Source organism: Schistocerca piceifrons, chromosome 4, assembly GCF_021461385.2.
Source record: "Schistocerca piceifrons isolate TAMUIC-IGC-003096 chromosome 4, iqSchPice1.1, whole genome shotgun sequence".
In the NCBI taxonomy this organism is placed as follows: Eukaryota; Metazoa; Arthropoda; class Insecta; order Orthoptera; family Acrididae; genus Schistocerca; species Schistocerca piceifrons.
In genome coordinates, this window is record NC_060141.1 from 237,415,461 (window position 1) to 237,658,670 (window position 243,210).

Below are 243,210 nucleotides of genomic sequence, written 5' to 3' on the forward strand. Positions count from 1 at the left end.
TGTTTCAGTGTTAATACTCATTACTTTCTGAATATCCAGTTCTGTGACAGAGGGCTAGAAAGCAGTGAACCGATTGCCTTACCTCGATATCCCTTGGGCCTAAATCCATAGACTTTTATTTGTCAGTGTACTTGAAAGCTCTAATGCATCAAAACAGGTATGTCTTAATGCCCATATTGTTGAAAGCTGTGAAACCATGCACAATACTCCTGGGATACATCAGTGGAGATGGCGTTCAATGTGATGATGGGTTGAGCCATACATCAATGCTAAGAGAGTCCATTTTGAACACGTAAGAAAGAGTTTAATGTGATAGACCCTATACTGGTTTGTTCTTTATACTTGCCATGCTATTAACAGACTGCATCAGTGAGAATCCTCTAATAGGAGCCTCATAGAAATGTCAATTCCAAGCATGCTTTGGCACAGCTGTTGGCCAAGAAATATTTCACAGAAATGTCAATTCCAAGCATGCTTTGGTGCAGCCATTGGCCAAGAAATATTTATGAGCTATTGGTAATGACTAGTCAGTCAAAATCATACAGCCATTAAAAATGCATGTCAGTATTGACAGAAATGAACTTAATACCTGATTTGCTCTGCTCTGGTGTGTCTGCCATAATTAATGCACTATAGAGAGTAGTAAAAAATGAGTTCCGACATGGAAATAAAGTGTCTCCAGATGTATGCCCATAATACATATTTTTCTTCTTCATGTCAAAAATGTGTCCTGCAAGGCTGACAGTACTTTTTTGTTACATCTTATATGTCCCCATATGGTTGTTTCTATTAAATCTACATCCATATTCTGCAAACCACTGTGAAATGCTTTGGCAGAGGGTACTTCACATTGTATGAGCTAATAGGTCTTCTTCCTGTTCCATTCATGTATGGAGTGTGGGAAGAACAATTGCTTAAATGTCTCTGTTTGTGCTGTGGTTAATCTAACCTTGTCCTTCCAGTCCCTATGACAGCAGTACATAGGGGATTGTAGGACATTCCTATGTTCATTAATTAAAGCTGGTTCTTGAAACATTCACCAGGCTTTACTGGGATACTTTGTGTCTATCTTTAAGTGTCTGCCATTTCAGTTTCTTCAGCATCTCTGTGACACTGCCCCGTGGGTCAAACAAATCTGTGGCCATTTATGCTGCCCATCACTGTATACATTCAGAATCCCTCATTAGTCTTATTTGGCACAGGTCCCACACACTTCAGCAATATTCTAGGATGTGTCACACAAGTGTTTTGTAAGCAACCTGCTTTGCAACCTGATGCATTTCCTTAGTATTCTACCAATGAACTGAAGTCTGCCATCTGTTTTATCTATAACTGACCATATGTGATTGTTCCTTTTCATATCCCCATAAATTGCTACTCCCAGGTTTTTTATATGAGTGAACAGATTCGAGTTCTCTGTGATATTTTAATCATTGGATTCTAGTGTTTTAATTTTGTTAACTATACCATTTAAGGAGATGGGACCTGGATCAACTGACTAAACCAGAGGTTGTACAGATTTTCAGGGAGAGCATAAGGGAACAATTGACAGGAATGGGGGAAAGAAATACAGTAGAAGAAGAATGGGTAGCTCTGAGGGATGAAGTAGTGAAGGCAGCAGAGGATCAAGTAGGTAAAAAGATGAGGGCTAGTTTGAAATCCTTGGGTAACAGAAGAAATATTGAATTTAATTGATGAAAGGAGAAAATATAAAAATGCAGTAAATGAAGCAGGCAAAAAGGCATTCAAACGTCTCAAAAATGAGATCGACAGGAAGTGCAAAACGGCTAAGCAGGGATGGCTAGAGGACAAATGTAAGGCGGTAAGATAGATACAGCCTACAGGAAAATTAAAGAGACCTTTGCAGGAAAGAGAGCCACTTGCATGAATATCAAGAGCTCAGATGGAAACCCAGTTCTAAGCAAAGAGGCGAAAGGAGAAAGGTGGAAGGAGGATATAGAAGGTCTATACAAGGGCGATGTACTTGAGGACAATATTATGGAAATGGAAGAGGATGTAGATGAAGATGAAATGGGAGATACAATACTGCGTGAAGAGTTTGACAGAGCACTGAAAGACCTGAGTCGAAACAAGGCCCCGGGAGTAGACAACATTCCATTAGAACTACTGACAGGCTTGGGAGAGCCAGTCCTGACAAAACTCTACCATCTGGTGAGCAAGATGTACGAGACAGGCGAAATACCCTCAGACTTCAAGAAGAATATAATAATTCCAATCCCAAAGAAAGCAGGTGTTGACAGATGTGAAAATTACTGAACTATCAGTTTAATAAGTCACAGCTGCAAAATACTAACACGAATTATTTACATACGAATGGAAAAACTGGTAGAAGCCGACCTCAGGGAAGATCAGTTTGGATTCCGTAGAAATGTTGGAACACGTGAGACAATACTGACCTTGCGACTTATCTTAGAAGAAAGATTAAGGAAAGGCAAACCTACGTTTCTAGCATTTGTAGACTTAGAGAAAGCTTTTCACAATGTTGACTGGAATACTCTCTTTCAAATTCTAAAGGTGGCAGGGGTAAAATACAGGGAGCGAAAGGCTATTTACAATTTGTACAGAAACCAGATGGCAGTTATAAGAGTCGAGGGACATCAGAGGGAAGCAGTGGTTGGGAAGGGAGTGAGACAGGGTTGGAGCCTCTCCCTGATGTTATTCAATCTGTATATTGAGCAAGCAGTAAAGGAAACAAAAGAAAAATTTGGAGTAGGTATTAAAATCCAGGGAGAAGAAATAAAAACTTTGAGGTTCGCCGATGACATTGTAATTCTGTCAGAGACAGCAAAGGACTTGGAAGAGCAGTTGAATGGAATGGACAGTGTCTTGAAAGGAGGATATAAGATGAACATCAACAAAAGCAAAATGAGGATAATGGAATGTAGTCGAATTAAGTCGGGTGATGCTGAGGGAAATAGATTAGGAAATGAGATGCTTAAAGTAGTAAAGGAGTTTTGATATTTGGGGAGCAAAATAACTGATGATGGTCGAAGTAGAGAGGATATAAAATGTAGACTGGAAATGACAAGGAAAGCGTTTCTGAAGAAGAGAAATTTGTTAACATCGGGTATAGATTTAAGTGTCAGGAAGTCATTTCTGAAAGTATTTGTATGGAGTGTAGCCATGTATGGAAGTGAAACATGGACGATAAATAGTTTGGACAAGAAGAGAATAGAAGCTTTTGAAATGTGGTGCTACAGAAGAATGCTGAAGATTAGATGGGTAGCTCACGTAACTAATGAGGAGGTATTGAATAGGATTGGGGAGAAGAGAAGTTTGTGGCACAACTTGACTAGAAGAAGGGATCGGTTGGTAGGACATGTTCTGAGGCATCAAGGGATCACCAATTTAGTATTGGAGGGCAGTGTGGAGGGTAAAAATCGTAGAGGGAGACCAAGAGATGAATATACTAAGCAGATTCAGAAGGATGTAGGTTGCAGTAGGTACTGGGAGATGAAGGAGTTTGCACAGGATAGATTAGCATGGAGAGCTGCATCAAACCAGTCTCAGGACTGAAGACCACAACAACAACAACCATTTTATATTTCTGAAAATTTAAAGCAAATTGCCAATCTTTGTACCACTTTGAAATAGTAATGAGACAGAATAGTATACAGTTACTCTCACAGTTATGTAACAAACACATAAAACACTGTATTAATTCACTCATCATGTTTTGTAGGTTCCACAGTTAACAAGAACCTTTAGGAATATCAGACAAGTCACAAATACATTAATAACATGAAGCACCTGTTAAATACAGCATTAATAATTTACCACCTAAAACGTTTGTGCTCACTCAAGTTAATTTATCATAACAAAATTAACAGGAAAGACACAACTCTGAAAAAAAGAATTTTATGCTTCATAAGTTATTTTAAATAGCTGCTGTTCTTCTTCTATTAGACCGTTGCTAAGCTTAATATCACCATGAGCACATTAACATTTATCATGAAACAATACTTCTGTGAACACAGTAAGAGACTTCTACTTACTGTACTACAGCAAAAATACAGGTAAATAAAAGGTGACAGAAACACTAGTTTTCAGAACCAAATGAAGAGGGGTGAAGAGAATGTGTAGGGCAGGATGAGAAGAAAGCCCACAATGAAAAAACCAGGAAACTTCTAAATTAGGATAAAAATATCTTGGCTGTGAACTCATTTGTGTCTTTATTTTTGCCAAATACATCTTCCTCTTTGGTGTAACTGTATCTTAACAGATATAAATAGGAAAGTCTTCACTCTCTGCTGTCCTGTGTCTATCTCTTAATCTTCTGCTAATGTTGTCATGATTATTATTATTATTATTATTATTATTGTTATTATTATTATTATTATTATTAATGCAGCATACCAAACCTCATCCCTCCTCTGTCTTCCTTGCAAATTTTCTTTCGTAGTCTCTTCATTGCAGGCAATTTCTGTCCAATATAAGTCATCAGCAAACACTGCATTTTTTGAAATGCTTTTTAAAGTCACTGCACCTACTGTTTACATACCCTCATTCTGAGGTTAGTTTCATGTCTGTGAAGTAGTCTGTTAATTAGACCCTCAGCTCTCTGTTATGTAGGTAAGACTCCGTCCATGCAAGAAGGTTGCCATTATATCATAGATCACTAATTCAGACACATCTGGAAAAAGTGACATGTCTGTAATCAGAGGTGGTGTCTTACATACAGTTTTGTAGATGTGTGCTACTACATAATATTTAAGTCTGTCAGATAACATGCCTAGTCACCTAATCATTACAAATATTAACTTACAGGTAACCCTATAAAGTCAGGACAATATTTCGATATTCTACTTGAAACATCATCATGGCCAGCAGAATTACTACTTTTTTGTGACCTGATGAATTTTCTAATTTGCTTGGGGACTATACTTTCAAAACTAATTTCTGTTAGCAGCACATGCAGTGTGTACAAGCAAATCTAATGCATCTGTATTTAGTCATCTTTAATGATTGCAATATTTGCTGCCACTATCAGGAAAATATTTTAAAAGTGTCAGCATTCTGCAAGAACTTTTTCTTGGGCTCCTTTTCATAGGATCATTATTTTTTTTAGTTTCTTATTTAAAAATGTTCCAAATAGCTTTTGCCTTATTCTTGGAGTATAATACAGGGTGTCTCAAACCTTTCAGGTCAAATTGAAATAGGTGACAGTGGGTCTACATCTGATTATATTGAGATAGCGAAGCAATGGTCAGAAATGTATATGTATTGTGTTATAGACATACACAGCGTACACTTCATAACAACAATGTAGCTCATAATAATCATTCAAAGTGATGACTGCCAGTCTTAATGCATGTATCACAACAGCTCATGGAGTTCTGCCACACTGTCGCAAACATCCCGGGTGTGTGTTGTATGCTGTAACAGGGAGCAGGTAATAAACAGTGTACAACCCTGACCACCAGATATTCTGTACCCACTTATCTCATAGTGCAAGTATCACGTTATGACCACATGCATCACACCAAGGAATTAGCCTGAGCCACACACACACTACTATCCACAGTATCAGTTGTCCATTGCACAAGACAGCTTTTGATGTGATGTGTCCTTGGTGAAGAGTGTTATTGTGTACAGAGCATGACGCATACTCAAAAATGGAACGTTCCTCATCACAAGAGTTGGCAGACATGCATTTAATGTACAGTGCAGAATGATGTAGTGCCCTTAAAGCAGCATGAATGTACAGAGAATGCTTTCCCAACTGACATCATCCTAACTGAAAGAATTTTACCTCTGTGGATGCCACCTTATGAGAGTCAGGTTTGTTCATGCCACAGAGAACTGTCCAAGGTTCCCACCAAAGACATGTCCGAACACCAGACTTTGGATCACGTGTCTGACAACCCAGCAATAACAAACCATCAACTTACCTGTAAAATGCACACTTTGAAGGGTGGAGTGTGGAGACTACTGGTGAAACCTGTGTGAGCACTGAGACCAACAGATTTTGACCCATGTTCACTTCTCTCAATGTATTATCCCCCACAGTACTGTAGCACCAAACTTCATACAGTCTGTATAGTTCACAGATGAGGCCTAGTTCACTGCTGATGTTTTCAACAGCCACAATAGTAATGTCTGGAATGAGAACAATCCCCATGCCATCCACATCAGTGGCCACCAGCAACGATTCTCTGTCAACATATAGGCAAACATTGTCCAAGATCATCTAATAGGGCCTTACTTGCTGCCTCCCCATTTAAATGGTCCACATTATCTGGCATTCCTGTTAGAGGTGCTGCCACAGTTATTGAAGAGTGTACCCCTCGTTGTCCACAAAAGGATGTGATTTCAACATGATGGTGCACCAGCCCACTTCAGTGTTTAATGTCCATGAGCACCTGAGTGTCCACATAACCCCATCTTATCATTGGATTGAAAGAGGAGGTCCTGTCCCATGGCTAGCATGATTGCCAGATCTCATGCCTCTGGACTTCTCCCTCTGCAGTTTCGTCAAGATGTTGGTGTATTAAATCCACCTAGAAACAGATGAATACCTGCTTGCTAGGGTCCAACCTGCCTGTCTTCTGTTATAACAGGCAACATGGATCTTTGGTAGAGTGTGGCATAACTCCATGTGCTGTTGCCAGGTATACATTGAGACTGGCAGTTGTCACTTTGAACAATATTGCACTGTGGTTATGTGGTGTATGCTACGTAATCCATAACACATTTCCAACCATTGGTTGCCTATCTCAATATAACTGGTGTAGACCCACTAATAGCTGTTTCTATTTGACCAAGCAGGTTTCAGACTCCTTTTGGTTGTTTGAGCATAGTACATGACTTTTGCTTTCTTTAACAGCAGATTTGAGTATTGGACAATACTTATGCTAATGGAGCTTAAGCTCTGAATTAGTTAGAGCTCTCTCTTCCTGACAAAAGATACTTTAATCTCAGGTTATCCATCCACCCTTACTTCTATTAAACTGTACCCTTATTTGTATTACATGAAGATAAGATTCAACATGCTGCAGAAATATGTTTAACAAAGAGCTAAATTTACCATCAACACTCAGTTCTTTACAAACTTCTCCCCAGCATTCTTCCCATAATTTCTCTCTAAACACACTGATTGAGCCATTGCTTATCTATGTCATACAATACTTTTTTGCTATGATCTGTACTTAAGTTATCAGTACATTTTATTGTCAACATTTGATGTTTGGCACTGGTATTATGAATATTTTAGAACTGTTGGCTGAATAATCTTGGCACATTAAATGCTAGGAAGTGGGCCAGACTGCCAAGGGAAATAGATGAAATGAGCAAGAATACAGTTCTGTTGGAAGACTGAATTATAGTACTTACCTGCGATACTCAGACTCTGGCACAAGAAAAACTGTAGGTACCATTTCTTCACATTTGAGGATTGCGGGGGGAGTTGTTAGGGACTAGTCACATGTTCCACAGACACTACCCTATTGCTTTAGAAGTCTGCATTGACTACTTATTTCTGCTCTACGATTCCTCTAGATTATGGAAGTTGTAGATGATAAACAGTTTTAATGCACATTTGAAAACACTTTGTCAATCACACATTTTATTTCCATCAACTTATTGGTCCACAGCTCATGGTATAGTGGCTAGCGTTGCTGCCTCTGGACCATGGGGTCCTGGGTTCGATTCTCGGCCGGGTTGGGGATTTTCTCTGCCCAGGGACTGGGTGTTTGTGTTGTCCTCATTATTTCATCATCATCATCATCATTTGTGACAGTGGCTAGAGTGGATTGTGTAAAAATTGGGACTTTGTACAGGTGCAGTTGAGTGCCCAAGAAACCGACCATCATCGTCATCTACTTATTGGCAAATAATGTTACCGTCATTACTCATTACTACAGATGTCAGTGGCTTCTAAAGGAGTTCACAATGCAGCCACAAAATTCTCTGAGCATTTGCCTGATAGCCCACAATATCTGAAAAGTAGCAAAGCAAATGTAAGTCTAATCTGAAATCATTTCTTCTGGGCAATTCCTTCTATTCTACAACTGTATCTATACTTTGCAAATCACTATGAGCTGCAATGCAAAGAATAGTTTCCATTGTACCACATATTGGGAGCACTCCCCATTCCATTTACACATGGACCGCAGGAGCCTACTGCATAAAGCCTCTGTGTTCATTGTAATTAATCCAATCTTGTCTATGCAAACTCTACACAAGCAGAATATTGGGGTTTGTACTACATTCCTACATTCTTCATTTAATACTGGTTTCTGAAATTTTGTAAATTGGCATCCATGGGGTGGCTGGTGCCTATCTTCAAGTGTCGGCTAGCTCAGTTTTTCTGAACTTCTGTAATTCTCTTCTGTAGATCAAACAAACCTGAATATATTCATGACTTTCCGATATCTCTGTTATTCTCACACTGAAATGGATTGTTGACAACAAAATCAGTGAATAAATATGCCAAGAGATAGTAGTTAGCATTGCCAACTGCTCAAATAGAAGTCTGCAAGAGATGTATTTGTGTGACTACATACATTATTCCAATTACCATTTTGTGGCCTGAGTGCCTCTTTGTATATGTGAGAAGTTACCCCAAATTTATTATGCAGGACAAAAATTAATAAAAAGAAGACAGATATGTTTACTTGCCCCAATTTCACTATTTTCAAAGAGAGTAATTCTGGTTGCAATGAAAGTATCTAAAAATAAATGTTTCTACAAACATATAGTTTTGCAACCCACCCAAGAAATTATAACTCACTAATCTGTTCAGCATTACTTAGAGGTGGTGGTATTGTAGTCTTCAGTCAATCATTGCTTTGATACTGCTCTCTACACTAGTCTATCTAGTGTAAGCATCTTCATCCCCGAAAAGCTACAGCGCCCTGCATCTACTCAAACCTGCTTATGGTATTTAAGTTCTATTATCTGTTTACTATTGTTACCCACCACACTTTGCTCTGCTATCAAATTACCTAACTCTGGATGCTTCAGAACATGTCCTACTAATCTGTCCCTTCTTTTTCTCTACTTATACCATAAAAGCTCATTTCTTCCCATTTAAATATAATATCTCTTCTAAATTTTAGCATTATTCTGTGGCACCACATCAAAAAATTTTGTTATCTTCATGTTTTTACTGTTCATCGTCCATGTTTCATTTCCATAAGCAGATTGCCATAGTTATGCAGAGAGTAAGGGGCTTGCACAGACAGATTAGCTTAGAGACTTGCATCAAACCAGTCTTGACTGAAGACCACAACATGTAAGGCTATGCTCCAGACAAAATTACCCTAAAATACCTAACACTTGAATTTTAACATATTTTTTATTTTCAAAAAAGTTTTTCCCTGCTTTGCCTATCCACTTCTGAAACACACTTTACTTCTGGCACTGTCACTGTTTTTCTGCCCAAATAGGTAAATTTGCCTACTCAATTTGGCATCTCGTTTCCTAAACGTATTCCAACAGCATTTCCTGGCATAATTTCACTGTCCTCCATTATTCATTCTTCATTATCATCAGTTCATTTTACAACCTTCAAGACACTATCAATTCTGTTCAACTGATTTTCCTAGTCTTTTACTCTCTCTGAAATAATTACAGTATTAAAGGCGGATCTCAAAGATTTTACCTTCTTTTTTTTCCTGAACTTCACATCTCTTACCATATTTTTCCTTGGTTTCCTTAACTGATTGCTATGTCCACAAATGTAGCAATATGATGTATAAGCTATAACCTTCTTATTACTCATTTTCATGTTCTGCAGCTCTGCCAATTCGATTTCTGTGCAAATTTTAGAGCCCTTTTTCGTTCCCTTTATTTATCCTTCATAACTTCATAATCCCAAAGAGTGAGCTCCAGTCAAAATTGTCAAAAGTTTGTCCCGAATCTGCAAATCTATGATGTGGGTTTATCTTTCTTCAACCTATCTTCCAAGGTATGTCATAGGCATACACACCTACAAGAGGGGGCACTTGCTCTCCCCCCCTCCCCCCCCTTTCCCTCCCTCCAGAACCTGAAGTACAGAGTCTTTACTCATATATTTAGCGGACAATCATGAGTTTTCTGTGATATTAGTTTTTTTGTGTCCCCTATAAAATGTAGTTCTTATGGCATAACAGGTCTTGAAAGTGACCAAGTCATTGATATAAAAAATGACAATTTTAGAGCCTTGGCCCCATCCTCCCTGGAAAATTTCTGCAGACACCCTTGGTCATAGAGCCTGTGTCACCCAAACTGTTCTCTTTTTTTTAAAAAAAAAAAAAAAAAAAAAAAAAAAAAAAAAAAAAAAAAAAAAAAAACTTCTGCTGCTTGTTTCATTCTTCCATAGTTAATCCATATTAGTATTTTGGAACCATGGCTTATTAAACAGATGTTCAGTAATGCTCATACATGTCAACAGCTCCCTTCTTTGGTACAGGGTTACATTTTGCTTGAATGTCACATAGTATTTTGCCTATCTCATATATCTTGCATACCGCATGGAAGAATTTTGCAATGGTTGATACACCAAAGTGTCAAAAATTTTGAGGGAATGTCCTGTACTCCAAGTATCTTATAACAACTGACATCTTTTACTGCCATGAAATGCTTTTCTCAGTATCGAATCACCCAACTCATCATCAGCTACTTTCTCTTTCTTTCCTTCATACACCCAATCTGCATATTCCTTTCACCTTTCTGCCTTTTCTCCTGTGACTGGTACCAGTTTGTCACCAGAGGATTTTCATACAACTGCCATGTTTCCCTCAAAGGAATCTCAAATTCTTGAATAACCAGCAAAATCTGTCTTTCCTATAGTTACAGTATACATGTCATGCAGTCATGCTTTGTCACTCTGCTCTTCCTGATTATCTTTACTCATCTAAATACTGTTGCTTTTAACCTTTTCAAAAGAATTTACACTGATAAGACAGAAACATTATGAGCACTGCCCGCCATGAGACTACATGCTGCCTGGGGATGTTGCAGGTACTAATGCAGTAAGGGAAGTTTATAAGCGGAGCAGAGATAAATGGGGAATTATTTCACTGATGACGGGGCAGGAAATGGTGAAATCCACTGATGTAAACAACTGACACGGGCAGTTTGTTATGGCTTGCCACCTGAGAACAAGGGTCTTGGAAACAGGAAACTTGGTTGGCCGTACTACATCTACTTCTACACACACAATCTACAAGCCACCATACAGTGCCTGGTGGGGGTACCCTGTACAACTGTCATTTCCTTTCCTGTTCCGCTCACAAACAGAATGGGGGAAAACAACTGTCTGTATGTCTCATATCTTATCTTTATTGTCCTTATAGTAAGTGTATGTTGGCGGTAGCAGAATTGCTCTTCAGTCAGGCTCAAATGCAAGTTCTCAAAATTTTTGGAATAGTGCTCTTCAAAAAGAACGTTGTGTTCCCTCCATGGATTCTCATTTGGGTTCCCAAACTGTCTTCATAACACTTGCATGTTGTTTGAACCAACCAGTAATACATCCAGCAGCCCACCTCAGAAATGCTTCAATGTCTTCCTTCAATCCAACCTGGTACAGATCCCAAAAACTCTAGGAGTGGTCAAGAATAGATCACACCAGTGTCCTTTATACGGTCTCCTTCGCAGGTGAACCACTCTTTCCTAAAATTCTCCCAATAAACCAAAGTTGCCCATTTGCTTTCCCTACCACAGTTCTTACATGATTGTTCCATTTCATATTGCTTTGCAACATTGCACCCGGATATTTAAACGAATTGACTGTGTCAATTAGAACACTAGTAATACTTTTTCTGAACATTACAGGTCTGTTCTTTCTATTCATTGGCATTAACTTACATTCTTCCACATTTACCATTCATCACACCAGCTAGAAATTTTGTCTAAGCCATTTTGTATCTTCCTATAGTCACCCAACTTCATCACCTTCATAGACCACAGCATCATCACCAAAAACCACAGTTTTCTGCCCCCCCCCCCCCCCCTGCTGCCAGATCATTTGCATACATATAGAAATTAACAGAGGTGCTATCAACTTCCCTGGTGCACTCTTGTGATACCCTTGTCTCTGACTGAGCAAGGTAGCACAGTGAACAGCACACTGGACTCGCACTCGAGAGGACAATGGCTCAAACTTGTGCCTGGCCATCCTGACTTAGGTTTTCTATGGTTTCCCTAAATCACTTAAGGCAAATGCTGGGATGGTTCACTTGAAAGGGCACAGCTGACTTCCTTCCATAATAGGATGGGACAGATGACCTCGCTGTTTGGTCCCCTCCCCCAAATCAACCAACCAACCTTGTCTCTGATGAACACTCGCCTCTGAGGACAACATAGTGGTTTCTGTTGAAGAAGTCTTCGAGCCACTTATATATCAATGAACTTATTCCATATGCTTGTACCTTTGTCAACATCTACAGTGGGGCATGGTGTCAAATGTTTTCTGGAAACCTATAAATATGTAATCTGCCTGTTACCCTTCACACATAGTTCACAGTATATCAACTGCAGGAAGGGCAAGCTAAGTCTGGCATGAGCTACACTTTCTAAAACTTCACTAATTTGTGGATGTGAGCTTCTCAGTCTCAAGAAAATTTGTTATATTTGAACTAAGAATACGTCCAAGGATTCCGCAGCAAACCTGTGTTTGCTTGCTACTGTCATGAGCATCTATGGAAAGTGTTTGAAGGATGGGGAAGCCACGAGTAGGTAACGAGATATTGAATGCCTCAAAAAAAATAAACCATGGTAAGAGTTCCTAAAACAGTAATGTATATTTTCTAAATATGTTCCAGATATTTACATAGAATTACAGCTGATAAAAATTGCTAATTATCACTTCTTATTGTCTGTGAAGTTAAAAAAATATTGGTTATATGATTACTTATCAAAACTAGCTTAAAAAACACTGCACAATATATTTCACCATGAGGTTCACAAGTACACATTCATGAACGATGGTATATTTACAATGAAAGAAAGTGCAACACAGTGATCATGAATCCAGTACACACACAGTTAGTGACAGCCACAGCTCTTCACAACCATGTTCTTGTATTTGTTGAGTGTGACTAATTTGTCAAGATAATACAGCACATGCACTGGACCGAGCTTCACAGGGGCACAGCACGGCTTTGGAACATGTGTTGGGTACATCAGGTGAACCAAGGTCTGCACAATTGCATGGTTTGTGGCATTCATGTGTGCATTCAGAGGAAAGTTACATTCACCACTGCAATACCAGGCATGGTAACCATTTGGGGCAATTATCCAATCCTGCAACAAGTTTGATTGGTGTAAGTTCACATCATCATCATATGTTGGCAATTCAGTACTTCAACCTATAAATGTCTTACACACCTTCCAGTCAAGATCCTGAAAGTTCACATAAAGCGTTCGCAGCTGGCAGTTCCTTGATGTCCAGTGAGGAATTGTATCTAAAAAATAAAAGGCTTTAAAATTAAAAATCTATATAGCACTTACAGAATTAAATTCATGAAAATATATTTCATTTCATTGCAATTATTTACTTAGTCACTTATTTGTATGTTTTATGGACAATAACATGAATTTATCATTATAATGTGGAATGTGTCAGTTAGTTTGCAATGAGATACACTTTCACAGAGAAAAATATGGCAATGTGCTGACCATTTACAGGATTGTCTTTTACATTAAGATCCTTCCCTGAGAAAGTAGTCAATGATTTTTGTGGCTGAATACCTCAATCCTTTCATTGCCATATTAAGGTTTAGTGAAGGTTAGCGTAAGTCATTCCTCCATCTGGTATTGTCTGTATGAATGTTTTCACACTGCAGTCAATTATTAACAACAAACTACATAGGACAGTGAATGCACTGTGCAGCTGTTGTTAGCCTTATTACACCATTCTGAGCAACGAACAATTTCTTCCTCAATGAAGTGTTGACCCAGCATGTGTTGCTGTAAGATGTTAGAGAGGGAAAAACAGTGAGAATATGCCTACTTTCTGACAGCATCATCTTCCAATCTGAATTTAAATACTGATTTACCACACAGTTTTAACCTGTCAGGCAGCTTAATGTATGGCACACACTCTGCTTAGCGAATGGCATAATTTGTAATACCTCGACTCACAGGCAGTGATTTAGTTACTGTTTGGCATGTTTTTATAGTAGGTGTGCTAGGCCAGCAAAGTATGAAGGTGAGCTAAACTAAAAGAGTGAAGCACAGGTACCAAAAAAAAATCACAGTTATACCACAGCAGATGGCTTACTTGGCAAAAGCACTACTCATGGACAGTAAAGGTTTGTGCTCTTATACTATTACAGAGTGGAGACAAAATGTTATACTTCATTTGGTGACAGATAATTCTCAACAGTGCGAACATCACTGTTACAATGCAGAAGTATCTGATTAGTAGTGACTAAAATTAGTCAGCTAGAAATTCAGCAATACTGAGACATTGTCTCAGAAATGTAAATAAAATCATGTTATGGGACTTGTCATGGAAGACATGCAAAGCAGCTGAGTGAAGTCTGCATTAACTGTCACTAATCTTCAGTAGCCAAACAGCCTACAGGTTGGCAAAAGAGGAAGAAGGAAAGGTTAGGGCTTACCATCCCATTGACATAATGCAGGACCATCCTTGCATTAGCTTTTAGTGCTTTAGAGAATCCAAGGAACCTACATCCATAGGCCAGATGGGGAAATGAACCTCCATTGTCTACAATAAGAGCCCAGTACCTCTGCACTAAGACTGGCAAACGAGATACAGCTCTGAAAAACCAGGACTGTTTTGTTGATGGTAGAAGAGATGGCACCTGTTTCTTTGGGACTCAGGGTGTCATCATGACTTTCAGAAAAAATGTGTTATAGTTACTGGCTCTTAACATGTAATGTTACTGAGTCAGGTGCTCAGTGATTTGAAACAGAAGTGACCAGGATCAGCATGCAAGAAATTATCTCCTATTAGGGCAATAAAACTACATCTACATACATACTCTGCAAGCCAATGTACAGTACATGGCAGAGAGTACCCTGTACCCCTACTAGTCATTTCCTTTTCTGTTCCACTCACAAACAGAGTGAGGGAAAAATGACTATCTACGTGTCTCCATATGAGCCCTAATTTCTCGAATCTTTTCTTCATCGTCCTTACATGCAATGTATGTTGGCGGCAGTAGAATTGTTTGGCAGTCAGCTCCAAATTCTGGTTCTCCAAATGTTCTCAATAGCGTTCCTCAAAAATAATGTTGCCTTCCTTCCAGGGATTCCTATTTGACTTCCTGAAGCATCTTCGTAACACTTATGTGTTGTCTGATCCTACTGGTAATAAATCCAGCAGCCCATCTGTGAATTGCTTCAGAGTCTTCCTTCAATCTGACCTGGTAAAGATCCCATACTCCTGAGCAGTGTTCAAGAATAGGTCGCACCAGAGTCCTATATGTGTTCTCCTTTACAGGCATACCACTCTTTCCTAAAATTCTCCCAGTAAACCAAAGTTGACCATTCACCTTCCCTATTACAGTCCTGATATGCTTGTTCCATTTTGTATTGCTTCACAGTGTTACGCCCAAATATTTAAACAAATTGACTGTCTCAAGCAGGACACTAGTAATACTGTATCTGAAAATTATAGGTTAATTCTTCCCAATCATCTGCATTAACTTACATTTTTCCACAGTTAGAGCTAACTGCCATCATCACTCCAACTAGAAATTTTGTCTAAACCATCTTGTTTCTTCCTACAGTCATCCAACTTTGGCATATTACTGTACACCACAGCATCATCAGCAAACAACCAAAGATTGCCGCCCACCCTGTCTGACAAATCATTCCTGTATATGAAGAGCAACAGTGGTCCTATCACACCTCCCTGGGCACTCCTCATGATACCCGGGTCTCTGATGAACACTCGTCATCAAGGACATCATACAGGGTTTATTACTTAAGAAGTCTTCGAGCCACTCACACATTTGTGAACTTATTCCATATGCTCGAACCTCCATTAGCAGCCTGCAATGGGACACCATATCAAACACTTTCCAGAAATCTAGAAATATGGATTCAATCTGTTGCCTTTCATCCATAGTTTACAATATATCATGTAAGAAAAGGTCAAGCTGAGTTTTGCATGAGCAATGCTTCCTAAAACCATGTTGATTCAAGCTTCTCAGTCTCAACAAAATTTACTACATCTGAACTGAGAATATGTTCAAGGATTCTGCAGCAAACTGAAGTTAGGGATATTGATCTGCAATTTTGTGGGTCCATTCTTTTACCCTTCTTATATACTGGAGTCAGCTCCACTTTCTCCCTGTCACTTGGGGCTTTGTGCTGGGAAAGAGATTCATGATAAATGCAGACTAGATAAGTACTCTTTGTAAAACTGAACTGGGATCCCATCTGGAAGTGGTGATTTATTTGCTTTCAAATCTTTCAGTTGTTTCTCTAGACCAGAGAAGCTTATTACTATGTCATTCATAAGGCAGTCTGACTGATGGTCAAATGATACTATGTTTGCACAATTCTCCTGTTTGAATGATTTCTTGGACATGAAATTTAAAACTTCAGCTTTCATTTTGCTATCTTCAGCTGCCACACCAAACTGGTCATCAAGGAACTGCATGGAAGCCTTAAACCCACTTAGCGATTTTACGTAAGACCAGAATTTTCTCGGGGTTTCTGCCAGATTTTTCACTAAGGTGCGATAGTGCTAGTTCTCATATGCTTTGCGCATAGATTTTTTCACAGATGCAAGAATCTCTACTAACCTTTGCTTGTTGTCATTTGTGCATTCTCTTTTGAACCAGAGAGCAACAGCCTCTGTCTCCTTAGCATGTTCTGAATTTTGTTATTAAATCATGAAGGATATTTTTCATCCTTATGCACTTACTAGGCACATAGCTCTCCAGACCACAATTTACAATCTGCTTGAACTCTGTCCATAATTCCTTTACATCCATCTTAATGGACTAAGTGATGTCAATTCACTGTCTAAGAGAGATGCTAACAACTGCATTGACATCATGAACGTTAATCACCGTTTCTATAATGAAATTATTGATGAGATCCAGCCTATTTGTAGCATGTGGGACGCCGAGCTAGCTACTCAAGGCCGTCTTCAGAAAACATATTCAAAATTACAGGGTGTACATAAAGCCCAGGACCACTTTCAATTATTTATGGCACAAGAACCAAACATTGTGCAGATATCATACATATGTCATTTAGAAGAGAAACACTGAAAGTTTTTTTGCATCTATATCGTCACAGCATAGTTTGGTAATTTGCCGAGAGTCAGCGCTAGTCCCAAACATGGAGAGTTCAGGTGTAGAGCGAGCTTCCTATGTGTTGCTGGGCACAAGCAACCCGTTGTAATCAATTTGTTGTGCCAGTGGTAAATGGCCTACCTTGTTGGTGCTTCTTACCATACTTGGTTCTAAATATCCATTGAACAGCTCTAGTACAATTGTTTTTGTCCAACTGCAACATAACCTGAACTCTACACGTTTGCAACTAGTGCTGACTTGTTTGCGACTAGCACTGACTACCGGCAGATTACCAAACTATGCTGTCGTGGTATCCATGAAAAAAACTTTCAGGGTTTCTCTTCAAAATGACATATGTATGATATCTGTACAATGTTTGCTTCTTGTGCAACAAATAATTGAAAGTGTTCCCAGACTTTATGCACGCCCTGTATTTCGCATGACTGTCTGTCTGTACCCCTGCAATGAATCCACAGTCATCCCAGTCTACACCCAGTAGAGTAAAGTTGCCTCAAAGTACTATTGCACGATCAGGATATTTATGCACTACTGACCATAGTCTTTCTTTGATTGACTCTAGGACTGTTACAGCAGAATCAGATGGCTGGTAAAAATATCCAACAATTAACTTGATTTCATCTACAGCTGTTATACATGACCAGATAACTTCACTGTCATACTCAACTTTGACCTCAATAGAGGCAATACTTTCGTCAACTGCAATGAACACTTACCCTCTTATGGTCTCTAATCTGCCTTTCCGATATATGCTCCATGACTCACTAAATATTTCAGAAGTTTCCACCTCAGGTTTCAGCAGGTCTTGATCCCAAAAATAATCTGAATGCGAGAACTTTCCTGGAAGCCAGTAAATTCAGATACTTTATTAGGAATACTTCGAGAGTTCGCTGACAAAATTTTGACAGTCAAAGTGTCTTTATTCTTAATGCTGGCTGACTTCCCTCACTGTGTATCAACTGGCAATTGTTCATCAGAACACCTCAGACTACAGTCTAGCCTAAAAAACTCTCATGTGCACTCTGCTACCCGAGTAGCTGCTTCCTTTGTGTAGTGCACCCCTGACCTACCAAGGGGAGTCTTACAAACTCCATGTGATATAAGCAGATCTAGAAATCTGCAACCGAGACTGTCACAGAGTCAACAAACCTTTTGGTTGAGACCCTCCACAAAGCTCCAAACCTAAGGACCGAGATCAGCTCTGAGAACAACTCTGCAAATTGTGAGCTCCACTTGCATATACACACAACACCACCAGTCTTCACCACCTCTGCCGGCCACCTGCATCAATGAGGATGCTCTCAGAAACCAAGTGACATGCATCATTGATACCGATGTGAGCCACAACTTGCACACAATTGTATCCAGCATCAGGCAAGGCCACTTCCACATCTCAGATGAGGCCCTCCGGCAGATATACCGAGTGCACATTGGCTTTCTTTCCAGCCCTGAATGCTATCTGCCTAAGGGACTCCATAGCACACCTAACGCTGGAGTTCCTGATAATTAGTAAACCCCTCCCCCTGTGTGCCTGCTCGGACCCTGCTGAAGGAGTGGCCACCTGTCTCCTCACAGTGTGAATGGGTGAGGCCAGGCAGCCAGTCTCCACATTGGCCCTGCGCCACAAGCAATGTGAACATATTACTGCCTGCCCCTCACCCTGTTATGAGGGCAGATCCACTGCATTGGATGCACTAGGAGGTGCCTAGGAAGCAGAGCTCCAGGACAATAGAAACGCAGAGGCAGCAGCCTGAAGGTGGCTGACCATAGATGAAAGTGCTTTCAGCTGTTTGCGAACTGCAGTTAGCTCCTCCTGCATCCGCACACAGCATGCACACATCCTGCCTATCCTAACAAGACAATCTGAAGAAGTAAATTATAAAAGCAGACACAATCCTAGATATGCAATTTGCTACCCTCCTGACATGTCACCAATGGGTGCTGATGTGTTAATGATCTACATGGCTGCCTGTTCACTGAGCAGCCACTGCAGTATGAAGTGAATGAATTTGTCCATGAAATTTAATAAATATAGTACAAGGAAAAAGATAAAAACTTAACTGGCCACTGTGTAGGCATATACAGTATCAGCTGAGAGCTGGAGCCTGACTGTTAATACATAGGTTGTCACAGGGGCAAATAAACATGAAATGGAATTTTGTTACATAATATCAAAAAAATGTTTAGTTGTGCAAGATACTTTCTTTGCTTGTAGAGTTTATCTGTGCTGTGAATATAAATTGTGCAGACTATTGTTGTTTGGAAACTTGTTACAAAATTATCTCAAGTAGTCACAATGTACCATTTATTTAGAGCACAACTATTTTCAGTAGGTCATCTCCCATTCTCAAAAGTTGCCTGCACAACAAACAGGGATCAGAATAAGGATAAACATCTGTAGTTACATACATTGTTAAAATGTAAAATTTACAAACATCACTTGTTGTGAAGCCATTAAGAAAAAAATATAACACCATTGCTATTTAGAATCTTCAAAGATCATATGAACTTATAAAATGGATATATGCTCTATCACAAGATTCAGTCACATATCAGGTAGTTCACTATGTGCTCTATCAGTGAATTGATTGATTATGAGCCCCTTCTCTTTGACTTAACATAATCAAAGTATACAGACATGGGTCACATGCTAATCACCAACTCATGTCATTAAATAGGGAAAGCAGCCCTAAATGGAAGTGCCCACAGATTCAGATAACTTGCATGTGTACTGTAGTTCATTTTAGGTGGTTGGTTGGATGATTAAATGGACCAAACTACTACATCATCAGTCCCTTGTTCCTCAAACAGAAAGGTGTATATGACTGTAGATCAGAGATAGCCTACCTCACAATACCCAGGGGAAGAAAACCCAAAGTTTACCAAAGGTCAATTAATCTGAGATAAAGGACAAAAAGAAGAAAGGGAGACATAGGAAGAAAGTCAGGCAAGGTGTCCCATCTAGGGAGCAGCCAGAAGCCCCAGAAAGCAGGGTGCAATGAGGGGACATACATCCCCCCCACCACCACCACCACTTAGCAGAGGCACTCCACTCAGAAATTGCCTATGAAAGACTAGGAACATGGACAGGGCAAGAGAAACACACAGAGACAAAAGATGAACAAGTCTAACAGATCCTGCAAGAGGAGGAAAGGAAGAGCAGATAGGATGAGGTTTGGGCTGGACGTCCGGACAGCCACAGCTCAGTCTGGACAGAGGAGGCAACAATGTATTCTCCAACCCTTCAATAGGCCAATCAGGTTAAATAGCTCTCTCTTAAAGAGAGTGGTAAAAGCCCGTTTCATGAATAAAAATTAAAACTAAGTCAGCCACTTAGGCATAGTTGCCTAACAGCAGGGTTACTGAGTCACGGAGATCAAAGACTGCGGTTGTAATCCCCAACCTGGGCTGCTGTTGTGGGAGATGGATTTTTGTGTTTGCAAAGAGAAGATGACAGTTCAGATGCTTTAGCAAGCTGTGAACATAGCTAGGATAATTGACAAGACGTTGTTGGCACCTGATCCGCAATGGAGGGACTCCCTGAATAACTGATCCGCAATGGAGGGACTCCCTGAATACACTGTTCAAAGGCCTAGTTTGAAAGGCTCCTGTTGCAAGTTGAATCCCACAGTGATGTATCAGATCCAATATCCACACTGCTGAGGGAAATGCTGAACTGTATCCCAGACTCACATAATCAATACAGTATTGTATTAGGGCTTTGTAAAACTGCAGAAGAATAGTGCAATCTGCACCCCAGCTGGTGTTACTCAGGCAGCAAAGTGTATTGAGGTGCCGCCAGTGCTTTCACTTACGCTGGTGAAGATGGAGAGTTCACATCAAATGAGAATCGAAGACCACTCCTAAAAAGTGTTAAGTCTCCACCAAACTGAGTAGCTCATGGCTGTGGGTGAATGGTACGACATCGACAGAAGTGCACAATGTAAGTCTTGGCGGCTGAAAACTGAAAGCCATGGGTAAGTGCACATGCCCGCATCTTTTGTATGGCACCTTGCAGTTGGTGTTCAGCAACACCCACAGTAGAGGAGCAATAATAGAGGTAAAAGTCTTAAGTATACAAGGAGGGTGATACTGAGGACCACATAGCTGCTGCTACACCATTGATGCCCACTTGCAAGAGAGGGACAGTCAGTACAGAGCCCTGCAGGACTACATTCTCTTGGTTTTGGGGCTACTGTGGAAAGCACCAACTCTAACCCAGCAAGTATGACACAACAAGAAGTTCTGCATAAAATTTGGGAACGGACCCCAGACAGAAATCCCCACTCATGTAAGGTAGCAAGGATGTGGTTTCGCCATGTTGTGTCACAAGCCTCTTGCAGGGCAGATGGCAGACTCCAGGTAAATCAGATTATCAATAGAGTAATGGCCTTGGCGAAAACCACCCTGGAATGGAGCCAGAAGACCCCGCAACTCAAGGAGCCAACACAACTGCAAGCTCCCCGTACGTTCAAGTGACTTACAGAGAACATTGGTGAGACTTAATGGGCAGTAACTGTCCATCTCTAGATGGTGCTTATCCAGTTTCAGCATTGGAACAATGACGCTTTTTCACCATTGCAACAGGAACTCTCCATTATTCCAGGTACGGTTAAAGATGGCAAAGATATGCCACTGACAGTTCAGAAGTACATGTTTGATCATTTGGTTGTGGGTGTAATCCAGCCATGGGTTGTATCAGGGCAGTGGGCTAGGACACAGACAAATTCCCACTCACTGAATGAATTATTATATGCCTCCAAAGGCAGGTTGATAATTCTCAGATACTGAGGCTCGAGCGTAAAGCAGAGCAAAATGTTCAGTGATAGCATCTGGTTCACACCATTCCAGGTACTACCAGTACAACTGCAGATGTCTGGTATCCATAGAGACATCTGATCTTGGCCCAAACCTGCAAAGCAGAAGAATGTGGTTCGATGGTTGAACTAGCTGTTCCCAGCATTCTCACTTCCATTGTTTTATTAGGTGACAGACCCGGGCATGCAGCTGCTTAAAGGCAATGAGGTGCCATCTCTAATGGCCTCTGCAATTTTTGATGACCATCAAGGTACTGTCTTCTGCAGGGGCAGCCCAAGGAACAGAGAGTTGCTAAATCAGCTGCCAAAAGAATTGCTGTAGATGTATTCTGGACCACCTTATCAATATCTCCATGTGCTGGGGAGCTAAGGGTGACAGCAGAGGAGAAAGAACCTCATTAAGCAATGTTGAGAAACCATCTGGGCAGGCATCCAAAAAAATGATACTGAGGGAGGGACAGGGGTCAGAAGGGGTCACTAGCACACAGGTCATTGTGGACTCTTCTGTGGATGGATGGGGTAAGACAAGTTCCATGCACCACACTAAAGTGCATGGGGGTACCAGTATCCAAGAAGCGAATTTCAATTTGTGCTGTAGATGGTAATATCCTGAAATGCCCTTCCCCGGATAGCTACCACCTCCAAAGGTTTATTAAGAGGCACTAGTGCACTATATAGAGTGTCCAAATATAAGTGCAAACTCTGCCCAACATCCTGTCACAGGTAGCATGGTTCTTATAATATCCCTGGTATCCACGATGACTTGGCTCCGTGTTGCTGGAAACCAAGTCTCCTGAAGACCAATACAAAAGGCAGAGGAATGTTTAAAAGATGTAGCTCAGCCAGGTGGTGAAAAAAACCACTACACTTCCACTGGAGATTAATGTTGTTGATGTATTGTGAGGCCATGAAGTGACCAAGGAGGCAGGTTATGCCCTAGAGTCACCTTATGCCACTGGCTGAGGGGTTATGGCATCAATAGACATACATTCAGGGCTCCATTATGTGGTCCGAACCAGGGCCTCAGGCTGCCAGAATCTCCACCTTGGTCACAGGAGTGGAAGAGGCGCTATCTGGTGGCGTGGGGGCCACTGAAATGTCCTTCTTCTTGGAGGACCTTTTCTTGTCTTTCCTCTCCTTAGAGGGTTTTGATGATTGCAAGGACTTATTTGAATCAGTTTCAGGTAAATATCATGATAGCGAAGCCCTGCAACCAGGAGCTTGTGGTTCCTTCAGCCACTGGCTGGTGTGATTTATTCTAATTTAACATTTCCAATGCTTGTGACATTGACTTTGATAAAATTTCTCTTAATACAGTATTTCCTGAAAAATGCAAGTGCAACTTAAACAATAAGACCCTGCAAGAATTCCTGTTCATTAAATAACATGGTAAGAGTGGTGAGTGTACAGTTTTTGGTGTAAAATTAGCATTTGGTAACAAACATAGGTGTGATTCTGGCTAATCTTTCAAGATCAACAACTGATACATATTTGTTGGTGAAGGTAGTTTCACACAGGGATAAGTAACTTTTGGCACAAGAAGCCACATTTGCATACCACACAGTCATGCACAACCAGAATTTCAAGTCCATAGACTGTACCACTGATGTAATTAAATCACAGTTCAATGAGTTCTCATGCTCACAGATGTAAATAATATGAGTTACCAAGAATGTGATGGTACAATTTGCTATGGAACAAATAATGAAGGAATGTAAAGAAGCATATTTCATTTCAGTAATGATAGATTCTTCCTGCCACATCAAAGTGGTTCCTTTAGTGGTTAGGTTTCACAGTCCAGATAAAGGCATAATAGTTAAAGTGTTGGAGTTGGTGAACATTGGTGTTAAAAGGGTAGAGCATTTGACTTCGTATGTCATAGCTTTTGGAAAAGTTACAGCTTAAGACACATGTAGCAATTTCAACTGACCACACAAACACCTACTATGGAGTCATCTACCAATTTCGGTTTTGAACACTCACCCAGGATGTAGGGTGCAACAGATCAGTTAAAAATGCATTTTAACAATTAGCTGTTTATTTGTCCTATTAGTCATCTACGAGTTTTGGTTATGGACAATCGCCCAGGACGTAGGGTACAACAGATTAGTTAAAAGTATCCCATATTCCTCTGATGCTAAACAATATCAAAATTATCCAGTGGAATTTTACAAACATCTGACATACTTTGTCTTAGAATACTGGCAGCCATATCTCATGTCAAATCAATATGAGAAATGACAGTAGTATTCTAAGACAAATGATGTCAGATGTTTGTACAATATCACTGGATAATTTCGTTGTTGTTCAGCTTCAATGGTATATGGAGTGCTTTTAACATATCTGTTGTACTCTACATCCTGGAAACTAGTAGATGATTAATGGGACAAATAAACAGCTGATGGAAAAATGTATTTTATAAAATACTTATGGCTGTTTTACCTCACCTTACAGAAACACTATAACAAGCTTTTATGTTGTAGGAGCACTACATAGTTCTCTCTTCTGCCAACTGTCTCAAAGAATCATTGATTTTTTCCATGTGTCACAATCCTACTTCCTGTCCCTTGATAAGTGTCCTATAAATTTGAAGATCTTCCTTTCAAAATTTTCTCTCTTTCTTTACAATTCAGTTCCTTTCAAGTCAGCACTCTGTATACTGAAAAGGAAAGATTTTTGACATCTGTTGTAAAACAGCAGTTACACAAGTTGGAAAGTGAGGAGCTAGTGACATTTGGATCAGTTTAACAATATCACGACAGCTTTCCGTGTTACCTGCATTGGATACATTCGTGAAGGGTGTGAACCATTTTTGGAACCTCTTCAGCCAATGGAGTGGATCACTGAAATAAAACCATCACCTGGAGTAGCATTCAAGAACTGTATAGTTTTGTAAAACCTAGAATCATGAGCTTCATGGTATATGAGGGAGAACGGTTTGATGAGTACTGTTGTGTAAGTAAATATTGTGAAGGTAAACTGTAAGACTGGAATGCCAAATACTAAGTGGCAGTGAATAACGGCAGAAAATTTTCACTCATTTTCACAATGAGTGAATGTATCCAAAGCATATTAAATGCTTTGTTGAATTTTCACTAGCTAATCCAGGTTTTAATGCATCTATTGAGAGAGTGTTTTCACTAATTAAAGCTTTGTGGAAAAAGAACTAGGAACAGTAAACCTCCATTGTATGGGCATCTGCAGTTTGATGTTTAACAAAAATAAGCTTCTTGAGTAAACCTCCACCACTAAAAAGTATTACACAAGAACCAGTGAGTCTGTACCATTATCTCCAATGCAAAATGAATGAAATCTGTGTTTATATTTACATTAAAACTGTATATGCAATACTGCTGTTAACCTCTCACCAGCGATGTAGATTATGCGAAGATAAATTACTATTAATCCTATTTTTGATGGTAAGTCTCCCATGTCCTGAATTGTTGTGCACTGTTTTGAAAAGTCCTGAATATTGTCAAAAATAATATAAGTTAAAGAGTTGGCTCTTCCTATTAAATTTAATTTGTGTATATTGTTCTTAATAGCAGCTGCAGACAAACTTACCTCAGTAACGAACATAATGGCTATATGACAACAAATCAGTGAATACATCCAAGTCTATATGCAATATCCTACTGATGGGAGAGCAGCAGTGCGTGTGTGCACTGCAAATTTCACTGTTCATCTAACATGATTCTGTAATCAGTGAACCAAAACCACATAACATCTTCATGAGGTTTAATTTTACTGCCTATTCTCTTTTTCTAGATGCTTAATTTTTTTGTCAGAGGGTGTATTATTCCAGAATGAGATTTTCACTCTGCAGTGGAGTGTGTGCTGATATGAAACTTCCTGGCAGATTAAAACTGTGTGCCCGACTGAGACTCGAACTCGGTACCTTTGCCTTTCGCGGGCGAGTGCTCTACCAACTGAGCTACCAAACCACGACTCACGCCCGGTACTCACAGCTTTACTTCTGCCAGTATCTCATCTCCTACCCGCCAAACTTTACAGAAGCTCTCCTGCGAACCCTGCAGAACTAGCACTCCTGAAAGAAAGGATACTGCGGAGACATGGCTTAGCCACAGCCTGGGGGATGTTTCCAGAATGAGATTTTCACTCTGCAGCGGAGTGTGCGCTGATATAGAGCACTTGCCCGCAAAAGGCAAAGGTACCAAGTTCGAGTCTCGGTCGGGCACACAGTTTTAATCTGCCAGGAAGTTTCGGGTGTATTATTATTAGTCTACTTCTAGAAGCCAGAGGGAGTCAGATAGTAACTTCCGTACCTGTAAATGGATTGCTCTGTACATGGCTGTTCTCCGACTTCCGCTTTCGACCCAGGGCCTGTCGAGCAGAACGTGTGTGCACATCTCGATTGCCTGATGCTTTCAGGAAGGCTACCATGAATGGTAACTTGTCTTCTTCACTGTCAGAGCTTATTATTCCAATGTCTTCCAGATGAATCTCATGACCTGAAAAATGGATAGAAAGCAAATTTAATGAATTAAAATCCAGATCTGTGCGGGGTAAACTTTTCTATAGGACACTGTACAGCTGAATGTTGCTGGTGTTCCACTAAGAGTGTCACAAAATAAGTTACACTTTCAAATGAATTCTGTGTTAAAAACTGTAGCACTTTGTAGTTGACAAGTTAGATGTAATTCATTCAGTTTGAGAATTTTTAATTAATTTGATGTATTTTAATTATTTAAAGTACACGCTAATACACACACACAACTTAAATTCTGGCTGATGTTACAAAAGGCAATTAATAGCTCTTTGGCATAATAAACATTAAATCAAAGCTGCATCTTACATGTTCTCAGACTCTGGCATATTTACTTAGGTTTTTAGGTATATACTGATCATTTTACAATGACAATAAACATGTCAAATTTATCAATACATAATAAGTGTAAGCATCGTCCATACATGTATGCCACTGTAACTATGCAACCCACCCCCACACACCCATGGGAGTTACATGGTTTAGTAGTCCTTCATATCTCATCCATCAAAAAGGTTTTATCTGGAACTGCAGGGAATGGATTAGAAGACATGGATGTCAGAAGAGTGCAGCACACCGATGGACTTCTTAAGGGATGTAGGTGAAGCATCTCAGAATAGAGTGCTATGGCAACAAGACTGGTTAGAAGAATGTTCCTTCTTTAATTTTCAAGAATGTTGTAGAATATTCCAGAATGTTTGAAAATGTTACAGAAGGATTGAAAATGAGACAGTTTTTAAAATGTTATGGAAGGTTTGAGAATGTTCCTGAGCATTTTAGAATTTTCCAGTGTGTTCCAGGACATTCTTAAATGTTATACATTTCAGCTCAAAAGGGTGTATATTCAGTAGAGAAACAACAAGAATGTGTTGCATGAGTGGAAAAATTCACTTAGCACCACTGAGGAGAGAGGGGGGGGGAGGGGGGGAACTCACTTTTATGTACTAGAAGAGGAAAAAAGAGTGACATTTCAAAGTAAAACAGTTGCCCTCTCCAGGAATTGGAATCTTGTCAGCTCTATATAGCAGAACACAGTGCCACATGCAGTCATAGATCTATGAATTCAGCAGCCAAGGTGGTACAACTGCACGATAATGTGACAAACTGGAGAGCCAAGGATCATGTTATTCTAGTTCTGGACTTTTTGTTTCGGATTTTTAATTTTCGTTTCATATCATATTATGGAGCTATAAATATTTTTTTTTTTTTGTAAATATTTTTAGCTTTATTTCATAACTTGTTGGATTTAATCATATGAACAAGAAATTTTGGATCGCTGAACGCTTAACACAAATAAATGTAATTCGTATGTACAAAAGAATACGCTTATCGTTAGATAACAAAGTAAAAATGCTAATTGGATAACTATCAATCATTTGAGGTACAATAAATTTTGTGTACTTCTTGTTAAGTTTAGTTCCTGGGCACAACATATTTTCAAACTCACTGAATCAACTACGTAAACGGCCATTTCAAAATGTCGTCACCTCTTGGAAAAATTTCTGTGGTCGCCCATGGATACAGGACTGTATTTATCCATTCTGAGGCAACTAGAAGCTGTTTTGAATATCAACGGGTTTCCTACAATGCATTAGCCATGGTAATACATTGTGTTTTTGGTTTTTTGTCCAACCCCTGTACTTCAGCAGTGTTTAGTTGATATACGCAAAAGTAGAGGCAGAACGAATGGTATTTACAGAGTGCAGCACTTAAATCTGGACAAATTTCAATTTTAATTTCACATCATATCATATTTCTGCTGGAGGTCATGACTAGCATTCTTGATAGCCATAGCCATCTAGTAAACCGTTAGAAACTCAAAATGGCCAAGATGTTATGGACAAGTGTGGAATACAACTGAAGAGCTGTGATTATCAAATGTCTGCACTGGGCGTTCGCCCACTGATATAGTTCAATTCTTCGGGTACCCGTGATAAACTGTTGATATTGCGGCGAAGTATAATGCTTTGGAGAAGTCTGGGGTTCATGTCCTTGGTGTTGTGTCCAGTGAGGGTGATATCATCTACATCTACATCTACATTTATACTCCGCAAGCCACCCAACGGTGTGTGGCGGCGGGACTTTACGTGCCACGGTCATTACCTCCCTTTTCTGTTCCAGTCGCATATGGTTCGCGGGAAGAACGACTGTCTGAAAGCCTCCATGCGCACTCGAATATCTCTAATTTTACATTTGTGATCTCCTCGGGAGGTATAAGTAGGGGGAAGCAATATATTCAATACCTCATCCAGAAACGCACCCTCTCAAAACCTGGACAGCAAGCTACACCGCGATGCAGAGCGCCTCTTTTGCAGAGTCTGCCACTAGAGTTTGCTAAACATCTCCGTAACGCTATCACGGTTACCAAATAACCCTGTGACGAAACGCGCCGCTCTTCTTTGGATCTTCTCTATCTCCTCCGTCAACCTGATCTGGTACGGATCCCACACTGATGAGCAATACTCAAGTATAGGTCGAACAAGTGTTTTGTAAGCCACCTCCTTTGTTGATGTACTACATTTTCTAAGGACTCTCCCAATGAATCTCAACCTGACACCCAGCTTATCAACAATTACTTTTATATGATCATTCCACTTCAAATCGTTCCACACGCATACTACCAGATATTTTACAGAAGTAACTGCTACCAGTGTTTGTTCCACTATCATATAATCATACAATAAAGGATCCCTCTGTCTATGTATTCGCAAAACATTACATTTGTCTATGTTAAGGGTCAGTTGCCACTCGCTGCACCAAGTGCCTATCCGCTGCAGATCTTCCTGCATTTCACTACAATTTTCTAATGCTGCAACTTCTCTGTATACTACAGCATCATCCGTGAAAAGCCGCATGGAACTTCCGACACTATCCACTAGGTCATTTATATATATTGTGAAAAGCAATGGTCCCATAACACTCCCCTGTGGCACGCCAGAGGTTACTTTAACGCCGGTCACAGTGGTCTAGCGGTTCTAGGCGCGCAGTCCGGAACCGCGCGACTGCTATGGTCGCAGGTTCGAATCCTCCCTCGGACATGGATGTGTGTGATGTCCTTAGGTTAGTTAGGTTTAAGTAGTTATAAGTTCTAGGGGACTGATGACCTCAGATGTTAAGTCCCATAGTGCCCAGAGCCATTTTTTTGTTACTTTAACGTCTGTAGACATCTCCCCATTGATAACAACATGCTGTGTCCTGTTTGCTAAAAACTCTTCAATCCAGCCACACAGCTGGTCTGATATTCTGTAGGCTCTTACTTTGTTTATCAGGCGACAGTGCGGAACTGTATCGAACGCCTTCCGGAAGTCAAGGAAAATAGCATCTACCTGGGAGCCTGTATCTAATTTTTCTGGGTCTCATGAACAAATAGAGCGAGTTGGGTCTCACACGATCGCTGTTTCCAGAATCCATGTTGATTCCTACAGAGTAGATTCTGGGTTTCCAAAAACGACATGATACTTGAGCAAAAAACATGTTCTAAAATTCTACAACAGATCGATGTCAGAGATACAAGTCTATAGTTTTGCGCATCTGCTCGACGACCCTTCTTGAAGACTGGGACTACCTGTGCTCTTTTCCAATCATTTGGAACCTTCTGTTCCTCTAGAGACTTGCGGTACACTGCTGTTAAAAGGGGGGCAAGTTCTTTCACGTACTCTGTGTAGAATCGAATTGGTATCCCATCAGGTCCAGTGGACTTTCCTCTGTTGAGTGATTCCAGTTGCTTTTCTATTCCTTGGACACTTATTTCAATGTCAGCCATTTTTTCGTTTGTGCGAGGATTTAGAGAAGGAACTGCAGTGCGGTCTTCCTCTGTGAAAAAGGTGTTTAGTATTTCAGCTTTACGCGTGTCATCCTCTGTTTCAATGCCATCATCATCCCGGAGTGTCTGGATATGCTGTTTCGAGCCACTTACTGATTTAACGTAAGACCAGAACTTCCTAGGATTTTCTGTTAAGTCGGTACATAAAATTTTACTTTCGAATTCACAGAACGCTTCATGCATAGCCCTCCTTATGCTAACTTTGACATCGTTTAGGTCCTGTTTGTCTGAGAGGTTTTGGCTGCGTTTACACTTGGAGTGAAGCTCTCTTTGCTTTCGCAGTAGTTTCCTAACTTTGTTGTTGAACCACGGTGGGTTTTTCCCGTCCCTCACAGTTTTACTCAGCACGTACCTGTCTAAAACGCATTTTACGATTGCCTTGAACTTTTTCCATAAACACCCAACATTGTCAGTGTCGGAACAGAAATTTTCGCCACCACATTTCTTTGAAAAGGGACAAACTATCACAAAAGAATTTTTTCTGCAAGTTTTTTGAAACTGTGGATGATAACTGTGGCCTCTGAGAGACAATATGTCTTTCAGCAGAATGGTGCATTGGCTCATACGAGCCATGTAGTCCAAAACTGGCTCCCGATAACGTTGACATGTTCTGATCAAAGCAGTGCTGGGCACCAAATAGCCTGGATTTGAACTCCCTCATCTACCATGTTTGGAGCTTAGTCAAAGATGAGGGACTCTAATGTTGTATCTCTACGCACTGCTATCGAAACTGCATTTGCGAATATGGACAGCGCTGTTTTAAAGAGTGTGTGATAGACATGACTGGAGGCAGTCATTGTGGTTTAAGGTAGGGCTACGTCAATTAATGTTACTCTTGAAAGATACTAATATTTATATGTAAACGGATTTTCATTTTCATTTGTATTTTGTTTTAACAAATTTGCTTTAAAAAAACAGTTTCATTTATCTGGATTTAAGTGCCACATCCTGTATGTGACAGAACAAAAAGAAACTGTTCAAAAGAGCATATTCATTTGAGAAATGGTAAGAAATGATGGCAAAGATGATGATATTGGAAGACTGGTGATTTACCATCAGCTTACTTAGAAACTCGATACATACGTGAGTACACACAAAATGCTATGACCTAAGTAAGAAAATATGGCCACCCCAATCTTAATAGGAGCTGTTAGACCAGCTTACGCAAAACGTCTGTTAGATTTCAGTTTTGAAAGCACTTGGCCACAACAGTCAAAATTACATACTTTGTGTATGATAAATTTATTAAAAGTGCGTAACTATGTTTCATTCTGACAGCATATTAATTCTGTAAATATTAGCACTTCCTGTTTACTCTAAGTATTCTCCTATTTCGACAATCTCCTGACAAATGATCAGGGTAGTGAGTATTATATTCAAAAGATTCACGAGAATCATCCCAGTTTTGGGTCTAGTATGAGAGCATATTTGTGAATGGACTGGTCTGCCAATTCCCCAAACTTAAATCCTATTGAGCAAGTGTGAGACGCGGTAGGGGGAGACATAGCAGCACCAACGACGATCATGGAGGAACTGAATGCCCACACTCAAATATATCAGCACTTCCATCTTTGTTTTTATATATATTAATAGAGGGAAACATCCCACATGGGAAAAATATATCTAAAAACAAAGATGATGTGACTTACCAAACGAAAGCGCTGGCACGTCGATAGACACACAAACAAACACAAACATACACACGAAATTCAAGCTTTCGCAACAAACTGTTGCCTCATCAGGAAAGAGGGAAGGAGGGGGAAAGATGAAAGGATATGGGTTTTAAGGGAGAGGGTAAGGAGTCATTCCAATCCCGGGAGCGGAAGGACTTACCTTAGGGGGAAAAAAGGACGGGTATACACTCGCACACACACATATCCATCCACACATATATAGACACAAGCAGACATATGTGTGGATGGATATGTGTGTGTGTGTGTGTGTGTGTGTGTGTGTGTGTGTGTGTGTGTGTGTGCGAGTGTATACCCGTCCTTTTTTCCCCCTAAGGTAAGTCCTTCCGCTCCCGGGACTGGAATGACTCCTTACCCTCTCCCTTAAAACCCATATCCTTTCGTCTTTCCCTCTCCTTCCCTCTTTCCTGATGAGGCAACAGTTTGTTGCGAAAGCTTGAATTTTGTGTGTATGTTTGTGTTTGTTTGTGTGTCTATCGACGTGCCAGCGCTTTCGTTTGGTAAGTCACATCATCTTTGTTTTTATATATATATACATGTGTGTGTGTGTGTGTGTGTGTGTGTGTGTGTGTGTGTGTGTGTGTCCGTCCACCCCGATCAGACAAGTTTCTTCCAGAATATTGAGGGCAAATGGCACTGTTATTCTGGCAGCAAAATAACTGACAATGGCCGAAGTAGAGAGCATAATAAAAAATGCAGATTAGCAACAGCAAGGAACACTTTTACAAAAAAAGATATTTTAACATCTAATATAAATTTAAGTGTTAGGAAGCCTTTTCTGGAAGTGTTTGATGGAGTGCACCCTTACACGGGTGTGATATGTGGACGATAATCAGAAGAGACAAGGAGAGAATAGAAGTTTTTGACACGCGAAGCTATGGTAGAATGCTGAAGATTAGATGAGTGGGTGAAGTACCTAACAAAGTACTGAATCGCACTGGTGAGACAGGAAATTTATGGCACACATTCAGTGAAAGAATGGCTCGAATGATGAAATGTATCCTCCTGCATCAGGGAAGAGTTAATTAGGTAATAAAGGAAAGTCTGAGTATGTGGAGGGGTGTTTCAGGGGTGGGGAGGGCCAGCCACTTCCATCTGCTACATTGTTTTAGCTCCCTCTATCATTTTCTTCCTGTGTTGTCCATGTTTTACTGTTGACACCCTGCTTCATCCCACGCTTCGGTGTGGGTGAGCACATACTTTTCAACGATTGTTACCCGTGTTTTATGTTCCAGTTTATATTCCTGTTCTGGGATTTTTCTTGACACCCGTCTCCCTATGTTACTGACCGAGTGCTGAAGACCTTGCTATCATGCGCCCAAAAAACCCCTCTACTACTACTACTCACTACTAAGCAGGTTCAAGCGCATGAAGATCGCTGAGGTGAATATACTTGCACACGATAGCCTAGTATGGAGTGCTGCATCAAACCAGTCTTGGGACTGAAGACCACAACAACACACATTCTATTCGCTCATATACAAATTTCTGACCTGCATCATTTAATATTCGTTGATTTAATTCATACTGACTCTATCCACTTTATTTCCTTCAGTTGTAAAATGGAATTATTTATTTGTAGCTTCTCGGTACATTCTTTGCGTATTTCAAGGAAAATGGAACACGGCAACTGGATTCACATCCTAGCGAGGCATGCGCAAGGCAAACTGCGTGCTACACACACGAACGAAGAGGGGGGACGACTTGTTTACAGGAGCGAAAGCCTTGCCCGGCAGGCCGCTCGTTTTATTCGTTTCGCATTTTGCAAGGCTGCATGACGACAGCAGGAGGTGAGGCTGTAACACTTTGGCCAGGAGGCGCGTCGCCTCGGAAGCTGCGTGCTTGTGTGAGGTGAGGAATACTTACAAGACAGTGGGCGCTCTTTGTAGACTTAACAAGGTCACTGTCGCCGCAGGGAACAGCGGCGCCGAAGGGGTAGCGCACGAGTTAGTTTAAGAAATGTTTCACTGTATGCTGCGTAATTCAGTGGCACTACTGTCCGAGTCATGGACGATGGTTAGAGCGCCGGTCCAGACACGGGCACCGAATTCGCATTGTTGCCGGTTCTAGCAACAGTTAGGGTAAGGTCATGCACGTGCTTTGCGCTTGAAGAAAGCGTTTGTCTTGCAGATTGTGTCTCGTTTGCTTATGTAGAATTTGACGATTAGGCCGGTATTATTCTATCATATGTCTTTCACAAAGAAGTATGATCAAATATTCGTCAAATTTCTTTGACAAAGACCTTTGACGTGCCGCTAAAACGGGGTGTTACACTGTCATCATATTTTTCGTCAAATATCAAGATGGCGAAAAACAACTTGTTATTATGGGCTACAATTGCTAGTACATCACTTGCATTGTGTGTATTTGGAAGAAAAGCGACGGAAAAACAGGAAACATACTTAGAATAAGCCTTAGGTATTACGTCGAGATAGTAAAAGCATTCGGCAAAATTTGTTACAAGAGCTGCAAGTGGAGGAAGTCAAGTTTTAATATAAAAATTGCTTACGAATGGATGAGAGTATTTGCTAAGTAAAGTGGCTTCTCATTTCACAAAACAGAATACTCTCTAGAGAAATGCTATATGTGCAGAAGACAGGCAAACTGTGACAGTGCGATTTCTTGATACAGGGGACAGCTATTCTTGTTTACAACACAGCACTCGAATGTCACATTGCTCATTAACCATAATTCCAGAAACGTGTGAAGCGACTTATAAAGCACTGAAGGGGGAATATGTGAAGGTAAATAAATGTTCAGTACACTATATGGACAGTAAGAACTGTTTTCATTTTTCAATAATTTAATTAATGGAATAAGTGTTCCAACGATTATGGAATTAATACAAGTACAAAACAGATGAATCGCCTTTTAACTTGTGGCATCCAGAGTTCAAAAATAGACAAAGTAGAATGGAGAGCTAAGAAAGAATTATTGTATTTTCGAGTTGGCCACCTCCTCTTTTCTGGCGCGCTGAAAAGCTGCCTGGATGTTTCACGATGAAGAGGTGGACGGCTGTAGCTGTGATGGTGGACATGAAGTCGCCTGCAGCATGTTCCACCTGCCCATCGACACACAATTAATACCATGCAGAGTGCCCCTTGCTCACCCCAGACATCTAAATCGAGCAGTCCACACACATATTCGTAAGCAATAAAAAATATACGTAAGTTCACAAAAAGTTATGTGACGAACCAGCGTCTGTTTTGTATGAAACAAAGCAAATATGTGATCATTTATCCCACCTAGTATTACGGATGAGAGCAGAACTCAATCAAAATACGAGCAACATATTTACAATGCACTTCGAAGAGTGCGATACACACGAGAAGTCGTAATCAGAAGCACAATGTGGTGTAACCATAACGAGACAAAATGAAACACGGAAAACTAGAAACCAGCCAATAAGAAAGCGAATTATGGTTTTGATAAACTTGCAGCGCTCCCAGTGGCCTGGCAGCGAACGAAGGTCGTGTTAACGGAATACCCTGTATGAGATTCACCCCCTTTTCGTGAACTATACTCCTAGATGTGCAGAACTGAACATGCTGTCTTTTTAAAACTAAGAGTGACACCATGAGAACAACTTTTACCATTTCTTCTGTTTTCATACACATGCTTGGCATTGAGTACAGTACTAGTATCATCTGCAAAAGAACTAATTCTGCTTGTTGTATGTTATGTGAAAGATCGTTTACATACATGAGGAATAATAGTGGACCTAAAACTGAGCCTTGAGGAACCCCTTCCGTCTTTTCTTCGTAATCAGTATTAAGTCCCCAGATTATATTGGTCGAATTACTAAGTACAACTTTCTGCACTCTTTTGGTTAGATTCGACATAATCTACTGGTTGACTACACCATTAATCCCATTATAGTTCAATTTGTCTAGGAGAATACTGTGATGATTAGATTAGATTAGTTTTTCGTTCCATAGATCCGTGTTGAGGAGATCCCCGTGGATGTGGAACGTGTCAATTTTTTTTTTTTAAGCTGAAATAACAATACTAATAGTATGAGTATATACAATACATCATTTTTTAGCTGAAATAACAATACTAATAGTATGAGTATATACAATACATCATTTGTTTCTATTAAAAAAATTCGTCAATGGAGTAGAAGGAGTTGGCCACTAGTAAGTCTTTCAGGCTCCTTTTTTTTCACATGGTCAAATGCCTTAGATAGGGCGCAGAAAATACCATCCGGCATTATTTTATTATTTATTGCTTGTAAAATTTGGTGAGTGAACATGTAAATGGCATTCTCAATAGAGCAGCACTTTTGAAACCCACTGCGATTTGCTGCGGATATTATTGCTACTAAGGTGAGATACTATTCCAAAATACACCTCCTTCCCAGAACTTTCGGGAAATCTCAGCAGTGAAACAGGTCGGTAGTTACTGACTTCTCTCTTATCATTCTCCAAAAGAGGTGTTTAACAATGACATATTTCATTCTGGCAAAATGCCTTGAGACGCATTACATATTTCAGATAAGACCGGGCTTATTAAATGGGGACAAATCTTTAGCACTCTATTGGAAACATCACCAAAATCAGATGAGCTTTTATTTTTGAGAGAATGTGCAATTTTCCTCCTCGACTCTGATCCAGAACTGGGACGCAACTGTCAAGCTCCAACAACAAATGGAACAAAAACTGCAACAAGAATGGAAGAAGCATTGATGCTGTAGGTCAGGTCTTTTCTCAGAGGTGTGCGGTGCAGATAGCACTGTGCCGAGAGCAGGCACTGACCTGGTCGCGAGTCCAGCTGCGGCGACAGGTACAGCCCCTTGTTGGTGTCTGGGAAGACGACCCAGTCGATGAAGGCCGAGGTCACGTTCAGCGACAGCCAGCCCTCCGTCGTGGTGGTCGAGTTGACGCTGTCCAGGTACGACAGGTGCTCCCTAGAACGATCAGAACACAAACACAATTCGTCAAAGTCGGTCCCGTTATCCTCAGCTACATATAGTCTGCCATTCCTACCTGGCCACCTCACTATTTTGAGTAGTATGCCTTTTATTTTAGCACATACACTGCCAGAAAAAATTAGTACACCTGGCAAAAAGACGTCGATTTTGATCTGATGACGTCGTACGCACCTTGAGGACAGCAGATATACTGATAATGGTTTCAATGTCGTTCGCCAACAGATACCGTAGTGGCACAGTTACCAGAGTGCCATCTACACTCATGCTCATAAATTAAGAACAATGCTGATATATGGTGAAACAGCGCTCTGGTGGGCGGTTTGCGGGTTTAAATCACCTCGGGGTAAGACCATGCGGTGCATTTGACCTGTGGTCGTCGCAAGGTGGCGCTGGCAGCAGTCCATATGCGCAGAGGTGTGTTGGCGCATGTCAGAGTACGCTGCAGCGAGTAAGTGTGCAGACGTTTTCAGACGTGCTATTGGTGACTGTGTGTTGGAAAAAGAACACATATTGATGACGTTACGAGGGGTAGAATACTAGGGCGACTGGAGGCTGCTCAAACACAGCAGGTCGTAGCACGGGCCCTCCGTGTGCCACAAAGTGTGATCTCAAGATTATGGCAACGATTCCAGCAGACAGGAAACGTGTCCAGGCGCTACAGTACGGGACGTCCACAGTGTACAACACCACAAGAAGACCGATATCTCACCACCAGTGCTCGCAGACGGCCACGGAGTACTGCAGGTAGCCCTGCTCGGGACCTTACCACAGCCACTGGAACAGTTGTCTCCAGACACACAGTCTACAGACAATTGAACAGACATGATTTATTCGCCCGGAGACTTGCAAGGTGCATTCCACTGACCCCTGGTGTCAAGAACACAGTAGGTGGTCATTGGAACAGTGGTCCCAGTTTATCTTCACGGACAAGTCCAGGTATAGTTTGAACAGTGATTCTCGCCGGGTTTTCATCTGGCGTGAATCAGGAACCAGATACCAACCCGTTAATGTCCTTGAAAGGGACCTGTATGGAGGTCGTGGTTTGATGGTGCGGGGTGGGAGTAAGATTGGTGCACGTACACCTCTGCATGTCTTTGACAGAGGAACTGTAAAAGGTCACGTGTGTTGGGACGTCATTTTGCACCAGTATGTCCACCTTTTCAGGAGTGCACTGGGTCCCACCTTCCTCCTGATGGATGATAACGCACGGCTCCACCGAGTACCTTGAAACAGAAGATATCAGACGAATGGAGTGGCCTGCCTGTTCTTCAGACGTAAACCCCATTGAGTATGTCTGGGATGCTCTCGGTCGACGTATCGCTGCACGCATCCAAACCCCTAGGGCACTTCAGGAGCTCCGACAGGCACTGGTGCAAGAATGGGAAGCTATACCCCAGCGGCTGTTCGGCCACCTGCTCCAGAGTATGCCAACCCGTTGTGCGGCCTGTGTACGTGTGCATGGCGATCATATCCCATATTGATGTCGGGGTACATGCGCAGGAAACAGTGGCGTTTTGTAACTCATGTGTTTCGGGACGGTTTTCTCAACTTATCACCAATACCGTGGACTTACAGATCTGTGTCTTGTGTGTTCCCTATGTGCCTATGCTATTAGCGCCAGATTTGTGTAGAGCCACGTTGTGTGACAACACATTCTGCAATTATCCTTAATTTATGAGCATGAGTGTATATCAGTCCTTTAATAGGAAACGTTCACAGTCAGAAGGCTCAGTGTGGTACAAACGTGTGAAGCAAGCAGGCAACCATGCCACGGAGATGCAGTCGTGCTTCCTACAGTCAAGTGAGCGAGCTTGGAAGGGGTCAAATTGTGACCTTCCAGTGGCGGGATGGTCCTTTCGGAGAATTGCCACACAAGTTGGACGTGTTGCGTCAGTTGTGCAACAACGCTGGTATCAGTATTCACGTGAACAGTCTCACACCAGTAGACGAGTTCTGGACGTCCACGCAGCACAGATGCTCGCCAGGATAGTCGTATTTTAAGGGCAGGAGAGGCAGACGTACAGCTAGTACAGCACGGGTAACACGGCTTGTGAGCTCAGACATGTCAACACAGACTGTTGCGGACTGGTTATTAGCAGTGGGACTACGGGCAAGCACGCCTCTGCCCATCTTCCAGTCACGCCACAGCGTCACCGTGCACGGACCGGCTGTTGCAGAGATCACTCGGAAGAAGGAATGGCGCGCCGTAGTCTTTAGTGATGAAAGCAGATTCTGCCTGCACACAAGCGATGGTCGTTTGCTTGTAGACCTAGACCTGGTGAGTGCTGTCACACAGAATGCATTCTTCGAAGACACACTGGCGTCACCGCTGGGATGCGATAAGCTACAACTCTCGTTCACCTTTGGTGTTTTTTGGAGGGAACGCTAATCAGCGCTCGGAAAGTGCAGAATGTTGTTAGACTCGTTCTTTTGTCGTTCTTGCTCCAGCCAGAGAATGCTCGCCCACACATTGCCTGTGAAACTCAACTGGTATGCATGCGTGGGAATAGGGGAAGTAAATGAGACTCATCAGTGGTTTTGTAGGATTTGTAGTAGAGATAGGAAGATACTAGAACAGGAGGGGAAAATTGCCGCCCTTCAGGCTGAGTTAGACAAGACCAGAGGAGATCTTGACAGGTTAAGGAGGGAGAAGGGTAAAGAGAGGTGGGAAGTGGCAACAGGCAACAGGAGGAACAGGCCTAGAACTTTGTCTGACAGCTTTATGGTGAATGTGGAAAATAGATTTGACCTGTTGCTTCAGTTAGAAGCTGGTGAGTCTCAAGCAGTTGCAGGTGGAGACAGGGCACAACAAACTTTCAGCAGCAAATTGAAAAGTAAGAATGTAGGGAAATCAGTAAAGAGAAAGAAAGTGTTGTTGTTAGGTAGTTCCCATGGAAGAGGTGTTGGCCAACTTTTGCGCGATGAACTAGGATCAGAATACCAGGTCACCAATTTTTTTAAACCTAGTGCTGGTCTGGAGCAGGTGACAGAGGATTTAGGATCACTTTGCAAAGATTTCACTAAGGAAGACACCGTGGTTATAGTGGGTGGGGCAGGTAACAGTATTGACAGAGATCCTGGGTACAGTATAGAGTGTGACCTGGCGAAGATTGCATCAGCATCGAAGCATACTAGTGTTGAGTTTGTATCTGTTCTTGGGCGCCATGACCGACCTCATTTGAACTCATCTGTCAAGAGAGTTAATTTGGAGCTGGAATGGCTGCTCATGTCGGGTGCGGGGTCACACATTGGTGTGGTTCATGTTGATTCTCTCAGTAGGTGGGATTATACTAGGCATGGCCTTCACCTCAACAGGAAGGGGAAGGGTAAATTGGCTGGGGAAATAGCAGGAAAGTTAAAGGGGGGAGGCACTGTCATGAGTGGTAAAATACCAGTGGTTATAGGATTCAGAAAAGACCATTTTTTAGGGTAGGGAGGACAGAAAGAAAGCAAATTTTAAGAGAGGTTAGAACTGAGACAAACCTTCAGTTTGAGAAAGAAATCAAAAAACGTAATTCCAGCTTATTACATCAGCATAAACAGCCATTGGTTAAGAATTTTCAACTGTCAGCAGATATTTTAACTCCACCCAATTTTAACTCAGTCAATGAGAAATGTCAGCTATCTTTATTGCATCAAAATATTCGAGGACTGAGAAACAAAATTAATGTATTAACTATCTGCATAGATGAATTAGAGTCTTCAAACCCAGCTGACATAATCTGCCTCTCTGAACATCATGTGACCACTGGTATAGAACTTTTAAGTGTTACAGGGTTTAGGTTAGCATCTCACTTTTATAGATCAGAAATGGAGAAAGGAGGAGTTGCCACATTCATCAGGAACTGTCATAAATTTAAGAACACAGACATTCATAAATTTTGCCTAGAACAGCATATGGAAGCATGTGCAACAGAATTAGAATTTCACAAAAAATCCTTCATAATTTCAAGTGTATATCGAGCACCTGCAGGTAACTTTAATCTGTTTGTCAACCACCTTGAAGCTGTACTGGCCCATTTAACAACCAAAAACAAAGAAACAGTGGTTGCTGGTAATTTCAATGTAGATTTCCTTAAAGACTCTCCCAATAAGAACTTATTTGAGTTAGTAACACTATCATTCAACTTAATTCCCACTGTAAAGTTCCCCACTAGGATAGCCACTTGCCCACAAACAACCATTGATAATATCTTTATAGAAAAGTCCAATGAACAAAATTATATTACAAAACCAATAGTCAATGGCCTCTCAGACCATGACATGCATTTCCTTCTGTTAAATGTTAATACTGAACAGGATATAAAATCTGTTAAATCTGAGCTCAAGAGGGTAATCAGTAAGCCAAAAATTGATTATTTTGAGACACTCCTCAGAGACATTCACTGGACTGATGTTTACAGTGCTCATGGCATGAATGAAAAATATAACATTTTTGCTAATAAAGTGCTTACCTTATTCGAACACTGCTTTCCCCCAAAACTTACCAAGGTTAGAGCAAAGTCTAAAAAGAAGCCATGGATTACTCGAGGAATAGGGGTATCTTGTAAAACAAAAAGAAAACTGTATCTGTCAATCCGAAACATTTCCAATGTTGATGCTATAGCACATTATAAGAAATACTGCAAAATATTAAAGACTGTAATACGGATGTCAAAGCAAATATATTACAAGGAAAAGATAGTCATATCAGATAACAAAATAAAGACAATATGGGATATAGTGAAGGAGGAGAACAGTAGAACCAGACATGAAGAGGAACAAATAGCATTAAGAGTAAATGATACATTGGTGACAGATGTGTATAGTGTTGCAGAACTTTTTAACAAACATTTTATAACTGTTACTGAAAAGATGGGGTTGTCAGGTTCGGTAGATGCTGCCTTGGATTACCTTAGACCAGATGAATTTGACCCTCACTACCCCAACAGAAATAATGTCCATCATAAAATCTTTAAAATCAAAAACATCTAGTGGGTATGATGAAATATCAACAAAGTTAATTAAAGAATGTGATTCTGAGCTAAGTAACATATTAAGCTATCTGTGTAACCAGCCGTTTATTAGTGGAATATTTCCTGAATGGCTGAAATATGCTGCAGTTAAGCCACTGTTTAAGAAGGGAGATAAAGAAATGGCATCAAATTTCCGTGCAATTTCACTGTTGCCAGCATTCTCAAAAATTTTCGAAAAAGTAATGTACAGTCGTCTTTATAACCATCTTATCTCAAATAACATACTGTCAAAGTCACAGTTTGGATTTCTAAAAGGTTCTGATATTGAGAAGGCTATCTACACTTACAGTGAAAATGTGCTTAATTCATTACACAAAAAATTGCAGGCAACTGGTATATTTTGTGATCTGTCAAAGGCATTTGACTGTGTAAATCACAATATCCTTTTAAGTAAACTAGAATATTATAGCATAACAGGAAATGCTGCAAAATGGTTCAAATCTTATATCTCTGGCAGGAAACAAAGGGTGTTATTAGGAAAGAGACATGTATCAAGCTATCAGGCATCATCCAACTGGGAACTAATTACATGTGGGGTCCCACAAGGTTCCATTTTGGGGCCCTTACTTTTTCTTGTGTATATCAATGACCTTTCATCAGTAACATTACCAGATGCCAAGTTTGTTTTGTTTGCCGATTAGATTAGATTAGATTAGATTAGATTTACTTTCATTCCAATTGATCCGTAGTGAGGAGGTCCTCCTGGATGTGGAACATGTCAGAAAAACAACAATACATGACAAATATTTACAACTAAAACAAATAAGCTAATGTACCATTCCACAGGTCCCAAGTGGAATGATCGTCATTTTTAATGAACACTAAGAGTCATTTTACAAATACTAATGCACTGAATTTAAAATAAAAAACGTTTTTTATTTATTTATAAGGTAATAAACATGTAATACAACTACTGTAATACTTATTTACAATGAACACATTACTGCACTGAAATGGTGCAGAAGTTAGATTATACTTACACACACACACACACACACACACACACACACACACACACACACACACACACACACACAAATTTTCAGTGAACACATTACTGCACTGAAATTGTGCAGAAGTTATGTTGTACTTATATACAAATCAGTTGGTTTTACTAAGAAATTCATCAATGGAGTAGAAGGAGTTGGCCACCAATAAATCCTTTAGGCTTCTCTTAAACTGAATTTCATTGGTTGTTAAGCTTTTTATGGCTGCTGGCAAGTTATTGAAAATGTGTGTTCCTGAATAATGCACACCTTTTTGTACAAGACTAAGTGACTTTAAATTCTTGTGAAGATTATTCTTATTTCTAGTATTGATTCCATGAATTGAGCTGTTGGTTTGAAAAAGTGATATATTTTTAATGACAAATTTCATTAAGGAATAAATATACTGGGAAGCTGTAGTTAGTATCCCTAGTTCCCTAAACAGGCTTCTGCAGGATGTTCTTGAGTTCACACCACATATAATTCTTACTGCACGTTTTTGTGCCCGGAAAACTTTAGCTTGGCTTGATGAATTACCCCAAAAAATAATCCCATATGACATTATGGAATGAAAGTAAGCATAGTATGCCAGCTTTTTCATTTTTATATCCCCTACGTCTGACAAAATTCGCATTGCAAACAGAGATTTGTTAAGACGCTTCAGCAGTTCTGTGGTGTGCTCCTCCCAATTGAATTTATTATCAAGCTGTAATCCCAAGAATTTAACACTGTCCACTTCTTCTATCTTCTTGTCATCATATGTTAGACATATACTCTTGGGACACCCCTTACAAGTTCTGAACTGCATGTAGTGTGTTTTTTCAAAGTTTAGTGACAAAGAATTGGCTAGGAACCAGTGATTAATGTCCACAAATATTTTATTGGCTGATCTTTCTAAGACTACACTTGATTTGCTATTTATTGCAATGTTTGTATCATCGGCAAACAAAACAAACTTGGCATCTGGTAATGTTACTGATGAAAGGTCATTGATACACACAAGAAAAAGTAAGGGCCCCAAAATGGAACCTTGTGGGACCCCACATGTAATTAGTTCCCAGTTGGATGATGCCTGATAGACATGTATCAAGCTCTTTCCTAATAACACCCTTTGTTTCCTGCCAGAGATATAAGATTTGAACCATTTTGCAGCATTTCCTGTTACACTATAATATTCTAGTTTACTTAAAAGGATATTGTGATTTACACAGTCAAATGCCTTTGATAGATCACAAAATATACCAGTTGCCTGCAATTTTTTGTCTAATGAATTAAGCACATTTTCACTGTAAGTGAAGATAGCCTTCTCAATATCAGAACCTTTTAGAAATCCAAACTGTGACTTTGACAGTATGTTATTTGAGATAAGATGGTTATAAAGACGACGGTACATTACTTTTTCGAAAATTTTTGAGAATGCTGGTAACAGTGAAATTGGACGGAAATTTGATGCTATTTCTTTATCTCCCTTCTTAAACAGTGGCTTAACTTCAGCATATTTCAGCCATTCAGGAAATATTCCACTGATAAACGACTGGTTACACAGATAGCTTAATATGTTACTTAGCTCAGAATCACATTCTTTAATTAACTTTGTTGATATTTCATCATACCCACTAGATGTTTTTGATTTTAAAGATTTTATGATGGACATTATTTCTGTTGGGGTAGTGAGGGTCAAATTCATATTATGGAAATTACTTGAAATGTCTGGTCTAAGGTAATCCATAGCAGCATCTACCGAACCTGACAACCCCATCTTTTCAGTAACAGTTATAAAATGTTTGTTAAAAAGTTCTGCCACACTATACACATCTGTCACCAATGTATCATTTACTCTTAATGCTATTTGTTCCTCTTCATGTCTGGTCCTACCAGTCTCCTCCTTCACTATATCCCATATTGTCTTTATTTTGTTATCTGATATGACTATCTTTTCCTTGTAATATATTTGCTTTGACATCCATATTACAGTCTTTAATATTTTGCAGTATTTCTTATAATGTGCTATAGCATCAACATTGGAAATGTTTCGGATTGACAGATACAGTTTTCTTTTTGTTTTACAAGATACCCTTATTCCTCGAGTAATCCATGGCTTCTTTGTAGATTTTCCTCTAACCTTGGTAAGTTTTGGGGGAAAGCAGTGTTCAAATAAGGTAAGCACTTTATTAGCAAAAATGTTATATTTTTCATTCATGCCATGAGCACTGTAAACATCAGTCCAGTGAATGTCTCTGAGGAGTGTCCTAAAATAATCAATTTTTGGCTTACTGATTACCCTCTTGAGCTCAGATTTAACAGATTTTATATCCTGTTCAGTATTAACATTTAACAGAAGGAACTGCATGTCATGGTCTGAGAGGCCATTGGCTATTGGTTATGTAATATAATTTTGTTCATTGGACTTTTCTATAAAGATATTATCAATGGCTGTTTGTGAGCAAGTGGCTATCCTAGTGGGGAACTTTACTGTGGGAATTAAGTTGAATGATAGTGTTACTAACTCAAATAAGTTCTTATTCGGAGAGTCTTTAAGGAAATCTACATTGAAATCACCAGCAACCACTATTTCTTTGTTTTTGGTTATTAAATGGGCCAGTACAGCTTCAAGGTGGTTTACAAACAGATTAAAGTTACCTGCAGGTGCTCGATATACACTTAATATTATGAAAGATTTTTTGTGAAAATCTAATTCTGTTGCACATGCTTCCATATGCTGTTCTAGGCAAAATTTATGAATGTCTATGTTCTTAAATTTATGACAGTTCCTGATGAATGTGGCAACTCCTCCTTTCTCCATTTCTGATCTACAAAAGTGAGATGCTAACTAAACCCTGTAACACTTAAAAGTTCTATACCAGTGGTCACATGATGTTCAGAGAGGCAGATTATGTCAGCTGGGTTTGAAGACTCTAATTCATCTATGCATATAGTTAATTCATTAATTTTATTTCTCAGTCCTCGAATATTTTGATGCAATAAAGATAGCTGACATTTCACATTGTCTGAGTTAAAATTGGGTGGAGTTAAAATATCTGCTGACAGTTGAAAATTCTTAACCAATGGCTGTTTATGCTGATGTAATAAGCTGGAATTATGTTTTTTGATTTCTTTTTCAAACTGAAGGTTTGTCTCAGTTCTAACCTCTCTTAAAATTTGCTTTCTTTCTGTCCTCCCTACCCTAAAAAAGGGTCTTTTCTGAATCCTATAACCACTGGTATTTTACCACTCATGACAGTGCCTCCCCCCTTTAACTTTCCTGCTATTTCCCCAGCCGATGATACAAACATTGCAATGAATAGCAAATCAAGTGTAGTCTTAGAAAGATCAGCCAATAAAATATTTGTGGACATTAATCACTGGTTCCTAGCCAATTCTTTGTCACTAAACTTTGAAAAAACACACTACATGCAGTTCAGAACTTGTAAGGGGTGTCCCAAGAGTATATGTCTAACATACGATGACAAGAAGATAGAAGAAGTGGACAGTGTTAAATTCTTGGGATTACAGCTTGATAATAAATTCAACTGGGAGGAGCACACCACAGAACTGCTGAAGCGTCTTAACAAATCTCTGTTTTTTTGCAGTGCGAATTTTGTCAGACATAGGGGATATAAAAATGAAAAAGCTGGCGTACAATGCTTACTTTCATTCCATAATGTCATATGGGATTATTTTTTGGGGTAATTCATCAAGCCAAGCTAAAGTTTTCCGGGCACAAAAACGTGCAGTGAGAGTTATATGTGGTGTGAACTCAAGAACATCCTGCAGAAGCCTGTTTAGGGAACTAGGGATACTAACTACTGCTTCCCAATATATTTATTCCTTAATGAAATTTATCATTAAAAATATATCACTTTTTCAAACCAACAGCTCAATTCATGGAATCAGTACTAGAAATAAGAATAATCTTCACAAGGCTTTAAAGTCACTTAGTCTTGTACAAAAAGGTGTGCATTATTCAGGAACACACATTTTCAATAACTTGCCAGCAGCCATAAAAAGCTTAACAACCAATGAAATTCAGTTTAAGAGAAGCCTAAAGGATTTATTGGTGGCCAACTCCTTCTACTCCACTGATGAATTTCTTAGTAAAACCAACTGATTTGTATATAAGTACAACATAACTTCTGCACAATTTCAGTGCAGTAATGTGTTCATTGAAAATTTGTGTGTGTGTGTGTGTGTGTGTGTGTGTGTGTGTGTGTGTGTGTGTGTGTGTGTGTGAGTGTGTGTGTTAGCATAATCTAACTTCTGCACCATTTCAGTGCAGTAATGTGTTCATTGTAAATAAGTATTACAGTAGTTGTATTACCTTATAAATAAATAAAAAACTTTTCATTTTAAATTCAGTGCATTAGTATTTGTAAAATGACTCTTAGTGTTCATTAAAAAATGACGATCATTCCACTTGGGACCTGTGGAATGGTACATTAGCTTATTTGTTTTAGTTGTAAATATTTGTCATGTATTGTTGTTTATCTGACATGTTCCACATCCTGGAGGACCTCCTCACTACGGATCAATTGGAATGAAAGTAAATCTAATCTAATCTAATGACGTGCAGCTACTTCCCTGGTCTTGTCTGTAATCGAGCACGTGTGGTATATGATGGAAGGAGAAGTGGCTCGCGCGAGTCGTCAACCAACAACTCCCTTACAGAACTACATGAACAGGTCGAGCAGGCAGTGCGTAACGTACCCAGGACAGCATTCGCCTTCTGTACGACCGACTGGATGTCCGAGTCTGCCCCTGCATTGCCGCTCATGGAGGCTACACCATTTATTAATATGGGAGTTTCAGCGTGGGTCAATACCTAATACCTCAGAAGCGCTTCTGCTATTGATTTGTAAAAGTAATCATTTCATGCACTCCATAGGCACGTTGCATTAAGAAATCCTGAGTGAATTGGAAACTTGTAAAAGGAGTGCCCGCAGTTTACATGTAAGAAACAAATGAAATTCGCGAAACGACTATTCTCTTAATAAATTTATGCTATGGAAAATGATTTCTTAAGTAAGAAAATAAGACAATTTTTAAATAATACCCTCCGAGATTTAAAAAAAAATAACCAGGCATTACGCAAAAGTTAACCGAACGGGACGAAAAGCGATAGATGTTACGTACACATAGTGACAAACAAATGATTGTGAATGACGTATTCAAGAAGGAGAGTTTCACAAATTGAGCAAGTCAGTTATGCGTTGGTCCACCTCTGGCCCTTATGCAAGCATTTACTCGGCTTGGCATTGATTGCTATAGTCACTGGATGACATTCGAGGGATATCGTGCCAAAGTATGTCCATTTGGCGAGTTAGATCGTCAGAATCCCAAGGTGGTTGGAGTGCCCTGCTCCAAACGTCGTCATTTGGAGAGAGATCCGACCACTTTGCTGGCGAAGGTAGGCTTTGGCTAGTACAAAGACAAGCGGTAGGAACACTCGCCGTATGCGGACGGGCATTATCTTGCTCAAATGTAATTCCAGTATGGCTTGCCATGGTGGGCAACAAAACGAGTAGAATATCGTGGACGTAAGGGTACCGCGGATAACAACCAAAGGGGTTCTGCTATGAAATGAAATGGTACCGCAGACCATCACTCATGGCAGGCCACAGTCAGGTTTGTATCCCATCGCCATCCAAGGCGTCTCCAGACATGTCTTTGCTGGCACCGGTACTCAGTTCGAAGCTGATCTCGTCATCGAAAACAATTCTACTCCAGGCAATAATACTTCAGGTCGAATGTGTTTGACACCACTGTAAAAGCGTTCAGTCCCTTTTCTGTTAGCCGCCTGTTAACGGTCCTTTTGATCACTGAAGCACCAGTTGCACGTCGGATGAATCCGGGGCTCTGAGAGCCTCTCTAACGATTGCTACGTCCGCGCGTTGTATCTGCTCTCTAGGCCGATCGCTTCCTTCTTGACGCTGTGTTCGGCCATGGTTCACCCCTTTCTGGCAACATTGTTGAATAGTGCATCGCTCCTATTCAAATGTCGAGGGATTCGCAGATTACTTAAACAGCTCTCTTTGAGCCCAGCTACACCCCTCCCTCAAATGCTGACATCTGCGTATATCGTCCAAGGGCCTGTCTGTGAGTCGCAACGTAACTGCTCTTGAAAACAGGAATAATACTGGAACTCAATACTTCGTAGTATATCCCTTTGACATTATAACAGCTTCCAAAAGTTCTTGCATGTTACTGTTTTTTACTGTGCAATCAGACCTAATTAGTTCCCATTCTTTCTTCAGCTCCTTTTTCATATCTTATTTCGAGTTGGCTGTAGTACTCCTGGGTTCGTGTGATAAAAACTGTATGGATTAAGTTCTGATAACTGAGATGGTGTCTAAATAATTTACTTACCATTATAAAGAGACCATTCTTTAGCAAACTATGAAGAGGAACATTTTGGGAGTAAATCTAATTCACAATTTCTTCACGATTCTCTGTAAATACTTTTGGATGCTGAGATATTGCTTGCTGTCGGTCATAAATAAATTCCGTCGCATCTGATGACAAATGCACCTCCTTACCAAAAAACTTTCCCCAGTCAAGTTTTACAATAGGTTGCAAATCTTTAGCCTGTAGCGCATTTGGATTTCGCTGTATCACAGTTCTTCTGTCTGTCCCAAAGGTTTTGAATTTGCTCTCATCTGCTATTGTAAAGCATCGCTCCCCCACTCTGGTCCTTCACTAATGGGATCCCTTTCTTGAGCCTTAAGAGAACACCACCATGCATTTTCTTGATATGAAAATATCAAAACCAAATCGAAATTTGGCTTCAGTCTTTACAGAAAACCTACTGGTACAGGCACAACTATACAGAGCCCACGAATTCCCAGTTCATCATACAAAACTCTAAAAATAAATAGAAACCATAAAATGAACCGCAATAAACAATGCACGCGATCCTTTACTCTTTAATAAAATGTCACAACAGATAAAAAAACTGAAAAACAACATCAAACTACACTCAAAACTGACAGCACCCCAGCAGTTAAATAGGTAAAATTTCCATATCTTGGTATAATATCTCACAAATTAGCTGGCTATTCAAAAACACAGATGTAAAAATCAGCTTCGGCACCAGCAACAACTTCAATAAAATCGCCAGATACAGATCTTGATGCATCTGGCATTTACAAAACTACCTGCAGCCAATGCAACAAATATTACATAGGCCAAACAGGCAGAAATTTCAGAACTCGATTTAAAGAACGTATAGACTGCTACCGACTGCTAGATAAAAGTAACAATCTGCAATAGAAACACACGTTAAAGACTAAGATCACCCTTCAAAAATCGAACACAACTTTGAAATTTTGCACAAAAAAGAAAAAAGTAAAAGAATGGATATCGTAGACGAATTGAAAATTTTCTTTCTCAATACAAAAAAGGGAGATAATATTCTTAATGAGTTAACCGAATTCAAAAACTCAAAATTCTTCAGCAGCCTTCACCTAGTTCTAACGCAACAGATTTAAGATGTGCCAATGTGAAACAAACGACCTCAAGACTCTCATTATCGCGAATATCGCTACAAATTCGATAGTCGGTACACATCCACATACTGCAAGACCTCCATATTGTATTAAGTTTATATTGTTTACGTGTATAGAGAGAAATATGTGCAATGAATTAGGTCAAGAAACAGTGCCCAAACAAAGAGTGCACTTGTGTGATGTTACACAAAAGCTCTGCCAGTGTACCAATAATGCAAACGACGCTTTGGGATGCCAGAATCGTGAGTGAACAACTGCCGTATAAAAAATGTATCATACGATTATCGCACCATAACTAATGCAAAACTATCTGCATCCCGCAAAGGCTGTGGCATCAGTCACAATAAATAATGAGACACAGATCCACACTAGAAGAAGGCATCACTGTACATCAATTTCTGATCAACAACTGTCCCCCACTCCACTCCACCCCCACCCTCGAAAAAAAAAAATCGGCTACCACTCCAGCAGCGTAAAGCGAACAAAACGTTTATGTCAAAACAGGGCAATTTATTATTAAGTAACAATTTTCTGTATGCATAAACGCCTGAAAACGGGCAGAACAGGCTCCAAACGAGTTGCAATATGTTGAATTAAACACAGAACAAATAAAAGTAACTGGTAGCAGAAAATACAAATTAATAATTATTTCACAGTCACGGCTCCGAAACGCAGCCAGTATGACCACAATTAATAAAATTGTTTATTATTTCAAAGTAATGGCCACTGCCCTCATGGAAAAACGTTTGCGGTTATCTACGGAGCTATGATTGTTCAAAAATGGTTCAAATGGCGCTACAGTCTGGAACCGCGTGACCGCTACGATCACAGGTTCGAATCCTGCCTCGGGCATGGATGTGTGTGATGTCCTAAGGTTAGTTAGGTTTAAGTAGTTCAAAGTTCTAGTGGACTGATGACCTCAGAGCCATTTGAGCCATTCAACCCAATCAAGTCTCTGTGGGACCATCTCTATCGGGCTGTTAGCGGTATGGGTCCTCAAACGAGAAACCTATTGCAGCTGGCCGCGCCACTGCAGTCGGCGTGGCTCCACATCCCTGTAGGTTGTCACATTAATGTGACTGGACAGTGTAAGATAATTCACATCACTGTCTCATGTACGGTGTGAGAATAACTTTTGTTTACACGCTATTTTAGCGCTACAATTTCGTTGTTGTTGTTCTTGTCTTCAGTCCTGAGACTGGTTTGATGCACCTCTCCATGCTACTCTATCCTGTGCGAGCTTCTTCATCTCCCAGTAACTACTGCAACCTACATCCTTCCGAATCTGCTTAGTGTATTCATCTCTTGGTCTCCCTCTACGATTTTTACCCTCCACGCTGCCCTCCAATGTTAAATTTATCATCCCTTGATGCCTCAGAACATGTCCTAGCAACCGGTCTCTTCTTCTTGTCAAGTTGTGCCACAAACTCCTCTTCTCCCCAATTCTATTCAATACCTCCTCATTAGTTATGTGAGCTACCCATCTAATCTTCGGCATTCTTCTGTAGCACCACATTTCAAAAGCTTCTATTCTCTTCTTGTCCAAACTATTTATCGTCCATGTTTCATCTTCCATACATGGCTACACTCCATACAAATACTTTCAGAAACGACTTCCTGACACTTAAATCTATACCCGATGTTAACAAATTTCTCTTCTTCAGAAATTCTTTCCTTGCCATTGCCAGTCTACATTTTATATCCTCTCTACTCCGACCATCATCAGTTATTTTGCTCCCCAAATAGCAAAACTCCTTTACTACTTTAAGTGTCTCATTTCCTAATCTAATTCCCTCAGCATCACCCGATTTAATTCGACTACATTCCATGATCCTCGTTTTGCTTTTGCTGATGTTCAACTTATATCCTTTATATCTTGAAAGACACTATCCATTTCGTTCAACTGCTCTTCCAAGTCCTTTGCTGTCTCTGACAGAGTTACACTGTCATCGGCGAACCTCAACGTTTTTATTTCTTCTCCATGGACTTTAATACCTACTCCGAATTTTTCTTTTGTTTCCTTTACTGCTTGCTCAATATACAGATTGAATAACATCGGGGAGAGGCTACAACCGTGTCTCACTCCCTTCCCAACCACTGCTTCCCTTTCATGTCCCTCGACTCTTATAACTGCCATCTGCTTTCTGTACAAATTGTAAATAGCCTTTCGCTCCCTGTATTTTACCCCTGCTACCTTCAGAATTTGAAAAAGAGTATTCCAGTCAACATTGTGAAAAGCTTTCTCTAAGTCTACAAATGCTAGAAAAGTAGGTTTGCCTTTCCTTAACCTAGCTTCTAAGATAAGTCGTAGGGTCAGTATTGCCTCACGTGTTCCAATATTACTACGGAATCCAAACTGATCTTCCCCGAGGTCGGCTGCTACTAGTTTTTCCATTCGTCTGTAAAGAATTCGCGTTAGTATTTTGCAGCCGTGACATATTAAACTGATAGTTCGGCAGTTTTCGCATCTGTCAACACCTGCTTTCTTTGGGATTGGAATTACTATATTCTTCTTGAAGTCTGAGGGTATTTCGCCTGTCTCATATGTCTTGCTCACCAGATGATAGAGTTGTCAGGACTGGCTCTCCCAAGGCTGTCAGTAGTTCTAATGGAATGTTGTCTACTCCCGGGGCCCTGTTTCGACTCAGGTCTTTCAGTGCTCTGCCAAACTCTTCACACAGTATCCTCCTTCCACCTTTCTGCTTTCCCTTCTTTGCTTAGAACTTGGTTTCCATCTGAGCTCTTGATATTCATACAAGTGGTTCTCTTTTCTCCAAAGGTGTCTTTAATTTTCCTGTAGGCAGTATCTATCTTACCGCTGGTGAGCTAAGCCTCTATATCCTTACATTTGTCCTCTGGCCATCCCTGCTTAGCCATTTTGCACTTCCTGTGATCTCATTTTTGAGACGTTTGTATTCTTTTTTGCCTGCTTCATTTACTGCATTTTTGTATTTTCTCCTTTCATCAATTAAATTCATTATCTCTTCTGTTACCCAAGGATTTCTAGCAGCCCTCGTCTTTTTACCTACTTTATCGTCTGCTACCTTCACTACTTCATCCCTCAAAGCTACCCATTCTTCTTCTACTGTATTTCTTTCCCCCATTCCTGCCAATTGTTCCCTTATGCTCTCCTTGAAACTCTGTACAACCTCTGGTTCTTTCAGTTTATCCAGGTCCCATCTCCTCAAATTCCCAGCTTTTTGCAGTTTCTTCAGTTTTAATCTACAGTTCATAACCAATAGATTGTGGTCAGAGTCCACATCTGCCCTTGGAAATGTCTTACAATTTAAAACCTGGTTCCTAAATCTCTGTCTTACCATTATATAATCTATCTGAAACCTGTCAGTATCCAATTTCGTATGTGTGCAAAAGGACCAGGCCCAAGTCAATAAGCTCTCCAGTTGCCCGTCCAATTCCGTAAGTGTCAGGGATGAAATGGCGAAAAAAAAAATATTTTTACAACTTGTGCCAGAGAACCTAACAAGATTCACCAATCTCACGGAGCTGGTACCCGGTGCGGACCGCATCCCTCCCGCCCCTTTAGCTGCGCCACTGAGCAAGACAGAGCCTCAAAGATGATAAAGACATCCTTCGTGGGCGAGTTTAAGCTCGAAGTATGCAGTGTATATTGGTGTGTCATGCTTCCTCGTCCCATTATAACTCTGTACTGGGCTGTAAAAAGAAAAAAAAATCCACACACAAAAGGAAAAGAAAAGAAAGAAAATTAAGAGAAGAACATGCTTTTTCTTCTGACGACATCCCCTTCGAGAGATCCCAATAGCACCTTCGCGCTCGGAATCTCTTAGCCAAGAGGAAACTATCACCATCCAAAAATACGGTAGAATGCAAAACATGCGGATGTAATAAATCACAGTTTTCGCAAAGAACTCCACCGTTACACGGAGCCTCTACAATTTGTCGAGTAACGTGAGGCAGAGGAAGATGTGCGCGTGTGATTCTCGGCGTAGCGTGCGCTTGTCGCATTCCGTGGAACAAGTGCCTAGCATGACGTCAGCCTTCAATTGGGCGTCGCTTCCTACAGCTCAGAAGCGCCGCTGCCTGGCAGACACGACTGAAAAGTCTAGGAGAGGTCAAAGTCTCAGCAACAAGCGACACAACAGATTTCATTTGGCGGCCGGCCCCTTTCGTTTCTGTTGACCAATATTTACAGCTGTTCTCACATGACAAAAGGTTATTTAGCGGCAGAGGCGTCGCTAAGAGCAACACCGCCATCGGTAGACAAAATTCAAGAGAGGGGCGAAAGGAGAATAGTGTGTATTCGACGATGACATCATTAGAGACCGCGAAATGGTGGATGCAGAAGGCAATCGAACGGGTCCTTTTCAAAGGAACCATCCCGGAATTTTCTTCACAGAAAATGCAAATTTGAATGGTCGGACGGGGATCTGAATACAATTCCAGCGCGTCTAGCCGGCACCACTGTTCTCGGTGATTAAATCCACGTTCACGCCATCTTGTCACATTTTCTCGACTTCTACATCGAGTACCTAATGACGCAAGTCCATGACAGTGGGACACGTGTACTAGAGAACCGGCAAAGTATCTTTACCCCTTTCCAGGTCTCTGTTTAGCACGCTTCCTATACACTCACTGTTGCAGTTTTCGCAGAGAGCCGGCCGGAGTGGCCATGCGGTTCTAGGGGCTACAGTCTGGAGCCGAGCGACCGCTACGGTCGCAGGTTCGAATCCAGCCTCGGGCATGGATGTGTGTGATGTCCTTAGGTTAGTTAGGTTTGACTAGTTCTAAGTTCTAGGCGACTGATGACCTCAGAAGTTAAGTCGCATAGTGCTCAGAGCTATTTGAACCATTTTTTCGCAGACAGCACCAACACCTACACTCCGCAAACCATCGTATGGCTCTTAGCGAGGGGGGTACACAGTGGACTTGTATCATCTCCTCAACCCCCCCCCCCCTTCCTCCTTTTCCTATACCAATCGCGGATGTAGCGAGAGAAGAAACACTGTCCCTATCCCGAAGTCCAGTGGAAAATTTTCCCAATTTCGGCGTCTCGTCTATTACGCGAGATCTAAGGCGTAAGAATCGAATGGGTAGAGATCTCCCACCTGAGTTGGAGTAACATGGGTTACGACATTCGCGGTATGGGCACAGGCGGTATCATGAAGCAGGAACACTCCTTGGTGCACCATTCCACGAGCTGCCCCATACACATTCTTCATTACCCGACGTATGTCTACCAATATTTATCCTTGAACAGCCAAGAAAAGAGTAACAACACGTTCGTCCTGTTTGGACGCATTTGGTAATAACGTTGCCATAGTACACGTTTCTGCGTTTACCGCACACACGTCGGAAAGACACGAATGCCACACTAATCGCTTGCCTATAGATTCGGTGCTTATACACCTGCATCAGGGAGAGAATAAGAGAACAATTGACAGGAATGGGAGAAAGAAATACAGTAGAAGAAGAATGGGTAGCTTTGAGGAATGAAATAGTGAAGGCAGCAGAAGGTCTAGTAGGTGAATAGACGAGAGCTAGTAGAAATCCTTGGGTAACAGAAGAGATACTGAATTTAACTGATGAAAGGATTCAGGCAAAAACGAATACAAACGTCTCAAAAATGAGATCGACAGTAAATGCAAAATGGCTAAGCAGGGATGGCTAGAGGACAAATGTAAGGATTTAGAGGCTTATCTCACGAGGGGTAAGATAGATACTGCCTACAGGAAAATTAAAGAGACATTTGGAGAAAAGAGAACCACTTGTATGAATATCAAGAGCTCAGATGGAAACCCAGTTCTAAGCAAAGAAGGGAAAGCAGAAAGGTGGAAGGAGTACATAGAGGGGTGATGTGCTTGAGGACAATATTATGGAAATGGAAGAGGAGGCAGATGAAGATGAAATGGGAGTTATGATACTGCGTGAAGAGTTTGACAGAGCACTGAAAGACCTGAGTCGAGACAAGGCCCCAGGAGTAGACAACATTCCATTAGAGTTACTGACAGCCTTGGGAGAGCCAGTCCTGACAAAACTCTACCATCTGGTGAGCAAGATGTATGAGACAGGCGAAATACCCTCAGACTTCAAGAAGAATATAATAAATCCAATCCCAAAGAAAGCAGGTTTTGACAGATGTGAAAATCACCGAACTATCAGTTTAATAAGTCATAGCTGCAAAATACTAACGCGAATTCCTTACAGACGAATGGAAAAACTGGTAGAAGCCGACCTCGGGCAAGATTAGTTTGGATTCCTTAGAAATGCGGGAACACGTGAGGCAATACTGACCCAACGACTTATCTTACAAGATAGATGAAGGAAAGGCAAACCTACGTTTCTAGCATTTGTAGACTTAGAGAAAGCTTTTCACAATGTTGATTGGAATACTCTCTTTTAAATTCTGAAGGTGGCAGGGGTAAAATACAGGGAGCGAAAGGCTATTTACAATTTGTACAGAAACCAGATGGCAGTTATAAGAGTCGAGGGACATGAAAGGGAAGCAGCGGTTGGAAGGGAGTGAGACAGGGCTGCAGCCTCTCCCCGATGCTATTCAATCTGTATATTGAGCCAAGCAGTAAAGGAAACAAAAGAAAAGTTCGGAGTAGGTATTAAAATCCATGGAGAAGAAATAAAAACTTTGAGGTTCGCCCATGACATTGTAATTCTGTCAGAGACAGCAAAGGACTTGGAAGAGCAGTTGAACGGAATGGACAGTGTCATGAAAGGAGGGTATAAGATGAACATCGACAAAAGTAAAACGAGGATCATGGAATGTAGTCGAATTAAGTCGGGTGATGCTGACGGAATTAAATTAGGAAATGAGACACTTAAAGTAGTAAAGGAGTTTTGCTATTTGGGGAGCAAAATAACTGATGATGGTCGAAGTAGAGAGGATATAAAATGTAGACTGGCAATGGCAAGGAAAGCGTTTCTGAAGAAGAGAAATTTGTTATCATCGAGTATTGATTTAAGTGTCAGGAAGTCGTTCCTGAAAGTATTTGTATGGAGTGTAGCCATGTATGGAAGTGAAACATGGACGATAAATAGTTTGGACAAGAAGAGAATAGAAGCTTTTGAAATGTGGTGCTACAGAAGAATGCTGAAGATTAGATGGGTGGATCACATAAATAATGAGGAGGTATTGAATAGAATTGGGGAGAAGAGGAGTTTGTGGCACAACTTGACTAGAAGAAGGGATCGGTTGGTAGAACATAATCTGAGGCATCAAGGGACCACCAATTTAGTACTGGAGGGCAGAGTGGAGGGTAAAAATCGTAGAGGGAGACCAAGAGATGAATACACTAAGCAGATTCAGAAGGATGTAGGCTGCAGTAGGTACTGGGAGATGAAGAAGCTTGCACAGGATAGAGTAGCATGGAGAGGTGCATCAAACCAGTCTCAGGACTGAAGACCACAACAACACCAACAGCAACATACCTGCATCGGTGTCGTGTCGTGTGCTACGTTGCATATACCGTGCAGCAATGCCCTCAAATGGAAACTTTTTGATCGCTCCTTATATGTACGGAAACTATATGTACGTCCTAAGCTGGGGTATTCACAGGAATTGTGTCAGGACGCAAATTTTGGCACCACGTCGCGATTTCGCCCGCTTTGTAGCTATGGAACTCAAAATTATAATAAACCATATAGATCAGATAAATTATATGTTTCAGAGACATATTAAGTCTCAACTTTATCTGTGAGGTAAGAAAGGAAACATCAAGATGGGCTGATGCTGAACTGGAGTTTCTATTTGCGAGGGAGACATGCTGGCGTATTCCGTGCAGTTGTGTTAGCTGCAGTGCCAGCCAGGGTGGCGTAGTAGTTACCGCATCTGACTAGTGAACAGGAGACCACGTTCGAGTCCCGGCCTCGCAAATCCTACAGAATGTGAAGGAAAAAAACTTTTGCTATCGTTTTTTGTTTTTAATGTTGATAAACATCTTTCGTTTTTTGGGTACTTTTGTGTTAACAGCATGAACTGGCTTTCTGAACTACCAGTTCTTGAAAAGGCATAATACAACTGACTACGCGAGAAACACTGTGATCGTAAACCAGTTCCAAATTATTTGAATGTTTGCCCTTGAGGCTTGTTTGTTGTTAAAAATGGTTGGCTCTGAGCACTATGGGACTTAACATCTATGGTCTTCAGTCCCCTAGAACTTAGAACTACTTAAACCTAACTAACCTAAGGACATCACACAACAGCCAGCCATCACGAGGCAGAGAAAATCCCTGACCCCGCCGGGAATCGAACCCGGGAACCCGGGCGTGGGAAGCGAGAACGCTACCGCATGACCACGAGATGCGGGCGTTTGTTGTTATTACAACGAAACTTGCTGTCGAATGGAATTGAAGTTGCTTGAAATGAACACGTAAATGTATTGGGATCGTTGGCTTACTGGCCATGATAGAGACTTTCCACCCAGGATAGTAGCTTCACTTAAATTATCTCGCTTACTTTTAATCTGTGAACGAGTAGTATCACAATGTTTTGGACGTTTCAGGCTGCGTAGTAGTATTATAATTATAAGCCCAGAAACAATAAATATAATTTTCCTAATATTCAAGTTTTCTGTTGAAACAGACTGCGAGGAAGAAAACAAAAGAGCACATTATTGTGTCTACAAATTTTTGTATAAAGTTATATATACAATGATTAAAACTAAAATTATGGGCCGGCCGGTGTGGCCGAGCGGTTCTAGGCGCTTCAGTCTGGAACCGCGCGACCGCTACGGCCGCAGGTTTGAATCCTGCCTCGGGCATGGATGTGTGTGATGTCCTTAGGTTAGTTAGGTTTAAAGTTCTAGGGGACTGATGACCTCAGATGTTAAGTCCCATAGTGCTCAGAGCCATTTCAACCAACTAAAATTATGACGTATTTAGCTTTGCATATATTAAAATTAATAAAATACCCATTTTATTAATTCTAATGTGTATACAGCTAAATACGATCTGATTTCTAATGTCATAATTTTACAATTAAAATTTTAAAAAATGGCAATTTTATTAATTTAATATGTACACGGCTAAATATGATCTAGTTTTTAATGTCACAATTTTAATTTTAACGTTTTAATGTAGTTTAGCACGATAATGTTCATTCACGATCGCGCACCCTCCTTGTGCAATAAATAATTGAAAGTGTTCCCGAACTTTATGTACACCCTGTATTTTATAACAAGTCCTGTAGCATAGTTCTTGCGATAATTTTTGAATCATGTATGTGTTACTAACAATGAAACAGTTCCTTGTTTATTTCCTGCAGCAGCCACAAAAATGCAAAGTGTTCTATAGGATGACGAAAACAAACATTTTTCTGACATATCTGATAAGAGAAAAATTAATGCATTCAGGCACTTCACAGTAATTACTTGTTTCATTTAGGCAGAATTACGGGAAATGGCAGTGACCGTTGTCCCGCATATTGTGCTTTGCATCAGGCGTACCTTATCAGATTCGTAAAACTTGCTGACGCAAACTGACAATGCACAAATGACTGAGCTTTATCAACACTGCTCCACTGATAAACCTAAAATGACGAAGAGCTTTCGGAAATCATACTGACCGAGAAGTTTCTGAAGAGCGCTTAACATTGTCGAAAAATTTCTTTTATCGAGAGGCCGAATCGCACTATTAGTTCCAGGTGCAATCCGAATTATATTAACAATCTTTTCGTTGTCCTCCTAAAGACAAAAAAGAGGTATCATTATGTGCAGCGCAAGAGTCCAACAAAACCAATTAATTAATTTCTACAACTGATAAGTAGTAGTTTCGGATGTAATATTGAAAATTATTCTCTCCAACGTTCCAGATTTCACCAAGTCAGTTAAAGGATTTCTGCAAGTAAACATTTCTTTTTTTTCATTGGCTTTGTTGTATAGCATTCATAGTCTGCACAAGCGACTCCCTATTTTTCGCTCGAATCGATAAAGTGTGATTTGCAGGCAGTTGTTGCACAGAACCTGACTGATTTGCTTTTTAAACACGATTTGAGGTGGTAACAAGAAGCTTCGTCTTCACGTCAGCTGCGAATTTCTCTATAGTTTTACCTATTAACATCTCCTGTACATGGTTACTTGAAGTCAACACAAAAATCTACCGACATTCTTTTCCATAAAATGCAACGAATTGCAAAATGATGTAGACAAGATATTATATGGTATAAAAAAGCGATAATTGATTCTATAGAAAAGATTGAATTCATCGATATGAGTACTAAACGGAATGCGCTAAATTTCAGTTACACGATAAATCACACAAATCTAAAGGTCATTATCTCAACTAAACACCTAGGGATTACAATTAGAATAAGCGAAATTGAAACGATCACAAAGATAATGTTGTGGAGAAAGCAAACCAGGGACTGGTACAACAATGAGAAAATGTAACAGGTCTGCTAAAGAGAATGCTTACACTAGGCTTGTCCTCTTTCTTCTGCAGTACTGACTGCTCTGTGGTGTGAAATCCGCATCAGTTACACTGGCGGACGACATCGAAAAGTTCACCGACGGACAGCTCATTCTGTATTATCGCGAAATAAGGGAGAAAGTGCCACGGATATGATACATACAAACAAAGGCGTTTTTCGCAGTGACCAGACCTCTCCATGAAATTTCAACCATCAGCTTTCTCAGGTCTGTGTGCGAATTTTTTTCTTTTTTTTGCGCCCGCCTACATGGGGAGAAATATTCGTCATAATAAAATAAGAGAACTCACGAGCTCGCACAGAAAGATTTAAGTGTTCTTTTCCCCGCGTGCTGTTCGAGAGTGCAACGGTAGGGAAGTAGCTTGAAGGCGGTTAGATGAACCCTCTGCTAGACACTTAAATGTTAATTGCAGAGTAATAGTGTAGATGCGGATGCATGTTTTCTTCGGGCTAGGAAGGTATGTATTTTTGTTCTGGAATTTAATTAGCAGAACAATCATTGTTCGAACACAGTTCACAGACTCGTCAGAGTTATTTCGTTTCTCCTAATTTTTCACAATTCCTAGCGAAATGTAGACATGTTTCAAACGAATGTCACATATATGTAGGTCTTCACGAGAAGTACGTGATTTCGACTGCAGACCACGTTCTTTATATTTCATCTTTACAAGGTTGAAAAATTAGTTGGATTCCACGTTACTATGAAACTCTGCAGAAATACAGATGTTATAATGAGGCATATATGAAGAAAACACAAAGAAAATTAATTCATTTTCATCCCCATTGTTAACACCTAGTGACACCGGAAAGGCAACTGGTAATTATTATGGATATTAAGTGACCTGCAGATCAGACCAAACAGTAACTGTGAATAGTTGTGTCAAAGTAACTATCAACGGAAACTGAAGTTCGCTTTATAAATTACGATTACGTCGTGCCGCGTTTCCTGTTTACCAAGGTGTCGTCAACCAATGATATGTGCATGATACATTTTTACAGCCAACTGGCGAGCTACGAATTTGGCAATTTTCAACATTTGTTTTTAAAATACACGTGCTTGGAGTGCACTTTAGCAGCTAAAATTTTGACATAATTTTTCTTTCGATGAATTTTTCCTCTATAAAAAAATTCATGGCAGGTTTCGACATACCCGATTGGATTTCCCTTGTAAGAATGAGTCTGTCTTACTGTAAGTCAGATGCCAATCCTCTTCAGTCATGTGCGCAGCATGGATGATTTTTGGGACAATAACCGATTTTCATCAACCTTCATGAAATTCATCCTGACAGAAGCGCCGGGCACGGTGGCCGAGTGGTTCTAGGCGCTTCAGTCCGGAACCGCGCGACTGCTACGGTCGCAGGTTCGAATCCTGCCTCGGGCATGGATGTGTGTGATGTCCTTAGGTTAGTTAGGTTTAAGTAGTTCTAAGTTCTAGGGGACTGATGACCTTAGATGTGAAGTCCCTTAGTGCTCAGAGCCACTTGAACCATTTTTCTGACAGAAAATTCTGCGAACCAATTGCAAACAGTCTTTTCCGAAGGTGATTGGTTACCGAAATTGTAGGAAGCGATTCGAGGCATTGTTGCAGTGTTAAGCATTTACCAATGCCATAAAGAATATCCAACGATAGCCAATACGAGAAATGTCCACTTTTTCAGAGCACTGTTCCTTTAAACGCTTGTTGTACAATGATGCGACAAAAGTCACGGGATACCTCCTAATATCGTGTTAGGCCTCCTATTGCCTAGCTTAGTATAGCAAGTCGACATGGCATGCACTCAAGTCGTTGGTCCCCTGAGGAAATATTGAGCCAAAGCCTCTGTAGCCGTCCTAATTGCGAAAGTGTTGTCAGTGCAGGATTTTGTGTACGAACTAACCTCTCGATTATGTATCATAAATGTTAGATGGGATTCACGTCGGGTGATCTGAGTCGACAGATCATTCGCTCGAATTGTTCAAAATGTTCTTCAAACCAATCGCGAACAATTGCGGCATGTGACATTGAGAAAATTCCATCGTTGTTTGGGAACATGAAGTCCATGTATGGCTGCAGACGGTCTCCAAGTTGGTTAAGTTGGACCAGAGGACCCAGACCATTCCACGTAAACATAGCCCACGCCTTTAGGGAGTGACCACCATCTTGGACAGTGGCCGGCCGCGGTGGTCTAGCGGTTCTAGGCGCTCAGTCCGGAACCGCGCGACTGCTACGGTCGCAGGTTCGAATCCTGCCTCGGGCATGGATGTGTGCGATGTCCTTAGGTTAGTTAGGTTTTAGTAGTTCTAAGTTCTAGGGGACTGATGACCACAGATGTTAAGTCCCATAGTGTTCAGAGCCATTTGAACCATTTGAATCTTGGACAGTGCCTTGTTGACAACTTGGGTCCATGGCTTCACCGGATCTGCGCATTAATAGAACCCTCCCATCAGCTCTTACCAAATGAAATCAGGAGTCATGTGACAAACCACGGTTTTCCATTCGTCCAACCGATAGGGTCACGAGCCACAGAACGGCGCTGAAGGCGATGTCGTGTTATTAGCAATGGCGCTCGCGTCCGTTGTCCGCTTTATTCTTTTTTCTGGTTCGCTTTAGGGCGCAAAAACAACTGAGATCATACGCGCCCACGTCGTAACCTTAGATAATCAAGAAGTGAAAGAACTTAAAAACGACGATGCGTAAAGCCCAATCGACGGAAAGAAAGCGAGTTAAGAATAAAGACTTCTCAGAGGAGAAAGGTCCAAAAAATACACTGTAGAGACAGCAGAGGTCCCGAACCAAAGATTAAATTCCTTTGGCATATTGCTAGGACGGATAAAAAGTAAAAACGAAGTCGACAGCCTGCGCGTCGTTCGCTAAAACAGCCGTTAACACAGACGGCAAACATACATTAGAACATAAGTTGTTAAAAAAAGAGCATTCGGTCAGGAAATGGCGAACCGTCAAAAGATGAAGACAATGAGCACAAAGTGGCGGGAGATCACCACTTAACAAATGGCGACGACTAAAACGATAATGCCCAATACTCAACCTAGCTAAAATGATCTCGCGGCTAGTGGGTCGGGATGAGATCGGCCAAGCCAGGGAAGAGTTTTAATTCCCTAAGGTTTACTCCCGTGAACAGAAGACCAATGGTGACGATAAAGTAACACCACCTGCCGAAAGGTGATAACACTGAGATCATCCGAAGGGATGGAAGAGCTAACAGACAGAGTTAGGAGGGCTGCAGCCTTGGTCGCAGCGCCAGCAGCCTCATTTGCCGTCAGACCGACGTGGCTAGGAACCCACATGAACACCACAGTAGCTCCCTCAACAGCGAGCAAGTGGAAGCTTTCTAGCACAAGTTGCGCCACGGGATTGACTGTGTACAGCACACAGAGGCTCTGAAGGACAATGAGAGAATCGGAGCAGATGACACAATTAAAAAGCCTGGGTCACCGGATGTACTGTGCGGCTGAAAGAGGGCGACGAGCCCTGCTGTAAATGTTGAGCTGTGTTCTGGAAGCCGATACCGAAACGGTCGTCTGTTTCCATAGCCATTAACGTCAAATTGGGCCGCACTATCCTAACGTATACGTTCGCCGAACGACACACACACACACACACACACACACACACACACACACACACACACACACACACACATTGGGCTAATCCCTTGATTTTCAAGTTCAGAATTCCAAATTCTCACAGTCTTCCCCCCCAGAACACAGTCAAATAGCACTGGTGACAATCCATCGCCCTGTCGCACACCTGTCTTTATTTCAAATGGTTGGGACAGTTCTCCCATGCACTTCACTTTGGAAGTCGTGCCTGTTGAAGTTTCTCTGATACTGTTTGCTAGTTTGTTTTTGACCACAAATTCTCTGACGATCCCATCTAGGATCTCTCTATCCAGCGAGTCAAATGCTTTTTTGAAGTCAATGAAAGAAACCACTATATTTTTGCCATTCAGCATTCTGTGCCGGATTATTGATTTCAAATTAAAAGTTTGTTCGGACAGGAGCAGCCTATCCGGAACCCACTCTAGTACTCTCCAAGTTGTCTATTGTTATTATTTATTATTATTATTATTATTATTATTACTGGAAATTATTACTTTATACTACACTACTGGCCATTAAAATTGCTACACCACGAAGATGACTTGCTACAGACACGAAATTTAACCGACAGGAAGAAGATGCTGTGATATGCAAATGATTGGCTTTTCAAAGCATTCACACAAGGTTGGCGCCGGTGGCGACATCTACAACGTGCTGACATGAGGAAAGTTTCCAACCGATTTCTTATAAACAAACAGCAGTTGACCGGCGTTGCCTGGTGAAATGTTGTTGTGATGCCTCGTGTAAGGAGGAGAAATGCGTACCATCACGTTTCCGACTTCGATGAAGCTCAGATTGTAGCCTATCGCGATTGCGGTTTATCGTATCGCAACATTGCTGCTCGCGTTGGTCGAGATCCAATGACTGTTAGCAGAATTTGGAATCGGTGGGTTCAGGAGGGTAATACGGAACGCCGTGCTGGATCCCAAGGGCCTCGTATCACTAGAAGTCGAGATGACAGGCATCTTATCCGCATGGCTGTAACGGATCGTGCAGCCACGTTTCGATCCCTGAATCAACAGATGTGGACGTTTGCAAGACAACAACCATCTGCACGAACAGTTCGACGACGTTTACAGCAGCATGGACTATCATCTCGGAGACCACGGCTGCGGTTACACTTGACGCTGCATCACAGACAGCAGCGCCTGCGATGGTGTAATCAACGACGAACCTGGGTGCACGAATGGTAAACGCCATTTTTTCGGATGAATCCGGGTTCTCTTTACAGCATCATGATGGTCGCATCCGTGTTTGGCGACATCGCGGTGAATACACATTGGAAGCGTGGATTCGTCATCGGCATACTGGCGTATCACCCGGCGTGATGGTATGGGGTTCCATTGGTTACACGTCTCGGTCACCTCTTGTTCGCATTGACGGCACTTCGAACAGTGGACGTTACATTTCAGATGTGTTACGACCCGTGGCTCTACCCTTCATTCAATCCCTGCGAAACCCTCATTTCGGCAGGATAATGCACGACCGCATGTTGCAGGTCCTGTACGGCCCTTTCTGGATACAGAAAATGTTCGACTGCTGCCCTGGCCAGCACATTCTCCAGATCTCTCACCAACTGAAAACGTCTGGTCAATGGTGGCCGAGCAACTGGCTCGTCACAATACGCCAGTCACTACCCTTTATGAACTGTGGTATAGTGTTGAAGCTGCATGGGCAGCTGTACCTGTACACGCCATCCAAGCTCTGTTTGATTCAATGCCCAGTCGAGTCAAGGCCGTTATTACGGCCAGAGGTGGTTGTTCTTGGTACTGATTTCTCAGGATCTATGCACCCAAATTGCGTGAAAATGTAATCACATGTCAGTTCTAGTATAATATATTTGTCCAATGAATACCCATTTATCATGAGCATTTCTTCTTGGTATAGCAATTTTAGTGGCCAGTAGTGTAATAATGCACATTATTCATTGAGTTTGTTATGTAATAACTACTTAAAATAATTCTTTATTCCTCCATTATTTTATCATCATTATTAGTGTTACCATTAGTATTATTGCTAATTATTATATTTATTAATAATGCAAAGCAGTGTAGTTATTATTATTATTGTTATGTAATGTTTTTGTATGTGCTGTTCCTGGTCAGATGTAAGAAAGTCCCTTAGGTCCTAATGTGGCAAAAGTGAATAAGCAATAAATAAATAAAAATGTCTGAGTTGCCATTGCTTTAACAGTAACAAATGACAATGTTTAAAGTAACAGTAACGCCACACCTGAGCAGCAGGTCGTGAACACAGTGACATGGCAGTACGCGGCAGAGCGGCGCTTGGCCGGGCTACTCACATCTTGTCGTCGCCGACCAGCTGGTAGGCGGTGAGGCTGAAGGAGGCGGCGGGCGCGGCGCGCGCCTGCTGGAACACCCGCAGCTCCGCCCCCAGGATGCGCTCCTGCAGCGGCACCTCCGACACGTCGAACGACAGCAGCCGGCCGCGCTCGTGCCGCACCCCGTGCTGCCCTGCGCACACACCCGACACTCCGTCACACCGTGCGGCGCTGCTGCGGCGCTTTCTAGCACCAGCGGCTTCAGCTAATGGGCGCGCATCCAAAAGCGACAAATAAGCACTGTACGCGTTCCACAGGGAACGATATTGCGCCCGATCTTGTATATTATATACAGGGTGGTCCATTGATAGTGACCGGGCCAAATATCTCAAGAAATAAGCGTCAAACGAAAAAACTACAAAGAACGAAACTCGTCTAGCTTGAAGGGGGAAACCATACGGCGCTATGGTCGGCCCGCTAGATGGCGCTGCCATAGGTCCAACGGATATCAACTGCGTTTTTTTAAAATAGGAACCCCCATTTTTTATTACATATTCGTGTAGTACGTAAAGAAATATGAATGTTTTAGTTGGACCACGTTTTTCGCTTTGTGATCGATGGCGCTGTAATAGACACAAACGGATAAGTACGTGGTGTCACGTAACATTCCGTCAGTGCGGACGGTATTTTCTTCGTGGTAAATTAGCCGTGTTAAAATAGACCGTTTACCAATTGCGGAAAAGGTCGATATCGTGTTGATGTATGGCTATTGTGATCAAAATCCCCAACGGCCGTCTGCTATGTATGCTGCTCGGTATCCTGGACGACATCATTCAAGTGTCCGGACCGTTCGCCGGACAGTTACGTTATTTAAGGAAACAGGAAGTTTTCAGCCACATGTGAAACTTCAACCACGACCTGCTAACAAATGATGATGCCCAAGTAGGTGTTTTAGCTGCTATCGCGGCTTATCCGCACATCAGCAGCAGACAAATTGCGCGAGAATCGGGAATCTCAAAAACGTCGGTGTTGAGAATGCTACATCAACATCGATTGTACCCGTACAATATTTCTATGCACCAAGAATTGCATGACACACAGTTTCAGTCAACCTCTTGTGTGTTTATTTCATAAACAAAACAAATGAACATCATACATGTAGTACAACACAACACGGTTAGGCCTACCTACGAACAGGGTACCTCGGTTTGACTGAGGGATTTGAGCTTCCACAAACGAGTGTAACAGTTTACACTGTAAACCATCTGCCGTAGCTACGAGGGGCGTTTGAAAAGTCCGTGCAAAGTCAGAGAAATGGCACCAGCGGCGCGTATCGAGGTCATGTTTAGTTAGTAGCATATTTGGAAAGAACGCATACCAAATTTCAGCCATATTGGTCTATTTCTTTGTGTTTGGCATTCGTGTGAATCAAGAAAGTCGAGTGATTGCCAAAAATGGACGAAGAAGAATTTCGTGTGCTGATTAAATATTACTTACTGAAAGGCAAATCCCCTTAGGGGACTAAACAAGTGACTGACCATGTGGGCACAAGTGATGCTGAACGTTCTGGACGCCCTGCGTATGTTACAACTCCAGAAACCATTGATAAAATCCATGATATGGTCATGGATGAGAGAAGAGTTAAGGTGCGTCAGACTGCTAGTGCTGTGGGCTACATAATACTTTGCATAAACTTTTGGACATGAGAAAGCTATCCGCAAGATGGGTTCCGCGATTGCTCACGCTTGACCAACAACGGAATCGTGTGAAGTGTTGCAAGGATGGTTTGCAGCTGTTCAGGAAGAATCTGCAGGACTTTAAACCTCGTTTCGTCAATGTGGATGAAACATGGATACATTACTATACTCCTGAGACCAAACAACAATCTAAACAAAGGTTTAAAAAGGGAGAATCTGCACCAAAAAAGGCGACGACCAGTTCTTCAGCCGGAAAGGTTACGGCGACTGTCTTTTGGGATTTGCAAGGGATAATCCTCATCGAATATCTGGAAAAGAGTAAGACTACTACAGGTGCATATTATTCATCGTTACTGGACCGTTTGAAAACCAAGCTGCAAGAGAAACGCCGGCGACTGGACCGCAAAAAAGTCCTTTTCCATCACGACAATGGACCAGCGCACACCTCAGCAGTTGTGGTCGCAAAATTAATGGAAACAGGATTCCAACTCGTTTCACATCCCGCCTATTCTCCAGACTTGGCTCCCTCAGACTACTATATGTTCCTCAATTTGAAGAAATGGCTGGCGGGACAAAGATTTTATTCAAACGAGGAGGTGATTGCAACAACTAATAGCTATTTTGCAGACTTGGACAGTTTCTATAATTCGAAAGGGATCAACAAATTAGAACAGCGTTACACGACGTGTATAAGTCTAAAAGGAGACTATGTCGAACAATAAAAAACGTTTACCTCAAACACGTAAGTATTTTTTATTTTTGCACTGACTTTTCAAACGCCCCTCGTAACTTGTGACTGAGCTGTCAGTTTAATTGAAGAGAAGAATATTTTATCATTATTAGCTGGACAAAGATATTTAAATGCTGATGTATTTATTGAAGTAGCAGAATGGAACTGCTTTTGCAATAAACCTATGGTCTGCCTAACTGGCAAATTGTAAACTGCTATAATCACTAGCTCTTATTGGCAAAGGTTTTTGCACTCTATCAACAGCTGTTGAAGAAATATTAATTGCTATTTCTGTGCAAGAAACAAAAAATGGTTCAAATGGCTCTAAGCACTATGGGACTTAACATCTGAGGTCATCAGTCCCCTAGACTTAGTACTACTTAAACCTAATTAACCGAAGGACATCACACACATCCATGCTCGAGGCAGGATTCGAACCTGCGACCGTAGCAGCAGCGTGGTTCCGGACTGAAGCGCCTAGAACCGCTCGACCACAGCGGCCGTCATCTGTGCAAGGAACAGAAATATGTCTTACTCATACAAAAGTTTTCTAGCCACTGTCTAACAATCTGCGTGGTGTCTGTTAGGTCGAAGTCGTGTCTCTCTACCACTTTCGCGCAACGACGCTCTGAGCGTGTTTTTTAGGGAATTGACTAGTTTGAACCTGGGACCTGTTGCTGGTAAGGAGACGCCAGACCACACATGACATGTAGGGTTCAGAAGAGTTCAGTGAGACTAGCGATGATATAATCAAATACTTAATGATTTCAGCGTCAACTCCACTGCACTCCCTGTAAAGAATCTGAATACTAACTAAATTTAGTGGAAGGGGCACAAGGCTTTCCTATTTTTAGTTAGCTGGTAAAATAACGTCGAAAATTTTTATTCTACTCACAAAACATTGTTTATAAATTGCACTATTGATAAAAGGAAATATTTTAATACAGGATGATAAAAACCAACAGCGTTCAACAAAAATGTGAACGAATATTCCCCGAATGGGTTTCCAAGTTCTACAATGGATCGAAGGTTGACCTAAGCCATATCACATCTATAATCTAGGTTTAAGTTTCATAAAAGAGAAAACTATCAAAATGATCTACAGTGACCCTCAATTATCTTTAATTACTTATTTAACTTGTCGTAAATTACAGTGGCTGCTGTGGCTTCTCAATAATTATATAACAGAAAAATCATCGCATTTCAAATTTTAACTTCTTGTAAGAAATGTGAACACCATGAGCTTTAATTGACGATCGACACTAGTATTTCACAAAAAGGGGATGTAACAGATGAGACTTCTGCAGTTCTGAGTGAAGGCTTATGCGCTCTCAGGCGTTCATTACCTTGTCGTTGGTTAGGCAGTGTCAGGGGGCGGCGGGCGGCGCAGCTCCACACACCGCGGCGTCTCGGAAGCAACTCTCTCTAATCTCTCCTTACTACAATTTACCGAAGTTGGTTTAAGAAAAGCTATCTGGCTGTGTTTTCAACTGACCAATCAGGGTCTCAATGTTAACCTTAAGCTCCACCAACAAAAATTCTGTCTATCCAATGAGAAACGTTATACTTTTCATGGTGGGGCAATGTTTTTAATGTCTGCTACGTAACAGAGATGCATATAGTCTCACGCTAAAACTTGCAGCTGGTGTGGCCCTTTTAGTGTTATCGTAAGACCTATACTGTTCTTCTGGAGGGCTCTATCTTTTAACATGGGCTGAGGGGTGCTTTTGGCGGTCGGCGGGCGATGTGGGTGTCCCTTATCGTAGGGCCTTCTAGCTGTCCCTTATCGTAGGGCCTTCTAGCTTACACGACTCTGCTCTCGCTTCTGTTCTCGTTTCTCCCCTCGGAATTGCGTCTGTTTCACGGTGGGAAGGTATGACATGCATTTAGGCGCTCTTGTGTTAGTCAGTGCTATTCCATTTGCTCACTCATTGATCGTATTACTTTGGTTAATTTAATGTCAGGATTTATTCGGAGCTATGTGACATACTGCCGGATGTCAGGGTTTTCATGAAAGGCGTTGGATTTGCCTGACACCTTACAACTGCGGGTCTCCAAAACATTCGAGTGAATTAAAGTTCCATCAGTAGTTCTTTCGCAGATTTTTCCATAAAGCATGTGATCGAGGTGAGTGCAATAAAATAGTTTCGGAAGTATCAAATGGGGTGGACAGGTTTTTGAAACATATCTAACGCAATAATATACTCCTTACCAGTTGACAGATATTCGGTAAGGAAAAAATGTTCACTCTTTATTAAGGACATTTCGAAGGTACCATAAAGTCACTTCATCTTTGTGATGAAATCAGAAGTTTTGATTTAAAGACGCCCTTCTTGTAAAACTACTGGCAGTCTTGACTACCAGCAGTTGAATGGGCTGTTAAAATCGATTCAGCCGTAACATGTAAATACAACAGAGAAAATACGTTAGCGGAAGTTGTGTACATGTAAAAGTAGTGTCTTGAGTACGGCGCTGAGGTCAGCTATACAGTGACGTGACAAGTCATGGGACACCTCCTAATATTGTGTCCGGCCTCCTTTTACCAGGAGTGCAGCAGCTCGACGTGACATGGACTCAACAAGTCGTTGGAAGCTCCCTGCAGAAATATTGATCCACGCTGCCTCTATAGCTGTCCACTACTGCGAAACTGTTGTCGGTGTTGGATTTTATGCTCGAACTGACCACTCGATTACTTCCCATAAATATTCGATGGGATTCATGTCGGGTGGTCTGGATGGCTAAATCATTCGCTCGAACTGTCCAGAGTGTTCTTCAAACTAATCACGAACAATCATGGCCTGGCGATATGAAGTCCACGAAAGGGCGCAAACGGACTCCAAGTAGCCGAACATAAACATTCCCAGTCAATGATCGGTTCAGCTGGATCAGACAACACAGTCCATTCCATATAAACACAGCCCATACCATTATGAAGCCACCACCACCTTGCACAATGCCTCATTTATAACTTGGGTCCATCGCTTCGGGGGGTCTGCGACACATGCGAACCCTACCATCTGGTCTTACCAACTGAAATCGGAGCTCGTCCGACCAGGCCACGGTTTTCTTGTCGTCTAAGGTCCAACCCAATATGGTCACGAGCCCAGGAGAGGCGCTGCAGGCGGTGTCGAGCTGTTCGCAAAGGCACTCGCGTCGCTCGTCTGCTGCCATAGCCTATTAACGCAGGATTTCTCCGCTCTGTCCTAAAAGGCTAGGCGCAAATTGAGAAGCGTATAGCACGTGTGACGTGACACTAGACTACAGCGCGACACGCACGTGACGCACGGGTCGCGCGGGTTCACGTTTGGCGATAAGCTAGCCATGTGTGCCTTGTGAGATGGAGTTCGAAAAACATTTGTCATGAAAGTAGATCTGCCTTTGTCAGCAGCACATTTCAACAAATTAAATATATCTAATCATAACACTCTTTTGGGATATTCCTACTTTCGTAATAAGTATCGAAGATTTTCTTCATTTGTGTAGCCTGTTGTTGTATAATTAGTTTATTAATGCTGATAATGTCCATGCAACAATTGAAATGCTTTTTCTCATCACGGCGAACCAATTAAAACATTGTTATTTGTGACTGTTTTTCGACTGTTTGTAGCTTGCGGTGGAAATATGTTGCTCACATGCATGTAGTACAGTGTGTCGTATTACATTATCACATCCATATCAGAGTAATCACAGTGAAACTTCTATATTTCAGATCTTGGACGCTTTTTACCAGATGCACAAAGGGATCACACCTGTGGAGATTATCCCTTTCTAAATTTTTGTAACAGATCGTACAGATACGCTAGCTTACTAGGCAGCGAGAAGATAACCTTGCTTTACTTTCCTGCCTTGATTCTTAATCACATAATTTTATAATATTCCTTGCTTCCTTATTCACTACCCTCTGTCCCTTCTTGCGATCTGAAAACATCGCGGAGCCATACGGTGCAATTCCAGTGGCCAATGGCTCATCAGTTACTGAAGTATACATTTTTCTTGACAGAAGAAATACAAAACAAAACTATGCACATATAAGTAACAGAAAAGTATAACGTGCTAACGATGAAAGCTGGAGCGTTTAAATGGCGAAAAACGAAATACTACCCAAAGGCAATAAAATTCAGTACACAGTAAGGCAAAATTTATCGTATGGGCAACATTACCACTGCTCATATGCGCCGTTCCGATGTGAGCCTTATGGCCGTGCCACTTTTCCGCTCCCCGCCTCAAATTTCCCACGGTGCTAGCGAGGCAAGCGCGACGCGCGGCGCGAGAAACTGTGCCTCAACCACAACGCCGCGCGACCTGGCGCAGGCGCGTGTCGCGTCCCAGTCGCGTCGCGTCGCTATTTTGCGCGGCCCTATTTGAACCTGTGATGTTACAAAAACACGCGCTGCGCTGCGTCGCGCCACACGTGCTATACGCGTCTCAATTTGCGCCTAGCCTAACGTTTACGTTCGTCGTGCGTCCCACATAGACTTCATTGGTTATGTCACAGCGTGTTGCTTGTCTGTTAGCACTGACAACTCTACGCAAACGCCTCTGTTGTCGGTCGTTAAGTGAAGGCCGTCGGCCGCTGCACTGTACACGGTGTAATACCTGAAATATCGTATCCTCGGCACACTCGTGACACCGTTGATCTCAGAACACTGAATTCCCTAACGATCCCGAAATGGAACGTCACAGGCGTTTAGCTCCAACTACCACTTCTTGTTCAAAGCATGTTAATTCCCGTAGTGCGGCCACAATCACGCCGAACACATTTCCACACGAATCACCTGAGTACGAATGACAACTCGCCAGTGCACTGGCCTTTCATACTTTCTACACACTATACTACCGTCACCTGTAAATGTGCATATCGCTATCCCATGACTGTTGTCACCTCCGTGTAATTCCTGCCGTCAGGCTGCTAATTCTGGTGACAGTTCAGTTCCGCGTCGCCAGCGCGGCATACTGGAATCCGCTCTGTAACTAGCTGGTACTGTGCCGGAAGAACTGGCAAAACTATACAGCGTAAAGAATCTCTTCCGTGCCACGCGAATTATCCTTGGTTATGTGAGCAAAGCGCTCAATATGGAAAAGCATGGCCACAAATTGCACAAGTCTGCGACATAAAAATTGTTTCGAACTTATTAAGTGATTTTTATAGTGTTTTTATTTCGGGAAAAAGCAGTGAAAAAATTCCATCACGTACAGTTATTTCACAAACTGCTTGTCTAGTTTTAGCTTTTTTCGATATTTCAGCACCCTAGTGAGTTTGAATTTTGGTTTTTAGGATCTCCATAAACTGTTATTTAGCCGTTTTTATACTAGAAATACATAAAATAAAGAGTAATTAGGAGAAACCAGAAGTATTTTCATGTCAGTGCCTGTCTGTCGCGCTGCCCATTCCCCCGCCATCACCAAGCAGTAAACTTCCGCTGTTGTCCTTCAGATCACAGTACCTCTTCATTCTGTGCTGTTCACTTCTTACATGTTTTAAAGTAGTGACTGTTTTCTTGTGTTGTGAAGTTGTTTTATGGACACTGGCTACCAGAGGATGTATGAACTCGTCAGATTGCTTCTACTACAATTGTGGTAACTATACCGTTAAAAACCAACAAAGAAACATTTCCGATTTTGTTGAAAAGGTATATTTCGCCTATTTTGGTATAAAGTTAGGCGATCAAGATAAGCCTTGGGCCCCACACAAAGTTTGTTGAGTGTGTGTTGAAGAACTGAGGCAATGGTTTCAACGTAAAAAGCAGTCCTTACGTTTTGGAATACCAATGGTTTGGAGGGAGCCCAAAAATCATAGTTATGACTGCTGGGCCCCACACAAAGTTTGTTGAGTGTGTGTTGAAGAACTGAGGCAATGGTTTCAACGTAAAAAGCAGTCCTTACGTTTTGGAATACCAATGGTTTGGAGGGAGCCCAAAAATCATAGTTATGACTGCTATTTTTGTTCTTGCAACGTACGAGATTTCAATTTCAAAAACAAAAAGGATACTTCTTCCCCTAACATTCAATCAGCCATTCGCCCTGTTCCTCATGGACTTGAAGTACCAATACCCTCTCCTCCAGATTCTTTGCATGATGTAGATGATCACGAGCCACTGGCTCAGCAAGGTGATAGTTAAGAAGACAGAGGTTGCTACGATCCTGGCACAACCGATCCCATTCCATTCTCACAATCTGAATTGAACGATTTAGTTAGAGACCTAGGCCTTTCTAAAGAATCGGCAGAGGTTTTAGGATCTAGATGGAAAGATAAACATATGTTGGCTCCGGATACATCCTTTTCTTGGTATCGATCGAGGGAAAAGGAGTTTGTATCTTTCTTCTCTCAAGAAGATGACCTGTTGTTTTGCAGTGATGTTCCTGGACATATGGCATGTTTCAAAATAGAATATGCTCATGATGAGTGGAGACTTTTTATTGATTCTTCAAAAAGAAGCCTTAAAGTAGTACTTCTACACAGAACGTGAAAGCATTATTATAAGGTCTTATGAGCTTGAAGAGAAATGGAAGTGTACCGGAAATGCCCGCATCTCGTGGTCGTGCGGTAGCGTTCTCGCTTCCCACGCCCGGGTTCCCGGGTTCGATTCCCGGCGGGGTCAGGGATTTTCTCTGCCTCGTGATGGCTGGGTGTTGTGTGCTGTCCTTAGGTTAGTTAGGTTTAAGTAGTTCTAAGTTCTAGGAGACTGATGACCATAGATGTTAAGTCCCATAGTGCTCAGAGCCATTTGAACCATTTTGTACCGGAAATGTAGTTTAGAACATGATTTATAAATAAAATAATAACGTTGTAAAAATGTGATAAATTACTTAAATGTTATTATTATACCCAAAAATTCTCCCTTTTTGTGAGAAAACCTGACGTGATAGAAAAAAGTAGATTGCATTTTTGAAATAAGTGCTGAAAAGTACATGAAAGTCAGTTATCAAATTTCAAAGAACTTTCATTTTTTTTTTTTTTTTTTTTTTTTTTTTGCAGACCTGTGTTATTTTTGCAGATGAGCGCAATGCAGACAAACCGTAGATCAACCTGACGTTGATGTACGTGACGCAGTAAAAGTGCAGGCACGAAAGGCCAAGGCAAATTACACAGACTCGACATGATGACGTGCTTCATATTGTACGTCTACTTGTGACAATAACAAATATGTGCCACTAGTGCACCAGTATAAACCGATAAGAAATATTTTAGACGAAGTTTCTTTTAGGTGGTAATGTTACTGAGTGAGACCTTCGAACAGAGACGTGCACACAGCCTTGTAGTAACTACGGGCGGGGAATACACCCTAGGAAAATAAAGGAAGTGTTCATTCTTTTCAATGAAGGCAGTGTTTCTGATGAGACAGCAACGACGTCATAAGGTTTAAGTTGACATCTGCAGTTACATCCTGGCTATCAAAGAATGAATGGATGACGATACATTTCATTGTTCTATATATTATGATTTGAACCCGTTCCATTGACGGATGAGGACGGCAAGAATGACTGCTTGTACGCTTCCACGCGAGATGTTATATGCATAATTTCATCGACACCGTCTCTATGGGCTGTATCTGTAGGCTACGAAACCTCCCCTCACCATTAAAGACAGTGAAAAATGACGCTAGTTAGTTATCTCTTCTCCAAGAAACGATGCTAATTAAAATATGCACAACGGAGTTAATAAACGCTAATTTTCAGCACAGCGATGGATCAATGGGTGGAGGTAGTCACACTGTATCCTTAATTATGCACAGGGGTGACTAGCTGTCAAATGAAAATCGTATGTAACGATAATGACAATAAACACAAAAGTGATCAAAGTAAAGTAACTCATGGTTGGCAAAGTTCAGGAAGGGAAGCACGTGATAGTAAGTGTAGCTCTCTTAACATATTAAATTTGAACTAACACAAAACCGCGATTCGAGTACGGTGATTACATTCATGCTCGGAGTATATGAGGAATTATGCAACTGTGCCAACCCCAATGGCCAGGTAGAACCTAACCGTGAAATTCTTGCGGCTTATTAACTTCATCATAACCTATACCGAAGGCGCTGCCCTTAAATCTTACCATTGTTGGCGTTATGTATATGCTGCCTGCGGGAGGTTTTCCACTGCTGTTATTTCGAGAAATAAACGCAGACATCGAACAAAGACTTAAAAATTCTAAGATTCCCACAAACTTTTGCACTATACGTTCCAAGATAGATCAAATCAAAATATCAAATAAAATAGCTAAATAAAATACATAAATAAAAGAAAACAGTACATCCCCTTTCGATCCTTTTATCGACAATTGAGGTACTGAATACCACAAAAAATTCGCCAGTAATGTCCTACTCATTCTTTTTTTTTCAATCTCTGCTCAAAAATCACGTAGTAATCGAGAGATTTATTTAAAAATCGAAAATTTTACCACCACTGCTATGGAAAACTGACATTTCAGCTTTACATCCGGTTATCAGTAAAAAATAAAAATACTTGTTACAACCGAGACGGAACAAATACCGTAAAAAACTGATTACTCAACTAAAATACCGGTATCGGTTTTAACCGGCCAGTTTTTCCCATCGCTACTCCTGCATGGTCGTCAGACGAGGTCGGAACCAGGAGTCCGCTGGGCGAAGTCTCCGACTCGAGCATCCTAACTGAAACGTGTTCCAGCTGCATGTGGAACCCGAAGTATCCTCTCTGCGAGCAGAGCCTGAAGTCACTCCACTCAGGGCAGAATCCGAAGAGAAATTAAAAGCGCAGAGAACATCAATTTTGTCGACGTTTCCCGCCTCTCAAATAGCAATTACCATTTTTGTTCCGCCAATGAATAGATTAAGCAGAAGCCGCGTGCACTCCCACCACCATATGAAGATACAGCCCTACCAATCCCTCCTCCAGAAACTTGGGTCTAAAAATTTTATGTCACGATACTCTTGACAATCCTGGGCGCATTTTGCGCTGTTTTCTAGGGTCGGAACATAAACAGACAAAAAAAAAGGGAAAATGTTGGGCTAAATGCCGAACGGGCGGCCAAAGCGTGTGACCGTGTTTCCCAGGGACTGTCTGCGTCTTTTAGAAACCTTTCAAGGTCCGTATCTACCCTAGAAGGCCTTCTTTTTCTTCAGAACGGCTAAAAAAACTGGCCGTGTTATTTACCGCATCCTCTTTTTACGATGGAAACGTTTCGCTGATTGTCCTTAGCAGTAAAACGTTACACAATGCGACTGGCTGACATAGTCTCTCCAGGAAATAGATACAGCACAGTGATCGGCACCTCCAACACCCGTCCTCCCCTACCTGACAATGAGTCAGGCACTGGGGGGGGGGGGGGGGGGGGCGCTGACGCTCTACCTGGGTGCTTCAACCATCGGTGTTTGGGATTATTCTTCTGTTGACATTCCCTTGTTGCTTTGTAGCTGGCACAACACGCAGAAATCGTCTTAGCCTGTACCCAGTACAGGCAGCGGAATATCTACAAGTGTCGAGATGGAAGAAAAGAAACAAATCACCTACACAAAAAAAATGGTTCAAATGGCTCTGAGCACTATGGGACTCAACTGCTGAGGTCATTAGTCCCCTAGAACTTAGAACTAGTTAAACCTAACTAATCTAAGGACATCACACACAGCCATGCCCGAGGCAGGATTCGAACCCGCGACCGTAGCGGTCTTGCGGTTCCAGACTGCAGCGCCTTTAACCGCACGGCCACTTCGGCCGGCTTCACCTACACAATTACTGTTGTTAAATTGTAATTGAAAATGGACGTTTCCGCAGTCTCCTCGATTAAATTTTAAATATAATTGATCTGCACATCAGACTGACCCAATCTGCATATGAAATGTCGCTAGTTCGCTTAATAAGTATTGCGGAATAAAAAATGACGAGGCCTAATGGTTCGACGCTTTTCATCTCTATGGGATGGTTCTTAGAATACCTCCCACATAAGTTTGTTCAACATATCTGTTTTACAATACCTCGAATAAGGCTGCGACCATTTGCGCCGCCTTCCCTTGTACAAGGTCGATGTCTGCTGTCAGTGTGCAATATTTAGAAATTCCATTACTTATGAAAAATGTAATCTTCGTAGTAGACAGGTTTTATTTCCCAGATCCCAATAAATACATATATTGACAACTAATTTAAATTGTTAAATTGTGTTCTTCACATCATCTAAATACATAAACTATTGTGTCACTCCATGTAGTGCGCTGTCAGCTAGTCATAAACATACTTGGGAGCAAGTTGTTGAAGAAGACGCGCCAGTGTGCCGTCAGCTGTCAATATAGACACAGCAACAATACCCTGTGAAAGAAATGTATTCTACCAGAAACATTTGTGTTTACCGCAAGTATGATTTCATATGATTTTAGACTAGTCCTTCATCTTCAAGAGTTGCTCCCAAACATGTTCATGAGTAGACAATAGTGCACTACATGAAGAGGCATAATGGTTGAAGTATGTAGATGAAAAGGTTGTCGCCGGCCAGTGTGGCCGAGCGGTTCTAGGCGCTTCAGCCTGGAACCGCGCTGCTGCTACGGTCGCAGGTTCGAATCCTGCCTCGGGCACTGATGTGTGTGATGTCCTTAGGTTAGTTAAGTTTAACTAGTTCTAAGTTCTAGGGGACTGATGACCTGAGATGTCAAGTCCCACAGTGCTCAGAGCCATTTGAACCATTTAAAAAAATTGTCGAAACTAGTTGTCCATACATGTATGTATAGCTATCTGGGCCAATACAACTTATCTAGTAACAAGACTGCATTTTTCAAATTCAGAAAACGCTCTCCTGCTGACAATGTCAGGCAACCATCGACCATTTTTGTTTCAAACTGAGATAAAAATTATTGCCTAACTGCCACTGATAGTTTCCCGTATATCGCAATGGCTCTACTGTCCATATACAGCCTTCTTTTGTAACAGGGTCACAGTTTTTGATTGTACGAACTTCCTCTCGGTTAAGTCGGAAGTAGTTGTAAAATGGAGGTCAGACGTTTTGCACGTGAACGCAAACTATCCGTGAGAACTGTGTGTGTGTGTGTGTGTTTTTTTTTTCTGGCACTTGCCTTGCCAAACGCTCTTCTTAGAATCTGAAAGGCCTTATGTGGGAGGGCCTGCGCCGTGTTTGCGTCTGTGAGCCAATACACTATATAAACTCTTTATAGCACCGTCAGTCAGAAAAGAAGCACATGGTACTGCAGTTCGTCTCATGAGCCGTAGTGATACGAGAGCAGCGGATGGGAAACAACGCGATGTAGCAAGTCAAGCCGCTGAAAGCGCAGCTCGCGGACCGTAAATATTTAGAGCGCGCTGCTTGGTGGGGCAGCAACACGGTCCCTGAGATGGCCACGGCTGCAGGTCAAAGCTACCGTAAGTACTCAAACGCCTCACGTCGTTCGTAAACAGCTGCAACACAGAGTGCAGAATGGAAAATCTGGTAGTATTGTAACATCACAGCAGAGGAGGAGAAATCAAATCCATAATAATTGTAATAACCAAGGTCTGTACGTACTGAACCTCCTTGCTAAACCCGCAGGACAGCACAGATAGAATAAATTGTGGAAAGCGGCCAAAATAAGGGGCTATCAGTTACACTCGAACATTCTTTGCGACTTAATTACCGGCTGAAAGCCACTTTAATTTAAAAAGGGCTGAAGGCCATTAACTTAAAACACAAGCGTAATCATAAAATTTAAAAGGCAAGTCTTACCTTAAAACAGTTCTTTAGTTAGGCTGAAGTAAACAAGTTAAATTCAAATCGGCTGAAGGCCGAAGACTTCAAATTTCAAAAAAAATTTAAATGCCAAAGGGGTTACGTGAAACAATACTTTAAAGTAGACTGAAGCCTTAAGAGTAAAACCAACTCTAATTTAAAACATAAAACCGGCTAGAAGTCATACAAGTGCCAACAACAAGACCAATTTTTAAAAAAATAAGGCAGTACATACAAGGGCGCCCAGATGTTCGAGGGTCGGCCAGCACTTGAAATACTAACATTCACTTAGGTGAGACAGGCAGTCGGCCCAACCATCCTCAATCCGACGGCAACCCAACCGACAGACCGTCAACAGACCAATGCTCAAGGCGAGTTCCGCTCCGCATTTGCACCAAGCTTCCCCTCCGCACTTGCACCAAACTTCCAACGATGCTGACAATCAAGCGACCGACTAACTCAGAAGCAGTACTCCGACAACACTTAAATAAACTTGTCAGTGAAAATCACACAACTACACACAGCCCCACGAACGTCTGCACGAGGACTAGACGATGCTCACGGCAGTGACTGTGCAATAACGAGGACAAACCACGAATCTGCGCACACAGCCAACCCGTCAGCAATCGCCGGCCAAATACACGTCGTCTAACAAGAAGACCGACCGACGGTCAACCAAAGTCGTCCACAATGAAAACATGTGTGTCGGCAATCGTAGGGCAAGTGACGGCTATCTGCCTCTTCCTGACGCTGCATGCCCCACTGGTGCTACGTCGCGACTGCGCCAACGGACCAACTGCTACACATCAGCCCGGAAACAGCACTAAAATAACTGGGCAGTCGACATCACAAGCTACACACAGTACCACAAACACTTGGACGAAGAACGCGACCAATGGTAAAAACAGTGACTCTGCAGTGACGAGGATGAACCACGAGTTGAGACACACACATCGCCAACCCATAAACGATCGGCGAGCAATTACGTCGCCTGGGAAGACGACCAACCGACGATCAACCAAGACCGTCCTTATTGAAACCATGTGCGCCGGCAACGGTCGGGTGCGTCATGGCCTTTCGAACCTCGCTGCCACTCGAACCCGACCGACTGCTGCCACGGTCCCAACTGTCCGACTGCCAGGTCCGAACGCCACTGCTGGCGCGTTGCAGCTCACTGCCTGATACGAATTGCCTCCCAACACACGACAACCGGGAAGTCATAGCAGTCCAGCAAAGATAATACGGCGGGGCATATATCGATAAACGCTGCTGCTGCTGCTGCCGCTCACGGGGAGGCTAGGCAGCAACTCATTGTTGGGTTGCGTGTGGGAAGAGACCAAACTGCGAGGTCATCGGTCTCATCGGATCAGGGAAGGACGGGGAAGGAAGTCGGCCGTGCCCTTTCAGAGGAACCATCCCGGCATTTGCCTGGAGCGATTTAGGGAAATCACGGAATACCTAAATCAGGATGGCCGGACGCGGGATTGAACCGTCGTCCTCCCGAATGCGAGTCCAGTATGCTAACCACTGCGCCACCTCGCTCGGTGGCAGCAAATCAGTAACACCAGTAATTGAATTCACCAAAAGAGGTGACAGTACATTAAAACAGAATGTAAAGAGTGAGCCGGGCGAAGTGGCCGTGCGGTTAAAGGCGCTGCAGTCTGGAACCGCATGACCGCTACGGTCGCAGGTTCGAATCCTGCCTCGGGCATGGATGTTTGTGATGTCCTTAGGTTAATTAGGTTTAACTAGTTCTAAGTTCTAGGGGACTAATGACCTCAGCAGTTGAGTCCCATAGTGCTCAGAGCCATTTGAACCATTTTTGTAAAGAGTGAGTGGCTCACAAATGTACACTCCTGGAAATGGAAAAAAGAACACATTGACACCGGTGTGTCAGACCCACCATACTTGCTCCGGACACTGCGAGAGGGCTGTACAAGCAATGATCACACGCACGGCACAGCGGACACACCAGGAACCGCGGTGTTGGCCGTCGAATGGCGCTAGCTGCGCAGCATTTGTGCACCGCCGTCGTCAGTGTCAGCCAGTTTGCCGTGGCATACGGAGCTCCATCGCAGTGTTTAACACTGGTAGCATGCCGCGACAGCGTGGACGTGAACCGTATGTGCAGTTGACGGACTTTGAGCGAGGGCGTATAGTGGGCATGCGGGAGGCCAGGTGGACGTACCGCCGAATTGCTCAACACGTGGGGCGTGAGGTCTCCACAGTACATCGATGTTGTCGCCAGTGGTCGGCGGAAGGTGCACGTGCCCGTCGACCTGGGACCGGACCGCAGCGACGCACGGATGCACGCCAAGACCGTAGGATCCTACGCAGTGCCGTAGGGGACCGCACCGCCACTTCCCAGCAAATTAGGGACGCTGTTGCTCCTGGGGTATCGGCGAGGACCATTCGCAACCGTCTCCATGAAGCTGGGCTACGGTCCCGCACACCGTTAGGCCGTCTTCCGCTCACGCCCCAACATCGTGCAGCCCGCCTCCAGTGGTGTCGCGACAGGCGTGAATGGAGGGACGAATGGAGACGTGTCGTCTTCAGCGATGAGAGTCGCTTCTGCCTTGGTGCCAATGATGGTCGCATGCGTGTTTGGCGCCGTGCAGGTGAGCGCCACAATCAGGACTGCGTACGACCGAGGCACACAGGGCCAACACCCGGCATCATGGTGTGGGGAGCGATCTCCTACACTGGCCGTACACCACTGGTGATCGTCGAGGGGACACTGAATAGTGCACGGTACATCCAAACCGTCATCGAACCCATCGTTCTACCATTCCTAGACCGGCAAGGGAACTTGCTGTTCCAACAGGACAATGCACGTCCGCATGTATCCCGTGCCACCCAACGTGCTCTGGAAGGTGTAAGTCAACTACCCTGGCCAGCAAGATCTGCGGATCTGTCCCCCATTGAACATGTTTGGGACTGGATGAAGCGTCGTCTCACGCGGTCTGCACGTCCAGCACGAACGCTGGTCCAACTGAGGCGCCAGGTGGAAATGGCATGGCAAGCCGTTCCACAGGACTACATCCAGCATCTCTACGATCGTCTCCATGGAAGAATAGCAGCCTGCATTGCTGCGAAAGGTGGATATACACTGTACTAGTGCCGACATTGTGCATGCTCTGTTGCCTGTGTCTATGTGCCTGTGGTTCTGTCAGTGTCATCATGTGATGTATCTGACCCCAGGAATGTGTCAATAAAGTTTCCCCTTCCTGGGACAATGAATTCACGGTGTTCTTATTTCAATTTCCAGGAGTGTATGTATACTGACGCAAAAAAATCGCAACACCAAGAACAAGGTGCGCGACGTAAACAAAAGTGTGTAAGCGTGTTTCCCCATCTGAAATATGTCTATTCAAATTTCACGCGCTAGTAGTGTCACTATGAGGATGCAAATCAGGTTTGCTTTATATACACGCTGTAACGGTCGTGAACATTATTTGCTTGCGTAGAGAGTTGATTTAAGTCAAAAATACATTTAAGGCGACAAAGACAGCATTATCCGCACCTCTCTGATTTTGAACGAGGTCGTGTAATAGGGCTGCGAGAAGCTGTATGTTCCTTCTGCGATATTGTAGATAGACTTGCCAGGAATGTAGCCACTGTACATGACTGCAGGCAGCGTTGGTCATGAGAATGTACGGACGCGGGAAAACCTGTCTCCGGCCGGCCACGCGGCACTTCAGAGAGGGAAGACAGTTGTGTTCAGCGTATGGCTCTGGCGCATTGTACTACATTTGCAGCGGCAATTTGAGCAGCAGTTCGCACCGCAATGACACAACAACGTGTTACATATCGCTTACTTCAAGGACAGCTCCGAACCAGACGCCCAGACCACCCTCATTTGCGACTTCAGTGGTGTCAAGCGAGAGCTCATTCGAGGGCAGGGTGGAGGTGTGTTGTGTTTTCTGATGACAGTTCGTTCTGCCTCGGTGCCAGTGATAGCGTGTGTCGGTTAGGAGGAGACCAGCTGAGAGCCTGCAACCAGTCTGTCTGCGTGCTAGAAACACTGGACCTACACCTGGAGTTTTGATCTGGCGTGCGACTTCATATGACAGCAGGAGCACTCTCGTGGTTATCCCATGCAGCCTGACTGCGAATTTGTACGTCAGTCTGGTGATTCGACATGTGCTGCCATTCACGTACATCATTTCAGGCCGAGTTTTCCAACAGGTTAACGCTCGCCCACAATCGCTGTTGTAACCCAAACTCTACAGAGTGCCGACATGTTACCTTGGCCTGCTCGATCACCAGATCTGTCCCCAATCGAGCACATTTCGGACAACGTCTGACGACAACTCCAGTATCATCCAGAGACAGCTTTAAACCGTCTCTGTATTGACTGATGCCGGCCTCTGTGGCCGAGCGCTTCTAGGCGCTTCAGTCCAGACCCGTGCTGCTTCTACGGTCGCGGGTTCGAATCCTGCCTCGGGCATGGATGTGTGCGATGTCCTTAGGTTAGTTAGGTCTACGTAGTTCTAAGTCTAGGGGCCTGATGACCTCAGATGTTAAGTCCCATAGTGCTTAGAGCCATTTGAACCATCTTGTATTGACTGATCAACTGCATCAGGCATGGAATTCCATTCCACAAACTGATATCCGCCACCTGTAAAATACGACGCATGCACGTTTCAGGTTTCCATTCAACATCCTTCTGTGTTAGTCTCTTAGACATTTTACCTTGACGAATATTATTACCCTACATTTTTTTTGTGTTGGGATTTTTTTTCCGTTAGTCCATTATGTATATACGGGTATGTGTGTGTGTATGTTCCATATTTCCTCCTAAACCACTAGATCGATTTCAACCAAACCTGGCACACATATCACTTTATGTCCGCAACTAATCACGGAGGTGGTAAGAAGCTGCCACCTATCAAAAGGGTGGAGTGGGGGAGGGGGTGAAGAAGCGGTGTAGCTACGATGTGCGAAAACTCATATTTCATTCATCCAATACTTAAGAGCGTGAGCACTTAGGGACTTGCAACAAGCGTGACACATAATTTCAGACCTTTAAGAAACTTCTTCTGGTTGATGATCACAGTAAAATGATGAAAGGAAAAAGTTCTTCACTTACGACATTTTCGCTGTTTATGCATTAAGATTGCCGGATGAAGCAAGACATTCTAATTTATAACTTCAAAAATGGTTCAAATAGCTCTGAGCACTATGGGACTTAATTGCTGAGGTCCTCAGTCCCCTATAACTTAGAACTACTTAAACCTAACTAGCCTAAGGACATCACACACATCCATGCCCGAGGCAGGATTCGAAACTGCGACCGTAGCGGTCGCGCGGTTCCAGACTGTAGCGCCTAGAACCGCTCGGCCACACCGGCCGGCTTTATAACTTCCTTACTATTAACTGTATTCGTGATACGTTTTGCAAACAGTATTCGCATATATCACTGAATGTATCAGAAAAATTACGTCACTTAATTCAGGAGATCGTCATAAACACTGTGATTTGTGAAAAACTACCGTATCATGCAAGACGCTTATTACTTCGTTGCTACGAACTTTATCCGCAACAATTTTCGCAGACTATCCACATATCCTGTTGAATGTACCTAGAAAAATATGTAATCAACTTAGATGCGTGAAAAACTGCGGCATCATCAATGAGGTTTTAATTTATTACTTCTTCGCTCTTACCTCTATTCACACACATTTCGCAGACACTAGCCACAAATAACACTGGACGTGCCTGCAAAATTATGTCATTGTACAGCATACAGTTCAGGAGATACGCCGTCATAAACAAAGAGCTGCTTGAAAATGAAACTGTAGGGCGAAATTCGGTAGGCATACAGGTGAAATGTGTGTACAAATACGTGTGAAACGTGTTAAATATATGTGAAATACATTTGATTTGTGCGTATGCGGGCAAAGCCACAGGTTAAAAGCTCATCCTTAAACACTGGAAAGATTTCAATCAAAATTGGTACACGAATTAGTTACAGTCTGGAGAGAAATACTGTATGGGTAAAACTCACCAATCTTCTATTGGAGTGAGCGCTATAATGTGGAGAGGTAAGGAGGGAGGAGTAGATGGTCAGGCAGCGATGGGGAAGAGAAGGAGATGGACAGAGATAGAGGGGGAAATGGACGGAGAGAGGGGAGAGGAGAAGACGGACAGAGAAAGGAAAGAGGAGGAGTTGAAGAGAGACAGGGAGAGGAAGCGATAGGCAGAGAGACAGGGAAAGAGGAGAGGAACAGGCAGAGGGAGAGGAGGAAATGGACAGAGAAAGGGAAGAGGAGGAGATGGGCAGAGAGAGGGGAGAGTAAGAGATGGACACAGCATCTGCTGTATAACTGTTACGCTTATCAACACATTTATACAAGTTCAGCAGCTGTCAACAATAATAATAATAATAATAATAATTTGTCTGAAAAAAGGAAGATTTGTTTTTGTGGAATTTTGTTGTTTCACACATAATTAAGTACATTTTATGGCAAGAACGAAATAATGTTTAAGCTTTCGCCACTCTCCGTTTCGCATTTTAATGTAAGTGGGAGTTTTCGTGCTTTTTTTATTTTTTCGGGCTAATGTACAAGATCCCTAATTCATGTTTTAGTTAACGAATTAACTTCTGGGGTGAAAAATTTGGCATTCTTACGTTGCACTCACGTAACGCCTTACGCTTATTATACACTTCTTTGTTAAATAATCGCTTGAAGTCACACTTATTAGATTTCGTCACTTTCTCAGACAACGAATCTGGTCTGGAATGCCCTAGTTTCTTTGCGGCTAACTTTTCCTGGTTATTTCCTTTTCTGTTAGCGCTTAATACAGATTCAACAGAGTTCTTGCTGACACTCCATAGGAAAGCCGATTCCCGCACAGTAGGCAACCAACTACTGAAAAAAAACATACTGGCGTTTGCGGAAATGATCAAATTCGAGTAGTACTATCTTCCAACAAGGTCACTATACTAGAATACAAATGAGGCGCTGAGAGCCATAAGGACCAAAAGCACCCCATCTTCGAACCCCCCCTTATTTAAGTGATTATCAGTGAAACCAGCGAGACAGCTTTTCGTGAAAATATATGTACAATGTGGGCCTACAGTACAGATAAAACATAAGACCAACAGCTGTCGGAAGCACGTATAAACGCTGCAGTCTTACAGTCGAGGATGATGCGCTTTATGGTTCTCACAAGGGAACCTCCCCATCGCACCCCCGTCAGATTTAGTTATAAGTTGGCACAGTGGATAGGCCTTGAAAAACTGAACACAGATCAATCGAGAAAACAGGAAGAAGTTGTGTGGAACTATGAAAAAAATAAGGAAAATATACAAACTGAGTAGTCCATGCGAACATAGGTGACATCAAGGACAATCTGAGATTAGGAGCGCCGTGGTCCCGTGGTTAGCGTGAACAGCTGCTGAACGAGAGGTCCTAGGTTCAAGTCTTCCTTCGCGCCTAAAATTTTATTTTTTATTTTCAGACAATTATCAGAGTTCAGGCACTCACACATAATCAACTTCGCTCTCCGAAAATTCCAGGACATGTTCAGATTTGCTTGGACATATGCAGGATTTGACGGTCTACACACGGAAAAATTTGAAAACATTAAAAACATATGTTTTGACAGAGCACAGGGAAAAGTGTGCGACTGTGAAACTGTTGGATTCATTTGTTGCAGTTTATGTGACAAACTCTTATATTTTCATCACTTTTTTGGGAGTAAGTCTCACAACCACAAGAAAACCTAAATCGGGCAATGTAGAAGAATCTTTTTACCCATTCGCCAAGTGTACAAGTTAGGTGGGTCGACAACATATTCCTGTCATGTGACGCACATGCCCTCACCAGTGTCGTATAGAATATATCAGACGTGTTTTCCTGTGGAGGAATCGGTTCACCTATGACCTTGCGATCAAATGTTTTCGGTTCCCATTGGAGGGGCACGTCCTTTCGTCTACTAATCGCACGGTTTTGCGGTGCGGTCGCAAAACACAGACACTAAACTTATTACAGTGACTAGAGACGTCAATGAACGAATGGACAGATCATAACTTTGCCAAAATAAAGAAAAACTCTTCACTTGAGGGGAGACTTGAACCAAGGACCTTTCGCTCCGCGGGTGCTCTCGCTAACCACGTGACCACGGCGCTGCTCATCTCAGATCGTCCTTGATGTTGCCTAATTTCGCATGGACTACTCAGTTTGTATATTTTCCTTATTTTTTTCATAGTTCCACACAACTTCTTCCCGTTTTCTCGATTGATCTGTTTTCAGTTTTTCAAGGCCTATCCACTGTGCCAACTTATAACTAAATCTGAGGGGGGTGCGATGGGGTGGTTCCCTTGTCAGTGGTTCAAATGGATTACTCTATGATAAAATCCAAAACTTTATGTACCGTATCTCATTCAGAATCCCACAAAATAGATTTTTCTGTCAGTATAACTGTAACATATACCGATGTCCGATCTAATTTCAGTACGTCGATGGAATGTGTTACCACCTAGCGGTATTTATGGCGACCGTAGATAAGTCTGCTGCAGTGTACCTGGTGGCAATGCGTAAACTAGCAGTTGGGTGGCAAGGGCTAGCAGTGCACGCCACGCCACGAACCGTTCACATTGTTAATCAAATCCGTATGTATTTGGCCCGAAGGCAATGACATCACGCCAGTTGCGCATGCGCAGAAGCTCCTTAAACCGTGCAGAAGTGAACGGGTGCTCACGACCCTGATGGTCAGTTCCACCGAGTCTTCAGAAAATGTGTGTGAAATCTAACGGGACTTAACTGCTAAGGTCATCAGTCCCTAAGCTTACACACTACTTAACCTAAAGTATCCTAAGGACAGACACACACACCCATGCCTGAGGGAGGACTCCCACCGAGTCTAGTGGAGCAATATGTAGCACAGCGCAGTTGATTTAGTGCCGTGTATTTCAAATTACCGAATCTACATTAAACAACATTCAAAGAAAAATAGCCAACAAATCCTCAAGGTCTCAAAAGTTAGGATGTCCACGTGCTGTTGTGCTCTTACACAGCAGCCGCCACTGACTGGTTTTAATTCGGTGGAACGTTTCGAGCACTAAATGTGCTCCTCAGGGCGCACAGATGCAGAGCTGGGTGCTGGTGAGCGGCCACGAGATGAAAGCTGTTTGTGGTAGCCAGCCAGCGCGCAGGCCACCTGCGCGCCTGTGCACGTGCGCGAAGGATCAGGTAGAGTGGGGCAGGCGGGCTAACAGCGGCGCGACCCGTCTGGCAGGTTACTGGGCTCACACACGCACACACACACACACACAAATACACTGCCCCTCTAACTACGCTCTCCCGTTGCTCGTCTCTTCACATGGCAGGACGCTCATACACTACTGGCCATTAAAATTATTACACCACGAAGATGACGCGCTACAGACGCGAAATTTAACCGACATGAAGAGGATGCTGTGATATGCAAATGATTAACTTTTCAGAGCACTCACACAAGGTTGGCGCCGGTGGCGACACCTCCAACGTGCTAACATGAGGAAAGTTTCCAACCGATTTCTCGTACACAAACAGCAGTTGACCGGCGTTGCCTGGTGAAACGTTGTTGTGATGTCTCGTGTAAGGAGGAGAAATGCGTACCATCACGTTTCCGACTTTGATAAAGGTTGGATTGGAGCCTATCGCGATTGCGGCTTATCGTATCGCGAAATTGCTGCCCGCGTTGGTCGAGGTCCAATGACTGTTAGCAGGATATGGAATCTGTGGGTTCAGGAGGGTCATATGGAACGCCGTGCAGGATCCCAACGGCCTCGTATCACCAGCAGTCGAGATGACAGTCATCTTATCCCCATGGCAGTAACGAACGGATCGTGCAGCCACGTCTCGATCCCTGAGTCAACAGATGGGGACGTTTTGCAAGACAACAAACATCTGGACGAACAGTTCGACGACGTTTGCAGCATCACGGACTATCAGCTCGGAGACCACGGCTGCGGTTACCCTTGACGCTGCGTCATAGACAGGAGCGCCTGCGATGGTGTACTCAACGACGAACCTGGGTGCACGAATGGCAAAACGTCATTTTTTCGGATGAATCCAGGTTCTGTTTACAGCATCATGATAGTCGCATCCGTGTTTGGCGACATCGCGGTGAACGCACATTCGAAGCGTGTATTCGTCATCGCCATACTGGCCAATCACCCGGCGTGATGGTATGGGGTGCCATAGGTTACATGTTACGGTCAACTCTTGTTCGCATTGACGGCACTTTGAACAGTGGACGTTACATTTCAGATGTGTTACGACTCATGGCTCTACCCTTCATTCGATCCGTGCGAAACCCTACATTTCAGCACGATAATGCATGATCGCATGTTGCAGGTCCTGTACGGACCTTTCTGGATACAGAAAATGTTCCACTGCTGCCCTGGACAGCACATTCTCCAGATCTCTCACCAACTGAAAACGCCTGGTCGATGGTGGCCGAGCAACTGGCTCGTCACAATACGCCAGTCACTACTCTTGATGAACTGTGGTATCATGTTGAAGCTGCATGAGCAGCTGTACCTGTACACGCCATCCAAGCTCTGTTTGACTCAATGCCCAGGCGTATCAACGCCGTTATTGTCCAATGAATATCCGTTTATGATCTGCATTTCTTCTTGGTGTAGTAATTTTAATGGCTAGTAGTGTAGCTTCTCATGCTTAGTACCAGAGTGCGTACGAGCGGATCCGTCATTTGTCGACAGATGTCTGCAATCAAGTTGTTAATTTCAACTGTGAACTTTCTTTTACGTGTAGCTCGGAACACCACTGAGACTCGTATTATACTGTAAAAGACTTTTGTCCGAACTCGAAAAAACTGTCACTCACAGCTTTTATCGAAGACCTCATAACTGTACTCCAGTACGATGTGTAAACTTTTAACAACGACTTTCTATAAAATGTTGTTTGCCTGGATTGTTTTAATGTCATGCAAGCTGGAACACGCGGGGCTATACTGACCCTACCGCTTATCTTAGAAGATAGGTTAAGGAAAGGCAAACCTACGTCAAGCATTTGTAGACTTAGAAAACACTTTTTACAATGTTGACAGGAATACTGTCTTTCAAATTCTGAAGATGGCAGGGGTAAAATACAGGGAGCGAAAGACTGTTTACACTTTGTACAGAAACGAGATGGCAGTTATAAGAGTCGAGGGGCATGAAAGGGAAGCATTGATTAAGAAGGGAGTGAGACAGAGTTGTAGCCTATCCCCGATGTTATTCAATCTGTGTACTGAGCAAGCAGAAAGGAAACAAAAGGAAAATTTGGAGTAGGAATCAAAATCCCTGGAGAAGAAATGAAAACTTTGAGGTTTGGCGACGACACTGTAATTCTGTCAGAGACAACAAAGGACCTGGAAGAGCAGTTGAGCGGAATGGACAGTGTCTTTATAGGAGGATACAAGATGCACATTAACAAAAGCAAAACAAGGCTAATGGAATGTTGCCGAATGAAATCAGGTGATACTAGGGGAATTAGATTAGGAAATGGGACACTTAAACTAGTAAATGAGTTTTACTATTTGGCAAGCAAAATAATGGATGACGGTCGAAGAATCATAAAAGAAAGTTGTATACATGAAAGAAGCCTGGAGATACTAAAAGATATCAGATTGATTATATAATGGTAAAACTGAGATTTAGGAACCAAGTTTTAAATTGTAAGATATTTCCAGGGGCAGATGTTGACTCTGACCACAATCTATTGGTTATGAACTGTAGATTAAAACTGAATAAACTGCAAAAAGGTGGGAATTTAAGGAGATGGGACCTGGATAAACTGACTAAACCAGAGGTTGTACAGAGTTTCAGGAAGAGCATAAGGGAACAATTGACAAGAATGGGGGAAAGAAATACAGTAGAAGAAGAATGGGTAGCTTTGAGGGATGAAGTAGTGAAGGCAGCAGAGGGTGAAGTAGGCAAAAAGACGAGGGCTAGTAGAAATCCTTGGGTGACAGAAGAAATATTGAATTTAATTGATGAAAGGAGAAAATACAAAAATGCAGTAAATGAAGCAGGCAAAAAGGAATACAAACGTCTCAAAAATGAGATCGACAGGAAATGCAAAATGGCTATGCAGGCATGGCTAAAGGACAAATGTAAGAATGTAGAGGCTTATCTCACTAGGGCTAAGACAGATACAGCCTACAGGAAAATTAATGAGACCTTTGGAGAAAACAGAACGACTTGTATGAATATCAAGAGCTCGGATGGGAACCCAGTTCTAAGCAAAGAAGAGACAGCAGAAAGGTGGAAGGAGTATATAGAGGGTCTATACAAGGGCAATGTACTTGAGGGCAATGTTATAGAAATGGAAGAGGATGTAGATGAAGATGAAATTGGAGATATGATACTGCGTGAAGAGTTTGATAGAGCACTGATAGACCTAAGTCGAAACAAGGCCCCGGGAGTAGACAACATTCCATCAGAACTACTGACAGTCTCGGGAGAGCCAGTCCTGACAAAACTCTACCATCTGGTGAGCAAAATGTATGACACAGGCGAAATACCCTCACACTTCAAGAAGAATATAATAATTCCAATCCCAAAGAAAGCAGGCGTTGACAGATGTGATAATCACCGAACTATCAGTTTAATAAGTCACAGCCGCAAAATACTAATGCGAATTCTTTACAGACGAATGGAAAAACTGGTAGAAGCCGACCTTGGGAAAGATCAGTTTGGATTCCGTAGAAATGTGGGAACACGTGAGGCAATACTGACCCTACGACTTATTTTAGAAGCTAGATTAAGAAAAGGCAAATCTACGTTTCTAGCATTTGTAGATTTAGAGAAAGCTTTTGACAATGTTGACTGGAATACTCTCTTTCAAATTCTGAAGGTGACAGGGGTAAAATTCAGAGAGCGAAAGGCTATTTACAATTTGGACAGAAACCAGATGGCAGTTATAAGAGTCGGGGGACATGGAAGGGAACCAGTGGTTGGGAAGGGAGTAAGACAGGGTTGTAGCCTCTCCCCGATGTTGTTCAATCTGTATATTGAGCAAGCAGTAAAGGAAACAAAATAAAAATTTGGAGTAGGTATTAAAATCCAGGGAGAAGAAATAAAAACGTTGAGGTTCGCCGATGACATTGTAATTCTGTCAGAGACAGCAAAGGACTTGGAAGAGCAGTTGAACGGAATGGACAGTGTCTTGAAAGGAGGATATAAGATGAACATCAACAAAAGCAAAACAAGGATAAAGGAATGTAGTCGAATTAAATCGGGTGATGCTGAGGGAAATAGATTAGGAAATGAGACACTTAAAGTAGTAAAGGAGTTTTGCTATTTGGGGAGCAAAATAACTGATGATGGTCGAAGTAGAGAGGATATAAAATGTAGACTGGCAATGGCAAGGAAAGCGTTTCTGAAGAAGAGAAATTTGTTAACATCGAGTATAGATTTAAGTGTCAGGAAGTCATTTCTGAAAGTATTTGTATGGAGTGTAGCAATATATGGAAGTGAAACATGGACGATAAATAGTTTGGACAAGAAGAGAATAGAAGCTTTCGAAATGTGGTGCTACAGAAGAATGCTGAAGATTAGATGGGTAGATCACATAACTAATGAGGAGGTACTGAATAGGATTGGGGAGAAGAGGAGTTTGTGGCACAACTTGACTAGAAGAAGGGATCGATTGGTAGAACATTTTCTGAGGCATCAAGGGATCACCAATTTAGTATTGGAGGGCAGAGTGGAGGGTAAAAATCGCAGAGGGAGACCAAGAGATGAATACACTAAGCAGATTCAGAGGAATGTAGGCTGCAGTACGTACTGGGGACGAAGAAGCTTGCACAGGATAGAGTAGCGTGGAGAGCTGCATCAAACCAGTCTCAGGACTGAAGACCACAACAACAACAACGATCGAAGTTTTGAGGATATAAAACGTAGACTGGCAATGGCAAGAAAAGCGTTTCTGATGAAGAGAAATTTGTTAACAACCAATACAGATTTAAGCGTCAGGTAGTCATTTCTGAGCCGCGCGGGATTAGCTGAGCGGTCTGGGGCGCTGCAGTCGTGGACTTTGCGGCTGGTCCCGGCGGAGGTTCGAGTCCTCCCTCGGGCATGGGTGTGTCTGTTTGTCCTTAGGATAATTTAGGTTAAGTAGTGTGTAAGTTTAGGGACTGATGACCTTAGCAGTTAAGTCCCGTACGATTTCACACACATTTGAACAGTCCTTTCTGAGAGCATTTGTATGGAGCATAGCCATGTATGGAAATGAAACATGAACGATAAACAGTGTAGACAAGAAGAGAATAGAAGCTTTCGAAATTTGGTGCTACAGAAGAATGCTGAAGATTAGATGGGTAGATAACGTAAATGATGAGGAGGTTCTGAATAGAATTGGAGAGAAGAGGAATTTGTGGCACAACTTGACTAGAAGACGGGGTCGGTTGGTAAGACACGTTCTGCGGCATCAAGGGATCATCAATTTAGTATTGGAGGGAAGCGTCGAGGGTAAAAATCGTAGAAGGAAGCCAAGAGAGGAATACACTAAGTAGATTCAGGACATAGGTTGCACTTGTTATTCGGAAATGAAATGGCTTGAACAGCATAGAGCAGGATGGAGAGCTCCATCAAATCAGTCTCTGGACTGAACACCACAACAACAACACGCTGGTTTCTACATTGTAAATATTTAAAAGGCCAATAAAAAAATAAAAAGTTCCAGTCTAATACCGGCTCAACTCAAAGCTAAAATATTTCCTTTTTTAATTCTTTTCTTCAGTGTACCTTGCCTGGTCTTCCGAACATTTAGCGATCGGTTGGGAATGTGTCTTCCGGCACGAAAGAACTTTATCGTGATTCCTCCGCAGTCGGAATTCTGCCAGTCCAGTACCACCCATCGACCTATCGATCTAAGCTCCGTTTATCATTGATTTTTCCTATCACAGGGAACTAGAGAAAGTGATATTTGTCGCCAAGCGATTCGAGTGGTTGTCCGAGGGCATCTATTTCCATCCCTGAGTACTTTTCATTATTCATTCTTATTTATTAAATCGGACAACAATAACTGGCTTTATCAGTAAAATTATCGGTTTCAGCTGTAAGGCAGTTATCTTCAGATCTGAAAATAACGTTAGCTTATTATACAGTTATACACTACCAGGTGCATGCATTATTACACTATTTATCGGTAAAGTTCAACTGTAATCGGCAGTCATCATCAAAGCTGAAGGTAAGCTATAGATTACAGTTGGAACCAGTAACTGTACGACTAAGACCTGAGATTGTCATTCAGTTAAATAATAAAGAGGCAATTCTTATAGAATTCTGCATAGCGACAGTTAAGTTCTATGCAACTTCAGTAGATAGCCAAATAGCAATTCACAATGCACCCACTTTTTAAATGCTTTCCAGTGTTTTCAGAGTCCACAATGTAAAGAAGACACTGATCAATATAATGTCTATCCGCCCACTACGTATGCCCATATTTAATCTGTTATTAATTACTAGTGGTTTCTTCGTCTGTAGCTTACTACAAATGAAGATCATTTTTCATCAGATGCGTTTTACTTTTACTTATAAAACATCTTCTGCGGTCATTCTGGACACATGGATGCATAATATGCCTCGGCATTTTGGCACTTCCTTATACAACTGGAGTTTACATTGTTATTGCCTCTTGTTTACATATTCTGCAAACTATTGCTGTTTTCTTCCTTGGTAGCGGAGGTTGAAGTCGAAAGAAACTTGGTTACATATTCATCCTTGGCAATATTTCGCCTTATTTTAACCTACGTTTTCTTACTTTATATTGGTGTCATTACCACTTCACCTCGTTTGTTTCAAATTTCACAAGAGAAATTGTACTGTAATTTACGTGTTCCGCACTCAGCAGTGTGTGCGTTTATTCATTTGTTCTCTGCGATGGATGTGAGTGTTGCCCCCAGCAGACTGGCCTGAGAATGATTATAACAGCTGCTGCAAAAGATGGCCACGAAAACAAACATATCTTTTACAGTATGGGTGTACTATCGTTACTAAAATGATTGTGCTCGTTACTTCCATCTCACTCCCTTGTAATTTTACTTTCTAATTGTTCTGAGTACAGGGTGTTCCAAGCACAACGCACTGAGTCCGTCGCTACGTTGGAAACAATACGTGGGAGGCAAGTTGCCATCCCCGCAACTAATTCTGGAACGTTCCTCGGACTGTGATCAGTAGACTGCCGGTTTTGTCCGAATCAAACGAGTTATAGAGCAGTGGCGTGAGGGACGATCCCCGGTAGCTGACAGTACTGTTAGCGAAAACCTTAGTCTTCTGCAAAGCTGCGACAACACAAGTTGTTTGTTGTTGTCGTGGTCTTCAGTCCTGAGACTGGTTAGATGCAGCTCTCCATGCCAATCTATCCTGCGCAAGCTCCTTCATCTCTCAGTACCTACTGCAACCTACATCCTTCTGAATCTGCTTAGTGTATTCATCTCTTCGTCTCCCTCTATTATTTTTACCCTCCACGCTGCCCTCCAATGCTAAATTTGTGATCCCTTGATGCCTCAGGACATGTCCTACCAACAGATCCCTTCTTCTAGTCAAGTTGTGCCACAAACTCTCTTCTCCCCAATCCTATTCAATACCTCCTCATTAGTTACGTGATCTACCGACCTAATCTTCAACATTCTTCTGTAGCACCACATTTCCAAAGCTTCTATCCTCTTCTTGTCCAAACGGGTTATCGTCCATGTTTCACTTCCACACATGGCTACACTCCATACAAATACTTTCAGAAACGACTTCCTGACACTTAAATCTATACTCGATGTTAACAAATTTCTCTTCCTCAGAAACGCTTTCCTTGCCATTGCCAGTCTACATTTTATATCCTCTCTACTTCGACCGTCATCAGTTATTTTGCCCCCCAAATAGCAAACCTCCTTTACTACTTTAAGCGTTTCATTTCCTAATCTAATTCCCTCAGCATCAACCGACTTCATTCGACTACATTCATTTATCCTTGTGTTGCTTTGGTTGATGTTCATCTTATATCCTCCTTTCAAGACACTGTCCATTCCATTCAACTGCTCTTCCAAGTCCTTTGCTGTCTCTGACAGAATTACAATGTCATCGGCGAACCTCAAAGTTTTTATTTCTTCTCCCTGGATTTTAATACCTACTCTAAATTTTTTTTCCTTTACTGCTTGCTCAATATACAGATTGAATAACATTGGGGAGAGGATACAATCCTGTCTCACTCCCTTCCCAACCACTGCTTCCCTTTCATGCCCCTCGACTCTTATAACTGCCATCTGGTTTCTGTACAAATTGTAAATAGCCTTTCGCTCCCTGTATTTTACCCCTGCCACCTTTAGAATTTGAAAGAGAGTATTCTAGTCAACATTGTCAAAAGCTTTCTCTAAGTCTACAAATGCTAGAAACGTAGGTTTGCCATTCCTTAATCTTTCTTCTAAGATAAGTCGTAAGGTCAGTATTGCCTCACGTGTTCCAACATTTCTACGGAATCCAAACTGATCTTCTCCGAGGTCGGCTTCCACCAGTTTTTCCATTCGTCTGTAAATAATTCGTGTTAGTATTTAGCAGCTGTGAATTATTAAATTGATAGTTCTGTAATTTTCACATCTGTCAACGCCTGCTTTCTTTGGGATTGGAATTATTATATTCTTCTTGAAGTGTGAGGGTATTTCGCCTGTGTCATACATTTTGCTCACCAGATGGTAGAGTTTTGTCAGGACTGGCTCTCCCAAGGCCGTCAGTAGTTCTAAGGGAATGTTGTCTACTCCCGGGGCCTTGTTTCGACTCAGGTCTTTCAGTGCTCTGTCAAACTCTTCACGCAGTATCGTATCTCCCATTTCATCTTCATCTACATCCTCTTCCATTTCCATAATATTGTCCTCAAGTACATCGACCTTGTATAGACCCTCTATATACTCCTTCCACCTTTCTGCTTTCCCCTCTTTGCTTAGAACTGGGTTTCCATCTGAGCTCTTGATAGTCATACAAGTTGCACTCTTTTCTCCAAAGGTCTCTTTAATTTTCCTGTAGGCTGTATCTATCTTACCCCTAGTGAGAAAAGCCTCCACATCTTTACATTTGTCCTCTAACCATGCCTGCTTAGCCATTTTGCACTTCCTGTCGATCTCATTTCTGAGACGTTTGTATTCCTTTTTGCCTGCTTCATTTACTGCATTCTTATATTTTCTCCTTTCATCAATTAAATTCAATATTTCTTCTGTTACCCAACGATTTCTACTAGCCCTCGTCTTTTTACCTACTTGACCCTCTGCTGCCTTCACTACTTCATCCCTCGGAGCTACCCATTCGTCTTCTACTGTATTTCTTTCCCCCATCCCCATTCCTGTCAATTGTTCCCTTATGCTCTCCCTGAAACTCTGTACAACCTCTGGTTTAGTCAGTTTGTCCAGGTCCCATCTCCTTAAATTCCCACCTTTTTGTAGTATGTATACAAAATTGCACTACGTAAGCGGTTAATGTAGACGCGCGGAGCAGACGCGCCAGACCCACCGCAACTGTTAGGGATCTACCCTCACTGACTCTACTATACTTTGATTAAAATAATTTCGTGATGTCTATTGCGGGGAGCGGAGTTGCCATTAGTAAGTCTATGGAGTTGCCGGCTGACACGCAACATGGCACGTGCTCGTGCGATCGGCTGTTGCACACGCACCAATAAAAAGGAAGAAGTACCCATTGCGGCTCGCTTTGTCTGCCCCCCCCCCCCCCCCTCCCACCAGCGTCGACAAATATTTGATCTTGGTTTTAAGGGAGATGACCAAAATCTGATCATGATTTTAAGACAGGTTTAGGGGAGATTTATTCGCAGTAAATTTCAAGCTTCAAAATACATCGCCTTTTCATGGAATCGATAACAACCTAGATATAAAAATAAAAAGACTGACATAATTCGTTTTTATATATCCAGTTTCACTGCGAGAGCACAAGGTGAAAATTTTATTCACTTTAAAAGCTAATGAAACAAATGAAGGCTTAACAATGTAGCGGGTAGGATTGCGGAAAGAAGGCTACAGAGATCGGAACACTTTGCGATGACCATTCTCTGTTTTCGATTGCGGCCAAATTGAAGTGTTTTATCTCTCTTTCGAAGCGTTATGAAAGATTGTGTTGTGTGAGTCAACTGAGAAATAAATAATTTAGCGTGTGTTTAAACGCGAATGTCTCTATAAACCGCTTTTGCGAGTCCTTGTTACTTCCGTATGTTATTTATGCTATAGCTGCTGATCGGTAGGAGGCAAGCGCAGCAGTGGGTTGTCAGTACTGACCGTAAAACAAGTAAACGTTTCCCCTTTCACGATCCCCCTAGACGCGTAGCCGGTCGCCGGTGGCCAAGCGGTTGTAGGCGCTCAATCCAGAACCGCGCGACTGCTACGGTCGCAGGTTTGAATCCTGCCTCGGACATGGATGTGTGTGATGTCCTCAGGTTAGTTAGGTTTAAGTAGTTCTAACAAGGGAACCACCCCATCGCACCCCCCTCAGATTTAGTTATAAGTTGGCACAGTGGATAGGCCTTGAAAAACTGAACACAGATCAATCGAGAAAAAAGGAAGAAGTTGTGTGGAACTATGAAAAAAATAAGGAAAATATACAAAATGAGTAGTCCATGCGAAGATAGGCGACATCAAGGACGATCTGAGATGAGCAGCGCCGTGGTCCCGTGGTTAGCGTGAGCTGCCCCGGGGCGAGAGGTCATTGGTTCAAGTCTCCCCTCAAGTGAAGAGTTTTTCTTTATTTTGGCAAAGTTATGATCTGTCCATTCGTTCATTGACGACTCTAGTCACTGTAATAAGTTTAGTGTCTGTGTTTTGCGACTGCACCGCTAAACCGTGCGATTAGTAGACGAAAGGACGTGCCTCTCCAATGGGAACCGAAAACATTTGATCGCAAGGTCATAGGTGAACCGATTCCTCCACAGGAAAACACGTCTGATATATTCTATACGACACTGGTGAGGGCATGTGCGTCACATGACAGGAATATGTTGTCGACCCACCTAACTTGTACACTTGGCGAATGGGTAAAACGATTCTTCTACATTGCCCGATTTAGATTTTCTTGTGGTTGTGAGACTTACTCCCAAGAAAGTGATGAAAACATAAGAGTTTGTGACATAAACTGCAACAAATGAATCCAACAGTTTCACAGTCGCAAACTTTTCCCTGTGCTCTGTCAAAACATATGTTTTTAACGGTTTAAAATTTTTCCGTGTGTAGACCGTCAAATCCTGCATATGTCCAAGCAAATCTGAACATGTCCTGGAATTTTCGGAGAGCGAAGTTGATTATGTGTGAGTGCCTGAACTTTGATAATTGTCTGAAAATAAAAAATAAAATTTTATGCGCGAAGGAAGACTTCAACCTAGGACCTGTCGTTCAGCAGCTGTTCACGCTAACCACGGGACCACGGCGCTCCTAATCTCAGAGTGTCCTTGATGTCACCTATCTTCGCACGGACTACTCAGTTTGTATATTTTCCTTATTTTTTTCATAGTTCCACACAACTTCTTCCTGTTTTCTCGATTGATCTGTGTTCAGTTTTTCAAGGCCTATCCACTGTGCCAACTTATAACTAAATCTGACGGGGGTGCGATGGGGAGGTTCCCGTGTAAGTCTAGGGGACTGATGATCTTAGATGTTAAGTCCCATAGTGCTCAGAGCCCTTTGAACCATTTGAACCTTAGACGCGTAGGCCATGTCATTCTTTCCCCGCTCATCGCATTCCTTTGAGCCAAAACGTCTTCTTTCCCCAGAAGCACGAACAGAAAACAAATTATGTGCCGACAATGGTGTCGACTATCATATGAAAACTTTTCGAGTTGCGTCGGTCAGGAAATTTGAACTGCCGACAGTACTTCGTGGTATTAATATTTATAACAAAGAACGCTGACGAAATATGTGGGAGAGACCGATGGTCAACAAGAGAAACGGGAAGATTAAAAGGTAATTGCTGTAATACGTGAAATGCCGGAAAATTTCACCCGGCAAAGCTTTGCTGCTTGTGCCTACAGTACAAGCAAGACTGCGAACACCTGGAGCCCAGAAAACAACTGATGCTCGGCCCCTAATCAATCACAAAGTTATATTTATCGAAGTATCTACGAGCAGCCGTGGAAAGACGTCGGGCAAATCGTAGCGCCTTCGCCACTTCACACACGGTGTCGTAGTAGTGTCTGCTTACAAAGTACACACTGAGAGCAACCTTACAAAGGAACGGTAGCGCATAGACCGACCATTTGAGATTGGGCAGTTCCTCTCATCAAAGTCACCAGGCAAGAGTCGTCCCTTCGACAGTGTTCGCTCTTTCTTGCATTTTTCCGCTCGAAATAGCTGTACGTTATTTTCGTTAGGTGCCAGTTCCGCGAAAAAGAAAAAAAAAGGTTGCTGTCTTATTCACGCGCTTATCAGAATTTAGACCGGTGTTACACTATCAAATTTTGTTTGACAAGGAAATGTGACCAAACATACATCATATTTTCTTTGATAAAGATTTTTGACTTGGCGCTAATAGGGGTATTACACAATGTATTTACATTTGGTAGAGGAGCAGAAGAAAAATAAAATGAAAACGTAGTTGGTTGAAGTCGTGGGTTTCACGGTGAGACGCTAAATGCTGCAAGTTAAGGACGTAAAGTCGTACTTTGGAATGCACGAGAGAACATTTCAGTACACTTTCGAGAAAGTGGCTCCTCATATTACGAAGCAGAACACTAACCTCAGAAATGCTATATTCGCAACAGGCAGGCTTAGCGTAACATTGCGATTTATTGCAATAGGAGCCAGCTACTCTTGTTTACAGGTTAACGCTGAAATACTGCAGTCCACACTGGCGAAAATAGTATCAGAATCGTGTGAAGCAATTTATGAAGCACTGGAGGGGGAATATCTGAAGGCAAATAAATGTTTAGTATATATTATAGCCATTAAGAAATATTTTTATTACTATAAAACTTTTAGAATTTCTCCTTTATATCCTCAGGGGTACAATTTCATTGTAGATGCGACACAACATGTGATCACGAAGCCATGTTGATAAACATTAGATACCAGATAGTTGCCGCGATGCTACTAGCGCTCCAAGCGGTTACTTTTCTCCACACAGTGAACAGACGACGAACGCTTTTTTTTGAGCAAATCATCAAACCCAAGGCGAGGCCCAAGATTATATCAAAGAAAATTTGACCGACGTCTAACTGTGAAAAAGTTTCCTATTACACTATCAAATTTTATTTGAGAAAGAAGCTTTGTCAAAGAAGATTTGGTAGTGTAATACCGACCTTATCCTTCGTCAAAATGAATGCTTCCAGTAATTCGTGGTGAACTAATTGAGTACGACACATTCGCCAGGACGTCATGCAGAGACTCTTGATGTAAATAATGACGATTTTTCAGAATTCAATCAGCTGCTCTACGATGTCACGTTCCCCCTTAAATGCAGCCATGCTTAATCAGAAAAAAACGAACATTTCAGAATCAACTTCTCATCACGCACAGGCTACTATAGTCAGTTTCAGTACTGACATTCAGCAACAGTATCGGAATTTATCGATCGATGCACTAACATGTGTGTGTGTGTGTGTGTGTGTGAATTCCTAAGGGACCAAACTGCTGGGCTCATCGATCTGTAAACTTATACACTACTTAAACTAACTTATGCTAAGAACAACACACACACTCATGCCCGAAGGAGGACTCGGAACTCTGGCGGGAGGGCCCGCGCAATCCGTGACATGGCGCCTTAAACCGCGCGGCCACTCCACACGGCTCGATGCACTGCCACCACTTTGTAAGTTCTGTAAGTAGGCTGTTTAGGTTTTTATGTTGGTGACGCCACGTAGCGCTCTGTATGAAAATCGCTGACTGCGCTGTGTGCAGTCTGTGGCTGGCTGGACTCATTGTTGGAATATTTGCTAGTGTAGTGTTGGGCTGTTGGATGTGAACAGCGCGTAGCGTTCGGCTGTTGGAAGTGAGCCGCCAGCAGTTGTCGTTGTGGGGAGAGAGATGCCAGAATTTTGAGATATTAATATGAGTGGATGATCTGGACGTGTGTCGTCAGAAAAAGGAAATTTGTCAAAATAGATGTCAAGAATTTATATACGTATTATGACTTTTGAACACTATTAAGGTAAATACATCGTTTGTTCTCTATCAAAATCTTTCATTTGCTAACTATATGCCTATGAGTAGTTAGTGCCTTCAGTAGTTAGAATCTTTATTTAGCTGACAGTATTGGCGCTCGCTGTATTGCAGTAGTTCGAGTCAAGAAGATTTTTGTGAGGTAAGTGATTCATGAAGGGTATAGGTTAATGTTAGTCACGGCTATTCTTTTGTAGGGATTATTAACAGTCAGATTTCGTTGCGCTAAATTATTGTGTGTCAGTTTTGAAATGATCAGAATAAGTAAAGAGAAAACTATCTGAGCACGGTCAGTTTTACTCAGCTGTTTCTGCATCAAATAACGTAGAAATTTACTAGCGCAGTCTTTCTTTACATTCAAAGGGGAAGTTCCAGTTCTCAGTATGATTTGTGCAGAGCTCTGTGAGCTGATACTACTTTAACAAAGCACTAAAAAGCAAGCACTCCGTCTTCAGGTCACAAGTGGTCCACCGGGACCATCCGACCGCCGTGTCATCCCCAGTTGAGGATGCGGATAGGAGGGGCATGTGGTCGGCACACTGCCCTCCCGGTCGTTATGATGGTTTTCTTTGACCGGAGCCGCTACTATGCGGTCGAGTAGCTCCGTTTTCTTTGACCGGAGCCGCTACTATTCGGTCGAGTAGCTCCTCATTTGGCTTCACGAGGCTGAGTGCACCCCGAAAAATGGCAAAAGCGCATGGCGGCCTGGATGGTCACCCATCCAAGTGCCGGCCACGCCCGATAGAGCTTAACTTCGGTGATCTCACGGGAACCGCTGTATCCACTGCGGCAAGGCCGTTGCCACTTTTACAAGGTCCAGTCAAATTAATGTGGCCATGTGGAAAAAGCTTGAGGAAGAGTGTCAGTGAGGTTCTGGAAGGTACAGTTAGGGATGTAGATCCATGACTCCAATGTCGTGGCCAGCTGCGCTAGGTTTCAGAGTTGAGGATCCTGACGACTAACCGTCCGATCGAGATGGTCCCACAGGTTCTCGATTGGGTTTGAAACCGGAGAGTTTGGTGGCTAGAGTAGTAATGTATACTCTTACTGGTGCTTTGGAACCACGCACGTACACTGCGAGCTGTGTGAAACGTTGCATTGTCCTGCTGGTTATGCCATCGTTTGCTTGCTTGCTGTTTAGGTTGGGTTGAGTTGTTTGGGGGAAGAGACCAAACAGCGAGGTCATCGGTGACATCGGATTAGGGAAGGACGGGGAAGGAAGTCGGCCGTGCCCTTTCAAAGGAGCCATCCCGGCATTTGCCTGGAGCGATTCAGGGAAATCACGGAAAACCTAAATGAGGATGGCCGGACGCGTGTTCAAACCGTCGTCCTTCCGAATGCGAGTCCAATGTGTCAACCACTACGCCATCTCGCTCGGTCAACACCAGTTGTTCAGCTATGTGGATGAAGATGTAGAGCAAAAGTAGACAGAACTCAAAATTGTTGTTCAATCTGCCTTAAGTCGTTGGCACATAAGACAAGGCACCTAACGTTGATGTGAACGCAGATGGGATATCCATCGTCTCGAGACACAGCGCTGTCAGCAAACGGGACGATATGGTTGAAATGATTTTGCACTCTCCATACGCAATTGTCGGCTTTATTTTGCTCGCAAACGGTACCGTTTGTTGATGAAAATGGAGGAGCGTAAAAGTGCTACATTAGCTGTATTAAAATGCACATTTCCTCTGTTGTCCATATGTTATTGATTTTGTTCTGTCCGTGGTACACATAAATAAAAACTTCAATATCTGTGAACATGTAATACAACAAAAGAAAAGATACATGTCCAGACAATAAGGCCAACACTTCATAAAAGTTCACAAAATCGAACAAAGTCACTCCTGATAACCTACTTTTGTTTACGTAAAATCAAGTATTACAGAAACTATTTTTATTAATTTCGTAAGAAAGACCCATAACTTTTTGGAAAACAAAGATCAAGTATTACACATATTGTATCTATTAATTTACTAAGAAAGCCCCATAAATTTTTGGGAAGTACGTCAGTGACGAAACAAAAAAGCTGACAGCAGGATCCGAAACTTCTGCCGACCTAACCACTGTTCAACAATGTCGAGCATCTACCAGCTACGATTATTTCATCTTACATCCGTAGCTCTGTCATAAAAGACTTCACTGTCATGTTGCCTTAAAACGACTTACTCACATAACACTCCCGAATGCGAGTCCAGTGTATGCCATCGTGACGAGGGGAAAACAAACTGTATGTAGGGGTGAACACGATCCGCACGGATAGCTGCATACTCATGTTGATCCATTGTGCGTTTCAGAACGACGAGATCACCCAGGAAACGCCACAAAACGTCCCCCGGGTCATAACGCTCCCTCCTCCAGCCTGATCCCTTTGCTTTCGGATGTTTCACGCCGTACACTCCGCCGGCCATATGTCTGCTGGAGCATAAAACGTGATTCATCTGAAAAGGCCACCTGCCGCCACTCACTGGGTGTCCAGTTGCGTTATTGGCATGCAAATTCCAGTCTTCGTCGCCCATGAACAACAGTCAGCATGGTGCATCTACCAGGCGCCTTCTGCGGAGACCCATAACCAGCAATGTCCGCCGAACGGTCATTCAGGGCTGTTGCTAGCCCCTTGGTTCATCAAGGTGCTTAACTGCTCTACAGTTGCTCGTCTATTCGCCCGTCTGCAGCCGTCGTTCACCCGAGTCATCTATGGTCTGTGGTGCATCACGATTGTCTCGGGGCCGGTTTGGAGAGCGCCATATTGCCATTCACTGTATACTTTAACTACAGAGGCAGTACAACAGTGTATAAACTTAGCTGTTTCGAAAATGCTTTCACCGTTGACCCGAAAATCGATGATCATGTTCGATTGGGCGCCAGATCAATCGCTCCATTTCCGCATTATGACAACGACTGCACTGCGCATCATCCCGACACGCTTTATACAGGGTGTTACAAAAAGGTACGACCAAACTTTCAGGAAACATTCCTCACACACAAAGAAAGAAAATATGTTGTGTGGACATGTGCCCGGAAACGCTTACTTTCCATGTTAGAGCTCATTTTATTACTTCTCTTCAAATCACATTAATCATGGAATGGAAACACACAGCAACAGAACGTACCAGCGTGACTTCAAACACTTTGTTGCAGGAAATGTTCAAAATGTCCTCCGTTAGCGAGGATACATGCATCCACCATCCGTTGGGTGGAATTGCTGATGCGCTGATGCAGCCCTGGAGAATGGCGTATTGTATCACAGCCGTCCACAATACGAGCACGAAGAGTCTCTACATTTGGTACCGGGGTTGCTAGACAAGAGCTTTCAAATGCCCCCATAAATGAAAGTCAAGAAGGTTGAGGTCAGGAGAGTGTGGAGGCCACGGAATTGGTCCGCCTCTACCAATCCATCGGTCACCGAATCTGTTGTTGAGAAGCGTACGAACACTTCGACTGAAATGTGCAGGAGCTCCATTGTGCATGAACCACATGTTGTGTCGTACTTGTAACGGCACATGTTCTAGCAGCACAGGTAGAGTATCCCGTATGAAATCATGATAACGTGCTCCATTGAGCGTAGGTGGAAGAACATGGGGCCCAATCAAGACATCACCAACAATGCCTGCCCAAACGTTCACAGAAAATCTGTGTTGATGACGTGATTGACAATTGCGTGCGGATTCTCGTCAGCCCACACATGTTGATTGCGAAAATTTACAATTTGATCACGTTGGAATGAAGACTCAACCGTAAAGAGAACATCTGCACTGAAATGAGGATTGACGCATTGTTGGATGAACCATTCGCAGAAGTGTACCCGTGGAGGCCAATCAGCTGCTGATAGTGCCTGCACACGCTGTACATGGTACGGAAACAACTGGTTCTCCCGTAGCACTCTCCATACAGTGACGTGGTCACCGTTACCTTGTACAGCAGCAACTTCTCTGGCGCTGACATTAGGGTTATCGTCAACTGCACGAAGAATTGCCTCGTCCATTGCAGGTGTCCTCGTCGTTCTAGGTCTTCCCCAGTCGCGAGTCATAGGCTGGAATGTTCCGCGCTCCCTAAGACGCCGATCAATTGCTTCGAACGTCTTCCTGTCGGGACACCTTCGTTCTGGAAAACTGTCTCGATACAAACGTACCGCGCCACGGCTATTGCCCCGTGCTAATCCATACATCAAATGGGCATCTCCCAACTCCGCATTTGTAAACATTGCACTGACTGCAAAACCACGTTCGTGATGAACACTAACCTGTTGATGCTACGTACTCATGTGCTTGATGCTCGTACTGCAGAGCAATGAGTCGCGTGTCAACCCAAGCACCGAAGTCAACATTACCTTCCTTCAATTGGGCGAACTGGCGGTGAATCGAGGAAGTACAGTACATACTGACGAAACTAAAATGAGCTCTAACATGGAAATTAAGCGTTTCCGGACACATGTCCACATAACATCTTTTCTTTATTTGTGTGTGATGAATGTTTCCTGAAAGTTTGGCCGTACCTTTTTGTAACACCCTGTATACCCTCCTCTGCTAGTGCTGCCACCTGCCGTCTGTGAATGGTTATTTGCACGTTGATGTCGAACAGAGGCGCTGGTCACATTAATGTGAATGGACCGTGTACGTGTGGACTTTTAATATTTCGGCTTTCTGCTGGTTTCCAGTTCTATACTGCGGATGGTAAGACTGATATCTGAATTTTGGTGTATACATAAAATCTGAATGGTGTTCCTCATAACCGCATTCAGTGAAGGGGATGGCCAATGTAATACAACACTGTATCGACCGTGAGCGTCAGCTGGTGGTTAACCCTGAGGTGGTCCGCTGGGGTGGAACCTGAAACCGGGCCACCGCCAGCTGTTCCAGCAAAGGTCTGAGCCAAGTCTTTGCCCCACATCACTGTCAGCCGGAGCATTTACACTGCACTTCTCTCACCCGTATTCTCGAGGCTCTACCTATCTACTATTGTTCTTCAATTTATTACCGTAAATAACTCAATTTATCTAATGACCTTCACACAGATTCCGAATGTGAAATAAATGATACGTTTGAAGATACGCCAGGTGGGTTACACACGATTATCGGATGCTTTTAAAGACCACCTGCTTCAGAAGCCGTAGTGGTACAACACTTCAAGGAAAACTTGACAGAATATCGTGTACTACAATAATGTAATAGGGGGAGACTGATTTGCAAGCTACAGCAAGGGAGAGTCATGGATTTCAAACTGCTGCTAGATTCATAGATTTGTGAGAGCTTGCTCTGAATTTATTATCTGAAAATTACTAAGAACAGATGCAGTAAATAGTCTGAGTGAAACGTCTTAGACCACCTAGTAACTAACAGATCTGAATTTTACTACGGTTATTATTGCATCACAGACTGTAGGAGTTACAAGGAATGCTCTGAAAAGTAACAATATACCCTGGCTTGCAAAACTTAAGCATGCTGTGTCATTGCCAAGTAACATAGCTCGACGAGACTTGTACCATGCAGCTACAGTGTAGTGCAGAAGGTAACCGAAAGGAATACGCAATAAAACGAAAACGACACTTCAGTTAACAGACAATAATTACAGTGAAGTCACCGCGATTTACGATGGTTTTCTGGACGTTAAAAAAGGAGGACATGGTTCTTAAAGGACTACGACGGGCAGCAGTGCACGTTCTGCAATGTCGTCCTATACTGCCCGCAACGCAGGTAAGGAGTTCTTACGGTAGAAGATCCTACACACATCAAAAAAAGTTTTGCAAAACCTCAGTTCCAAGAGTTCCGCAACCTGTACAGAAAATTGGAATAAACATCAACAAAAACATCATTTCCGCCGTTATTATTGCTCACGAAAACCACGCATTGCATGTTGTTCTACCATATAGAGAGAGCTTGAGAGGTGGTGGTCCAGATTGCTGTACACACCGGTACCTCTAATACCCAGTAGCACGTCCTCTTGCATTAATGCATGCCTGTATTCGTCGTGGCATACTAACCAATAGTTCATCAAGGCACTGTTGGTCCAGAGTGTTCCACTCCTCAACGGCGATTCGGCGTAGATCCCTCACTCCTCAACGGCGATTCGGCGTAGATCCCTCAGAGTGGTTGGTGTGTCGTGTCGTCCATAAACAGCCCTTTTCAATCTATCCCAGGCATGTTCGTTAGGGTTCATGTCTGGAGAACATGCTGGCCGCTCTAGTGGAGCGATGTCGTTATGATGAAGGAAGTCATTCAAAAGAAGTGCACGATGGAGGCGCTATTTGTCGTCCATGAAGACGAATGCCTCGCCAATATGCTGCCGATATGGTAGCACTATTAGTCAGAGGATGGCATTCACGTATGGTATAGCCGTTACGGTGTCTTCCATGACCACGAGCGGCGTACGTCGGCCCCACATAATGCCACCGCAAAACAGCAGGGAACCTCCATCTTGCTGCACTCACTGGACGGTGTGTCTAAGGCGTTCAGCCTCACTTGGTTGCCTCCATAGACGTCTCCGACGATTGTCTGGTGGAAGGCATATGCGACACTCATCGGTGATGCCAATCCTGAGCAGTCCATTCAGCATGTTGTTGGACCCATATGTACCGCGCCGCATGGGTCGTAGTTGCAAAGATTGATCTCACTATGGACGTCGGGAGTGAAGTTGTGCATCATGCAGCCCATTGCACACAGTTTGAGTCGTAACACGACGTCCTGTGGCTGTACGAAAAGCATTATTCAACATGGTGGTGTTGCTGTCAGGACTCCTCCGAGCCATAATCCGCATGTAGCGGTCATTCAGTGCAGTATTAGCCCTTGGGTGGCCTGAGTGAAGCATGTCATCAAAATGGTTCAAATGGCTCTGAGCACTATGGGACTTAACATCTATGGTCATCAGTCCCCTAGAACTTAGAACTACTTAAACCTAACTAACCTAAGGACATCACACAACACCCAGTCATCACGAAAGCATGTCATCGACATTCCTGCCTCTCTCTGCCCCCCCCCCCCCCCCATGTCCAAGCAACATCGCTCTGGTTCACTGGGAGACGCCTGGACACTTCCCTTGTTGAGAGCCCTTCCTGGCACAAAGTAACAATGCGGACGCGATCGAGTCGCGGTATTGACCGTCTAGGCTGAACAGCAGACAACACGAGCCGTGTACCTCCTTCCTGGTGAGATGACTGGAACTGATCGGCTGTTGGACCCCCTCCGTCTAATAGGCGCTGCTCATGCATGGTTGTTCACGTCTTTGGGCGGGTTTAGTAACATCTCTGAACAGTCAAAGGGACTGTGTCTCTGATACAATATCCACAGTCAACGTCTATCTTCCGGAGTTCTGGGAACCTGAGTGACGCAAAACTTTTTTTGATGTGTGTACTTCTCCACTAGGGCCGCTCATAAGGGCTCTCGATGGTCGTTGCTGCGTGGTGCTGCTGTCTCCCAGCCGCATCCCACACGTGCTCGGTGGGGTTTAAGTGAGGGGAACGGACAGGTCAGTACATATGCCGAATATATTCTCGTTCAGAAAGCTCCTCCGACTGCGCTGTTCGGTGAGGTCACACATTGTCATCAATATAAACGAGTTCAGGGCCGAATCTGCCGCTCAAAACACGCACATGCTGAAGAAGTACAGGGTCACAACAATGCTGACCGGTGAGCGCACAGGGTTCAAGGATTTGGAGGTCAGTACGCCCATGCAACATTATGCCTCCCCACAGCGTTACACCTGCACCACCAAAACGGTCGTGTTCAGCAATGTCCCTGTGCGCATTACGTGCTTCCACCTCTTGCCGCATGTGGGTACGTCGAGCATTGTCGAACACGATGGTTTTGGTGGTGCAGGTGTTATGGCGCGAAGTGGCATAGTGTACCTCCAAATGTGTGAATACGGTACCTTCACTGACCAGCGTCATTGTGACACTGTATTCCTTACCCATGTTTGTGTTTTCAGGGGTGCATTCGGCCTTGATACCATTTTTGTGGATGAGAATGCTCGTCCGCATCGAAAGGCGCAGGTAGACGAGCTCTTTCAATGAGAGGATAGTCGGCGAACGGATTGGCCAGTGCGTTCCCCGATTTAAATCCCACCGAACACGTGTGGGATGCGTTGGGGAGAAGTGTTGCACCACGTACACATGCACCAACAACCATCCTGCGGTTATCGATCGCGCTGATGGAAGAATGGAATGCCTTGGGATAAGAACTAACCAACCTTGTGGACGGCGTGGGAGCATGATGCAGAGTATGCACTGCCGTTCAAGCTGACCACGCACCCTATTAAGAAACGTGACCCGCCCTTTGCAATGTCCAGGAGATCACTATAAATTGCGGTGACTGTAATGTAATTATTCACTTTGAATGAAAGTGTCATTTCTGTTCGTCTCATTGCACAATTCTTTCAGTTACCTACTGTACTATAGCAGTCCTTTCTAAGTATGATCCAAGTTCCATCGAGCTTATGTTACTTAGCAGTTGCGAAAGGTACTTTCGTCCTTAAGGGGACCACACCCTGCCTATCTAACCCATGTTAATTTAGGCAAGTATTTGACCCATTTCTGAAAAAACTATTTGATGCAGGATCCTAATTTTTTACTGTATGTTACATGATGCTAATAGAGTCAACTGTAATAAAATCTGCTGTATCTATTTTATAGTTTTTAAGAAATACTTGTTTAAATTTATTAACAAAAAATATTAATTTTTTTCTGCAGAAAATATTTTTTGTGAGCTTCCTAATGGGGGAATATTGATGAACGTCGTACCAGAGGTGGTTTTTTATGATATGCAGAGTCTCTGAAAATTTCATTCATTTATCTATGACAGTTTCTGATATAATGGGGCATATGTACTGAAAATTTTAGTTTGCGGGAAATTGACTTGTAAGAAAAACCTTTTGAAATTTGTTACTTACAGTTAATTAAGACTGTCCTGCTGCATATGATGGCCCTTCTTTGGCCTCTAGCAAGTCTTCCAGCTTCTTTTTCACCTTCCTGGATGTTTCTCTTGCTTTCTTGGCCATATTAGACGCAGACCTGTCAGCATCGGCTATCCTCATTTTATCGAAATGTTGCAGCCCAGTGATTTTCACCAGGATCAATTCCCAGCTTTTTCAGTACTCAACACATTCCGATATTACCACAACTGAATGTAATAACAGCATCATGAACTCCTAGTTTCATTGAACGCATGCCTACAAATACAGTTTTAGGAAGGCGGTTCCAAATTATACTGTTGAAACATTCATTTGGGTCCTGTGTCTGCCCATGCAGACATTTCCTTAGAAGATCAGGATGAGCCAAGTCTCTGAAAATAGGTTTAATTGCTGTAATAACAGCACCAGGAAGAGAATGCTGGTGAGAATAAGATCCTCCAGTTGCCTGAGCTCTATTGTATTTGCACCACGAATTTTCTCCTGATGGACACACTCCATAACATAACATCTTCTACAGAAAACTTTCTAAACTTGTTTCCTCTACATTGTCGTTTCTAGAAAATGCCTTTATGTTTCGTCATCTTCAAGGAACACAACAAAACACACGTAAACAATCACTGCAAACGAAAGTATAACAACTTCTCGCAATCACACTTGAACAAAACTAACCGCGTGTTTGAAAGCGTGTTGTTTACAAACAGCAGAAACAAAAGAATACCGACCGTTGCATCCAAGGATAGCCAACACACTCGGAAGTAACAAAAATCCCTACCGTGCAATGTAGGGGATATAAAGATCTAAAATATATGCAGAAAAGTGGGTGACAGAAAAGTGGGCGTGGCACATAAACACACGTGGTAGGAAAATGCTCTTTAAATGCTCGAAAAAAATTCTTTTCAGCAAAATCCTTGTCAGAGTACTGTAAGAGGTATGCGCTGCCTGCGATATGTGAATCGCTGACCAGAGAGCAGTGTTGACTGCAGTACGAACTGTGTAACTGTAGCAGTTGTTGTTGCTGGTCGCTAGTCTGAAGTAGTCTGCGCTTGTCTGGAGTCTGCTCTGGTCGGGAGTCCGGAGCCTGAGTATTATTGTATAAGGTAAAAAGCAGCCACGCGCATATCTAGTAAAGTATCTGAACTGTCATCCAAATCTTTTAAAAAAACGTCCTAATAATAAATTTTGTAATATAAAGCATTTTTTTAAAAAAAACATTCATTTCAAAAAAATCAGTTGCTTCCTTTCACAAATCACAAATGTATAGGCCAGCATTGCACGGAGCTGTGCCGGAAAAATGTTAAGTAAGAGCAGATATATTCGCCGTTTTGATTGAGGTAAGAATTTTTGTTTTTTTATTCAGAATGATCTTACAGGGCCATGACACAGCACTGCTGTCGTCCAAATTTTACCAGGTTACTGAATTTATTTTTTATTATGAGGTTTAGGAATTTTTCTGTTTCAAGCTTACATTAAATGGGAAACAAATTTTGTGTGGAGGTTAAAAGTGAATGAATTTCTGTAGAGAGGTTACACTAAATTAGAATCACAATCTTTATTCATTAATTTTTCTGTGGGGAGGTTACAGTACTTACATAAAACCTTAATCTATCGAAATATGATGAAAACCGAAAATCGATTTTTTTCGACCTGAACCACAGTGTAGTACACACCAGTGTATTTTTGCTTCACACGTGTGGCAGGAAAGAAATTGCAGTGTAGCTGTGGTTGGTTGGTTGATTTGGGGAAGGGAACCAAACAGTGAGGTCATCGGTCCCATCGGATTAGGGAAGGATGGGGAAGGAAGTCAGCTGTGCCCTTTCAAAGGAACCATCCCGGCATTTGCCTAAAGCGATTTAGGGAAATCACGGAAAACCTAAACGAGGATGACCGGTCGCGTGTATAAACCGTCGTCCTTCCGAATGCGAGTCCAGTGTGCTGATCAGTGTGCCACCTCGCTCGGTCAACACCAGTTGTTCAGCTCTGTGGATGAAGATGTGGAGCAAAAGTAGACATAATTCAAAATCGTTGTACAATCTGCCTTAAGTCGTTGGCACACAAGACAAGGCACCTAACGTTGTCTGCACACAGATGGGATATCCAACGTTTCGAGACACAGCGCCGTCAGCACACGGGACGATATGGCTGAAGTGATTTTGCGCTCTCAGCGCTCTCCACACGCAGTTGTCAGCTTTATTTCGCTAGCAAACAGTACTGTTTTTTGAAGAAAATGGAGGAGCATAAAAGTCCTACGTTAGCTGCATTTCCTCTGTTGTCCATATGCTATTCATGTTGTTCTGTTCGTGGTACACATAAATATAAGCTTCAATATCTGTGAACATGTAATACAGCAAAAAGAAAAGATACATGTCCAGTCAATAAGGACATCATTTCATAAAAGGTCACCAAATCGAACAAAGTCACTCCTGATAACCTACTTATGTTTACGTAAGATCAAGTATTACAGAAACTATTTTTATTAATTTCGTAGAAAAGACCCACAACTTTTTGGAAAACTAAGATCAAGTATTACACATATTATAACTATTAATTTACTAAGAAAGCCCCGTAAGTTTTTGGAAAACACGACAGTGACGAAACAAAAAACTGACAGCAGGATCCGAAACTTCTGCCGACCTAACCACTGTTCCACAATGTCGAGCATCTACCAGCTACGAATTTTTTATCTTACATCCGTAGCTCTGTCATAAAAGATTTATATTTTATATTAGAGTATTTTACGGGCTTTAATCGCCGAAATATTAATAACTTACATTTAATTATAACAAATCCAACAAGAACGACAGGTTTTTCATGAATCTTCACTGTCATGTTGCCTTAAAACGACTTACTCTCATAACATGCGAGTTATAACGCGATAGTAAGTAAATATTAAAATTCTTTAACCACCAACATGACGTTTCCCGTCGTTTTATTACAACAAACCGTACGAAGACATTCAGTACACTGGTGCTTAAGCAACAGCATACATTCATGCGGTGTAAGGTATAATATGGGATTCTACTCAACACGACGAATACAATACGAAGTCTTGATTTGTGCAGGTTTCAAGCTTTCTGCTAGTGACGTAGGGTATGTTCTCACTTTCTATCGGTTCTACTTCACGCAACACGTCGACGAAATATCGCAGAACCTATTTTGTGTTTCACATGACGACACGGCTACTTGTCGTGAAACAGCAGGAAGTGACGTCACAAAAGTCGTAGAGCGCCATGTCAACGTTTGCTAACTCGTCCCATGCGCCGACGGCTTTATATGAGCATGATCAGCGTGTACCGAGCAACGTTGTTAGGGATGGGGATGACACACTGTCGATGAACAGTAGTGTTTCCTACGAAGGAAAAAAAGAGCTTTATCACAGATTTAAGCTACGTCAATGTCAAGTTGATAAAAAAAATGCCGAAAGAAACCGAATGAGCGGAAGAACAGCAATGCGAGAAGCGTTCCATGAATTCGAAAGTAATGTTCTGCGAACCGGCCTCACTTAAAATCCTAAGGTGTTTCCGTTTAATCAGCAAAATACAAGCTTACCGAGTATCGAACCAGATCTGTCACTGGATTCAAGACGTATCTAGAAGATGGGACTCAACACATTATTCCTAACGGGATGAAATATGCTGATGTGTCGAGAGCTTGGTGCAGGCTCTTCCCAGTCTATAGGGAGGCTGCAATGGCAGGAGGCTACAGGGAAACCTGCAGGGGCCAGACGACTGGTGCGGGGAATGGCACTTCACCCTGAACGTAAATAAATGTAACATACTGGACATAAACAGATGGAGATATTCATTACTGTTCCATTACACTACTGGCGATAAATCAGAGACCGTAACAAAATAGAATACCTAGAAGCGATCATCAAGAGCGACGTGAACTGGAATGACCACGGGAAACTGTCAGTAGGAAAAGCCGGGTTGAGATTCTCTTGAAGAATAACAAAGAAATAATATTATTTATCCACGAAATATTATTCCACATATTTTTGAGTATTCCTCGTCAGTCTCGCACTCTTTCTTCTTCTTTTTTTAAAATTTATTTAGTGATCTTTGAGTACACCAATATGGCCAGTTAAAAATTCACAATGCTGCCTATCCTTTGAATGAATGGAAGTATAATGAACCGCAAGACAGCTGTAACTGGTACTTTCTTTACTGTCACGACCAGTTTCACTGCGTCAAAACTGCACCCTCAAGTGGACTATATAAGAACGAAAGCACCCCATGTAACACATATTATGAAAATACTATTAGAAAATTTTAAATTTTGTTTTAAATTTTAAATTTTTCCGACGATTTTTAAGAATTAAAAAAAAATATTTTTATAGACCTTATGTACAGTATTTACTCAGGCAGAAGAAATCAAAATTCAAACGTACTTGCAACAGTGTCACATTAGCGCACCAAGATGACCCCAACGTTCGTACTAAAAAAATCAAACACCTGAAGAAGGGAATAGTGCGGTGGCGCACTACGAGGGAAAAACCAGGTGTAAGTACAATAAACGAAAATGAAAAACATAAATAAGGAAAACACAGTTGGGGCCTCAAGCGAGCTAAATAACCAGTCCCCTCCTCCCCCTCCCAACACAGATGATTCGTCCCACCACCCCTCTTTCACTCATCCTCAGATCGTTATGAATAAATGTCAAGACCGTGAGGCTGATTGAGCAACAAGACGATACGCGATAACGGAGAACACTAAATTAAGCCGCAAAATTTTGACATTGTTACTGGCAAATAAAAGTTTTTTTTGTCAGGCAGACATAAAGTGAAAGGACACCTAACCATGACAGAAATTGAAGAAGATAAGATAACAAAGGATTAAGGTAACTTGAAATAACATAAAACGACACTCTATACATACCCCTTGGTGGTTGTAATGAAGCAGCACGGATACGCTTATCGCTGTGTTGCACAGTCAGCCTCACGGTCTTGTATCCATGTGTTTGGGAGGGCGAGGGGGAGGGGGGGGCTGTTTTGGCTATTTAGCTCGCTGAAGGCCCAATTTCGATCTTTCATTATTTATGTTTATTGCTTTCACACATTATGCTTACATATGGTTTTTTTTCCTCATAGTTCGCAGCCGCACTATTCGCTCAAATTTTATTTTTAAGACTTCCCCTCTTCAGGAGATGGATTTTTTGACTACGAACGTTGGGGACGTCTTGGTGCGCTAATGTGACTGTGTTGCAAGTACATTTTAATTCTGATTTTTTCTGCCTGTTTAAATACTGTTCATAAGAGCTATTTTTTTTAATTCTCGGAAAAACCTACATTTTTAAAAAAATTTTAAAAAATTCTTATACTATTTTGATCCTGTATATATTACATGGGATCCTTTTTTCCTATGCAGTTCATCTGAGGATGCTGTTTTAATGCAGCGCCGGCCGGGTAACCGCGCGGTCTGGGGGCCTTGCCACGGATCGCGCGGCTCCCGTCGTCGGACGTTCGACTCCTCCCTCGGGCATGAATGTGTGTGTTGTCCTTAGTGTAAGTAAGTTTAAGTTAGATTAAGTAGTGTGTAAGCCTAGGAACCGATGGCTTCTGCAGTTTGGTCCCATTGGAACTTACCACAAATTTCCAAATTTTTTGAATGCAAAGTGGTTCAAATGGCTTTGAGCACTATGGGACTTAACTTCTGAGGTCATCAGTCCCCTAGAACTGAAAACTACTTAAACCTAATTAACCTAAGGACATCACACACATCCATGCCAGAGGCAGGATTCGAAGACCGTAGCGGTCGCGCGGTTCCAGACTGTAGCGCCTAGAACCGCTCGGCCACACCGGCCGGCTTTTAAAGCAGCGAAACCGGTTGTAACAATACGGAAATCACCAATTACATCTGTCTTGGGGTTCATTTTACTTCCATTCATTATGAAGTTTAATGGATGTGGCTGCCGGCATTACAAAGTGCTGTGCTATCCTTGGAAGGCATTATTCTTATCTTTTCTGCAATTTCTGAGGAATTTAAAACACAAGTTTCACTTACATGGTTAATAACACGTAATTAAATACAGTGGCATCCTAGGTTAACTGATAGGGTTTTAATAAATTGAAATAAACATCCACAACTGTTACAGTTTAATCCCACGTTTTATCACGAATTCCCTGTCTGTATTCATTCTAATCAAGTGTGTTAACACTCAGATCCGTAAGTAGCAAATCTGATTCTTTTCTGAATCTGGAGTAACCAATGCGGACGCGGTTAACGTTCTGGATCTCACCTTAGTCGCAGTATGGAGACAGAGTGACGTCGATGCTATAGAGGTGATGATCGTTGCAGACTTGGTTGAATGCCAACCTGGCAATAGTCCTTACAAACTGCTTATTGTTCCTTATGCCAGTTGAGTTACATTTCATATCACATTTTTCACTGTACTATTGGACCTAATGCAAATATGAATGCACTTCTCTGCACCAGGCACCTTTGCACTGATCTTCGGTCTCCTAAGTCATGTCCCTTTCCCTTTTGGCCCTGTCTCTGACAACAGCAATCAAATCTTCAACTGGAATGCATCGCTCTTGTATTCCATTATTTGTTCCATTCTTCGCTAACTAGGCAGCTTTCTCATTCCCCACAATTTAGGCATGTCCCTTGATCAATACAAATGATAATTTGAAGCCATACTGACCATTAATCGACCGTGACTATCTCAAACGTATGAAAAGTTTTTCAGATATCGCCACCAGTCCCAAAATTTTTTGACTACTAAATTATTTAGTTAGCGACTTGTTTCGTGGTTGTTGTGGTCTTCAGTCCAAAGACAGGTTTGATGCAGCCCTCCATGCTACTCTATCCTGTGCAAGCCTCTCCATCTCCAAGTAACTACTGCAGCATACATCCTTCTGAATCTGTTTAGTATATTCATCTCTTGGTCTCCCTCTACGATTTTTACCCTCCGCACTGCCCTCAAATACTAAGCTGGTGATCCCTTGATGCCTCAGAACACACCCTACCAACAGATCCCTTTTTCTAGTCAAGTTGTGCCACAAATTCCTCTTGTTCCCAATTCTATTCAGTACTTCCTCATTAGTTACATAGTCTACCCATCTAATCTTGAGCATTCTTTTGTTGCACCACATTTCAAAAGTTTCTATTCTCTTCCTGTCTATACTGTTTATTGCCCATGTTTCGCTTCCATACATGACTACACTCCCTACAAATACTTTCGGAAACGACTTCCTGACACTTAAATCTACGAGGTGCGACAATAAAGTAATGAGAATGATTTTCTTTGCAAGATGTGGCAAACCTGCAGGCGTGGGTAGGCACAATATCTTTGACCTTGGTCTATAAGCTGCTTCTAGTCCAAGTGGCACATCGATGCAACTGCTCAATCGTGAGTTGTGCTGTAATAAGTTAACATGTGTTTGTGTGTTTCGTCACGGAAATGGAACCGCATAATATTGCGCAACGGTATGCCATTTCTTTTTGCGTTAAATTGGGTGAAAACGCGACGACAACTTACGGTAAGCTTCAGAAGGCTTTTGGAGAGGAGGTTATGTCAAGAGCTCAAGTTTTTCGTTGGCATAAAATGTTTAGTAAAGGCAGAACGAATGTCGAAGATGAAGACCGCAGTGGACGACCACCAACCTCATGGACAGATGTCATCTTGACCAGAGTGCATGAACTCGTACGATCTGATCGAGCATTATCCGTGAAAATGATTGCAGAAGAACTGAAGATCAATGAAGAAACGGTTCGTCTAATAATAACTGAAGATCTTGGTATGAGAAAGATTTGTGCAAAAATGGTCCCCAAACATCTCACACCACAACAGCGAGAAACACGGAAAATGTGGCAGCCGATCTGTTAGAGCAAACGGAAATCAATCAAGAATTGTTGAGCCGTGTTATCACTGGTGATGAAAGTTGGTTTTTTCAGTGCGATCCAGAGACAAAACGCCAAAGTTCGCAGTGCAGCTCTCCATGCTACTCTATCCTGTACAAGCCTCTCCATCTCCAAGTAACTACTACACCCTACATCCTTCTTGTCCATACCACCATTGCTGATAATTGGATTCTGCATCACGATAATGCGCCATCCCATACAGCTCTGTCGGTACAGCAATTTTTAACCTCAAAAGAAATTTCAGTACTACCAGATATCGCTCTGTGCGACTTGTTTCTATTTCCAAGAGTTAAAATGGCGGTCGAGGGACACCATTTTCAAACAACACAAGATGTCCAAAAAGCTGTGACGATGGTTTTGGAGGATATTACAGAAGATGAGTTCCAGAAATGTTACCATCAATGGCAGAAGCGCTGGAAAAAGTGTGTGCAGTCAGAAGGGAACTACTTTGAAGGAAACAACACTAAACTTGACTAAAACGGTAAACAACACTTTTTTCGCATCAGTCTCATTACTTTATTGTCGCACCTCGTATACTCGATATTAACAAATTTATCTTCTTCAGAAACGCTTTTCTTGCCATAGCTAGTCAACATTTTATATCCTCTCTACTTTGACCATCATCAGTTATTTTGCTCCCCATATGCAAACCTCATCTACTGCTTTGAGTGTCTCATTCCCTAATCTAATTCCCTCAGCATCACCTGATTTAATTCGACTACATACCATTATCCTGGTTTTGCTTTTGTTGATGTTCAGGTTATATCCTCCTTTGAAGACAATGTCCATTCCGTTCAATTGTTCTAACAGGTCCTTTGCTGTCTCTGACAGAATTAAAATGTCATTGGCAAATGTCAAAGTTTTTATTTCTTCTCTATGGATTGTAATTCCTACTCCAAAATTTTCTTTTGTTTCCTTTACTGCATGCATCAGGCTACACTGCCATCTTGGGAGAAATATAAATGTTCATCCATGGCCATAAGTCTAGAAACGACGTCCCAAATGAAATGACAGAGTTCAAAAATTCGCTCTTCTTTACGAACTTTAATCCAGTACTCTTAAATAGTATGTACATGACTTTAAGGTTATATACGAGTATAGATCACAGCAGTATCTTTGTAATTCTTAAGACAAAAAGATTTGATGCTGTCATTTGTATTATAAAATTGCCACAGTCGCTCATTTTGTATTACATTACGCCTATTATCATCAGTAATACGATAGCAAGACATGCGGAAGATATGATACGGACAACACCAGGATCGACATATCGATAGTCAAATCGAAATTAGCCTTGCTTTGATCGCCATCGTGTTTCCTACGCCGCTGATATGTTTTGTGGTGTCGTGTTATAAAGTCACCTTTGTAAAGTTTGTGAACAATGGTGAAGAGCTGCTAGAGAGTTATGGAAATCGCGATACCTCAGCACATCACAAGAAGAAAGCCACACCGTAAGAACAAAGTGAGTGAGTGTTTTATAAAAAGTTTCATGTGAGTAACAGATCAATATACGAAATGACATCGCCTCATACTAGTTTATCCTTGTCTCTTTCCGCAGGATGATCACATCAGTCTTGTAAAGAAACTTTAATATCTCTATACACTTATGTTAAATGTTTTTGTGATGCCAAAATAGCCTCATGATGAGATATCACTTCGAAACATGTCGCTAAATAAATAATTTAGTAGTCAACAAATTTTGTGACTGGTATCGGTACCTGAAAACCTTTCTTACGAATGATACTTCTGTACCCTTTCTTTGTAACTCTGATACAGAAGCAGCTATCTAGAATAGTAAATAGCAACTCCTTTTATATTTACCAACTGATGTCAGTGTTTGCAGACTGGAGAGCGAGTCCATGCCTTACAAGGTTGGATTGCCTGAAGAGAGAGAGAAGATCGAATGAACTAAGAACGCCGCATTTCGTCACATGATCGTTTAGTACGCGCGAGAGCTACGGAGATGCTCAACAAACTGCTGTGGTAGTCGCTGCAAGGGGACATTTGTGTGTCGTCACGGAGAGGTCTGTTGAAATTCGAGAGTTTACATAACAAAAGGAGGCACACGACACATCACTTGATCCCACTTATATCTCGCGAAATGGCCACTATGAGTAAATCGGTGAAATTAGAACTCTCATCGACAATTTTTCTTCTCATTCGTTATTGATTGTTCCATAACTGCAGTACAGATCGGATACGTCCAGAAGCTTGGCTTTATCTTTGCACTACACTAGATCTTTATCCATTTACCTTCTTGTTTCATCCATACGAATCTGTAATTAACTACCCTCTAACCTGCGCCTTATACAAAAACCATCCTGCTTTCAAGATCAAATCAAAGCTTTATCCGTTATCATGGGCTGAGTTTCCTCTCGGGTTACTCAGATGTCAACTATTTTTTTTTTTTTTAAAGCCCAGCAGAGAACTGCCTCTGCCCATCTACTACTGTGTGACTGGCTGCCTACGTGTCTCGCTGACCTTCTTTTCATTTCCATCATGGTGATACTTCTTATACATAACTCTGTTCGCTTATTAGTTTGCTTTCTTGTCACTCATGGTAATTCGAAATACGAATCTCACAACTGCACACCGAAAAACCGCGGTTTTTCAATTAATTTTCACATTGGTTGCAAATTTTAAAAAAATGGCTCTGAGCACTATGCGACTTAACTTCTGAGGTCATCAGTCGCCTAGAACTTGGAACTAATTAAACCCAACTAACCTAAGGACATCACACACATCCATGCCCGAGGCAAGATTCGAACCTGCGACCGTAGCTGTCGCTCGGTTCCAGACTGTAGCGCCTAGAACCGCACGGCCACTCCGGCCGGCTGCAAATTTAGGGTTGTTTTAAAAACCGTACTTATTTTTTCCGTGCTATTGATCAATATAACACATAACTAACTAACTTTACTAAATGCACTTCCAGGAACTGTTAAAGCACTGATTATACTTTTTTCCCGTTCACCAAGTTGTCTTCTTCAACTGCCTCTAATACAAAAACTGTACAACGGGTTCTGCGACTTCACTGTTAATTTCTATAATTTTCCTTTTTATGTTTGTCGAAATTGTCATTCTGCATTCGGCAGAAACCTGGCTGGCCCCAGTTAGCGACGAAACTGCATGTTCAGTCTCCTCTACAATGATCTTATTGTCAGCTAACAGGAAAGTTATAAGGTTGGTAGTACTAGTATCGTTTCTTGTTTTCATCAATTTTTTGCATTACCTACGAAGTGTACCGTATACAATTAAAAGTTCGGAAGAAAGCGGACACAGTCGCCGGAGTTCTTGGTTTAACATTCACAGAAACTGTTTCACTCTCGTTATACTATTCACGTACAGGAACTGAAACGCCGCATGTAGGTAAGCTGAGTGGAAGACGTAAACACCGCGTACTCCTTTAGAAACTGTTGGCCACAGAGTGTCGCGGTTTCTCCTCGCGTCCTGACACGCTGAAGCTGGCATTCCAAGGCTGCGCGTCTGCATACTATCTGCATACTAAGGGCACCCGGTCCCCTGCTGACTTCATCCACAGCGCAGCCGTCAACCGATGTTTACTGCGCAGGCGCCCTCGCCTCCTCACCGGTTGACTAGGCCAGCTGTGCTCTCGGCAGGTAATACACGACACACCTATCGTACCCAAGTCTACACCTGTGCCCCAAGCTTACAAGTCTGGAACTGCCCAACTTTTCCGTTAGGCCTATTGCACGACACGCCCAACGTATAAGACTGCATCAGCGCCACGAGGCTTGTAACCACAAAAGGGAACTGTATCTAACAACAAGAAAGAGTAATGACCCAGAAACAGCCAAATATTATAAAAACTACTGTGCTACATTAAGAAAGGTTATTAAAAAGTCCAGAAGCATGTGCATCATGTCTGAGATTAATACCTCTGATAACAAAATCAAAACAATTTGGAATATTACTACAAGGGAGACAGGGCAACCAAGAGTACAGGATGACGGCATCACCATCAAAGCGAATGGAAACTTGACAAACAACAATGCCGGAAGTCGAAAACATTTTGAATAATCATTTTTTTAAATGTTGTAGAAAAAATAGGATCTAAATGTTCATTAGAAGAAACAAGACAGTTAATGGAAGAGGCCTTATCCACACCATTTGATACAATTGAAATTCCACCCACCTCTCCTTCCGAAATTAGGAAGATAATAAACTCCCTCAAGAATAAAAGCTCACATGGAATTGATAGCATTTCCAGCAGGATAATAAAAGCTTGTTCCCAAGAAATAAGTGGGATTCTTAGCCACATATGTAATAGCTGTCTGAAGCAGGGTATTTTCCCAGATAGACTGAAGTATGCCATTGTTAAACCACTGCATAAAAAAGGGGATACGTCTGATGTCAACAACTACCGCCCAATCTCTCTTCTGCCTGCCTTATCCAAAATTCTTGAAAAAGTAATGTATTTTGCAGTAGGTTCTCACCTTTGTAAAACTTAAGTTTTAACAAAATGTCAGTTTGGTATCCAGAAAGGTTTTTCAACGGAAAATGCTATATATACTTTCACTAATGAAACGTTCAAATGCTCTGAGTAGCCGGAAGTCACCTGTTGGGATTTTTTGTGATCTATCAAAGCTTTTTGATTGTGTAAATCATGGAATACTTCTAGATAATCTCAAGTACTGTGGTATGAATGAGACAGTGCTCAAATGGTTTAAATCAAACCTAACTGGAAGAGAGCAGAAAGTTGAAATAAACAGTTCACATAATACGCAAAAAACTGGTGATTTCTCAAACTGGGGAACAATCAAGAATGGGGTGCCGCAAGGTTCGGTCTTGGGTCCTCTGCTGTTCTTAATATATATTAATGTCTTGCCATTCTATATTCATGAAGATGCAAAGCTGGTACTTTTTGTCGATGATACAAGTATAGCTATCACACCCAACAGACAAGAATTAACTGCTGAAATTGTAAACGATGTTTTTCAGAAAACCATTATGTGCTTCTCTGCAAATGGGTTCTCATTAAAGTTCGACAAAACCCAGTATATACAGTTCCACACAGTAAATGGAATGACACCATTAATAAATATAGACTTCGATCAGAAATCGGTAGCTAAGGTAGAATATTCAAAATTTCTAGGTGTATGCATTGTTGAGGGGTTGAACTGGAAAAAACACACTGAGGATCTGCTGAAACGTTTGAGTTCAGCTACCTATGCTATTAGGGTCATTGCAAATTTTGGAGATATACATCTGAGTAAATTAGCTTTCATTCTCTGCTTTCGTATGGCATCATATTCTGCGGTAACTCATCATTGAGTAAAAGAGTCTTCACTGCACAAAAGCGTGTAATGAGAATAATTGCTGGAGCTCATCCAAGATCACCCTGCAGACACTTATTTAAAGAGCTAGAGATCTTCACTGTAGCCTCACAATATGTATATATATTCACTTATGAAATTTGTTATTAACAATCCGAACGAATTCAAAAGTAATAGAAGTGTACATGGCTGCAACACTAGGAGAAAGGATAATTTTCACTACTCAAGGTTAAATCTAACTTTGGTTCAGAAGGGGGTAAATTACGCTGCCACAAAAGTCTTTGGTCACTTAGCTAATAGCATCAAAAGTCTGACAGATAGCCATACAGGATTTAAAAGGAAATTACAAGAATTTCTTAATGGCAACGCCTTCTACTCATTAGATGAATTTTTGGATATAGTAAGTGGGTAATTTCCCCAACACCCACAAAAAAATTAAAAATATTGAGTGTCATGCAATATTTTGTATAATGTAATATCTTGTATAGACACCTTTTATGAAACCTGACACGTTCCACATCATTACGAAGTGTCGTCTTCATGATCTATGGAGCAAGTACTAATCTAATCTAATCTAAACGGTGTTTCCTTTGTTGAATGCGAAAGTTGATACTTTTGTAACGCTGCTGATTACTCATACTGAAACTTCTGAGAGGTCTAGGTTCGTATTTCTTAAGAATTCATTGTTATCTTGTGCAGCTAGTACGAAATTAGTTTATGATTATTCAGAATCATGGACTAAAATGTTCGTTTTATGTCTCGCTGGTACAAGTCAATGATTATCTATGTTTACTTTTGACTGCACTGAAGACATGGAGGACGCAATTATCCACGCAGAATTTGCCGTGACAGTGGTCCGCCTCTGTCGTTAGAGTGCGTACAAATTAGGCCACTGGTTTTCAAATTGTACCCCCCCCCCTCCTCCGCCAAAGGCAGACTTTGTGTGTACAAATATGAGGGGGGGGGGGGGGGAAGGGAGGCCAGGGCAACGGTTACTAACGCAATGCGTTATTAAAATGTAGCTACATAAGCAAGATAACTGTGTTAGTACTTACGACGAACTATCCGCTGGGTAACCTGTATTTCCTCTGCACTCTGCGATTCATTTTCGTCTTAGGTCGTCAGCGGGAACGTAAGCGCAAGAACTGACCGTAACCAATCCGACCGCTGGAATTCGCGGCGCACGAGTACAGTACACGAGCGGAAACTTGGCCCATCCTCGCACGTCGGCCCGGTGACTTAGTTGGAGTGAGTCGTCCAGCCAGTATCGATCGAACAAGCAGTTCAGTCGTGCGTACATTTGATGTGATAGTGAACTATCGACTCGTATTGCGATTTTTTTTCTTTACTTCGTCATGAGTTTGCTGAAGAAATGCAAATACAGTGAAGATTACATTATATTCTGTTTTGTTGCTGTACAACACAATGGTGTCGACCAGCTGCAATGTGTTATTTGTTATGAAGTACTAGACAATGATGCCATGCTATGTTGTCGTCTCGAGCGGCATTTGTGGAATAAACATGGCGCTTTAAAGGGGAAGCCAATTGAGTTTTTTGCTACAAAATGTGGTAGTTTGAAACGAATGAAGTTGCCTCCCTTTTCTGTTCCAGTCGCGTATGGTTCGCGGGAAGCACGACTGTCTGAAAGCCTCCGTGCGCGCTCGAATCTCTCTAATTTTACATTCGTGATCTCCTCGGGAGGTATAAGTAGGAGGAACCAATATATTCGATACCTCATCCAGAAACGCACCCTCTCGAAACCTGGACTGCAAGCTACACCGCGATGCAGAGCGCCTCTCTTGCAGAGTCTGCCACTTGAGTTTGCTAAACATCTCCGTAACGCTATCACGGTTACCAAATAACCCTGTGACGAAACGCGCCGCTCTTCTTTGGATCTTCTCTATCCCCTCCGTCAACCCGATCTGGTACGGATCCCACACTGATGAGCAATACTCAAGTATAGGTCGAACGAGTGTTTTGTAAGCCACCTCCTTTGTTGATGGACTACATTTTCTAAGGACTCTCCCAATGAATCTCAACCTGGTACCCGCCTTACCAACAATTAATTTTATATGATCATTCCACTTCAAATCGTTCCGCACGCATACTCCCAGATATTTTACAGAAGTAACTGCTACCAGTGTTTGTTCCGCTATCATATAATCAAACAATAAAGGATCCTTCTTTCTATGTATTCGCAATACATTACATTTGTCTATGTTAAGGGTCAGTTGCCACTCCCTGCAACAAGTGCCTATCCGCTGCAGATCTTCCTGCATTTCGCTACAATTTTCTAATGCTGCAACTTCTCTGTGTACTACAGCATCATCCGCGAAAAGCCGCATGGAACTTCCCACACTATCTACTAGGTCATTTATATATATTGTGAAAAGCAATGGTCCCATAACACTCCCCTGTGGCACGCCAGAGGTTACTTTAACGTCTGTAGACGTCTCTCCATTGATAACAACATGCTGTGTTCTGTTTGCTAAAAACTCTTCAATCCAGCCACACAGCTGGTCTGATATTCCGTAGGCTCTTACTTTGTTTATCAGGCGACAGTGCGGAACTATATCGAACGCCTTCCGGAAGTCAAGGACAATAGCATCTACCTGGGAGCCTGTATCTAATATTTTCTGGGTCTCATGAACAAATAAAGCGAGTTGGGTCTCACACGATTGTTGTTTCCGGAATTCATGTTGATTCCTACATAGTAGATTCTGGGTTTCCAAAAACGACATGATACTCGAGCAAAAAACATGTTCTAAAATTCTACAACAGATCGACGTCAGAGATATAGGTCTATAGTTTTGCGAATCTGCTCGACGACCCTTCTTGAAGACTGGGACTACCTGTGCTCTTTTCCAATCATTTGGAACCTTCCGTTCCTCTAGAGACTTGCGGTACACGGCTGTCAGAAGGGGAGCAAGTTCTTTCGCGTACTCTGTGTAGAAACGAACTGGTATCCCGTCAGGTCCAGTGGACTTTCCTCTGTTGAGTGATTCCAGTTGCTTTTCTATTCCTTGGACAGTTATTTCGATGTCAGCCATTTTTTCGATTGTGCGAGGATTTAGAGAAGGAACTGCAGTTCGGTCTTCCTCTGTGAAACAGCTTTGGAAAAAGGTGTTTAGTATTTCAGCTTTACGCGTGTCATCCTCTGTTTCAATGCCATCATCATCCCGGAGTGTCTGGATATGCTGTTTCGAGCCACTTACTGATTTAACGTAAGACCAGAACTTCCTAGGATTTTTAAGTCGGTAGATAGAATTTTACTTTCGAATTCACTGAACGCTTTACGCATAGCCCTCCTTACGCTAACTTTGACATCGTTTAGGTTCTGTTTGTCTGAGAGGTTTTGACTGCGTTTAAACTTGGAGTGAAGCTCTCTTTGCTTTCGCAGTAGCTTCCTAACTTTGTTGTTGAACCACGGCGGGTTTTTCCCGTCCCTCACAGTTTTACTCGGCACGTACCTGTCTAAAACGCATTTTACAACTGCCTTAAACTTTTTCCATAAACACTCAACATTGCCAGTGTCGGAACAGAAATTTTCGTTTTGACCTGTTAGGTAGTCTGAAATCTGCCTTCCATTACTCTTACTAAACAGATAAACCTTCCTCCCTTTTTTTATATTCCTATTAACTTCCCTATTCAGGGATGCTGCAACGGCCTTATGATCACTGATTCCCTGTTCTGCACTTACAGAGTCGAACAGTTCGGGTCTGTTTGTTATCAGTAGGTCCAAGATGTTATCTCCACGAGTCGGTTCTCTGTTTAATTGCTCGAGGTAATTTTCGGATAGTGCACTCAGTATAATGTCACTCGATGCTCTGTCCCTACCACCCGTCATAAACATCCGAGTGTCCCAGTCTATACGTGGTAAATTGAAATCTCCACCTAAGACTATAATATGCTGAGAAAATTTATGTGCAATGTATTCCAAATTTTCTCTCAGTTGTTCTGCAACTAATGCTGCTGAGTCGGGAGGTCGGTAAAAGGAGCCAATTATTAACCTAGCTCGGTTGTTGAGCGTAACCTCCACCCATAATATTTCACAGGAACTATCCACTTCTACTACACTACATGATAAACTACTACTAACAGCGACAAACACGCCACCACCGGTTGCATGCAATCTATCCTTTCTAAAAACCGTCTGTGCCTTTGTAAAAATTTCGGCTGAATTTATCTCTGGCTACAGCCAGCTTTCTGTACCTATAACGATTTCAGCTTCGGTGCTTTCTATCAGCGCTTGAAGTTCCGGTACTTTACCAATGCAGCTTCGACAGTTTACAGTTACAATACCGATTGCTGCTTGGTCCCCGCATGTCCTGACTTTGCCCCGCACCCTTTGAGGCTGTTGCCCTTTCTGTACTTGCCCGAGGCCATCTAACCTAAAAAACCGCCCAGTCCACGCCACACAACCCCTGCTACCCGTGTAGCCGCTTGCTGCGATACGTCATCCAGAAACGCACCCTCTCGAAACCTGGACAGCAAGCTACACCGCGATGCAGAGCGCCTCTCTTGCAGAGTCTGCCACATGAGTTTGCTAAACATCTCCGTAACGTAGCGTGATTCAACTGTCGATGAGTTTTATACAATCTGCAACACCTTCAAAAACCCGCTCAATATTTTCACATTCTCTCGTTCACTGTGCACAAATATTAGATACAGGCTCCCAGGTAGATGCCATTTTCCTTGACTTCCGGAAGGCGTTCGATACAGTTCCGCACTGTCGTCTGATAAACAAAGTAAGAGCCTACGGAATATCACTATTCATCGCAAAGGCTAAGAAAAGTCGTATTGTCGGAGAAAAATTCTGTTTGTTGAAAGCAGCGGGTATTGTTCTCGCACCAGTAAGTAAACAAAAACTTTCACAAGTACCGTTTTCTGACAACACTGTGAAACGGATGAATATTTCACCCATAAGAGTCGGCATTATGAGGGCTGCGACAGTTGGTCAATAAAAATAAAAGAGCTTATGCATCAATCACTTGTTTATTTTGTTACTACGTGTTTCTATGGTTCACACCAGGTGGAGAATTGTTTACTTACATGTCAGGTGTTGGTAAAGAATACAGACGTCTTTTCACAGTTGTAGATCAAGGGCAGTGTAGGTTATTTTGCGTCTTTCAAGGGACGGCAGAGTTATTGAAGGTCTGCATACTGATGTCTGATGTATGTCCCCTCCTCTGCACATTATACTTGAAGGGTTTTTTCAATAGTGGTACAAGTCCATTTTTGTTCATATTGAGATACAGAGTCCTTAAGTTAAATGAGCGTTGAAAAATCGGCAGTTGAGGTACCAGAAATATTCAAGCATGTGGCTTCTTGTTAGAGATGAACCTTTCTTTCTGTTTGTTTGGCTCATTAATTTCAGAAGCATTATAGACAGAAACGTGGAGGTAATGGACTTGTACCACTATTGAAATAAGCCCTTCATTTATACTATCGTTTCAAAGAACTTTTTTGGGATGAGAGAAAATTTAGGCTCTAAATTTGAGCATCTCATAGCTCAAGCTAAACTCGGGATGTTGTAATTTGTTTATTATACACAGAATCATGTACCTTTCAGCCGCTGCTCCAATGAAATTCGCACAGATCGCTGCTCAGTTGCTACGGCAAAACAAATTTACTTTTTCTTCTGTCGTTCGCCATTTTCCGCTAGCAGTGCCCGAATATCTGCTTTCAAGGGTGATCTCACGATGTTCCTCAGTTGTGATTGTGTAAATGCCTCCATGAATACACGTTAATCCTAGTATAGCCCCTTTCCCTACTGTGACAAAAGATGGAAGTAAAAGAATTACAATGCCAGGCTCATTGTCCAGTTACATGTCCCGGAATTACTTAAAAATGAAGTCTTACTATGATGTGACAGTAGGGTATTCGACAGTCTTCTGGAAATCATCTTAAACTGTTAATAATGTCATTTTATGCCCACAACATGCTTTTTTTCCTCATGAATTGCAGTGTTTAAAAAATAAAACAGGAACGAAACTCAAATAATTTGAGAACTCACTAAAACCTCCTCTTGTGTCACGCGAAGGCTGTGATGTCGCTGGCTAGCACGCTGCTCCTACTGTCTAAAGCCCTTTCAGAGCTATATTTTGTTTTGGAATTTACGTTTTGGAAAATTAATTACAGATGGTGTATAGCACTACGTTGCACAACTACATCTGTAAAAACACCTGAAAAACTTATGTGTGTGGTATCTGTTCTTTCCGACATGTATGAAACAACAGGCATCATTCATGCTCCAGTACCCATATACAGCGTGATTTAGCTGTCGATGAGTTTTATACAACCTGCAACACCTTCAAAAACCCGCTCAATATTTTCACATTTTCTCGTTCACTATGCACAAATATTAGATACAGGCTCCCAGGTATATGCCATTTTCCTTGACTTCCGGAAGGCGTTCAATACAGTTCCGCACTGTCGTCTGATAAACAAAGTAAGAGCCTACGGAATATCAGACCAGCTGTGTGGCTGGATTGAAGAGTTTTTAGCAAACAGAACACAGCATGTTGTTCTGAATGGAGAGACGTCTACAGACGTTAAAGTAACCTCTGGCGTGCCACAGGGGAGTGTTATGGGGCCACTGCTTTTCACAATATATATAAATGACCTAGTAAATAGTGTGGGAAGTTCCATGCGGCTTTTCGCGGATGATGCTGTAGTATACAAAGAAGTTGCAGCATTAGAAAATTGCAGCCAAATGCAGGAAGATCTGCAGCGGATAGGCAATTGGTGCAGGGAATGGCAACTGACACTTAACATAGACAAATGTAATGTATTGCGAATACATAGAAAGAAGGATCATTTATTGTATTATCATATGATAGCGGAACAAACACTGGTAGCAGTTACTTCTGTAAAATATCTGGGAGTGTGCATACGGAACGATTTGAAGTGGAATGATCATCTAAAATTAACTGTTGGTAAGGCGGGTGCCAGGTTGAGATTCATTGGGAGAGTCCTTAGAAAATGTAGTCCATCAACAAAGGAGGTGGCTTACAAAACACTCGTTCGACCTATACTTGAGTATTGCTCAACAGTGTGGGATCCGTACCAGATCGGGTTGACGGAGGAGATAGAGAAGATCCAAAGAAGAGCGGCGCGTTTCGTCACAGGGTTATTTGGTAACCGTGATAGCGTTACGGAGATGTTAGCAAACTCAAGTGGCAGACTCTGCAGGAGAGGCGCTCTGCATCGCGGTGTGGCTTGCTGTCCAGGTTTCGAGAGGGTGCGTTTCTGCATGAGGTATCGAATATATTGGTTCCTCCTACTTATACCCCCCGAGGAGATCACGAGTGTAAAATTAGAGAGATTCGAGCGCGCACGGAGGCTTTCCGGCAGTCGTTCTTCCCGCGAACCATACGCGACTGGGACAGAAACGGGAGGTGATGACAGTGGGACGTAAAGTGCCCTCCGCCACACACCGTTGGGTGGCTTGGGGAGTATAAATGTAGATGTAGATGTATTAGTCCCACAGAAAAAAGAACAGCATACATTTTCGCTAGGGACCATCGTTTCCGAATTATTAAAAAAAAAAGAACACATTTGATCTTCAAACGCGTTTTTCTTGAATAACACAAAAACAGTGGCCTCCACCGACAACGTATCCCAAAACAAAATTTCTTACAAAATGGACCTGTTCATTTTTTTCTGTAGGACTAGTAGTTTGTGTGTAGCGAGCGAGAGAATATGAAAATTTGAGACGTCGTTTGTGAAGGTGTTGCAGGCTGCATAAAACCTATCGGTAGGGGCAGCTGAATCGTCCTGTATATACATGACGGAAATTGAAATTTCGGTATTAGCCGCAATCGGCCATCGAAATAAATTCAATGGCGACAAGTGAAAATTTATGTTGGACCGTGACTCGAACCCATGTTTCCCGCTTTACGGGACTGGTCGCCCTAACCGGTTCAGCTATCCCAGCACGCTTACCAAATTCGCAACCTGTTGTACACTACAAGTTACACTACTGGCCATTAAAATTGCTACACCAAGAAGAAATGCAGATGATAAACGGGTATTCATTGGACAAATATATTATATAGAACTGACATGTATTTACATTTTCACGCAATTTGGGTGCATAGATCCTGAAAAATCAGTACCCAGAACAACGACCTCTGGCCGTAATAACGGCCTTGATACGCCTGGGTATTGAGTCAAACAGAGCTTGGGTGGCTTCAACACGATACCACAGTTCATCAAGAATAGTGACTGGCGTATTGTGACGAGCCAGTTGCTCGGCCACCATTGACCAGACGTATTCAGTTGGTGAGAGATCTGGAGAATGAGCTGGCCAGGGCAGCAGTCGAACATTTCCTGTATCCAGAAAGGGCCGTACAGGACCTGCAACATGCGGTCGTGCATTATCCTGCTGAAATGTACGGTTTCGGAAGGATCGAATGAAAGGTAGAGCCACGGGTGTAACACATCTGAAATGTAACGTCCACTGTTCAAAGTGCCGTCAATGCGAACGAGAGGTGGCCGAGACGTGTAACCAATGGCACCCCATACCATCACGCCGGGTGATATGCTTGTATGTCGATGACGAATACACGCTTCCAATGTGCGTTCACCGCGATGTCGCCAAACACGGATGCGACCATCATGATGCTGTAAACAGAACCTGGATTCATCCGAAAAAATTCGTTTTGCCATTCGTGCACCCAGGTTCGTCGTTGTGTACACCATCGCAGGCGCGTCTGTGATGCAGCGTCAAGGGTAACCGCAGCCGTGGTCTCCGAGCTGATAGTCCATGCTGCTGCAAACGTCGTCGAACTGTTCGTGCATATGGTTGTTGTGTTGCAGACGTCCCCATCTGTTGACTCAGGGATCGAGACGTGGCTGCCCGATCCGTTACAGCCATGCGGATAAGATGCTTGTCATCTCTACTCCTAGTGATACGAGGCCGTTGGGATCCAGCACGGCGTCCCGTATTACCCTCCTCCCTCCTTAACTCACCGACTCCATATTCTGCTAACAGTCATTGGATTTCGACCAACACGAGCAGCAGTGTCGCTATACGATAGGTCGCAATCGCGATAGGCTACAATCCGACCTTTATCAAGGTCGAAACGTGATGGTATCCACTTCTCCTCTTACACGAGGCATCACAACAACGTTTCACCAGGCAACGCCGGTCAACAGCTGTTTGTGTATGAGAAATCGGTTGGAAACTTTCCTCATGTCAGCACGTTGTAGGTGTCGCCACCGGCGCCAACCTCGTGTGAATGCTCTGAAAAGTTAATCATTTGCATATCACAGCATCTTCATCCTGTCGGTTAAATATCGGGTCTGTAGCACGTCATCTTCGTGGTGTAGCTATTTCAAAGGTCAGTAGTGTAGTTGGTAGAGGTTTGGAAGCCCTGAAAGCCTGCAAGCTGGATGAACGAGATAAGGGTACTTTTAAGAGGACTCTGCCACTATAGAGCTATTGTACTCTGGGCAGCGCCCGGCCACAGTTAGCGGGGCTAGCCTTATCTCTCCCCCACCTCGCTATCGGGGTTACGGAACGCACATTCCTCTGTCGAAATAAATGTGGAATTCTTCCCAAAAATCTTTTAGCCAGGTAAGACATCTCTAGGAAAATGTGGCTTCCCCAAGGGTGTGTCAATGCACACTACGATGCTTCGGAGTAGCATTCGTTTTAAACTGTTACAATACAGCCATCTGATCGGGTCATGCTGCCATATTAGGGAGAGCACGCTTTTTCGCGCTGTGTCTATGTGCAGAGTCTTTCATTCGTCAATTTCAGAGTCATGTCATGGAGTGGGAGAATTCTTCTGCTTCCGGCTGCCTGCGTCGGAGCGATTGGTTGAGGTAGGAGATCGTGTAACGCCGATTGCATTTTTTATTCGTCGGAACTCGGAATTTCCACAAACATGAGGCGACGACTGCCATTCCTGGCAGCAACACAGCCGAGTTTCAGGCGGCTCTTGGAGAACACACTTCTTTTGAGGCTGTTGCAGAGTAAACACTTTGTGTTACTCCCCACGCCTTAGATGAGATAGCTAAAGAGGCAAGCCTTGTTACCGCTGGAAGTCTGTGTGCACGTAAGCACGAGGTACGACAGGAGAAATGAAATCACATCTTCCGGCCGCTGCAGCCGCCAGCCTGCTTACTTACTCACTGACGCATTGGTAAGGAGGAAAGCCGTCGCGGCCGCCGAAGCAGTTTAGAAGCGACTCATTACTCTCTCACTTCAGGAGCCAAATATCCATTGTTAAAGTAACTTATCCAGGTTGCTCTCAGTGCCCATGTGGGCAATTCTGTGGCGTTCGCTCCTATCTTTCCGTGTACTTTCTATATCTAATTAACAACTTCCTCAGTCTCTGACCGTGACGTGAATTATTAACGTTACTGCGCTTTATCCTCCCTACCCAACTGCGCCAAACATAATTTCGAGTTGTACCCCATTGTCCGAGTGTTAACGGTTCACTTTAAGGTCTCAGTGAGTACCTTACATATTCAAAATTATTAAATCTCTTTGTAGCAGTGTCCGCTTGTTTCCGGACATAGCTAGAAGACCCCTCCACCCATTAATAGGTCTATGTGAGTGGTGTGGTACCCGTTTGTGTGAAGCTTAATTGGGCCACCTCTTTTAATATTTACACTGAAGCGCTAAAGAAACTGGTATAGGCATGCGTACTCAAAAATAGAGATATGTAAACAGGCAGAATACGGCGCTGCGGTCGGCAATAAGGCAAGAAGTGTCTGGCGCAGTTGTTAGCCTGCGCGGCTGGTTCCTGCGGAGGTTCGAGTCCTCCCTCGGGCATGAGTGTGTGTGTTTGTTGTTAGGATAATTTAGGTTAAGTAAAGCGTAAGCTTAGGGACTGATGACCTAAGCAGTTACGTCCCATAAGATTTAACACACATTTGAACATTATTTTGCCAGCAAAGTGAGAGGTGGTAGAATAGAGCTCCAACGTTGTGACGTTCTGCGTAGAAAAGACATTTCTTAAAGAATCAGTACGAATTCAGGAGACACCACTGGTTTGAACCAAAATTTGCTTTTTTCACACATGCCTTGCGAGCAGTAGATACACTCCGGAAGGTACAGTCTGGCCGCCCCAGGTAGCGACAGCTCCTGCTGTGTGACGCACAAAAGGAGTAGCAGTGTCCAGGACCACACACATACCTGCCGGACTTCGCGGCAATGGAAATACGTGCAAAAATTCTACGTCTGCTTGTTGAAGAACTTCGTTCTACCGACTGAGTAATGTCTTCTACTTCATGCACAGTATGTTCATTTACACGATTAGATGCGAATTTAATTCTGGGCACTGTACCAGTGTCACGTAGCGTATTGAACACACGAGTAAACACTCGTGAAACTGGTAGTCTGCGGTTAGGAAATCGTATACTGTATTCTCAACAAGCAGCAGCAGCTTTCCATCACAAAGCCCAAACGCAAATACCATGTCGGCATACTCAGCATGTGTAAATACGTGCGGCATGTTCAAACGCTACAGTACAGCTGATTTGGCCGACAAATTGTAATAAAAACTCCAATACAAAAGAAAACACAACTTCGCTGGTCGTTGAGGCCGAGCGGTTCTAGGCGATTCAGTCTGGAACCGCGCTGCTGCTACGGTCGCAGGTTCGAATCCTGCTTCGGGCATGGATGTGTGTGATGTCCTTAGGTTAGTTAGGTGTAAGTAGTTCTAAGTCTAGGGGACTGATGACCTCAGATGTTAAGTCCCATAGTGCTTAGAGCCCTTTGAACCATTTTAAAGCACAACTTCACAATGTAAACATCAACACTCTACACGCGAAACGAAAATGCATTGAACTCAGTTGTATCCCTTTACCTCGTAAAAACTGGACACATATTATAAGGTATTTTCATTGCAATTCGTCTATACTACACCCCCTGAACCACCCTGTATATATACACCTGAAGAGCCAAAGAAATTGGAACACCTGCCTAATATCGTGTAGGACCCCGCGAGCACGCAGAAGTGCCGCAACACGACGTGGCATGGGGACTCGACTAATGCCTGAAGTAATAAGAATTATATATTAATGCTTTCAGCTGCTGATGGACGTTGATATATATCAACGGTGACAGTTGAAAATGTGTGCCCCGACCGGGACTCGAACCCGGGATCTCCTGCTTGCATGGCAGACGTTCTATCCATTTTTTTTTCTTTTTGGTTCGATATAGTTCGTTGCGTTTGGTCTGGGCGGACGTCACAAGACATCTGTTCAAGTTGATCGTTGATTCTTTGACTCAATTTTTTTTATTAAAGAGAGCACGCAGCTCTCTGACCGAACACGCTGAGCTACCGTGCCGGCATCCATTACAAAGCCCATACGCGAATACCATGTATCCATCTGACCCAACGAGGGCACAGAGGATAGTGCGACTGACTGCAGGGGACTAATCTCGTGCACGCCTCCCGCGAGACCCACATTCTCACCTTATATGTCCACACACTACATTCGTAGTGTCCCTACCCAAAACACTCATTACCCGTGGAAGACATTCATATCTTAGAGTTCGGGTAACATGTGTGCATCCTCACAGAAGAGGAAGGTCATGGCCAGTATTGCCATAACCATATACTTATATGGATATGGTGTCTGTTCTTTCAAGTATTATGTCTGAAGTAGTGCTGGAGGGAACTGACACCATGAATCCTGCAGGGCTGTCCATAAGTACAAGGGGTTGGAGACCTCTTCTGAACAGCACGTTGTAAGGCATCCAAGATATGCTCAATTATGTTCATATTTGGGGAATTTGGTGGCCAGCGGAAGTGGCCAAACTCAAAAGATTGTTCCTGAGCCACTCTGTCGCAGTTATAGTAAGGTGTCGCATTGTCCTCCTGGAATTGCCGGAATGCACAATGGACATGAATGGATGCAGGTGATTAGACAGGATGCTTACATACATGTCACCTATCAGAGTCGTATCTACACATATCAGGGGTTCCATATCACTCCAACTGCACACGCCCCACACCATTACAGAGCCTCCTCCAGCTTCAATAATCCCCTGCTGACCTGGAAGTTCCATAGATACATGAGGTTGCCTCCATAACCGCACACGTCTATCCGCTCGATACAATTTGAAACAAGATTCGCCAGAGCAGGCAACATGTTTCCAGACATCAACAGTCCAATGTCGGTGTTGAAGGGCTCAGGCGAGGCGTAAAGCTATATGTCGTGCAGTCATCAAGGGTGCACGAGTGGGCCTTCAGCTCCAGAAGCCCATATCGATGATGATTCGTTGAATGGTTCGCACGCTGACACGTGTTGATAGCCCAGCATTGAAATCTGCAGCACTTTGCGGAAGGGTTGCACTTCTGTCACGTTGAACGACTTTTTCAGTCGTCGTTGGTTCCGTTCCTGCGGAATCTGTTTCTGGCCGCAGCGATGTCGGAGATTTGATGTTTTACCGGATTGCTGATATTCACGGTACACTCGTGAAATGGTCGAACGGGAAAATCTCCACTTCATCGCTACCATCCCTCGTGCGCCCACTGTAATACCACGTTCGAACTCACTTAAATCTTGATAATCTGCCATTGTAGTAACAGTAACCGATCTAATAACTGGGCCAGACACTTGTTTTATTATTTAGGCGTTGACGACGGCAGCATTGTATTCTGGCTGTTTACATACCTCTGTATTTGAATATGCATGCCTATACCAGGTTCTTTGGCGCTTCAGAGTATATATTTGGATCAGTCAGTTCCACGCAACTCTAGTTTTCCATGAGCATGGTCTTTTCTTCGGTGGCCGGTGGGGCAGTGTTGTGGAATGCTTGCTTTCCACTTGCGCGGCCCAGATTCGATTCCTTCCATGGTAATTTTTTAGAAAAAAGATGCATGTTGCATGAACATTTCGATGAAGTGTAAAATACAGAGAAATGAAAACAAATTTAATCAGGTAATTTTTAATTAAAATAGTGTTAACAATTTTTTATAAAAGATATATAATAATTTCGTCGAAAGCTGTTTGCAGGTCGACAAATCCAATGAACATGTCTTGATGTTTTTTTAAATCTTTGTTCCATTATCAATCACAACGTCAGAATTGCCTCACGGGTACCTTTACCTTTTCTAAAGCCAAACTGATCGTCATTTAGCACATCCTCAATTTTCTTTTCCATTCTTCTATATATTATCCTTGTTAGCAACTTGAATGCATGTGCTGTTGTCTCGCACTTGGCAGCTCTTACAGTCATCGGAAATGTGGATGATACTTTTCCAAAGTCAGATGGCTTGTCGCCAGACTCATACATTCTACACACCAACGTGACGAGTCGCTTTATTGCCACTTCCCCCAATAATTTTAGAAATTCTGATGGAACGTTATCTATCCGTTCTACCTTATTTGATCTTCAGTCCTCCAAAGCTCTCTTATATTCTGGTTCTAATACTGGGCCCCCTATCTCTTCTAAATCGACTCCTGTTTCTTCTTCTGTCACATCAGACAAATCTTCCCCCTCACAGAGACTTTCAATGTACTCTTTCCACCTCCCCGCCCTCTCATCTGCATTTAACAGTGGTATTCCCGTTGTAGTCTTTATGCTACCACCCTTGCTTTTAAAATGTCACCAAAGGTTGTTTTGGCTTTCCTATATGCTGAGTCAGTCCTTCTGACATCACTTCTGTTTCGATTTATTCACATTTCTCATGCAGCCACTTTGTCTTAGCTTCCCTGCACTTCCTATTTATTTCGTTCCACATTTCAAGCAAAATTTAATGCAAATTCTTTGATCCATTGTTTTAGAAAGCAAAATTTATCAGAGCACTCGAAAACACGTGATGTAACTTTTCCGACTGTCAATAATAAACAAAATGTTCAAAACAGCTGAAAATGCAAACATGCGTACCAACAAGATAAAAAAATTGCAAATCAGATGTACAAAGTCCGTGAAATTAAATAGTTCCCCTTACTTTTTGATCACGCCTCGTTCGTAATTTGTTGCCAGGCTTCGGATGCTGCTGACTTCATTTTGTGTTGTGCTCAGGGAACATCTGTGTACGTACGGACAAATGGCAGCCCAGAGATATTAGCCGTAAGCGTGGACTGCTGACTGCTGCAGGCAGCGCCTGTGCAATGCTTTTCGCCGTGTCTGTAACCGGGCCGTCATCGCCTCTGCTAACAACCAGGAGCAGCACACCTTTTTCCCCGTCGGCTTCTTTTTTTACTATTTTGAGGGCTCCATTCGGAACCCGCCCCCGCTCCTGCAGCTAGCCTTGTGTTACAGCGACCCCGCCTTGGGGGCCGAACGACCGACCACACACACAGGTGGCCGCGGCGAAGCGGAGGTCGACGACATTCCTGAGCTGACAAAAAAAAGGAAAAGCAGATGAGGTGTGTGTGTGTGTGTGTGTGTGTGTGTGTGTGTGTGTGTGAGCGCTTGCCGACGCGGCCATGCAAATTGCGGGCCTTGGGCAGCGCAGCTGACTCCTAACGAAGACTTTGCCCCCAGATCACATCAGCGTCGTGCGTAATGCACAAGCGGAATTCTCCGTGCCCTTTCTTATACTAAATGCAACTGCCTCCCTCTCGAAGGCTGTCAACTCGTGTCTAATTTTTCCCTATCTTGCTTGCTGTAATCTACGTACCTCCTGCTCCTCTGCTTATCAAATAACGGATACTATAGGTACCTTCCTGTCTATTCTATTTGAAACATGCAACTCAAATCCCGAAACTTAATGTGTGCTACTACTAGGAAGTAACTTCTGCAAACACTTGCCGAGGTGCTTACACCGGGACAAAAACTTTCACAAGCTAACTTCTGCCAGTCGCTTCGGCAATTTCAGGAACTGTCGGTAAGTACAGTACCTAAAGAAGTGCTTCCTCTAGAGTTACGTCTCGACAGTTTACACTGTGGTGGTTAGAAACAGAGAACCCGCCACCGTTGTTGTATTATTATTACTGACCAAAAATCGTTACGAAAAGCACAGTTAATAAAAAAGAAATGAATTAATTCGCATGACCTGTACGGGACACATTCTTTTGGGGCTGATGGACAATCTTACTTTCTACAGTCACCTGTGAAATACGGTTCTAAGCAGTGTTTCCCGAGACGTGTGTCGTCTTTCTTCGAGTGTCAGCCGGTAAACATTTTTCAAATAATTTTATCATATCACAGTCTCAGCTGCACTATACTTTCTGTTAATAGGATTAGTCATTTTTTTTATCTTGTGAGCAGTCGTAGACAAATACAGTACTCCACAGGCCATAGGGAGACACCAGCAACTAGAGACAGCCTACAAGAAGATGACACAAATGTGCCGAAACAAGGATAAATGCCACGGCCTGAAGCCCCTATAATAAAAACTTACAAGCACGTAAGCACCGCCAACGAAAACCTTCACTGTACAGGGAGAAAACCATAAACTTGTTTAGACCGCAATACAATGGCGTTCAGGAAGTCGAGACGAACGATCTTATACCGGCAAAATGGTTCAAATGGCTCTGAGCACTATGGGACTTAACATCTATGGTCATCAGCCCCCTAGAACTTAGAACTACTTAAACCTAACTAACCTAAGAACATCGCGCAACACCCAGTCATCACGAGGCAGAGAAAATCCCTGACCCCGCCGGGAATCGAACCCGGGAACCCGGGCGCGGGAAGCGAGAACGCTACCGCACGACCACGAGCTGCGGACTCTTAATACCGGCCACTTGCGCTTTGTCAAGTAGGGAAACTACCTCTATTTGGCCTACAAAAATCAACTAAGTAACAGTGCTTGCGCCTCAAGAGAGATTTTCACATTCTCTCGCTCTCTACGCACAAACTGTTAGTCCCACAGAAAAATGAATAGGACCTTTCCTGTTGGAAACTTAATGTAGTTAAATTTTGTACTGCGATACGTTTTCGCTACGGTTCAATGTTTACGAGTTATTAAAGAGAAACGTACAAAAGCGACCTTGAAACGCCCCCTCCACCCGACATTCACCCCCAATGGTCATGGTTTTTAGTATGTTGTTCATGGCACTCCATCCTATCACTGAACTGAACTTTGCGGTTACACGAATTATTTTCCTAATCGGCCATTTTTTTTAGTGCTCATGGTCGACCCTCATTTTCCAGTGAACATGTTTTCCCGGATAAAGACTGTATCATCACAGACGGAAAACACAGTATTCGCAGTAGGTCGTTGAGAATCGTCGCGCTATACTTGGAACGAAACATCAACATAGATTAACACAGAACTTGCGGGCGAGCATGCCAATACTTAACTTCATTATATTACACATTTTCCTGAGAGAGGTACTCCGCAGATTTTTTGAAGAGATCCACTTCATCTTTGTACAAATATACACTACCGGCCATTAAAATTGCTACACCACGAAGATGACGTGCTACAGACGCGAAATTTAACCGACAGGAAGAAGATGCTGTGATATGCAAATGATTAGCGTTTCAGAGCATTCACACAAAGTTGGCGCCGGTGGTGACACCTATAACGTGCTGACACGAGGAAAGTTTCCAACCGATTTCTCATACAAAAACAGCAGCTGACCGGCGTTGCCTGGTGAAACGTTGTTGTGATGCCTCGTGTAAGGAGGAGAAATGCGTACCATCACGTTCCCGACTTTGATAAACGTCGGATTGTAGCCTATCGCGATTGCGGTTTATCGTATCGCGACTTTGCTACGCGCGTTGGTCGAGATCCAATGACTGTTAGCAGAATATGGAATCGGTGGGTTCAGGTGGGTAATGCGGAACGCCGTGCTGGATCCCAACGGCCTCGCATCACAAGCAGTCGAGATGACAGGCATCTTATCCCCATGGCTGTAACGGATCATGCAGCCACGTCTCGATCCCCGATTCAACAGACGGAGACGTTTACAAGACAGCAACCATCTGCAAGAACAGTTCGACGACGTTTGCAGCAGCAAGGACTATCCGCTCGGAGACCATGGCTGCGGTTACCCCTGGCGTAGCGTCACAGACAGGAGCGCCTGCGATGGTGTAATCAACAACGAACCTGGGTGCACGAATGGCAAAACGTCATTTTTTTCGGATGACTCCAGGTTCTGTTTACAGCATCATGATGGTCGCATCCGTGTTTGGCGACATCGCGGTGAACGCACATTGGAAGCGTGTATTAGTCATCGCCATACTGGCGTATCACCCGGCGTGATGGTATGGGGTGCCATTGGTTACAGGTCTCTTTCACCTCTTGTTCGCATTGACGGCACTTTGAACAGGGGACGTTACATTTCAGACGTGTTACGACCCGTGGCTCTACCCTTCATTCGATCCCTGCGAAACCCTACATTTCAGCAGGATAATGCAAGACCGCATGTTGCAGGTTCTGTACGGCCTTTCTGGATACAGAAAATGTTCCACTGCTCCTCTGGCCTGCACATTCTCCAGATTTCTCACCAATTGCAAACGTCTGGTCAATGGTGGCCGAGCAACTGGCTCGTCACAATACGCCAGTCACTACTCTTGATGAACTGTGGTATCGTGTTGAAGCTGCATGGGCAGCTGTACCTGTACACGCCATCCAAGCTCTGTTTGACTCAATGCCCAGGCGTATCAAGGCCGTTATTACGGCCAGAGGTGGTTGTTCTGGGTACTGATTTCTCAGGATGTATGCACCCAAATTGCATGAAAATGTAATCACATGTCAGTTCCAAAAAAATGGTTCAAATGGTTCTGAGCACTATGGGACTTAACATCTATGGTCATCAGTCCCCTAGAACTTAGAACTACTTAAACCTAACTAACTTAAGGACAGCACACAACACCCAGTCATCACGAGGCAGAGAATCCCTGACCCCGCCGGGATGTCAGTTCTAGTATAATATATTTGTCCAATGAATATCCGTTTATCTTCTGCATTTCTTCTTGGTGTAGCAATTTTAATTGCCAGTTGAGGAAATTGCACGGCGCTGTTAGTGCTCAAACGCAAAAACGGAACCTGCATGCTTGGTTACCATCTGGATTTATGTTCAAGCATGCAATTTTAATGGCCAATTGTGTAAGAGGCGCTCAAAAAGTTTCCGTTTGAAGACGATGCTGCAGCGTATCTGCAACCCTGCACGACAACGATGCGTTGCAGCGACTGTAGGCAAAAGGCAAGTGTGCCAAAAAATTTGTACACCTGTAAAACCGACGTCGACTTTGATCAGATGACGGCGTGTGCCATCTGGGGGATAGTAGATGTGCTGATAATGGTTTCAACGTCGTAATGGCACAGCTACCCGAGCGCCATGTGTGGTTACCCTTTATTAGGGAATGCTTACAGCCAGGAGGCTCAATGCGGTGCAGACGTGTGAAGCAAGATGGCAACCATTCCACGAAGAAGCACTCGCGCTTGCTACAGCCAACTGAGTGAGTTTGAAAGGGATGAAACTGTGGCCTTCCGAGTGTTGGGAGGTCCTTTCGGAGAAATGCCACGCAAGTTGGAGGTACTGCGTCATTTATGCAATGATGTTGGTGTCAGTGGTAAAGTGACCATTGTCTGGACGTCCACACAGCACAGACGCCCGCCAGGATCGTCGTATTGAACGGGCAGCGGTGGCAGATCGTACAGGTACGGCAGCACTTGTAAGAGTGCTTGTGAGCCCAGACTCTTGCGAATCGGTCACTAGCTGTGGGACCATGGGCACACACATCTCTAGCCCGTCTTCCACTCAAGCCACATCGACACGCACGGCTCGACTGGTGTCGTCAGAGAATCATCTGAGAGCTGGAATGTCGCGCCTGTGGTCTTCAACGATGTAAGCAGATCCTATGTGTATGCAAGTGATACGTACGACGTACGAGGCACACCTAGTGAGCGCTGTGCATTCGTTCAAGACCCCTGTCTTCATGGTCTGGGGTGCGAAAAGCTACAACTCTCCTTGACCTTTGATGTTTCTGGAGGGGACGCTAACCAGCGCTCGATACGTGCAGAATGTCGTTAGACCCGTTCTTTTTTCGTTCTTGCAATAAGTAGGTGTTGTGTTGTTGAAAAAATGGTTCAAATGGCTCTAAGCACTAAGGGACTTAACATCTGAGGTCATTAAGTCACCTAGACTTAGAACTACTTAAACCTAAGTAACCTAAGGACATCACACACATTCATGCCCGAGGTAGGATTCGAACCTGCGACCGTAGTAGTAGCGCGGTTCCGGACTGAAGCGCCTAGAACCACTCGGTCAGAACGGCCGGCTGTTGTGTTCTTCCAACAGAATAATGCTCGCCCACACACTGCCCGTCAAACTCAACGTGCTCTGCAAAACGTGCAGCAACTTCCCCGGCCAGCAAGATCTCCGGACTTGTCTTGAGCCGGCCGAAGTGGCCGTGCGGTTAAAGGCGCTGCAGTCTGGAACCGCAAGACCGCTACGGTCGCAGGTTCGAATCCTGCCTCGGGCATGGATGTTTGTGATGTCCTTAGGTTAGTTAGGTTTAACTAGTTCTAAGTTCTAGGGGACTAATGACCTCAGCAGTTGAGTCCCATAGTGCTCAGAGCCATTTGAACCATTTGAACCATTTGAACTTGTCTTGAGTCGAGCACTGGATATGTTGGGACGAGAAATGACTCATGCAACTCGTCAGCTAACAACTCTCACAGAACTACGTGAAAAGGCCTAGCAGTCGTGGCGTAACATATCCCAGGACAGTATTCACCATACGCACAGTCCACTGGATGCCAGTGTCAGCGTCTGCATTGCCGCCCGTGGAGGCTACACCACGTACTAATATGAATGTTTCAGCACTGGTCGATACCTGATATCTCAGAACCGCCTGTGTTATTGGTCCGTAACCGTAATCATTTCATGTACTCCATATGCACTGTTGCAACAATCAGTCTTGAGAAAAATGGAAACCTCTAAAAGGGTGTACAATTTTTTTCTGATGGTGTATGTCATTAGTACAAGTTACAAACCGCAGCACACTTTGTATGACTCGCTTACGTACAGCTGCCTCAGAAGTTCCTTAAAAGAAATGCTAGGAGGAGGAAGCACTGTTGCGATGATGATGTTTGGCTTATGGGGCGCTCAACTGCCCGGCCATCAGCGCCCGTACATTTGTTTCGGCCATCTATCTTTCCGACGCTAAAATCTTCATATTGGTACTGAACACACAGAACTTCTGCAAGTCTGAGAAAAACTTCCAGCAAGACGAAAGGCAATGTTTCCACTAACTTGCAGAAGCTATTCCTGCAAGTTGGCGAAACCTGCGGAAGTCGACTTGTTGGGGTTGTTCCCACTTGAAAGAACTTGCAGAAGCAGCTTCTCCAAGCGACTTGAGGAGATTTACATGGGACATACACCTGGAGCACTGGTGGGATGTGGTAGGTCACAGCCTGCGGAGCCACGTGGTATGCGAGCGGCCGCGAGCTCTTGAAAGTGATTGCGGGGGGCCAGCGGCTGTTGCAAACAGGAAAATCTGCCGACGCCCGTGCAAGTTACATCGCTGATAAGCTGGAGAAATAACTTGGTTCCCCCAGAGACTGAGAAATTAAAAAACGGATATACAGTCCCATCCATTGATCATCAACTAACCCGGAAGTGGTGTGAGGGGTGAGCGTAACAAATGATATTTGACTGCATTAATAGCAAATATTGTGTAGATGGATAGTTACGGGCCAGAAGGGTATAAAGTGCTGCACTGATTGATGATTTACTTGATTCCGACGATGGAGAGAAAAAGAATACTGTTACTGTCAGTGACCACGACGGATCATCAGGTCAGGAGATGAAAACGACGCCGGCCGCTGTGGCCGAGCGGTTCTAGGCGCTTCAGTCTGGAACCGCGCAACCGCTAGAGTCCTGCCTCGGGCATGGATGTGTGTGATGTCCTTTGGTTAGTTAGGTTTAAGTAGTTCTAAGTTCTAGGGGACTGGTGACCTCAGATGTTAAGTCTCATAGTGCTCTGAGCCCTTTGAACCATTTCATGAAAACGATGAAGATGAGGATAATTACAGTTATTACATGGGAAAAGATGGTTCTACTGAACGGAGAAAAGAATTTCTACGCTCTAATGTTAGAACAATGTCACACAATATTATTACCGATCTTCCAGGCGTAGTTGCTGAGACCCAACAATGTGCTTCACCATTAGAGTGTTTATATCTTTTTACATTTGTATTGAACAAACTGTTCTGTTTACAAATAAGTGCATACATAGAAAGTTACAGAGAGAAGTATTCACAAGAAAACATATTAAAATCTTCAACGAAGCACGAAATGATGGCAATGGGCTCCTGTATTTGGCAGGAACCTACAAGTCAAGTAACTTGAATTTTGAAAGCCATTGGCCATCTGATGAAACTGACATAAAAAAATTTCGGGCTACTATATCACTCGAAAGACTCCAATTACACTTGTGATGTCCTCGTTTTCACGAGGATACTCGAGCAGCCAGGAGGGAAGTGGAAAAAATTGGCTCCAATTAGAGATGTTCTTGATCAATTAGTGATTCACTGTAGTAAGAAATACTTCTGAGTCAGTGGATACGTTAACATTAGACGCGAAATTAGAAGCGCTTCGTTGGAACTGCACCTTCAGATCGTAGGAACCCAGAAAGCTGGCAAAGTAAGGTTTGAAAATCTTTGCTTTAGTTGACCGTCAGCACGTATTACACCGTGAATTGAGAAGTCTATGTACGTCAGCAGTCAGATAGCCCTTCCAGAGTTAGCAATAACACATATGACTTTGTTAAATTAATTATACAACCTCTTTCGGATTCTGGTAGGGATATTACAGCAGTTGCAGCTTTGCCTCCAAATTCTACAGGAAAATAAACTTTCAACAATGGTTGGTACAATGTGGAGAAATAGGAGAGTGATTCCACCATCATTGTTAAACACACGAGGTCGAAGAGATCACTCCACCATTTTCGGATTTCATGGGGACAAAACTTTTTTACAGATTGTGTTGTTCGTGTTGTAGCTGAAGTTCCTGCCTCCTATGATGTATCGACGAACAGCAGGCAATGGCGGGAATGAATGTAGCAGGAATTAATGTACAAATAATTTGATTTTAATCCCAAAACCAAACATATACGTTGGGGGTTCTAGAAGAATTTGTCTCTAGAACTTATTAGGGGCCAAGCGAATCGAAGACAAAACGTGAATCTCCTTAGAGAATGACCAAAATTGTCTGACGGCAGTCGACGAAACAATTACCTCAAGCACTACCGGTTTGAGACTAATAATAAATAAATAAAATTGTGTTTTGTTATTGTCACGGTATATTAATAATGCATAATAATATTAATCTATAGTAAGTACTTACAGTTGGTTAAATCACTAGTTTCAACGTTAAATCACGTAAAAAAAACTACATAGTGTGTACCACACCTCAGATACCAACAGCGTTAGAATTCAAGGCCAAACCACTGCCGAGTTACACAGATAAAAATATTTCTTTAAATAAGGTAATTATAAGAAAGAAGCTCAAAGGTGGCATTTGTTCTCCTCCTGTGCTCATGGTTAGGAAACTAGGATCCGTTGGGTTCTTCATTCTGTAATAGTATCGTAAACCATCTAAAATAAAGTGTGTAGATTTCCTTTTGTCGTGCTTCATTCGCTTGCTTGTATTTTTCCCCGTACATAAGCAACAATGTCTATCTTTCCCACGACGGAATTCCTAGTTTTTTTGTTCAGACGCCGGACATCATCAACACGTTTCTGAGAGTAGACTTGCTAACAACAGCACCAGAAACGAAGGACTGCCACCCACATACACAGACTGGCTCAAGAAATATCGCCATCGATCAGAATATGCCTAAGAGCGTCTTATTTCCGCAAATTTTGCGCTCGTACAATCCGAGAATTTGTAGTGATGGTGAGCACTCTACATTCAACGACTACAGGGTGGTAATCATGCAGCGAACTTTGCGCATCACTGCAGGGAAACTTTAATGCAGTCACACGAACAGGGTAAATCCTAAATCCACCGACGAAATGTTGGTGACTGTTCACGGATGTTTTGTGAGTGTATTATAAACATGGGACCCGGCGTTTTCGCGGACCCGTTACAGAGAAATAGTATAAATACGATTTAAGCAGTTTTCTACCCCAGTTACCTTCGTTTCTGTGAAAACTCCTTCAGAACAATGGAAGAGCCTGTAACATACAATCAACAGGACATACAACACAAAACAGTGAATAATCTAACAACTCTCACACAAATGCAGAAGTAATGCGATGTGGTTGCCATCGCTTAGGGAAAAACAGGCCATAGCGTCGTTATGCCGCTTTTCCACTGCTGTCACTGAACCCATACACGAGGTGCGACTCTCTTCGTTAGCAAACCTTTTCCTACATTACAGTTAATGTACAACTAACGCAGCTGAAAACACAAACCCGAGACAGAAGCAAGCAGTACTGAATGTGAGCTCTGAGGGTGAAGGATAAAAGTGGGCATTCATTTTGTCAACGGTAAGTACTGTCAGCGGTGCAAACAAAACACAAAACGCATACTAATGACATATCAACAAAATAGATATGCAATTAAACGACGCACAGAGTATTCTGACAAAGATCCAGAGAACATGAAACACTGAACAATTTACTGCACACCCGACTAAAATCTAGAGAAAGCATCTAGATAAACAATGGAGAAACTCGCCCCAAAAGCCACAATCTAAGAGAAGACTGGAGAATTCAGCGAACGTCCTTCTACGATCATGAGAAGATCCGTAAAATAGATCTGGCCATCCAACCAAGAAATATATGGAGCTTCCTCAACAGTGTCAGAAATGACAAAGTCATGCCCAAAGCAGTACTACATACGAGGGTGAGTCAAATGAAAACCTTAAATATTTTTTAAAATATTATTTATTGTCCAGAAGTGGTACAAAGCTGTATCACTTTTCTACATAATCTCCCCAACGCTCATTGCAAGTCCTCCAGTGCTTACAAAGTACATAAATTCCTTTAGAAAAAAAAAAAAAAAACATTCTTTTCGCAGTCTGCGCAACCACTCGTGCACTGCGTGGCGTACTTCTTCATCAGAACGGAACTTCTTTCCTCCCATTGCGTCTTTGAGTGGCCCAAACATATGGAAATCACTTGGGACAAGGTCTGGTGAGTATGGTGAATGAGGAAGACACTCGAAATGCAGGTCTGTGATTGTTGTGACTGTTGTACGGGTAGTGTGGGGCCTTGCATTGTCGTGTTGCAAAAGAACACCTACTCACAGCAATACATATCACTTTCATTTGATTGCAGGCCGCAGATGATTTTTTAGGAGATCTGTGTATGATGCACTGGTGACAGTGGTCCCTCTAGGCCTTTTTCGTCCCGAAGGAGAGTCAGCATAAGCTTCCCTGCTCATGGTTCTGTTCGAAACTTCTTTCGTTTTGGTGATGAGGAATGGCGCCATACCTTGCTCGCTCTCTTCCTTTCCGGTTGGTGGAAGTGAAACCAGGTTTCGTCCGCAGTAACGATTCTTACAAGGAAGCCATCACCTTCTCGTTCAAAGCGCCGAAGAAGTTCTTCACAAGCATCAACGCGTCGTTCTCTCATTTCAGGATTCAACTGCCGTGGCAACCATCTTGCAGACACTTTGCTGACCCATGACTAATCTGTAAACATGCTGCAATGTCATTCAGTGTCACTCGGCGGTTTTCCTTCACTATGGCTCCAACTGCTGAAATGTTCTGTGGAGTCACAACTCGTTGTGCCTGACCTGTACGAGGAGCATCTTCCACTGAAGTCACACAATTTGCGAACTTCCTACTCCATTCGCAGACTTGCTGCTGTGACAAACAGGTATCACCGTACTGAACCTTCATTCGTCGATGAATTTCAATAGGTTTCACACCCTCACTACGCAAAAACCGAATAACAGAACGCTGTTCTTCCCTGGTGCAAGTCGCAAGTGGGGCGGCCATCTTTATACTGATACTGCGACGGTATGTGTGCATCTGCACTATGCTGCCATCTACAGACCATTCTGCGCGCTGTTTGTAGTACGCTTACAAACTTACAGGATAACGGCGCGAAATTTCTCTCTGTTATTACAAATTAAAGGTTTTCATTTGACTCACCCTCGTAAATGGCGAACGACCGACGATAACCAATGCAACTGCAGAACATCGCAAGAAGCACTGGACCACATTTTGCACGACTGCCCGAAAAGAAAATTCGTGGATACTTGGAAAGACGTCGCTGGATCAGCACCTGCAGCAATCAAGTGGCTGGACTCTTCGGATGTCCAATACGTATTAACGGGGACGATAAAACACGAAGAATAATCAGTACTCCAGCAACGACTGAGAAGCGCTGTTGCATGACGGTAGTAGTTAGCACGGACAAAGACGGTGCTGGCGCTGTTGGAGTTCTGGTTATTCGTGTTTTACTGTCCCTTTTAATGCTTGTCGATAGAACGAGTATCGCACTATACTAACATGGCACCGCTCCATCGAATAAGCGCGTAAAATCCCGGTTAAAAAATAATTGTTTGGAACGACAAACAAATCGATGCTTTCTATCGACACTGGCCGTCGCTCGAAAGACGTGACAAGGGCTATTTGTATGGGCTTCCACCTACTTTTTTGTTAAACGAAATGGCAAACATCTGCAGAAACACCAAAGAAAATGCTGTGAATAGGCTGTTTAGGTTTTTATGTTGGTAACGCCACATAGCGCTCTGTATGAAAATCACTGTGTGCAGTCTGTGGCTGGTTTGCATTGTTGGAAAAAAATGGTTCAAATGGCTCTGAGCACTATGGGACTTAACAGCTGAGGTCATCAGTCTCCTAGAACTTAGAACTACTTAAACCTAACTAACCTAAGGACATCACACACATCCATGCCCGAGGCAGGATTCGAACCTGCGACCGTAGCGGTCATGCGGTTCCAGATTGACGCGCCTAGAACCGCAAGGCCACACCGGCTGCATTGTTGGAATTTTTGCTATTGTAGTGTTGGGCAGTTGGATGTGAACAGCGTGTAGCGTTGCGCAGTTGGAGGCGAGCCGGCAGCAGTGGTGGATGTGGCGAAAGAGATGGCAGAATTTTGAGAGAGATGGCAGAATTTTGAGAGCAGACGATCTGGACGTGTGACCATCAGAAAGAGTAAATTTGTAATACTGGATATCATGAACTGATATATATATATATATATATATATATATATATATATATATATATATATATATATGATGACTTTTGAACATTATTAAGGTAAATACATTGTTTGTTCTCTATCAAAATCTTTCATTTGCTAACTATGCCTGTCAGTAGTTAGTGCCTTCAGTAGTTAGAATCTTTTATTTAGCTGGCAGTATTGGCGCTCGCTGTATTGCAGTAGTTCGAGTAACGAAGATTTTTGTGAGGTAAGAATTCATGAAAGGTATAGGTTATTATTAGTCAGGGCCATTCTCTTGTAGGCATCATTGAAAGTCAGATTGCGTTGCGCTAAAAATATTGTGTGTCAGTTCAGTGATGATCAGAATAAGTAAAGAGAGAAATGTCCGAGTACGTCCAGTTTAGCTCAGCTGTTTAAAAATCATATGACGTAAGGGGTTTACCAGCACAGTAATTCACAAATTTTTCTAATGGGAGGTTTCAATGCGCCTGAGGACTTTCTGGAGACTCTTGTATCAGTATGACATACGTACTTGTAACTGTAATTCTGTAAACCATTCGCTAAATAAACAATGGGCATTCACATTCTTGTGCGAATACGCTCTAAGGAAAAAAAAAATCAGAAAATTAGGATGATTTATTGAACAGAAAGGGCTTCACAATTTGAGCAAGTTAGTAATGCGTTGGCCCACATGGAGCGCCACGCAGGCACTTACTTGGCTTGGCACTGATTCACAGAGTTGTCGGATACCCTCCTCAGGGATATAGTGCCAAGTTCTGTGCAAATTGCGCGTTAAATGGACAAAATCCCAGACTGGTTGGAGGGCCCTGGCCAAACTGCTTTCTCAACGGGGGAGAGATCGACGACCTTCCTGTCCAAGGCAATGTTTGACAAGCGCGAAGAGAAGCAGTAGAAATTCACGCAGCAAGCAGGCGGGCATTATTTTGTCGAAACGTAAGCCCAGGATGGCTTGCCATCAATGGCCACGAAATGGGTCGTAGAATATCGCCGACGTACCGCTGTGCTGTAAGTATGCCGCGGATGACACCCAAACGGGTGCTGCTATGAAAAGAAATGGAACCCCAGACATTCACTCTTGGTTGTCGGGCGACAATCAGGTCCGTATCCCGCCACTGTCTAGTGGGGGGGTCACAGGACGCGTTTTCACTGCGCATAGGGGAGCAGTTTGAAACGAGACTAATCAGTGAACGGAATTTTACTCCAGTCAATAAAATTCCAGGTGGGATTGACGGAGGACATCGAAAGGGTGCAAAAAGGGGCAGCTCGTTTTGTATTATCACGTAATAGGGGAGAGAGTGTGGCAGATATGATACGCGAGTTGGGATGGAAGTCATTAAAGCAAAGACGGTTTTCGTCGCGGCGAGATCTATTTACGAAATTTCCGTCACCAACTTTCTCTTCCGAACGCGAAAATATTTTGTTGAGCCCAGCCTACATAGGTAGGAATGATCATCAAAATAAAATAAGAGAAATCAGAGCTCGAACAGAAAGGTTTAGGTGTTCGTTTTTCCCGCACGCTGTTCGGGAGTGGAATGATAGAGAGATAGTATGATTGTGGTTCGATGAACCCTCAGCCAAGCACTTAAATGTGAAAACGCAGAGTAATCAAGTAGATGTAGATGAAGACGTGTCTCAAGACGCCCCAGGCGGCGGTGGGATACCAACCTGAATGTCGCGTGCCAAACCGAGCCGTTTGGTAGCCGACCACCGCCTGGGGCGGCAACCAGGAGTGATGGTGTGGGGTGCCATTTCTTTGTAGCAGGACCCCTTTGGTTATCATCTGCGGCACCCTTATAGCACACCAGTAGGTCGTCGTCACTCTACACTTCGTTTTACTGCCTTCGTGGCAAGCCATCCCGTGCTTACATTTCAGCAAGATAATGCCCGCCCGCATACGGCGAGTGTTTCTACTGATTGTTTTCGTGCTTGCCAAACCCTAACTTGGCCAGCTAGGTAGCCAGCTCTCTCTCTACTTGAGTACATCTACATGCACACCTACGTGATTACTCTGCTGTTCACAATAAAGTGCCTGGCAGAGGGTTCAATGAACCACCTTCAAGCTGTCTTTCTACCGTTCACTCTCGAACGGCACGCGGGAAAAGCGAGCACTTAAATTTTTCTGTGCGAGCCCTGGTTTCTGTTTTATCGTGATGATCATTTCTCCCTATGCAGGTGGATGCCAACAGAATATTTTCGCAATCGGAGGAGAAAAGTGGTGATTGAAATTTCATCAGAAGATCCCGTCGCAACGAAAAACGCCTTTGTTTTAAAGATTGCCACTCCAATTCACGTATCATGACTGTGACACTATGTCCCATATTTCGCGATAATACAAAACGAGCTGCACTTCTTTCTACTTTTTCGATGTTATCCGTCAGTCCCACCTGATGCAGATCCCACACCGCACAGCAATACTCCAGAATAGGGCGGACAAACGTGGTGTAAGCAGGCCTTTAGTAGACCTGTTGCACCTTCTAAGTGTTCTGCCAATGAATCGCAGTCTTTGGTTTGCTCTACCCACAATATTATCTATGTGATCGCTCCAATGTAGGTTATCTGTAATTTTAAATTTATAGCCCTCAGATTTGTGTGACTTATCGCGTAATCGAAATTTTGCTGATTTCTTTTAGTGCTCATGTGAATAGCTTCAAACTTTTCCTTATTCAGGGCCAATTGTCACTTTTCGCACCATAAAGGAATCTAAATCATTTTGCAAGTCGTTTTGATCATCTGATGACTTCACAAGACGGTAAATGACAGCATCATCTGCAAAAAATCTAAGACAGCTTCTCAGATTGTCTCCTATGTCGTTAATATAGATCAGGAGCAATAGAGGGCCTATAACATTTCCTTGGGGAACGCAGGATGTTATTCTGTTTCACTCGATGACTTTCCGTCTATTACTATGAACTGTGACCTTTCCGGCAGGAAATCACGAATCCAGTCGCACGACTGAGGCGATACTCCGTAGGCACGCAGTTTGGTTAGAAGACGCTTGTGAGGAACGGTGTCGAAAGCCTTCTGGAAATCTAAAAATATGAAATCAATTTGACATCCCCTGTTGATAGCACTCATTACTTAATGAGCATAAAGAGCTAGTTGTGTTTCACAAGAACGATATTTTCTGAAATCGTGCTGACCATGTGTCAATAAATCGTTTTCTTCGAGGTACTTCATAATGTTCGAATACAGTATATGTTCTAAAGCTCTACTGCAAATCGACGTTAGTGATATAGGCCTGTAATTCAGCGGATTACTCTTACTTCCCTTTTTGGGTATTGGTGTGACTTGAGCAATTTTCTAGTCTTTAGGTACGGATCTTTCTGTGAGCGAGTGGTTGTATACAATTGCTAAATATGGAGCTATTTTATCAGCGAGAGGAATCTGACTGGTATACAATCTGGACCGGAGGCCTTGCCTTTATTGAGTGACTTAAGCTGCTTCGTTACACCGAGGATATCTGCTTCTATGTTTCTCATCTTGGCAGTTGTTCTTGATTGGTATTCTGGAACATTTACTTCGTCTTCTTTGGTGAAGGAATTTCGGAAAACCGTGTTAAATAACTCTGCTTTAGTGGCACTGTCATCAGTGACTTCACCGTTGTTATCGCGCAGTGAATGTATTGATTGCGTCTTGCCACTGGTGTGCTTTATGTATGACCAGAATCTCTTTGGGTTTTCTGCCAGATTTCGGAACAGAATTTCTTTGTGGAAATTATTAAAAGCATCTCGCATTGAAGTACGTTTGGAGCATGCGGGGGGTGGCCTCCCAATCATTTCGGGGGTTTGGCGATCTAACGTGCCAATTGCACAGAAGTCTCTCTATGTCCATCTGTTTAGTGACGGTTGCGGGACTCAACTGTTCGATACAGGATGACAAACTAAACGCCTTCCAGCCGTCTTGTTTCCAACCTTATTTTATTTGGCGACCAGTTTCAGCGTTTTACTACGCCATCTTCAGGTCCCTGACCGACGTGTCGGCAGATGGTTGAAGTGATCGATGTAGCAAAAATATACTGATACCAGTATTGCTGGCCCCTGTTTTGATCACAGCCGAGGTAGAATATTCCTACACGTCGGTCAGGGGCCTGAAGATGGCGTAGTAAAACGCTGAAACTGGTAGCCAAAAAAAATAAGGTTGGAAACACGACGGCTGGAAGGTGGTTAATTTGACATCCTGAACTGGACAGAATGTGGCACGATATCCCTCAGGAGGACATCCAACAATTCCGGCAATCAATGCCAAGCCATACAACACCAGAGGTGGACCAATGCGTTACTGACTAGTTCAATTTTTTTAACCTCCTTGTGTTGAATAAATCGTCCAATTTTTCTGAAATTGTAATCATTTGTTTGGCTGTACGTGTACATAACATCTACCAATTTCCGTTCTATTCGGATAATTCTCTCGCGCTGCATCGTCTGCTCCTTTTTTTTCTTTTTGATTTTTGTCTTAGTGTTTATATGCAGAGCAATACAGATTAAAAAACAAGTGAAGGGTAACAAATTTTATAAAATGCAATTACTCTGCGACTACGGGTGGTTTTACGAAAATACGGTGAAAATATATCTGAACGATCTCCGAACTTCTGGCATGTATACCCTTTGTAGCGAACTCGGAACTGCACGTCATTGGCTAAACTGTGTTTTTCCCTTGCTTCGTGCGCGGATTAGGCAGGAAGTCGCTAATACATGTACAAAAAGGCATCAATTATGTACTGTACAGTGGCTTGCAAAACGCACACGCAGTTGGATATCTTGTAAAATCACCTCACTTTTATTTTATTTGCAGTAAATCAGTTTCATTAGATGTGTTGGGTGGAAAAAATTGTGCGTGCTACGCAGCACTGTTAGGCGAGTCACAGCTTACAGCCGGTGGCGGCAGGTAAACGCGATGCACCGATGGACTAAGTGGACGCTTTCGACTAAGTGGACGCTTTCAGAGGCACCTGCGCCGTTAAAAGGGGAGGCCGACAAGATAGCGGTAAGCGAGGGAACAGCGGCAGGCAGTTTGGCAGGTATAGGGGTCGGGGGACCATCTATTGTATAAGGGCTGGGGTGACGGAGAGAACAAAGCCAAGCGGGCCCACGGGAATAGCAGGGAATTCCTGGCCGCGCTACGGGACCTGTTGACTGTCGACTGTCGAACATCCAGCGTCAGCCACTATAAAGCGTTTGAAGCCATTTTGACTATTTTTCGACCGTGACTGTCTCAAGAAATATGTAAAGGTTTTTATTAAATTACCGCTACCAGTCACAAAGACTAAGACATAGCATACTTTATGTTGGGTTACATCTCTGTGAAGCCAAAAGTACGATAGTTGATGAATTTCGCGTTTAAACTTGCCTGTGACAAAACAGTACATTGCTTTCACCAAGCGACGCGTTAAATGTCTTGCCGACACATTTAGTCTGTCGGTACGATCCAATATGAAAATGTCGCTGAACCTGACGCCGGTAGATCAGAACGTCACTGATTTCAATAACACTTTGCTCGTAAATGAGCATTTTTTTTACGCAAAAACGTCGTAATAGTGACGTCGCAAGTTTCCAGGAAATTGCGTCAGATTGATCAAGTTTATGTCGAAACAATTTCAAACTTCAAACGCGGCAAAAAAGAAAATTACCGTCGCATCTTGGGTTCGTTGTTAATAGGAAGAATGGGAGTTTGTGCTTCAGCTCGCCGACAGTGACGACGGCCGAATGCCAACTAACCATACACGATGTGAATGTATGATTTTCTACTTTACGGATTTGAAACGCATATTCAGCCTGGTGTGCAAGATGTACAAGACAAACGGGAAATCCTCAAACTTCAAGAAGAAGGTAACAATTAGACAGCTGGTGCTGACAGCTGTGAATATAACCGAACTATCAATTTAATAAGTCATGGTTGGAAAATATTGACGTACATTATTTACAGAAAAATCGAAAAAACTGGAAGAAGCTGATCCCGGTGAAGATCAGTTTCGGTTCCAAAGAAGAGTAGTGTGACACCTGATCGTACGACTTTTCTTAGACGATAGTTGAAAGAAAGGCACCTACGTTTATAGCATTACAGATTTAGAGAAAGCTTTCGACTGGGCTACACTCTTTGAAAAATAGTAGGGGTTTAACACAGAAAGCAAAAGGTTATTTACAACTTGTACACAAGCACGACTGTAGTTACAGAGGTCGAAGTGGATGAAAGGGAAGCTGCAATTGAGAATGGAGTAAGACAAATTAGTAAGCTATCCCGACGTTATTCAATTGAACATTGAGCAAACAGCAATAGAAAGTAAAGAAAAATTTGGAGAAGGTATTAAAAGTTCAGGGAGAAGAAATTGCAACTTCGACATTTGACGAAATAGTGTTCATATGGCTGTAAGCACAATGGGACTGAACATCTAGGTCATCACCCCCTAAACTTAGAGCTACTTAAACCTAACTAACCTAAGGGCATCACACACATGCATGGCCGAGGCAGGATTCGAACCTGCGACCGTAGCAGCAGCGCGGTTGTTGACTGAAGCGCCTAGAACCGCTTTTTTTTTATTTTGTTCGATAATGTTTGTTGCGTTTGGTCTGGGCGGACGTCACATGACATCTGTTCAAGTTGATTCCTTTAATCAGTTTTTTTTTTTCTTACTGAGGGCGTGCGGCCCTCTGACCAAACACGCTGAGCTACCGTGCCGACAACCGCTCGGCCACAGCGGCCGGCGACGAAATAGTGTCTTGGAAGAAGGATACAAGAGAAACACCAACGAAAGCAAAGCATGTGGACTGAAATGTAGTCGATTTAAATGAGCTGATGCTGAGGAAGTTTGATTAGGAAACGAAACACTAAAAGTAGTAGATGAGTTTTGTAACTTGGGCTGCAGAATAATTAATGATGGCTGAATTAGAGAGGGTACAAACAGCACGCTTTATCAAGGTAAGCATTTATGAAAAAGAGGAGTCTGATAACATTCAATAGAAATTTGACAGTTAGGAAGTCTTTTCTGAAGGTATTTGTCTGGAGCGTAGCCTTGTAAGGAAGTGAAAAATGGACGATAGCAGTTGAGACAAGAAGAGAAAATAAGCATTTGATGTGTGGTGCTACAGAACAACGGTGAAGATTAGATGAATAGATTGCGTAACTCATGAGGAGTTACTGAATCGAATTGGGGATAAAAGGAATTTGTGGCACAGACTGACTAAAAGAAGAGAGAGGCTGATAGGACCCATTCTGAGATTTCAAGGTATCATCAATTTAGTACTGCAGGGAAGTATGGGATATGAAAATTGTAGAGGAAGAACAAGAGATGAAAACTCTAAGCAGGTTCAGATGGATATAGGTTGTAGGAGTTATTCAGAGATGAAGGGGCTTGCAGAGGCTGCAGTAGCACTGAGAGTTGCATCAAACTAGTCTTCGGACTGAGGACCACAAAAGCAACAACCACATAAAGGAGACTCTATTAATTAGCCGATCAGAGTCGAACGAATTTTGTTTTGAGGAGGGGCGCATGTATTAAAACTCACGGAGAGACACGTGATTAGGTAAAAAAAAAATTAAAGGAGATAAAGAGGCTGTGAATTCGAAAAAGAACAAAATTTCGTACTCCTTCATCTACAATCGGCAAGGTACATTACGGTGCGTGGCAGGGGCAACTTCTGTCGCTATTGTCTTTCCCGCTCTCCTTTACCAGTCCATACTGATGCACGGAAACAGCTGTTGTTAAGCCTCCATCCTTATTGGTGCTCAGGAACAGCTGTTGTTAAGCCTCCGCACAGGTACGGCCGTCCTCAGTGCGAAGGTAGGTTTGAACACGGTAGTGCTTTAGTAGGCATGGTGCTACTGGAGGTGCTACACCGGTGCCTTCCTCTGTAATTCGTACTGAGTTACCTTGCCAGTTACGGAGGAACCAGCAATCTAATGTGGACTACGAACAAAAGTGTCTCTCGCCTTTTTGCACATTAACAGACGTTGTCAGAGGTAAACGTAGTGAAAAGTGACATAAAAATTGTGGGGCTGACCAGGGACAGAACCCGTTACCTTTCGATCAGTAACATGGCACTTTCTGAACTGTAATTTCTGTGATTGTCCCGTCGTGGTAATTTCGCGAAACATATGTGAGAGGAAGGAATACGTTACATGACTCTTCTTATAACTTACACTTGAGGAATTTTCAGAGTAATCCTTTTTATGTTGCTCAACACCGCTCCTGTAGCGTCTACCATTGCAGTTGAATGAGAATCTACGTAATGCTCTCGCACTTACTAAACGAATCCGTGACGAAACGTATCGCTCTTCTTTGTGTTTTCTCTGTCTCTGCTACTAATCCAACCTAGGAGGGTTCCAGATTATCAATACACAGGTATTAGTCGGACGACTGTGTTCTAAGCCACCTCTTTCGCGGGTGAATTACGTTTCTTTATGATCCTCCCAACGAACTTCAGACTGGCTTCTGATTTTCCTGTTTTGTGGATAATTTCTACTATCCTTTTTGTAGACGGGTATGAGCTCTGTCTTTACAGGAACTGGGCACTACATTTTGTTCGAGGCACGCACGATAGATCACAAACAGAAGAGGGGATAACTCAGTCGCAAATTCAGTACACAATCTGACAGGTTTTCCATCGAATCTTGGGGATTTGTTCTCTTGTAACAATTTCATTTGTTTCTCTATACCACTGGCACTAATACTTATTCCACCTCATCTTTTCAAGGTACGAGGACTGAATTGGGGCAATTCTCCCGGGTTTTCCTTTGTAAAGGAACATTCGAAAACGGAGCTAAGCATTTCAGATTTTGCTTTGCTACCCTCAACTTCAGTTCCTGTCTCATTCACTAGGGATGGGGCACCAACTTTGGTGACACTAATAGCCTTTCCATACGACCAGAATTTATTTGGGTTTTGTGAAAGACCATTTGACAATATTTTGCTACGATAGTCACTGAAGGCCTCACGCATTGCTCTCTTGACAGCAAACGCGTTTCATTCAGTATTTCTTTCTATCTATAGTCTTAGGCTTTGTTTTATACCGATTATGTGGTAATCTCTGTTTCTCTAGCAGTTTCTTTATAGTGATTGTGTACCAATGACGATCCCTCCCATTATGAACTGTTCTCCTGCGTATGTATCTATCCATCGCACCGTCAATTATTCTTTTAAACTTGAGTCATTGTTCCCCTACATGTTCCTGCCCTGTGCCGAAAGTTTCAAGCTCTTCATTGGGATATGACACTTCTGATTTTTTTATCTAGTTCACTGAACATACATATCTGCTTCTTTTAGTTGTCCTTTGTACTTTGGTAACCATTGTTGCCTCAAACGCGTCATGGTCATTGATACCAGTTTCGACGTGGACATCCTCAAAGAGGTCTGGTCTATTCATTGCCATTAGATCCAACATATTTCCATGATGAATGGAGTTCCGAACTACATGTTCTAGGTACTTTTCAGGGAAGGCATTTAGTAATGTTTCTCAGGACAACTTATCACACCCACCACTAACACGACTGTAATTTTCCCAATTGATTGTTCGATGATTGAAATCTCCACCGATGATTATAGTGCGACTGGGGAACTTACGTACAAGTGAACTGAGGTTTCCTCTAAAGCTTTCGGTTACATCAGGAGATGAGTCTGGTGCGCGATAGTAGGATCCAGTTATCATTTTATGCCCACCTCTGATACTCAGTTTTGTCTAATTAGCCGTCAACATAACGTAAATTTACACAATAGTTCATTTGAATCATAATTCTGAAGCAGGGCTTGTCTGACCCCATGGGAATAGAATAAAAGCAAAGGCCTCCGCCTAAGGATGCACTTTTTGGTAGGAGGACTTGGGTGGGCGGTTGTTGCGGTCACGGCCTTGGCAGACGCGTTAGCAGACGACCGATCTGCATTTATTTCCAAGACTGCATTTGTTTCCGGAAGGCTTTTGACACTGTACCACACAAGCGGCTTGTAGTGTAAATTGCGTGCTTATGGAATACTGTCTCAGTTATGTGACTGGATTCGTGATTTCCTGTCAAGAGAGGTCACAGTTCCTAGTACCTGACGGAAAGTCGTCGTGTAAAACAGAAGTGATTTCTGGCGTTCCCCAAGGCAGTGTTATAGGCCCTTTGCTGTTCCTTATCTATATAAACAATTTGGGAGACAATCTGAGCAGCCGTCTTAGGTTGTTTGTAGATGACGCTGTCGTTTATCGACTAATAAAATCATCAGAAGATCAAAACAAATTGCAAAACGATTTAGAAAAGATATCTGAATGATGGGAAAATTGGCAGTTGAACCTAAATAACGATAAGTGTGGGGTCATCCACATGAGTGCTAAAAGGAATCCATTAAACTTCAGCTACACCATAAATCAGTCAAATCTAAAGGTAGTAAATTAAAGTAAATACCTAGGAATTACAATTACGAACAACTTAAATTGGAGGGAACACATACAAAAAGTTGTGGAGAAGGCTAACCAAAGACTGCGTTTTACTGGCAGTGCACTTAGAAAATGTAACAGATCTACTAAGGAGACTGCCTACACTACGTTTGTGTGTCATCTTTTAGAATATGCTGCACGGTGTGGGATCCTTGCCAGATAGGATTGACGGAGTACATCGAAAAAGTTCAAAGAAGGGCAGCACGGTTTGTATTAATTATCGCGAAATATGAGAGAGAGTGTCACAGAAATGATACAGGATTTGGGCTGGGCATCATTAAAACAAAGGCGTTTTTCTTTGCGACGGAATCTTCTCACGAAATTCCAATCACCAGCTTTCCCCTCTGAATGCGAAAATATTTTGTTGACACCGACCTACACCACGATAAAATATGGGGAACCAGAGCTCGTACGGGAAGATATATGTGTTCGTTCTTTCCGCGAGCTATACGAGATTGGAATTATAGAGAATTGTGAAGGTGGTTCGATGAACTCTCTATCAGGCACTTAAATGTGATTTTCATAGTATCTATATAGATGTAGAAGACAGCATTGCATCTAGAGTGAAGGAGACAACACTCACTCACTGATGCAGCAAGACATTTTTGTGCCTCGATCCCAAGGCATGGTGTTTGTACAGAACGATAATAAACCAAGTATATTCGAAAATTTGTTTGTCATCTACATAGTTAAAATATCACCTAACCATATATATGATGCTGTTGACCTGCAATTCTGGACTACAGACTGCAAAATAAGTATATCTAAGGCAGTTGTGGATATGGGAATCCACAGAATTAGTGGGGACTCAAATTATAGGTATTTGTAATAAACGATAAGTAGAGCTCAACATGGTACGTTGTTCTTAAAGGACAGAAATCTCCAGACGTAACAGTAACTTCGGGCCTATGCAAGGAAGAATTATAGGGCCACTACTGTTCACACGGTGAGCCAGCTGCCCCTAACGATGTAGTTTTAGACAACTCGCAATATTTTATCTGGCCTACAAAATGGACGCGCGAGATTTTCATATTCTCTCTCTCGTTACGCGCAAACTATTAGTCCTATAGCAAAAAATGAACAAGACCTTTTTCTAAGAAATTTGATGCAACTAAATTTTGTACTGGGTAAGTTTTCTAGAAGCGCTAGTTTTCGAGTTATTCAATAAAAATGTACAAACGTGACCTTCAAACGCACACACAATCCCACACTCAGCACCTATTAGTCAGGACTTCTAATATGGTGTTGATCGAGCTTCCTCCTACCACTGAAGTAAAATTTGCTACTGCACGAATTATTTCACACATTCGACCTTTTCAATCTTCACTGAGTGGCTTAGTACGCCGCCGGCTTGGTCGAACACTTACATATTGTAAAACTGACGTTTATGAAAATTTTACTTCAGAGTTTTATGAACTTTAACAGCATAAAATAAATAATCACATCGTTGTATTCGACAGGCCTTCTGACTACAAAACTACTGTTCTTGTGTAAGGGTTCAAAAATGGCTCTGAGCGCTATGGGACTTAACTTCTGAGGTCATCAGTCCCCTAGAACTTAGAACTACTTAAACCTATCTAACCTAAGGACATCACACACATCCATGCCCAAGGCAGGATTCGAACCTGTGACCGTAGTGGTCGCAGCGCCTAGAACCACTCGGCCACAACGGCCGGCTTGTGTAAGGGTTAATTTTGGATCAAACTGTCCACGCACTTAGTTTTAGCGTAACGTTTACAAAAATCGTTTGTCTTTCATTACGCTCAAGGGCGCGTTAAAATTAATAATGTTAACGAAATGGCTGTCTATGCTGCTGGCGTAATAGCCCAATCAATAGAGATAAAAAATGATCGAGTATCGGGGACAAGCAACGAGTGTGAGGGCGCAGGTTCGTTTGAAGGTAGCTGTTGTAGTTTTACTTGAGTAACTCGGAAACCGTGGCCTACAGCGAAAACGAACCCTAGTACAAAATTTAACTACATTAAATGTCCCACAAAAAGGTCACGAATTTTTTTTCTGTAAACTACTAGTTCGCGCATACCACGCCAGAGAATGTGAAAATCTCGCGCGTGGTTTTTTAAAGGCCTGATATAATGTTGCGGATTGCATAAAACTACAGCGGTAGGGACGGATGAGTCAGCATGTATGCGTATGTATAATGACTTCATGCTTAACGTCGGAAGCTCCATGAAATTGTTAGCGGATGATGCTCTTGTATGTAGGGAAGCCGCAACGCTAGAAACTCGTAGCAAAATGTACTGCACATTAAAACTCAAGAAATTGCAGAAAGCTACGAAATTTCAGTGATAGAACTTGGATAAATTGAAGTAATCAGAGGTTGAGCGAGTTTCATGGGGAGCATTAGGCAACAATTAATGGAAATGGAAAAAAGAAATGACACAGAAGAGGAATGGGTACCTTTGAGAAATGAAATAATGAGGGCACCAACGGATCAAATAGGCAGAAACATAACGCTCGGCAGAAATCCGTGGATAACACACGTGAAACCGTATTGATTTTAATTTCGAAAGGGGAAAATATAAAAATCAAGCTACTGATACAGGCAAACAGAACTATACAACCATGTTTAATAACTACACAAATGAGTCGCAGATCGGTAGCCATATTCTCAACGTCACTGATCGCACTTCGTGTTGTATATTAATGACCTTGCAGACTATGTTAATAGTAAAATCAGGCTTTTTGCAGATGACGAAGTTATCTATAATGAAGTCTACTATCTGAGAGAAGCTGCATAAATATGCAGTGAGACCTTCATAAGATTTCACGTAGTGCAGAGATTGGCAGCTTGCTTCAAATGTTCAGAAACGTAAAATTTTGCACTTCACAAAACGTAGTATCCTATGACTATAATACCAATGAGTCACTGCTGGAACCGGCTAACTCAGGGTGTAATACTTTGTAGGGATAAGGTTCAGTCATGGGTAAAGCAAGTAGTAGACTTCAGTTTATTGGTAGAATACTAGGGAAGAGCAATGAGTCTACAAAAGAGATCGCTTACAAATCACTCGTACGATCGGTTGTAGAATATTGCTCGAGAGTGTGTGACCCATACCAGACAGGACTAACAGGGGATATTTAACGTATACAGATAGGGGCAGTACGAAGGGACACAGGTTTGTTTAATCCGTGGGAGAGCGTCACAGAGATACTGAAGGAACTGGATTGGCAGACTCCTGAAGACAGACATAAACTATCCTGAGGAAGTCTATTAACAAAGTTTCAAGAACGGGGCTTTCAATGAGCTCTAGGAATATACTGCAACCCCCTACGTGTCGCTCACATAGGGATCGTGAGGACATGATTAGAATAATTACTGCATGCATAGAGGCATTCAAACAATCATTCCTCCCGCGCTCCATACGTGAATGGAACAGGAAGAAACCCTAATAATTGGTACAATGTGGCATATCCTCTGCCATGCACCTCATGGTGGTCTGCAGAGCATAGACATAGATGTAGATGTACATGTAGATATTCGGGATAAATTACAGATCACACCGATCGATTGCTGATCGCTCGCAGTTGCCATACGATCTGATGAACTGCATGCAAAGTGTGATACTATGGCTGCGACTAGATGTTAAGCGTAGTTGTATAGTTTTGTTTAGTTTCTCTTTGCCCACCTTGAGTAAGAACTACGGGTACAACTACATGCGTAATGGAAGTTTTTAACTTCGAAACAGAATGTCGTAGCGTACTTCTAAGCGACAACATTTCTGTAGATGCAACTCTGGTCGGTCGGCCGATAAATTGATGCGTGTGTAAGCCCTCAAGAAGAATCTTGGCATAGTGACTGACGGAAGTAACAGTTTCGATAGAGGCCGGAAGGCGAGCGAAATTCATCTCTTTCCGATAGCTACTGACGCAATATAGTTTGTTTACGAGTAGGCAGACCCTCTGAATGCTGTATCATTTGCTAAGTGAAGCTGATTAATCTGACCTGCGAAAATGTATCTGTGACTATCTCCAGTTACACAAAGGCTACTGTCACAGTCTTTTTCGTCCAAGTATCATCAGACAGTAACGACTACCTACCGAAAAGACGTCTGTCGCTACTTTATTTATGTGATGACAGTGCGGTTGGTTCGCACTGCTGCCACCTAAATCGCTCGCTCATGTTTATCAACGGAGTTCCTGCTGCTGCTTCGTATGCTGTTTATTCCACGCTTCTGATCTTTGCAGATTTCTGATGGCTGACGATTGGAGAGGGAAGCGACGGTAGAGGAAGCAATCAAAAAAGTTTGAGGAGATAAGTAATTTACGTACATAAAAAAGAATTCCAGAATAAGCTTTCTCTGAGCGATTAACAACATTTTGGAGCTTTAGTCGTAGTGCTAGTTTTCTGTTGATATATTCAGATCTCTTTTGAACCTTCGTGTAAACAAACATGTGCTGGCCTTTGTCATAGGGTGCATTACTCAAGAATGTGATTTCATAGGATTGCTGGAAGTGGGTCCTTGCTTATGTATTAGGTCCTTTCTTGTTGATCTAGCGCGAATTACAATCTGGCACACGCTAATGCACTGAAATTCTTACGTGTCTTTGCTAATTGCTGTACTAACTGTGTAAACGGCGTAGTTCTTGTATCAAATCTCACTGAACAGGCAGTTCGAAGTGTCTGCCAATGGAGCCCTTAGGGATGCGTTATTCGCAAGTGCTTATCAGAGCGAACCGCGATGAGGTGAGTAGCCCTACTGCCAGTTACATGTGCCATCAATTAGTGGGTTTGTTTTACCATTGCCGATTCGTGCATCACTTTTATATATAAAAAAATAGGTTTTTAGTTGCAGTTACATCCGCTTACACATACGTCACCTACCGCAAATATCTTTCCCTATCCATCTCCTCCTTTGCCCCTCCAACTGCCCTCCATCTCTTTCCCCCCTCTATCCATCCAACTCCTCCTGACACCTCTCTGACCTACTCCAATTCACTCACTCCCATCCATCCAGACTCCATCCTCTCTCCGTCTACCTTGTCCTCCCCCTCACCCCTTCCCCCCTATATGACAAACTACTCCTGCCCCCTCTCTGTTTTTCTCCTCTTCACTCACTCACTCTCTCTCTCTCTCTCTCTCTCTCTCTCTCTCTCTCTCTCTCTCTCTCTCTCTGTCCATCCCCACTCCATCGTGTCTCTGTCCATCTCCACCTCCCCTTCACTCTTTCAATTTCCTCCTTCTTCTCTTTATCTCTCCTCTCCCTCTGTCCATACCTTCCGCTCTGCACTCTTTCTGCCCGTCTCTACCTCCCTGCGCTCTCTCTGTCCAACTCTTCCTCTCCTGCTTGTCTCTTTCCATCTCCTCCCATCCTCCTTTCTGCCCATCTCATACCATCTCCCCATCTGCCCAACTCCTCTTGCCTCCTCTGAACGCTTCTCCTACTCACCCTCTCTCTATCCATCTTCTCCGAACTACTCTCTTTCCACTCCTCCTCCCCCTCTTCTCCATCTGCCCTCCTCTCTGTCTTCAACTCTCCTCCCTCTCTTGTCCATCTCCTCCTCCATCTCATCTTACTTTGGCCACATCCACCTCCCCATCTCCCTGTCCACATCCTATGTCACCCCCTCTTCATCGTCACACCTACTCCAAAGCGACATGGTTGTTATCCCTACAGTACTTCTTTCCAGACAACAGACCATACCACATTAGGTTGAAGGTGATCCAGTGGTTTACTACGAGATGCAGAAGTACATACACATACATCCATTTTAATATGTATATGTTTATAAAATTTACTAAAAATGCGTAGAAAAAAGTGCAGAAAGTTTACGGGTGGGCTGCAGGGGATGGGGGTGTAGGTTTGGCTGGCTCCGGGTCTAAGGTACAGTACTCTCTCTATGCTACAGTGTGATTTAAATTAGTTAGCATCTGACTCTGAGGTCCAAAACTGTGATGTTGTTTCAACAAAGTTCTGTCTTCAGACAGCCATCACAGCATCCTGGCTCCACAGGGAGATAAATTCGTTTTAATGTTTTTATCTACCACAAAAATCACGCAAAGAATCTGAAATTCACACACAGTACAGAGCTCCATAGTGTGTCTTAAGTGTGTCAAAATGGTTTTCTTGATTTTAATTAGGGTTTCGCGTTTCTTTTGCGATGAAATAGGCGAAATTTTTTTGGCCATGAATGTTTCATATTTCAGAAGTGACAGTCACAATGGTATGTGCACAGGAGGAGGCAGTGGGAACAGACAGTGCCATGTTCCCACTGGTGTGTTGTTAGCAGCAGCAGTCTAGCCCGCTTTTTTAACTGCCAAATGTCAATTACTTTCGATCGGACTACAGTAGGACAGCGAGATAGGAGGGAACTCACTCTGGCTGATGAAGCTCATGATGGCGTCGCTGGTGTCGATGGCGCTGAGCTCCTGCCCGCTGAGTCGGAACTCTGAGCGGGAGCTCCTGGTTGCGCGCGGCTCGAGCAGCGACTGGTAGACGTCGAGCATGAAGCGGGGCGCGGCGCTGTGCAGCAGCTGCGGCGCCGCTGCGCGCGGCCGGCGCGGCAGCCCCAGCAGGCTGAGGATCTCGCGCTCCACCTGCCGCTTCTCGGCCCGCGACATGGCGCGCTGGATCACCGTCTGGTCCAGGCCGTTGTCCGCGTACAGGCCCGACAGCGAGCCGCCGCCCCCGGGCCAGCACGCCGCCGCCAGCGCGGCCAGCAGCAGCAGCGCGCAGCGAGACCGCATCACAACAGCACAACACGGCACTTCACTAGCACAGCACGGCGCACCACGGCTACTCTTGCCTCTGTGGCGGGCGCTGACGCACTGACCGGTCAGGCTCGCGTCTCGCCTGCAGACTGCGGGGAGGCTGTTGCCGCGCCAGACGGGCCGCCGCAGGGTTGCCAACCTGCCGGCGCGGTCCGCTCGAGCCACTGCTGTTCCGTACACCCTATGGCAAGGGTAGCATTCATTTCACGCTAGGTGAGGAGAGCCCTACGTCAACGTGACATAGGCACGCGTCATCATGAGTTTCACGAGTTGTCCTATCGACTGTTGTGTGCATTCTGTATACATCGACTGTTGTGTGCGTCTTGAATCTGCACTGTTCTTTGTTCTTAGTTGATTTACAAGATGAAGGCAAAATTAAATGGAACTAGATGGTTTAATATTTCCAGCAACTTTCGGAATTACTTCCATCTTCAGTTTCTCAGTTTAACGTTTCTGCCCACATGAATTATGTACAATGCATTGGCTTTTATAAAAATACGAAACACTTTAATTTCTCCCTATTTTACGTTTTTATCCACATGATTTATGCACGATCAGGGTGTCTACGACCCGAGACAACCGGGAAATCCGGGAAGAACCCGGGAATTTTTTCATCCGGGAGAAAACCGGGAAAAACCCGGGAATTTTTCATTGTTTTAGCTTTCAGTTAAATTTTTGTAATTTTGACTGCAGAATTGATTCTCTAGCAAAGAATGTTATTGTATCCTGTTACTGGAGAATGATACTGCAGCAAGAAAATATAAACGAGAGGGAAAATAATAAAGCTTTAGTGGCAAAGGAAATGTGCAATTTACAACAACAAAACACCGTGCACGCACAAGCGTCTGCAAATAGCAAAAATATGTCAAAGGCCGTAGGGCGCAGACTGTAATTCTTCGTAACAATAAACTGCTTGCTATGAGCATGACGTCACAACTGTTCACGTTAGGTTCGTTTGACCAATTGGCAGCGAGCTGTTGCGCATGCGCATTTGACTCGCGTATAAGCAGTACGTTCTCCCGCTACTTGAAGTTTGGCTGTTAGCTGTATCGGTAGTAGCAGCAAGCAGCCAGATGCAAACGAGGAAAATTTTTCTCCCGCGCCCTAGCTGCCAGATTCACGCTTGCACAGAGTTGTAGTGGGGAGGGGGTTAACTTCCACGTGACCCATGTTTACGTTAAGTGATTTCGCTGCTTCTGTTCGTGTACAGCACCCACGTCAAATGAAAACAAAACGGATTTCTGTGGCCGGAAGCTATCAAATGAATTAAAATACGTTCACATAATTACGGAGGGCAAAAATATATTATTAATTTCACTTTTCTGATTTTATTTTATTTCCAAGTTTGTAGCAGTCAAGCATTAATCGCCTTGCAGAACAGTGAAGTTAATTTTGCAAGTTTACTAAAGAAATTTGGCTTTATCAATCTTTCCGCTGAGGCAGTCATTTTATTTGAAACGAAGTGTTTCATTCTACAGTATTTCCTAGTTCCAACTGTTCGCTGAATTTCAAGTGCACGTTATCATCTTCTGCCATATATGGCATTATGCCATAATAAAGAACCAAAAATGAGATCGCAGAGTACTGGTACTCCAAGAAAATTTACATCCCAAAAACCACACTGAAAAGCTTAATATCAGATGGGACCTACTTCATTGTGAATCTGGAAAAAGCCAATTTGCACTCAAGCCGAATTATGCATTTTAGTATAGTTTACGAAATTCCGATGCTCTTTGGAGTACCCTCTGATGCCCTGTTTCTTTTATGGTGTAATGTAAGCTCTGTTAGTGCTTTATACACACGAACATGCGGGCTTCCTACACCAATACAGTTGCACACGCACAATAATGCCTGTTTTTCTGGCGCTCTCTGGCAACGGGTAAATCGAACCTATTTCTAACAGTCTCCGGATAGTATTGCGAACGGTGGTTAGAAAAGCGTTACTTTCAAAGTAAATTTCTTTTCGCGCAAGATGAATTATGTTACGTGTGAGAAAGTGGGATGGATTTATCACCGAGCGTTCGAAACTGAACAGTTTGAGGACCAGCCACTACAAGAATTTCGAGCCGAGACATTTATGTCAGAATTTTAAATTTACTGGCACATTTGTGTGATGTATCTTAAAGTATAACACACGCAAACATATATATATATATATATATATATATATATATATATATATATATATATATATTACATGTGAAAACTTAGCTTCTGTTGTAGTGTGTTAACCAAAATTATATGTGAAAGCTTAGCTTTTCTTGTAGATATAAGGTACTGTGTACATTAATGTAAACCGTTAACTTTTCCTCTTGCGTGTTCGCGCTATGTAACCAGTGATCTTGCTATTGGCTGACTATAACACGTGTCCTATGCTGGCGAGATCTCGTGGCTTGAGATATGACTCGCTTACAAAAGGACATCGCAACCTCGGTTTCAACGCTCCGGAAACTAACGCGCTGTGTTTGGTGCAATTCGAATTTATACTTTCGTAATACGAAAATATGCAGCGTATATGTTGCTGCAAATCAAAGGTCTTTCCAAAACATCTCTCCTTTTTTTTTTTATTAAAAGTTTCTTCAAAACTTCTCTGACCCGTCTTTTTTTTCGTGAAGTTCTGCGCGATTGTATAAGTTTTACAGTTCCGAGGGAAAATCTACCGAAAACCTACTGTCACTTAGCACAGAAAAAGTGTATTTTCGCCCGGGAAAAAGCATATTTTTTAAACGGGATATCCGGGAGAAATCTGGGAATTTTTTTTCCTTGTCCCCGTATACACCCTGACGATTAATCGGACTAAAAAATGCCTAGACACTTTCGTTATAGTTACGATTCCTTCTTTCAGATATTCGTAATGTTCATGAAACACAATAACATCCCACATTCTTTGGATTGCAACTTAATAATTGATTATTTCATGTTTCTGTCCACAGGATTTAGACACGATTCATCGGATTTTTTTTTTTTTAAATGGGGTAGCATTCATTTCAGGCTAGAAAAATAACAAGACACTTTCGTTATGGTTATGATTCCTTCATTCAGATATTCGTTATGTTCATGAAACACACAGTAACATCCCACATTCTTTGGATTGCAGCTTAATAATTAATTATTTCACGTTTCTATCCACACGATTTAGGCACGATTCATCGGATTTAAAAGAAATTGACTAAAAGCTATTTTTACTTTCGTTATGGTTCCTTCGTTCAGACATTCATTATGTTTCTGAAACACATAATATCATCCCAAATTGTTGGGATTACAGCTTAATAATTAATTCAACTGGGATGAGCGTAACAGATAACTCCTGTCACTTCGTTTGTACACATGTATTTACATTTAGCTTTGACGTTATCGGTACAACCGCAAAGATCGATATACGCACTCATGTAGTCGATTTAGGTTATTTACGTCACGATGACGTAGTGTAACGTCGCTATGACGTAGGGTTCTCCTCACCTAGCGTGAGATGAATGCTACCCCTATGGCAACAACCGATACACCCAATACCACAGTCGCAACACTGCGTCTCTTTTTCGTTATCCACTGTCACTGCAGGGCGCCAAGCGGCCAGTAAGTTACACTGTTGAGTTCGTCGAGATCTTGTGAAAGTGAAAGCGAATTGTTATTGTTTATATTGGTCTGAAGAATGGTTTTTGCGAACGGGAGCGTCTTTGGCGCAATAAATTGGTGCAACAACAAGAAAAAGGCACCACATTTTCCTTTTTTTAGGTTTCCTAACTAACGTAGGAGACTGGACTCCTACATTACACGATTGTTTATTTAAGATCGTCTTGTAACATAAGGTTTTTTACTAGAGAATCTCGTGTTCTTCAAGAACAAAAAAATTTCTAGTAAACAGCAAAAGACTTTTTTTTTTTTTTTTTTTTTTTTTTTTTTTTTTTTTTTTTTTTTTTTTTGCAGAAAGGCGTCGTATACCTCTTCAAAAACGTGAAGTTTTCTTCGTTACACTTCCAGTTAACTTAGTGAATGTGCGACATAGGTAGCGTGTATGGAATGCAATAACTACATTATTTAACGTAGCAGATAAGCTACCACAACTGTAGCTGAAGAAAAAAAACACACGGACGTGATAATAAAAGAACAAAAGCAATAAAACCGTTTCCCAACACAGAAGAAACCATTTCCACAATCGTTGCTGCATTTGAGTAAAACCGGCAAGAATCTTCAGAACAGCCGGCCGTTGTGGCCGAGCTGTTCTAGGCACTTGTCTGGAACCGCGCGACCGCTACGGTCGCAGGTTCGAATCCTACCTCGGGCATGGATGTGTGTGATGTCCTTGAGTTAGTTAGGTTTAAGTAGTTCTAAGTTCTAGGGGACTGATGACCTCAGATGTTAAGTCCCATGGTGCTCAGAGCCATTTTTTTTCTTCAGGACATTCGCTTTTGAAACAAAAGTAATTACAGTTACTAAAATATTTATCTTTTACAAAGTAGAGTGAAGTGTAAGAGTCTGCGACAATTTAGGCCCCCTATAAAGTTATGTGTCAAGGAAAATGCCTGTCGTAATAAAAACAGGTAACAAAAGAAATACATTCGTCTCATGTCTGAAATATGTGTTTATATTCTCTTGTTTTCAGTTGAGAGCGCTGCAGTAATACACATGTTGGAAAGTATTTCTTCAGCATTAAGTTGTAGCTAAGGTCATTGAATCTAGTAGATTCAGTGGTTTTTATACGTGTTTCATGGTCAATCGCCTTTTGACAATTTAATAAAGCTAGGAACGAAAAATTTAATAATTATTTCGCTAATTGAGTAGAAAAATGAATAAAAACAACTTCAATTTTACGGCTGCTTCCACGCCGCTTGGGGCGTTAGAGTCGCAGCAACTGTCAGATGGTAATTTTCACAGCAATACGTTCAGACCATAGAGTATGTATATCCAAGGTGTGATCATAGTCTACTGTGCATGTTCTCAGCATCAAACAGTGCTAGTCGCGTGATTTGGACGTCACTGCAATTTGCGGTAACAGCGAAACTTAAATATTACATGTATTCGCCTTGTTTTGTATTCATTTCTGCATGTTTGAGATATAGTGACAGTTGTGCTGCAGCACTGTCGATGGCTATGGCTCTGAGCACTATGCGACTTAACTCCTGAGGTCATCAGTCGCCTATAACTTAGAACTAATTAAACCTAACTAACCTAAGGACATCACACACATTCATGCCCGAAGCAGGATTCGAACCTGCGAGCGTAGCGGTCGCTCGGCTCCAGACTGTAGCGCCTAGAACCGCACGGTCACTCCGGCCGGCCACTGTCGATGCTACGGATGTAAAGAGAAATATCTAAAAGGAGGATCAGTAACTTCTGATACGTATGTACAACGAATGTATAATTGTAAATGTCACATTGATATGAGGCAATTTATATGCTGAAAAGTATCGAGCCACGGTATTATAAAGTCTTGTATTATAGAGATAATTTATGCTATTTTATGGCCATGTGTTTACGAGACAAGGGCTAGATAAATTTGAGAGTGTGAGTAAACTGCCAGTCAGTATATACATATTGGTGCTATCTTCATACACGGATAAATTTATACACGAGAGTTTAATTCATTTTCTCCATTCCATGGAGGTTCTCGAACCCATGTGTGTATCGAACTATTTTTGCATCAGACAATCTTCGGCAAGTGAAAGAAAGAGAGAGAGAAAAAGAGAGAGAGAGAGAGAGAGAGAGAGTAGCGATAAGGATTTTACGTATGATAAATCCCATCCCTCAAAAATTTCTTCCCTCATACGTCCTCTGTGTTACCTCAGATACGTATCACTAATCTCATTTGTATTAAGGCTGCAGTACACAGAAGGCACCTAGGTGCTTCCGCCGTCCTAGGAGGAATGCATAATTTCATAATTATGTTCACCAACCTGCAGTGTTGTACACCTGCTGTCGCCTGCGCAGTAAACAGCACTTATGTCGTGAGTCTGTTATCTTGTGCTTGTTATAAACTGTTAGCGAGGAACTGCTATCGTAAAAATGATTCAATTTTGAATTGGTTTGTTTAAGCGGGATGCCACCGGCTTTTTTTTTTTTTTTTGCTAGCAGGAACTGCAGAATCATCAACAACTTCACGAATCACAAACAATTTCCACTCTTCACACTTTCACAGAAAATAAGCAAAATAATGAACTGCCTGTTTACATAATTACTATCAAACTAGTTCTCAATTAAAAGTCTAAAAAACCAGAGACTACTATTTAAGATCTTAATAATCGATGCCTACAATGGCAGAAAACGTGGTTGTCCTCCGAGACTGGCGATTGAGCTTTTATATTTACAAATTAGAAATTGCTAACCTGGTCTTAACTGAGACCGACAGCTGCAGACAACATGTCTCTCCCCCGAGACTGAAGAACCAGCTCTGATCTTACAGCCGAACCAACTCGCCTGCCATCCAAGTCAGACGCGATCCGAAGACATCCGAAGTGCTGCGCTTGCCTTTATTTTTTATTAATTATTTATTTATTATTTATTATTCTTATTTATTATTCTGCTGGTAATTACGACTTTTGAAATAATGGAACCACAGCCTCCTACAGAGGCTGTATGAAATGTAATTAAAGTCACTGTTTAATTTTTCTAATATTAATAACAGAAGTTTATAATTTTGGCCCGCGACTTCCGAACGCAACAGCCAATCGCGGAGAAGGAGCACAATTTAGGCGGTCTTGCTCACGATACACGTCCCGAATAAACAACCGGTATCTCACACCACATTCCATCTTCCCACTGCTGCCTTCTCAACTGCTCTAACAAGAGCTTCTTGGAACTGAACATGTCTGTAAGCCAGAAATATTACATATCTCCTATACAGTGTCACTGCAATTAATTGATTAGAACAGATTCGACAATATGAAACAGTGCAATACAAAACCTAAAAAATTTTGTTAGCAGTCTCTTCTTTTATTACTCCAAAATCCGAGCATTGATTTTGTACTTTTCATTTGTTTGAACGTCATGTATAGTTTTACGTTTCTGATGAGATGGCGAAAAAATGATATTGATATTTTACTTGGCTATAAAAAGTAGAAGTGTAAATAAAGAAAAGCTGCAAATAATAATGGACGAGCAGTGGTGCAAATCGCTTACCGCATATACTGTAACAATTTCATAGCTCTAAATGCGTTCTTTGTTCGTGACACTTTGGCACCGTCTACAGCGCCATTGTAACGTAATTAATTAGAACAGATACTCGACAATATAAATAAGTGCAACAAAATGGTTCAAATGGCTCTGAGCACTATGGGGCTTAACATCTGAGGTCATCAGTCCCCTAGAACTTAGAACTACTTAAACCTAACTAACCTAAGGACATCACACACATACATGCCCGAGGCAGGATTCGAACCTGCGACCGTAGCAGTCGCGCAGTTCCGGACTGAAGCGCCTAGAACCGCTCGGCCACCAGCGGCCGGCTAATAAGTGCTACAGAAAACATGAAAACATTATTGGCTGTCACTTTTTATCCTGTTACCGAAAAAAGGTAAATAAAATGGAATTTGAGCTATGATTGGAGTATTGTTGTGCGGTGTGGGACCCGCATCAGGTGGGACTGACGGATGACATCGAAAAAGTTCAAAGGACAGCTCGTTTTGTATTATCGCGAAATAGGGGAGATAGTGCCACAGACATGGTACGTGAATAGGAGTGGCAATCATTAAAACAAAGGCGTTTTTTGTTGCGACGGGATCTTCTCATGAAATGTCTTTCTCCCCCGATTGCGAAAACATTCTGATGGCACCTACCTACATAGGGAGAAATGATCATTGTGATAAAATAAGAGAAATCAGGGCTCGCACAGAAATGTTAAAGTGTTCGTTTTTCCCGCGCGCCGTTCGAGAGTGGAACGGTACAGAGACAGCTTGAAGGTTGTTCATTGAACCCTCTGCCAGACACTTTATTGTGAATAGCAGAGAAATCACGTAGATGTAGATGATACTGTGGCGAAAAGGCACAATATCATTGCTCTTCAGGTCTTTAAGCCAACTTCAGTTCCCGGTGTCCAGTTGTTAAGATCTCTGTAAAACGAGTATGGTAGGCTGACCAGATTTCCAAATCAAAATACGGGACACGTATGGGTACCAAAGATTGCGATACCAAACCTGGAATTTGACCCGTGACTTTATCAACATGGCGGTAAACCCTTAGGATATGGCCCACCTTGACGTCATTCATTAATGCAGGTGGACATAAACACAGGAATTAATACACACACACAGGAGAAAATGGGGCTTTTGAGTATAAAATGATCACCACATAAAAAAATATTTAATTGGAGAAAGAACACCAAACCAACGGGAGAAGCGCAGGAATTAAGGGGTTTTGGGCGGGGGGCAAACTAAATATAAGGCAATCCCAATAACGAAGACATACCAAATCAGTTGCTAATGCAAAAATTAATCATACATATTCGCACTAAAAAACTCAAAATAACTTGCATTACTAATTACCATATCCGACATCTCCTCTCTTCAACTTCCCAGTTTCAATATTTTTTGTCTTGGTGAAATACTGAATGAAAAATGGATTTTTATGTTTACTTGCGTCGAAGCTAATGCTATAAAACGAGCAACTTTGAACTTAATTACGAATGAGTTCAACTGAAAGAGGTGCAAGAACTTGCCTAATCAAACATGTTGTTTTCATTCTATCTGAGGCGTACTGAGTGGCAATTTATGAGTTACTAACTTATTAAGGCAGTCTGCAGAAGCAAAGGAGTGATGTATTTTGAATACATGATAAGCAAAACACAATTCTGCTGCAGTAATTTTATCTCTTTCCAAACTATGGTGCGTTACAAAATAATTTCTGAGAGTTTTATTTGTGCTTGAGGATGATACGTTGGATTTATGTTTCTCTTTTCCAACATAATCCTTCATATGTGCAATATCTCCATGACCAATACTTAAATATGTAATGCAGAGTTTGTAGAAGGCTTCATATCCTGTTCTGCTTTTCTTAATAAAGGGATATTTCTCACTATATTTGAAAAATTTGCACTTTCTCTGTGACATTTTGGAGAGGGCTAAAAGACTATAAAAACAGTATTTTGAAACTTCCTGATTAATCTAATAAAGAACTGTACTTCACATATAGCACGACAACTTTTTAAAAAGTTCGCTTTAGAAGGGAGTGGAGGGGGAGGGGCAGTGCAGGGGTGATCAGGTTGACAGTATCTCCTGCATTGCTGGCGATGTGAACTCTGCCCGAGCATCCGCTACGCTATAAATGTCACACGCAAATAACAAGGTTTCGCGATTGCGCACTGTAAGGACGCTCACATTCAGATATGGTATTATTGGTAATAATAAATTCTAAATAAAGTAAATTCAAGTGGCAATGACTCAGCCTTCTGAAATGCCTTCACAAAAGAAGACTTAGTAAATATTCCAGAATTCGAATCAAGAACAGCTGCCAACATGAGTAACGTAGAAGTAAATATCCTCGGAGTAGTGAAGAACTTATATCACTTACTAAAATTAGTCTTCTGGTCCCGACTGTATACCAATTAAGTTCCTTTCAGAGTATGCTGATGCATTAGCTCCATACTTAACAATCATATACAACCATTAGCTCTACGAAAGATCCGTACCCAAAGACTGGAAAGTTGCACAGGTCACACCAATATTCAAGAAAGTTAGCAGGAGTAATCCACTTAATTACAGGCCCATATCGTTAACGTCGATATGCGGCAGGATTTTGGAACATATATTTTGTTCGAACGTTATGAATTACCTAGAAGAAAACGGTCTATTGATCTATTGACGCCGGACGAAGTGGCCGTGCGGTTAAAGGCGCTGCAGTCTGGAACCGCAAGACCGCTACGGTCGCACGTTCGAATCCTGCCTCGGGCATGGATGTTTGTGATGTCCTTAGGTTATTTAGGTTTAACTAGTTCTAAGTTCTAGGGGACTAATGACCTCAGCAGTTGAGTCCCATAGTGCTCAGAGCCATTTGAACCATTTTTTTTAATCTATTGACACACAGTCAACATGGGTTTAGGAAGCATCGTCCTTGTGAAACACAACTATCTCTTTATTCGCATGAAGTGCTGAGTGCTATTGAAAATGATTTCAGATCGATTCCGTATTTTTTTTATTTCCGGAAGGCTTTCGACACTGTACCACACAAGAGGCTTGTAGTGAAATTGCATGCTTCTGGAATATCATCTCAGTTATGTGACTGGATTTGTGATTTCTTGTCAGAGAAGTCACAATTTGTAGTAACTGACGGAAAGCCATCGAGTAAAACGGAAGTGATTTCTGGCGTTCCCCAAGGTAGTTTATAAGCCTTTTGCTGTTCCTCATCTGTATAAACAATTTGGGAGACAACCTGAGATGACTCTATCGTTTATCGACTAATAAAGTCATCATAAGATCAAAACAAATTGCAAAACGGCTTAGAAAAGATATCTGAATGATGGGAAAATTGGCAGTTGAACCTAAATAACGATAAGTGTGGGGTCATCCACATGAGTGCTAAAAGGAATCCATTAAACTTCAGCTACACCATAAATCAGTCAAATCTAAAGGCCGTAAATTAAAGTAAATACCTGGGAATTACAATTACGAACAACTTAAATTGAAAGGAGCACACAGAAAATGTTGTGGGGAAGCCTAACCAAAGACTGCGTGTCATTGGCAGGACACTTAGAAAATGTAACAGACCTACTAAGGAGACTACCTACACTACGCTTGTCCGTCCTCTTTTAGAATACTGTTGCGCGGTGTGGGATTCTTACCAGATAGGACTGACTGAGTACATCGAAAAAGTTCAAAGAAAGGCAGCACGTTTTGTATTATCGCGAAATATGGGAGAGAGTGTCACAGAAATGATACAGGATTAGGCATGCACATCATTAAAAGAAAGGCGTTTTTCGTTGCGACGGAATCTTCTCACGAAATTCGAATCACCAACTTTCTCCTCCGAATGCGAAAATATTTTTTTGACACCGACTTACATACGGAGGAACTATCACAAAGATAAAATATGGGAAATCAGAGCTCGTACGGAAAGATATAGATGTTCATTCTTTCCACGCGCTATACGAGATTGGAATAATAGAGAATTGTGAAGGTGGTTCGATGAACCTTCTGCCAGGCACTTAAATGTGATTTGCAGAGTATCCATGTAGATGTAGATGTAGATGTAGATGTGATCACACAAGTTATCGTCCACTACCGAACTTGCAGGCGAGTAAACAGGAACACCGAGGAGTGATTCGATTTTTGGCGGCGGAGGGAGTTGGAGGCCCTGAAACGTATCGACGGATGAAGGCTGTGGACGGCGAGTACAGTCTGAGTCGTTCAAGTGTTGTGGAATGGCTCAAACGATTCCTTGATGGACGCGAGTCGCTGGAAGACGATGCTCGTCCTGGACGGGTTAATCGTGTCACCACACCGGAAATGGTTGCGGAAGTGAATGCTTTAGTCTTGGACAACCGCAGAATCACCGTAGACTAGAACCATCGGTTACTGGGTATTAGCGTGGGCAACGCCCATACCATAACGCATCAAATTTCTTAAAATCTGTGCGCAGTGGGTTCCCCGCCAACTGACCGCCGAACAGCAAATAATCGAATGGCGCTGTCTTTGAGTGATCTGCAACGTTATCATAAGGAGGAATACGGCTTTCTGTTGCTTATTGTCACAGGTGACGAAACATGGTGTCACCATTTTGAACCGGAAAGTAAGCGTCAGAGCAAGCAGTGGAGACATGCAATCTGACAGCAGCCTACTAGCTTTTTCAAGGATGGAATCGACCGGCTAGAGTCGCAATGAGATAAATGCACCAACAGTTTTGGCGACTGTTTTTGAGTATGTGCACTGCGTATAACTACATTTTTGAGTTAATGAAATCGTTACCGTTACTTTACACTAGCGACCGGGTTTCATTTGAATGCCACTTATAATAAAAGTCGGAACCGCTGTGCCTTCAGTTGCTGACAGTGTTGTGAGAACATGGTTGTGAGGCAGTGTTGTTAGGGAATCATAGCGAGTGGATGATACAACCAACTACAAAAATATCATATTACCACTGAAAACATCATATATTTTTATTTTTAAATCTGCCCACCTACTATCATCTCGACGTACGTTGATAGTAGTAGTTGACCTATGTTGCATAGTTACCAAAAACATTAAAATTATTTAACAAAATAAAATAAAAATAAACAATATCACTGCCTGAACTGTTTGCACTTGTCTGGATTAATCTGTTCACTGGCACTGAGTTCAATATAATCGTCTAATATAGTTGGAAGCTTATCAACTTCTTTTACGTCCCTCGATGGGTAAAGATGGGCTGTGGTCATTCTTTCGTAGACTTGATCGGCTGAAATGTAGTGTAGCAGCCGCCGGACCATTTGAAGCACTGTGATGCCAGGAGAGTTCCATACATTGTAGATGTAGACAGCTAGTTTCTCAATACGCTTTTCAATCTGAATATCTTGCTGAAAACGAAATTTCAATAAAAATTAATATTAAAAAATAATACATAAAATTTTTAAATTGGGATGTCTCACCTCTCACTCTTCCTCGCCATTATATAATCTCACTTGTTGCCGATAAGGATGGTAAAAGTAACAACGGAACAGCTTACGATCATCTGACAATACTGATCTTATCTCACCTGAATACTCGCTCGTATTCTGCTGTGGAACACGGAAGTGATAGTGGTGCTAGGGCGAAGACAGCTAAAGCGTAGTACAAATGTATACTGACATCGGATGAGATATGTCCAACCTGTAAAATATATACATTGTCCTTTAATAAGGACTGTATTTATACGCATTTAAAGGATGACGTAACACTTTTCTCTTCGTGTACTGGTTCAAACTAAAATTATTTTAAAAGTTCATACGCAGCATAATATTAAGAAAACTTAAATCAGTTTCAGATTCCGAATTAACATCTGCTGGAAGCACATCCAGGGGCAAACGGCGCCATTTGTCATACACTTTCTGCATTTCAGTGTGTTTAACCCGTGGTACAAGATATGCCAGGGTTGTTAAAATAGGTGTAACTTCTCTCTCTCTGTACAAGACAAGGCTCTTTTTGGAGATAATACAGGTAACTGTTCATTAAATTTAAACCGCATCAGAATTCCTTTACATCCACGAGTGAAGAAGCTGGGGCACTTCTCCCTACATGCCCTTATAACATAACGCATGACCAAAACATCCTTCGACTTCATTGTTTCCAGAACTTCTACACATAAATACACTGAATCACCAAAGAAACTAGTACACGCATGCGTATTTAAATACAGATATATGTAAATAGACAATATGGCGCTGCGGTCGGCAACGCCAATGTAAGACAACAGGTGTCTGGCCCAGTTGTTAGATCGGTTACGGCTGCTACAATCGCAGGTTATCAAGATTTAAGCAAGTTTCAACGTGGTGTTATAATCGGCGCACCAGCGATGGGACACAGCGCCTCCGAGGTAGCTATGAAGTGCGGATTTTCACTTACGACCATTTCACGAGTGTACTACGAATACCTGGAATCCGGTAAAACATCAAATCTCCGACATCGCTGTGGTCGGAAAAACATCCTGCAAGAACAGGACCACGACGACTGAAGAGAATCGTTGAGCGTGACAGAAATGCAGCCCTTCCGCAAATTGCTGCAGATTTCAGTGCTGGGCCATCAACAACTGTCAGTGTGCAAACCACTCAACTAAACATCATCGATATGGGCTTTCGGAGCCGATGACCCACTCGTGTACCTTTGATGACTGCACGACACAAAGCTTTACGCCTCGCCAGGGCCCATCAACACATTGGACTGTTGATGACTGGAAACATGTTGCCTCGTCCGACGAGTCTCGTATCAGATTGTATCGAGCGGATGGATGTCTAGGGTATGGGAACAACCTCGTGAACCCATGGAGCCTGCATGTCAGCAGGGGACTGTTCAAGCTGGTGGAGCTCTGTAATGGTATGGGGCGTGTGAAGTTTGATGTGGGACCCATGATGCGTCTAGATACGACTCTGACAGGTGACACGTATGTAAGCATCTTGTCTGCTCACCTGCATCCATTTATGTCCATTGTGTATTCTGACGGACTTGGGCAATTCCAGCAGGACAATGCGACACCCCACACGTCCAGAATTGCTTCAGAGTGGCCCCAGGAACAGTCTTCTGAGTTTTAACACTTCCGTTGGCCCCCAAACTCCACAGACATGAACATTATTGCGCATGAAACTTGCTGGCAGATTAAAACTGTGTGCCGGACCGAGACTCGAACTCGGGACCTTTGCCTTTCGCGGGCAAGTGCTCTACCAACTGAGCTACCCAAGTACGACTCACGCCCCGTCCTCACAGCTTTACTTCTGCCAGTATCTCGTCTCCTACCTTCCAAACTTTACAGAAGCTCTCCTGCGAACCCTGCAGAACTAGCACTCCTGAAAGAAAGGATATTGCGGAGACATGGCTTAGCCACAGCCTGGGGGATGTTTCCAGAATGAGATTTTCACTCTGCAGCGGAGTGTGCGTTGATATGAAACTTCCTGGCAGATTAAAACTGTGTGCCCGACCGAGACTCGAACTCGGGACCTTTGCCTTTCGCAGGCAAGTGCTCTACCAACTGAGCTAGTTTTGCAGGGTTCTCAGGAGAGCTTCTGTAAAGTTTGGAAGGTGGGAGACGAGATACTGGCAGAAGTAAAGCTGTGAGGACGGGGCGTGAGTCGTGCTTGGGTAGCTCAGTTGGTAGAGCACTTGCCCGCGAAAGGCAAAGGTCCCGATTTCGAGTCTCGGTCCGGAACACAGTTTTAATCTGCCAGGAAGTTTCAGATCAGCGCAGACTCCGCTGCAGAGTGAAAATCTCATTCTGGATTATTGCGCATATCTGAGATACCTTGCAACGTGCTGTTCAGAAGAGATCACCACCCCCTCGCACTCTTACGGATTTATGAACTGCCCTACAGGATTCATGGTGTCAATTCCCCCCAGCACTACTTCAGAGATTAGTCGAGTCCATGCCACGTCGTGTTGCGGTACTTCTTCGTGCCCGCGGGGGCCCTGCACGGTATTAGGCAGGTATACCAGTTTCTTTCGCTTTTTGGAGTACATGTTGTTAATACACGAAAAACTGGTTTAATCTGCAGGCTCTCAGCTTCCGCACTAATAGTATCCAGAGACTTTTCGTGAACACAACCATGTTTCATGTAGGTTAACAAAAGTCTTTAAAAAATTTTCCACTTGTTTCTTTCAATTTACAGTTACAACTTTTGAAGATTGGAAGTAAGCATTCATTGTATTAAATTTGGGGAAAATCCACTTTAGAAATTCGGAAATACAGTTTAATAAATGGATCACGGAGCGTGTTTAGGATTTCTTTGGATTTGCTAATCTTTTCTATTGCCCATCGATCAATTAAAAATAAAATTAATGCCTCCCACTACTCGAAGAATATTCGTACGATAACAGAAAGAAGTAAAAGCCAATGAATCTGCGCTGGGTGAAGTATTTTGTGTACTTCAGGTTGCATATATTTTTGAAACTGAGCTAGATGACATTGCCGTCTGCAGCTTAGTCTTAAGTAATTATATACATCTCTTACAAATTCCTCACAAAGACTAGGAAGTGCCTTACGGTCATCATACCATCATTAGCACGCAAGTGAACTGAAAGACAAATGTATTTTGCTAATACGATTCCAGGAAGAAACTCTTTTAGTCGAGTGGATACTTAATTGTGCTTCCCCACCATAGCACTTGCCCCATCTCAGCCAAAACCAATGACGTTTTATAGTGAAATATTATGTTTACTAAGGCTTGAGTTTCTCATACATGTTTTCCCCAATTTTCCCAATTGCAGACAATGTTAATATTTCAGTCAAATAGAAGAGTATGCTAAAATTAGACTTCCATTCCACCATAACACCACCCAACAATCCATGCGGAAAGGACTGAAGCAATATTGGTAGTTTCGTCTGTAAGAGTGGAGAATTTTACTTTTTGAAGCTGGAAAATAAGATCATTTTTATGAGTTGCAATAGCATTTCTTATAATAGCTATGGTTTTGTTCCTTTTCATAACAGCGTTTCGTGCTACCGGTACCTGAGAATCTGGAAAAGAACTTTTTAACATAGCTGTCAAATGGACAGTTCTATTAAAAGGAATATCGTGAGCTACTAGGAATGCGGCAATTTTAACCTCGGCTTCCGCAGTATGTCGAATGTTATCGTGCCTTTACAGAAAATCTTCGCAGAAGTTGCGCACGATACCACTCATTTTATTAGTATGCTTTTTTGATTGCATGCCGACCGTGCTGGCCCAGCGGTTCTAGGCGCTTCAGTCTGGAACCGCGCGACTGCTACGCTCGCAAGTTCGAATCCTGCCTCGGGCATGAATGTGTGTGATGTCCTTAGGTTAGTTAGGTTTAAGTAGTTCTATGTTCTAGGAGACTGATGACCTCAGATGTTAAGTCCCATAGTGCTCAGAGCCATTTGAATCATTTATTGACTGCATGTGATTCTTTAATACAATAAGAGTAGCTACTTTAGAATCAGCACTGCGTTTGCATTTTGCCTTATACCAGTTTGCAGGAGTAGGTTTAATAACGAATAGGAAAATAGGAATGCGGGTAAGCTACTACAAACAGCACAGCGAACGCGTTGTTGTGGCCAAGATAGATACGAAGCCCACACCTACTACAGTAGTACAAGTTTATATGCCAACTAGCTCTGCAGATGACGAAGAAATTGCAGAAATGTATGATGGAATAAAAGAAATTATTCAGATAGTGAAGGGAGACGAAAATTTTATAGTCATGGGTGACTGGAATTCGAGTGTAGGAAAAAGGAGAGAAGAAAATGTAGTAGGTGAATATGGATTGGGGCTAAGAAATGAAAGAGGAAGCCGCCTGGTAGAATTTCGCACAGAGCACAACTTAATCATAGCTAACACTTGGTTTAAGAATCATGAAAGAAGGTTGTATACATGGAAGAACCCTGGAGATACTATAAGGTATCAGATTATATAATGGTAAGACAGAGATTTAGCAACCAGGTTTTAAATTGTAAGACATTTCCAGGGGCAGATGTGGACTCTGACCACAATCTATTGGTTATGACCTGTAGAGTAAAACTGAAGAAACTGCAAAAAGATGGGAATTTAAGGAGATTGGACCTGGATAAACTGAAAGAATCAGAGGTTGTACAGAGTTTCAGGGAGAGCATAAGGGAACAATTGACAGGAATGGGGGAAAGAAATACAGTAGAAGAGGAATGGGTAGCTTTGAGGGATGAAGTAGTGAAGGCAGCAGAGGATTAAGAAGGTAAAAAGACGAGGGCTAGTAGAAATCCTTGGGTAACAGAAGAAATATTGAATTTAATTGATGAAAGGAGAAAATATAAAAATGCAGTAAATGAAGCAGGCAAAAAGGAATACAAACGTCTCAAAAATGAGATCGACAGGAAGTGCAAAATGGCTAAGCAGGGATGGCTAGAGGAGAAATGTAAGGATGTAGAGGCTTATCTCACTAGGGGTAAGATAGATACTGCCTACAGGAAAATTAAAGAGACCTTTGGAGATAAGAGAACCACTTGTATGAACATCAAGAGCTCAGATGGAAACCCAGTTCTAAGCAAAGAAGGGAAAGCAGAAAGGTGGAAGGAGTATATAGAGGGTCTATACAAGGGCGATGTACTAGAGGACAATATTATGGAAATGAGAGAGGATGTAGACGAAGATGAAATGGGAGATACGATACTGCGTGAAGAGTTTGACAGAGCACTGAAAGACCTGAGTCGGAACAAGGCCCCCGGAGTAGACAACATTCCATTGGAACTACTGACGGCCTTGGGAGAGCCAGTCCTGTCAAAACTCTACCATCTGGTGAGCAAGATGTATGAAACAGGCGAAATACCCTCAGACGTCAAGAAGAATATAATAATTCCAATCCCAAAGAAAGCAGGTGTTGACAGGTGTGAAAATTACCGAACAATAAGTTTAATAAGCCACAGCAGCAAGATACTAACACGAATTCTTTACAGACGAATGGAAAAACTAGTAGAAGCCGACCTCGGGGAAGATCAGTTTAGATTCCGTAGAAACACTGGAACACGTGAGGCAATACTGACCTTACGACTTATCTTAGAAGAAAGATTAAGGAAAGGCAAACCTACGTTTCTAGTATTTGTAGACTTAGAGAAAGCTTTTGAAAATGTTGACTGGAATACTCTCTTTCAAATTCTAAAGGTGGCAGGGGTAAAATACAGGGAGCGAAAGGCTATTTACAATTTGTACAAAAACCAGATGGCAGTTATAAGAGTCGAGGGACATGAAAGGGAAGCAGTGGTTGGGAAGGGAGTAAGACAGGGTTGTAGCCTCTCCCCGATGTGATTCAATCTGTATATTGAGCAAGCAGTAAAGGAAACAAAAGAAAAATTCTGAGTAGGTATTAAAATCCATGGAGAAGAAATAAAAACTTTGAGGTTTGCCGATGACATTGTAATTCTGTCAGAGACAGCAAAGGACTTGGAAGAGCAGTTGAATGGAATGGACAGTGTCTTGAAAGGAGAATATAAGATGAACATCAACAAAAGCAAAACGAGGATAATGAAATGTAGTCGAATTAAGTCGGGTGATGCTGAGGGAATTAGATTAGGAAATGAGACACTTAAAGTAGTAAAGGAGTTTTGCTATTTGGGGAACAAAATAACTGATGATGGTCGAAGTAGAGAGGATATAAAATGTAGACTGGCAATGTCAAGGAAAGCGTTTCTGAAGAAGAGAAATTTGTTAACCTCGAGTATAGATTTAAGTGTCAGGAAGTCATTTCTGAAAGTATTTGTATGGAGTGTAGCAATGTATGGAAGTGAAACGTGGACGATAAATAGTTTGGACAAGAAGAGAATAGAAGCTTTCGAAGTGTGGTGCTACAGAAGAATGCTTAAGATTAGATGGGTAGACCACATAACTAATGAGGAAGTATTGAATAGGATTGGGGAGAAGAGAAGTTTGTGGCACAACTTGACCAGAAGAAGGGATCGGTTGGTAGGACATGTTCTGGGGCATCAAGGGAGCACCAGTTTAGTATTGGAGGGCAGCGTGGAGGGTAAAAATCGTAGAGGGAGACCAAGAGATGAATTCACTAAGCAGATTCAGAAGGATGTAAGTTGCAGTAGGTACTGGGAGATGAAGAAGCTTGCACAGGATAGAGTAGCATGGAGAGCTGCATCAAACCAGTCTCAGGACTGAAGACCACAACAGCATTATACCAGTTATTAGGGTCCCTTGACACCCATGAACGAAATGCCGGAACCTCCTACTATGCAGTGCGACATTTTTGAAGCCTGTGCTGAAGTTTATCACTTTTTGGCAACTCATCTCTTTCCATCTTCTTTTTCTTTGGCGTAGAAATACCGCGCATCTCTTCGTCGCTACTTGACACTACATCCGCTTCATAAATTACACAAATTAACAGAAAATATTAATGTTATACATATGTTGTTTGACAAAGAATGCCTAATACCGAACTGGAGCACGAAGAGCTGAGAATGGTTGTTGAACAGCTCATAGCACAGCTGCCGGTATAACCAGGCGCAATGAAAAATCACGCACTACAGGAAGCGCCTAGCCAAAATACATTGTAGTTAAATATTTAAGTATTAAGCCGAAGTGTAACGGACACACCACGCTAAAATGAATCTTACCCCACAACAATGTCCCTGCGAGGCGCGTGTACTGTAATTCGTTCTTACACTCAAATAAATAATCTTAATGTGCTAGTAGTCCGTTGGTGCGCACGTGCTCCATAATAGCTTGATAGTAACCTAATAGTGTATGTAGAGTTGATTTGTTTCGCAACGGTTTCTCGCTCACTAAGCAAAAACCCCAAAATTATCATATTTTCCTGTATAATCCTTCACTTATGATCATACATAACATAGGACCTGAAATTATGGTATGCGTATAATCTTTATCATACACGTGACAACTCTTTTGTATGGAATAGGGCGTGCTGTGTGCCGAGTAGAAGAGGTACTACCAGTGTGCCATTGTAAACACTATGAAGTATAAAAAAGGCGATAAATCGGGACATTTGAACTCCCCGTAAGATGTAGGGGGGACACCAGGACTTCAGATTCCAAACCGGACCATTACCGATTAATCGGGACACCTGGCAATCCTATGTTTACATATTTTTTCAGTAGTTCTTACCGAGCGAGCTGGCGCAGCGGTTAGCACACTGGACTCGCATTCGGGAGGACGACGGTTCAATCCCGCGTCCGGCTATCCTGATTTAGGTTTTCCGTGATTTCCCTAAATCTCTCCAGGCAAATGCCGGGATGGTTCCTCTGAAAGGGCACGGCCGACTTCCTTCCCCGTCCTTCCCTGATCCGACGAGACCGTTGACCTCGCAGATTGGTCTCTTCCCACAAACAACCCAACCCAATAGTTCTTATGGAACTGTAAATACTGTCAAACAAGGTGTAAAGAACACAAGCATTACGTCTACAGTTGTCGTCCGTCCCAATATATCGGGCCCGTCACTGTTGTGGACCTTCTTGTCCCGATGTCCAGACAAAAATCAATTTTGTACCGATTTTGCAAAATACTGTTACGAGCTTGGCTCAGATACCTAACACCATCTGTTAGCGCAACATGTAAGTGCAACATCAGTTAGTTTTATTTATGCCAATAAGTTTATGTTGACAGGGTCTCAGAGACGGCGTTGCAAGTTGCGTATCCTGTATCGACGATGAAACATGAAAAATACCAGGCTTCTCCGGTAGTATGGGGCTGTAACTACACTCATGCTCATAAATTAAGGATAATGCTGATACACGGTGAAACAACGCTCTGGTGGGCGGTTTGCGGGTTTAAATCACCTCGGGTATGACCATGTTGTGCATTTGACCTGCGATAGTCGCACGGTGGCGCTGGCAGCAAGCAGTCCACATACGCAGAGGTGTGTTGGACCATGTCAGAGTACGGTGCGGCGAGTAAGTGGGCAGACGTTTTCAGACGTAGTAATGGTGACTGTGTGTTGAAAATGGCTCAAAGAACACATATTGATGACATTTTGAGAGGTAGAATACTAGGGCGACTGGAGGCTGTAAAAAAAACACCGCAGGTCATAGCACGGGCCCTCCGTGTGCCACAAAGTGTGATCTCAAGATTATGGCAACTATTTCAGCAGACAGGAAGCGTGTCCAGGCGCTACAGTACGGGACGTCCACAGTGTACAACACCACAAGAAGACAGAAATCTCACCAGCAGTGCCCGCAGACGGCCACGGAGTACTGCAGGTAGCCTTGCTCGGGAACTTACCGCAGCCACTGGAACAGTTGTCTCCAGACGCACAGTCTACAGACGACTGAACAGACATGGTTTATTCGCCCGTAGACTTGCAAGGTGCATTCCACTGACCCCTGGTCACAGGAGAGCCCGTAAAGCCTGGTGTCAAGGACACAGTACATGGTCTTTGGAACAGTGGTCCCAGGATATGTTCACAGACGAGTCCAGGTATAGTCTGAACTGTGATTCTCGCCGGGTTTTCATCTGGCGTGAACCAGGAACCAGATACCAACCCCTTAATGTCCTGGAAAGGGACCTGTGTGGCGGTCATGGTTTGAAGGTGTGGGGTGGGATTATGATTGGTGCGTGTACACACTTGCATGTCTTTGACAGAGGAACTGTGACAGGTCAGGTGTATTGGGACGTCATTTTGCACCAATATGTCCGCCTTTTTAGGGGTGCAGTGGGTCCCACCTTCCTCCTGATGGATGATAACGTACGGCCCCACCGAGCTGCCATCGTGGAGGAAACAGAAGATATCAGGCGAATGGAGTGGCCTGCCTGTTATCCAGACGTAAACCCCATCGAGCACGTGTGGGATGCTCCCGGTCGACATATCGCTGCACGTCTTCAAACCTCTAGGACACTTCAGGAGCTCCGACATGCACTGGTGCAAGAATGGGAGACTATACCCCAGCAGCGTCTCGACCATCTGATCCACAGTATGCCAACCCGTTGAGTGGCCTGTGTTGTGCATGGTGATCATATCCCACATTGATGTCGGGGTACAGGCGCATGTAACAGTGGCGTTCTGTAGCACATGTGTTTCGGGACGGTTTTCTCAACTTATCACCAATACCGTGGGCATACAGATCTGTGTCGTGAGTGTTCCCTATGAGCCTATGCTATTGGCGCCAGTTTTGTGTAGTGCCACGTTGTGTGGCACTACATTCTGCAGTTATCCTTAATGTAGGAGCATGAGTGTATTTCAGCAGCGCCACGCGGAAAAATCGGACAGTTCATATTTGAATAGCGATCTGATAAGTCGACTCTTTCTAAATTTAAAACGAACAACGAGTGCAAGTTAGTATTGTGTGAGTGTTTACTCCGCATATATAGGGCGTGAAGTGTTTACTAACGTGAACTTCGATGACTACAGTTTTGTTGTCGACTGTTTACCTTCTAATAAACTTATCTTACCCTAGCTTATGAAAATGCCTAAGGATGGAAAGAGAAAGTGTCACTTTTCGGACGATTACACAGAAGAGTGGTCTTTGGTCAAGAAAGGACTTACGGATCGGGAAGAGCTGTATGAGATTTGTAGCTGTTTCATTACAGTAACTCACAGAGGGAAGACAAATGTGAGGTATCACCTTTCTACGAAGAATCGTACAAACAGATTTGCGGTGGCATCGGTAACAAAGTCTATTTCTAAATTCATGATTAAAGAGGAACCAGGAAGAATTGTTCGTTGCTGCTGCAGAACCAACAGTAGCTTGTAAAGCTTGAATGTATAGTAAAACTGGACGCAAAAGCTACAGCGAATGTAAAAATTATTCTCGCACCACACTCCGTGTCCGAATGCATAAAAAAATTACAGAAAGGTTCATTTTACGGCATTGGCACCGATGCAGGGAACCACAAGGCTGAAAAGATGTTTCCTGTTGCTGTTCAATACTTTTCTGAAACTGACGGAATCCAACAGAACATGTTGAAGTTTGATTCGCTGAATAACAAAACATCGCAGACAATTGCAAAGTTTTATCTAGAAACTTTAATACTGGGTGGCCCAAAAAGGATGGTCGGATTTGAACTGCGTAGTACCATTGAAAGGTGAGGAGGGGGGACCACTGCCGGCCGTCTGCAAGTCGGCCATTACACCCAGTTTGCCACGAGATGGCGCAGTGGACGGTCGAGCATCGTGTTTTTGGTGTGGAACAGTTTTTCAGAAATTATGAATCGTTTATTACTGTGCAACGATTGTTTCGACAACGTTTTGGTGTAGCGCGTGATGGACCCATTCCAGATCGCAGATCCATATCACGTTGGGTGACTGCATTCCGGACAACAGGGTCTGTCAAAAGTGGTAAATCTACAGGGCGTACACGTACGGCAGTTACTCCACAGAACATTGATGATGTTAGAGCGTCAGTGCTGCAAAGCCCACGTCGTTCCACTAGGCGTCGTGCTCAAACTTTAGGCCTCAGCCGTAGTTCGTTGCAGCGTATTTTAAGCCGTGAGTTACAGTTTCACCCATACAAAATTATGATCACGCAAAAGCTGTATGATCGTGATTTTGAGCAGCGAAGACGATTTTGTGAATCAATGCTTGACATTTTGTACTCTAATAATGATGTTGTGCTTCTTATGTCAGATGAAGCCCATTTCCATTTAGACGGCTATGTCAATAAACAAAACTGCAGGTATTGGGCAGCAGATAATCCCAGAGAATTGCACCAAAAGCCTCTTCATAGTGCTAAGGTAACAGTCTGGTGTGGAATTTCAAGATTGGGGATTGTTGGTCCTTATTTTTTTGAGGAGAACAACGCTACAGTCACAGTGAACTCGAAACGTTACGTTAACATGCTACGTAGCTTTTTGGTGCCGAAACTGCGAGAGTTACATGTAAATCGAGATCGAATTTGGTTTCAACAGGACGGGGCCACGGCCCACACAGCCAATGACTCCATGTGTGTTTTAAGGCGGATGTTCCCCCACCACATCATCTCGCGTTTTGGAGATGTCCACTGGCCCGCGAGATCACCTCACCTCTCAGCCTGTGATTTTTTTCTTTGGGGATACCTAAAGTTAAAAGTCTACGTAAAGAAGCCCCGAAACTTAATTGATCTGAAGGAGGCAATCAGTGCGGAAATTATGGCAATTCAAGAAGAAACAGTAGTGAAAGTGATGGAAAATTTCGAGGAAAGACTTGTGGAATGCATCACCGAGGAAGGACACCATCTTCCGGAAGTCATTTTCCGTACATGATTTTTTGTGGTTAGTTCTTGTAATTGGGTGCCTGGGAGCATTTAGTTACGTAATTGAATAAAATTAATTTGTAAAACTGATGGAGTTATAGTTATTTAAAATGTGACCATCCTTTTTGGGCCACCCTGTACAACTGCAAATTTCATTACATAAATTGATAGCTTTAGGTGGAGACAGTACCAATACCAACTTAGGAGGGCTTCATCGACGCGGTCAACGGAATGTGTTTCAGCAAATTAAAGCGGAACTGTAGTTAGAGTCACGAATGACGGCAATCGAGTTTAGGTTTGTTCTGCGTACCTACGACACCCAATAAGCATTCAGCGGTGTTCTGAATGCTCTACTGTGAATGTCGTAGCCCATGCGAACATTAAAAGTGATCGTAGGGAGTTGTTTAGTGACTTCTTATTCCATTTGTTGCGAATTGTCATCGCTGATGGCGGTGTTAAGCGACAAATGGTACATAAGCAAGCGGGAGACATAATTTGCAGGATACACGCTTTCTTCAACCACAAAGCACGTGTACATGCGTACTGCAACCGTCGGTTGGAACCGGCAACAATACAATCCCTGTCTGTGCCTCGACATGCGCGAACCGCTATCGTTCGAGGATCGGACTGTAGTAACAAATGCAGTAGGAATTGGATGCCCTACCCACGTTCTCCACAGTGCTACAGCAAGCGCTGCTGGAGTGTTAACTGTCAACATTAAAATAATCGTCATGAAAATATTTCGTTATATTTCAATATATGCTGCAAGGACAGAGAAGCTGAAAGATTTCAATCATTTGATGTCAATCATCGGGCTCACTCGAAAACAAGATGGCTGTGGTTAATTCCCACAGCTGAGAGAATTCTTAAGCCTTGGATTCCATTAAAACAATTTTTTGATGTCGAAGTCAGAATACTTAAAACAATTTCAGATTTTTTTCAGTAGTCCTATCAGTGAAATTTACTTCAAACTTGTCTCTGTTTGAAAAAAATATAAAAGCGTGGGAAACAATGTCTCGATATTGAAATAAGAAATATATTAATCGACACTCGAAGAAGTCTGAATGAAACGAAGACTGCCAACTTTTTTGGCACGCAAACCAAGATGAACGTGAACAAATTAAATAATGAGAACCCTAACCACGAAGTAATTAATTTGATTTCGAAACTTGAAGAAGAGACAATGGCTTTCTATACCTTAGCATTTGATTACCTAGAGAATTGAACTACTTATTTTAGTAAATATCAAGTATTTGAATGGATGACGCTGACAGAAACCCCAGATTGGTTGATGATTGGAAACACTATTATATACCTGACTAAAAATGGTGTGAAGGTTTGAGGCGACAATTGTTTTCACCAATATATGTATCTGAAGAGCTTTTTAGAAACTAATCGTGAGTCGGAAGAATGCAAGTCTAACCACTCCATGGAAGAAAGAAGGTGGATTTACTTTCTTCAAGAAACAGAAAATCCTGGACGCAAATGCCAACTGCTAAAATTATGCGAGTAATTGTTTTCTATTCCCATAAACAACGCCGCTGTGAAAAGAGTATTTTCGCTGATGTCGGCCCAGTGGACTCATGAAAGGAATCGACTGCTGCCAGGGTCTGTGGAATCAGTCTTCCGTGCCCGTTTAACTGCAAGCTGACTTGCATGGAGTTTTATAAATACGTAAAAGGGAAAAAAGACTTGCTGAAAAAGGTGAAATCTTCTGAAAAATTTGGTGTAGCAACTACTTCCACCGCAACAAGTTCCATGTAACTGTGTTCTAAATAAAAAGTAATTATATTAAATAGATTTTTTACTTCGTTTTTACACCCCATCTCTGAGTGACTCGACGAGGTCCCAGCTAAGCTAGATACGGCAATCCTTGTTACACACGACTCAAATGCTCCACCAAACCAGCTGTCGCCGAACAGTGGGACACCTGCGAGCATGAAATTAAATAGTGAGTAACCAGAACTTGGTGCAGGAGAAGAATTTCTGGCACAGTGTAATAAAGGAGGCAGATGATTTAATCAACAGGGGCAGAGGCCTTAATGGAGTCTCACTGACGTCAACAATGTTATTGCGTTAACAATGTATATTTAGGTTGTTGTTGTTGTTGTGGTCTTCAGTCCTGAGACTGGTTTGATGCAGCTCTCCATGCTACTCTATCCTGTGCAAGCTTCTTCATCTCCCAGTACCTACTGCAGCCTACATCCTTCTAAATCTGCTTAGTGTATTCATCTCTTGGTCTCCCTCTACGATTTTTACCCTCCACGCTGCCCTCCAGTACCAAATTGGTGATCCCTTGATGTCTCAGAACATGTTCTACCAACCGATCCCTTCTTCTAGTCAAGTTGTGCCACAAACTCCTCTTCTCCCCAATTCTATTCAATACCTCCTCATTAGTTATGTGATTAAACTGTTCAAATTTAAGAGTGTAAAAGTAGTAAGTGAAATGAAAAAGATGTATACATTCTAACTCATCTAAAAGTACTGATCTCATTCACCATAAAGACGAAAAATCATTACCACCCACTTTTCAGAAAATAGTACAACAGCCCCCACGAAGAAGCTTTCTATTTAATACATTATTCCGTTTGTAATAAAAATACCACACTGAGTGAGCTGTACAATCGGCAGTTCGGTGCATACCTCCTGCGCATGTTACAAACAGATAAATTTCTCATAGCAGTGGCATCTGTACATGGTGCATCGGTTTTCTGAGCTACCACATTCAGATCATCTCTGTCTGTGCGTTGGACTGCGCTTTCATCTGGAAATGAGATTTCTTAGCAATGATGAAAACTGCCAAAGTCGACGCAAATAATGGTCATCTAGATTACGTGCTAGAAGTTACAGAAATCGACTGCGCCTCGTGCTAGAATCAGTATTATATGCATAGCGTATTACTTGTGCGTTTATATATGCAATGATCGTCATGCTATAAAAAATCATCTAAGGCCATCTGTCTTTCTGGAGACGTTATACATACTGCATACCTGATCGACTTCTGATTTGGTTGTATTATAAAAGGTTACCATGTATGGCTTTTCCTTGTCACCAGATGCGGCATCAGTTGCATTATGGTGGTACATTTTGGAGAATTTCAGAACTGGCTTGTTTTTCTTGGCGACGTGTGACTATAGAATTGAGTTTTTCTGAAACCAAAAACAGTGTTGTTCCCACCTCCCGGCTCTTTGTTCGTGTAAACTCTGGGGAAATTTCTAGTTTATTCTTCTTCATAGTTACAACCAGAGTAACACTGTTCTGAAGCAAGAAATCAGCTAATTTTAAGAAGGTGACCTAATAGCTAATGGTTATACGAGGGCTATTCGGAAAATAAAGAACGATAGGTCGCAAAATGGAAACCACAGTGAAAATCAAAACTGTTTTATTTGCAACGGTTAGCTACACCTTCCAACTACTTCTCTACACAGTCGCCACTCAGACTTAGACATCTGTCGTAGCGTTGTACCAACTTTTCAATTCGCCAGTGCTTTTCGACAATTTTCTGCTCTGGACTGCAGCTCGTTGTCTGTGTCAAAATATTGTTTTCATAGTCAGCGGTTCATTTGAGCAGAGATGAACCTCAGGGGCAGCCAATTATGGGCTGTATTGTGGGTGATCAAACACTTCCCATCGAAAACGCTGCAGGAGCATCTTCATTGCCCCTGCAGAGTGCGGCCGAGAATTGTCGTGTAGAAAGAACCGCATGACAGTTATGGTAAGTGGATTGCAGAGCTTCAGGCGAAATCTTTCGCCAGGCCCTCATACTTGGCGGGAGCCGCTAATTTCTAACCATCGTTACATTCTCACTGTGAGCTCAGAACTGAAAAGAGCGACGTGATGCAATCGATGGGAGTACGAGACACAGTGCCCATCGCATCTGTGCAAAGCTTCATCAGATTTTCACTGTATTTTCCATTTCACGACCTATGGTTCCTTACTTTCCGAATAACCCTCGTATTACGCCCAGTCGCTGAGATCACAGAAGTGAGACATTTCACCATATTTGTTGTTTGTTACTAATTGCAAAGGCCCTACAGGCTGTTTACCAGCATCTGTTTCCAGATTTGCGGTGCAATACACCCTAGCATCCACCAAAGCAAATATTTTTATCGTATGCTTACTCGGTTTGCTAGTGACGTACTGCCTGAAAAAACAACTATCGCTGAAAGCTTCTAGCCTTTCAGTAGTAGTGCAGTGCTTCCCAACTGAATTATCATTTTTACAGTTATTCACAAAGGACGTAAATACTTCATGGTTAGGTGCTAAGTTATCAAACTTCTTTCATTCGTGTCAGTATCCCTGTTGTCGAACCTCAAACAGTATAAGGAATGTAAATCGTCTTTCAGTCTTTACCAGACGACATAACTCAATTCCCATTTTGTTGGAGGCCCGTGTATCTTGGGTGTATTCATGGCTGTCTTTTATTGCTGCATATAAATACAGTATTCCAAACAAAGCTTTTATTTCAGTTCCCTCGTTCAGACGACATACCTTTCTCTGAAATAATGTGCCTGTACTTCAGATATCTTTTTATTAGTGTACTCAACAATGCTAGAGAGCAACTCACTGTTGAAACAGTATTCCCAACATTCCATTGGTGTTGTGGCGTTCTTCTAGACACCTTTCACTCCTGGTAAATGACTGTCCGTGTTTTGTGTTCAAGTACGAACATTTTTTGATAGAAACACTTTTGACCGTTTTGTACAAGTGTTTCTCCTAAGGAAACATTCGTAACATGATCATCACAATAATTATCACTGCAGTACCTTTCTTGCTCAGTGCCTGCATTTTTTTTGTTCCACACGGTCTTCTTGCATTACACTATAAATATGGAAGTCTTCAGCTGCTTCATCCTCTTCTTACAACAGCCAGAGTACGATTTCCCTGTCAAACGCATTTTCCAGATTGAAGATGATGAACATCTGTGAGGTCATATTGGATCTGAAGATAAATAAATACCTATTAGCAACAGCTATTACCGACAAATATAAAAAAACTACAAGATTATATGAAAACGAAGTATTTAACTTTAGTAACGGCAAAGGTTGCGGGTCGGTTGGTTGACTCCAGCGATGCAGCTTCTGAAACAGCCTCTTCCCTCCAACACTGTATTGCAACTAATGCGGTGTCGATAATCAAAATATGTTTGCATTAAATTAAATAGAAGACAGATGACATCACAAATCCGCCATTGCATCTGTCGAATAAAAGTGCGCTTGATATCTGTGAGACGCCGTGAGATCATTCTAGGCTTAAGTAAAGCGTAAGATGCGGCACGTTCAAAAACATCTCAACGTTCTCTCCGCTCATAGATAAGTGTCTTCTGTGAGGTTTTTTGACGAAGGATTTCGTCTTACGACATTTTCATTACTTGAACTTTATTTGCGTTTCATTACAACCTCTGCTCGATTTGAATTTCTCTTCACTGTTTTATTGTTCAGCGGAGCCAGGACAAAGACGGTAATGCTATGCACAGAGTGTGTGAATGTGTACCGCCTAGTGTTGCCAAATCAGGTAACTCTGGCTTCGCGTTTTTTCATAATCATTTTGGTTTTTTCAGGCTTTTTTTCTTGGCTGTGTGAAAGCATTAAAATTCACGTTGGTTGTAAGAAAACTAATTGCACTGAGCCGAGATTTCAAAACACGCTTTAATATACCATTAAAATGTATTATTAGATAGAATTAAAAAGCACAAAGCTGTGTTGGTGTGTTTAGCGGGCTCGTCAGAATACACAAGCACAATGCCAAAAACATAACCACGAAATGTAAACAGTGGAGAGCGTTATAGGAAAAGCTGTTGCTACGTAGCTGACATCAGCAAAGTTTCGCAACTTCACAATAATGAAGGAACCTATCCTACGCAAAGCAGATTTTGATTTATTCGGGGCGAATAAGAATAGAGGGTCAGCCACTGAACTGGGGAAAGGAAGAGGGAATTTCTTTTCAGTGCAGTAGTTGGCTACGTGTAAGAAACAATGTAATTAGAGTGTGATACTACGAAGTTTGTCCTGTAAGTACATAGCAGAAACACTGTTTATATTTTTTGTGATAAAAAGAAAGTTCTGCGGAAGGAACTGATGTAAAAATATTTATTTCATTAGTTTTTGCGTCAAACTGCAGAGGTTTTAAAAATGATCTGATATTTTATATGCATATCGTAGAAACAAAATATGAAATTGTTATGCCTGCCTTCGAAGTGTAAGTGCATCCAGAAACTATTGCCGCAATGAGTTTCACAAAGCACGTCTCTAAATTTTTCTTCTTTCGTGCTTTCCCGAAACCTTACGTTTTTTTGTATTTAAACATTATCTCCCCGGCGATTAAAGCCATTAAAAATGAAACGTCGTACACCCATTTCCAATGTAAAATCTTGTGGAACAGTTATTTCCTGAGACTGTTTCAAACTGAATTATATACCCAGTATCAGTATTCCGAGTAAATTAGTTTTCAAGAACTTGATTCCAAAATAAAAAAAATATATCTATCACAATATATAAGCATTGATTACATTTTGGCTTGGAGTTGCACAAAATTTGATCAAACTGTTGTTCGTACGGCTGGACTTATATAACAGTCTACCCCCCACCCCTTAAATACCTTACAGATGCGCTGCAGTAAAATATAGATCACCGACGACAGCTTCTTTATTGTTTGTGGGCTTGTAACCACTGAGTGTTCGAAATGCCTCAACAAGTACCTTACACAAGAAATTCCGCAAAGAGTGGCTTAGAGAGGAAGGATAGGCTTGTTGAAGTTGACGCAACAAAGTGTCATTGCAAATTGTGTCGATGTGGACTCCTAACAACGCTCTGCTATGAAACCGTTCTCATCCCCGAGGAAACTAGAATACCAGCCCATTAAGATTGAGAAAACGTCATGCTGACGGAACTCATGTACTGTTTGTATGCGCACATAATGCTATAACAGCAACTCCTCAGTTTGGTGAAATTTGCCGTTCAGAACTCTCCGATAGCAACACAGCCCAATATATTCACATGCTACGTACTAAATGTAGCGCTGTTATTAAGAATGCCCTAGCAAGCAACTTGCGTTTATAAGACGTCGCTGCTCGCATTTATTACATTTCGTTGCTATGTTTTAACGCACAGTATAGGTAGATTATGTTATGGGAGGCTAGCGAGTTGGTAGGATCACAAAGCAGACTCATAGAAGACGCGCCAAATGGTCACATAGCGTGAGAACAACGGGGCGAGCAAGAGCAGTATCGTACTGGAACAGAGACAGTGGGGATTACCCTACCACGCTGGGCGCTAAGAAGCGAATCCTCTATGATTTATATTTACTGTTGATATACAGCTCCAACAGTTCTGATGAACTTACTTGCACTGAGAACTTGTTAATAACAATTTCACTATCACTCAGTTCATCAGGAAATGCTACTTACAAAATTTAGTTACTGTCACTGCTTACTGATAGACAGCATGGACCAATCACAAGTGCGCCCTCAAAGAACAGGCGCCAAATTGCGAAGACAGCTCACTTCCAGTTTACGATCGATTTTCGAGGTTGCAACACGTGATGTAAGTGCAACTCCCCGTAGATTAGGGTGACCAAACGTCCCAGAAAACCAGGATTGTCCCGGTCTTCATCCCCGTGTTCCGGTGTCCCGAAAATTTGTTTCGGGACGCTCAAAAGTCCCGGACTTCAGTTTTTAAATACATTTCGTGAAACTTTCTCAAATTTTTGGGATTTCACTATATTAAAGGAAATACAACACAAGAAATTAATATATTTTAGCTTATTTGTCTAAAACCTCAATTGTCCCATACTAGTAATCACAGTATCAGTATTGATACACTCAGGCAATAATTTACTTTGAGCGGTACTTTGGCCAACAAGTAGTAAGTTGTATTATTGTAACAGAGCTATGAAACCGCTGCCACTTACTCACACACTCATTGTCAGAACAGTGTAGTAGTTGATGTTTTGCCAGACAAACTGCAATAGTTCAAATGGCTCTGAGCACTATGGGACTTAACATCTGAGGTCATCAGTCCCGTAGGACGTAGAACTACTTAAACCTAACTAACCTAAGGACATCACACACATCCATGCCCGAGGCAGGATTCGAACCTGCGGCCGTAGCGGTCGCGCGGTTCCAGACAACGCGCCTAGAACCGCTCGGCCACACAGGCCGGCAAACTGCAATAGTTTTTTCTCATATTAGTGGTATTATTGCTGCAGTATTGTAAAACGCAATGCCGAAACGTGCCTGCAAGTTCAGTGACTGTTATTCCAAGGAATGGAATTTCATTAAGAAAGGTCGTTTTGATTACGAAACAGAGTGTTCCGAATGTAACTGTTTTATTAGTATAAGTCATGGTGGACGTTCCGACACAGTTGATCACATCAGGTCAAAGAAACACATTAACAGATACAGTGCACCGAGCTGCAGTAAAACTCTAAAAAATTATTTTGTGAAACATCAGTCAAGTGAAGAGACGAAAGTTCGAGCAGTCGAGCTTACACTATCCTACCACACGGTAAAACATCACCAAACTTATATATCTAGTGATTGTACTAATAAGCTTAACAGCATTATGTTTGATGATTCTTCCATTGCAAAAAAGTTTAGTTCAGTAAGTACTAAAGTGTGAGCCTTAGTGAAAGGAGTTATTGCTCCCCAGAGTGTAAAGGAAAGCCTTGAATACATCAAAAAGTCTTCTTTCTACGGGATGTCCACTGATGCCAGCAATCATAAGGCCACTAAAATATTTCCGTTTGTTGTTCAGTTTTTCGATATTAATCAGGGAATTCAGACCAAACTTTTGAAGGTGAGTTCCCTACCTAATGAAACATCTGACGAAATTTCAAGATTTTGTATGAATACTATCGAAATGTTTGATCTTAAGAAAAACAAATGTGTGGCATTTTGTGGAGATAACACCAACACAAACTTTGATGGTTTAAAAAGACAAGGCAAATGCAACGTATTTACCAAATTAAAGGCAACATTGCATGAAAACATTGAAGACATAGGGTGCCCTGCACATGTTTTGCACAATAGCGTGCAGACATCTGCTGACAGTTTAAGCTGTGATGTTGAAACTATCGTCATGAAGGTATACTCACATTTTTACATATATACTGTTAGAACAGAGAGGCTTACGGAGTTCTGTGATTATGCGGGAACTGAATATATGAATGTAATGTGTCACTCGAAAACTCGCTGGTTATCACCGTTTCCAGCAGTTGAAAGAGTAATCCGCCTGTTTAAACCGTTAAAAGATCTTTTCCTAAATGGAGACAAAGCCCCCAAAATATTGGTTCAGTTTTTCAATAACCCTTTGAGTGAAGCCTACTTATGGTTCATTCACAGTCTGCTTAGCACTTTGCAGCATGGGATAAAGGAAATTGAGGGAAGCACGAAAAGTGTTATAGAGGTAAATGATGTTTTGAAAAATACTCTGGAAACTGTTACTAAGAGGAGAGAACAGCAGTTCATTTCTTTTAATGTTAAATCTGTCCTTAAAAGAGCAGAAGTGTCAGAAGCAGCGGAAAGGAGTTTTAGAGAAGAAATTAACAAGTTTTATGACACTTGTGTAGAATATCTCAGCAAGTGGAGGGCCTCATATTTACCCTCATCGCCGCTGTTTGATTGGATGTTACTGAAGAGAGTGCCAAAATGAGAAAGTGTTGAAGAGACAGTTTCTTTTTTGAAGAGTAAAGAGATTGAAATTGATGATTCCATTCTCTTTAATCAATTCGGCATACTGACAAATTTTGTTGAAGAAAGTCTTCACAAGTGGAATGATGAAAAAAAACACCATTGGAATGTCATGAGAGGTGGGTGAGTTTTTTTAAAAGCTGTGACTGTCTTCAGCATTACTCTGAGTTGGTAACAATTGCAAGGTATTTATTTGCAATCCCAGCCCATAACGCCAATGTAGAAAGAATATTTTCGTTCATGAATATCCAATGGACTGATGAAAGAAACAGAATGGAGGTGGGCTCTCTTGTAGCAATCCTGCAGATCCTGTACAACTACAAAATGGATTGTGCCGAGTTTTATCACTGTGTCTCAAAGAACAAAGACATGACCAAGAAGGCTGGAGGCAGTGGAAAATACCCTTTTCTCCAAGGACAGTCAATTCCATCTACAAATGGTCAGTAATATTAAAGCTCATCTTAATATTAATTGATTAAAAGTTGAATGGCTGTAAAATTTTGTAAAATCGTAATACATTTCTTTATTACTGTATACGTTTATTAAATGTCATTAATTATACAGATAATCTAGATTATATCAATCTTTTGTATCGTCTTATTAGTTATAATAATCGGGTTAACAAAATGTATCAAGAAAACATTCATATTTAAAATTAAGAAACCTGGGTGCATGTGGAATGAGGTGTCCATTGGCTCCCGGGTAAATGTGTCCCGGTTTTCACCGAAAATAATTTGGTCACCCTAGCGTAGATACATAATTAATTGTTAAAATTGCCTCGGAAGAAAATATTTGTGCGCTGTCATGTTCATCCTAAGATTGTGTGATGCATTGTTATGACTTTCGCGATGCTTGGGACTAATGATTAACGACCTGAAGTCTTGTTATGAATATTAATCATAGATTGGCTCTAGAAATCGTTTTACTAATTTTGCGACTAATGAAATAAAACCAAAATAGCTGGCATGCTGACATTGTACGATTCTTATTACGCATAGCATTTAAACCTACTACTTGTCACAATATTATGCACTGTGTACGGCAGAAGTAGAGCTGGCGACCGACGTAGATGAAACAAAGTGGGCCAACGGTTACGGGACATCTGTAGAAAATGTGAAGTAAGCAAGTTGCTGCCAGTTGTGCTACAAAAAGTGACAGCAGACATTTCCAGTTGAAATCCACCGTGTTTGTTAAGTTCCATTTCCTGTAACACACTGTGTACCTTATGGGGGTCATATCAGCCTTTACAGTGAGACTACATTTTAGCACCAACCCTAATTAATATTCGTTACATTTGGCATCCCTTGTGTGGGGGGAGAAATGGGTCTAGAAAGCGCTTAAAATGATAGTAAACATTAAATGCTCATAACATTCGTTGAAACTTCAGCGAGGATCCCTGCAAATGATTAGGTGATAGGCCATTTAGTCTGTGTATTGAAGAGTCAACAGACATTTGCTTAGGCAAATACCGGGTGATAAAAAAAAGGTCAGTATAAATTTGAAAACTGAATAAACCACGGAATAATGTAGATAGAGAGGTAAAAATTGACACACATGCTTGGAATGACATGGGGTTTTATTAGAACAAAAAAAAACAAAGTTCACAAAATGTCCGACAGATGGCGCTGGACAGCAAAACGTCAGTGACTGCGCATGACAATCGTGTATAAAAGGAGCTGTAATGAGAGAGAGAATCAGATGCGCCAGCAGTCGCAGTATGTTGACGTTACCTGAAAAGGCGCTTTTAGTGAAGCTGTATTATCAGAATGGGGAATGTGCTAGTTCAGCGTTACGATCCTATCGCCATAGGAAGGGGATTCGAACGGGTAAAGGTCCGTTGACAAATGCAGCTGTGGCGAAGCCACGGGTTGTTTAGACGATAGACCCCGTAGGGGCCGACCGAGCACAAGCCGTAATGCTGCTGAGACAGTTCAGGAAGAAATGGAGACTGTAGCGGGTTCGTCTATGCACGGGAAAGTCAGCGCTCGTGCAGTCGCACGTCGCACCGGCATTCCAAAAACTACTGTTTGTTTGGCACTGAGGCGTATCCTCCGATGCTATCCGTACAAAATCCATCGGCATCATGGACTGTTACCTGGCGATGTAGTGAAGCGGAGGGCATTTGCGGTGTGGGTGTTTCAAAAGATGGTGGAAGATGACGATTGGTTGAGTAACGTGATGTGGACCGACGAAGCTCATTTCACGCTCCGAGGGTCTGTCAACGCCCACAACTGCAGAATTGGGCTACCGAAAATCCTAGAACTGTCGTGGAAACTCCATTGCACGAAGAGAAAGTCACGGTATGGGTTGGATTTACCACATCTACCGTTGTCGGGCCTTTTTTCTATGAGGAAATGCGTGATTCTGGTTTTGTAACTGCTACCGTGACGGGTGAGAGGTACGCCGATATATTACAGAATCGCATCATCCCCAGCCTGGCTGATAAACACCTGCTGGAACGTACGATGTTTGTGCAGGATGGCGCTCCACCCCATATTGCTAGACGCGTGAAAGATCTCTTGCGCGCGTCGTTTGGTGATGATCGTGTGCTCAGCCGCCACTTTCGTTATGCTTGGCCTCCAAGGTCCCCAGACCTCAGTCCGTGCGATTATTGGCTTTGGGATTACCTGAAGTCGCAAGTGTATCGTGATCGACCGACATCGCTAGGGATGCCAAAAGACAACATCCGACGCCAATGCCTCACCATAACTCCCGACATGCTTTACAGTGCTGTTCACAACATTATTCTTTGACTACAGCTATTGTTGAGGGATGATGGTGGACATATTGAGCATTTCCTGTAAAGAACATCATCTTTGCTTTGTCTTACTTTGTTATGCTAATTATTGGTATTCTGATCAGATGAAGCGCCATCTGTCGGACATTTTGTGAATTTTTGTATTTTTTTTTGGTTATAATAAAACCCCATGTCATTCCAAGCATGTGTGTGAATTTGTACCTCTCTACATTATTCCGTGATTTATTCAGTTTTCAAATTTATACTGACTTTTTGATAACCAGGTGCTTGGGTACAGTTCTTCAGTACTCCAGTGAGAACTATGGAAATACTTGTTTTTCTTTTCTGGAACTATCTGATCTTGAAAAAGGCAATGCTACTGTATTTAGCATTAAGAACACGTTAACTGAATACAGTCCTAAATCGTCTAATCTACAAGCACTTTGAGCCGATAACACCACTGTTAATGTAGGCATTGTTGATGGAGTGTATCAGAAGTTGAAACAGTACGTGCCGAATTTAATTTTAGGAAAGCGTGTGTGCCACTCGTTACTGCTAGCGGTATCAGCCATATCTGAAATTGCGCTTCCACGTCATCTTGAATTCATTGTTCATGAAACTTACAATTGGTTTTCCAAATCATCTATTAGGCAACACCCTTAGAGAGAGATTTATGGTTCAATTAATAACGGCAATAGCCCACTGAGGTTCTTAAGAGCTTGTATAACAATGTGGCGATCAACGGAGTCTGTGGTTAGCAGAATTTTAGACCAGTGGCTGGAATTGCGAACTAGGGTTGCCACCTTTGGCAAGTCGAAAGTCGAGGCACTTCACACAAATTGTAGCACTTAAATTCGTGCTAAACTTCGTCAGTTCTTACTCTTGTACCGACGAAGGACAATTATAGAAAAGTTGGGAGGGTCTCGAACCCATTTCGGTATCGGAAGGCAAAAAGAAAAACGTTACACAGCAGAAGTAGTGTACCACCTATATACTGGTGGAGGAGGAGGTTAGATTTTAACGTCCCGCCGACAACGAGGACACTGTGCATTTCTTATATGTGTACATTCTGATTTAAAGGAATTACAGCATGTAATAAAAGCATTTCAGTCTAACACCGTCGATCCCACAAACCTGTTGTCTAACAACAGATGTTACTTCAGCATGTATAATTTATCTGAATGGACAGCGATATTTCATGGAACAGAAAACAATATGACTAGGACGTGAAAGGAACTTGTATAATGTTTGGACATGGATATTTAATAACGCTTATTTTAATTTTTACAACATGAGTAAGAGAGTACCTTCGTCAGTTCCTCGTGTTTTCTTTTGCCTTGCTTGTTTTACTCTTCTCTTGTTATCTGTTCTTAGTTATGTCTGTGTGGATATGGCCTAAGTGAATCAGTTATTTCTCCAATAATAACTTTAAATCAAAATGAATCTATTGTATTTTGGTTTTATTCGTTTTAACCACAATACTGCATTTTAACAGCTCATCTGAAGGAACAAGCGGTGAGCTTTTGTAACCAGAATTAGCTGACGTGGTCGCAATCCGTTCAGCCGCCATTTCGTTCAGCTCAGTGACATAATAATTACTTACCTTTGTCTCACAGGGATGCATATTTTATTTGACGAACTCCGATGCAAAAGTGGGTAATTTCCAAGAATGTTTGCCTATCGAAGCCGCTGGCTCCATAGATATCGAACGTGCGATTCTAACTCAATCAGTCGACTGTGGTGGCTGACGTTATGAACACGTTTATAGCGGTCACTACAGGAACGACAAAAGAATAGCGTTACTGAAATAGTTGTAATTACAAAGGAAACGACTTACCTAGCTCGTAGTAGACGTTGTCGTCATGAGAAAGTCCATTTGATGTGTATGCTACGGGAGGCATTCCCTTTTTGCCGTAACCTGGGCAGACTCTGACAATGTCACGCGCAAGTATGGGTATAGTGTCACATTTCCGACAGAAATCCAAACAATTTTCTCCATTGCGTAAGCATGTAATTAGCTTCTTCCACGTGTGGCAATCGGTCGAAGAAACGTCTACAATGCCAGACATCCCACTAACCACCGACTTAAATCGTTTGGGTTTTCCTAGCAACTCACAAATAATTTATCATAGCGCCCGCCACCACAGTCGCGTGATCGATTTAGAATCGCACGTTCGGTACATATCGTTTGCAGCCCGCGGCTTCGATAGGCAAACATTCTTGGAAATTACCCAAAAATGCGAACAGAAATTGACACACGTATTATTTTAATTTTCGCGGCCATTGAATTCTTCAAACCAAGCCAGTTACTTCTAAAGAAACATTTCGTTTTCCTTTTCTTTCACGAAGTTGATAGGGAAACAATATTGTTATTACTATGAGATGAATTAACTCAATTTTCTCTCTCTCTCTCTCTGATGTGACGGCGTATTTAATGAGATCTGGAACATGGTTCGCTATTGAACCAGTCCCACATTGGACATTGTTTAAACGTAACAATTCTTTGCAATTCTTTTACTGCTCAGATCGCGTATATGCACCGTTACAAAGTGAATGTAGTTCAAACGAAACTTCGCCATAAGCTGAGTTCGTAGTGCAGTTTTCTATGAGGCAATGCCATCTGGTAAAATTTGCAGTTATGTCTGGACAAAATATCAACTTGGTACAGACTGGCAATCAGCTCCAAAGAAATCTGGAGCTGTGAATGCCAGTGACTACAGAGCTGGAGTCACAAACATTTGGGAATAACAGTGTGTAAAGATATGAAGTGGGACGAATGTGAAGATTTAGTAGTGGGTAAAGAAAGCGAACTATCAGCTTAATAAGTTATGGTTACAAAATACCAGCACGAATACTTCACAAGAGATTGGAAAAACTGGTAGAAGCTGCCCACGGGGAAGATAGTTTGGATTTTGGAGAAGTGTAGGAACACGTGAGGCAATGCTGACCCTACTATTTACCTTAGAGGATAGGTTAAGAAAAGGCAAACCTACGTTTATAGCAGTTTTTGCTGTTGCTGATCAACAATCATACAATATTTTTTTAAAGAGACACACCACCGTTTGACTGTTTTATTGTTTATCGATGTACAACCCAGGTGTCAGTCTTTTATGCCATTTTCAAGTATATGATATTATGTCTTTAACATACATTGCAGGACATTTAACATGTTGTCAGACTCAAAGTTGGCCAATATATATATATATATATATATATATATATATATATATATATATATATATATATATATATTGGCTTCTCACGAAGTGCCAGATGTATTAAATTCACCATATTGTAACAGATAAGTAAATAATCGAGGGAGCACGTCTTTTTTATTAAAAATCATGCTTACGTTGGTAACCAAAAGGCCGAAACCTGCGATGTACTTAAATAAACAATAAGACAGTAAATGCCGATGTATTCCTTTAAAAAATACGTTTCTAGAATTTGTAGGATAGAGAAACCTTCTGACAATGTTAACCCTAGATTACAAAACCTATTCCTATAGTACAAAAACTCATGTCCCCGATAATTTTACGATTTTTTATTACTTCCATAAAAAAAACACTACAATAAATTGAAGATATAACGAAAATTGTATAATGCAAAACAAAAACATCTCTTTAAGCTTTTTATTGCACTTTCACAGTTTTATTGTTTCATTTAGAGCAGTTTGTGCACAAATTTGTTCGATGTCCTATGCAGTAAGCACGACGACATTCTCTGCAATATGTGACTGTCATTCTCCTTGTTTTTTAGAAGAGCAGGTGTGACAAACAGTTCTCTTGCCAGTCGTACGTTGTTCTTACCTTTGCGATGGCGAGTCTTTAGTTAGGACATCTTGTTTGGCTATTCGAAGGTGTGTTTGTAGACTGGGAGTTTCTAGCCTCTTCGTCATCCAGAGTTTAGCGAGTTCTTCACATAGTCGTATAAGGAAGTCCTTACTGGGCAATCTGTTGGCTCTCTGCTGCTGATTATTGTGTGTATGGATAACACAAGCAATCACACACCCAATATATAGTGGCCATCCTCTGATTTACAGACTACATGAATACGTGCCCACGTCTATTTCGAATCTGATATCATTGTAGTCCTCCGTTTTGTGTGATTTCTTACTGCTGTCATTGATAGTGGGCTGATCGTGAGCGATTGACAGCTGGACAACCATTATATTTGGTTTTGCTTTGTATGAAACCAGGGTTTTTTTCTTTGTCAAAGTAAAACATAGACGTACCTACATTCCTGTTTTTCGTGGACAGAAGCTCAGGCGGCATTTCAGGTTTGTTGGAGCGAAGTCTCAACCGATGTGAGTTTATACTTCAAAAGGTCATCTGCCAGTTTCACTGAGATAAACCAGTTGTCTACTGTGATATTTCTATTTGACCCTCGAAGAGCCTTGGTCATTTCCTTTACATAAAATTCCCCGAGAGGCATTTCATTTGTCTCTGTGCATTTCCTTCTGTAACGTTGACCATAAAGTGTTTTTGTGTCACAGGCCATTCCCATTTTGATCCCATATTTATTTGGTTTATTTGGGATATACATGCGGAAAGGACATCGCCCACGAAAACCCAACAGTTGCTTATCTACAGCAACAAATGGGCCTGGCTTATAACAGGTTCTGCAGTTATGAACAAACTGCTCGCAAATTTCGCGTGTTGGTTCGAAATAATCGCTTTTTCTTCTTGCTTGACGACTTTCTGTGTTATCAAATATCGAGCATGAGACTAAAAATTCGAGCTTTTCGGAGCTCGTTGTGGCTTTGTACAGAGAACAGCATAAATCTGTCTTGAAAGTTTATCTTACAGACAGATGGTTGTTTTTCAAAGATGCTGTTATTAGGAAGATTCAAAGAATGCCTTTTAACTATGCTATGCAGGTTTAGTTTTGTGTGTGTGTGTGTGTGTGTTGTTTTGTATAGTGATTTTCTCCTATCTATTTCTTCATTGGTATGTGCTACTACAGCATTTACCACTTCAGTCGTGAAAAACAAAGAAAATGTCTCCCGAGGAGTCTTCGCTGCCTTAGCCTGTCCAATGGGCGCCTGAACGAAATGGATGTTTCTGCTTGGTGTGCGACAACTTCAACGACTGGTAGATATTGCAGACCAGCGGTAATTGTTCTTATCTTTGGAACCTTTCTTGGTGGCAACACAATACGTGTACTTCTTGGTGGTGAAGATATTCTATCATCTTCTTCACTTTCAGATATGGATTCGTTAGAATTTTCAGATTCAAGCTACTTCCGTTTTCGTCCCACAAGATTGTCTCTGGGACTGCTTCTACTTCCGTCAGTATTTGGCCCTGGGATATCTTCACGATCTGAATCAGCCAGCAAAATGACTAATGATGACCGAAGTAGGGAGGATATAATATGTAGATTGACAATGACAAGAAAAGCGTTTCTAAAGAACGAAATTTGTTAATATAACATATAGACTTAGTGTCAGGAAGTCTTTTCTGTAGGTATTTGTCTGGAACGTAGCCATCTATGGAAGTGAAACATGGGCGATAAACAGTTTAGACAAGGAGAGAATAGCACCTTTTGAAACATGGTACTACAGAAGAACGCTGAAGATTAGATGGGTACACGTAAGTAATGGGGAGGTACTGTGTAGAACTGGGAAAGAAAAGAAACCAGTGCGACAGCCTGACTAGAAGAACGGATCGGTTGATAGGACATATTATGAGACATCAAGGGATTACGAATTTAGTACTGAAGGGAAGTGTGAGGGGGTAAAATTGTAGAGGGAGACCAAGAGATGAATACAGTAAGCAGATTCAGAAAGATGTAGTATTCAGTAGTTATTCGGGGATGAAGTAACTTGCACAGGATAGAGTAGCATGGAGAGTTGCGTTAAAACAGGGTTCGAACTGAGGACCACAATAGCAACAGCGGGATACAGGTAAACTGCTGTTTCTCTAGAAATGAGACTGCGTGCAGAACACTTATACCACCCACATCTGAACGTTGTCCCTAGGACAGGCCTGAATAACAGGGGATAATGACTGCGTACAAAGAAGTGCGAAGTGAATGGTCGCAGGCGTGTGTCAGTAGCAGGAGATTGTTGGAGAAAAGATGAAAATACTAAACGTACAGACACTGGAAGAAAGATGCCATATACCTCGCGTAAACCTGCTTAAAAAAATCTTCAGGCCCCTGTATATCCAACCTGCAGGGATAGTGCAGATAAAACCAGGAAAGCAAATAATCGCACCCACACATACACCGTTTGCTTCCAGTCTCCGTCCAGTAGATGGGACAAGAAGAAACGTAAATGAATTGTATAATAATAATAATAATAATTACCCTTTGCACACACTTCACTTTAATTCGCAGATTTTGGGTGTAGATGTAGAGTTGATACACAGAATCACTTGCACTGAAGCTTCATTTTTTCTTGCTGGCATGCAGTATGTCCTTAATTTTTCTCTCTTCATCTACGTATTACTGAAGTAATTACAGTTCGCAGCTTTCTTACCTTGTGCAATGATTTTCACGTATATGTGAATATAAGATGATAAGGTGCGTGTTTCAGGGCGTTTACTGTGAGTGAAACATCACCAAACCAAGAACTGTTTTATTAAAAAAAAAAAAATGTTGTGTGGTGGAGTGGCATCGACACCAAGCTCTGTTCTAGCATTGACTTCGCCGCGAGAATGTCAGCTGAATGATTGCTCTGAAGTTCGTCTTCTCGAAGGTATGCTTTCGCAATTGATGCCGATCGTTATAGATCTGTCATGTGTTAGCGCTTCGGTTGCCCGAATTGTGATTTGTGATCCATTGTTGCGGTTTCCCGACGATTTGAGGTTTTCAGCGTCTCTAACTCCGCGAGCGACATGTGTCAACAATCTCAGCGGTGCCTTGGTGCTTCTCCAGAACTCGATGACGACACCGCGGACATTTCTCAGCTCTTGTAACGACCGCATCTGTAAACTTGTTACAGATCTCTCCCACACAACGGCCTCCCAGTAGCTTTTTTTTTTTTTTTTTTACTCATTTTGTTCGATATGGTTCGTTGCGTTTGGTCGGGGCGGACGTCACAAGACATCCGTCCAATTTGATCGCTGGTTCCCTGACTCAGTTTCTCTTTATTACAGAGGGCACGCAGCCCTCTGACCGAACACGCTGAGCTACCGTGCCGGCCAAACCTATTCCTATAGTACAAAAACTCATGTCCCCGATAATTTTACGATTTTTTATTACTTCCATAAAAAAAACACTACAATAAATTGAAGATATAACGAAAATTGTATAATGCAAAACAAAAACATCTCTTTAAGCTTTTTATTGCACTTTCACAGTTTTATTGTTTCATTTAGAGCAGTTTGTGCACAAATTTGTTCGATGTCCTATGCAGTAAGCACGACGACATTCTCTGCAATATGTGACTGTCATTCTCCTTGTTTTTTAGAAGAGCAGGTGTGACAAACAGTTCTCTTGCCAGTCGTACGTTGTTCTTACCTTTGCGATGGCGAGTCTTTAGTTAGGACATCTTGTTTGGCTATTCGAAGGTGTGTTTGTAGACTGGGAGTTTCTAGCCTCTTCGTCATCCAGAGTTTAGCGAGTTCTTCACATAGTCGTATAAGGAAGTCCTTACTGGGCAATCTGTTGGCTCTCTGCTGCTGATTATTGTGTGTATGGATAACACAAGCAATCACACACCCAATATATAGTGGCCATCCTCTGATTTACAGACTACATGAATACGTGCCCACGTCTATTTCGAATCTGATATCATTGTAGTCCTCCGTTTTGTGTGATTTCTTACTGCTGTCATTGATAGTGGGCTGATCGTGAGCGATTGACAGCTGGACAACCATTATATTTGGTTTTGCTTTGTATGAAACCAGGGTTTTTTTCTTTGTCAAAGTAAAACATAGACGTACCTACATTCCTGTTTTTCGTGGACAGAAGCTCAGGCGGCATTTCAGGTTTGTTGGAGCGAAGTCTCAACCGATGTGAGTTTATACTTCAAAAGGTCATCTGCCAGTTTCACTGAGATAAACCAGTTGTCTACTGTGATATTTCTATTTGACCCTCGAAGAGCCTTGGTCATTTCCTTTACATAAAATTCCCCGAGAGGCATTTCATTTGTCTCTGTGCATTTCCTTCTGTAACGTTGACCATAAAGTGTTTTTGTGTCACAGGCCATTCCCATTTTGATCCCATATTTATTTGGTTTATTTGGGATATACATGCGGAAAGGACATCGCCCACGAAAACCCAACAGTTGCTTATCTACAGCAACAAATGGGCCTGGCTTATAACAGGTTCTGCAGTTATGAACAAACTGCTCGCAAATTTCGCGTGTTGGTTCGAAATAATCGCTTTTTCTTCTTGCTTGACGACTTTCTGTGTTATCAAATATCGAGCATGAGACTAAAAATTCGAGCTTTTCGGAGCTCGTTGTGGCTTTGTACAGAGAACAGCATAAATCTGTCTTGAAAGTTTATCTTACAGACAGATGGTTGTTTTTCAAAGATGCTGTTATTAGGAAGATTCAAAGAATGCCTTTTAACTATGCTATGCAGGTTTAGTTTTGTGTGTGTGTGTGTGTGTGTTGTTTTGTATAGTGATTTTCTCCTATCTATTTCTTCATTGGTATGTGCTACTACAGCATTTACCACTTCAGTCGTGAAAAACAAAGAAAATGTCTCCCGAGGAGTCTTCGCTGCCTTAGCCTGTCCAATGGGCGCCTGAACGAAATGGATGTTTCTGCTTGGTGTGCGACAACTTCAACGACTGGTAGATATTGCAGACCAGCGGTAATTGTTCTTATCTTTGGAACCTTTCTTGGTGGCAACACAATACGTGTACTTCTTGGTGGTGAAGATATTCTATCATCTTCTTCACTTTCAGATATGGATTCGTTAGAATTTTCAGATTCAAGCTACTTCCGTTTTCGTCCCACAAGATTGTCTCTGGGACTGCTTCTACTTCCGTCAGTATTTGGCCCTGGGATATCTTCACGATCTGAATCAGCCAGCAAAATGACTAATGATGACCGAAGTAGGGAGGATATAATATGTAGATTGACAATGACAAGAAAAGCGTTTCTAAAGAACGAAATTTGTTAATATAACATATAGACTTAGTGTCAGGAAGTCTTTTCTGTAGGTATTTGTCTGGAACGTAGCCATCTATGGAAGTGAAACATGGGCGATAAACAGTTTAGACAAGGAGAGAATAGCACCTTTTGAAACATGGTACTACAGAAGAACGCTGAAGATTAGATGGGTACACGTAAGTAATGGGGAGGTACTGTGTAGAACTGGGAAAGAAAAGAAACCAGTGCGACAGCCTGACTAGAAGAACGGATCGGTTGATAGGACATATTATGAGACATCAAGGGATTACGAATTTAGTACTGAAGGGAAGTGTGAGGGGGTAAAATTGTAGAGGGAGACCAAGAGATGAATACAGTAAGCAGATTCAGAAAGATGTAGTATTCAGTAGTTATTCGGGGATGAAGTAACTTGCACAGGATAGAGTAGCATGGAGAGTTGCGTTAAAACAGGGTTCGAACTGAGGACCACAATAGCAACAGCGGGATACAGGTAAACTGCTGTTTCTCTAGAAATGAGACTGCGTGCAGAACACTTATACCACCCACATCTGAACGTTGTCCCTAGGACAGGCCTGAATAACAGGGGATAATGACTGCGTACAAAGAAGTGCGAAGTGAATGGTCGCAGGCGTGTGTCAGTAGCAGGAGATTGTTGGAGAAAAGATGAAAATACTAAACGTACAGACACTGGAAGAAAGATGCCATATACCTCGCGTAAACCTGCTTAAAAAAATCTTCAGGCCCCTGTATATCCAACCTGCAGGGATAGTGCAGATAAAACCAGGAAAGCAAATAATCGCACCCACACATACACCGTTTGCTTCCAGTCTCCGTCCAGTAGATGGGACAAGAAGAAACGTAAATGAATTGTATAATAATAATAATAATAATTACCCTTTGCACACACTTCACTTTAATTCGCAGATTTTGGGTGTAGATGTAGAGTTGATACACAGAATCACTTGCACTGAAGCTTCATTTTTTCTTGCTGGCATGCAGTATGTCCTTAATTTTTCTCTCTTCATCTACGTATTACTGAAGTAATTACAGTTCGCAGCTTTCTTACCTTGTGCAATGATTTTCACGTATATGTGAATATAAGATGATAAGGTGCGTGTTTCAGGGCGTTTACTGTGAGTGAAACATCACCAAACCAAGAACTGTTTTATTAAAAAAAAAAAAATGTTGTGTGGTGGAGTGGCATCGACACCAAGCTCTGTTCTAGCATTGACTTCGCCGCGAGAATGTCAGCTGAATGATTGCTCTGAAGTTCGTCTTCTCGAAGGTATGCTTTCGCAATTGATGCCGATCGTTATAGATCTGTCATGTGTTAGCGCTTCGGTTGCCCGAATTGTGATTTGTGATCCATTGTTGCGGTTTCCCGACGATTTGAGGTTTTCAGCGTCTCTAACTCCGCGAGCGACATGTGTCAACAATCTCAGCGGTGCCTTGGTGCTTCTCCAGAACTCGATGACGACACCGCGGACATTTCTCAGCTCTTGTAACGACCGCATCTGTAAACTTGTTACAGATCTCTCCCACACAACGGCCTCCCAGTAGCTTGGATTACAGGAGTGCGCCAGAACTCCCAGCCAGCAGCAGCTACATTTGAACCGGGTGACCTGTCGTTTCCGCTTGTCCGAGCTTACTACTCTTCCCCCCCCGTTCACATTTGTCCATTTTTCATGACGTTGTTGTCATTTTTATTATTATTAACTCCACAGAGTCCACTTACCAAGTCAATCTCGCTGGGTAAAAATGGCATTAAGTTGAAGTAATAAAAATGTAGTACAAAATAAAAGAACTATAAAACATTCAAATCCGGGAATGACAAAGTTTTATCGACCAGACAATATTTTCATGTCATAATAATAGAACAAAGTGTGTTTCTTAGAGTAAGGAAATCCTTTCCGTTCCACTTGGCTGCATCCGTTATTACCAGCTACAACTGGCGGGAACTATGCAAGTGACACGGAGCACGGCGTGTCGGTTGAAACCTTGAGGGTTGCCGTGCTTACAGTTTCGGCGGGTAGATGGCGGACGTGTCGACACGCTACCAGAACTTTACACGCTACCCTGCAGAGTGCAGACTGCCGAGTCGCTTGATCGTTCGCATGGGCGAGCAACGATATGCTTGGGCGTCGTTTTCATTACGTTTTAAAATGGAACTTGTCCATGCATAAGATTCAGTTCTTTTTTCACAAGTTTAATGAACCATCATCATCCTCTAAATAGGTTTACCAGGTCATTTTAAAGCAACGTAAGATGTTGACAGGGACCTGGAAGTGTAACATCCTCTTTGTCGAAATTAGCATCTGTTTTTGGAAATACCTGGGCGTATAATTTAAAAGAATATTGATCTCTTCCTGTTAGAAGTGTATGTTACAGCTTGTAGTTGACAAATGCTTCATTACCTATTACTCATTCATCAGATCTTATGAGGAAAATAAAACAAAACTAATAGGCTAATTTACGACAGACTTCTTTAATATGTATTTTTATTGCTTAAAATGTTTGTACATCTCCGAGCGTTGCATTCTTTAAGGCTGCCGTTGCTAGTGTTTTGCCCAAAAATGACGCCTCTGTTTTTTACTACCATCGGTCTCCCCGAGATTCCCCCCTCACCTCCTTCACAAACAATATCCAACGGCACAACAATGCAAAGCTCCTGTTATACTTTTAACCATTGAACTCAGATGACCAGAAGTCCTCATTTTCTGGAGACAGTCCTCACTTTTCATGCTTTGTCCTCAATTCCTTTAAAACTGATTGAGAACAACAAATATTCTCAATTTCTTATTTTTTGTTCTCAGTTTTTGAAATTTCAAAAAATAATTGAAATAGGAAAAATGTGCTGAACACTTTAAACTAAAACTCAGTTGAATATACCAATGCAGCATCTATTATTTATTTTATTTTATTGCAAAAAGCTGGACTAATATAGGTATGGAACTATTTTCTGGCGCGAGTGAATTTTTTCTTGAATTTAGAAATTGTGCTATACTGACGGCAGACATACCGAAGCATCACATTTGGCCATCTGGATAATAGTGGTGTTATTTCGTCTCTGTTTTAACTGAAACTGAGGAATAAAGCTCATCCTCTCCAGGATTCACTTTCTTGTGATAAAATAAATAAATGACCCTTTGTGTGTATTTTCTACTGAGAGTTCTACAACTTTTATTAGCCGGCGCAGTGGTGTAAGCGCTTGGCTTCTAATCATTCGTTCGAGATGGGTCCGAGTTGGAAACCCAGTGAGGCATGGATGTTGCGTTTGCCTAAAGGCTCTGGCTCTTTCCCTACACTAGTCAGTGGCCTTAAATTAGGGACGGGAGACTACTAATAGCTTATTGAGTTGCTCACGGTGGCCGTTATGCCCTGACAAAAAATTTTTTCTTAAGTAAATTTTTTTCGTTAAATTTTCAGAAATTTATCTTGTATAGAATCACAATAACATTTCAGTGCGAAATCAAAATGTGCTGCCCCACTGAGTAACATTTAAAATTTATCTGAACTAATACTCTGAAGGATAGTATTTTATCCTTATTTTATACGCATTTCACGTGAAAAGTCACTCAGATTCATGGTATTTTACTGGACGATCATGATACAATAGAGTAAGTAAGTGAAGACTAGCATTGTCAGATTTTTTTTACTCTGTGAGGGACAAGTGTTCAGGTGGGAAAAAAACCAACGGGATTCCATTTTTTTACCCGGGACAAGTGAAAAGCAAAAATTATTTTCTTGTGTTTTATTGGTCTTTGTTATATTTTAATGAAGTTTGTTTAATAAGTTTTAACATGCTTTTGTTTGATCTTACATATTTAAAAATACCAGTAAAGCTACAATTATAGTTGAAAATTGTCATTAATTCATTTCTTTATCAAACTCGGGGTACTTTTATTTCGTACATCAGTGTATTTTAAAGTAATTGTGAAAAAACCCTTACTACGAAGCAGTTGGAATTAGAGATAGTAAATATGAACAATAAGACGTGCAAAATATTAGGGATTTCATTCTTGGAAAACCCTACCATAATTTTATTCCATTTCTCAGTCCCACCCTTATTTTATCATCAAAACACTATGCCATCTCCAGGCGTATTTTAATTATTTGAAATTCATCATTTAAGGTATCAATGTTCAGTTGATCGGCCCTTAAAAGATCTGCAGTTTTTTGAAAATAGTCTTAATGTATTGGTGATTTTAGGTTTAAAAGCAGTATCTTGGAAAGGATGTTGTTTTCTGAGAAATCATATCGTGGAAACAAATATCCTACAAAACTGGTGTAGAACTGTAGACAATCGTTCCGAATAGATTCTTTTGTGTTACTGCTTAATTCATCCATTATTCCGCTTGACTTACTTCCGAAAAAGTTGTCTTTTATTCTTTTCTCAGTCTTTTCAAGAATCCCGCGCATTTCAGCATTCATCTCAACAACCGACACGGAATCTGATTCAATCATCTTCATTTTGATTCTACCGAAAACATTACATTATGCAGAAACGACGAATACGCCAAAGTTTTTTCTCTTCTTCTCTTCACATGTGATTATCTTTTCTGCTAGACGAGGAAATTCAGTGCGGAATTCCAGAAAATGAGATTTTAGTACAGGCTACATTTTTGGATTGGCGTCCGATGATGGCCCTTAAGTTCTCACCTGCAGACAGATCTGGTGACCCGCACTGCTATTTTCTTATTCATTATTAACCCCACATATGTATTACCCCTATTTAATTTTGTATTTATCGAACTTCACTAATTCCCACTATATCTAACTTTAACCTATCCATTTCCCCTTTTAGATTTTCTAACCTACGTGCCCCGCGATTAAGCGATCGGACATTCCACGCTCCGATCCGTAGAAAGCCAGTTCTGTTTCTCCTGATAACGGCATTCTCCTGAGCAGTTTCCACCCGGAGATCCGAATGGGATACTACTTTACCTTTGGAATATTTTATCCAAGAGGATGTCATCATCATTTAACCATACAGAAGAGCTGCATGCCCTCGGGAAAAATTACGGCTGTAGTTTCCCCTTGGTTAAAGTGAGATGGATAATAAACAAATGGAAGAATGTAAAACAAACAGGCAAAGGCAAACAGAGACGCGCGGCTCCGGGAGAGAGGGTGGAAATCGGTGAATATCGGCCAAGCCCGGCATTATCATAGACTGACAGTTGAGCTAATCGTATCTTCATGCGGCGCGTGCGTAGATAATTGGTACTTGCCAGCTAAGGGCGAAAGATTTCGCAACAGTAATCGAACAAGGTTGAAATACGGGACAGAGTTTGTCCCGGCAGAACATTTAAAATTATACTGGAAATACGGGAGGTCTGGCAACACTAACTAGAAGCCAAAGTGACACAGTAGACGTATTCGCCAGAATATATGTGAAAATCTCTATTAAATTGAAGATTACAAAATAAGGTGTCATGACTAGTAAATATGCTTGGAATTGTGGAAAATGTAAGTCAAAGAAAGGCTCGCGTCGAAAGGTATGCAAAAAGCCTAAAAAAAGTTCAGTGCCTACAGAATGCGAGCATCGGAAACGAAAATAAAAGACGGCGCAAAGCGATTACGTATCTGGCCCATCGGGCATAGCGGTTAGCAAAAGTCCAAGCTTGTGATATAGCTATTCCGTAACCATTATACTACTGTGTTACCATTGTATTAAAGAATTTGATAATTAAACTACCTATTAATACCAACCACTTAATTATGATTTTCTCCAGGCGTTTTCACGGTAAATAGACAGCGCGTACCCGGACTGCTCAAGCACAATATTTTTTTCTGGTACTTTAGAACACCAGTCTTCTCTGTAGTTAGTCTAAAAATGATCTACGATAAAACCAAGATCACGATGAGTGAATGGACACCGAAGGAAATAAAATTGTCGTAGGTAAGCAACTGCAAAAGGTCATAACATATATGCATCTGCGTCAACTTGTAAATACACTACTGGCCATTAAAATTGCTACACCACGAAGATGACGTGCTACAGACGCGAAATTTAACCGACAGGAAGAAGATGCTGTGATATGCAAATGATTAGCTTTTCAGATCATTCACACAAGGTTGGCGCCTGTGCCGACACCTACAACGTGCTGACATGAGGAAAGTATCCAACCGATTTCTCATACACAAACAGCAGTTTACCGGCGTTGCCTGGTGAAACGTTGCTGTGATGCCTCGTGTAAGGAGGAGAAATGCGTACTATCACGTTTCCAACTTTGATAAAGGTCGGATTGTAGCCTATCGCGATCGCGGTTTATCGTATCGCGACATTGCTGCTCGCGTTGGTCGAGTTCCAATGACTGTTAGCAGAATATGGAATCGGTAGGTTCAGGAGGGTAATACGGAACGCCGTGCTGGATCCCAACGGCCTCGTATCATTGGCAGTCGAGATGGCAGGCATCTTATCCGCATGGCTGTAACGGATAGTGCAGCCACGTCTCGATCCCTGAGTCAACAGATGGGGACGTTTGCTAGACAATAACCATCTGCACGAACAGTACGACGACGTTTGCAGCAGCATGGACTATCAGCTCGGAGACCACGGCTGCGGTTACCCTTGACGTTGCATCACAGACAGGAGCGCCTGCGATGGTGTACTCAACGACGAACCTGGGTGCACGAATGGCAAAACGTCATTTTTTCTGAAGAATCCAGGTTCTGTTTACAGCATCATGACGGTCGCATCCGTGTTTGGCGACATCGCGGTGAACGCACATTGGAAGCGTGTATTCGTCATCGCCATACTGGCGTATCACCTGGCCTGATGGTACGGGTAGCCACTGGTTACAGGTCTCGGTCACCTCTTGTTCGCATTGACGGCACTTTGAACAGTGGACGTTACATTTCAGATGTGTTACGACCGGTGGCTCTACCCTTCATTCGATCCCTGCGAACCCCTACATCTCAGCAGAATAATGCACGACCGCATGTTGCAGGTCCTGTACGGGCCTTTCTGGATACAGAAAATGTTCGACTGCTGCCCTGGCCAGCACATTCTCCAGATCTCTCACCAATTGAAAACGTCTGGTCAATGGTGGCCGAGCAACTGGCTCGTCACAATACGACAGTCACTACTTTCGATGAATTGTGGTACCGTGTTGAAGCTGCATGGGCAGCTGTACCTGTACACACCATCCAAGCTCTGTTTGACTCAATGCCCAGGCGTATCAAGGCCGTTATTATGGCCAGAGGTGGTTGTTCTGGGTACTGATTTCTCAGGATCAATGCACCCAAATTGCGTGAAAACGTAATCACATGTTAGTTCTAGTATAATATATTTGTCCAATGAATACCTGTTTATAATCTGCATTTCTCCTTGGTGTAGCAATTTTAATGGCCAGTAGTGTATGTTAGAATGCTACATAAGTTCATAGCGTTTTTGCGTTACTTGTTAGTATTGCGGTTGCTGGGGGTTTATTTATCAATTGTCATTTTTTTCGTAGCTCACTATTCCTATTTGAGTTTATATATTGTCATTTTGTCATCTGAAGATTGTGAGTGGGGCTGTTTATGCCAGAAAATGGAGTTCAGTTGGATCAATCGGAACATTTTCGATATATTCTTCTGTTTGAGTTTAATAGAAGAGTGACAGCAGAGGAGGCAGCGAGAAGTATTTGCGTCGTGTACGGGGATAACGCCACTCGGCAGAGCACGACAAGAAAATCGTTATCTCGTTTTAAGGAGGATCGTTTTGACATTAGCGACTCTCCAGCTTCAGGAAAAACCTTTGGAGTTCCATGAAACTAATTTAAATGCATTAATCCAGAATGATCCACCTCACTTACCGTAAAAGAGTGTAAAATCGATCAGATTTTACAATTTTTTAAATTAATTTTGAGGTTATGTTACAAAGTTAGATGACCAGAAATTTGAAACTTCATTACAGCATTCTTTCGTTATCAGATGCCTTAAAATATTTTAAAAGAGTGTCATTAAAAAAAAATGATCGAAGTAACCCGCCTAAATAGGGTAAAGTCGGACACGGATTAAATATAGGGTAAAGTCGATGACTGATTAAATTTAATGGAAGATCGACTTTAGAATAATATAAGACTGAAATCGACAAGTAAAAACGAATAAATATATTAGTTACCTATATTTCTTGAATTTCATTACTTATGTTTAATTAATTATTTAATTACAGTCACATACAAAAAGAATCTCTTAGTATTTATATTAATACAGCGGACATGTTTACGACTGTTATTCATATACACTGAAGAGGCAAAGAAACTAGCACACCTGCCTAATATCGTGCAGGGCCCCCGCGAGCACGCACAACTGCCGCAATACGACGTGGCATGGACTCGGCTAAAGTATGAAGCAGTTAGTGCTGAAGGGAACTGACACCACGAATCCTGCAGGGCTGTTTATAAATCCGCAAGAGTACGAGGGGGTGGAGATCTCTTCCGAAGAGCGCATTGCAAGGCATCCCAGATATGCTCAATAATGTTCATGTCGGGGAATTTGGTGGCCAGCGGATGTGTTTAAACTCAGAAGAGTGTTCCTGGAGCCACTCTGTAGCAAATCTGGACCTGTGGGGTGCCCTGCTGGCATTGACCAAGTCCGTCGGAATGCACAATTGACATGAATGGATGCAAGTATCAGACAGGATGCTTACTTACGTGTCACCTGTCAGAGTCGTATCTAGACGAATCAAGGGCCCCATGTCACTCCAACTGAACACGCCCTACACCATTACAGATCCTCCACCAGCTTGAACAGCCTGCTGGCATCCAGGGTCCATGGATTCATGAAGTTGTCTCCATACCCTTACACGTCCATCCACTCGATACAGTTTGAAACAATACTCGTCCGACCACGCAACATGTTTCCAGTCATCAACCGTCCAACGTCGGTGTTGACTGGCCCACGCGAGACATACACCTTCGTGTCGTGCAGCCATCAAGGGAACACGAGGGGGCCTTCGGCTCCGAAAGCCCATATCGATGACGTTTCGTTGGATGGTTTGCATGCTGACACTTGTTGATGGCCCAATATTCAAATCTGCAGCAATCTGCGGAAGAGTCCCACTTCTGGCACGTTGAACGATTCTCTTCAGTCGTCGTTGGTCCCGTTCTTGCAGGATCTTTTTCCGGCCGCAGCGATGTCGGAGATCTGACGTTTTACCTGATTCCCGTTATTCATTGTACACTCGTTCTTCGCTACCTCGGATATGCTATGTCCCATCGCTAGTGCGCCAACTATAACATCACGTTCCAAATCTTAAATATTGATAACGTGCCACTGTAGCAGCAGTAACCGATTTAACAACTGCGCCAGACACTTGTTGTCTTATATAGGCTTTGCCGACAACTGCGCCATATTCTGCCTGTTTACGTAACTCTGCATTTGAATACGCATGCCTATACCAGTTTCTTTGGCGCTTCAGTGTAATTAACGAGAAATCATTAATAAAATGAACAAAAATTACTGCTAGCTGTTAATATTTTACACATTATACAAAAAATAATTACTCTTAATGGAAATGAAATGGCCACAAAGAAAGTTTTTCTTATTCAACATCTTTTAAATTAATCTTACCAATGAGTTGAAATCTTCCTTGACTTATTTCCCTTACTGCCACTCTTTTCATAATCTCACTTAGGTTGACAATTGCTTCATCAATTGAGGTGGGGTACAGAGAACATGTTCCCTTCTTCCTCAGAAAACTCATCTCCTGTCATTGCAGTTATTCTGGCAATGGAAGGTTTATTTTGGTCTCTTTTTTTGTTTTTAATGTGACCAAAACCAAGTTGCCAACCTCATACATATTTTTTTTCCTGCAATTGTTGATTTCTTTCTGCATCACTGGAATCTAAACTTTCGCCTCCTTCATCTGTTGCTTCTGAAAACTGATGATCTTTATCAGGTTCCAAGCGCAGAGGGCTATAAATTCTTCCATCTTCTCCGTTTTTGATATCAAAAACCAAGAAACCCTTTCTCAGCACAACTTCTAACCTTTTTTCCCGTTTTTTTGTTTCACTTGTGGATATGTTTTCTTTTTGGATCCTCTTCAAATGTTCTCGGTAAAGATTCTTAAGCGGGAAAAGACTGCAGAGGTGTCCTTTTCCTTTTCATCAGGAATTTCACTTGACACCTTGTGTCGATTGAAGGGATCCACGAAATCCCTCCTTCACAATTTCATGAGTCTTGGTACCAACTACATCGAAGATCGATTTCAGCATGCGAGGGAACTCGGTCTTTGGCAGTGTCCCTCTATTATTCATCTTCCAAGTGTTCAAAACTTTCCGCCATGCAGCCTTCACAGGGCGAAAAAATACCACATCAAGGGTCTGGCAAATATATGTTGTGTTTGGCGGATGTAGCACAAAACTTATGTTGTTTTCTTCGCTGGAACGGACTATGTGAATGAACACGTGGTTTGATAAGGCAGCAGAGTTGGAGATTTTCTCCGCTCTGGGACTGGGTGTTTGTGTCGTCTTCATCGTCGTCATTTCATCCTCATCGACGCGCAAGTCGCCGAAGTGGCGTCACTTCAAAAGACTTGCACCACGCGATCAGGTCTAACCCGCCGGGAGGCCCTCACCACTCGGCACTTCATTTCATCACCAATAATGACCTTACGGCCATCCTTTCGTTTTGCATATGGTAGGAGAATCTTGATGAACCAATCATTGAAAATTATCATGTCAAAACAGCCATTTGAATTTCTATTGAATGCTGAACCTTACATCCCTCCTTCACGCCACCCAGGGTATAAGTGTTTGGCTTTATAAACCGTATATGGAGGGAGAGGATTCGCCAGCAGCTGCAGCCACCACTACACTCGTGCTAGCCATTGATGTGTCTACGATCCTTTCAGCACGCTTTACACCACGCTGAAGGGAAGATATGCGCGAAATCGGCTCAAAAAATCGAAATTTCTTTTACGGTCATTTCAAATGCTTTGTAGTTTTCTTTGTAAAATGAGCTTTGTTTCATGCAAATCTGACAACAATTTTCCGAGATATCGTCAATTTTACAATACGCTTCCTGTCAAGTGCCACACCTATTTTCGTATTACTGTAATATTTCGTGCATGTGACCTCGTGGTATGTCCTTGTGATGTTATCTTTGATTTACATTTAAGTTGTTTTCCAGACCGTAATAAGGGTGACAATTGAACGTCGTTTGACAACAGACGGTGATCACTTTGTTTTGTTTATTTACAAACGTGAACTGCTGTTCCGATTCACTTCTGCAAAGGAAATGCTGGAGAATAAAGAAGTTTTCACCAAAGACAAGATTCGGAGGAAATCAATACACGAATAATAAAAGCAGCAAGCAAGAAGAATGTCTGCCTTCACGTACTTCAAACAAGCAACCTGTAAGTGCATCAAGAATGAAGTTGAAAGTAAAACTTGATTCTATGTTTGACTGTCACATAAACCTCCAAAACAGAGAAAACTGTGGAATATTATAACTTACTTGAAGATACTGAGTGAATTTATCAGTTCACATAAACGATGTAAGGAGTTTGGTGGTATTATATCTTCGGCGAGAACAGAAATATTCGCAAGGGTATTGTGAGTCAACTAGTTTTAGAATGTGCTAAGTGCAAATATACTGCGGCAACAATGACGTTTAGCTTAGGTCCAACGAAGTTACATGACCATAATATACGCCTTGTATATGGATTCAGATCAATAGGTAAAGGTATGCAGGCAGGAAAGACTTTCTGTACACTTTTAGATGTCCCTCAGCCTCCCACGGGATTTTCAGTTTATTATAAAGTCATTGGTTCAACTGCCAGTGAGGCCAATGAAAGAAGCAGCTCAGCAAGTGATAAATGAAAACACCGAAGATTCCACACACCCAACAGCTTGTTTTGATGGTTCATGGCAGAAACGAGGGCACACGTCTGCCAATGACATCGTTTCTGTCACATCTTTTGACAATGGAAAAGTTTTAGATGTAGAAGTGATGAGTAAATTTTGCTTTGTTTGTCAAAATGACCCAGGAGCATAACACATCCTTAAAAAAAATTATAGTGGACGAAGTGGGGGTATGGAAGTGTCTGAGGTACGATAAATATTTCAGAACTCTGTCAGTGCAAGAGGTGTCATGTACACGAAATATCTCGGTGATGGAGACAGTAAAGCGTTCGCAAAAATCTGTGAAGAGAAGCCACATGTCCCTGCCTTTCAGATTACAAAACTAGAATGCATAGGACATGTTCAGAAAAGACTTGGCTTAAGGGTGAGTAAGCTTCTAAAGAAAAAGGCAGGAAATAAATTAGAAGATGGAAAAAACTTGGAGTAAAAGGACGTCTTACAAACTGCGAAATAGAGAAGTTGCAAGTTTACTACGGGTTAGCCATAAGAAGGAACTGTAATGATTTGGAAAAAAATGAGAAGAGCTGTATGGGCAATATTTTTCCATAAAGTATCAAGTGATGAAGACTCACAACACAGCCTTTGCCCAAACGGTCCTGAAACTTGGTGCAAATATAATTGGGCATTATGTTCTGGTGAAAATTATAAACACAAACACTCTTTACCTCTAGCAGTTATGAGTGCAATAAAACCTATTAGGGACTTAGCTAGTACTGATCTACTCAAGAAGTGCTTACATGGAAAAACTCAAAATTTGAATAAAAGTTTGAACTCTGTAATTTGGAATCGCCAACCGAAAACGGTCTTTGTACACTATGAAACTTTAAAATTTGGGGTATTAGACGCTGTTTTGTGTTTTAATGATGGAACGTCAAAAATAATTCAGGTACTGGAGAGACTTGGAGTAAATGTAGGTGCAAACACTTAGACTGGCATTGCGTAATATCGATTTTTCAAGAATTCGTAAAGCGGACATAGCTGCTCTCAATTCCACAAAAGAAGAGAGAAAAAGAAGAGGAGCCAAGAATAAAAGAACGGAAGATGCCTACAATTCAGATGATGCTGAATATGGTGAAGGAAAATATTAATTGTATGTACTGTAACAAAAATTTGTAAATAATATACAAATAAAACTTTAAACCAAGTTTTCTCAAAACTACATTTTTTATCCTGTACGTACCATTATTTCCTGAATGTTTTTTTCACAGAACGTTGAAATTTTGTGCAGTTGTTCCAAGACAAAAAATGAACAAACACATGCACATTTGGCATTGTGTATTTATTTTGAGGTAGGCCAAAAACAATTATATATATATATAAAAGAAACCAAATGTTTGAAAAAAATGTAAAACGGTCTCTACAACACGATGTGCCTGAATTTGCACTAGATTAAAGCAATTATTACTGAAATATGCATACCAAGTTTCAAGGTTCTATGTTTAATAGTTTGTTCGGAAACAGTATCTGAATACCTCGGAAATGTGCATTGCCGGCATAGGGAAGATGGTTCGCGTCTGTCTCCCCTTAACTAAGACTTTTGTGGGCACAGGATCATCAGAAAAGTTAGTTTCGTCAAAATTTATTATGTTTTCTGGGGGCACTCCATCAATAGATTCTTGAAGGTTGTCAAAGTAGTTTTTCATTTCTTTTCTAGTTATAGCGCATCTTGATCGCTTCACATTCTTAGACATTGTTAAAAGCTGCTTGTGATGTCGGAGGAAACTTTTCATTCAATCTTTGCCAGGTCTATTATCTTTGAAACGCTTCTCGCGCCTACCCTCACGATTCAGATAGTACTGGACAATATGTGCAACATCTCTCTAACATGCAGTGGAAATCCCCGTGCTGCACTAAGCTTGATACCTTCAACTAAATTGTTATCGTCTTCAACATTAAGTACAGTTTGGCGGCCGTTACTAAGGAGATGTCTGTTGTGGATTCTGTCATTCAATGTTGTGTATGGCACGCATACTGAACTGATGCTCGCCTGATACTCATTCTACCAGACTGAACAGCCTTGAATGTCAGTTCCAGATACTTGGGATAATAATTTCTTTTTCCTGCATGTCCAACCTTGTTTTTGTAATTCGATGGCATAATCGACTTGAAAACACGACTCTCTGTGCTGCGGTTTGATTTCGTCTTATAGATGATAACTGAAAATACTCTTTTAACTGTGTGTCAGTGTTGACATCTAGCGAAATACTAAAATTTATTGAACTAACAGACTCAACATAAAGAAAGTCGCAAGTAATCGATTTTACCCTCTTTTACGGTACTCGAGATCTGGAAAATATGAAGTGTTATCATTCCACCATCGTGCGACATTTGAATGCTATGGGGGAGGTTCATAAATCAGGTGTGTGGCTACCGCACGCTCTAAGCGGAAATTATCGGTGGGTTGCCATATGTGCATCTCTGCTTTGTCGTCATCAGTTGGCTCGTGAACAATAGCGACCATTTCTATTCTGTATCGTTACTGGTGACGAGAAATGTCTTTATGCTAACACGAGGGAAAGAAAGGAATGGATTAGCCCAAACAAAGCAGGAACTTCCCGCACAAAGACCTGCGTGCATCCACAAAATATAGTGTTAATGATTCTGGTGGAACAGCGACGGTGCGATGTACTACGACTTGTCAAACACAGACGTCTTGCAAACGCAGTCCAAGAACAACAACCAGGAAGACTGCGTGAAGTGACACTGCTCCACGATAACGATTGCCAAAACGCTACGTAGGAATTGGTTTGAGGAGGCATTCCGCGCCTACCTTATTCGCCTGATTTTGCGCCCTCAGATTTTCACACTTTCCGCTCTCTATCGAACAACCTTTAAGGAACTTCCTTTCCGGGTGAACATGCACTCCGAAAATGGCTCGACGCGTTCTTCGCCCAAAACCGCGCGATTTCCACAGTCACGGAATCGAAGAACTACCCCAGCGTTGGCAGACTGTTGTAAATATTAAAGAATATACTGTTGGTGACTGAAGTCTATGTTATGTGTATCTGTTGTGTTAACTTACGGAAAAACGCTACGGACTTATGGGCCAAACTAAGTAATAAACTTTCGGTACTTGAGAGGGTCCCCTGAAAAACGAGTACTCGTAAGACAATGAAACTTCACGGAAACATTTCTAAGGACACGCAGAAAAGAAATAACGAATTGAAACATCTACATACATACTCCGCAATCCACCATACGGTGTGTGGCGGAGGGTACCTCGTACCACAACTAGCATCTTCTCTCCCTGTTCGAACTCCCAAACAGAACGAGGGAAAAATGACTGCCTATATGCCTCTGTACGAGCCCTAATGATCAAACCTACCAGTAACAAATCTAGCAGCCCAACTCTGAATTGCTTCTATGTCCTCCCTCAATCCGACCTGAGGGATCCCAAACGCTCGAGCAGTACTCAAGAATAGGTCGTATTAGTGATTTATAAGCGGTCTCCTTTACAGATGAATCACATCTTTCCAAAATTCTACCAATGAACCAAAGACGACTATCCGCCTTCCCCACAACTGCCATTACATGCTTGTCCCACTTCATATCGCTCTGCAATGTTACGCCCAAACATTTAATCGACGTGACTGTGTCAAGCGCTACACTACTAATGGAGTATTCAAACATTACGGGATTATTTTTCCTATTCATCTGCATTAATTTACATTTATCTATATTTAGAGTTAGCTGCCATTCTTTACACCAATCACAAATCCTTTCCAAGTCATCTTGTATCCTCCTACAGTCACTCAACGACGACACCTTCCCGTACACCACAGCATCATCAGCAAACAACTTCACATTGCTATCCACCCGATCCAAAAGATCATTTATGTAGATAGAAAACAACAGCGGACCTACCATACTTCCCTGGGGTACTCCAGATGATACCCTCACCTCCGATGAACACTCACCATCGAGGACAAGACACACATTTTAATTTCCTGATGAGAGGGTAATATTTGTTACTTGTGTAACATGTTTATGTTTCGAGAGTACAAACGTTCCTCAATATAATGACCATCAGCCCGACCATCGCCTGGCACCGTAGAAGAATTAACGATATCACAATTGTTCGCTGCACCTTCCGAACGGTGGACCAAGGAATGTTCAGCTATTGTGACACAGCTCGTACACTGCATGAAGACCGCACGTTGCGTCCGGCAATCTCTTCAATAATTTGTGGCGCAATTGGCCGTCGGCCTCTCCCAGGAACAATTCCCAAGTCACCAGTTAATTTGAACTTTCGAATGACGTTCTTCAATCCTGGTGAGTAAAGAGGACCTCTCCAGACCCCTTAAATGCGCCGGTACTCGCAAAGAGCAGCAGCACTATTACTGCTGTTTTGATAAAACAACCCTGCTCAGCTTGTCCATGCCCATGTTGACAGTCCGCAGCTGTAATGCAATCTGACACTTTTATTTCAACCCTACGTCACTATCAGCACCGGCGCCTAGCGGCACGTGATGACACCAACACTACTAACAACGCAAATCTTGCAGGGCACGATTCCTATAAAGTTGTGTACCCACGCAGTAAATAGTTTTTCGTGCACATTGTCCCAAGTAACGAAAGATTGATTATAACCACTCTGCATATAAGCTAGTCAAGCATCGTTTTTTTAAAGGAAAGTAATTGTTAACAACACTTATTTACGTTAATCACATTACTGCCCGATGCCAGACACAGTGCTTCGCCGAGAATTGAGAACTTCCTGTGCACTTATATTCGGAAAAAATTCTACGTATGTTTGTAACGATTCTTCTGGGATCCTTAACAAATATTATGTCACTGAGTTCCTCTTTCTAAGGTTTCGAGTGTACAGGTCAGGATGTCGAAACCGTTATCGGCAAGAGGTAGTATGCCAAGAGGGCCGCGAATTGTTATATTAACCAACTCGTAAACACTTGTGTGGACCGATATATTGAAGCAGTTACAGGAGTTTTTAATGGAACGATACATATTTTTACAAGGTGTATCAAATCATATGAATAGACGAGTAAAGTGATATAAGGCGCTTTCTAATACTGCCGATGAAGCTTTTGACAAAAACAGAAAAAAAATGAGAAATGAACAGCAATGGAGAGGCAAGATAACCAGAATATGCTGTTGCGGTGCAAATGTTTCTCAAATTTACTTTCGGGAAAAAGTTTCAGCACTAGAGTAGCTGACTAAAAATGTAGAATATGTGCTCACACCACCCCGAGCTGTTCGGTTACGTAATTACTACCAATAACTCCACGCGTAGCTACTGTGGGCTACACGTCCAACCTGTTATCTGTTACTAGGCCTATGATTTTAGATGTAAAAATATGACGAAAACGGTGTAAAAAAAAAAAAAAGCGTCGTGTTGACTAAATAGTGTGCTAAGAATGTTCCAATTCCAAACGCGAAAAAGTACTTTGCAATGCTTATACAAGTCACTAAATCACAAGCCGCTCAAAAGAATCTACTCAAGTACTGAAAAATCTAGTGAATAACATCACTGAACAAAGCTCACCTATTACAGTCACTCGTTTGGAGAACTGTTGAAACAAATAACATTCAAGACTTAATTTTTTTGAAGTGCGATCACTTATCAGATATTTGTAAACAAGGAAGTTCTACATCAATAAATGTCAGAGGTGCTTATTTTGTTTTTAAACAGTAATCAGTGCTCTTGTTCATTACCACGTTTTTGGCTAAACTTGGTTCGTGCCTTTGTTTTCCAGTGTCATCCTTCATGTCTGTCGCGATGATCCACTGTGTTGCTTTCTCAAAAAATTTCTCTTCCAACTTATATTTGCCTGTTGTTGGGAAAGAATGTCTTTCTCGGTTACCGCATACTTCTTTGGCCACTTTTACAGCTTAAGTATAATCTGGCAAGACATCTCACAATCTGCATCAATTAAGTAATCGGAGAAGGTGGCAAAAGGAAGGCTTGTAATTTGTATGTACGTTTGTACCTTACGGCCGACGGCCTTGCCGAAGTAGTAACACAGGTTCCCGCCAGATCAACGAATGTAAGAGCTGTCAGGTCTGGCTACCACTTGGATAGGTGACCGTCCAGTCTGCCGAGCGTTGTTGGCGGACAGGGTGCACTCAGCCCTTTTGAGGCAAATTGAGGAGCTATTTGATTGAGAAGTAGCGGCTCCAGTCACGAAAACTGACGATGGCCAGGAGAGCTGTGTGACGACCACACGCCCCTCCATATCCGCAGCCAGTGACGCCTGTAGGCTGAGGATGACGCGGCGGTCGGTCAGCACCGTTCCGGTCTTCAGAGACCTGTTCGGACGGCGTTTAGTTTAGTTTTTGTACTTTAGGAGTAGTTTCTTTTCAGGATTTTCCTGATGAAAGTTACTACAAAATTAATTGACGTATAGGTATTCCTCTTTTAATACCTCAAAAACTCAATGATTAGTGTGCGTATTGCAGATCACGTTTTGTGAGTTAAAGAGCATAAACTTTAGATAGTAAAATGCAAGACTATTCCAACTGGGAAAACTTCATGGATCACGATCTGTGAGCACTATCTATACAAAACATGCATTGCTGAAATTTTGCATCACGGTGGCCTAGTCTTAACAAAAGCATGTGTCCCACTACTCTGCAATATAAAGGGTGGTCAGAAACAGCACGAAAAGCTTGTAAGACTGTTGCAGGGGAGGTTGTGCTGAAAAATAATAATTATGAAAAAAATTGGTTACGTTGCTCTGTTTCCGAGTTGTTTATCATTGAAATTAGCCAATTAGGTCGTTGCGCGCGCAAACTCACGCACTTGCACGCGCTAACATGCGGTAAAGCACAGACATCTGAGAGTCCTTGAGTTACCACTTGTTGAAATGCTCATTATTAGCTAATATGTGACAAAATTTAAGCGAGGTGAACAAAATCTATGTTTGTTCGGTTTGATGAAACAAAACGAAAAGATGTTTGGCGACAGTGTCTCTGGCAGGCTGCTTGAATTTGCGCGCGTGACGGCCTGACTGGCTAACGGCGCCAAGTAGCAATTTTTTTCTTGACAATTATTTCTCAGCAAAACCTATCCTGCGACACCCTTACAAACTTTTCAGACAGTTTCTGAGCAAAGGGTCTCAGGAGGAAGGTCAGTATTCACGGATATAACAGAAACGCTCATTTGAACCTATTCCAAATGGTTTCCGAGATACAACGCATTTCATATCACTTTTATACGTTTTTCTTGAATGACTCAACTTCGGCCTCTAGCGCAAAAATGTTTGAATACAAAATTAAAATTCACGAAATTTCCTACAAGGAAGGTCCTATTGCTTTTAACTTTAGGACTAATACAATGACAGAAAAACGATCGCAACACTAGAAAGTTATTAATGTAGTGTAACAAAGTTCCTCGAATACATTTGTCTGGGTAAAATATTTAAGCGAGTAACATTGCAAGTGAACAGGTTAATGTAAGCGCAAAATAAGCCATTGCAAAAGTGAAATGCTGGTATATTAATAACTCGTGTAACCGCCAGAATGTTGAATAAAGGCATGCATCCATTGTGTTGTACAAGTGGAGAATGCTACTTTGTGAGATGGAGTTCCATGCCTATTGTGCTTATTTGGTCAATACAGAGACGATTAATGCTGTTTGTGAAATACGCTGGAGTTGTGGTCCGATGATGTTCCATATGCGCTCGATCGGAGACAGATCTGGTGATCAATCGGGCCAAGCCAACTTATTGATACTTTGTAGAGCATGTTGGGTTGCAACAGCGATATGTAGGAAAGTGTTATTCTATTTGAAAACACCCCATGGAATGCTGTTCATGAATGGCAAAACAACAGGTCTAATCATTAAACTGAAGTACAAATTTGTATTCAGAGTGTGTGGGATAACGATGAGAGTGTTCCTCTGTCATACAAAATCGCACCCCAGACCATGACTCCAGGTGTAGGTCCAGCGTGTCTAGCACACAGAAAGATTGGTTGCAGGCCCTCAACTATCCTCCTCCTAATCAACACATGGCCATCACTGGCACCGAGGCAGAGCCAGGTTTCATCAGAAAACACAACACATCTCCACCCTGCCCTCCAATGAACTCTCGCTTGACACCACTGTAGTCGCAAATAGCAGTGGTTTGTGGTCTGTGGAATGCCGACTCGGAGCTATCGTTTGAGTAAGCGATTTGTAACAGTTTGTTGTGTCACTGTGATGCCAACAGCTGTTCAAATTGCTGCTGCAGATGCAGTACGATATGCAAGAGCCATATACCGAACACGATGGTCTTCCCTCTCGTAGTGCCACGTGACCGTCCGGAGAATGCTCTTCTTTGGACCACACTTTTTCGTGGCCACTACTGCCAGCAATAATGTATGGTGGCCACATGCCGGCCAAGTCTTTCTGCAATACCACAGAAGGAACATCCAGATTCTCATAGCCCTATTGCACATCATTCAAACTCAGTGAGATGTTGTTAATGGTGTCTGTCACCTCAAAGACAATCTTAACAATTCACAATACCCAATCTCAGAGGTAATTAGCGCTCATGACTGTTACAGCGTAAATTTAAAACAAATGTGATTTGCGTCCTCATATTGGTGGGACTAGTGCAAGACTTATGGGACTGGTGCTGAATTTGAATAGGCTTCTTTCAGGTGTAGAAACACGCCTACCAACTTCCGTTTTCTTGGTGCTGCGATTTTTTTCCACTAGTGTAGTTTGCATGAAGAGAACTATAGAATATTGAAAATCTCTCGCGATGCGCGTGCACTGTAGCTTAGGATGTTTTTGTGGGCAGTTTGAGGTAGTTTCCTGATCTGACAAACCAGAAGTGTCCTCGACTTCCTCTGCTCTCCTCTGGTACATTGAAATTGATGATGTTGCATTTCTTTTTTTACCCTTAGGAACTTAAAGTTTGTTTAGCATCACCCATCTTCTGACATGGAATTTTGGCTGTTTAGTTTCCCCTTTTTGTGCGCTTTGTCATTCCAGAGCTTTGGTATTTGCCTTCCGTACCTGACACTACCCATCTCAATATTTCTTTTTTTTTTTAAAAAAAAAAGAAAACTTTGGATTGCTGATATCCGCAGGTGGTGTCCACATAGCTCTAAATGAAAGATTTTCCAGTCATAGACAACCACAAAGTGACAATCCTGCACTCTGATGCACCTTTAAGTTTTAAACTGCTACTACATGTGGCAGAGAAGTGCCCCTGTAGCTATGGTAACTAAATACTTTACCTACTGTCTTGTGCACTGTATTTGTTCTCCTCTCGAACTTCAAGATTCAAAGGTTAATTATTGCCTCAGATACTATTTCGACATCTGATTAGGTACCGCAACCCTAGATACACAGGACGAGGTGTAGACAATGATTAAAAGAACCTGATTCACGATTGGTTTTTGCATGAAATGTTGAAGAATATCCATACTTATGATTTGGAATGGTCTTTGGTACACTCTGTAATGATTCTCACTGACGTCTCAATCTCTGGCCTTTGTGCACGGGATACACAGTTCTTCGCATATTACCCAACATCCAACTAGTGTGCCAAAGCAGCAATAGTTCTCTGCAATACTGTGTTATGTAGTGGTAATCCATGCCCTGCCAAGACAATCGTGGGCCTGCCCCAAAGCTCATTGCATAAACTCTGTGGTATCACTATACGTTGTCCATACTTGGTCTAGTTATACAGTATCCTGTTGTCAGTATAGCAACGTTTTTGCATTGCAAATGGCTGACAGTGTCTGTCAACAACCTGCACCTTTCACTATTCACCTGCAAAAAAAGCCAACAAACTATTGCATGCATTTTACGACTCGGGTCCCTGGTATTACGCTGAGATTTCTTGGGGGTAGTGTGTAACTTCAGTCAAATTCACTAAGCTGTAGTGCTGATCAGGACAAGCGGCTAGTCACAAATAGGTACAACAAAAAGACTGTCACAAAGCTTTCGGCCAGTAAGGCCTCCGTTGAAAATAGACGACACACACACACACACACACACACACACACACACACACACACACACACACACACACACTCTGCAGTTTTTGTGTGTGTGTGTGTGTGTGTGTGTGTGTGTGTGTGTGTGTGTGTGTGTTTTTGACAAAGGTCTTACTGGCCGAAAGCTTTATTCGTGACAGTCTTTCTTCTGTAATCCCATCGTGGAGCTGTTGATTCATAAACTCTTCCATTACTGAATGGAAGGTTATGTAGAACACTATATGAAATCTTGTACACTGGCAGTTCATTACCAGTGGGAATCCTATGCTGTGTTATGGAAATTCTAAAAATTTTCCATTTCTTCCCTGTCACTTCCTCGTAAAAATGACAATTGCACAGTGCCACTAAGTTGGCAGAATGTTCTAGATTAGAGTATTCTATTTTTAACTCCCTATCTAAACGGTCCTCCTCCAGTACATCTAGGTTGGCTACCGGCACATCTTGTGGTAGCTCTGCCTCTACTAAGCCAAAATTTTGCATGTTGATGTGCACGATCTGGCTTCCATCAGCACTGTGGTGCTGAGTCTACAGTGGCCAAGTGTGTAGCATAAAAATCTTGTAATTGTCACAGGTTCGAATCTTGCTAGAGCCAGTTTTTTTTTTAAATTTAATTCCATATTTATCAACAAATATAAAAGTTAATTAACAAAGACTGAATCATTTTTCAAATAAAAATTCTGTGTATTTTTAATTACTAATCAGATGAAAATTACCACCACTCGAAACTTGGTGTGAAAATGCCAAAATTAAAATAGACAATGAAACACTATTTATAGGGAGTGTGATGTGTCGGCAGCTGGGCCAACACCTTGTAGCTCGAGATGGCTGAAAATGCACGCTAGACTAACGCAGACGGGCGTGAAGTACTGGAACAGGCTTCGTAATTAATGCTATGAAGAAAAGTACGTAGCTGGATTAATACTTATCTTTAATCAATCATTGTGGTACATCGCTCTTGACTATACACAGGAGACTTTAATTACAATCACTGTAAGGCTAATGGCGCCTTGCTAGTTCGTAGCCATTAACTTAGCTGAAGGCTATTCTGTCTCTCGGCTAATGAGAGAGAAAGGCTTCGTACATCTAGTCGCTAGCTAGGTCGTCCGTACAACTGGGGCGAGTGCTAGTCCGTATCTCGAGACCTGCCTTGTGGTGGCGCTAGGTCTGCGATCACACAGTGGCGACACGCGGGTCCGACATGTACTAAATGGACCGCGGCCGATTTAATCTACCACCTAGCAAGTGTGGTGTCTGGCGGTGACACCAGAGTGAATAGTATTATTTTGTGCATAATTTTTTCATTTCATAATAAAAAAGATGTTATTCTTGTTAAAATTATGAATTAATATTTGTCAATTAACATTTCCCTTTCTTCACAAATACAGAACTTAAAAGAAGAAAAAACTTAGTGATTTGAACCAGTGACTTTACATATACAAGACTTCTACAGTATGCATTCTTTCCTTTCTTTCTTTTTCTTTTGAGAATTCTTGTTTCAACCCATTGCTTTAAGAAATTTATGTTTTGGCACTGACTTTTAAATCATACAAAGATGAAAGTCTAAGAGCGCTAGTCCATGAGGTCCCCTTGTACGACTGGCGGCACACCGACTTCAACTCTGGTAGACACTAGAAATGTAGGAGTTGGGTTCTGTGCATATGTACCACTATCTTCAGAAAGAATCTCTAAAATAAAACTACCTCCATGTAATTCTTAATTTTTCTGTAGTTGCTTTATAATTATTGAAGATATTTTGAATACCTCTTTGCAACTGCAATTACTTTCACAGCTTGAAGCAAGAACCTTCATAAAAGATAGAAAAAGTTTCTACCCAAAAGCTGGTAGTATTCAAGGCAGGCATCATATGATGAACCTATTGTGACCCACCTTAATTTGGGATTTTGGATACTTTCTTAATAATCTCCAATCCATTCCTCAGCTTTCCAGATGAATGAAACTGAGGTTTCTAATACAAATGCTAGATTTTGTTCTACCTACATCTTCCTTGTAAAGATTGGTTATGCCAGTCTCTCGTACGCGTGTGTGCACGCACCCCTCCAACAGTGCGCTTTCGCATGCATGTGCGCACCCACGTGCATTGTGCTTGTTAGTATACTATGGAATCATATAAGCTAGTGAATATTCTTGCCCCTGGTATTGTTCTCGGGGCAGTGATGGGATGGCGACGCGCGGCGACTCGAGCGCACCGAGAATTCCTCGATCCTCTAGTTCTCAAGCAATTCTCGAGAAGCTCACGAGAAATGGCTCGGCGGCATGTGCCGCTGCGCGCCAATTGGCTGCGACAACATACGCTGCGCCGCTGTTGTTTTATGAATTGAATGCCGCCACTAGGCAAACACGGTCACTGTGCTCATAACTAGTATGTCTCAGGTTTCATTCGAGTGAAGTTGTTATTCAAATCAATATGGACACTCAAAAACGAACGTCATCGTGCTGGCAATACTTTACGGAGGATGGAGATAACGTTACTTGCAACATTTGTCGTAAAAATCTCTGTAATGTATCAAAAAATACAATGGGCATGGTTAGACATCTTAAACTGCACAATTTATCGAGCAATAAAACAGCAACGTCCGTGGATACAGAGGCTCATTCTTCCAATAGTGCGAGGCAGACAAAATATCCAGGTATGTACGGTACAAAAGGTGAATTCCATGCAAAAGTTCGGATAGTGTCCGAAGCGGCCCACCACGCTTAAAAAAACATTGATTTTTTTAATTGTACTCCGATAATATACAACATACCCCAAAATCAAACCTATACTATCCTAGCTTTTGCACGATATGATATGTAATTTTATTGGACTAGTTTCGAGCATAACGTATCCCCTCGCAGGAGCACTGATCTAAATCTTACGTTTCTCTTCATAGAGGGAAGTAAACGGCAACAATAGCTAGATGAAGCACTAGTGGCCTTGATATCAGATGATTTTCAACCACTTTCAATCGTCGAGGACACTGGTTTTCGACATTTTGTTTCACTGTTGGACCCACAATACTCGATACCAAATCGAAAAAAGTTGTGCCTCATGATTGAGGACGATTACCATAAACAGAAAGAGGCTGTAAACTTGGCCGTGGAATACTCTACTTGTGTTTCTTTAACGACCGATATTTGGACCTCAATAGTGAGGCATATATTGCGTAACTGGTCATTTCATTAACACTAATTGGTGCCTGCAAGCTTTAGCTCTCGAGACATTCCGTTTCCCGGAAAAGCATACAGCGCTAAATATTAGTGAGGCGTTAGATAACGTGATTTCAAAATGGAACACTGAAAACAAAGTTGTAAGCTTCACAACTGACAACGCCAGTAATGTGACGGCAGCTGTACAACTTATTCACAGTGGTAACAGATATGCAACATGTGCCTTGTTTAGCACTTATCAATTTAGTTGTGAAAAGTTCTTTGAACAGCAACAGTGATCTCTGCATAATGTGGGAAAAGGCCAGAAAAATTTTTAGCTATTTTAAAACAAGTTGAAATGCTAATGAAAAACTCCATGAGATCCAGGATCTAATGAAAAAACCTGTTCATAAATTGATTAAGGAAACCGAAACCCGATGGAACAGTACGTTTTATATGCTACAACGTCTAGTGGAGCAAAAGGAATGCATTACAGCCCGTTTATCAACTTTGTATTCAGGTGTAGAGAACTCACAGCTGACGAGTGGGCGAATTTTGAGCGAATGTTTATATGTACTAGAGACATTTGAAGTGGTAACAAGTGAAATCTTAACTGAAAACTATATCTCTCTTTCGAAAGCTATTCCAATAATCAGACAGCTAATCATAACTGTATGCAATGGGAAGTGTGCTACCACGACAGCGCAAGAGCTACAGCAACATCTGCACAACTCACTAATAGCCCGGCTAGGATTAATAGAAACAAACTAAGTACATGCCGTTGCCACAGTTCTCGACCGAAGATTCAAAACGTTACCATTTACAAATCCCATTCATTCAAAACATGCCATTGCAAGCCTAATTGCAGAGTGCACAAACATGGTAGAGACTGTACGATCTACTCATTCGGCTGCTAACGACACTAGCCACGAGTATCATTTCGTACAAAATGCCAGTAGTTCCTTATGGGCTTCTTTCGATGAAGAGGTTTCCAATAAAAATCTAATGAAAAGCAGTTGCGATAGCATATACCTGGAGGTACAACGATATTTGGAAGAGCCGTACCTGTAATGCACGGGTAATCCTTTACACTACTGGAGAAAAAATGAAAACAGTTACCCCGATCTAGCTGTCGTGCCAAAAAAATATCTTGCAGTACCTGCAACTACTGTTCCCAGTGAAAGAATATTTTCGGAAACAGGACTACTTATAAACAAAGAAGCAGACTAAAAGGGCAATTGGTTAATACGAGTAAAATCATATTTCAAAACAAAATTCAATGGCAGTGTAGCAATGGGATGTAAAAATGCCTTCTGCTGAACAACTTTTGTTTCCTTTCTTTCTTCAGTAAGTAAACGCATGTACGCAGTTTCTGTATATAAAAGGCTATAGCACTTCTCTTTTATGTTTAAGCATGCATGCATACATGCAGAATGTACAAGGTAATTTATTTTGTAAGAATAAAGCTTCTGTTTTATGTGAATTTTGTGCTTTGTTTTAAACAACAATTCTATGATTTTTGTCTTATGAGACATATACTAATACTTCAGTACACATTAATAACGGTAGTACAGTTGATATCAATCACAGAATTTCAAAGTTTTCCGAGCACGTACGTACGACCGCTTCGCCTCAGCGCTTTGTGTACTGAAGGTTTGCGCAATTTCTCAGAGAGTGCAGCACTGTCAACTTCTCGAGCGTACCCGAGAAATTCTCGAGAAATTGCCTTCGCATTGTGCGTTTCTCGAGTGCGATCATAGCCCATGCCTATCTCGGGGTTGCAGGTGGTTTGACACCAGTACATGCCATGCTTTATTTGTTCAGATGTGTGTACACATGTCTTGAGCCGTGTGTTAGTTGTATACTGCTTTCCATAAAGTCTTGTGTCTGTAATGCATCAATATCACATGATTAGAGACTGTCATTTTAGATTGATCTCTAAGCTACACAGATGTAATATATATAAAAAATGTGAAGAATAGATGATCCAGGTTGGAATATCAATTACTTAGTAAAAGACAGATTTTTACTTACTGCAAAGATGACCTGTTAAGTTGCAGACAGGCACAATTGAAAGACACACATAAGCTTTCTGCCACAGCCTTCACCAGAAAAAGAAATGCACACTATTCAGTCCATGGCATTCTGGTCCAAGCTGCCGGAATTAGTGGTCACGTGTGTGAGGTGTGCTTGCCTGTATGAATGGTGTGTGTGTTTTTCT

The 243,210-nt window shown here is 42.2% G+C and overlaps 1 protein-coding gene across 1 annotated transcript; it reads right to left on the reverse strand.

Annotated features, from left to right (window-relative positions):
- Positions 1-12,721: 12,721 nt before the first annotated feature.
- LOC124795131 (protein 60A-like) lies at positions 12,722-170,366 on the reverse strand. The gene is made up of 6 exons (XM_047259007.1): positions 169,896-170,366; positions 66,834-67,005; positions 36,839-36,990; positions 26,347-26,532; positions 13,333-13,409; positions 12,722-13,248 (listed from the first exon to the last, which is right to left on the reverse strand). Exons 1-6 carry the CDS (start codon positions 170,263-170,265, stop codon positions 12,991-12,993), a joined length of 1,215 nt encoding a protein of 404 aa, XP_047114963.1. The 5' UTR covers positions 170,266-170,366; the 3' UTR covers positions 12,722-12,990.
- Positions 170,367-243,210: the final 72,844 nt, after the last annotated feature.

Bases quoted from the DNA above. Each gene is read 5' to 3' on its own strand.
- LOC124795131 (XM_047259007.1), bottom strand. From the start codon at position 170,265: ATGCGGTCTCGCTGCGCGCTGCTGCTGCTGGCCGCGCTGGCGGCGGCG. The intron at 26,533-36,838 runs GTCAGTGCCTGC...TCCATTTTTCAG, and splicing joins GCAGCTGGACTCGCGACCAG to GTCATGAGATTCATCTGGAA. The intron at 13,249-13,332 runs GTGTGTAAGACA...AACTTGTTGCAG, and splicing joins TTCAGGATCTTGACTGGAAG to GATTGGATAATTGCCCCAAA.